Here is a 282951-nt window from a genome sequence, read left to right as displayed (position 1 = left end):
TGGCAGAAAGTAGGATTGTCATGTTTTCATGTTCCAGGAATCTGAGGTCTTATCACTGACATCACGTTTTGAATGAAGGTGCATTCACTGCCTCGCCGCAGAACATGTGTGACTCTAACATTCCTGCACCCTCATCTCTCAATCTTACTTTGGCCACACCGTCCCTGATCTCTCTCTCTTTCTCTTTCTCTCTCTCTTTCTCTCTCTCTCTCTCGCACACACCTAGACACAAAGAGCTCTAACCTCTCACGTATCTCTGCCTGACCTCCTAACCCAGCTCTTTCCTGAACGCCTCATGTTGTTCAGTTTCTCTCTTCCTCTCCACGCTCTGATGGATGTTCTCCCCTGCATGTTACAGTCCTGCAGTGTTTGTGTAAGGCACCACTCGTTCAGTGTTGTTTCAACCCTCCAGGGAAGAGGGTCGTTATGAGTCATGGGAAGGGGCAGGGCGACATTGTACTGTATAACTCATCTGATGTCACACTCCTCAGCTGCATTGTGTAATATAAAACGTGTGTGGTTATCTGCCTTTGTGTGTGTGTTCGGTGTGTGTGTGTGTGTACTGTTTGTATATTTTCCTTCTTCTTTGTGTTTCTTTCAGGGATTGCAAATGTTTTCTTACTTTCATGATGTCACTCTACCTTGATGACTTAATGAAGCCACTTTTGCAAACGCTTACTCTCTTCAGTTTTAACGCTGCTCCGCCACATGTGGGATCACTGTCGACTGGGGTATGACCCCAATCTCTTTTTCAGTGTGTTTTTCTGTTTTCTACTAAATGTATTCATCACTGTTGCATCTATGTCAGTCTCTGTCTTCACGGACTTGTGTGAAGGCTGTAACATGTCTTCCTCAAGCCTCAAACCACACCACACACTGCTCTTCGACGAGATTCTCCAGGAGACTGAGATGTATATGTTGACATCATACGATGATAAACTCACAGCTACACTTGAGGTCTTAAGCCCAAATCAGGCACTGTGCAGTTTTCCCCAAGTCATCTTTCTCTCCTTCTTTTCTGTCTGCAGTGAAGATTTTGCAAGATGCTCATACGCCCGGGCACATTACATCGTTTTAGATTCCCAGAGCACCTTGAGTTTTTGCGGGAGCACCCTGAATGCCTCAAATTTAAATAAAATGTAATGCACAAGTCCGTTAGGAAAATGACGGATGAATTATCTTTTTTGTAGTCTTCAGCAAGAGAGGAAGCCTTGGATGCTCTTCTGACAGACACTATTGACAGCTCTTGAAACACAATGTCTTTTTATTTTTTTCAAAGTTATGTTTTTAGGTGTTTCTGCATTTGTTGGATAGGAGAGCTAGAGAGGGACAGGAAATGTGGGGAGTAGAGAGCGGATGAAGACATGCAGCAGACAGTCGAGGCTGCAACGAGGGCTGCGATCCGCTGCGGTCCAGCTCCCTGGTCTCTGATCCGTCAACACCCACCGGTTGCGTTTTCAGAATGCAGCACACAGCAGGACCTCCAGACAGCTGGAGTCATGTGACCAAAGTGTCATGTATTGTCTTGTGCTGTTTGTTGTTTTGATGTTAAAAGGAGGCTGACTCACTACAAACAAAATCTACCTACGGGTACGAATAAAGTATCCTTGAACCTTAAACCTTGAAGTTTTTCCCACGGTAATCACTGCATTAATGAATATCCTCCTCCTCTCCTCCTCCATGTTGTCTTTCTGGTCCTCTGAAAACCTCTGACCTGTTGACTCCAGGCCTGGCTCCGCTCATCATGACTTTGGTTTGTTGTTGTAGTTAAGTGAAATACGATCTGGTGATAACACAGAGTGTTTTATTCTGAAAATTAACCGGATGTTTTCATTTTGTTTTGGTGAAACCTGACTTCCTCTCCCGCTCCATCTGCTCTGTTGAGTTGATACGTCATGCTCCGGAATCCGGCAAAAATAGAAGTCTTGTGTATCTGATCCAGAGGACTCCGACCTGCCGGATCAGAGACGTAGCCAGAACGGAAAGGAGAGGATCCAGTGGAAGTTAACACATTGACTAAAATAGAAACCTATCAGATCCAGTGCAGTGACGGATCAGAGACGGACCGGACACAGATCTGGTGGAATTTGGCCATTCGACCACCAGGCCAACGGCACCCTGATACCGTGCATTTATCTTAGACACCATTTGAAAAAGAACTGCTTTCTGTATTTTCAGTCTTTACTTACTACTAAAGCTTCTCTACCTCAGCCTTTGCAAAACAGATGCAAAAAAAGGAGATCTCTCTGATCTGAGGTAAAGAGTGCGGTTGTTAGTTTGACATCTTAAACTGACTTGCATGAAATCCAGCATTACACAGTCCGTCTGTTTGTTGCGACTCATAAAAACTAGCTGCTAATACCCCGGCTCAGACACCCCTTCGTGTTGCCAAGCTTTGATGAGCCATAAAATTGCAAAAAATAAAAAATAACTCAACAACTCAAGAATCTTGATTTTTAGGGCATGCTATCACGCAGACTGCAGCAAACAACAATGTGCAACAACAGTCTCATTATTAGATATGCCCATAAAGAGCACATGCTGAGTAGAAGTAACAATAGTTCCCTCAAGGACCTTTAATGCACACAACCACATCCCACTGCAGTGAAAGATGAATGACTCCCGTGGTGACTTGTTCCTCGAGAGTGTGTGCATGCTTTGAGACTTACAGATGTAATTCTTTGGCAGAGATTAGCAGTGAAAGTCGATCCTATACAGACCTTTAGACTCTGATATGAACCAGCACTCACCCGCTGTTTTATCAGGTCAACCTAATGCACGTCTGAGCGTGAACGTCTGTTATTCTGTCTGTCTCAGTCACGCCCTCTCTGCCTTTACCTCTGCTCGCTCTCCCTCCATCACCCAGAGGGGCAAATTACCAGCGCAGTGAGACGGGGTGAGCAGCCGTCCAGTACACACACGCCCATATATAGGCAGCAGACGTTAGGTAAACGCTAGGTAGACGTTAGGTAAACTCAAAACAGGCTCTACTCAGTCAGCTACTTTATTTGTAACGGCGATACGCCTCTGTGAGCTGGCAGAGAGGAAGCATGGCACTGCAGGTTGTGTGGCTGGATGTGGGGAGAGGACAGCAGGTGCATGAGAGAGTGTTTGTAATAGTGACTGTATTTACACACATTACCACAGTGATGACTATATTCATTTAGAGAAAAACACCTTCCACTGTTAGAAATGTGTTTACATCAGAATCTGAAGCTCTGTGCCCATTTTTTGTTGAGTGCTTTTTTTGTGTGTGTGGTCAACGGGCCAAATGCAGAAAGCATGATGTCATGTCTACGCTTCTCTGTTGCTGCATTACAACTGAATTTGATGAAATAATAATACGTTGAAGCATTCCCTCCAGGTTTATACCAGAGTTAAACAATGGGAGGCAGGAGTCTATCCTTTGATACACTTTCTTTGCTTCACAGACACAAACATCTTAACAAAGTCTCACTGTGGAAAACAGCATGTGGATGTTTCATGCCCAATGTTCTTTAATTTGATCTGATTTGATTAACAGCTTTTCACATTCAGAGCTCAGATTGAAGACAAAAAAGGAGTTTTTGAAAGCTGGAATATTTTAATGGTTAATCATTGTTTTTACGGAGGGTTGTCACGACACCAGAATTTTAATCTTAAATGTGACATTTGTAGAAATCAAACAATACAGATACCTGTTTTGATACCATGGCAATAAATCTTGGCTATTTTCTTACTTTATCATTACAACAGTGCTGGAATAGAAAAAGTCGGTAACACTTTACAATAAGGGTCCCTTAATTAGCGTTAGTTAATGCATTATTAAGCATTAATTAACAGTTTAATAATAGTTTAATAATCGTTATAATGTATTACCTAACATTAACTAACACAGTAGTTAGTGCATTAATAAGCAGTTAATTAATGTCCACTGCTCAGAGTTAATTAATACATTATTAAGCATTAATAAAAGTTACAAAACTTAATTAGTTAACCATTAGTGAATGCTTTCTGGACCCTTATTGTAAAGTGTAACACATGCATCACTTAAGTAACAGATTATAAATGCTAAACTGCCTCATAAGCATAAGCATAAGCGTGTGCATCACTTTTAAGTGTCCTCTGGAAACACTTCTGTTGTGTTGCTGTCTATTTGCAGAGCGTTTTTCTAATGTATTGTGTTGTGGTCTTTGCATCGCGTTTTCTAAATGCTTCGCATGTGTTGTCAAATTGATGAAGGTGTTTTCTTAATTTGCTTGTGTTTTGTCTTTTTGCATGTGTTTTCTTAAGTTGCAGTGCTGTGAGCTCTCAGGGCCACCGTACTTCTCTGTGCCAGTTGAGATGTTATCTGTGATTATCTGTTTTATTCTAAATAAAATGTGTTAAATTCTTTACATGTGTTGCTTCAACTACATTTCAACTCATTTTGCTTCAGCGTATGTGTTACCTGAGGGATACATGTGTTACACTTTACAATAAGGGTCCAAAAAGCATTCACTAATGCTTAATTATGGTTAAGTAATGCTTATGAGGCAGTTTATCATTTATAATGTGTTACTCAAGTGATGCATGTGTTACACTTTACAATAAGGGTCCAGAAAGCATTCACTAATGGTTAACTAATTAAGTTTTGTAACTTTTATTAATGCTTAATAATGTATTAATTAACTCTGAGCAGTGGACATTAATTAACTGCTTATTAATGCATTAACTAATGTGTTAGTTAATGTTAGGTAATACATTATAACGATTATTAAACTATTACTAAACTGTTAATTAATGCTTAATAATGCATTAACTAACGCTAATTAAGGAACCCTTATTGTGAAGTGTTACCAAAAAGTCTTATCACACTTAGAAACATTTGACATATTGTTGGTAGTAAAGAAAGGCATCATGAATAGGATTTCCCCCCAAAATAATAATCCCTCTGAATTATCATCAATGATTTCAAAGTATGTTGTATGTCTCCGTCTGTATTTCTTCAGTTTTCATCGTGTTGTGGTGAGATCATGACCAGGAACAGAAGTAAGCCTTTCACAAAGAAGCCAGAATTTTAAGAGCGCCCTCTGGTGGCTGCAGTACAGATCTTAAGGCCCTCCCCCTCCATTACAACAGATGGAATATAAAAATATCATAAATAGATAGAAAAATGGTCCAACAAATGATTCTCAAACATGCCTTCTGTTACTGTAGTGGTGTTTTTATTAAGCTGCTTTATTTGGAAGCATTCATTTTTTGGAGAAGATTAGTTTTAGTTAGTTTTTCATAATAAAGTATGTTTGATTGACAGCTCTGCTGACAAATGCAGGCTCCGACAGCATTCTTTACCAGATTAGTGTGTCACACTCTTCCATCATCTTCTCTGATTGAGTGGGTGAGGGAAAGCCCAACTGTATCCTCACTAAAAGCTCACATGAACAGTTTTACAGTCTCTTTTTCACCAGTTTTGTACCGCTCAAGATTTTGCAACCTGCGTTATCAAAGAAGAAAACATGCAAGAGTTTGTTAATAAGTGAATCAGTGTTTACAGGAGCAGATGTGAGTGTCGTTGTCAGATTCAACTGCTGAAAATCCCCCTGAATATGTTTTTAGAAGTCTGGTTTTCAGCGCTCAGGTTTCTCTCACTGGTCCTGCTGTTTGAGGCTCTTAAGAACATTCTGTATTCCTTTTATAAGAATAAAGTCAAGTCTCATGCTGCAGTTTGAGGGAAGGATAGATCTTTACAGCTGGAAAGAAAGCTAAAACAATCTTAAGACAAAGACAGAGGAGAGAGAGGGTCGGTCTATAACAGCTCTCCACTACAGATGCAGGGAGTTGTAGACGTTCTTTTTACAATCAGGGGAAAATAATAATAAATTTGTCTTATGCCGTCATGAAATATTGCTTACAAGTGCTGGTTATAAATGATGTCAGTCATCGTTTTTATCACAGAGAGTTACGTCTCTCGAGTGTCCGACAAATCACCTCGCTGCTTGTAAGTTTCTTACGATGTTTGTTCGAATAAGTCTTAACTTCACACCTGTGTTTGTGACCACAGGACATAAAAATGTATGCAGCTCTGAGCGTATAGCTTCATTCTTCCCTTCATTCTTCTTTCTGAGTATTATTTCACTGCATAGCTATGTAGTTCAATCAAAGCTGCACACAAACATGCCGGGTCTGAAAACAGAGCAATAAAACATTTTAAGACCTATTATGGGTGCTCAGGTAGCACGCCGTCTCTCTTTCTCTCTCTGTTACACACACAGACATTAAAATGTAAATACACAGCTGGGCATTACAGGCGCTCACTCACAGAGAAATACAAATATACAACACACTGCTTTGTAAGTGAGACGTTTTGGACTGAACTCAGAGCCAAACGTTTTCTACGTGATCACAGCTCAGAAATGTTGGTGTAACAAAGTCAAGAGTTCTGTAACTGGATGAGGCTCAAGACTAATAACTATTTTGTCTTGCAAACTCAACTCAAATTTATTTATATAGCACCTTTCATGCAAGCAAGCATGCATCCCAAAGTGCTTCACAAAAGAGCGGAGAGACAGAGAACAACAGAAATGGTTAAAATAATAAAAGACATTATCATAGAAAAATACTTCAAAATAAACCAAAAATTAATACAATGCAATTAATAAAATATGAAATGTGGAAAGCAAAATTAAAAATAATTTTAAGTTAAAAGGATCAGAAAAAATACAAGAAATAAATAGGTAATTAAATAAATATGATGAATACAGGGCTGCACGGTGGTGCGGTGGGTAGTGCTGTTGCCTCACAGCTAGAAGGTTCCTGGTTCGAATCCCCGGTCGGGCGGGTGCCTTTCTGTGTGGAGTTTGCATGTTCTCCCCGTGCATGCGTGGGTTCTCTCCGGGTACTCCGGCTTCCTCCCACAATCCTAAAACATGCTCAGGTTGATTGATGACTTTAAATTGCCCGTAGGTGTGAGTGTATGCATGAATGGTTGTCTGTCTCTCTGTGTTAGCCCTGTGATAGGTTGGCGACCTGTCCAGGGTGTACCCTGCCTTCCGCCCGAAGCCAGCTGGGATAGGCTCCAGCCCCCCGTGACCCCCAACGGGATAAGCGGTCAAGATAATGGATGGATGATGAATACATTTTGTTAAAATAATGATTATAATAATGCAACAATGCAAAGGTGGCCGTAGTGACACTCAGGTTCTTCTCCCTGAGGTCAGAAAATGACTCTCCTGTCCACTCATCAAAGCTATATTCTTCTGCTGAATGACAAGTCAAACACTCTCTGTAAGGGTTCGAGTGTTTAGCCTCCGTGTTGAGGTGCCATGAGCTCATTTACTTCATCTGTTTCCAGGCCCATTACCTCCAGACAAAGAAAATGTTTCAGAATGGTGCCAGATTCAGACATCGACCCACAAGAACTGGGACAGGACCAAGCAGCCCAAACATGGAGAAAAACCCAGTGGTACCACCGGTCGAAATGAAAACACTGATTGTTTCTTGGTGTGATGACTGGAGAGACTCAACGGCAACACAGACTTTCTAGGAAAACAAAAATTGGTGAGTGAAACAACAAAGTGATGTGATGAGATGCTGCTGCTCTATTTTTTCTTTTCTTTGTCTTGTCTTTTCTCTTTTTCAACCTCTCTTTGGACCTCAGGTTAGCTTCTCTTATTTTATTCCTGTTGACATGACGCCATCTTTATTTTGGCAGTGAGCCCTGATGTGTGGACACTTACCAAACTACCTCCACCCCCCCTTTGTGCTCACATTACGCTCATATCTACAGACACATTTCAGTCAATAAGGCAAATCTACAGTATATATGTCAGTATCAGTGTTTATGTTATTCTTATGGCATTAAAATTGTCCTTTAATTTAAAAGAAATTAATTAGATTGATGAAATTGAAATAAAAGCCTTTTTATTAGGATCAAATTTTGGTGTAGTGGTTTGCTTTCACCAGTCGAAAAGAACCAATAAGCCACTGATACCCCTTTTCGACCGAGGCAGTTTCAGGGCTGGTTTCGGAGCCGGCGCTCAATCGAGAACCAGATTTTCGTGTTTCGACTGTGTGTGAACCGGTTCCTGGCCAGGAAAACCGGTTCCAGAGCGGCTCCAACTCTTTGCTGGTCTAGAACAGCAAACCGCTTATGTCAGGGGCGAGGGGCGGGGTTGCCGTGATCAAAAAACCCAAACCAAACACGTTATCGCCATTGTCCTGCAGCTAAAAAATAAAAAAGCTAATGGATTCGCAGACAAAGCAGTGGTTGGCTGAGGAGACAAGCTGCTGTTGTCCGTCATTGTTGTTGCTGTGAGGGAAAGTTCGTGCTAGCGCTGCTGGGGAAAGCGGTCACGTAAATCTGACGTAATGATGTGCCACATCCACAAACAGGTGCCGTGTTGGTTCGCGAGTTCAACCAGCTCCGAACCAACGCGAGCACCAGCCCAGAAATACAACCCGGTTTGCGTTGGTCAAAAAGAGGTATGAGGGGCTGCTTTTCCTGGACTTAATGAGTTGATGCGTGTCCTCGTTTCGCGAATGAATCAATAAAATTCCGGTCCACACTCCATGCACTCAGATCAAACATGTTTATTTACAACGCCAGACAATAAAGCTCTGCCGATCAATCTGCACTTACATCCAATAATAACTTGCACAATAATTAACAGGCTCACAGAAATCATAAAGACGATGACGACAGTCAAAAGCTGTTTGCTTACTCCCGGTAGGCAGCTCACCTGCCACTAACTGTCTTCTTCTCTTTGTACTGTCTAACATCCTACTTGTAACACCCGCCACCTAGTGTGTAAACAAGGAAGTGCAACAAACAAAGTCAAATATGCCGCACAACACCGATACAAATATGACTCTAACAGTTGGTATATTGCTTTTCTAAGAGTTACAGGCTCTCAGACAATTACATTTTGTTTTAGCAGTTAAAATATTGGCATGACAAAAAAAAAATGACCCATGCATGTCTTTTAACAATGCATGCATCCTCCTACAGTTAGTGTCTCTGCAGCTCTCAGGCATGACACAGTTCTGAATCCATAAGGACTTTCCAGCACAGTTACGTTTTCTTACTAAGAAGCCTGGAGAGAAGGAAAAGCAGGGACCCCCAAGTTTTTACAATGCACAGACTCCCTTGTCTCTCATACATGTTCTCCCCCCCCTCTGCTTTCTCTCTCACAACTCCCACCCTCCCTTCATGCTCTTTTTGGCAGTGGGGAACCAAATAAATGCAGCTCAACAGTCATTGGGGGGTTAGAACAACCCCTTTGGTTTAATGAGGTGATCCAGAGTGTTTTCTCTCCTGCTCCCCCTCCTCGTCTATCTTTCTTCATAAGTCTCAGAGCCAATTAGAAAGTGTCCTGTCTTGCATCCTTTTTTTTTTTTCATGCTCTCACTCATTTTCCCTCCTTTTTTCTGAAGGCCTTGTTGAGACCTGATAGGCTTGCTGGGGATAAAACCTGCAGCTTGGGAGAGGAGAGGGACATTTTGGAGAGAGATGGCGAGAGGGACGGTGGTCGCTTACCTACACGGAGTCCTTCTCCTGGCTCTGTGGAAACCCTCGCTGCAAGGAGGTGGGTGTTCTTTCAGTGTATGCATGCAGAGCTCTGCAGAGGAACACCTGTGGATGAGGTGTCACATTAAATAGCAGTTTCAGCAGAGGAGTGATGCATTAGCTCAGGTCAGCTTGTCTTTAATGGTATTTTATTGCATTTGGATCAGATTTGTTCAGAGGTTTTATGAGCTGCATGAGCACCTTTGCTCAAGATGATGATAATCAAATTATGCTAATGAGGTTGTGTAATTGTACAAGATATCTGCAGCTGCAGATTCATGACCTTTTGCACAATTTTGAAAGAATGCATGCAGACGAGTGAGATTGCTTTTTGCAGAATCATGAGTGGTTATTTCTGACATCATCCCATTTGCTCTTGCAATCAGTTTTCATCTGGTCTTCAAGGCTCTGAGAAGTTATGAGGTACAGACTAAGCATGTGTGAAAGGACTAGATGTTGAAACAAGTAATAATCTGATTGAGGATAACGATGGATCGAGCTCGCTTTAGACCTTTCCTGTGTCAAGAGAAGGTTTCAAGAGAACTCCCAGGAGTGAAGTGTTTCTTTTTCTTAATAATAAACTAAATTAGTCTTTGTTGACATTTTTGCAGGATGAGTCAAACTCCTTCCTTCCTTTTTTTACACTTTGAAACAGATGTACAGAAAGCTATATAGGATTCAACTTCTTGGTGTTGCACATAGTCCTCTTCAAACACGAGGTCTCAACAACACGGGAACAATTAGATCTTTTAATGAGACGCGACACCTTGTTAAGAGCTTTAACTATAACCATGCACTCCAGACCTCATCCCTCCTCCAGATCTCTGTGTCTCATCTATTTGAGCCTTGAGTTGGCTGATTCAGGAGATTCCCCTCATCATCTTCCTCATCCTGTTAGAAGAGAGCACAGAGAGGAGGGTTAGAAGCTGTTCCAGGCTGCGGTGTAACTTGAATACACATGAGGTCAGGTTGAACCGCTGCGCTGTCAGGGCAGTTAAGAGACATCATTGTTTGTGTCGTTGCTGTTTGATTAACTTGAACTTGAGACTCAATCAGTTGAATTTTTAACCATATGTTTACAAAATAACTTCTCAACCAATAAAATCACAGTGTGAGATTAATCTAGATTGTCCTGATTAAATCTGAAAAGTTTAATCAGACTATCACATACACTTTCTCTCATCCCCTGGAAGCCATAAATGCCTGTACCATCATTTTTGCTTGCTGATGTAGAGGTGGCTTACATATTTGTCTGACCAGAAATGTGACTGCTTGTGTTGCCAAGAGAAAATCAAGGGATCCCCAAAATTATCATCATTCTCTGGGGATCAATAATGTTGCAATCATGATTTGATATTTAAGTATGAACCAAAAAAAGTGGCTTAAAGTATTTACAGTAAGATATGATGGGCGGATTTAACAAACTGAGACACACACTTATTAATTAATGATGTTAATGTTACAGAAGAGTTCTAATCTATGAAAAACCGTGAACTCTGAATAATCCCTTCATGTCTGCGTCCGGGTCTTGTCTCACCCTGTCTGGATTCTATTTCCCATAACTACCTGCTCACCATATATTATCCCTCTTTTTACCAGGCTACTAACTTAAAGGTGCAGTGTGCAGAAGTTAGCAGCATTTAGCAGAACAGATTTGATGGAAATGGGATGTAATATTTATAAGTAAGTTAAAATGTGTTCATAACAACCTGTACAAGACTATAGTTGTATGTTTTTTTAAACTTAGAATAATTATGTATGTTTACATAAGGAGGGGGTCTCCTTATGGGGGCCGCCATCATGTTCCTACAGCAGCTCAGAACAGATATTTGTTTGACATTGTATTGTTATTGGCAAGAAATGTTGTTTCAGTTTGTGCCACCTGCTCACAGAGCAAACAGTTACACTAACAGCTTATAACTTTTAATAACATCTTTTAGTCTGACGGTAACACGACACATTGTCGGATAACTAATTACCATTTTCGGTAGAGCTTCTGGCACCGTCGCTTGGGTGATGTGAAGGGTTATGGACGGAGGGGTTCATGCTAGACTCTGACCGCTAGATGTCGCTAATATTCACATTTCTACTCACTGCACCTTTAAGATTCTTAAGATCGTTATGTTGACCTGAAGTGATGTATGTATACAGTTTTAAAAAAATAGTCCCAGTGATTCCACATCAGTTACCCACACAGCAAAATTGGTCTGGCCCGGTTCTGGCCCACACTATACACTTAGACTCGGCCAACATACCACAAAGAATGACGGCCCTTAAGTGGCCCAGATATAGTGTGTGGGCATGTGTGGGCCGTCTCTGGCAAACTATATCTTGGCCACTTAAAGCTGGGGTTGGCAGTCTCGGAAAACTAGCATGAATTTGAATGTAGCATTTCCTCATGACTCCGTCTAACCTCTCCCCTCCTCCCTCAGAGCTCCTCCAAAACGACGAGAGAGACAAGAGGAGAAGTTCTTCATTCATTCAAACTTTGATTGTTGTTTTGTTGGTTGGCGTGATCACGGCCGACAGTGACCGGTTATTAAAGCTCAACAGGTTCACGAATCGGCTCGTCATCCCTACAATACATATACATTTCTGTAGGACTTACTGAATGTCATTCATTCTTCTGCTTGTCAGAGCCCTGTGGTGAGAGCTTTTTAGACTCTGATCCGGACTACAGTCCTGAGCAAAGCACTTCATCGGGTCAGAGGGGACAGGCCCAAGGTCGAGCGAGAGGGGCAGTCAGTAGAGTCAGGGGAAGCAGAGGCAGGAGACGGAGACGAGGAGTTCACGCCGGGGAAATGTACGCGCAGGAGGCGGGCAGAACAGCAGGACGGGATTTGAATGGTTTAAAATTTTGGCACCCAAACAAGGCTGATTGGTTGGTGTTTTCCCAGGTTTACTCCGGCTGTAGATAGCAGCTTTTCTTCGCTCTTTTTTAAGAACACATCATGTATTGATTGCCATCAGGACATAAAGATCATTTTAACCAGTATAAAAAAAAGTGCATCTAAATCTGATTACCAACCCCAGCTTTAAGGACCGTCATTCTTTGCGGTATGTTGGCCGAGTCTAAGTGAATTGTGTGGGCCAGAACCGGGCCAGACCAATTTTGCTATGTGGGTAGCGTTCCATGGTGATGGATCCTTATCCTTCTGTTGTGGTGGATTGAACATGAAGCTGTCCTCATTCAGCTCTCCTTCTTCTCTGAGCTCTGTGGTTCACACACCTTTAAAAAATAAACAAATATCACAACTTTGAACCCTGCTGCTATCATCACCACCGCTCAGGGTTTAAGTTTCTTTGGAGAGATCGCTAACCTAAAGTTTCTCTCACCTGCTCTGCTCCTTGATCATATTGCAGGACAGGATCCAAAACAAAAATGTTGGTCGCCTGCCGATGTAGCATGCTAATCACGGATTGATTTGACATGACGTGTGATCAGTTTGCCTCTGGCGTTGCTCATGATAGTGAAAGTTAATAACCATCATCAAGGGGGTTTGACCAATCAGAATCAAGCATCTTGTACAGTCGGATAATCAGTAAGAAAGGTAATAAAGGTATTTAATGCTCTAATTTAACGCACCTTTGAAAGATATGAGTGCATGGTTTTACCTGTCCAATAAATCTCAATTAAGATTCCTCCCAGAACAACAAACGTTTTAGGGGAGGAGGGTTCAGTCCAGCTGAATCCAGCGGGCAGACCTGAATGACTAAACAGTTCAGATATTTACAGCTTGTTGTTAATGTGCTGTACATGGCACTGCTGTGAGATCAGTTACTCACATTCTTCAGGACTCCCTACAGACCTCTTCTTTTCACATCTGGACTGTGAGATCCTTAAAAACCTTTCCTTTTATAGTTATTCGCTTTCTGTGTTTCTATTTTTGGCTATTTGTGAAACTGAATATAGGTGCAGAAAAGATGAGAGTTATTACCAGAGGAGCATGCCTTTTGAATGAAGTGTTCTGTTATCAGCTGTGGAGTAACTCGGAGTCACACAGAGCAGAGGGTTGCACACTGAAAACAAAGACACACACACACACACACACACAAGTTTTTCTCTCTGCTTGTGTGGCATCTGAGGGATTTGTAAAACATGATGCTGTTATCTTGATAATCTAAATGTGTTTAATGAAGTGCTGGCAAAGAAGAGAAAGTCATACCATAGTACTACAAATCCTGTCATTAAAACATGCTAAACTTTCTTACCCCTTGTCAGCTGTTGTCCAAACTTTGTGTCAGCTTTAGAAATGACCACTCAACATTCTGCAGACACCGTTTTGTTTTTGTAAGTTTTTTTAACTTAAAGCTCCAGTGAGGGACGTTCAATTGGTGTTGATTTTGGACAAGGTGGTATGTCTTCTTTGCTTATCTTGTAAATGTGAGTTTTCTGACACAAAGAACTTCTCCTGCTTTCTTTTCACACTCATATATGTCACTCATTGTGAATATTTGCTGTAGAAAAATGCAAAAAAGAGGCTATTTCTGGCAGCGTTTTATCTGACAGTGATCTTGTTTCAGCACTTTCAGCCATTAAAAATAACCGTAGAGGAATAATCAATCACCACTGATGTTCTGTTGTTGTTTTTTTTAGTTTATAAAGAGTCATCAATATTAATTAAGGTCATAACTAATTCAAAATGTTTCTCTAGGCTTGGAGCAGAAAAGCAGTTCCAACTTGAAACGATTTTAATATCTAATATCTGCTCCACACCAGGTATATACGTACCTGCTGGTGGAGCAGGAGCTGGTGCAGGACCTGGAACTGGATTCGGACCAGGTGGAACTGGATTTGGCCCTGGGGGAGCTGGGACTGGATTTCAGCCTGGCGCAGGAACAGGAGCAGGAGGAACAGGTGGCGGTCTAGGAGGGTTCGGACCAGGCGCTGGTGGAGGTGGATTGCATTTGTGTTTTAGGTTAAATTTAGCAACGCTCATGACTTCAGCTCGATGAAATGAATTAAGAACAGACATGTTTAGATGTGGAATCAGATTCCAGATGCAGCTATGCTCCTGGAAAATGTGGCTGAAGCATTAAGATTGTATCATCTGGTAGTGAAATGCCTTATTTGGAGCTTTAAAATCAGAAGTCTGCTGGTCTGGTCTATCAGCATCCGTCTCTGGTGTGCAAGTCTTAAATCTGTGTATGATGATGATTACTTTACTGTCTTTAGTTGAACAGTATCACAATGACTGTTTTCTTCAGGAGGCTATGGTGGGCGAGGACCTGGAGGAGTCGGACCAGGAGGAGTCGGACCTGGAGGAGTCGGCCCAGGGGGAGTGGGCCCAGGAGGAGTCGGCCCAGGTGGAGTCGGACCTGGAGGAGTCGGCCCAGGAGGAGTCGGTCCTGGAGGAGTTGGACCAGGTGGAGTTGGGCCAGGGGGAGTTGGACCTGGAGGTTACAGGCCAAACATCTTTGGCCAGGTTGGAGGTGCTGGTAAGAAATTACTGATGTGATTTGATCATGAACTTATTCAGTCAAGCCCAATTTTCTAGGATACCTATTCTGTTGTAATTGTTGTGTGCTCTCTTCTTTCAGGTGGAAAGCCTCCAAAAACAGGTACGAGTTTTCAGGCTCTGCGTTTTTAAAGAGCTCCTTTAAGTACACTAACGAGTTTCATTACTTATATCCATGGAACATGCTCTGACCATGAGTATGTGTAAGAACAAGCCACTGTTAACACTCTTAAAACAAGTTTTGTATTCACCTGTAGGAGGGGGCTATGGTGGTCGTGGTTTTGGCCCAGGTGGTGTTGGTGCTGGAGGCTATGGGACTGGGCCTGGAGGAGTTGGTCCAGGTGGTTTTGGACCAGGTGTCACGGGTACAGGAGGCCAAGGCACAGGTATGGAGTTTTTTTCTTTTGGCTACTAAATACATTTAGTAATAAATATCATCACCCGGCTTTCTTACTGATCTGACCAGAGCTCAGAGAAGAAGAAGAACTGAATGAGGACAGTTTGATGTTAAATAGACCGAAACTGTCAGATAAGAATCCATCACCATGGAATGCTAATGCTTTTTAAAAACTGTATACCTAAATCAATTATCTTTTGATTACCTTTTTTTGCCAACGTGTTTGTATTTTAAGTTCGTAGCTGGGAAATAAGTGGGATAATGTTTGGTGAGCAGAGTGTTATGGGAAATAGAATCCCGACAGGGTGAGACAAGACTTAGATTTGGCATTTCGTTGAAGGATTTAGTAATGGGGTCCTGAAATCTTGTTATAACTTATAACCAAACAGATTGCCTACTATGTTTAAGTTCTTCACAATCAGTGGAAGTTCCCTTCTTTGCGCACATACAGTAGATTGGTGCTCAGCTCTTGTACTGTAAATATTGTTCCTCTGGTTGATTCAATGAAGCAGGATACGAGTTGCATGCATGTACCATTATTTCATTTCCTCATTACCTCAAGGTTACAAGCTATTGTTGAGGGGCCACCCACCCTCATACACACACACACACTGTGCAGTGATAAAGGCTAATGCACTGAGAATGGCAGGTCCCTGATAAAGGACGGAAGTCATCACGTCAGTCAGAAAGACCGCTTTGCTTTGGAATATCAGGCCTCTCTGTTTTTCATCCCTCAATCGTCTACGTTGCTTTGCAGGATGAGGAATGTTGTTGATAACATCCAAGAGATTTCTCGACGGGGAACACCGTGGTTTTGTGGTCTCTTTTGAATCGCACCCATTATGCCGTTGGGTCGAAAGTGGGTCACTGTAAGCACAGGAAGCAGACCCATATGTCACACTTTCCAGTTTACTCAAAGTCTGGCCATCTTTGCCGGACGTGTTTTTCATCTCTGTTGCACAAAGTGTGTTTGCGTTCGCCCTGCTCCACCCTGACGAATAAGACGCAAACATCCTGGTTCACCTGAACAAGCAATGGGAGGCTTGCATCTGTAAACACTGCTGCCATTCAATTTTTTTAAAGGAAAAATCTACAAAAGCAATGAAATTTAATTGAATTGCAACACCAAAACAGTGATCCAGGGATGACATCTAAGGAAAAACAAAAGCAACTGGATTCACTCAACCACATACTCAGAATTTAGAAGACTGGACTTGTTTTAAATCTTGTATTTTTAAAAATGAGTGTCATGTGCGACACTTCTCTTTTAACAGGGATTGGTAGATCTGTTTGTGGTTTTCCTGTTCCCAGTACAGGTTTTAGTTTCATGTTCTAGTCACTGGCACATCACAGCTAAACCCCTATAGGAGATTCTTTTAGAAAGTCAGACATGTACACTTCAAACAAATGTCCAAAAGCTTTCCTGAGAACAAGCTAATCCTATAGAGGTTTTTTTCTCAGGCAGCCTTCGTACATGTATAACATTACCAAAGGGTGGAGACACATTGAATTCATTAATGTATGATGTAATGTATGATGTGATGTACTGCAGTCAATAGAGCAAGTATACTAGATAGTACTCCTTCTCTTTTATCTGATCATCAGGTCTTGGGACAGGGGGTGTGGGTGGAGGAGTGCTTGGAGCAGGAGGCCTTGGCACTGGAAGAGGTCAGGGAACTGGAGGGCTTGGAGCAGGAACAGGATATGGACCTGGAGCTGGAGGTCATTGGACTTTATTTGTCTTAATCTGTATAATTTATGAATGTATGAATCCAGTACTCCAAATGTTCTGGAGTCAGGAGAGCACATTGAGCTATATTTGAAGTGTCATAACTCTGTCCTGACCCAGGTGGATACGGAGGCGGATACGGACAAGGTGGTGCTGGTCAATATCCAGGATTTGGCGGAACTGGTCCCAAACCTCCTAAAACAGGTATTTGATGCTTATTTATAAACCTTACAAAGTAAACTTCACTGTCTTGTGACTGACTGTTTTTGTTTTTCTGTTTTTTATAACTTGCGTTGGGCTACAACATCACTTGAATGAAAAGGTTATGGGCCTGGTGGTGCTGGATTTGGACCAGGAGGTGCAGGAGTTGGACCTGGTGGAGCTGGATTTGGACCTGGTGGAGCAGGAGTAGGGCCTGGTGGTGCAGGATTTGGACCAGGAGGTGCAGGAGTTGGACCTGGTGGAGCTGGATTTGGACCTGGTGGAGCAGGAGTTGGGCCTGGTGGTGCCGGATTTGGGCCTGGAGGCGCAGGAGTAGGGCCTGGTGGAGCAGGATTTGGACCAGGAGGTGCCGGAGTTGGACCCGGTGGTGCCGGATTTGGACCTGGTGGAGCAGGAGTTGGACCTGGTGGTGCCGGATTTGGACCTGGTGGAGCAGGAGTTGGACCAGGTGGAGCCGGATTTGGGCCTGGAGGCGCAGGAGTAGGGCCTGGTGGTGCAGGATTTGGACCAGGAGGTGCCGGAGTAGGGCCTGGCGGAGCTGGATTTGGACCTGGTGGAGCAGGAGTTGGACCTGGAGGTGCCGGATTTGGCCCAGGAGGTACAGGAGTAGGGCCTGGCGGAGCTGGATTTGGACCTGGTGGAGCAGGAGTTGGACCTGGTGGCGCCGGATTTGGACCAGGGGGAGCAGGAGTTGGACCTGGTGGTGCAGGATTTGGACCAGGAGGCACAGGAGTAGGACCAGGGGGAGCAGGAGTTGGTCCTGGTGGAGCAGGAGTTGGGCCTGGAGGATCTACTTTGCCAGGTGGAGGTAGATTTCATAATTTACATAATACAAGGCTGTAATTAAAATGTGAATCTATGTGTAAAATATTTATTTACATACATTAGGGTGAGTGTCAACATTTGTTTTGACAGTGAGGAATATTGTATGACTAAATCAAATCTTTGTTTGAATGCACGTACTAAATTAAATCTCAGAGATGTTCTGTAGAGTGTTTTTTACTCTTAACAGTCCAAGTAACATAAAGTTAATAACTCTTAGATCAAATAAGTAAATAAAAATATGTTTGCTGTTTCAGTTCTGTGTAGAAGTTATATTTTGTCTTCTAAAGAGACTTCTCTTTGCATCTGTGTTGCAGCACCAGTGCTGCCACAAACTGGAACCACAGGGGGAGGACCCGGAGGAAAGAATAAAGCATCAAAACAAGTTCCAGGTAAACTTAACAAGAAGACGTCCACTTTGTAACAAATGATGTCGACTTCAGTTCTTTTTAAAACTGATGGTCAACCTGAAACAATGCATGTTATACGTTTGTATTTTGTCACTCAGGGATTGGGGTCCCTGGACTCTATCAAGGTGGATTTGTACCAGGTCAAGGTAAGCTCAGAATAAAACAAAGATTAAAGATTCATAAAATACTTCTTACATGTATTCAGTCCGATACTTTGGGTGATTTGTCTGTCTTTAAATCTACACTTGCCAGGTTTTGGAGGCCGAGGTGTTCTCCCTGGAGTGGCCACAGGATCTGGTCTTGGAACTCAAACTGGTACATTATTGCATTCTGGATGTTAATAAACATTTGAATGTTTAAAAAGTAATAACTATTGCTTTATTCCTCTCAGGGGCCGGAGTACTCGGCCAGGGGGGTCTTGGACCAGGAGGAGCAGGCGGTAAGTGTTACAAAGTCCTAAACTGATAAACTGCATCATGAGCAGATTATTTTTATATCACTTGATATTGGATATTGGAGGATGGAAGGAATATTTCCACAGGATGAGCATCTCTGTTGTGTATTTCTCATCCTAGGTGGCCGTGTACAGCAGTTGCCTGGGGTCTTTCGTGGTTACCCTCTCATAACACCAAAATCAGGTATACGTGGATTGCAATTAATCCTGCAGCTGCATGAAGGGTCTCATGACAAGGAAATACACCCAATTCACCCCATTATTTCTTCTCCTACCTGCAGGGTCGGGCAAATCAAAGAATCCAGCCAAACTTGCAGCTAAGTATGGTAAGAAGAATAAGTAAATGTTTGCAAAACAACTGGCATGAGGAACTAGTATTCTCTAAGTAATACATTTACTTTCTCATCCAGGTGGAGCTGGGGCTGGAGGAGGTGCACTCGGTCAAGCAGGCAATTTGGGCGTTGGGGCTGGAAGACTCCCTGGAGGAGGAGCTGGAGCCATACCTGGATTAGGAGGTGGAACTGGAACAGGGGTTGGACCCGGGTCAGGTAAACTGGAAGAGGTTTATGTTGTCATGTCTGTTAAGGGAGGATGTATCCATTAAAGAATCATTCATGAATTATAATTTACTTTTTATATTTGATTTAAGATGTTTTATCGATAAATCCGATTTTAAATTGAACATTTTATTACTTTTTGAGTAGTTTGTTTATTTGTATATATTTTGTGTTGTAGGTTATGGTCCTGGCTCAGCCAAAGCAAGAAAATATGGTGAGAAATATTTAGGAAGTTTACAGAAATTTAATAAATTATATAAAGTAAGTTTAAAGTAAGAAACAACTTGTATTTTATTCTGCTCTTCAAACCATCTACAAATAAATCCAGGACAACAAGGTGGTACAGGCACTGGTGTAGCTGGAGGCCTTGGAGGGGGAGGACTAGGCGGAGGTGCTGGACTTGGTCTTGGCACAGGGGTGGTGCCTGGCTCTGGGATCGGTACAGGCTATGGACCAGGTGGAGTTGGACCTGGAGGTGCTGGAACAGGCTATGGACCAGGTGGAGTCAGGCCTGGAGGCGCTGGTACAGGCTATGGACCAGGAGGAGTCGGGCCTGGAGGTGCTGGTACAGGCTATGGACCAGGTGGAGTTGGACCGGGAGGTGCTGGTACAGGCTTTGGACCAGGAGGTGCTGGTACAGGCTATGGACCAGGAGGTGCGGGTACAGGCTTTGGACCAGGAGGAGTTGGACCTGGAGGTGCTGGTACAGGCTTTGGACCAGGAGGCGCTGGTACAGGCTATGGACCAGGAGGTGCGGGTACAGGCTTTGGACCAGGAGGTGCTGGTACAGGCATTGGACCTGGAGGTGCTGGTACAGGCTATGGACCAGGTGGGGTTGGACCTGGAGGCGCTGGTACTGGCTATGGACCAGGTGGAGTTGGACCTGGAGGCGCTGGTACAGGCTATGGACCAGGAGGAGTTGGGCCTGGAGGCGCTGGTACTGGCTATGGACCTGGTGGAACTGGAACTGGAACTGGACCAGGAGGTAATCATTAAGGTTGAAAAAATGTATCTGAAAAATCTACAACATAAATAACAGAAAATAGTAAACTGTATTTTGACACATTTAAAGGGTAAGATGAAAGAACATCTAATAAACAATAATTCATAATAAATATATATTTGTATTTCAGGATATGATGCCAGTGCAAAGGCCCGTAAATATGGTAAGATTTAAAATCTTAAAGAATAGATCTGAACGGACTGTATCAATGAGATTTAATTCAAAATATAAAAACAAAACTTTGATACTGTTCCCAAAAGGTATGCTAAGTGGAGCCCTTGGAGGAGGTACTGGTGCAGGAGTTGGACCAGGTGGAGTTGGGCCTGCTGGTGCTGGTACAGGCTTTGGACCAGGTGGTGCTGGTACAGGCTTTGGACCAGGAGGTGCTGGTACAGGCTTTGGACCAGGTGGTGCTGGAACAGGCTATGGACCAGGAGGTGCTGGTACAGGCTATGGACCAGGAGGAGTTGGACCAGGTGGTGCTGGTACAGGCTATGGACCAGGAGGAGTTGGACCAGGGGGAGTTGGGCCAGGTGGTGCGGGTACAGGTTTTGGACCTGGAGGTGCTGGTACAGGCTATGGACCAGGTGGAGTTGGGCCTGGAGGCGCTGGTACTGGCTATGGACCTGGAGGAGTTGGACCTGGAGGCGCTGGTACTGGCTATGGACCAGGAGGAGTTGGACCTGGAGGTGCTGGTACAGGCTATGGACCTGGTGGAGTTGGACCTGGAGGTGCTGGTACAGGCTATGGACCTGGTGGAGTTGGACCTGGAGGAGCTGGAACAGGCTATGGACCAGGAGGAGTTGGGCCTGGAGGCGCTGGTACTGGCTATGGACCCGGTGGAGTAGGACCTGGAGGCACTGGTACAGGCTATGGACCTGGTGGAACTGGAACTGGAACTGGACCTGGAGGTAATCATTAAGGTTGAAACAATGTATCTTTTAAATGTACAAGATAAATAACAGAAAGTAGTAAACTGTATTTTGACACCTTCAAAGGTAAAGATGAAAGAACATCTAATAAACTGAGATTAATGATAAATATATTTGTATTTCAGGATATGATGCCAGTGCAAAGGCCCGTAAATATGGTAAGAGTTTAAATCTTAAAGAATGGATCTGAACGGACTGTATCAATGAGATTTAAGTCAAAATATAAAAACAAAACCTTGATACTGTTCCCAAAAGGTATGCTAAGTGGAGCCCTTGGAGGAGGTGCTGGTACAGGAATTGGACCCAGTGGAGTTGGGCCTGCTGGTGCTGGTACAGGCTATGGACCAGGAGGAGTTGGTACAGGCTTTGGACCAGGTGGTGCTGGTACAGGCTTTGGACCAGGTGGTGCTGGTACAGGCTATGGACCAGGAGGTGCTGGTACAGGCTTTGGACCAGGGGGTGCTGGGCCAGGTGGTGCTGGTACAGGCTTTGGACCAGGTGGTGCTGGTACAGGCTATGGACCAGGAGGTGCTGGTACAGGCTTTGGACCAGGGGGCGCTGGTACAGGCTATGGACCAGGTGGAGTTGGACCAGGAGGTGCTGGTACAGGCTATGGACCAGGAGGAGTCCGACCTGGTGGTGCTGGTACAGGTGTTGGACCAGGAGGTGCTGGTGCAGGCTATGGACCAGGAGGTGCTGGTACAGGCTTTGGACCAGGAGGTGCTGGTACAGGCTATGGACCAGGAGGTGTTGGGCCAGGAGGTGCTGGAACAGGCTTTGGACCAGGAGGCGTTGGACCAGGAGGTACTGGTACAGGCTTTGGACCTGGTGGAGCTGGCTTTGGACCTGGAGGTAGGTCAGACGAAAACGATGCCGTTTCTAGATTTAAATAAATCCTGATGATGATGATGATGTCATATTTTGTGGGTTTACATGTTGTAGGTTACGCCGGAGCCAAAGCCCGAAAGTACGGTAAGACAAATCCCATCTACCTCAAGTTTATTAAGAGCGATGGTTAATTATATATTAAATATAGAAGTATCTTCAGATGTGTTTATAATAGAATATTAGTCCTTAACATTTGTGCATAGACATGTTTACAGATTTATTTAATCATATTGTCATTACTTGTTTGTCTTTACGGGCCTTCAGCTTATTAAACATCTCTTTATTAAACTGCTGCTGTCTGCAGGACTACCTGGAGGTGGACTAGGTGTTGGAACAGGGGGTGGATTGGGTGAGTTTGAACAAAGAAAAGCTTGACAACAGAGAAAAGAAACCTCAGAAACTATACAACTATAAAACTTTAAACTATACACAGATACAACCGTATTTATAGTGATGAGTAAATTTAAGGACTGGAGTTTTAACACCTCTCAGTGTACAGCCTTGCCCACTTCTTAACTTTTAATACTTTCATGCAGCAAACTGTTCCTCAAAGTTGGTTTTGTTTTTTCTCCAAGGCGGCACTGGAGGAGGTGTTGGAAGAACCGGATTTGGACCTGGAGGATATGGGCCTGGAGGTGGATATGGACCTGGAGCTGGTTTTGGACCAGGTGGTGGCTATGGAACAGGACCAGGAGCTGGATTCGGAACAGTTTCAGGTGTCAATTATAAACTTTGTTTGAGATCATTTTAAACTTATAAACTGAGTCAAATCTTAACTCACAGGAATCCTTGAACTAAATGATATCTGTAATTTCAGGCTTTGGGGCTGGATCAAAAGCTGCTAAATATGGTATGAAAATTTCCCTTTTTTTGTTTTCTAAAAATGTAACAAAGAATATTTGAAAGAGAATCCAGAAAAAGCTAAAATATTGCTGTTTGATCCGGATGCAGGTCAAGGGGGCGCAGGTGCTGGTGGCGTACTTGGTGGAGGAGCGGGACGAGGTGGTGAGTTGAATATGTTGGCTTTGGTCACTGACAATGGGAGTTTAGGTTGGTTCAGTATTTGCAGAGTAACAGGTTTTAGCTCATCAAAGTTTAGCCTCATATACTGCAGTGCACCACATATTCCTTTACTGACCTCTACTGGTAGCTTGTGGGAATTACAGCAACAGGTACCTCAGACATCTGACTTGTAACTGTGACAGTAAGACTACAGATAAATAGACTAGTACACTTATGTATAAAGATATTGGAATAACTGTCTTTATTTATTTGCTGGAGACTTTTTTGGGGGTGCTTTAAATATGAGCACACATGTGAAGTACAGTGTGGTTTTAAACTGAAGTGTAATGTCCCTGAAGTATATTGCCTCATGCTGAGACACTTAAACTGTCTTATTCACTTGATTTTTAAATAAGCCATAGCACATAACACTCATGAGCTGAGTGCAAACAGCAGCAGCAACAGTTTGTTTTTATTAAAAGGTGAATTAATTCATCAACTGTCTCTGCTCCGTCTGAAATCTTAAAACTTTACCGCTCAAAACAAGCAGCTGTTTCTGTGTTTGCAAGTTAAATTACATGTAAACATAAATCTCAGTTCAGCAAAGTGATTCTGTAACATGTCTTTGACTTTATTGGCAACCTTTAATTATCTATAACACCTGTACAGTGTTTCATTGCTGTTCTTACACCACCTCTTCTTTGTCATGATCTTCAGGCTACGGCACAGCTGGGTCTAAAGCTGCTAAGTACGGTAAGGTATAGTTTGACTTTTTAAAGTAAAACATCATGTTGTTCAGTGTATCATCTAACGCTTTCAGCTTGGAAACACCAAAATGATCTCTTTCATAATCTGTAGGGCAAGTTGGTGGAGTTGTACCTGGGGCAGGAACAGGCACATCGGTGACAGGAGCAGGGACTGGCACACAAGGGACAGGAGCAGGGACTGGCACATCGGTGACAGGAGCAGGGACTGGCACACAAGGGACAGGAGCAGGAACTGGCACACAAGGGACAGGAGCAGGGACCACAGCTGGACCAGGAGTAGGGACTGGCACTGCAGGAGTAGGCACAGGTAGTTCAGTGAATGGCACCAGCACTGGAACAACAGCTGGACCAACAGGTAGGTGTCCTCTTTGAGGATTATAGATGCACATATCAGTTACAGACCATTGTTACTTTATCTACATGAGATGTTCTGTCTGCTGGTTTAGGAGGACTTGGAGTCACGGGAGGTACACAAGCTCCTCTGTCTGAAGGTACGTGTACACAACAAGCTTTCTCATATTGATTATGCTCATCATTTCAACACTTTATTAACGCTCACAATGTACGCTCTACACCTCGTTTTAATACTCTGTCCTTACTCCAGGTGACGGTGCTGCAGGCAGTGTGATAGAGGGGTCTGGGAGTTCAGCAGGAGATGGTGTGTTTATGCATTTTCTTACCTTGAAGTAGCATTCATATTTCATGCATTGAAGACAACTTTTGAAATTTAAAGACTTTATAATCCCACAGTTACAAAAAAAAGGTCTTACATTGCAAACAAGCAAAGGAAATTATGAAAAAAGACTTCAACATTTAAGTTTTATGACTCAAAAATACACAACTTATTCCTCCAAGTCCTAAACCTTCTTCCATACATCAATTGTATTTCATCCTCATTTCATTGTGTTTTAAACAGGAGGTACTGGTTTATCTGGCAGACCTACGGGTGCAGGAGGTGATGGAGATGGCCTGAGTGGAACAGGAATCCCCATCATTGGAGCAAAACCAGGTATTTAGGCATTGAAAAATAGTCCTCAGTCTCTCTCTACATTAGTGTGTTACCTCTGCAGTGTTTCCTTCCCACTTCAATTTGTTTTTTTTACATTCTCTTTAAACAGGCCTCAATGGAACGGCAGTTTCAGGTCAGTTTTTATTTCACATGTTGATCTGCTAGTGCAAACCAGGGGTTGGTTTTTTTCACTATATTTATCAGGCAGATTAAGGCCACTAAATAATTTTATCCTTCAATCCAATCTTCAATTAATCAATCAATAACAGATTTGTGTAGCTTTGTGAAACATTTGGTTCTTAATTGGTGCCACATGCCAAATTCAGACGATGAGATTCAAAATTCAGGAGTACAGGTTGATCGGGTTTTTAAATGGGCAATTAAAATGTCTCACACTTTGTGATCACATATCCTTGAATTTTCAGTTATCTTCAGCACTACTTGTGTAACTTTGAACCGGGACTATACATAAAAAACAGACAAATAGAAAATAAAGAGCATTGTATAGATGCTCTAACTCTGACGATAGTTAAAGGGATTTTAAAACAGGTTTATGACTGACCTAAGTCCTTCAGGTCCCCTTCAGAAGATGTAAACACATCCATTTTGATCTGTATTCCTAATCAACAAGACTGACAACTTTGGTCTTATATCCCCTGGGTTCATCAGGAGTTACAAGTGGTGAGCATTAGGCACACTTACTTTAGAGAAGTTGATAGAGCTCATTTTACAGTAAAGCCCTTCTGATGTTGAAATAAAACCAGAATGTGATTGCAAAACCTGAATAATATGACTCTGACATTTTAAACTTCCACAAATACTTTCACTTTGATGCAAATCCAAATATTTCTCCACTTGAATGTTTCTCACAAACTGTAACAATGAAATGTTGAATGGCAGACTACATGTACCTTAATAAACTATTAATTAAGAATGCATATTTATCAGTGTTGTTAGGTTCTGGTTTGCAGGTTGCTTACTCCTTTAAAGAATTATTAGTGATTCATTTGCTCTCTGTTGTGTTATTGAACGTACTTTGAACTGACTTGAGTTGTTTTTTCTCTTAAAATTCAGGTGGTACAGATGAAGGTGAGATTTCCAGCAAGACACAAATTGCAAGGGAACCTTTTTGTTTCTATTTACTCTCAGCAGAAGTCTTGAGGCCAAAATTGAGGACTACGTTCACCCAATTTTCATAAATTTACCTGCATATTTTTTTCTCAGGTTTAAGTGGGTCACTGCCTGGAGCCAAACCTCTAAAACCCCCAGGTAAATAAATAAGATTACTACCTAATCCATAAAAATAAACAATACAGGTGCTCAGCTATTACATCAAAAGACAACAACAACAACAACAACAACAACAGGAATGTTTAGTAGCATACTGTTGGACCTCTGATGAGTGGACGTAATAAGCAAAACAGTAACCTTTCAAAATGACCTGACTGTCCGCAGGTGTTCCCAGAGGTGACACGCCAGGTGAAGGAGAAGGAGAAGGAGGTCCTGATGGAGAAAGGACTGGTACAGGAGGGACGGGTACAGGACTGGGAGGAGTAGGAGGAAGTCCTTCCAGTACAGGAGGGGTTGGAGGAGTTTCAGGCGGTGTAACAGGCACAGGAAGAGGAGACAGTCCTGCTACTGGAACTGGGGTTGGACCAGGAGGTTCTGCCAGTGGTGTAGGGGGAACGCCAAAACCATCCGAAGGTGCCAATTTTTCTATCTTAATGAACACTCAATTAAATTTCTTCAACTATCAAACTGTAAATCTGTTTATAGTGATTTCATGGATGATCAATCAATCAATCTTTATTCATATAGCGCCAAATCACAACAAACGTTATCATCAGACTCTTTCCAAACAGAGCAGGTCTAGACCGTACTCTATGTTCTATTATTAACAAAGACCCAACATCAAGACAGGATCAGATCCAGTCCCATCTTACAAACAGGACTCAGTCTGATCTCATCTTAATCCACCATGAGCAGAGCACTTTGCAGCATTTAGCAAGTTACAGTGGCAAGGATAAACTTCCTTTAACAGGCAGAAACCTCCAGCAGGACCAGACTCATGTTAGACACACATCTGCCTACAGAATAAAAAGATCCTTTTGTTTTTGTTTATTTTTTTAATTTAGCAGGAACAGGTGGCGGACCTGGCGGAGTAGGTGGAGGGACTGGAACAACTGGAGGGGGTCCAGGGGGAGCAGGTTTGGTACCTGGCACTGGTGGAGCAGGAACAGGAATCCTGAAACCTGGCAAAAGTAAGTTACTACCATGTGTTGGCCTTTGAATGAAATCTTTCTATATTTGTTCCAGACCTGCGGGCCTCTACGTCAAAGGTTTTTTATTTCATTCATTTCAATCATTTTCCATTTTAGGCTATGGTGCAGGTGGAGTTTTACCAGGTGGAGGTATGCTTCATAATCCCATCCTTACCATTTTTATTGCAGCCAACTGTTGACTGAAATACTCATACAATTATGATTTTTTTCCCCTCCTCCTTTTAGGAATTCGTTACCCAACAGGAGCTGGAGTAGGACTGGGAACCGGGAAACAAGGCAAAGGTTCTTTAAATGTTCTATAATCTCCCTAGTTTATCAAAGATTTAATCTGCCTCACTTCATAAAAGAAGCTACTTGACACATTTTATGCTTTTTGTCTCTCTATCAGTGTATGGAGCAGGAGGACAGCTTGGGTTCAGGCCTGGTGGTTATGGAACTGGTCCTGGTGGCTATGGAACTGGTCCAGGAGGTTATGGTGTAGGCCCCGGTGGCTACGGTGTTGGGCCTGGTGGATATGGAACTGGACCTGGAGGCTATGGGAACACTGGTCGGGGTCCTGGTGGTGCTGGAACCCTTGGAGTTGGGACTGGGGGTTTAGGTGGAGGTGTAGGAACAGGACCTGGTGGAGTAGGTAAGTGAACCTCAATGGAAATAAACTCAATTTTAACATTTGAGTTTAATGTAAAGAGGAACACATCACGTTTTTACTGCATACGTATCCTCTGTAACCTAGGATCAAGATATGGCACTGGTCTAGGACTTGGTACTGGCACTGGAAAACCACCAAAAAGTATGATAAGAATTAAAAGACACAAAGAGGAAGCTTACAAATGTACGTATTTATGAAGAAATAAGACACTGAATTAATATTTGGTTTCAGGTTATGGAGGAGGAACTGGTGGAACTGGGGTTGGACTGGGTGGTGCCGGAACAAGGCCAGGAGGTTTTGGACCAGGTGGTGTTGGTACAGGGCCAGGCAGCTATGGACCAGGTGGTGCTGGAACAGGGCCAGGCAGCTATGGACCAGGTGGTGCTGGAACAGGGCCAGGAAGCTATGGACCAGGTGGTGCTGGAACAGGACCAGGCAGCTATGGACCAGGTGGTGCTGGAACAGGACCAGGCAGCTATGGGCCAGGTGGTGCTGGAACAGGGCCAGGCAGCTATGGACCAGGTGGAGCTGGTGTTTATACACCTGGAGGTCAAGGACTGGGTGCAAGAAAACCACCAAAATCAGGTACAATAGTTGCATTTTTAACACCAACAACTCCAGTTAAAGATGTACGTAATACTTTAAATTCAAGATGTTCATTCCATCTGACAGGCTACGGATCATCCTCACTGGGTGGAGCTGGTTATGGGCAAGGTAAGAATTAACTTTGTTCCAACACTTGGAAACATTAAAAATGTACAGACTGCTTAATTTTTTTAGACTTTAGACATGATGAAGGTTGTTGCCAAGTAAGCTGACTGAAGCAGCACTTTCTTTTTTTGCATTAAAGCCAAAGTTACACAGCTGTCCAGTTTTATGGAGTAAGACACAAAACTTAAAGCTGGAGATCAACAATGCCTTCTGAAGTGAAACAAGGCTGAAATTATTACTTTTGTGTCTTGTCCCTTTGAAGGTGTTGGACCTGGTGGAACAGGTACTGGACCTGGAAGATATGGACCTGGTGGTGTTGGACCTGGTGGAACTGGAGGTGGCTTTGGACCAGGTGGTGCTGGAACAGGAACTGGAGGTGGCTTTGGACCAGGTGGTGCTGGCACAGGAGGAGGCTATGGACCAGGTGGAGCTGGCACAGGAACTGGAGGTGGCTTTGGACCAGGTGGTGCTGGCACAGGAGGAGGCTTTGGACCAGGTGGAGCCGGAACAGGAACTGGAGGTGGCTTTGGACCAGGTGGTGCTGGAACAGGCACAGGAGGTGGATTTGGACCTGGTGGTGCTGGCACAGGAGGAGGCTTTGGACCAGGTGGTGCTGGCACAGGAACTGGAGGTGGCTTTGGACCAGCAGGACAAGGACTAGGAAAGAGAAAACCTTATAAATATGGTGAATAATACTAATATTAATAATTTCAAATAAATGTTGACACTGATTAGATTGATTACTCCATGTTTTATTAAGAACAGTAATGAAATACCTACGCCCTTTTCTAGGTGGGGTTGTACCTGGAGGCATAGGCACAGGAACTGGCAGATATGGGCCTGGTGGTTTTGGGACTGGGGTTGCTGGAACCGGTGCAGGAACTGGAGGTGGCTTTGGACCAGGCGGTGCTGGAACAGGAACTGGAGGTGGCTTTGGACCAGGTGGTGCAGGCACTGGAACAGGAGGTGGCTATGGACCAGGTGGTGCAGGCACAGGAACAGGAGGAGGCTTTGGACCAGGTGGTGCCGGCACTGGAACAGGAGGAGGCTTTGGACCTGGAGGTGCTGGCACGGGAACAGGAGGAGGTTTTGGACCAGGCGGTGCTGGCACAGGAACTGGAGGAGGCTTTGGACCAGGCGGTGCTGGCACAGGAACTGGAGGAGGCTTTGGACCAGGTGGTGCCGGCACGGGAACAGGAGGAGGCTTTGGACCAGGAGGTGCTGGTACAGGAACAGGAGGAGGCTTTGGACCAAGGGGCCAAGGATACGGAAAAAGGAAACCATCCAAATCTGGTACATGAGGTTTACAGAAGCTAACCAGTTTTGTACATGCTGGACAAATTTATTTCCACAACTCAGGACTTGTTTAACTGAACTTTGTATTTTCACAGCTGGAAGAAGTAATCATTATAACATTGGCTGACTGTAACCTTTCTCTTTCTTTGATTTCATTACAGGATATGGATCAGGTAAGACTTTAGACCAAGGATGGTTAATAACTTTGATACATTTATGTGGTGTATTTTATGCTTACAAATTCAAATTTGCTTCCCTCTAGGAGTATTAGGAGGAGGCACAGGAGTTGGCCCTGGTGGAGCCGGAACAGGCGGTTATGGCCCTGGAGGAGCAGGAACTGGTAGCTTTGGCCCAGGAGGTGCTGGAACTGGTAGCTTTGGCCCAGGAGGTGCTGGAACTGGTGGCTTTGGCCCTGGAGGTGCTGGAACTGGTGGCTTTGGCCCGGGAGGTGCAGGAACTGGCGGTTATGGCCCAGGAGGTGCTGGAACTGGTAGCTTTGGCCCAGGAGGTGCAGGAACTGGCGGTTATGGCCCAGGAGGTGCTGGAACTGGTAGCTTTGGCCCAGGAGGTGCTGGAACTGGTAGCTTTGGCCCAGGAGGTGGAAGAACCGGGGGCTATGGCCAAGCAGGTACTGGAATTGGACCTGGGGGCTTAGGACCTGGTGGCCAAGCACTTGGGAGCCGGAAGCCCTCCAAGTCAGGCTATGGCTCATCGTTGGGTGGAACTGGATATGGACCAGGTAAAACTCTGTTTTCCAGCAAGTGCTGCCATCATGGCTCTACTGTGTGATCAGTAGATCAATTGTAATGCAATATTTGTGAATGATATTAGGTTACAGGCTCAAAAAGACCTGATTAAACCAGTTGTCCATTAAAGTTCAGGTGCATCTCAACAAATGAGAACATGTGTTTGAATATTTAATTTGGAGTTTAAGTAGATTGCTCTTCAAACAGAATCAATACCATCTATCTCTTGGTTTCGTTCAATACACTCAACCACAATAATGAGGTAGAATGCTAATGACAGTTGTCCAGATGATGCTCATTGATACCAGAAGACCCTCATTGACACCCAAGCCACAGGAGATCATTGCTTAATCGGACGGCAGTTATCATGGTGCTGTTTCAGAGCATATTAATGGAAGAGAAATGTGTGGTAGGAAAAGATGCACAAGCAACAGGGTTACCAGCAGCTTTGAGAGGACTGTAAAGTCAGTTCAAGAAGTTTGGAGAGGTTCACAGTTAGTGGACTGTGGCTGGTGTCAGTGCATCAAGAGCCAACACGTCCAAGAGTCTGGGGGGAGAGTAGAGAGCACAGAATCCAAGGTGTTTGAAGTCCAGTGCGAAGTTTCTGAAGTCTGTGAAAATGTAATAAGCTGAAGTTATTTTTGGGATATTTTTGCATTTTATTGATAGACAGGTGAAGAGAGACAGGAAATGTGGGGAGTAGAGAGTGGGGGAAGACATGCAGCTGTAGTTTGGAGTCCAACAAGTGACCGTTGCAACGAGGACTCTGTACATGGGGCGAGTGCTTAAACCCCCTAGGACTGCGGTATATCAAATCATACCAAAGTCAACACAGCTGTCTACCAGGAGATTTAAGAGCACTTAATGATCCCATCTGCTGACAAGCTTTATGAAGATGATGATTTCCTTTTCCAGCAGGACTTAGAACCTTCCCACAGCGCCAAAACTACTACCAAATGGTTTTCTGACATATTCCTCAGAGCATTTACATGCATAGATAAGTTGAGCTACAGTTATAGCTCAATATAATTAGACAACTATCCTTGGGTCAGTATACCAGCACAGACGAGAATCCATTCATTGACTAAAGTATGTCTGCCTGCACTGAGGAAGGTGCCAGTATGCCTTCCTTCATATATACAAGAGGAAATCATTCCCCAACTGCATTATCTAGGCATGTTAGTCCGACTTTGAGAAATCTGACTTTGTGTGATTTCAGTCTTCATTTCATTGTCAATTTGAGATAAGGGGGGGAGGTTGAGAAACACCCGATCCAAAAAATAAAGATGAGCTGAAGGCTGCTGTCAAAGCAACCTGGGCGTCAGTAACACCTCTGAAGTGTAACAGGCTGATCGCATGCGACGCCCAACTGATGCGTATATAATACAAATGAACACATTTCTCAGAAGTTTGACATTTCTTTATTTTAAATGATGTTCTGATTGGTCTTAGAGAATGTCGTTATTATCTGAGGTACTGGATTTCTGGTTTTCTAAAGTGAATCATTTAAATTAAAACATAAAAAGTCTTAGAAATGTCACTATGTGTATAATGAATATTATGAAAGTTCACTTTTTGGACTTAAATTAGGAAAATAATTAACCTTTGTATTATTGTATTATTTGATGTGATTCACCTGTATATGTTAGGTCAGCTTTCTTAAAGGATATGCAATTTTAATATTCATAAGAATCAAACATTTCAGACATTCACATTTTATAGACACACTGAACTGAAACTTTGTCTCTATGATCAAATCAGTCACCATCTTTCTGTTTGTTCATTTCTTGCTTGTTTTACATTTTATTCATTGTCAGGCTAAATTCACTTTCATGCACGTGAATAACTTTAATCCCATTCATCCTGCTCATCAGGTGGTGGAGGTGGTGTGCTCCCTGGTGCAGGTGCAGGAGGTCTTGCTGGAGGGGCAGGTGAGTTATTTGTTTATAAAGACATCTAAAAGATGAGTGTGTTAAATCTGAACCAGAAAGCCCTCTTTCTGATATGAACATACGCTGTATTTGATTATCATGCTTTGCTAATTTTATATCCTTGACTGATTTATTGTTCTACATATACGCAGGAGGTTCTGCCGGAACAGGGCAGGGTGTAGGAGGAGGCGCAGGTGGCTTACCAGGTTAGTTTAAATAGAGCTTTGATACAGAAAGGAGAAAAAATGACATAAAAGTGCAGAAATTAGCATTTTGAATACAAATGACTGAAGAAAATTCAGGCCACTGCACAGTGAAAAGCTGTTTTCTGCCAGCTGGTGACATCAGTCTAACCAGGGAAGTGGAAAGTGTTAAGTGGGACAGGCTGTAATGTGTTACTTGTTCCAGCAGGGGGTGTAGTCCCTGGCTATGGTGGGGGAGCTGGAGGAATCTATCCAGGTAAACAGACTCACACACGTTATCTCTCTTTTAATTTGAAACCTGCATGTTTTTACATGTCAGGCATGTTTTCACCACTATCACTGTAGACATAACAGAGTAAATGAGACCTTTGCTTGGATTAAATTGATAGTTATGACTGTCTTTTCTATTTTTGTTCTAAAGGGTATGCAGGAGCTGGGCAAAAATGTAAGAAAACTCATTCTATACTCTTTGATAAACATGCTCCTATGATCAGCACACACATGGCACACTCTGCCACATAATAATCCATATGGAGACACATACTTTTAACTATGCTTTAAGAATATATTGTGCTCTGTGCAATGAGATTCATTCATATCTTTTATGTCTTGCAGCAAAGGCACAGAAAGCTGCCAAATATGCAGCCATGCAGGGCTTACTGGGAGCTGGAGGCTACAGAGGTAAGATCACACACGTTGATATTAAACTATCTAAACTTTGTCATTGTTCATTAAAATGAGTTGAATAAAGATCTGCTATTATTTAAACCGATGAATGGATTCCTCATGATGAGTTCTTCAAGCTCAGAATGTTTTTTCCATTTGTTTTCTGAGCATTGAATAAACAAATCATGCAAAGTTTGCAAAGATGGATAATAAGCAGATTACAATACTACAGGTTCTTCACTATTTAGTAACTATTTATGGGTTTTCCTTTTACTAACGTGTTTTTATTGACTAATGGTTGATCTTATTTACATAATTGAGGGTTACATTTTTAGCGAGCACTTTGTCACGTTATTTGTCGTGTCTTGTGGCTGTGCTGTTTGGTGGTCTTTGGTTAAAAGGAGGTTGACTCACTGCAAACAAACTCTACCTACTGCTACAAATAAAGTGACCATGAACCATTTTATGTAGAACAAAGTTACCCCTTTAAGTCCTCTTATGTAAAAATAATATAACAGATCATTTCCAGTTTTAAAAATCACTTGGAGCACACTTAAATGTGATCTAACACCTTTTCTACAGTTAAAAACCTGTTTTACCAATGCTTTCCAAAGAACTCTGCATTTTCAATACTTGCTAAACAGTCACAGCCTTAGCCACAAATACAGGAACTATGAGCCTGTTTACTAAATGTGAAACTGACAGCTCTGACCAACATCATCTCACCACAGAGCTTTTTTTAAAATATCCTGTACTGAAGGTTAACATGAAGTTTATTAGATTCTGCACTTTTGACTAAAAGTCTCATTCAATCAAATAAAACAATCATTTTCTTTCTTCTTGTGCATAGGGGCGGGCTGTCAGGGTAAATACTGTGGCCGGAGGAGGAAGTAAGAGGCCAACACACAGGAAGTGACCTCATCAAAACATTAGTGGTGCTATTGCATTTCCCCAGATTGTAAATGTTTTACCTGCAATAGAAGCTAAAGCTTCAACACATTCCAGATATTACACTTTTATTTGTTTTGTTTGATTTACAAAGGGTCTCTTTTAAAGAGAGGGGTGGTTCTCAGCCTGTTCTGGTCTTTGTGAGTCCTTCATATCAGGAGATTCCCTCTGATTCACAGTTTTCTATGAGAGCTAAGCTACAGCAGATCTGCGTGGGGATACATTTGTTTAACTCTATAAGTGGGCAGACTGAGAACCATTCAAATACTAGATTTTGTCTTACATCGTGATACAGCGCACATTTTGTTCATTCATATTTTTTTGTTTTAACATTGAAAATCATTTATGTTCCTGTGCAAGTATCACCATGACTCCTCTGGGTGAAGACTGCAGAAAAGGACACCCTCAGGGCAGCTCCTTCAGACCTGTCTGCATGCTGACACGTGTTTTAAAAGCCTCCTCGGCCTCACTTTCATCCAGTCTGACTGGATTCAAGGTCTGCATTAAGCTAGTGTAGTGTCTGTTTTTGTTAATTCACTGTGTTTTTAGCTTTTGGATTTTTGTACTAACACTTGAAGGATCGATCTGAAGAGAAACGGGCTGTTGTGTGAAATCATGAACAAAGTGATGAAATGTTATGACTGGTCGTTATCTCGACCCTGAAAAGCAGCCTGAGCTCATTTTAACTGTTTGTAGACTTCAGCAGCATCAACACATGTGTGAGCTGTGAGATTCTTCCCTCTATTCATAACACAAAGTCAGACCTAAGTTACTTTATTTGGCATTGGTGTAAAATTAGAATATTTCTCTATCATTAGGATTGTGTATTATTTGTATTACGGTGTGGTTTAAACCCGGCGTTAGCTAAACGGGGACACAACTGAACCAAATGTGAGACAATCAGAGAGCGACACCTGAAGCATTGATTACTGTGTTTTCTTTTATGATGTGCCTTTTATAACACTGTTGGTTATCTGTTCACACTTGCTAGACTTTTTAAATTATGCTGACAAAAAGCAGAACAAGCTGAATGCTTCATCTTCAGTTTTTAAATGTTAAGTGCATTAATACAGTATTAAATATGTGTGTGTGTTTTAACAGTTTTTTACACTACAACGCTAAAGATAAGTGCTTTGTTTTCATTATTCGAATGTTCGCTCATTCACGAAGAGATAACACCGGTGTCTCTATCTTTGTACCTCAATGTGTTTTTAACATCTGTGTTCTTTGAGTGGCCTATGAAGAAAACTCCATGCACTTTTTTTTTTACACTTTCAGACTTTCTGAAATAAAGAAATGACAAGTGAGAGTTGAATCAGGCTGGTGGTTACTTTCAATTAACACATGCATGAAAATCAATCAATCAAGCTGCATTTATAGAGCAGCTTTCATACAAATCAAAGGCAATTAAAAGGGCTTTACAGCAGGGCGCCATTGGCCTAGAGCAGGGGCGTCAAACTCATTTCAGTTCAGGGGCCACATACAGCCCAAGTTGATCTGAAGTGGGCCAGACCAGTAAAATCAGAACATAATAACCTAGAAATAACAACAACGCTGAAGTATTCCCTTTCGTTTTAGTGCAAAAAAGTACAAGTACATTCTGAAAATGTTCACATTTCATGAACTACCTTTCTACAAAAACAGCTGTTGTATTTTTTGCAATGATGAGTCTCACAGTGGGCCAAATATTTTACTCTTTAAGCTCTAAAACCACAGGTCACCCATTCACCTGACACAGAGTGTAATGTTTACATCAAAAGAACAGAGGTAATAATAATGAAGAAGGTAAAGTTGACTATTATGGACCCCTCAGTTCCAGTAGGAACAGTTTGCTTGTTGGCCAGTGTTGTATGCAGACTAAAAAGTCTGCATGAATCTCAACTGGATTATGCAAACAGCAAGTCATCTATTTTCTCACTTTTGAGGAAAAAGTCCTGGAAAAAAAGTGCTGTTCAGGTGTGCTCAGTCAGCACTTTGATTGTATGTGACCCTCAGAGGACAAATTTATAATAGTTGTTACTTTTATTGAAAAATTGCAGTTAATGTCTTCTCTGTAATTTTTCTCACTTTGCAAAGTCATCCCGCCGGGCCGGATTGGAACCTCTGGCAGGCCGGTTTTGGCCCGCGGGCCGCATGTTTGACACCCCTGGCCTAGAGGTTTAAGCATGCGCCAAATGTACAGAGGCCATAGTCCTCGTGGCTGTGGTTGCAGGATCGACTCCCGACCTTCACCGTTTGCCCCATGTCTTCCCCAACTCTCTACTCCCCACATTTCATCTCTCTCTCCAGCTGTCTAATGGCAAAAATGCCAAAAAACATAGCTTTAATTTTTTTTTTAAAGTGCTTGACAGCGATTGAAAACAAGAAAGAAGCAGAAATAAAATAATAGAAGAATACCACATAAAAAAAGGTATTCTATAGTAGAGACAAATGCACACCCACAACAATAAAATATGTGTAATTAAAATAAGTTAAAGCATCATATTAATATTAAAAATATAAATATTTAAAATAAATAAATAAAAAATGGTAAGGATAACAGTTGATACAATTTAGTAGATAATTAATAAAAAACAAATAGTTAAAATAAATGAAATAATAAAATTACATTAAAATCAATATAAAACATTAAATTAATATAATTATGAAACCCTACATAAAAGCCAGACTGAATAGATGTGTTTTTAATTTACGTTTAATAGTCTGCATATCTCTCTCGGCTCCTCTCAGATCCTCCGGCAGGTTGTTCTATCATCTTGGAGCGTCACCGAAAGTTTTTGTTCGGCTCTGAGGAAGAGCTAAAAGAGAAGAGCTGGAGGATCTGAGAGGCCCTCCTGGTTCATACATTAAAAGCATCTCTGAGCTGTAGTCTGGTGCAAGACTGTGCAGCGCCTTGAATAATTAAAAAGTCAATACAAAGAGAAACAGGGAGGCAATTTAAAGCTTTTTGTTAATTGCAGTTTGTTTATTATATTCTATGGAAGACCAGTAAGGAGAGTATTGCATTAGTCTAGCCTGCTGGTTTTAAAATCGTGCATTAGAAATGTGAAACAGTAAGGTGGGTGTGAGGAAGAGAAGGGGGCTGCGGGTACAGAGGCAGAGGTTAGCTGGACATGTTTACCTGTGGTTGTATTCTGATACCTTCAGGAAGGAAACAAACTGCAGCCTGGCCAAGCTAGAAGGTGGAACAAAAGTCAAGCACTGTCTTCATGGTGACTCATATACAGACTCAGCACAAATCATTCTGCTCACTAAAGTATAATGAGTATTTTGTGGGCTAACGCAGAGGTGCATGCAATTTATAATAATAATAATAATAATAATAATAATCTTTGTTTATAGAGCACTTTTCAAAATCTGCATCCCAAAGATAAAAACAGGACCCTGTGTAAGACACTTGATCAAATAAAATCAGGGGATGCTCTCTGGTAAAACAATAAACGAGAGCACAGAATCAGCCAACCTAGTTTCCTCGGGCAGATCATTCCACAGCTCTGGGGCCCGGACTGAAAACGATTTGTCCCTTCTTGTTTTCAGCTGAGATTTTGGGACAGATAGCAGAACTCTGCCTGAGGATCTCAGAGTGTACACTGGAATGTAGGATCAGGGTTCAGAGATATAACTGGAGCAGAGATCGTCGAGTGTTTTAAAAGTAATAAAATCTTAACGGAGCTAAAACAGGCGTAATATGATCAGATTTATTAACCAACACATAGTCCTTAGACGAATGAGCAGGAGCAAATATTTCAGACCCATGCATCTTGTGGTGCCAGTCTGGTGCAAGAAGTCCTCTGTCAACTCAACACACATATTTGTTTCTGCTTTTAGACTGCAGGACCTTCACCATGCAAAGACCAAATGCTTCTGCTGACAAGGGACATAGCTACTACAGATTTCAGCCTGAAGCTCTGATCTTAAAGGTACAGTGTGTAGAATTTAGCAGCATTAAGCAGAGCAGACTTAGTAGAAATTGAAGATTAAATCCATTGGTTAAATGAGTGTATAATCACCTGAATATAAAACACTTATATCTACATAGAAGCAAATCTTCTTCCATAGAGGCCGCCATCTTGCACCGCCATGTTTTTACCGTAGCACCGAATGAACCAACAAGGAAGACTCATTCATGTTTTTCTTTTTTTAGGCTGTTATTAATCATAGACTGTATAATAAATGGACGTAGTATCCGTGACGTCACCCATCTGTTTCTGATGGATGATGGTTGGCAGACGGTATATTGGAAATGATGAACTCAACCAAACCTCTGCCAAGCTAGTTTGAGGTAAAGAGGCGGGCTTTGAGCCTCCTCGCCAATAGCTACAGTGTTCCCGCCTGTCAATCAAGTCAGCTGTGCCTCTCATAATGGAAAATTTGTAATCATAATATCTTCAAAACTGCCTTAAAGCTGCTGTTGGTAGTCCTGGAATTAACATCAGTTCAGGGAAAGATTTTGAATGTCAACACTATCCCTCTACACCAGATTTCCCTCTAACTACATCCCTCTCCCTCCATCTCTGCTCATGTAAGCCCCGCCCACAAACAGATCGTAGTGTACGCTCAATCAGGACAATGTAAGAGGAGCAATCAGGAGAGTGGCTCTGATTGGTCAGAGCTGACGGGAGCAATTGGAATTTATAGATACCTGGATAAAGAGGCAGAGGAAAACACAGAGATCTCGCCCATGATCTCAAAATACCTCGTTTATTGATGGCTGTTATGCCTTTTTGCCAAACACTGCACAAAATAGGTACTGTTGTTTTACCCAAATCCTACCAATTGAAGCTTTAACTTATTTTTTGTACCAGGCTGTAAACGTGTTTATTTCTGTTGTAAAGATCGGCTATTTTTGATCGCTTGGGTGTATTTAAGGAAAAACTGTTTCAATCTTAAACCTGACTGCTAGGTGTTGCTAAGTATTCCCATTTCTACACACTGTACCTTTAAAGGTTAGAATGGGTATAAAAAGTGTGAATCAAAAACTATTGCAAACTTTCAAAGAAATCAAAGGTGCTGTCACCTCACTCTCATGACTCTGCTGTCCCTCGCTCTCTAAGCTTCTCAGATGAATGATCCGAGAACGTCTGAACTCAAACCTGGACAGTATCAATGCTTTTCGTCTGAGCTGCTCCCGATTCTTCTGCTTTAACTAAGTTCTGCCTCTTTGTTAGTTGTGTGTAATGAATGGAGTGCTTCACTGTGGGGTCAGGGGAGTGCAGTAATTGGGGCATTCATAAAGAGATTATGCCCGTGCTAATGCTCATTTCCAAACACACAGACTCTCTCAAAACACTCTTGAGGAAAACACACTTGCACTCGTGTGTCTTCATGTTTTAGTTGCAGAGGAGTGAAACTGTATCTTGCACAGTTCTACATACTGGAAGTAACAGGAGAGGGTCCGAGGAGCAGAGCTTCCATACTGGGATTGGTTTATTTCAGGGCAGCCGGTAGAGGGAGACTGGCCAGCTGGTGTCAGTGGTTCAGAGGTTTTTCACACACAGCTTCTCTGCAGCACATCAGAAAGGGAACTCATATGGACAGGAAGCCTGTGAGTGAGCGAGAGACAGAGAGAGAGAGAGGGGGTGAAAAAAGGCAACGCCTGCTTTAAGGCAAAACAGAATACATGAAGGATCCGTTTATGACACATACAGCGACCGAGCTCCTTTTTTAACTGAGTGGACTGTTCCATCTGTGAACTATCAGGGCAGAATGTCACGACGGGACCAGAGGTTTCGCAGGGGAATGAAAGGACGGTAAGAGCTGCTGTCAGAAGTTGGTGGGATGTGTTTGTGTGAGTGAGAATGACTGAAAGTGAGAGAAAGAGGATTGTTGTAAAACATAAGCTGTACTTCCTCAAACTGAGCTCTGCATGAGTCTTTCTACTTTCACATCAACTTTGAGTGTGTGTTTGTGTGTGAGTAGTTCATGAAACCAAAACAATAAGAGGCTAAATCAGCAGCTTCATTAAGCATGCTTCATTATCTCTATAACTTAGACATTTGAGTTGCTTTAATGCATGCACATGTTTTGTTTTTATCAAAAACTGCTAATTCTCTCAATACAGAAATCCTTACAAAAGCCCACAGTGTGTTCAGTCTGCATGAATTGCACAATCCCCCTGTAACAATTCACATAACACCATTAGATCAAAAGCAAATGTTTCTGTTTGGGAGCTTTTTCTTCTAAAAGGAAACCATGCAGGATGACACGGACAAAGCAGAGAGGAAACCCTGGCAGGAGGATACATCATCAGGATCTTCAAACTTGACCCTGACGTCATGTTTGTTTCACGGACAGCAGGTGTCACTTTATGGGTAAAAATAGGACTAATGATGGACATACTTTTAGGTGGAGAAGTGGAGTAATGGGAGGGAAAGAGTGGGAGGAGGAAACAGAGAACAGTTTATCTCTCTGCCAGTACTCTGGTTTTCTCATAAAACAGATGTTATGAGGGAAATGGCAGATGTGGAGCTGGAAGGTTTTCACGTCCATCGCCGCCAGCAGCACACTAACAAAGACAGGAGGTTAAAAATACACTCACCTGATGGTTTATTACTTCATTATTTCCCCAGTGAAGGATAACTAATCTGATGGATCACTACAGAACCAGACATCCTATAGACACACTACCTGCTCAGGCTAGAGATTACTGTCAGTAATATATTTGATTTACCCGTCCTCTGTGAGCTCTGGTTCATCGTCTCAGAGGACCAAACTGCAGCTCTTTACCACCTGATCCTACTCCCGCTCCATGACAGTCTGTGTGTCGTCTACCTGGACGTGCAGGATCTATTTCTTTAGAATAAAGTGGCGAAAAATCAGGGTAGAAACTTCCATCAAGTACATCACTAAACCCACCATCACCACTGATGAGAAACCTACAACTCCAGTTATTTCACCTCAGACAAACTGTGATGTCTGACACCACAGTGAAGTTTTTTCCTGCTTCATTTTCAGTCTAAAGGTGACCTTTTCATCCCCCATTGTAAGCACAGTGTTGCATTCACCGTAGAGGTCTGGAGAGAGGAAACACGGAGCTGTACTCTGTCCAGGAAGTCACCTCCCACTCTTGTGTCAGAGAGATAAGGGGGCAGCTTTTTACTGTAAACTAGTTTTATTATTATTGTGCATTTACTTCCATATTGATCCCACTGAGCATTTCTGTTTGTAGGGTTTAAAGGACTGTCTCTGAAAATTAAAACAGAAAGCTCTCTGGATGTTCTTAAAAATAAACTAAAGACTAACCTTTTAAATCTGGCTCATAACTTGGCGTAATTTCTTTATAGCCCTGAACTGCATTATTACCATTAAAGACCACTGTTTAAGAATCATTCTTATTTTCATTTTATTCTGCCTGATTTTATGTCATTTTATTTTCCTGGCATTTATCTGACTTTATTTCATTTTTATTTAATTATATCTTGTTTTATTTTATATTATTTTTTCTGGTATTTTTCTTATTATTTTTCATTTATTTTATTTTATTTCATTTTTCTGGTATTTATCTGATTTTATTGTAATGATTGTATCTTATTTTTATTTCATTAATTGTCAGGCATTAATCTGAATTTATTGTAATTATTTTATTTTAGTTTCATTCTATCTTGTTCTGTGTTATTTTTTTTTTTTTCTGTTCTATCTCATTTTTATTTTATTTATTTTTCTGGTATTTTTCTGATTTATTTCATTGATTTTATTGTAATGAATTTATTATATATTTTATATTCTACTCTATCTTATTTTATGTTGTTTTATTCTATTTTATTTTTCTGGTATTTATCTGAATTTATTTTATTTTTCTTATATTATTTTATTTTATTTTTTATTTCAAATATTTCATATTACTTTCCTTTATCTTTATCTTGTTTTAGCCGTTAAATCATTTTACCTATTCCTGTTATTTCCCGTCTCTGTTCTGTTGTGAATCACTTCTGGCTGCATGAAAGGCGCTCGTATAAAAATTAGTCAAGTTGAGAGTTGAGAAAGAACACGCACTCTCATAAGGACTGACTGGGTTTTAAGCGGTCACTGGTGTAATCTGTGGACTTTGTTTACTTCTTTTCCTGCGTTGTTCGAGCGAACTTGCCTGTGGGAAACATTTAATTGCAACATTTTTGTGAAGACATGTGACCGACCAGTGACCCTGTATAAGGATCCTTTCTGTAGGAGGCAGTTTGAAAGGCTCTCTGTCACAGTGATATCAGCAGATCAAGATCTATAATGCCTCGTTTCAACACTTTAACTGAAGAGTTCCTGCAGGGGATTAAGAAACAGCAGCAGCTTGATATGTCAGCCTTAAATTCATGTCTAATAAAAGCATCATGCTGGGTTAGCCAAGTCAAGAGAGGAAGAGAGCTGGGACCAATGGGTGCAAATTACAAGTTTCCTCAGTGTCCAAGACGAATCAGAGATCATGGAGAGTGAGAAATGATCAAAGTCTGCCACAGTAGGATTCAGATTTCTGACAATTCAGGGTCCCGAGCAGGATATCAGATAATTTATTCCTAATTAACATGCCAATTTCTTTCATATGGACTCAGAGAAAGAAAATCAAATCCAGCGTGATTTGAGAATTGGGACACGGACGATAAAAAAGTAGACCTCCCTCTCTCTCTCTCTCTCTCTCTTGAGTATCCGTGCAGCAGCCTGGCAGGGCGTTGCTCTCGGATGGAAACAGTGACACAGATGTCTCATGTGAGTTACAAAACAAAGGAGTAACTTGTAAAAACGATGACGTTGATTGACGTTCTCTTAGTGACATTGAATACATGACAATCAACTCAAAGTGAGCAAACCTGAAGACAATCATTTATGCTCCTTGTGACCTGGAGACCTGGAAGTCTTCTACCTGATCCTGTGATCCTGTGAATGATGATCCAGCAGGTCAACTCTCCTCGTTTCGTGTTCCCTCGCTGATTGGGCTCGTGTTACTTTGTTCAAACACACCTCTGAAGTGTCTATCAACTTACAACCTCTCTCTTTTCCCCTCCGACCTCTTTCCTCTAGGTGTTCTGAGTGCAGCTGTATCCTGTCCCACTGGTACTATGAAAGAGAGGGGCAGCTCTACTGTAAGAAGCACTACTGGGCCCGCTATGGAGAGCACTGCCACGGCTGCAGGGAGAGCATTACAACGGGACTGATTATGGTAAACTTGATGATTAGGGGGAAATAAGCACAAAATCTCTCCTTTAGACCCAAAAGCAGGACTGTGCATAAGAGGATAATTACATAAGTTGCTGACTGGTCTGATTTTGTGATGCTGACTAACATTTTATTATAATTGGTCACAACATCACACTCACAGGGTCTCTCCTTTGCTTTATCCTTGAGTTTGCATTCACTCACCCCAAAACATTTTAAACTCACCCTGTGACGAATCGATTGATAGTTTGTGACCAGCTGAGTTAAAAATAGCCGCTTCATTGATCGTTCAAAGTGGCCACACGGACATCCAGCATGTTACGTTACAACCAGAGAGGGAAGAATGGAAAATAATCACAGCTGAACAATAAATATACAAAATCTCAGCATGCTTCGCCATCTATTCAGACACTGAAAGCCTTCCTGTCTCTTGGTTTCCTCCCTGCATGAGAGTAAATGTCTTTCAACTCACAAATCAGAGGATATCCTCTGAAAACATCCTGATCCTTCAGGCCTCGATGCAGGAATGCACAAAGAGACGTTTTTCTAATCAAATGTTGTGAAAAACAGCATCACTCTCATTCTCCTTCATTGTGTTTGTTTTTACACCTCTGTGTCTGTGAGCAGGTTGCTGGAGAACAGAAGTACCACCCTGAATGCTTCACCTGTGTGAGCTGTGAAATCTTTATCGGCGATGGGGAAACCTACACGCTTGTTGAACGCACCAAACTCTACTGGTAAGCTCAATGATTTAAGGAACAAATGTATAGTGGTATGGAAAGTTTAATATTTGATCCAACTGGTTTCAAAGAGTGTTTTAAATGTCTCTTCATGGTTTCCCGTCATGCAGCGGCCACTGTTTCAGCCAGAGCGTGGAATCTACTACACGGTCAGCTTCTCCACTCAGCAAGAGTACCCACATGGTGGCATTGGTGTCGTTCCCTCCCCATGAAGGAGGCCGAAGAGGCCTGACTGTAGCCACTGACCTCAGCCAAGAGAAGGGCCTTCTTGTCACTGTGACAGGGTGAGTCTCTGTGTGTAAGTCCTGCATTATATTAGGTTGCCTACACCGACTGTAACGGACAAAACTGCAAGCTAGCTGGTAGTCCTGGCTGACACGTGTCCTCCTGATGAATCCCATGCAATCATCCACTCTAAAGCATTTGATATGTGTAAAGAAAACTAATAATTTTATTCCAAATGTGTCACAAACCGAATATTTGCAAGATGATGTCGGATTCCAAACTCAAATGTCAAGAGAACACAACACCATCAGGGAACCGAGTGACTCCACCTGTATGATAAATGGACGTAGTATCCGTGACGTCACCCATCTGTTTCTGAAGCGCTGTTTTGAAGCCAATCATCTGCGGGTGCCATATTGGAAATGCCGAGCTCAACCTAACTTTGTCAAGCTAGTGTGAGGTAAAGAGGCGGGCCCTAAGCTAACAGCTACAGGGTTCCCACCCGTCAATCAAGTCAGCCATGCCCTTATTTGGGCAAAGGAACCTTCGAGACAAGGGAGCTCAGGGACTCCAGAAAGGTCTATGGTTAGTAACTTTGATAGGACAAGAAGAGTTAAAGTAAGTAACAGGCAGGCAGAGAGAGGAGAGAGATAGGATCTCAGTGAGTCAGTTCCTGCTTTATCTAGATGATTGCTGACGAGTTCCAAGATTCGGAGTAAACCAGACAATTAATCAAATCATGATTCAACTGGCTACCACTGAAAACTCATTTCTGAAGCAACCTCTCAATCACAACACAAACATCAAAGTTTATCCACCCTCCTGTCCGTACATGATGACTTAGAATGGGCTTGATCAACAAGATGTAGCAACTTTGCAGACCGAAGACCTGCGGAGAGGCTAAGGTTGGGCCAAGTAGACCCTTCTGACGTGCTAAATCAAAAAATCACTGATATCCAAAAAATACGCTTAATATTTTATTAACAAAAAAGGAGGATCAACTCATGATACGAGCACTAAACTGTGATCACAGTGATCAAAGAAAGATAGTGGTCAACAAAAAATACGACGACCCAGCTCACCCTCTCTCTCCAACTCCAAACTAAAGGCAACAGGTGGCTTAAATGAAGAGAATATCTCCGCCCCTAACCCAATCAACGTGACCACACAATAAACCATATCATGAACAAACAACCAAATAACAGCACAAAACATACACACAATAATCTACCCTAAACCTTCGGTCTCAGCAGATGTGTGTCTAACATGAGTCTGGTCCTGCTGGAGGTTTCTGCCTGTTAAAGGAAGTTTGTCCTTGCCACTGTAACTTGCTAAATGCTGCAAAGTGCTCTGCTCATGGTGGATTAAGATGACATCAGACTGAGTCCTGACTGTAAGATGGGACTGGATCTGATCCTGTCTTGATGTTGGGTCTTTGTTAATAATAGAACATAGAGTACGGTCTAGACCTGCTCTGTTTGGAAAGAGTTGTGATGGATTGAAATCATTCATGGCTCATACAGAGGACATTCACTAACTGCCGTTCTTCCTTAGGTTAGACTCAGACGCCCTCAGCATTGAGATGCCGTCCTCTATACACACCGGGGACCGAGTATTAGAGGTCAATGGGATACCTGTCTGCAGCATTTCAGTAGAAGAAGTAAGCTGGAAACTTTCTTCCATGTCTTCAATAACATTCTGAAGAAGTGAGTCCATCCTTTCCCAAACAAGCATTTATTTACCCATCATCCTCTTCTCCAGATAAACTGTGTGATGCAGGACACGAGTAAACCCCTGCAGCTGACCATCGAGCACAACCCTCAGTTATCTGACAGCCTCCCTCCCTCAACCAAAGCTCCTGAAGAGGTCAGCTGTCTCGAACCCTGCGTCCACACCAAACTCAATGCAGCACACAAACTCCCAAGTCTGGAGGAAGAGCCGAGTCAAGAGGAGGAGACGGGTGAATCACACAGATTGAGCCTTTCCCCGCCTCAGCAACCAGGGACGACGGGAATACGATCCAGACACATTCAGTGAGTGCTGACTCAGAGTTCTCTTTGACTCATCCTCTGGGATTCAATCCTGAAAGTGTATGTTTTCCTACACAGGCGCAGCTGCAGTATAGATAAGTGTCCATTGTTCCCTGGAGCCCTTCCACTTTTATCTCAAAGAAGAGACATGGTTCGCTCTGAGTCCCTTCGAGTAGACCCTGGAGATCGCACCCATCGCATCTTCAGACCCTCAGACCTCATCCACGGAGAGGTGCTAGGCAAAGGCTTCTTCGGACAAGCCGTGAAGGTAAAGCGATCACAGTTTAACTTTGATGTCAGTTCTTTGCGGCGTTGACTTCTTCTAACAGCTCTGTGATTTATCTGTTGCTGTCAAGGTAACACATCAGGAGACAGGCGAGGTGATGGTGATGAAAGAGCTGATAAGGTTTGATGAAGAGACGCACAAGACTTTCCTGAAGGAGGTAAGAGCACACGATTGAAGATGTGGGAAGCAGGGATGCAATGATTAGAGATTCTGATGGTACTATTGTAGTCTGAGTACTAATCACTGTTTATCACAATCAGTGTGCATTCAGTATTTACTGTTATCTCAGCACCTTACACCAGGTAATTTAGCCTTCAATGCCTAGTGTTAACACAGTTGGGAATGTTAAAGCCCTTGGGACTATTTTCACTTCCATAGACTTCATGCTGCTGATGCATTTGTTTAATTTGCACAAAAAGCCAAACTCTTATGGAATTAGATTTGTGTCAGAATTTGAGAGAGAAGAAAATCAACCAAAGTAAAAAAAAAAGGTAATCTCAAAAGTAATTTTTTTAACTTGAAAATACATTATTCGTGTTATAATGTGAAGTATTGGTCCTGCTTTCTTTCCCCTTTCATAGTGAACAGAATTATCCTCTCGCTGCCGGCTCTCTGGTTTTGCGCTCCTCCAATTTTTGTTTGCAGTTCTGACACAAACCTCACAGGAGGGCAGGTTTTTTCAGGGGTGGATTCCCATCAGCCAAAGAGTTATTGAGTGAAAAAATAGGAGGAGCCCAAAGGAGAGAGAGTAGAGTAGCAGCAAGAGCAAAAGTCTGATCACTGGGAAAGAGGAAATGAGAGCAGGACCAATACTTCACATTCTAACATAAATAACCTGTTTTCATGTTAAAAATGTTCCTTTTGAGATTTTTTTTTTGCTTCAGTTGGTTTTATTTTCTCTCAAGTTATTATTTTTGTATGATACTGAAAAGGTTTTTCCATAAACTTTCCCCACTAGACAATTGATCGTAACTAAGTAAGGTAATATTTATGGTTAGCAGGTAGATATGAGAAATAGAATTCTGACAGGGTGAGACAAGACTGGTCCACCCCTGAAGGTGGAACAAGTATCCATGTTGTTTAGCCTGTCGAATGTCGAATTGCTCATGTTAGTGAAAGTTAATAACTTTTGTCAAGGGGTTTTGACCAATCAGAATCAAGCATCTTAAACTGCTGGATGATCAGTAAGAAAGACGGGTAATAAAATATAATAATAACCTTCATTTATATAGAACTTTTCAAAGTTACAAAGTGCTTCACAAGCAACCTGAAATACTATTTAAAGCAGACATATTATATTTAATTCCCTACCAACTCAATGTTCCTTTTAGTTAGCCATTAATGTAATATCACTCAGTTATTAAAGCATCTTACAAACTGCAATCCTCAAAAGCGCCAGAATGGAGTTCCACCATCACTACGACTTTGAACTTACACAATGTACACCCCCAAGCGTAATATTGGTGTCCCACTGTGTGATTTCATTTAACATCATATTACAGTGTTGCAGAAGCACAAAAGGCACAAGTTGCCTCCATCTTCCCCCCATTATGCCTCTGCTGCTACCTCCCAGGGAGACTCAAAGCTCAGAATACTGGACTTTTCTATGTTGCAACAATGACATGTTCTTAGATAACAGTTGCCTTCATGTGTACAGGTGAAGGTGATGCGCTGTCTGGATCATCCAAATGTCCTGAAGTTCATTGGATTGTTTTACAAAGACAAACGAATCAACTTTGTCTCTGAATACATCAAAGGAGGAACTCTCCGAGAGACCATCATTAAAATGGTGAGTTAAAATACCTGAAAATGATTCTCTCTGTCAAAGCAGCAGCAGTTTAGTCTCACTCTTGTTGTTGTAGGACAAGGAGTTCCCCTGGAGGACAAGGGTTGGTTACGCCAAAGACATAGCAGCTGGAATGGTGAGTCTATCTGGTACTGATACTTTTTCAATTGTCTGAAGTCATTTATTTGTCCATTATCAACCCTAATGTATAAAATCTCTCTTTATAAGGCTTATCTACACTCCATGAACGTGATCCATCGAGATCTAAACTCACACAACTGCCTGGTCAGAGAGGTAGAGTACTTGTCCTGTAACACACATCAGCAAATATCACATACATTTACTTTAGTCAACAATTTTCTTAATGTGTTCCTTGTTATTACTCAGCGCAATGACATCGGTCACCGAGCGCGGTCTCAGAAACTACTTATAATCCTTAACAGCCCTGAAAAAACCACAACCAAGGGACCCCTAATTTAAATGTTAACTTATTAAATCTTTGACATTTGACTGAAACATATAACTTTCAGCTTTTGTTGTTATTCTTTTTAAATGTCTATATTTATTTACACACATATATATATATATATATTTTTATTCATCATTTATTTTTTAACACAGCCCAAAATGTTGTCAAAAATCAAATCATCAAAGTGGTCAAACCATATATTTGTTACTTAATGGTAGTTTTTCCCATCGCAAACATAATTGATTTGAACGTAGCCAAACATGCCTGTGGGTTTATTGGAAACAGGACCATTAGATGTGTGACCTCTGTCTGTCTGTCTGTCTGTCTGTCTGTCTGTCTGTCTGTCTGTCTATCTGTCTGTCTGTCTGTCTGTCTGTCTGTCTGTCTGTCCTCATGTTTAGAACCAGACTGTAGTCGTAGCAGACTTTGGACTAGCCAGGCTGGTGATGGAAGAGAAGAATCAGAGCCGAGTATCCTCTCTGGAAAGGCCGGCGAAAGGGAGTCTGACAGAGCTCCGCAAGCCTGATCGGAGGAAGCGGTACACTGTGGTGGGAAACCCTTACTGGATGGCCCCTGAGATGATCCATGGTGAGAACTAATGGCATAGGCACAATGTCTCTGATCTCATTATCAAAAATAAGTATGTCATGTAGGACCTCTTAGGTAAACGCTGGTTTCATATTGGCTTTACAACAAGAAGCTGTTCTGTTCTCTATAATAAATATTTTTTCAATGAAAGTAAACTCTCTGATCCTGCTCCTCTTCAGTGGTGAACATCATTCTGCTTATGCATCGGTATAAATATATTAATTTTCAAAACAATACTGATTAGTCTCAGATTGTCTCACAATACCGTTTGTGCACTATGACAAAAAAAATTAAAAATGGCAGCATCAGAACATCTTCACAGCTCAGTTTGGACATTAAAGACTTTCATCTTATTTTCTCTTCTTTCCTCTTCACCTCTCAGGGAAAAGTTATGATGAAAGAGTGGATGTCTTCTCCTTTGGTATTATGATCTGTGAGGTAAGAACGACAGAGGAAAATACCTCAACTTGCATTAAGACTTAAAGAGATGTGGAGCTGAAACATCTAAGATGTTAAGTGCTTTGTGAATATGACAAAAGCATATCTATATTGTCTATAGATTTCATGAAATAAGAATCTTAACAATTCAAAGTTGACTTTGTTTCTCTCTCCACCCCGCTCAGGTAATAGGAAGAGTGAGTGCAGACCCGGACTTCCTTCCCCGTTCAAACGACTTTGGCCTAAATGTGGCAGGTTTCCTGCAGCAGTACCATCCTCCTCTGTGCCCGTCCGCTTTCCTGCCTTTAGCGGTCCTCTGCTGTGACATGGACGCTGATAAACGGTATGATGTTTAAATCTCCTTCTGCAGACTTAATGATTAAATGAAAGAATGAGCTGGGTGAATATTGGTTGGTTGGTTGGACTAAGACCAAGTGCTGCTAGAGTTTCTGGGCCATGTGCTGGTTTAACAAAACATCACACAAACAAGCCGAATCAATACAGTGCAGAGGAGTGTTCAGAATGAAGTCATGAAGGCAATGGACTAATGCAGTGGTTCCCAAAATGTGGGTCAGCCAAAGTGCACCAGATCCGAGTCCGGTCTGTCTCCGATCCGTCACATCACTGGATCTGATAGATTTCTATTCTAGTCAGTGTGTTAACTTCCACTGGATCCGCTCTGTTGCGTTCCAGCTGTGTCTCTGATCCGGCAGGTCGGAGCACGACGCATCAATCTCAACAGAGCAGATGGAGCAGGACAGGAAGTCAGGTTTCACCAAAACAAAATGAAAACATCCGGTTAATTTTCAGAATAAAACACTATGTGTTATCACCAGATCGTATTTCACTTAACTACAACAACAAACCGTCATGAGGAGCGGAGCCAGGCCTGGAGTCAACAGGTCAGAGGTTTTCAGAGTACCAGAAAGACAACATGGATGAGGAGAGGAGGAGGATATTCATTAATGCTGTGATTACCGTGGGAAAACCTTGGTCACATGACTCCAGCTGTCCGGCGGCCCTGCTCCGTGCTGCGTTCTGAAAACGCAACCGGTGGGTGGTGACAGATGAGAGAGCACGGAGACGGACCAGATACAGATCTGGTGGAAGTCCCGGGTTATGAGGGGTCGTGAGATGCCTTCCAGAATTTTTTTATTAAGTAATTCAAAATTGCATATTTTACCCATTATAGTAAAAATATAAACAAACATAGTCACTGAATTTGAAAAATTAGTTTTCTGCCTTTCTTTGTTGCCAGATGACTCCTGAGGTTAGGGTTAGTTTACAGTGAATTAACAAAAGCATGAGTAGCAGCAGGTTAACTCACAGCAGCACAGGAAACAAACACATGTGCATGTAGGCTCATTTTCTGCAGACCAGCTAAGTGAAGTCTGAAGCAACATTTACTGACAAGGAGGGACAGCGCGGGTCACAAGTCTTTGGCACTGAACTGCAATCAAACATATTCAACCACTCTTCATTACAGCTTTTTGTCTTTCGCTCTTTCAGTCCATCGTTTTCAAAGCTGGAGGAGTGGCTGGGAAACCTGCTCATGCACCTGGACATCGGACTGCCTCTACCCTCTGAATTTGAACAGCTTCGTAAAGCCTTCTGGAACAATCAGAACCACCAGCACCACTCTCCCAACCTGGACACCACTCCTGACTCTCATGAACGAACCCACGGGTCACCGAAACAAAGCCCTGACACTAAGTCACGTTCAGACAATACCGTGAATCACATAGAGCGGAATCATCTCACTCAGAGTGCTGATCAGGGCAGCACACCTAAGAGCCACATGGACAAAGACAGACACACACAGGACCACCACGACGTAAAGACTGAGAACAAAGAACCGTGTTCGGGGAGAAAGTGTGATGGCCAGTTGTGCAAATCTACAAGCAAAGACTCGTGTAAGAACGGATTTGAAACTAGTAAACACAGCAACCCCTCAGGACAACCAAACGCCAAGAATGAGCCCTCAAAACCGCTTCAGGTCAACAACTCACAGCTGGACCAGTCCAGCGGGTCCAGGAGGAGCTGCAGTGTTCAGTGGGACGGCACCAGAGAGGACAACTCTTTTCTCTGACTGCTGAACATTAGAGCTAAGGCTGGGTAAACCTGTGAAGGACAGTTTTGAGTGAAGACGTGTGTGCCTTTTTACTCATCAGGAAGCAACTTCAAGTAATTCAGCTGAATCTGAAGGAAAACTGCATCTTCAGTAAAAACTGAGGTGCAGAATTAAATCTGCCTTATATCAATCTGTCAAGAAGTATTTATGTGGTTTCAACCAGAGCTCAACTGATAGTGGATTTACCAAAATAACATACAAACTTCAGCATTCAATTTATGACAACAATAATAATAATACTATTAATAATAAACTGGGGGCTGCAGTGGGTAGCGCTGTGGCCTAACGGCGAGAAGGTTCCTGGTTGGAGTCCCTGGTCCGGCAGGTGCCTTTCTGTGTAGAGTTTGCATGTTCTCCTTGTGCATGCGTGGGTTCTCACCGGGTACTCCAGCTTCCTCCCACAGTCCAAAAACATGCTGACCAGGTTAATGGGTCACTCTAAATTACCCGTTTGTGTGAGTGTGTGCACGAATGGTTGTCTGTCTTTCCATGTTTGCTCTGTGATAGGTTGGCGACCTGTCCAGGGTGTACCCTGCCTTCCGCCGGAAGTCAGCTGGGATTGGCTCCAGCCAACCAGTACGGGATAAGCAGTCAAGATAATGGATAGATGGATGGATAATAAACTGTATTTATAAAGCACTTTTCTTAACAAAGTTACAGAGTGCTTCACAACAGAAAATGCAGAAATATACAAAGCAAATAAAAACAGGACAGGAAGCAGAAACAGGATGTCAGAATGCAGAAAAATAGCCATGATTTAGGGGTGGAGAAAGGCCTTCTTATATGAAAAGGTTTTGAGCGAGGGTTTAAAAGCAGCTAAGGTTCTGGACTGTCTAATTGTTAATGGCAGAGAGCTCCACAGTCTTGGAGCTCTAACTCAGAAAGCCTGGTCACCTTTAGTTATAAGGAGCTGCATCCACAGATCTGAGAGCCCACTCAGGCACATATGGGGTTAAAAGATCTCTTAAATAGTTTGGAGCCTGTTCATTTAAAGTTTTAAAAGTAATCAATAAAATCTTAAAATCAACACGAGACAAAACGGGCAACCAATGTAAGCTGGCGAGCACAGGAGACATGTATTTGGTTGTGCCTGTTAAAATCAGAGCAGCAGCATTTTGAACTAGCTGGAGTCTGTGCAGGGAGCTCTGACTGATACCTGTTAAAACTGCATTACAATAATTAAAGGGTGAATGACTTTGGACGGATCAGAGGGGGGGAGGAATGATCTTGCTTTGGAGATTTGCTTGAGATGGAAAAAAATGGAGTGTCGAGGCAGAGATCTGAGTCAAATGTCCCTCCCACTTGTGATGTTATTGTTCAGGGGACTGAGTTTGTGATGAAGGGTGAAGGAGTGAGAACGACCAAAAATATGATTTCAGATTTGTCAGTAGAAGTATAGAAGAAAGTATAGAGTTTTTGATGAGGATTCTATGATTCCTTTTGTGAAATGAGTATCTAAATGACCTCAAACTAATCCTTGTCTTGTTCTGGAGCCTTCAGACAACATGTTTGATGATTGTTATTATTGGTAAATCCACGGGTTGAGCTCTGGTGTCACCTTTGTCCAGAAGCTGTGAGACACGAGGCACTTTATACTTTAAGCTACACTGTAAGCCGGTTATTTATCGGGATGCCTTCATGTATTTTCTGTTATATTTTTTACATACAAACTGAGCTGTGAACACTTCAACATATGGCTACAACTGTAGTCAACTAACTAAATACAATGACTTTTTAAAAATGATACATATAAAGTAAAAATCTAAAATTGAGAGGATTCAATTAAAACATTACTGAGAATTAATTGACTTATTTTTCTACTCAATTTTCATCAACCTGATTTTCAAATGCAGTCCGTTACCAAGCTAGAGCACACAGTAGTGTATAACACATTGAAATGAAGAGCTGTGTGTGAAGCAGGTAAACACTCACCTGTTGAGGGTGTGTCAGGTTCCTCTGAGATGGAAACTTCTGTCTGATTGTTCTTTTTTTTCAATAAAAGTTGCTGTTATGGACTTGTTCTGGGGTTTATTTCTGTCGGAAAAGGGTGGCTTGCCCTCTCCGGCTCGGAGGAGAGTCTTTGCCCCAGGCAGAGGAGTTTAAGTATCTCGGGGTCTTGTTCACGAGTGAGGGGAAGAGGGAGCGTGAGATTGACAGACGGATCGGGGCGGCGTCTGCAGTGATGTGGGCGCTGTGCCGGTCTGTTGCGGTGAAGTGGGAGCTGAGCCAGAAGGCAAAGCTTTCAATTTACCGGTCAATATACGTTCCAACCCTCACATGTGGTCACGAGCTGTGGGTAGTGACCGAAAGAACGAGATCACGAATACAGGCGGCCGAAATGAGCTTTCTCCGCAGGGTGTCTGGGCTCAGCCTTAGAGAGAGGGTCAGGAGCTCAGACATCCAGGAGAGGCTCAAAGTAGAGACTCTGCTCCTCCGGATCGGGAGGAGCCAGATGAGGTGGTTCGGGCATCTGGTCAGGATGCCTCCCGGACATCTCCCTGGGGAGGTGTTTCGGGCATGTCCGTCTGGGAGGAGGCCATGGGGAAGACCCAGGACACGCTGGAGAGATTATATCTCTCAGCTGACCTGGGAACACCTCGGTATCCTCCCAGAAGAGCTGTTGGAAGTGGCCGGGGAGAGGAGTGTCTGGGTTTCCCTGCTGAGGCTGCTGCCCCCGCGACCCAGACCCGGATAAGTGGAAGAAGATGGATGGATGGATGGATGGATGAACCAGGCTGTAAACATGTTTATTTCTGCTGCAAATATCGTCTTTGTTGAATGGGTGTGTATGTGGTTTCTGGTGTTTCTGCAGCCAGCCTCAAGCAGACACGCGAAGAACTGCAGCTTTTAGCACTTCTGCATGGGCTTCATATTTTAAGCCACTTAATGCCACCCCTAATAAAGCTTGACCCCGGGTTTGGCCACCCCATTCACATAAGTCTGGCTCCGCCCCTGGCTGGATTAAGTTTGGTATGAGTGCAGTGTTTGCATTTTGATTAAAAACAAACGTTGTAGGTTGATTTTTTTTAAAGTGTCATTCATGTAGTAAGAGTAGAATAAGAAGGTGTTGTTCTTTCAGCACCCTGTGTTGAAGTCAGGGACTTAAAGCAGGACCTCCCTGGTCTCTCTCTCTCACGCGCTCTCTTCTTGTTGGCTGCTTAAAACCGCGTCAGAGCGCACAGCGTGAGCGGACTGTATCCGGAGCTCAAACACAACATCATATGCCTTATTACATTTCATGAGGTCTCCTACATTGTGATCTTACTCTGTAGTTGATCCAGTGTCTGAACTTTGGATCTGGGGACAGCTTGAAGAGCCGGCTGCAGCACCATGGAGCACATGTCCTCTCCGGTCAGGTACCGCAGCAGTAAGGGTAAAGGTAAAGTTTATAACACTTGACTCCTGCATGTACTCACTGATAGGTTGCATTGAAATAGTCGTCTGCTTTTTACATGAGTGTATTTAGTTGATGTTCCTGGTAGACCTCTCTTAGACCTGTCAGTACAGACATGCGCATTTATGGCACAAATGCTGCAATGAGCAGTTCACATAGCCTTCTTTTACTCCTTCAAACATACAGTGCTTTATTCTAGGCTTTATTCTAGGCTATGACAGTTTAATGTAGTTGTTCAGGAGGCTACTTTGAAGAAAAACTCATTCATTTTAAGGACTAGTACTCAATATCCTCATTATATAACCCATGCAAAAGTTGTTTCTGCATTTTATCACCCCTGTCTTATCCTCTGATTTCCCCCTTCACAGAAAAAGCTGCCTCTTTCTCAGACAAGGAGGTAAGACAAGTTAGTAGAATAGTATTTTATCAGTCTTTACCTGTGTGTATGTTTACGTGTGTGTGGGTGTGTGTTTGTTTAAGAGTTAAACCTCCAACCCCCCCAACCCTGCCAGAGCATTAGAGGCTGGGATAAGCCTGCTGCAAAGCTTTGTGGGTAATGAGAGCTGACAGGTAGAGGGATGCCAGGCGAACCCTGATCAGGCCAGCCGCACTGTAGACCTGGTGGTGGTTCTTGTTTTCTTTAGGTCAGGTCAGCAGGTTAATGTTAGACCGGTCAGCTGTGTTTCTCCTGTGGAGCAGATGTGGAGTCACGGCCTACCTGCTCATGGAAGTGAACAGAGTGAGGAAATTACCTGATGTTACTAACTATACACAAGTTCCATTCTGAGAGAAACTCCTTTTAATGATTGAACAAAAGATTATGTCTCTCGATTTAATTTAAAGAGTCTGTATTTACTCCCCCTAACTCTCAAAAGAGTGTTATTCCTCTCTGCACTCAGCCGGGACAGATGGATGAAGGCCTCTGTAAGAGTATAATGGGATCACAGCTCAGGGATAATCAGTGAAGAAAGAGTATAGTGAGTCACTACAACAGAAGACACACGCTCACCAAGTCATGGACTGAGAGAGCGTGGCCCTGTCCGAGGCCACCAGCAGACTGCTTCTCTTTACCCGTGTGGCGTTCTCATACTACCACACCAACACAATGTATCTGATCTGTAACATCAGCTCATGCCCTCAGACTGGACTGATAGATGTTAAACTGCAGCAGCATTGTTTTGTTGTGAATTCATAGTTGACTGCAGGGCTTACCCCCTCCCTTCGCCTCACTTGTGCATCACCTGATCACAACTACAGCCAATAGAATAATATAACAATAAATATTCAGTTAATGAAGCTTTTCTTAACATTTTTGTTACTACTATGAAAAATATAATACTTTTTAATGTCTCGCCCATATTTTCTTGAAGCTGTCTTGAACTTGCTCACCAGCTCTAACCTGACCCGGCCCCTTAGGTCATCAGGTGGAAGACTTTTAACCGTACCCAGAGTCAGATCAAAGTCTGGTGCAGGGGCCTTTAGTTACTGCAGTCCTTCTCTTTGGAACAAAGTGCCTGCTGACCTATTTATTATTTATTATTTAAAGGGACCATGCATATTAATCAACACTTCTGTAAATATGCCAGAATTAGCCAAAAGGTTTACATCCGTAGTCCCTTGCCAGATGTTAAAAAGGCTCCATAAAAAGATCAAGATTAAACAAATATAAAATAGAGTAAAATAAGATCAAAATAAGAAGGTAGAGGAGAAACCAAAACACAAACAAACAAACAAACAAAAAAGAGAAGAAAACAAAAGTACAAATAGCACCTGAAGGTCCATCACAACTGATTCTACTTTTAAAACTAAACTCAACACCTCTGTATTTTCTAGAGCGTCTGAATAGTTTCGCCGAGTGCGTGTAAATATGACGACTGATTTGCATGTGCAGCAACACTTGCTTTTTGTTTGGTTGATGTTTGTTGTATCTGATGTGTGTTTTTATCCTCAATGTAAATCACCTTGAGCTTACCTGTAATCAAATGTGATTTTATAAATCAAATTGCTTTTGCTATTGAAGTTTTGGCTCCCCTGAGAACAAAGACGTACCTCTTATCTCTTTTCTGATTCTGTCCAGAATACTTGAAAGTAGGGCTGTTGTTTTGTTTTTTTTAAAGCTGTGTTTTTGGGGCATTTTTGCCTTGACTGGATAGGAAAGCTGGCGAGAGACAGGAAATGTGGGGAGTAGAGAAAGGGAGAAGACATGCAGCAAATGGTTGAGGCTGCGAGTTGAACCTGCAACTGCTGAGATGAGGACTATAGCCTCTGTACATGGGGTGCACTCTTAGACCGCTAGGGGCGGCTGTTGCTCAGTGGGTAGAGTCGGTCGTCTATCAATCGGAAGGTTGGCGGTTTGATCCCAGCTCTGAAGTGTCCTTGAGCAAGACACTGAACCCAGAATTGCTCCCTCTGTTGTTCAGAGGTGTGTGAATGTGAATGAATGAGATTAGCTAACACTGATTGTCCTTTACTGTAGCAGCCTCGACCATTAGTGAGTGAGTATGAAAAGGGTATGAATGGGTGAATGTGACGAGTAGTGTGTAAAAGCGCTTTGAGTGGTCGGAAAGACTAGAAAAGCGCTACATAAGTACATGTCCATTTTACCATTTAGGTCAGTGGCGTAGTGTAGGAAAGAAGTGTTTTCTAACATTAAACCGTCACCTGGTTTATTTCAACACTCAAATGTTTCAGTCATCAGAAATCTTTGCTTTGGAAAATGTAAAAAAAAGCTGTTTCAGTTGTGTGTTGTTTGACTGACTCCTACCCCACGCTAGATGTTTTAGACATCACAAATAACAACAGCTAACATAGTCGGCCTTCATGTTGATGGTCTTGTTTGAATAATAGGAAGGTTTTGATGAACAGTTACATTTTATGACTCCTCTGTAGTCCTAACCTCAGTGTTTCCCCTCTGTCCAAGTTTTCCAGCCTCTCCATCGACGACCCGGAGGACACTCAGTTTCCTTTCGCCATGAGGGATCTGCCTCCCATCCCTCAGCCCGGTGAGCAACACCAAACACAGAGACACCCGGGACCCATCAGCTGTGAGGCCGAGGAAATCAACGGAAGGCTCCCCAGCCTGCCTGGGACTCCCTCCACACCCTGTTCCCCGCCCTGCCACTCCGCTGGCTCACCCACCATCCCTCCCAGATCAAATCGCATGGGCATGAATACAGAGTTTCATCCGCCGCCTCTGAGGAGGCAGGTGGTCACTCAGGTGTCTCTGGACTCTCCGCTCAGCCCGGCCTCACGTCCACGCAGCCCCTGGGGACGCTTTGATCCCTACGACTCTCCAGATGTGAGTCCTTTACCTCATGTCATGAGTGTTTGCATGTTGTTTACTGTAATCTGACTACAGTCCAGTCTTTTTATTATGTGGTGTGAGTCTATAGAAGTGTTTGCAGCCTTAAATGATGACAAAAAAAAGATGAATTCATAAAATAATGTTGTGCTTCTATAGTGTCTTGTACAGCATCAAAAGCATCTCGTAAATGAAAGAGAGCCTGAAGCTATGTTGTAGCGGAGCAGTAAATAATTATATCATCAGCACATCAATGGAAATTTGCATTAGGAACATTATTGACTTCCAAAGGTTTGTATTTCCTCTCTGCAGGACCAGGACAAGGAATACGTCGGCTTTGCCACATTGCCCAACCAAGTTCACAGAAAGACCGTGAAGAAAGGTTTCACATTCACGCTTATGGTGGTGGGTGAGTCCTTCAATATATCTGCTTTCTGCACAGGACACTCTAACAGGTTTGATCTGAAGACTCTTCACAAACAGAGCAGGTCTAGACCGTACTCTATGTTCTATTATTGAAATAAAATTATTGAAAGACCCAACATCAAGACTGGATAAGATCCAGTCCCATCTTACAGACAGGACTCAGTCTGATCTCTTCTTAATCCACCATGAGCAGAGCACTTTGCAGCATTTAGCAAGTTACAGTGGCAAGGACAAACTTCCTTTAACAGGCAGAAACCTCCAGCAGGACCAGACTCATGTTAGACACACATATATCGAGACAGAGTTGAGGTTGGAGAGAGGGATGGAGGAGATGAATAGAGAGAGATGATAGTGGTGAGACGGATGTTAGTAGTTGTAGAAGCTGGAGTCTGGCACGTCCACAGCAGCAGGAACCTACGAGACGAGGGAGCTCAGGGACTCCAGAAAGGTCTCTGGTTAGTAACTTTAATGGGACAGGAAGAGTAAAGTAAGTGTGAGAGGAGAGAGAGGGAAAGACATGATCCCAGTGTGTCAGTTCCCCTGGCAGTCTGAGCCTACAGCAGCATAACTTAGAGATGGTCCAAGCCTGATCCAGCTCTAACTATAAGCTTTATCAAAAAGGAAAGATTGAAGCCTACATGAATCCTTCAAAGTGGAAATCTGTTGCAGTAAACATCAGAAAGGTTTCAGCTGTGTGGAAATGAATAAACTGAAACCATGTTTGAAAACTTCTCTGACTGATAAGTCTGACTTTGGTGTTTCTCTCTGTCTGCTCAGGCGAGTCCGGCCTCGGCAAATCCACTCTTATCAACAGTTTGTTCCTCACAGACCTGAACAAAGACAGAAAGGTTCCCAACGCACAAGGTAGGTCATATTTATTGTGTCATTAATAAAATGTTGTGAAGATGCTTCTACTAATCTCCAGACTCTGATCATATTTATGCATTTGCAGAGCGGATCGACCAGACAATCGACATCGTCAAACACACTGTAAGCATCGAGGAGAAAGGAATCAAACTGAGGCTCTCCATAATAGACACGCCAGGATTCGGGGACGCCATCAACAACACAGAGAGGTGAAGTCATCAATGTGCAACCAGTTGACCTAGACCTGACTGTGGAGTTCAGACTTTACTCAAAGTTAGTGCAGAGATAGACTCCAAGGTCACTGATGGCATCTGAAGCACACTGAGCATGCTCATAAAACTGTCACTTTCCTGCCATTGTTGTTATTTCACTCACAGAGATTGTTTGTGTTTGCATCATCAGCTGGAAGTCAGTCGAGGACTACATCGACCAGCAGTTTGAGCAGTACTTCAGAGACGAGAGCGGGTTGAACCGGAGAAACATTCAGGACAACAGAGTCCACTGCTGCCTCTACTTTATCTCTCCGTTCGGCCACGGGTACGCTGACATCATCATGTTTGACAGCTCCACTCTGAAATGTGTTCGATACATATTGAGCTTATTTCTATGATGTGTTTTATTTTCCATCAAGTCTTCGACCTCTGGATGTGGAGTGTATGAAAGCTCTGCATGAAAAAGTCAACATCATTCCTATACTGTCCAAAGGTGACAGCCTGACTCTGGAGGAGGTCTTCAAACGAAAGATAAAGGTACGGCATCCAAAGTCAAATCTGTCAAGTAGTTATAGAGATACTTCACTCAAAACCACAAATGTGGACGTGTTGGTGGTACCAGAGGAGAACTTGTTGGATCAAGAAGTCTCACAGTGTGTGTTGGACACTTTGGAGCACTTAAAGAAAATATCTGTCAATCAATCAATCTTTATTTATAAAGCGCCAAATCACAACAAATGTTATCTGAAGACTCTTTCCAAACAGACCAGGTCTAGACCGTACTTACAGACAGGACTCAGTCTGATCTCATCTTAATCCACCATGAGCAGAGCACTTTGCAGCATTTAGCAAGTTACAGTGGCAAGGACAAACTTCCTTTAACAGGCAGAAACCTCCAGCAGGACCAGACTCATGTTAGACACACATCTGCTGAGACCGAGTTGGAGAGAGGGATAGAGGGAGATGAAGAGAGAGAGAGATGATAGTGATGAGATGGATAGTAGTAGTTGTAGCCGCTGGAGTCTGGCACGTCCACAGCAGCAGGGACCTACGAGACAAAGGAGCTCAGGGACTCCAGAAAGGTCTATGGTTAGTAACTTTAATGAGACAGGAAGAGTTTAAGTAAGAGACAAACTTCCTTTAACAGGCAGAAACCTCCAGCAGGACCAGACTCATGTTAGACACACATCTGCTGAGACCGTGTTGGGGTTGGAAAGAGGGATAGAGGAGATTAAGAGAGAGAGAGAGATGATAGTGATGAGATGGATAGTAGTAGCTGTAGCAGCTGGAGTCTGGCACGTCCACAGCAGCAGGTCATCTACGGCAGAGACCCAGAGGAACCTGGAACCTTGCAAGTTACAGTGGCAAGGACAAACTTCTTAAACAGGCAGAAAGCCTCGAGCAGAACCAGACTCATGTTAGACAGACATCTACCTCGACCATCAACAACAGGAGTATGAGGGTTAGATATGACAGCAGGATAGAGACAGGACATTTTGGAACCAGTGACCTCTACGGCAAGGGCTATAGCCTTTGTATATGGGGTGCACTTGGACTGTTAGGCCATCGACAACCCCGATCATGCTCTTTACTAAAAGCTTAACTCTGTAGAGATCTGCTTCATAATGTTGTCAGACACCTATAATGTTTCAATGTGTTCACTCCAGATCAGACAGGAGATCAAGCAGTTTGGCATCAACATCTACCAATTCCCTGAGTGTGATTCAGACGAGGATGAAGACTTCAAGACTCAGGACCAGATACTCAAGGTTCATCTCCTGACTTAGACATGTGTTATGTTTACATGTGTCATCCTGCTGAGACATGACTCTATTGTTTTTGCTTCTCCCTGCAGGACAGCGTCCCGTTTGCAGTGATTGGGAGCAACGTTCAGGTGGAGAGTAAAGGCCGCAGGGTCAGGGGTCGTATGTATCCCTGGGGCGCGGTCGAAGGTATGAAGCACAAAGACACACCACATATCCTACATGATGAATTTTCAGTTTGCTCTCTAAAAACGCAGACTGTTCCTTTAACACTTCGTTTCCACATGCTCAGTTGAGGACCCGGCTCACTCTGACTTCCTGATGCTGAGGAACATGTTGGTGAGGACGCACATGCAGGACCTGAAAGACGTGACCCGGGAGACACACTACGAGAACTACAGAGCGCAGTGCATCCATAGCATGACTCGCATGGTGGTGCAGGAGAGGAAACGCAGGTGGGTGGAGGCAGGATGCAGATGGTTAAATGGAGTAAGGGGGATTCATGAACTCTGATGCCTCTTCCTCCTCGTCTTTATTTTGCGGTCTAGTTTGCGTGAGAGGTTTCAAGATGCAAGTGAAGCGGATTTCCCTCTGCCGCTGGCCGTCGTTGACACCGAGAGGGAACGACTCATTTTTGAAAAAGACGAAGAGGTAAGTCTCTCTCAGCTGCCTCATTCATCCCTTCTCTTAGTCTTAGACTGATTTCTGTCTGCCTCTCTGCAGCTGAGGAGGATGCAGGAGGTGCTGCAGAGGATTCAGGAGCAGATGCAGCGCAGCCAGAGTGAGGATTGTTGATCCTCCTATGATTTCCCCTGGGGTTGGAGACAGGCAAGGATGACCCAGGAACACGGAGAAGGTTCTGTTTCATGGAGTCTGAACAACAAAAAGACGAGGGATAACAAGGAGGGGAAGCATCTTTCAGACTGTAGTGTAAAGCAAGCTGATTGGTTCATCCTGTCCTAAGCCATTTCAAACATGGGAAGAGTAAAACGCCTTGAATTTAAAATGTGAGTTTGTTCCCTAATCTCAGGGATTAATTTAGGAGGGTTGAGGAAAGCCTCTTATAGCCGAGAGGAGTTTAGATGAAGTCTGTTTTAAGAGTTTGGTTTCACTAGAGCTTTCATCTTACCATTTCACTTTGATCACCATCTTAAAGATTCTCCTTTTACATCCTCCAGAAGGTTTCCCCTCTCCTGAAAACTATGTTTAGGAATCTTGTCCTCTCTTTAAATCTCTATAAACTAAAGCACTCTTTGTTTTCATCAAATGATTTCAATCAATTAATTAATCTTTATTTATAAAGCGCCAAATCACAACAAACGTTATCTGAAGACTCTTCCCAAACAGAGCAGGTCTAGACCGTACGCTACGTTCTATTATTAACAAAGACCCAACATCAAGACCGGATAAGATCCAGTCCCATCTTACAGACAGGACTCAGTGATGAGTGATGAGACAGATGGTAGTAGTTGTAGGCAGCTAGAGTCTGGCATGTCCAGAGAAACCTACGAGACAAAGGAGCTCAGGAACTCCAGAAAGGTCTATTGTTAGGAACTTTAACGGGACAGGGAGAGTTAAAGTAAGTGATTGGCAGAGAGATGGAAGAGAGAGGATCCCAGTGTGTCAGTTCCCCCCGCAGTCTAAGCCATAGCAACATATCTAAGAGCTGGTTCAAGCCTGAGCCAGCTCTAACTATAAGCTTTATCATTAAGGAAAGTTTTAAGCACTTTGCAGCATTTAGCAAGTTACAGTGGCAAGGGCAAACTTCCTTTAACAGGCAGAAACCTCCAGCAGGACCAGACTCATGTTAGACACACATCGACCGTCAACAAACCCAGAGGACTCTAAGATTTCATTTCTTAGAGTATTGTTTGACTCTTTATAAAGTGTTCTGAATGTTGGGTATTTAAGGGCGTGCTAAGAATACCCTTAAAGAGATTTAATTTGTGTTTTTTTCATCCTATCTTAAAATTTACCACGAGCCTAACATCAGCCTGTTTAGTGCAACTGGGTACTAGACTTCAAACAAACTGTGAAGGACTGTATGCATGTAGGCAAGAGAAGCGTTAATAGCAGGACCCCTGAACTCAACGCTGAGACTGTTGCAGGCTCTGTGTTGTGTTCAGGGGCAGTACGTCACGCTGGTTCTATTCATTCAAATATTTTCTGTCTTGTCTTTCATTTTATGAATGTGTCCTGTGACTCTCTCACTGATGTAACACTGCCACCTAGGGTCCAAACAGTAACCTTCATGTTTTAAAAATGTAAACTCAGTTTTTCATGATTTTTAACTTGTGAGTCTGAGACACTTGATTGTGTTTTTTTGTATTTTTAATCCTTAATTTTGCTTTTTTCTAAAGATAATAAAGTTTAAAAAAGAACTTCCTGTCTGCTGTGTGTGATGATTCATTCAGTCATTAAACACAGGAGCACCCCCTTCCCCCCAACCCCCTCATCACTTACTTTAACTCTGCCTGTCCCATTAAAGTTACTAACCATAGACCTTTCTGGAGTCCCTGAGCTCCATTGTCTCGTAGATTCCTCTGAGCTGCCGTAGACGTCCTCCTGCTGCGGACGATCTGGACTCCAGCTGATACAGACGTGCTGGACTCCAGCGGCAACAGCTTCTACGACTCGTCTCATCACTATCACCTCTCTCTCTTACTCCCCTCTATCTGTCTTTCCAGACCCAACTCGGTCGAGGCATGATGGCTGTCTAACATGAGTCTGGTTCTGCTGGAGGTTTCTGCCTGTTAAAAGGAAGTTTTTCCTCACCACTGTAACTAGCTAAATACTGTGATGTGCAATGCTCATGATGGATTAAGGTGGGGTCAGACTGAGTCTTACCCTGTCTTGAAGTTGGGTCTCTGTTCATAATTTGACATAGAGTGGTCTAGACTTCCTATGTTTGTAAAAGCGTCTTGAGATAACGTTTGTTGTGATTTGGCGCTATACAAATAAAGATTGATTGATTGATTGATTGAACACATAGACTGTAAAAAATATGGACGTAGTATCCGTGACGTCACCCATCTGTTTCTGAAGAGCTGTTTTGAGACCAATCGGCTGCGGCAGCCATATTGCTTCTGTCGAGCCAGTGTGACGTAAAGAGGCGGCTTTGAGCCTCCTAGCCAACAGCTGCAGTGTTCCTGCAGGCAGCTGTGCCTCTCATTGGAAGACTGGTAATCTCAATATCTTCGAAATTGCCGAATTAGAAAAAAATTCACCCCCCTCACAGTGAGAGGACGTCGAGAAATTAGCTATCCAGACTACACTCATCTTTTGTACCAGGCTGTAAACATGTTTATTAATGCTGCAAAGATCGTCTTTTCCCCATTCATGTGTATGTGACTTCCGGTACTTCCGGAGCCAGCCTCTAGTGGATCCTCGATGAACTGCAGCTTTTAACACTTCCGCATTGACTCATATTTTTAGACCGGAGGTTGCCGCTTGATTGAACACAGGAGCAAGGTGTGTTGTAAAGGTAATAAGATTTATTAAGAATCTTTAATATTTCATCAGCATAATTCTTCATCATTAATATGTTTTTATCCATTATCATCATTGTTATCTTAAACAGTGGACAGTTAGATCTAAAAGGCAGCCCAAAGTGTACAGGCGATTTATAACTTAAAACTTTCTCCATAGGGAAAACATGTTTTTATATTCATATATAATATCAATGTAGCATGAGGTCCAAGATCCTGCCCACGTTATACAGTATTGTACATGGTCCCAAAAATTAAACGGAAAACAAAACATTGAACGAAAGAAACGAAAACAGCAATCTACATGCAGAACGAAACCAAAAACAAGCATTTCAAATCTGAAGATACATACACTCATATGCCAAAACGTGCATACCATCACAAATGTACAAAACCCTCATACGTACATACAAATATTACAAAAAGTCGAATCGAATATTAGACATTATTGTGTTATCAAGAAAAGAGCAACAACTTTTTTTGTTTTTTCACTTTTTCACGCCACGTCTCAGTCCTTGCTCACGAAAAGGAAAAACCTAAAACTTTAAAAAAATATAGAAACAAACAGGACAGTTCATCTTCGTCTCTCTCATTCGCTCATTGTGTCCGTGTTTCGCCAGAGTTGTCACAGTGTTCAGGAAAACTGAGTATAGGCACACACGATAGCACCCGAACAGGCTCATACCATCATTTCACCACTGTAGAAAAATAGCTTGCTCGCTACACACACTCACACACTCCATCATGCACAGGGGAGGGGGGGCAAACTGTATAACCAAAGAAACAGAGCCATGCTACAGGTACAGTAGGGTTAATTATAGTACAGAATATAAAACATATCAAACACAGTCACGAACACGGACAGAACACGCAGAGACGGAGGAGGAGGAGGAGGAGGAGGAGAGAGCAGAGCACATGGTGGGAGTTTTCTTTTGGTGTGACATGTATAGGCTGGCAGAGAGGCTACATGTAAACACACAGAAACACAAAGGAAAGTGGGTGCAGCAACATTTCATTGTGAAATTAAAATTAGATTTTTTTAACTGGAGCGAGGGATTTCTTTATAAAATTGGAATAAACTCCAACTTCCTCCAAACTTTATCATCGTACAGGACTTCAAAAGATGATTATTTGTACTGTGGCAGTCTGTTGAGGGTTTCTGTGATTTATTGATTAGATGTTTGGTCTAGAAATGAAAGAATCAATGACCTCAATCAAGCTACACAACCTAAAGTGAGTTTACCGTCATAGAGGAGCAAAGAAACAACAAAATACTTCAATTAAATTAATTAATTCTCAATATTTCATGTAATTGGTGATTCTCTCGAGCTCGTTTGGTGACCACACTTTCAAAAATGAACGTCTGACCCGTCATTCAAACACATAACTGAAGGTGGGCTTCTCATTCACACGTCATCATCCGTCACGCAGGTAAAGTTTTGTTCTGTTTTTTAAGATATTGCATTGTGAAAGGTGAGTTATGTCTGGTTGTAAGTGCGTCTCTCATCATCAACTCCAGATTGGAAAAACCTGGTCAGAGGGTTTGTAGTGAGCACAGGGAGGGGTCCGTGTGCAGCCAGCAGAGGGAGCTGTTGCTTTAAAATGAAGAGGATGGAGAGCTCTTCACTGAAGGATAATTGAGGCGGTTAGAATCAGAAATCCTGAAATGACACCCCTCCACATGTGGACGCTTGTTTAGCTTGATTGGTTGAAAACACATCGCCTCTTCCTCACAGTCGACATAGCTTCATCCGCAGTCTGATTCAACACAGTGGAATCATCCTGTTAGCTCTCTCTCAGTTGTTTTGTTCACATCTCGAAAAGAATCAAATCAGTCTGACGGTGAAAGATTACCACTTCTTCAAAAGCCCTCAGAGGAAAGCTGACATTTAATTCTGACCACGCTTTTAACCACGGGGACAGGCACTATTATGTCTGATGTAGTGTGCAGCATTTTTACATTTTACTGACTGATGGGAGAATCCTCTAAAGAGCAAGTTTTTCACCTTTGGACATGTCGCCGTACTTTTAAATATGTGGTTTGTTTCCTGCAGAGAAATCTGATCTCAAAGTCAGAGATGATGTCGGCTTTCCACAAGAAGTACCAACTCGTGTGTTAATGCATATCAGGGGAAAACCCTCATTCACTGCCTTGTTCTTTCATTTGAATGCTCCTCCTCATTTCTGGATTTGTAATTTGAGATGCTCAACCCTCATAAAAGCAGACGTTAGAGGACAGTGGAGAAGTTACTCCAGCATTGAGTTTGATTATTGTTGTATTTTCTTTCTGCAGTTTAAATTTGGATTTTTTAGTTGCCCTCTTTTTTTATTTCTTCATTATTTTGCATCATGTTAAGCCTGGTTTAAACTTCTACGTGGAATCAATGCCATAGGTCTGCGTAGCTTTAAGCAAGCCCTGTGATTGGTCCGCTGGACGGCATTGCATTAGCACTCGCCGTACATTTCATCTCCTCCGACGGCTCCTCTTTATTCTTCTCTGTAATCATGTCTGTTTGATAAACAGCAACATGTATCAGCTGTAGATTAACATAACACGCTCTGAATCTTTGTGGAAAAGTAAACAGAGAATGTCTCAGGGCTGGAAACAGGCGACCGGACGATCAGAGAGACCACACTGCCCTCTAGTGTTTCGGCGTAGTACTGCAGAGCTAGTATGTAGTGCTCACGTCCGCGTCGACCACTCCTAGGGTCGACACAGAAGTGTAAACCAGGCTTAAGTCGACACGCACCTTCATTTAAATAACGATGGAGAGGGGGGGACAGAAGTACAAACATGGGGGACGACACACGGTGTAAAAAAATAATCAGTAATGTAGTTGAAACTTTGTGTGGATACGTAAAGTGAAGGACTGTGTCAGACAGTGTTTTAGCTCTATTATCAGGCTGTGTGACGTGCTCTCTTAATTAAAGCCCTCCATGTAATTAGTGGGACCGCTAAGATCGCACACACACCCGTGACATCACACATGACATCATGGTTATATAAATAGGAGGCGGGCACATCCTGTATCACCTAACAAGAAGCGTCTCTTTCATGCATTTCCCCTCTGAGAGTAAATGAAGAGTTAAAACATCGATGCCTGAGAGTGAACTGAGCTTATTATGTTAGTGCCTCTGGTTGTTCAGTCAAGGAAAGGAAGAGAGGAAAGGAAGGAGAGGAGGAGAGAAGGAGAGGAGGAGGTTTAACAGAGTTCCTGTCTGTGCAGCGCAGACAAATGTCACAGTCTTCATTTCACGAACAAAGGCCCGACTCTGCGGTCCACAAACTAACAGAGCTGTGATCCACGTATCTCACGTGAGTCCACACGGCGTCCTGAACGCAGCGCTGCGTTTGTGTTCGTCAGAGACGGCGTGCTGCTGATTGTTGGTCGGAGTGCGAGAGCCCGTCCTCAGTTCTGAATCTTTCTCCTGATCCTCCCGTCACTTCTCTCTGTTTCGCTCTCAGGCCAGTTTGAGTGTGCTGACGGGGAAGGTGGGGACTGTAACCATGGTGACAGGGTTGAGGACGGCAGCCTGTCCGACCAGCTGGGGGTGGGGGGCCAGCACTGCTGTGGGTTTCCCTAGCGACGGGTTCCCCTGGGTCATTACAGCGGCGCTGTTCATCGAGGCGCCGCCAGCATTCACTTGGGGGTTGGTCTGAACGTGTGGGAGGGTGTGGTGCGTGAAGGTGTGGGTGATGTGGCCCACCATGGTGGGCTGGGACACGGACACGCCTTGAGGGTAGAGGGTCGGGAGGTGCGATGGAAGAGGACCCCCGAGGTGAGCCATCGGGTGAACGGTGATGTGTCCGATAGGTTGCGCTGAGATCTGCTGGTGAGTTGCCGTGGCAGCCGGGACCGCTGCGATGGACTGAGGGGTGGAGGAGATGGGGCCGGGCGACGGAGCGATGTGCGTTAGATGTTTGTGACTGGCTGGCAGGCCGTGGTTGACCGCTTGGATGACTGACGGGTGAGAGACGGCGGCGTGAGCGATGACAGTGGGTTGGACCTGCACCGCTGGAGGCTGGACTGGATGAGCGATGGGTGGAGGAGGCTGACCGGGCGCTGGAGCCGGGGCGATGGCCTGAGGAGGGGGTTGAGGGGTTGAGGGGACGGGCGCGGTCAGGACTCCAGCGAGAGGCAAAGTGGCGTGCTGGATCGAGAGGTGAGGGGCGAGAAGCTGCTGGGCTTGTAGGATGGGAGGTGTTGGTTTGGGGAGGGGAGCGGGAGTGGGGACGGCGGTCGGGACATCTTCGTCCATGTCCTGCTCAAAGTTGTCTTCTCCTTCTGCAGACCAGAGAGGAAACCATCAGTCAGGACCACATCAACAAACAAACCCTCCCCATGCTACAACACAAACTCCCTCACTGTTCAATTCAAACCCACGTCTGTGTGTACCTGAGGCGGTGGACGTGGACGCCTGGTCGTCCTCTGGCTGGATGGTCTGTCGCAGGACTCGGTCGATCTCAACGACGTCCATACACTGGCTCAGCTCATTCTTGAGCTCGGCCAGCCGCTGCTGAGTGGCGATCTTTTCTCTGGCCAGGCGCTCCATCTCGTGTTCGTACTCCTTCTCCTTACGCTTCAGAGTCTGAGAGGGGGAGACAGAGACGGAGGAGAGGATGAGGATCACTAGGACTGGCATAATGTAAAAACCCCTTCATGGAGATGTTATGAAGATGAACCACTTACAGATAAAGTGTGGAAATACTGGGAATGGTTAGATTAGATCATGTAAAATATTAAAACATAGGTCCACATTATCATCCTCATTACAACAAGTGAGACATATGACGGTGTATAAGGGCCACTATGGAAACAAAGAAAAAAGTTAAATTTTGAGAAAAAAAAGTTAAAATTTCCAGTTTATAAAGTCACAAATCTTTGAGAAATCAAACTCAAAATTTTTGAGTTTTTAAAGTTGTACATTTTTGAGAAAAAAATTAAAAATTTCAAGTCTTTAAAGATTAAATTTATAAACTCAAAATTTTAAAGTTTTTTTGTTGAAAATGTACTCTTTTTTTCCATAGTGGCCCTAATACGCCATCGTAGAGACAAAACACACACCCTGTTATCTGCCTAACAAAAAGTAGAGCTGTCACTTTCAGAATCTGATCACTCATTTTTTGTTTATCCTCTAAAGACATCAGACAACTTCACAAACTTCCCAAGTTTCCTATAAATAAGGAGGGTCCAGATCAGATACCAAGACCTGCTTTTTAAACATGTAACTCTAGACAAAGACCCTGCTCTGTGTCCTTTAAACAGAGAGCCACACAGCATGAATCTGGAAGTGGTTTTAAATGTGCACTGTGCTGTTTCATCGCGTTGGCATTTAAAGAAAAGGAATTAAGATCAACATTCTTCCTCTCTGCAGTCCTGACCACTCCCCCAAAGCTCTCCCAGGTTGCACAATCCTGAAAACACAATGTCCTACACCCTATCCGAGTTTTAAACACAAGCAGGAAGGCACGCATGCAAATTCAAGCATGTTCACAGTCCTGCTCATGCCCCGGCCCTCCACGCTCCTCCCACTTCCTGGATGTCACGCTTGTTTTTCTGAGAGGATCGGGGTCAGAGTGGGACTAAAACAAGTCCCGCCTGGATTTTATTTTAACTAATCACTCAACTTCAACCCAGAAAATTCTGATGTCACCGGATTACTACGGAGCTGAACGTAACAGCCAGAGACAGGAGTGAATCAGAGTGTTTACTCCTCTACACGGCACAGGAAGCTGCGCCCGTGTTTGAAAGTTTAAGAAGAAAAACTCAGCAGGATCCTCAAATGAGAGGAAAGATTTAGAAAGACAGAGCACGGCTTATCCGGCCACCGCACGCCGTCTCTTTGACCCAGTTTCTGTCGGTCAGCTGACCCATGAACACCAAACAGTACGACAGGCTAAGGACATTAACACAGATTACTAGTGAGGAATGACGGAGGGGAGGAGAGGGGAGGGAGGGGTGGAGGTATGGGAGGTAAACTGGAGAGGGGGAAATGAGGGCAGAGGATGGAGGGGTGAGAAAGGACAGGCTCAGGGGGTTAGGTCAGTGAAACTGCTGGTTTTGCTGGTTGAGCTCTCTGAGCTGTGCAGCTCGTAACAGCCGTGACATGACTGGAAACTAAATGTCCAGATGACTCGTTGAGCATGAGTCCTGGCAGGAAATGTAGCTTCCTGTCGTACCGCCGCAGACTGAAGCAGAAAACAGGGATGGAAACGCGAGAGAGAGGAAAGAAAATAAGCATGAGGAGGAGACACATGATCCTACTACAAGACAGTCAGAGCAGTGAGCAAAGCTTTTCACTCTGCAGGCATGTGACGGCCTCACACACACACATGCATGCACGCGCACACACACACACACACGTCCTAATTCACAAGCTTCTTTTCAAAAGCTCCAGACCTGGAGAGCTTTGCAGCCATATAACACCTTTCCTTTCAGGTGCCTCTCTGCACATATAAGCAGCATGAACTCATTCTTTGGGGGGAGTTTATAGAGGTCAACGGTTTAAGAGCAAGAAGTTTCACAATGGTCATCTCGAGATCCTGTAACTGAGCTTTGACGGCTGTTTGTCATTTCATATTTATGTTTCTGGAAAGTAATGCTATTGTTTGTCTGCTGCAAAAGCAACATTCAATTCAACAAGACTTAAAAACAAAGCCTGAAACTACAACCATACACTCACAGATATATATATATAGAGAGAGAGGGACGTCTGTCTAGTTTGTCTCTCCAGTAACTGTGTCATCATTTAAAAGGTTGTAAATGTCAGCAGTGACCGTACCACTCTGTACCTTCTAGTTTTTTATCTGATGTGAGTTTCTCTGAAGGAATATAACTCTAAACCTAAATTTACTGTTGTGGTTGTCCACATGTTTAATTTTAAAGTCAACTTCACAGAAACATCCTGAGAAAGAGGAACAGAGAGAGACACCTCAAGCCGCCGTGTGTCAGTAGAGACAGCAGTTGTGTGAGAGAGATTAGAAGAGGAGGAAGGTGAGCGAGAGTAAAGCGTTAAATGATATGAAATGTGGAATTAGAAATAACCAAATCATGATGTTTAGTTTGGTGTTGTATTGTATGACAGTTAATATCCCGTGTTGTTCTGCATGCAGCTCTTATTGAGTTCTGACTTTTATGATCTATAATTATAAAAACATTTGGGTTGTTTTTACTGTCCCTCATGGATTTGCTGTTGAGGTTGTTTTTTTTTTTAAGGTTATATTTTTGGGGCACTTTCGCCTTCATTGGACAGGACAACTGAAGAGAGAGAAGAAATGCGGGGGACAACATGCAGCAAATGGTCGTGGCTGGGACTCGAACCAGCGACCACTGCAACAAGGTACACGCAAAACCGCCAGTCCAGCGGCGCCCCTGTTGTTGAGTTCATTAAAACCCATCTCAGGGCTTGCAATTCTAATTATTATGCTATGAAAAAAGAGAGAGTCAAAGCTAGAGACTGGCTTTGACTCTTAATGAATAAACACATGTATATGTACGTGGCTTACTTCCTGATCTTCTGGCTGTGTGTGATACTTGATTCTGATTGGTCAATTCTTGATAACACGTCATGTCAAATCAATCCAAGGAAAAGAGCTCCGGCACATTTTGCTTCTGCTTGCTAACACTGTAGACTGTAAGGTGAGGTATAACCATACACTGTTTATATAATGGACATGGTCTCGCTCGGCTTGAAATGAGGCTGCCACAAAAACTGCTCCCCCTGGTGGCTGGCTGCAGTATAGGTCAAAAACTCTGTCTCCTCCATTCATTTGAATGGGACTGCAGTCAAATTTTAAAGAATAAATACACGTCGTATGAATGTTTCTCACATCTGTATGCTGTGGGGATGTGTAGTCATTGTTTGACTGTTTGACTGACCTTAGGACGGTACACTGTAGGGCGGAGCTTGTTACCGTGGAAACACACAAATTCCCTACTGCGCAGACTCTGGCTGCAGAAGATTTGCAAGATGGCAGCGTTCTGGGACGGGATATTTTGGCTTCAAAACTGTTCAAGTGATGCTGTCCATTATATATACAGTCTATGGTTGACACCTGTCTAGCAATATTATCACTGAGCGGAGCAGGTGAGAGCAACGTAAGGCTACTGATGGCAGAGCTCAGAGGAGGAGGAGAGCTGAATGAGGACAGTTTCATGTTACACCGACTTCAACAGGCAGATTAGAATCCATCCCCATTGAAAGTGGTGAACAGACGTGGAATCACTGGGACTATTTTTTAAAAACTGTACACATAAATCATTTTAAATCAATACAAAAATATCTTACATCAATGTGTTTTGCTCATGTGTTTGTATTTTAGGTTAGTACCCGGGTATTAGCAGGATAATGTGTGGTTAGCAGGTGGTTATAGGAAACACAGCATCATTCCAGACACCATTAGTCCTATAGCATGTCACAGAGGAAGCAGCTGTCACCCATAGCTGTTTCTCTGGCAACCTCATCCATAAAAAACCAACATGGCGGATTGTAATTGGGTGAGGCTCTGGGGTAATTACATTCAAGGAGTGATGCGATTGGATGGTAGCCAGTCAGGTCCTTTACTTCTCCTCCTCCTCCTCCCTCTCACCTCTATCCCTGCCCCCTCTCCTCCTCCTCCCTCCCTATCCATCACTTCAACCCCCTTCTTCTTATCCATCCTCCCCCACTTCATCTATACCTCCTTCACCCTTCCTCTTTCAACCTTTCTTCACTGTGAACCTGGAGTCAGCATCATAACCATTCACTAAAGACCGGCATCAGCAGGCTGTAATTGGTTTAGTCTTTACACACACGCATGCACATACACACACACACACACACACACACACACACACACACACACACTGTCATGCAGACATACATGGAGGAAGGGACCGACTACAGCATCCCCCGGCCACCTGCCGCCAGTTGCTATGGTTACCAAGTGTTCTAAGAGATGGCAGAAAGATGCAGAAGAAGAGAAGAATGACAGAGGGGAATCAAAGCAGCTGTTGCAGATCTGTGTCCATCTCTCTCTTTGATTATAACACCGCTGTATCACACAGTGAAAACAGCACCTAACACTGAGTCTCTCTCTCTCTCTCTCTCTCTCTCTCTCTCTCTCTCTCTCTCTCTCTCTCTCTCTCTCTCTCTCTCTCTCTCTCCCTCTCTCTCCCTCTCTCTCCCTCTCTCTCCCTCTCTCTCCCTCTCTCTCCTCTCTCTCTCTCTCTCTCCCTCTCTCCCTCTCTCTCTCCCTCTCTCTCTCTCTCTCTGTGTGTGTGAGGTGCAGAGCAGACAGGAGTGGGTGAGCTACACGCTGACGTCATGTATCGGGCTCGCGCTGGCCATGTGCTCGGATCTCACATGGCTCAGGGAGAGGGAGGGGGACTGAGGGATGCAGGTTTATGTGAGGAGAGGTATCAGAAGAGGAGGAGGAGAGCGGGCCGGTTACTCATCTTTTCAATAAATCTACAAACGAGAAGGTCACATTCACACGGCAGAGGATGGAAATCAGACTTTTATTCCTGAAGTACAGAAAGACTGCAGCCGTTTCATTAAATTAGATTATATTGATGTCAATAAATGGAGCTATCTTCTTAAAAATGTCTCTCTATGTGACAGATTCTGAGATATCTTTAAACTAATGCTTACAAGAGACGATACTGACTATTTCTACATTTACTATCAAAAAATGAGCCAATTAAAAAAAAAAAAAATACAAATTACATGTTTTTTCTGTTTTGTGTTTTTTTAAATGTGATTTTCTGTCACTTATCTCTCCCTGAAATGCTTCTGGCTCACTCTAATGTAAACATATTGTCTCCCCCAGGTTGTATTTAGTTCCAATTATCTTTAAAAACTGAGGACTGCAGAGGAAATTAACATTATTCTCTCTTTTATATGTCAATGCTCTGTATAACAAACTGCTGTCCAATAACAACAATAAAGAATTTCAAAAAATATATATATACAAAGAAATTCTCATTATAATTTCCCAAAAGTCGAAGACACTTCTTCAAATATATTTCAAATAGACTGGGAGAAAAAATACATTCACTTTAATAAAAAAGCTGTAAATTGTCACATTAAAGAAGCTGGAACCAATAAATATTTGACATTTTAATTATAATAATAATAATAATAATAATAATAACAATAATGATAATAATAATAATAATAATAATAATAATAAATATAATTATAATAATAATACATATAATAATAATAATAATAATAATAATAATAATAATAATAATAATAATAATGTATTAATAATTTCAATAATAATTATAATCATTACAATACTACTACTACTATTAACAATAATAATAATAATTGATAGGACTTATATATCGCTTTCTAGGTACTGAAAGACGCTTTACATAAAGTGCAAAAATAAAACATTATTACTTTAAAACTCTAAATGGTGATGAATGATCTTAGTGTGTAATATTTAGATGTATGTGTGTGTATGTGTATACTGTGTGGGTGTACATGTGTTTATATATGTACTTGTCCTTTATATGTAGGACTGTATGTTTTGTTATTATTATTATTTTTACATGTATATATGTTTTGTCTTTTAATTTCTGGCAATTATGTTCTGGTGCTTGTAATGAGACATGGGGGGAGGGGAGGAAAAAGACAAAGGTTTGTAAGATGAAAATGAATGTATGTTTACTTTTGCTTGTATTACGTTAATAGAAAGACCTTGATCAAGTAAAAAATTGAGATATGTTGAAGGCTTTTTTTGAACAGAAAGGAGAAAGAGAGTCAGAGTTTAGCTTAAAAAGTCTCTGAAATATTTAAGAGATCATCAACACATTTGATGGATACATTTTTTTCAATCAAATGATTCTTTCAGCTGCAGGAAGAAGTATTTTCTTGTAGCCGTGTGGCAACTGAGGCTGTAACTTATAATCATTTGTGCTTATTTTCATCGTTCTGAAGATTTTCTGGCATTTTTCAAACGTGGGGAGCAGAGAACGGGGAAGACATGCAGCAAACGGTCGAGGCTGGGAGTGGAACCCACCGCTGCTGCAATGCTGACTATAGCTTCTATACATGGGGAGCGCTCTTATCCTGCCAGACTAACAACGCCCCTTTCTGATTATATCATCAACTGAAAAAAAGACAAGTGCTCTTAATCAAACCGTCCCTCTGAGAAGAGACGTGTAGTGTCAGATAATTTAAAAACCGTGCTTTTCAATCATACCAGCAACACATGAGCAGCTGGTACTGTGAATATTTTACAGCCTCAAACCAAAGCCTTCATCATCTCCTGTCGAACACTCTAATCCCTCTCTGCTTTGCTCCTTGAAGACCGGCTCACGATCTGGTAGCGAGTCTTGTTATTAGAGAAAGTTCTTCAATCTTGTGTCCTAATTTGCCCCCTGTACACTGGAGCTCCAAACTCCACATAAAAGAACCCCCTGCATTGAGCTGCAGGCTGCTGTTTATTTCTGCCACAGTGCAGAAAAGCGTCGCTTTCATGCTTCTGTGGATGGAGGACTCACCTCTCCAGGCAATACACTCCCCCGTACAAACACACACACACACAACTTAAGCTCTCTACACAACTACAATATGCTCACAGTCAGATCTCAAATAAAAGTTGCTCCTCTATCATTCCCAGATATTCAGCTTTTAGGACACACTGTTCATTCTCTCCATCATACATCATGACTGCATGTTAAAACAGCTCTGTTAGTGGATTAGAAATGCTCAGCATGTATGCCTATAAGAAGAAGAAGAAGTCATGACATTGTATAGACTCTGGGATGTTGGATGTACTCACACATTTCTTATAGGCTGACTCACTCTAATTCACAGAATGCCATATCATAGTCACAAGAGACTCACCAACACAATGGGCTTAATGGCTAACAAAACAAGCATTGTGTTTCAACTACACTGGACCAAAGCCCGCACTGTTCCCCGAGCTGAACCAATCAGTTCAAGACCCGAGAAAGATGAAAACAATACGCTGGAGGAATAAGCAGTAAAGCAGAACAACAAGTATTCTATGGGACTGCATCAGTGAGTAAAAGGTGTACAGCGTCAGTGAGGGGGAAAAAAAGCTGAGACAATGTGTTAAAAAAATCTACCTGTATGTAACGCAAAGCACTGCGGAGGACGCTGAGGTTGGAGGTTTTCTTCTCGTCAACATTTGGGACGTTCTTCTTCAGCGTCTCAAAACACTCTTTGAGGTGCGCTCGCCTGAAGGGGCCAAGATTCAGAAATGAGAAAGAGTCACATTTCTAATATTTTGTTCATCAGCTTACATTCTTTGCGACTACTCTCTACTTATTAGTACGTTATTAGTTTCCCTTTAGGTTGTTTTTCCTGTTGAGGAAACTCGTATCTTCAATTTTGTATGCTTCAGGAGATTTAGAGGCTGAGGAAATCCCACAACCTTTGGGTTCCTTTTATGACATACTCATGAAACACAAAGCTTTCTGTAGAAGCTATGGTCAATACAGAAAACAGGGCTGTTTTCATTAACTCCATCAATCAGAAAAAGCAGATATGAAAGGTTGACATCACTGAGACTGACCTGTTCTTCTCCAGTTTGTTGTGCACCTCTCTGGTCCCCGCTCTGAAACAAACAGAACAAATGATCAAACACAAATCTGAAAAACGTCTCAGCTCTGATATGGACTTCAACACAATCACAAACTGACCCTCCAGGTCTCCTCTTCCCCTCCATCCCCTTCAGGTCCTCCATCATCACTCCGTTGGGCCGCGGCTGAGACGTGGGCAGGGCTTGCGGTGAAACCAGTGCGTGTTGAGAGCTGGGGCCGTTGGTGCTGATGGAAGTTGGGTACTGAATCTGAACCTGAGGCTGTGATTGGCTGGGCTTCGCACTCACCAGCTGCGGACTGGTCTCTAACTTCATGTTGGGACTGCACAACAGGTGAGGAGAGGTGGGCTGTTGCTGCTGCTGATGCTGCTGCTGCTGATGATGATGTGGAGGGGAGGAAGATATCTTGACCTGCGGGGAGCCGTTGAGCGGTGACGCCGCAGCGACGATGGGCGTCGCGAGCGGGAGGGCCGGGAGGGCCGGGACTGCCGGCGTGGCGGTGACGACCGGCACCATCGGGATGACGACGGTGGGGACTTGCTGAGGCGGGAGAGAGGGAGGCGGAGGGGGAGGCGGGTGATGGGGCAGTTGACAGTGAGAGCCGTCACTCCAGGTGACATGGTTGGCTCTGATTGGCTGAGACAGCGAGGTTACAATTTCCACATGCCGTGACTCCGCCTCTCTTTTGATGAGCTCCTTCTCTTTGCGCTGCTCTTCCTCTGCAGGAGGAGAAGAAGAGAAGATGGAGAAGTCAGCAACATGAAGAGGTCATGACAGAGGATACAGAGGATGTAAGATATGACCAACAGGAAGGTCATGTGACTGAACATGGGACACTCTGCACTCAGGTTACATCCTGCCTGCTTTGAATGAACCCTTCACTTTATCTCCTTTCAACAAAACTTCATCTCAAGATGGAAAATTACATTTAATGACGGCTGATATTCAACGTTACATTTTTGCCCTCCTTCAGTCGTCCTTCGAAATGAAATGATAAAACTTATAGTTAGAGCTGGCTCAGGCTTGGACCAGCGCGTAGTTAAACTGCTATAGGCTTCTCTCTACTCTCTGCCTATCACTGTAACTCTTCCTGTCCCATTAAAGTTACTAACCATAGACCTTTCAGAAAACCCTGAGCTCCCTTGTCTCGTAGGTTCCTCTGATTCATAGACTTCTACAACTACTACAATCTGCCTCACCACTATCATCTCTCTCTCTCCCTGCATCTCCCTCTATCCCTCTCTCCAACACGGTCTCAGCAGATGTGTGTCTAACATGAGTCTGGTCCTGCTGGAGGTTTCTGCCTGTTAAAGGAAGTTTGTCCTTGCCACTGTAACTTGCTAAATGCTGCAAAGTGCTCTGCTCATGGTGGATTAAGATGAGATCAGACTGAGTCCTGTCTGCAGACGGCTGTCTAACATAAGTCTGGTTCTGCTCGAGGTTTCTGCCTGTTAATGTATCGCTAATGTTGACTGAACCTTGATCCAAACCACAAACTGGAACTGAACTTGCAAAAAGAAAAAACTAGCATATGACTACCTCTACAGCAATAGCAATTTTATTTATGAAGCACATTTAATTACAAGTAAGCTCAATGTGCTTTACATGGAGAATTAAAAACATAAAAGCATTTAAAATTAAAATTAAAACGATATATACACCCAACATACATCAAACTCAGCATACAGCAAACAAACACATGCAACCAGTCACAACACTCATTAAATCATTCATACGCTTTAGAAAATAAATATGTTTTGAGTGTCTTTTTTAAAAGTGGAGACAGTAGTGATGGACCTGAGGTCAGCAGGCAGTTTGTTCCAAAGGGAAGGACCACAGTAGCTGAAGGCCCCTTCGTCTGACTTTGAGTGTACTCTGGGTACACTTATAAGTCTTCCACCTGCTGACCTAAGGATCCGGGTCGGGTTATACAGTAATGACATCTGTCTTTCATACACTAGCTACAGTATGTAACAATGTTGGAGAGGACCAATATACTATACACCCCCCTTTATATTCCCCTTCTCTTGTTGGGAGGTCATTGGTAACAGTGTTATTAAAATGATTAGTTTCAATAGTATGGAACATGTTCCTGTCAGGATACATTGAGAGTGAGGGACAGAGAGCACAGCTATGCTTCCTGTGATCTCATGGTTATTTATAAGTGTTAATTAGTGTTTATTGACCGGTAAATATATGTTTATGTCCTGATTACTCGTGCCTTTACTATGTTTTTGAATTTTAATACACCTTCTTCTGTGAAACAGATGCATTTGTTACAGTTTTTGGGTCCGGGTTATCCTCAAGGACCAAAAACTCTCCCCCTGTTTCCTTGTGGTTATATGTGACGTCCTTGTCTGGTGTGTTTGGGATGTGTTACTGACCCCCTTCGATGGATATGTGATTCTATGTATTTTAGATTTTTCACCTGAATGTTTTATCGTGTAAATGTGAGACTAACTTCCTGTATTTAAGAGGAACGTCCGTCCATTACCTGCAACACTGAGGAAGGCTTTGTGCTAAAAGGCGTCCATTGCAGTGACTGGTCTGTGCTAGTGTGCAGACTTTCTTCAGTTTAGTGTCGCTGTGAAGTCGTGCACCTTTAAAAGTGTTAAATTACAGCGAGCTCTCTTCATGCATTGTCGCAGCCTCACGTTGTTCTTTAAGTACACATCTATAGAGTACATGCACACAAACACACACAGAATGATGTCATCCAGGATTCAGGTGAAAGGGAGGGGGGGGTAACCACAGAAATTGAGCCCTGGTCTGTTCCTTGGCTGGAGAGAATCCCCCTCTGTCTGCCCTGTGATTGGACTGCTCCAGCTCAGAGCCTGCGACTACTTCTGAGCTACGTCAGCGCCGTCTGACCAACAGCAGAGGACCGCTGTCAGGGAGCGACTCCACGGGGTCAGCAGGAGCGGACAGTGTGACCTCATCTATTCATATGAACAGATCAGAGGCTGGGAACGTCCCTACGCCACACACACACACACACGCAAAGATACGAGTGAGTAGCTCTCGCACACTGAAGCAGCCGAACTCAAAGGGATGCGGAAAGCCCTCAGTAACCATGGGAACAGCAACATTAGAGACAGAACATCCCAGGGATTCCTCAAACCTGCACGACGCCAACACACGCCGCGCCGCCATCCTCAGCAGTATCAAAAAAAGAAACAGCACACACACACGCCAACACGCTCGTCTGAGTGTTAGATAACACTTACATTTCTCCTCCACCTGAACATGCAAACTTCTGATGATGCAACAGACGGCTCGCCAGGTGCATACTTTCAATATCAGACAAACCACAACACAACTACTGAATTACAATGCAATTTAAGACTCATAAACACGCTCTCAGTAGATGTGTGTCTAACATGAGTCTGGTCCTGTTGGAGGTTTCTGCCTGTTAAAGGAAGTTTGTCCTCACCGCTGTATTTTGCTAGGTTCCAGGTTCCTACAGGCTACACCACTATCATCTCTCTCTCTCTTCATCTCTCTCTATCCCTCTGTCCAACCCCAACTCAGTCTCAGCAGATGTGTGTCTAACATGAGTCTGGTCCTGCTGGAGGTTTCTGCCTGTTAAAGGAAGTTTGTCCTTGCCACTGTAACTTGCTTAATGCTGCAAAGTGCTCTGCTCATGGTGGATTAAGATGAGATCAGACTGAGTCCTGTCTGGAAGATGGGACTGGATCTTATCCTGTCTTGATGTTGGGTCTTTGTTAACAATAGAACAGAGTACGGTCTAGACCTGCTCTGTTTGGAAAGAGTCTGAGGAGAACAATTTGTTGTGATTTGGCGCTATATAAATAAAGATTGATTGATTATTAAATTAGACCAAAACCACATTAAGACACTCACAGTATTGTTTACTCAGAGTGTCATTGTCTGTGTGTTTACGTCTCTTCTGCTGCTGGGTAGTGAATGCAGACATCTGGATCCCTTTTTGGGACGATTATGATTTGTTTGGAGCAGAGATTGTGTCACTGTCGAAAATATTTGATCTGCAATCGAAGCTCTGATAAAAGACTTTTACAGATTTAATCATTTTCTGATATTTTCCAATAAAAATTAAGAAATTAATGTAAATAAAATAATAATTTAATTCATTAACAAAATATTCCTCTCCAGTATTTTCTTTATCCAGTTTTTACGATACAAACTAAAATACTTTGTGATTTTAAATAACTCAGAATTTAGTCAAAACAGGTGGACATCAGTTTGCATAATAAGAATAAACATTTATATCCTGTAACATATTCTAATTATGATTTTAAATAACATTGTTTATGTGAGGGGCGCTCAGTGTTGTCACTCTCTGAGTTTGGTGAGCTAATCATCACCCTGCAGGGTCAGGTGTGTGTGTGTGTGCCTGATTGCCCCTGATCTGGTGCAGGTGTGGGAAGCTTCTATGTACTCCTTGGCTCCAGCTCTATGTGCTGACTCATTGGCTCACCTCAGAGTCAGTGAGAGGAGCTCCTCTGTGATCTCTGTGTTGTATAGTTTGCCTCAGCACCATAAGATCTCTCTGTTTAGGCCTATAGGAGAATAGTTAGTTGAAGTTGGGTGTGTCTTTACCCCAGTCCTTTAGTTTTGTTAAAGGGTTTTCCTGGGTCTCCGTCATACCTTGGTTGCAGCGGTGGTTTAGTTTCTCTCTCATCATTGTGAAGCTTTGTTTAGGTTTTGGAGTCTCTGTTTAAGCCTTCTTTATTTCTTCTTGATTGCATAAGATTTTTGAGGTTATTCCTATTTGGGAGAACTTTAAGAAACCCTTTAGTCCCACAGCCCTTCATCCTGAAGGTTTATCCCTGCACCATGTAGCACAGGGCTTCCCAAAGTGGGGGTTGTGAGAGGTCTTCCAGACTTATTATTTTTTTTAAGTTATTAAAAACAGTATATTTGACCCATTATAGTAAAAAAATATAGACAAGAATAGTGGCTAACCTTGAAATAAAACCTTGAGTTTTCTGCCTTTCTTTTTGCCAGATGACTCTTTAAGTTTAGAGAAAGGCTGTTTTCAAAACGGCCTGCTACATACTACCTACTGCGTTTGAATTGAGTCTGTAGTATGAGTGTTCTGTTGGATCTGTGTTGCAGTACGCTGGGCCAGACGTCACTGAATTTCCGGTTTTGGAATGCTGAAGTAAACAAAGATAAGATAAGATATTACTTTATTGATCCCCCGGGGGGGAAATTCAGTTGTTACAGCAACCCAGACATAAGTACAATCAAGAAGAAACGCCCAAGCTGATAGAGAAACTGTTTGTTTAGCATCACTTATGATTTAAAAAGTTAGGAAGTGGTTTATATGGAATTTAATCATTTCACAGCACACAAGAACTGAGTTCCCCACATCCAAAAAGAAGAGAAAAGAAAAAGCGGAACAAGCTCTGTGCATTGTGGGAAACAGTACGCGAGGCAGACTGGTCCAATGCAGACTGTGACATTTTCCCAAATCAGTAGACATCCGGGGGGATTTGACATACTGCAGATTTTGCTCTTGTTCACATACTACATGCTGAATTTTGCCAAATCAGTACGTACTGCTAGTATAAGTAGGCGGTTTCAAAAACAGCCTTAGTGAACAGTTGATTATCAAAAGCATCAGTAGCAGTAGGTTAATTAATTAGTTTTTTATAGTTACTTTCTATAATATTGATTTAAATGTTGCTTTATTATTTTAGTAATTTTAACTGTTATCTTATTCTATTTTTATGTATTTATTTATTTATTGATTCATTTATTAAATTTTTATTTATCTACTCAGTTTTATTGATATTTTTAGCCTTAGTTTTATTTTTCAACTCTTATCCTTACCTTTTTAAATCTATTTATTTTAACTATTTATTCTTAATTTTGATGCTTTAACTTATTTTAATTACACATATTTTATTATTGGTGTGCATTAGTCTCTATTTTATTTTATGTTGTTCCTTTTTTTAATTTGTATTCTTATTATTTTTATTATTATTATTATTATTATTATTATTATTATTCTCATTATTATTATCTTCCCCTAATATGTCTTGCCATTGTTTCATTTCTGCTTCTTTCTTGTTTTTCAATCGCTGTAAATCACTTTGGGTTGCCTTTGATTTGTATGAAAGGTGCTCTATAAATAAAGCTTGATTGATTAATAAAGGCACATATAGGTAGGCTAATTTTCTGCAGACCAGCTAAATGAAGCCACATTAGATCCCTTTGAGGGACAGTGGGGGTCCCAAGTCTCTGGCATCTATATTTTGGGGGTTGCAGGCTAAAAAGTTTGGGAACCCCTCATGTAGCAGACTTCTCAAATGTGTGTTAGAGTTTGCAGGAATATCCCAAAATGTTTCCCTCCAGCTGCTCACACAAACACACAGTTTACAAGCACCCACAGCATGCTCCAGATTATCAAGTGCACGCAAACGTAAATTACATAACTCCTGCATTGGGAGGCTGGAGGAGCAGGGGGGGGGGGGGGGGGGGGGGGGGGGGGGGGGGGGGGGAGAGCAGGGACGCTGCCCTACTTACCCCCCTTTCTCTCCCCCTCTGACCCGCCACTGTCAGTGTAGACTGAATGAAAAGGGCGGGGACGGCGAGTGTGTGCGCGCGTAGTTGTGTGTTTGTGTGTGTATCTGAGAGAGAGAGAGAGAAAGAGGAGGGAGGAGAGGGGGGGCATGTGCACGTGGTAAGTGTGGGCGGACCCTAGCACGCGGTAGGTAGGGTAAGTATGCGGGGGGAAGGGGGCTGACTTGTGACACGTCATCAGAGGGGAGAAACAAAAACCAGCACCCCCCCCCTCCTCTCCCCCCTATCCCCCTCTTCCTCTGAGTCCTTTAACAAGCCTATATGTCATTTCTGACATGTCACAGGTTTCACTTTAACACATCGAGGAAGAGTTTGATATCCTCGCGCGCGCATACACACACACACACACACACACACGGGTTGGGTGAGTGAGTGAGTGAGCGCGTGAGGGCCCGCCCCTGTGTGTGTCATGAGATATGTGAGCATGTCAGGGTGTTATGTAAAGAGCAGCCTCTCTGCTCGCCACCGCCCTGCTGCCTGCCGGGGCTCGACGCACAGAAACTGGGACGAATCGATGCAGACGGAGGAGAGGAAGAGATGTGTAACATGCAGAACAGAACATTTTAATATGTGTGTATTCTAGTTAATGTTACAATGTTACAAAGCGACGTACATACAGCAAAGATCTAGACAAGAGGAAACAAGATCAGTAAGAGTAACAAAGTGCTTCAAGTCAATTTGGGTGCAGGTACTGCCAAGCAGTGTAAAGGCAATGCACAAAGTGAATAAGGAATTTCTTTCTTTCTTTCTTTCTGTTAAAGGCCCTGAGTTTTGAACTGGCTGAGAAACAGACTGAAAATGATACTGATGCCTCTTTATGACCTTCAATAGCAAACAAGTCCATCAGCAGCAACACTGGCACCTTCTCTGTTGTCATTTTTAATGCCTGAAACCACCCTGAGGGGGTAGGTGTCAGACCAGATGATGGACATCTCGCTTCAGAAACAGCCTTTATTTGACTGTTTTCATGGAAAATAATCACATTGCATGATGAAGTTGACTGTTGAAGACAACAGGATGAGGCTTTTGTTGAAAAACACTACTTTTGCATGTATAAGACAAGAGATAAGAGGTATCACTTTGTCCACAAGGGGCGCCAGAATCGAAACAAAACAAAAGTTCCCCACAGCAGTTTTAAATAAAATAAGGACCATCTACAATGAAGCAACCAAACCATTTAAGACCTTCCATTCTCATCATCAACAATTAACATCACCACAATAATGACCAAAGTACCAAGTGCTGGGTCACTCCAGACCTGAACACAGATTCCCAGAGTAGAGCAGGACAGTGAGAGTCAACTGTAGCTGGAAGACATGATCTGCCACTGGGGACAACAGTGGAGAACAGTCTAGCCAAGTGCATAGTGCTTCCTAAAGAGCTGGGTCTTTAGCTGTCTTTTGAAAGTAGGAGGGACTCTGCAGATCGAATGGAGTTGGACAATTCATTCCACCATTTAGGGGCAACAGAAGAGAAGAGTCCAGCTAGTGAGTTTGAGGCCTTATGTGCTGGAAGCACTAGGCGCCTTTCTAGCAGGCGAGAAGGGGTGCATTAGACCTGGATGAGGGGTTCCAGGTAAACTGGAGCGGTTTTGGTTACTGCTTTGTAAGTCATGATTAGAGTTTTGTATCTGATGCGAGCTGCAACTGGAAGCCAGTGTAGCTGCATGAGCAGGGGAGTGACATGAGCTGTCTTAGTCTGGTTGAAGACCAGACGGGCTGCTGCTGCGTTCTGGATCATTTGCAGAGGTTTGACTGTGCATGCAGGGAGGCCTGCCATGTAGAGAGGTGCAGGAGTCAATGCGTGACATTACAAGAGCCTGAACCAGTAGCTGTGTTGCGTGTTCTGTCAGGTAGGGTCTGATCCTCTTGATGTTATAGAGGGAAAAACGGCAAGACCGAGCAATCGAGGCAACATGAACCCTGAAGGTTAGCTGGTCATCGATCATGACACCCAGATTTGGGGCAGACTTAGTGGGCATGAGGTTTTAATGCTGCATTAAAGTGCAGCCTCTACACAGATCTGCTCCATGACGAGATACAACCCGTGAATGCACCACGGTAACTAACAGGAACTCCTCTGCTATGCCTCTGTCCTCTCTCTCACACACACACACACACACACACACACACACACACACACACACACACACAGGCATACACACACGTTGTCACGCGCACTGTGAGTCACTTGTGTGTTGAAACTGTCACACACACACACACCGAGAGCGCGCGCACTACTTCAGAAAACAACTTGTTTCCGCATTAAGGTGAAACAAGGTGTGCAAAGAGTGAGCGCTCGTGAGGGGTGAACACTTTGCAGGTTTTTATTTCACGTGAGAGAGAAACTTCAAACCCTTCATCAGAGGGGGGGTTGCTTCCAAAAATGCAAAGCCCAGCCGCTCATAGTAACGGGATCCAGACCATGATCCAGACCCCCAGAAAGCCAGTTCATGATGTAACACGCGCTGTTATTTGGGGTCAATGCAGCAGACCCCTCAAAAAGACTCACCACGTGCGATCTGTTGTTGCTGGGCTTGCCATTCCAGATATCTGGCCGCCTCCAGGAGTGTGTCGATGCTCATTGCGCGTAAAACCCCTCACGGCAGGGCGACCCGGTGGCCCGGGACGGAAGGAGGAGAAAGACCGAAGGGGGTCGGTTTGTGTCCCTGTAAGGAAGCGCCGCGTGCACAGCGAACACCCGCGCGCCAGATCTCCTGTCCCCCCCTGCGTGTCTCCTGGAAGCAGACAGGAAGCTTCAGTCAGAGCAGAGAGGAGATTCTCACTACGTAGAAAAAAAAGAGGATTGCAACAAGATGGCGATGCGAGCACGGGAATACACACAACAAGGCGAGTCGTGTTCTCGGTAAGACCCGCCCCTCCAGGATCCCTGCCCCGCCCTGTTACTACGGCCCCACACAAAACCTGGAGACCGGACCACTACAGGCTGAGACCTGAACCACTATAGGCTGAGACCTGAACCACTATAGGCTGAGACCTGAACCACTATAGTCTGGGGCCTGGGCCACTGTGGGCTGAGATCTGGGCCACTAGAAACTGAAATGGAATAATAATATTGAATTGGAAAAACATGATTTGAAATTGAAATAAAAGTTTTGAAACTGAAATTATTTGATTTGAAATTAATGTTTTGAAACTGAATTTATTTGATTTGAAATTGTATTTAACCTACTTGAATATTCAACTCTCTATTTTCCTTTAATTCAAAAATAAAAAAAAGTCATTCATAAAATATCTCAAAACTTTATATTTTTACAAAGCATGATGGCAGTCAAGAATACATAGGAGTACATTCTGTTACATTCTGTTTATAGAAACCATGACTTGAAATCCTTAAAACTAGACCATGGAATAAAAACAGACACTCAGTTACTCCAAGCACAGACAACTTAGTTTGAAATGTTCATCTGGAATGAAACAAACGTTACGTAGCTCAGCACGCTTTCTCAGGTTGGACTGTGAATGTTTGTATGTTTGGGCAGAGTGGGAAACAGGGAGAACATTTCAAACGATACGTATCATTCTGAACTGCCTGATCTGAGTGATGCTCTGTGTTTGCTCCACGTTCAACCGTGGAGACGCACGATATGCAGGTACGACTAAATCACTGAGACAAACAGAACTACACAAACACAGTTAAATATCTTAGGATCAGATTTCAGAAAAGAGAAGGGAATTCATGAGCTGACTTCAAAGCAAAAGTAGTGAGTAACTAGAGCACTGATAGAAATGTAGTGGGGTAAAAGTAAAATAATTGTCTGCTCTCTCTCTACATTATTTATGTGTGTATGAATGTGTACGAGTATGCATACATGTGCATGTGTGCTTGTATATATATGTATTTCTATTCATTTATTTTATTACTTCTCTTCATTTATTTTGTCATATAAAATTATTTTTCAACCAAAATTTTCTTCACGTGTTTTCTATTCATTTATTTATCTGTTTATTTTATTCATTTTACTTTTAATATTATCAATTTTATTTGATTTAATTTCACATGTCTGAGCCCCTGTTTGATTGTATTTGTTTTGTCTTGTTGCTACATTTAAAAAGTTACAAAAAAAAAAAAAAAAAAAAGTAAAATCACTGTCTTCTAAATGTAGTGGAGTAAAAGTTATAAGTATCCACAAATAATAATACTGAAGTAAAGTACAGATACTCAAAAACTGTACTCCAGTAAATGTACTGTCACTTTCCACCACTGAGTATAACTCTAAATCCTTCTTCACAGCTCTTGAGTTGGTGTTGTATTTCTCTATTTCCGCATTAACCACTAAACGAGAATCCCGTTGGTGTCGTCATCCTTCCGTGTTTTCGCTCGCGCCGCTGGCCCGCAGCGCATGAAGAACAATCAGACGCCAGGCAGCCAATCAGCGCTCAGAACAACAAGGCATGGTGCTGGTCCACATGGGCACCCGCCCGGCCCGAGCGCGGCTCATTTGCATGGCGAGAGCGTGACTGGCCACCCTGCTGTCTCCGGATCCGAGCTGTCAATCAAACAGAGAGGGGCGGGGCTTACCTGAATGAAATGCAAGGATTATTATTAAATCCTAAATTTATGTTTTTAATTATAATAAAAATACATTGAGTTGTTTTTTAAAGAGATTTTCATAATTACAACAAAATGATGTGTGGTGTAATAAAAAGAACGTTTTCTTTAGAATAAGGTAAAAAAAAAAAAAAAAGGCACTAAAAGGGTTCCATGTAATAGTATGTGTAATTTGTGTTCCTCATTTTCTGTTGTAAAGCACTTTGGATCAACTGTCTTGTGTGTAAAGTGCTATATAAATAAAGTTGATTTGATTTGATTTGAATAGTAATACCTACATTTTTACAAACCACTGTAATTCATAAAAAATAATACATTTCCCCTGATTAACATTATGGGGGGAAAAAGTTATAAAAAATGTTTCCTTGACATATTTTTTTTAAATTCACTTGTAACATTTGTATAGACCTTAAATTTGTATTCTCTTTATTTATCTATTTTTTATTTGTACTTATTTAAACATATTCTTCTTTCATTGGTCTTTGTATTGAATAACAACACTCATCACAAAACACAAAAGCACATGACAACTGACATACAGAAAAAACAGCCACAGAATATTTACAAACAATAAAATAATGAACAGTTAGTCAAATAGACAATAAAATAAAATAAAATAATAATAGTACAAAACAGGACAAAAACAAACAGTCAGTTATACAGATCAGATTTTATAAAAAAAAAATTAAATTAAATTAAACGTATTCTTGATTGTACTTCCTGTATGTCTTGGTCGCTGCAACAACCGAATTCCCCCCCGGGGATCAATAAAGTAATATCTTATCTTATCTTTTTAATCTATTTTGAATCATAAGATCTTTAAAAGCGTATCTAAATTCATTTCCAACATTTTTTTAAAATATGTTTATTTATTTCAAGTGTTTTGTATTCATAAGCTAATGATCTACGTCAACAAATATATACTGTTTTGTTTATTTTGATTTCACGTTTAAATTCAATTAATAATTATGAATCTATTAATTCAGCAGTAACATATATTTTAAATAATATAGGATAAAATTCTGCTCAAATTGTAACTTTTGATTAATATATTTTATTATACTTAAAATAACATTAAGGATCTGTTTTTAACAGAGGCTCATCACTGCAACAAAATGCTGTGTGGTGTGATGGAAAAAAAAGTAGTAGTATTAATTGATTTTGAGAAAATCCAAGATAATATAAGGCAATATAAGGATTCCATGTAATAGTAATACCCGCATTTTTTATAAACTACTGTAATTCAGAAAACATAATACATTTCCCCTGATTTAAATTATGGGGAAAAGTTATAAAAAATATGTGCTTCCTTGACATACATTTTTTATCATTTATTTTGAAACATAAGATCTTTAAAAACGTATCTAAATTCATTTTCAACATTTTTTAAAATTTGTTTGTTTATTTCAAGTGTTTTTTATTTATAAGTAAATGATCTACGTAAACAAATAAACTATATTTTTTTAAATTTTGATTTCACTTTTAAATTAAATTATATTAATAATTAGTAATTTAGCAATAATATATCTTTAATAATGATACAATTAAATTAAAAATTTTAACGTATTTTTTTCATTTCTAAATTAAAATTTCCCTTCAAATTAACTTTTTCGGCCTCACTCTGCAGGAAAAGTCTTTCAATTTGCCGCCTCAGACCATCTCTCTGTGGAACTCGTCTCCGTGTGGCGTGGATGACATGGTATGGTGAGTTTAGGAACTGCTGTTATGGTTACTGATTTTGTTATCATGGTGTGTTTGTCCACATGGTAGTGTACTCGTGTGTATATTGTGTACGTAGTGTGTATGGATGCATGGTAACAGTCTTTGATTGGACACCACTCAGTTGTATATAACCTCGACCGCATCACGGGGTCTGACTCTAGCAGCCAATCATACAGCTGCTCAGAAGTACATTACAGCTGCCTACGCCACGCCATGTGTCCTGCCTACACACACAAACCTACTAACACCATTACCACTTAAACACTCAAGATGAGGCAAATATGACTGTGTGTGAGTGTATGCGTGTGTGTGGGGGGAGTGTGTGTGTGAGGGGGGGGGATCTGCAACAGGCTTAGTCACCATGACAGTATCTATGACAGAAGATGAATTAAGCTGAGAAAAGGGGGAGGAGGGAGAAAGCAAGGAGCACATGGTTAGCACATGAGCAGCATGAAAAAAAAGGAAGGAGTACGAGGATGTATGCATATACAGAGGAAAAAAGGGGAGGCGGAGGAAGGGGGTGGCTTGGAGAAATGGGGAGGGTGGGAGGAATGTGAGGCAGGGACGGGCTGACCCAGTTAGAAGTGCTGCATCACCACTGGATCTACAGAGCAGAGACAAAGAGGGAGCAAAGCAACAGAGAGACTTTTAACAGAGAGGTGTTTTAGGGGCAAGTGAGGAACAAGCAAAGGGATTCACACGGGAGGGGGAAATACAATAAATATCATAGTTATATTAATGATTATGCCTCCCCCTTTAAAAATAACAGTGAACACATGCTGTGAGTGAGATGGTTCACACTATACAAGCCTGTGGCCTTAATTTCCTTTGTAGAAAAAATCTACAATGTAGATTTTTCTGATATTTATGAACACCCAGATGTTGGATTAATCTAGTGTGCATTTATTATTGAACCCAATGCAAGAAAAATAATACTTTTGTCCCATTCACAACTCAGAATATTATCTTACTGCTTGACTTAGAAACACAACTCCATAAACTTTTCCTGCAAGATGTTTCCTGCTCCTACAATAATCATGAAGATGTCAACACAGACCAAATACATCCTCTGTTTCCTCCTTCAACATGTTCAGATGTAACATCTTTTCCATGTCATCCTTACATGACCACTAGTTAGTTTTACACACTGGCTCTTTCCCATATAGGGACATTCAACATTTCCAAACATGTCACCACTAGAGGGCGCCACATCCTCTCATATCCTCTCTCCACTTTAAACCTCCTCATCGTCCTCCTCAGGCTTTGCATGGATTAGAACTCTGGTCACGTAAACTATAATGGGACTCATGTAAGCTATACAGGGGATGACACACAAACCTATATATTAACTCAGACCCTGCAGCTGTCTGCACTTGAGACAGTTTAAATCTGACTGCAGTGTTCAGAACATTACAGGCAGGTTGCTGTTTTTCATTTGTAGAGTGGATCGATACTGCTGCATGTGACTGAAGGAAGTGTTGTATACGCTGACCTTGAAACCCTTCAACACCTCCGTAACACGCCAGCTAATCTGAATCAATGCTGGTTTATGATCCCTGCAGCTCCTTTCACTTTCTCTCTTTGCCAACATATCTGACACTACGGTTTAGTGAGGTAGAGAGGAGAAGGGTGACCTAAAAGCAATTTAAATGAGACAGAGTTCTTCTCCTCTGTTTTGAAGTTTTTAGCTTGCATGAGGGGAAATGTGTGCACGGCATGAGAGTGGTGGCGGGCGGATGTAGGCCAATGTTTCTACTCCAGTGCCTCTGTGGAGAAACAGGAGAGTCAGAGTGAGACAGGTTTATTATCCTTTCATTACGTCCCATGTAGTCCCTTCTCTGGGCGCACGTCTTGCTCACGTCAGTCTGACTGGTTGCGTCCTTTTACTACATGAACCTTGAGCAGTAATTACTTCTCTTCTTTGGCATCTGTGTGTGTCTTCATGCTTAACCCCACCACTCCCTGTTTCTCCACCCTCACAGACGCTCAGGACGCAGCAAGGTGTGGTGCTTGCGTACTCGCCAACCAGGCAACAGTTGCCAGGATACCACAGGGCCCAGAGAAAGAGTAATTGGTGTGTGGGTGAGTGAGCAGGTGTGTGTGTGAGCACAGAAGGGCGGCTGTGGTACCGTACATAATTGATAAACTGTCCCTGCTGCCTCTTGATGTCTTTGGCTCTCCAGTCAGAGTACCTGGGCTGTGCCTGAGGAATACATGTCAGAAGTTATAACTCTGTCTTTCATTATCTCTCACTCTAAAAGACAAACACAAGATCAATAGCAATCTGTTCCTTCTCTGTCGGTGTTGTAACATCATCAGCATCTGATCCCTGGTCGGATGGATGTTTGCTAAAGATGCTACAATGCTAAGAGGCCTGTAGCAGGAGACCTACATCTGAGCAGCAGAGCCTGATAGTTATACATAAATAATATTTGCAGTCTACAGCGTGGCTTCCTCTGTTTTGTCTAGTGACCTATTTCTTTCTGAACCTTTTCCTCTGATGATTTAAAGAAATAAGACACTTTTTTTTTTAAAGAAAGTCAGCTTCTTACTTCTAAGCTACATGATGTCATAGGTCTTAATATTAAAAACACCTTCTCATTCAAGGGTTTGTATTTATTTTAATTATTGTAAACACTGTAGATTAATACTGAAGACATCCAAACTATGAAAGGACATATATGGAATTATTTAATTTACATAAAAGTGTTAAACAAAGCAGAATATGTTTTATATTTTACATTCTGTAAAGTAGCCCCCTTTTTCCTTCATGACAGCTTTGCACACTCTTGGTATTCTCTCAGTCTGCTTCATGAAGTGGTCTCCTGGAATGGTTTCTAAGGCTACGTTCACACTGCAATGCTTAATGCTCAATTCTGATTTTTTGTTTGTCTGTTCACATTACCATCTATAATGTGACCTGTATCTGATTCCAGTGTGAACTGTTTGCTGCTCCGAACTGCCCCCCGATGACATCACATGCAGCTGTTTCACAAACGTAAACATGGAGGAAGTCAGTATTTTCACCTTTGTTACAAAGTCTTCGTGCAGTGGGAGATGGAGAATGAATGACCAGGTGCGGAGGCGGTCAAGTATAAAGAAAAAGAGAGCCAAAGTGCTTGTTTCGGCTTTTTGTGGAGCTGTGGCCGCAAATACGATTGAAAGGTCTGTGTGGATGTGGACACGGAGTCAGGAGTGGTGGGTCTGAGACGCTAATAGTTTCACAGAGACAGAGTTTGTTCAAAACTTCTGGCTCAGCGGCTCTCCCCAAGACTCCTTTGTCAGGACACTCAATTGAGGTGCTCCATCTCCATCAATGGAGTGACGTGGAAGTATCAAATGCGCATCAAATCCGCCTTGGCCGTTCACACTGAGGTCGCACTGAAAACAAATCAGATCTGTATCTGATTCAGGACCACAGATTTGAGTGTTCACACTGCCTCTAAAAAAATCTGACCTGGTCACTTGACCCCCAAAGAATCAGATTTGGGACACTTTTGCCTGCAGTGTGAACGTAGCCTTAGTAACATGAGCCTTGTCAAGAGTTCATTTTTGTAGAATGACTTGCCTTCTTAATGAGACCATCAGTTGTGTTGTTCAGAGGTATTGTTAGCACACAATGGATATCCCTATTTGACTACTGTTGTAATCCAGATTATGACAAAACCAGATTATTTCATAGTTTTCATGTCTTCACTATTAATCTACAATAAATAAATAAAAACCTTTGAATGAGAAGGTGTGTCCAAACTTTTGACTGGTAGTGTATATTAAAGTCCTTACTCCATACAATCAGCAAAGACAGCACTATCAGTTGGATTCAAAGGTGGCAAATGCTGGAAGATAAAAACTGCACAGGATACAGCGCTGACTTAATTGCAGTGCCGCTGTTATCATGCATGAGGTGCAAAGGTGTTGCTGCAGTATCTGACCTCACTGTGACCCTCTGTGGTCGTCCTGTCTGACTCCCCGAGGTTCTTCTCCCTCATCTCGTCCTCAAAGAAAAACACACACGGGGTGACGTATATATTTACAGAATTTTATTTCATTATGTTGCAAACAATGACATCCAGATATATTGATACACAACTTTTACTGTGCGTGTATGTGCGTTTTTGAGTGTATGTGTGTGTAAAGAGAGCAGTGAAACCACAGAAAGCAGAATGAAAATCCCGTGTGAGGGAGCCCTCAATGGGTTAACAAGGCAGAGATAGCGAGCAAGAGGGCGGCACAGGGCGATTTTCTCTGGGCTGACATACACACACACATACAAACCTCAGAAAAGGTGAGCAGACTTTTTCCTCTGTAAAACACACACTTTTGCTATGGGGCGTGTGCCTGTGCTCCCAGCAGCTTAGGGATCATTAAGGTCCTGTGAGTGTCTACAAGAAAGCATTTTGTTAAAAGAGATGAAGTAGTATGAATGAACACAGTGGGTGAGAAGCTTTGCCTCCTCTCTCTCTCTCCTCTGACCTTCAGAGCAGAGGCGGCGGAGAGATTCTCCTGTCATAATATACAAACACACACACACACTCGCACAATGTATACACACATGTACACGCGCACTCGCCCACAGAACCTTGTGTGATTCGACTAGGGAGCTGCATCCTGGTTAGTTAGTTTCTTTAACCGGTTATTATCGTCTTCTCCTGGACAGCTTCCGCTCGTTTCTTCCATGATTTTCTTTTCCTCACACCTTTTCTTTTCACCAACCACGCAGCGACGGACCACGACGACAGAGGCATGGAGCAAAACCAAGCAGGACATAAAACTAGACCCCCTTCGACGAGGGGCGCAGTCAGTCAGCTAACCGAAATCCACCTGCGCCAGCACACAAGGATATTTACCCTTCGACCCGACAGGAAGTGATGACAATAGTACGCAAATCCGGCAAATTTTAACAGTATACAATTTTTTTGTTTGATTCACCATGCAAGGAATACTTCTTATCTTTGAGTGTGTTTATGTGTCAGAGATTGCGTGACATTTATTAAGCGAACCCTACATCCAGAATAATTTACATAAAAGGACAATAGTCATCTTAATAGGGCTGGACTGATGTAGGGGAGGAAGGAAGGAAGGAAGGAAGGAAGGAAGGAAGGAGAGGGGAGCGAGGCAAAGGGGACAGGGAGAAGGTAAAGCGCCATGGTCAGCTATGGTTTGGAGTGCGAGAGGTGAGGGGCTTGGCTGGGTGTAAAGACAGAAGGAAGAGGGCGGAGGTAAAGACAAGGGTGGGGTAAGGGAGGGGGGCTTTAGACTGTTTGGAGCTCGGGGTAAGGGCAGGAAAGGTGAGAGACAGAGGCGGTCTCAGCGGCACTCCCAGACTTTGACTGTCTGATCGACACTGCCCGTCACCACGTAGGGAGCAGTCTTGTGGAAATCTGAAAGAGATGAAACCCACATTAAAGATAAACAACAAGTCCAATACAGGTTGTGCATCTGTACAACACACAGGAGATGCATTAGACTCCCAAAAAGAACCCCATCTTACCCAGAGAGGTAACAAAGTGTTCATGGGCACACAGGGTCTTCATGCAGCGTTTGTTCTTGTAGTCCCAGATCCTAAGGGTTTTGTCATCGGCACAGCTCACTATGAATCTTCCTCCAGGGTGAAACAATATTCCACGCACCCAGTTATCGTGACCCACCTGCACAAACAAGACCGGTTATCCACCATCCCCCCTTCAAAAAAATGAGCAGCATCACTGAGACGACCGTCACTCGGATTGCTCACCAGAGTCATAAGGCAGATGCCGATGCTGACGTCCCACATCTTAATCGTTTTATCTCTGGATCCGGAGAGGAGGAAGGGGCCAGGTTTCCCACTCTTCTTGCTCTGCAGGAGAAGAAATAAAGGGGTGATGAAAGAAGGAGTGATTGGCTTCATGAAGAGCATCAAAAAATGTACCTTGAGTATGAAATGACGACTTAAAGAATGGCAGTGTCATCCCAAACTTTGTATCCAATACCAGCTTTAGGTCAAAATCAACCTTTGACAAATTCTTTCCTTTAAGGCTAAACAATTAAAATACTCACATCACTCCCCCTGGCCTCAGCTGTTAATTGTTTTAACTGCCTTTTCGCCAAAATTAGCATGCTAACACCTACATCTTGCAATCATGTAGCTCAGGGGTGTCAAACATGCGGCCCGCGGGCCAAAATCGGCCAGCCAGAGGTTCCAATCTGCCCCGCGGAACGACTTTGCAAAATGAAAAAATGACAGAGAAGACATTAACTGCAATTTTTCAATAAAAGTAACTATTTCAAATTTGTCCTCTGGGGGTCGCATAAAATCACAGCGCTTTGTTTCTGGGACTTTTTTTTCTCAAAGTGAGAAAATGGATTACTTGCTGTTTGCATAATCCAGGAGCTGCTTTTGTAGAAAGATGGCTCATTAAATTTGCACATTTTGAGAATGTACTTGTATTTTTTTGCAGTAAAACAAAGGGAAACATTTAGAGTTGTCATTATTAATAGGTTATTATGTTATAATTTTGCTGGTCCCGCCCACTTCAGATCAACTTGGGCTGTATGTGGCCCCTGAACTGAAATGAGTTTGATGCCCCTGATTTAGCTCATAGCTACTCCGTGTCCAGGTCCAGCCTTCAGCCGGATTTATACTTCTGCAACGAATCGACGGCGTAGTCTACGCCAGAAGCCTGCACAGCTCCTGTACCTACGCAGAGGCCTACGCACATAGCTGACGTACACCTCCTCCAAAATGTAACTATCCGTAGAATCAACGCGGAACGCAAGCCCTGTGATTGGTCCGCTCGGAGGCATTGTATGTGCCCCTCATCAGCCGTGTGTTTTATCTCCTCCTCTCTATTCTTCATGTAATCACGTCTTTATGATAAACAGCAACATGTATCAGCTGTAGATGAACATAACACGCTCTGAATCTCTGTGGAAAAGTAAACAGAGATCGTAGCGGGGCCGGAAGCAGGCGACCGGACTATCAGAGAGACCACACTGCCCTCAAGCGTTTCGGCGGCGAATTGCTGTGCGCCACATACACATCGACGCACAAGTAAGTAGTGCTCATGTCTGCGTCAGCCACTGCTGGGTAGGGGCGACGCAGAAGTATAAATCAGCCTTTAAAGAGCCCCAAGCACAACAGCAGCAGACTGAGCTTTAAATGTATAAATGTGAATATGTTTTTGAAGGCAAAAAGCCTGAAGCTAAATATAAGTGTCTGGGCTCTTCAGCTGTTTGTGACAGACGTATAATAAATGTGCTGTGGAAACCGGAGTGATGCGTTTAATTTATAGCGATGTGACCGTCTCCTCGGAGGCTCTCAGACCTCTCTGAAGAGTGCACTTAACAGAAGCTGCACTTTCTTTAACACCATCATTATTTTGGTGCTAAATGGTTCCATCTTTGCTGGAAACACATAACAAAAACACGCCAACAGCTACATCTGTTCGATCCTGCAGCAGCTGTTCATACCTCTGAACCTGTGGCCTCCAGGATGGTGGGGTGAGCACATTCAGGGGCCCAGGAGATGCACTCCACCACATGTTCGTGCTCCCGCAACTCGGCTTTGCACTCCTTCGAGGCGACCACCCACACGCGCACTGTTTGGTCGTTGGAGCAGCTGGCGATCAACGAGCCGTCCTGGTTGGGACGCACCATCCTCACCCACTCCCTGTGGCCTGTGAATGTCTTCACGCAGTACCTGCAGGTGGACGATATGTGGACGTACATCAGTACACATCTTTATGAGAGCTTGTTTTACAAAGAGATGCAAACGCTCCTCCTCCTCCTCCTCCTCCTCACTTACCCAGTAGCCACCTCCCACATCTTCATGGTCTTGTCTCTGGAGGCAGACACTATGTGGTCACCATTTGGCATGATGGCTACAGACGACACATTGTGATCGTGGCCTGGAGGAGACAGTCAAGAGTTCAGTTGTGTAACTGGTTTAAGGTCATCATCATACTTAAAGGAACAGTGTGTAGAAATGGGAATATTCAGCAACATCTAAAAGACATCAGATGCTAGATTTAAATGTTCCCTTGCTCATCACCCTGTCAGTGAAGTGACAGTGTCCTTCAAGGACAAGAAGCTCCTGTGATGTACAGCTTTTACTATGTACTATGTTTTACTATGTGCTCCTATGTAGATATTCTAACTTAACAAAAAAAAAAAACACTCTTTATATTTAGGTGTTTATACACTCATTTAAACAAAGTATCTCTCCCTATCTCATTAAAGTTACTAACCACAGACCTTTCGAGCTCCCTTGTCTCGTAGGTTCCTCTGAGTCACTGCCATAGATGGCCTGCTGTTGTGAACGTGCCAGACTCCAGCTGCTACAACTACTACTATCCGTCTCACCTCTATCATCTCTCTCTCTCTTCATCTCCCTCTATCCCTCTCTCCAACACGGTCTCTGTAGATGTGTGTCTAACATGAGTCTGGTCCTGCTGGAGGTTTCTGCCTGTTAAAGGAAGTTTGTCCTTGCCACTGTAATTTGCTAAATGCTGCAAAGTGCTCTACTCATGGTGGATTAAGATGAGATCAGACTGAGTCCTGTTGGCCTGCCCTTGTAATGTCTTCCTGTCCCATTAAAGTTACTAACCATAGACCTTTCTGGAGTCCTTGAGCTCCCTTGTCTCGTAGGTTCCTCTGCCTTAGAAGGCCTGCTGCTGTGGACGTGCCAGACTCTAGCTGCTACAACTACTACTCTCCATCTCACCACTATCATCTCTCTTTTTTCCATCTATCCCTCTCTCCAACATGAGTCTGGTCCTGCTGGAGGTTTCTGCCTGTTAAAGGAAGTTTGTCCTTGCCACTGTAACTTGCTAAATGCTGCAAAGTGCTCTGCTCATGGTGGATTAAGATGAGAGCAGACTGAGTCCTGTCTGTAAGATGGGACTGGATCTTATCCTGTCTTGATGTTGGGTCTTTGTTAATAATAGAACATAGAGTACGGTTGGATTTGGCGCTTCACAAATAAAGATTGATTGAAGTATTAATATTATATTCAATTTCTACAAAGTCTGTAGTGCTGAATGCTGCTCATGACTACACACTGCACCTTTAAACCAACGATAGATGTGTCCAAACATATTGAACAGTCAAATAATGAAAGTAACCTTTTATTAGACATTATTCTTAATGGGATAAATCCGAATAAATTAAAGTGAAATTGACTTTCATTCAATTAAAGTGAAGCTTAGAGTTTCCTTATTGACACACAGTCTTGAGTGATGAACACATTAAACACTTGTAAACCTAATTGTAGTAACTGCTGGATCCAATTATCCTCTTCGATTCATTTCATCCAATCAGATCTGTGATGAAGCGGCTAAGAACTTAACTTCTGTTTGAGTATTACTCTACTGTCACCACTTGTTAAGGTGTTTCTGTACTGGAACATAAGAGGAATCTCTCTTACCATGCATTGTTCGGATGCACTCAAACCCTTGGAAGTCCCAAAGTTTGATGCTCATGTCAGCTGAACATGAAGCCAGCAGCTTTCCCGTCTGGTCGAAAGAGATGTCCTGCACAGAGTCTGTGTGGCCCTTCAGGGTCCGCTCGAAGTCTCCTGCCTCATAGTCCCACACCTAGAACCACAGACAGAGTTACAGACGGTGAGACACTTCATCTTTATCTCCTCCATGTAACAGAGCTGTGACTTCATCTTAGATTCAAAGCAGAGGATGAAATCAACTGAAATGAGTTCATCTCTTTGTGTCCAAGCAGAGGATCCTTAATTTCTAACAGAGTCAGTGTTTGAGCTAAAATCAAATTACGGGAATTCAATAATTTGCTGACTCAGTCGAACACATAAAAGGCTGAAAAGGAAAAAGAAGGCGTGGGTTTAAAAAGAGACAATTTAGCATTTTTTTCGAAGGTGCTTTTCCACAGGACTGTCGGTTCAGACAACAAGAGCATCAACCCACCTCCACATAGATGAGCAGTGACAAAGCAGAAAAAGAAACTGAGTGAGAAAGGAGGGGAAGCAGGGAGGGAGAGGGGGAGGATGGAGGGTAGAGGGAGGAGGAGGAGGTGGGGGCGTGTTGAGGCAGGGAGAATAAACAGGGAGAAAGGCCTCAGATCTGCAGTACAGCTTTGATCTGAAGGGTCAGAGCTGCAGAGGCTCTGTTCTGTTGTGCTGCAATGCTCAGTGATGCCGCATGCAGACACCGCTCTGCTTTCATGTTACAGTTTAAAGACATTCATGAAGCAGATTAGTGTGAAATACTGAGAGGACAAAGAAAGGAGTCTTAAGAGATTCCAGAGATTACAAACAGGAAGTAAAACTGAAAGGTCAAACATCAGTGTGATAATGGCTTCGATTACTGTGACTGTTATAAGAGGACAAAAAAAAACAGTGGGTCAAACTGTAAATCACTTCATTTCCTACTTCCTTTATTTCTAAAAGCGTTCCCCTTCTTTCTTTCTTTCCTTCTTTCTTTCTTTCTTTCTTTCTTTCTTTCTTTCTTTCTTTCTTTCTTTCTTTCGGTGTTCTACACACATACACACCTTGATGGTTGCATCCTCTGAGGCCGTGACCATTACAGAGAAGACAGGGTGGAAAATGACCCGTGTGACTGGAGCACGGTGCCCACTCAGTGCGTATCTCTCTGGGGGACGGGGGATCCACTCCTTGGGGTCTCTCTTCTGACCCACAGGTCCTCCGTGCGTAATCTCTTCCTTCGCTTCGTTCAACTTCGACTCCAACTCCATCACCTGAGGGAAAGCAACAAAAACATACCTCAATAAAAACATGTGATTCACTAAACTGAGTGGAGCAAGTTTCATGTTTGTAAACTGACAGTTCAGATTTCTTGTTAGTGTAAGTGCAGATGTTTGTCTAGATGAGTGACGAGAGCATGACCACCAAGAATATGCTTTGTTTTATGATGCACCCATGTGATCCACCTTCTCTACCTCACATAGATTCATTAAACCTCTCGTGTAAATCAGTGAGCACACAAACACTCCTTACCTTCTTCTGTAATCTGATGACTGATGTCCATTTCTTTTCCAAAAGCCCTGCATACTTTTTATCTACCTCTTCATTCTGTAAATCAAAAAACAGACACAGATTCACATTAAGGTTAGACATTATGAGTCCACACATTTTTATCATGTCTTTTTTTCTTAAACTTCCTACTTACCATATCTAATTCTGCCTCTTTCTTGAAGGTGGAATAGGCCTCCTCGTATCCATTGGACCGGAGGTAGTCAGCTATAGCTCGGTTTCTAAGAAAAGTGGAATAAAAACGGTTTAAAGGTTTCAGGTGTTGACTTGTCATCATTTACCTTTAAGTTCCTCCTACATAATCTGACCTGATTTTAAATGTTATGTCTTTGTTTGGATGTAAACTTTGTATTTGTATTGATACAAGATGTTTCCTTGATTTTTGGAAATAGTTTTAAGTCTCCCAACTGCACATCAAATGTATCTTCTTCAGTGATAAAGAAATCTTGAACCTTGATGACCTATCAGGGCCTTGAAGGGTTGTCCTACACCTTTAACTGTGTTCTGAGGAGGGGCGATGGTGGCCTAGCGGTCTAAGCACCCCACATACAGAGGCTATAGTCCTCGTCGCAGAGGTTGCCGGCTCGACTCCCGGCCACGACCATTTCCTGCATGTCTTCCCCCCCTCTCTGCTCCCCACATTTCCTGTCTCTCTTCAGCTGTCCTATCATTAAGGCACAAAAGCCCCAAAAAAACACAACTTGTGAAAAACTGTGTTCTGAGGAGCAAAGGGGGCACACAAAAACCAGAGGTAGGAGTATAAATGAGACATGAGTTTGAGGCTACAAAAAGCTTAATCAATTACCTATCAATAAAGTCTAAATAAGTTTGTCAGTAGTTGAATATCAGCTGTGTAAATAGTGCTGTGTCCTTTAACAGAGAAGAGAACACCGTGTCAAACTGATGGGAGCGTTGGGATTCAAGTTTTACAATTACACCTCAAATTAGAGCGAGTTCTTCAAGAGAAGTCTTCAGCAAAGAAAGCACTACTGCTATGGAAACCAGGCCTTGCCGCGGAGAGAGAACAGATTACAGATGCTGCAAGGACAGGGCAACCACGAGCACAAAGAACCTAAACCACAAATAAAAACTGGCTCACAAGGACATGGACTCAGTCATGAGTGGAACAGCTTTTTTTATGAACCGGGTGGTGAATATTTCACGAGGAGCGTTGCTAAATTTAGGCTACGGCTTGAGGACTACTTTGATTGGCTAACTGTCACCCTGATAAAACTGTTTGTTATACACACCAGATACTAGACCATGACCGGGAGCAGGATGTCCACTTATTATTCATTTTAAAACTAAGACTTCTTGACTGCGAAAGTAAAGAACGATCTGTTATCAGCTGTTTGGACCGGAGTGCACGCTTTGTGATGTTTCTGCAGAGAGGCTCAACCCTAACCAGCCATCATTCTGGTCCTCCTCCCCATCCCCCCCTCTTCCTCGCTCCTGTCATGTGGGTTATGAAATATTCACTAAGTAGCTGTCAACTGAAGCACCTTGAAGATCTTTCCTTCTCACATTTCCTCAATAATTACAAAGTAGACTTGTTAAAGAATGCACTTTCTCCTAACATGTGCATTAACCTCTTCAGGATGAATGCTTCCTTTCAGGAGATGAAAAACACTGAATTTAAATCTGGTCACATTTTGAGAGTATCACCAAAAAGCTCACATATAATACGACAGTACCGCTTTGGAGCAGAATATACTTGTTTGTCTACATGTCTGCTCTTGTTTGCATGTGTAATGAGCCGGCACACCCACACATTTACATCCAGGCACTCACAGTTCATCTCTTTGTCTCTGTGACAGCACCATGCCGGCTGCTGTTCTCTCCCTCTCGGGGAGGTAAGGGTGAGGTGATGTGCTGGGGGAATCTGGCTGGGGAAGTGTGCGTCGGGGAGGCGTCTAGTCCCGCAGCGATGTCTGTCCTTCAGAGTCTCAGTGTCGGTGGAGAGTGTGCCACGCAGAGGGAGTTGAAGTGGAGATACTGCTGTCGATCAACGGTCGGTGCGAGGCTCCACGAGTATTCACTGACTCGGATCTTTCCAACTAATCAGACGTGCCCATCACCTGAGGAGAGAAGAGAGAAGAGAGAGGAGGTTAATGAAAGGATACATTTCTATTCTTCTAACGTGAACTTTTCTGATCTGCTTTTTCAAGTTAGCATGCTGAAGAGGCGATTCAAATCTGAGAGGTAAAATAAACAGCATCTTAAGAACACTTTGTCATCCTCTCCTTCATTCATAGATGCACTGATGCTTCATCTTTAAGTCCTTCATTGATCAAAGTTATGAACCTGACCGAGGTTCAGCTGCTTATCGAGCATACTGTGCTCAGCGTTCTCAATCTTCAAGAGTCTGAGTGTGACCTTTTATCTTTCATGAGACTAATGCTCGCTTAAGTGGCTTCCTAGTAAGCATCAGTTGTTTTACAAGAAGGAGAAAACAACAGTGTCTGATATCCCTGAAGCAATTCACAGTCTTCACCTGAGAAATCAAGACATGTTGACTTAATATCCAAACGTCTGATCGTCTGTACGCTTTGTAATAAAACATTTAATCACAACGGGAGAAAGACAAATCTCACCAAGTGATGAAATCACACACATAGAAACTTTAAGAGGCAAGGCAAGCTAGCTGAGGCAGACCTGAACATCTATGACTTTGTTCAGCCACAGCTCTCTGAAGTCACAGCATCAATGTCAAATGCAGAGCGAGTGTTAATAACAACCGATCCTGAGCATCATGTGAAGCTCATATGTGACAAAGAGTCATATCATCTTTATACTCATCTCCTGTCTGTGCAGACCAAGGCTGTCAATGTTCATCTACAATCCCATTCAAATCTCATTTCTAACTATTTGTAATTTGAATTATATTCCAACTATAACGCTCAAATGTAATCATTAATATGTAATAAGTGTGTAGACTACATAGCTGTGATCTCCATGGCTACACTTCTCCCACTACTGTCTGTGTTTTGGAGTAGGGATGGGACATGCTCTTCAATTGTTCGAATATTCGTTCACTTGGAAAAAAAAATGGAGTTAATGTGAATATTTTCTCATTTTAGAAGTACAACTTTTCTTTAGGTTTACCAGTGCCTGGTTGTGATATAGTATTCCAGCCAGATGGTGGCTATAGAGCGTCTAAAAGCTGTTTGCTAGCCGCATTAATTAACAGGAGAAGAAGAATGCTAACTGCATTAAATAGCAAAAGAAGAAGAAAACTAGCGACAGACAATGCAATTTGTTGCGCTTCTGAATCTCACACCACTACACATGTATTCCCAGAGACTGAGCATGGCTGTAAAATGTAAACGTCACAGAAACAGCGGTGTAAAGATCAAGACAGACCGCTATAGGGATGGGTACCGAATTCGGTACTTTTATAGGTACCGACCGAATTCCGTCGGTACTACCGAGTACCGATTCACATAAAATCAAACGGTACCATGTTTCGGTACCTGAACGAATCCCTGTTTCTGAGAGGGAGTGGAAGAGGAGGATATTTTCCATACTTTCCCCCTGTAATAAAGTCAGAGACTGACCGGGTGGACGTCTCTGCTCTCTGCATCTGTGTGGGAGCGCGCCAAACGGAGCCTGCAGCTGACGGGCGTGCGCACTCACCGCGAGGCAGAACTGCATGAGGATTAAGTTTATTTTATACAGTCTATGGTTGAGACGGACCCTCTCGCTCCGACTACCTGCCCTGTTTATAACCGTTCCTGTGTGCATGAATGCCCAACAAGTAAGTTGTGTGTCTGTTATTATGAAGAGACGGAGAACTGACTTTTCCCGTCCGTAGGCGTTCACGTGTGTTCATTGATAAACTCCCGAAAGAGCAATTAGACGCCACAAGCACGTGTCAGCTAATATATCTAATCACCTATAGAATCCTGTTCATTTCATGTTAAATTAAATAAATATGTTAAATTAAACAAATTTGAGATTTTTTATTTTTTAAATTAACATTTATTTCCACATAAACACACAAAAGTACCGAAAATTGGTACCGTTGAGTACCGGTACTGATTCCCAGGTACCGGGTATCGGTACGGTATCGGTTCAAATGTGAAAGGTACCCATCCCGAGACCGCTACTAACTGCACCTTGTCCTGCTGCTGGTTAAGGCGACTGCCACACAAACGGACCAGTATCAGGACAGGTGCGTGCGTGAGCATGGGGGGGATTATTCAGATAATCACAGAATAGATACCAATGATTATCAGATAGTATTTTGGTTTGAAATGCCCCTCCCTATTTGGAGTAAGAAAACGTTATTGTTCATCAATCACATGACAAAAACATTGTGTTTCAGGGACGTGACAGGCTGAAGGAAGAAGAGTGAGATTCAAAGTAAGTTTGATGAATGGAGAGCTTCATTCACATGCTTCCTTCAATATGTAACTGTCCAGTGTGAAAACAAGAGCAGTCACTAAACAGAAAGAAAACAGATTAGGCATTTACTCTGAAAAGCATACAGGAAGTGTCACTCTATTTATCGAGCGTGTATAATCAATATTTGTGTCTACCCCAGTATAAAACTCCCCAGTGAGAAATATAAAGCAATCTATTTCAGCTGAGAGATGTGTGCAGCTTGCAGTAAAAAAGAAAAGAAAAGCGGGCCTTCTATTCTCTAGAGTCTCACCCGGAGTCTGAAAACTCTAACTTACTAACGTTCATGCCGATAATTTAATCAGCCTTTGCTGTGTTTGTGAAGCATGAATAAGCCCCGCCCCCAGCAGGAAGACTTGAGCAGAGCAGAGACAGTGCTCGGTGTCTCTGAAATGTTCCTTTAAAATATTGTAAAACAGAAATCTGAGCAGGACTACGAACACTTTAGACAAAGATTTTTAAGTGTCTTTTAAAAGGTGACATATCATGCTTTTTTCATCAATATATATTGGTCTAAGAGGTCCCCAAAACATGTCTTTAAAGTTTATGCTCAAAAAAACACTTTGAAATCAGATTTTGGTCTGCCTGTACAACCCTCTTCTTCAGTCCTCCTCAGAACACTCTGTTTTCCCTCTGACCACGCCCCCTCAGGAAGTGGATGTGGCCTCGGCTGTCCAGCACGTTGATCTAATGTTTACATGTTGGCTCAATATATACGGCTGCTCAGAGATCACGTTACTTCAACCCTCTGAATCTGATCCAGAATCTGATCCTGACGGAGAGGCGCCTGTAGCAGGACCTTTCTGAACCATTGGTCACAGATTTAGTGTTTCTTGTTGTTTTATTTGTCAGTATGTCGACGTGTGTCTTGGTACACAGCTACAGCTACAGCTATGAACATGTAGCTATGTGGCTATGCTAATTAGCGCTAGCACTTATTCATGACAAATAAAAATCATCCACTAGATCTTCAAATCTGCAGACGTGGGGAGTAAAACCGACCTCTGCCAGAAAGGCAGCGGGACCTTTCTGAAGGATTGGTCACAGATTCTGTGTTTCTTGTTGTTTAATTTACAGTATGTTGACGTGTGTCTTGGTACACAGCTACAGCTACGACATGTAGCTATGTAGCTATGCTAATTAGCGCTAGCACTTATCCATGACTAATAAAAATCATCCACTAGATCTTCAAATCTGCAGACGTGGGGAGTAAAACCGACCTTTGTGTTTATTAAGACAGCCTACAACTAGCATGCCTCCCTCCTAAGCTCCTTGTTACCACACATTTGTGCAGGTAATGAAAAACGGAGGGGGGATTCAGTATTATTTTATACAGTCTATGGGTTGAACAAGCTCCGAGCTCTGACTCCGTGACAGACCGGATATTGTTGTTACGTAACAAAAACACTGAAGTCTGAAACGGCTCGTTTCACACACATTTACAGAAAGGTGGAGAAATCAGAACAGGGGCAGAATGGATTTTTTTCATTCTCGGGGGGTTTGTAGACAGGGACACATATTTCAGATAGAGAACCATTAAAAAGTCCATTTTGCATGATATGTCACCTTTAAAGGAAAATAAATGTATGTGTCGCTTTGTTTCTCTTACTGTACGCATCCTGACTCCAAAACTGAGAACCACAGCGAACCGAATGTTTGTGTACCTTTTAACCCAAACTCTTTTCTCTATGTACAGCTAATAAGACTCTCAAAAATACAGGTTCAGATGATCCCGCCTGCAGGACTTTACAGATTTTATTTAATCAATAATCTTTTATTTAGACTTTATCAACTGTGTCTGAGTTAAATGCTTTCCCTTTAACAGGATTTTCTTGATCATACTTTCAGTTTATGTCTAACCTTTTGAACAATGTGACACTCAGGCATGAAAGGAACACAACAACAAACAGCTGACGAATCAAAACACACCACTCAGGGATTGTGAAGCTAATAAGAGAATTCACTTCCTGAGCTTCAGCACGGCTGGCACCTGGGGCCACAATAGCACTAAGCTGCTTAGCGACTAGACCAGACAACCCAGGACCTGCGTGCGTGTGCGTGTGCGCGTGTGTGTGTGTGTGTGTGTGTGTGTTTCTTAGTGATAGAGACCACAAGTCTTTCATAAAGCTGACAGAGCAATGTAAAGAAGGGACAGGACGGCAGCTAACAGGATTAACACCAGACACAGAGAGGACCTAAACAGCAAGACATCACTGCCTGTGTTATTGTGTGCTGCATCATTTTGTCAGATTCACAGTCAGCTGTAGACACAAAAGATCCCTGAAGACAACCAAATAAATGATGGTCTTTATGTTCAGATGTTTAAGTATATATACACTTTACAGATGGATAATTGAGAGCTTCCTTTCAGTGCAAGCAGAACAAACAGTGAGCCAGTGACGTGTCTAAAGTGTCCTCAAGGATTCTGCTTTTCCTGCCTGCAGAAGTGACGCGTTCTCTGAGCTGACAGGACAGAACAAGTGATTTCAGCAGAGCAGCACTCTCAGCATGGTTCAAAAATAGCCATTTGACCAAACAGACCTACCTTTAAACTATTACATAACCAAAACATCCTCCGTCACTTCTGCACCTGCAGAAGAATACTGACAATCTCCAGAGTTTTAAATATGATTCTTTAAAAAGGACAACTTCAGCAAGGAAGTAAACAAGGACACATGTGACACTGTGAGGCCTGGTTTCAGTCTGACGGCCGAGCTCCACCAGATCTGATAGGTTTCTATTCTAGTCAATGTGTTAACTTCCACTGGATCCGCTCTGTTGCGTTCTGGCTGAGGCTCCAGATCAGAGACGCAAGACTTCTATTTTTGCCGGATGCCGGAGCACGACGCATCAATCTCAACAGAGCAGATGGAGCGGGACAGGAAGTCAGGTTTCACCAAAACAAAATGAAAACATCCGGTTAATTTTCAGAATAAAACACACTGTGTTATCACCAGATCGTATTTCACTTAACTACAACAACAAACCGTCATGATGAGCGGAGCCAGGCCTGGAGTCAACAGGTCAGAGGTTTTCAGAGGACCAGAAAGACAACATGGATGAGGAGAGGAGGAGGATATTAATTCATTCAGTAAGCGGGAAAACCGGCGGTCCTGCTCCGTGCTGCGTTCTGAAACCGCAACCAGTGATTGTTGACAGACGAGAGCACGGAGCCTTGTGATTCTTTTCAAGTGCTGAAAGAGACCTTCAGTAATCATAGTGAAAGACAAATGTTCAGCTATCTATTCTTAGTGTGAAACAATGGGGAAGCAGTCCGAGTCATAAATCGAGAAGGGTTCAAGGTCCTGCCGATACATCTGGCTTATCAAGAGGAAATATTACAGAGAGGGTTTGTTTACAGCCTCTAATCATCCAACCAGAGTCCTCTCCTCCTAAAATGTGATAACAGCTTTGAATGAATTTGCAAGGCTCTGCCAAACATCACCACTTCAGTTCAGTTATAAATGAGGCTAGACAAGCTTCATAACTACAGTGTAGAGCAGCAGGTGTTACTTCAATTCATTCATGGAGAACGTCTCAGGTCGGGTGTTTCACTTGGACTTGTTTAGATGGTGCAGTCCAACTATTTTGATGTTTTGATTTCAATAGTTACACATAGAGTTCTTCTGATACAGTACAGTCTATGCACCAATCAAATATCAATATTCATCCCCAAATATCCACTGCAGGACCACCAGACAGCTGAAGTCATGTGACCGAGGTTTTCCCAGCTGTAATTACTGAATCAAGGATTCTCCTCCTCCTCTCCTCATCCATGTTGTCTTTCTGGTCCTCTGAAAACCTCTGACCTGTTGACTCCAGGCCTGGCTCCGCTCATCATGACTTTGGTTTGTTGTTGTAGTTAAGTGAAATACGATCTGGTGATAACACAGAGTGTTTTATTCTGAAAATTAACCGGATGTTTTCATTTTGTTTTGGTGCCTGACTTCCTGTCCCGTTGAGATTGATGCTCTGTTGCAATGTATGCATTGTGACGGAGCGGATCCAGTGGAAGTTAACACATTTACTAGAATAGAAACCTATCAGATCCGGTGCTGTGACAGATCAGAGACAGAAATGTTTGAAGAAAGTTCTTCCCCTCATCACCTAGCTTAACAGAAATCTAGCCAATCACGTTTCTGTATCCTTACTGACAATCAGACGACCAGATCAACAAACAGCATAATAACACAACTTCTTTCTCAAAAGGTAATAAGTGTACTGTCCACAAGTAACATCATAACTGGTCCAATGGCCTGGATGCATGAATGACAGACTCTGGACCAGCTGATCGCACATTTCCCTGGCCCACTCAACAAAGTTCAAATACTGTCTTCAGAGATCACTTCACTGATCAGGTCTTTCTCATCGTGCTTCCTGTGTTGTCTGTGATCATTGTCATCTCGTGACTACAGCATCAACATCATAAGCGCTCGCACGTGTGTGTGTCATAGATGAAAACAACCACAGCCCACAGCTTCATTGCTGTCACTCCCACAAGTGTCCTCATTTCACTCCAGGTGTTCAGTCAGACACTGACTGGAGCACAGGTTTCATCTGACGCTGGTATGTTTTTGAAACTAACGGTCAACACATAAAGAAAAGAAAAACACAAGGAGAGTCGAGAGAGAGAGCGACAGGGAGTACGAGGAGAAGAGAGAGAAAGTTACAGCTACACCGGCAAAAATATTTGGTGTTTTTCTAAATCTGTTGGTTACTGTCGGCATATGCAGACGAGTTAGTTGAGTAAAGAAACAAGAAAGTTGTTTTTGCTCAGGTGTTGCAGAAATGACTTGTTACTCTCTTCTGATGTGTACACTAATCAGGAGATCTGAACTTCTGGACTTCAGTCTGTACTAGATAAACCACAACCTCATCCATTCTGAAGCCTGGAGTTCAGAACTTGGGCTGCCTCAAGTTGGAGTGGACAACAGGATAGCACTATGGAGGAGCTCTGGGTCACAAACATCACCGAACATCAATTTGAAAGTTACAGTCAATGCCTGCTGCTAATTGTTAAACTTGGTAATTAGTAGGGATGGGAGATCGAAAGTACTATTTTCATCCTTTTCACCGGTGCCTGGTGGTAATACGGTATTCCTGCCAGACGGTGGCTGAAGAGCATCTTAAAGCTGTTTGCTAACCGCATTAAGTAACAGCAGAAGAAGAATGCTAACTGTATTCAATAGCAAAAGAAGAAGAAAACATGAGTGACAGTCCCTGGATGAATGCAGAGACTGAGCATGTCAGTGCCCGCTACTAGCAGCACCTCGTCCTGCTGCTGGTTAACGCGACTGCCACACAAACGGGCCATTAACGGGACAGGTGTGTGTGAGGGTGTGTGTGTGTGTGTGGGGGGGGGGGGGGGGGGGGGGGGGTTATTCAAATAATTGTCAAATAAATTCCAATGATTATTGAATGGTATTTTCGCTTGAAATGCCCATCCCTACTGTTTCCTGTATGAGTTTTTTGTTGTTCTTGTTGTGTTGCTGCTATTTTTGACAAACTCTCCCTTGGATCTGAGATCTGAAAGAGACTAACCTGGTTAAATAAAGGTTAAGTAAATAAAAGGAAAAGTAGCATGAATTTGAATTTGAAAAGTAACGTTTTTTACACCATTCCTACCAACAGCAGCTTTAAGCGAACTCAGACTTGCGTTAGCCTTCAGCTACAAATTGTGTTTAGTGATGCAAATGATTGGATGAGATGATCGACTCAAATGTAGATCACTGATCAATTAAAAAACATCCAGATCGGCTCTGATCTGATAGTTGAGGTCTGGATCGAGACATCCCTTTGGTGTATAGTTTGTTCATTCTGTGCTACTGTTGAAATGTTGCAGAGCAAGATGGCGGCCTCCATGGAAGGGTTCCCTCTCCTCATGTAAATACAAAAGGCTCATTCTAAGTGTAAAACAAAATCATTGAAACATTCTTATAATTAATATTATAGTGTATTTCTGTCTGATCTGCTGACACTGCTAAATTCTACGTACTGTACCTTTAACTAGACTGTTACAAAATATAAAAACTCCTGATTTATTAAAGCTGCTGTTGGTAGTCGTGACATAAACATCAGTTCTTACAGAGATTTCGAATGTCAACACTTCCCCTCCCCTCTCTGTTGTTGTAACCTCGCCCACAAAAGATTGTTGTGCACGTTCTATGAGGAAGTAGTGGCTTCCCAGCCAATCAGGGTGACGTAGTGGGGCCGCCACTTGACCAATCAGGACAGAGGGTCGGGAGTAGCTCTGATTGGTCCGTGATAACGGGAACGAGGGGAATAATAACAGTGCTTGATACAAAGGCATTGTTTTGAGGCCAATCGTTGGCAGGAGCCGTGTTGCTGCTGTCCAGCGATTGTGACGTAAAGAGGTGGGCTTTGAGCCTCCTTGCCAACAGCTACAGTGTTCCCACCTGTCAATCAAGGCAGCTGTGCTGCTCATTGTCAGACTCATAATCTAAATATCTTTGAAAGTGCCACGTTAGGAAAAAATTCACCCCCGTACAGTGTGTGCCGATCCAGAAATGAGCTATCCAGACTACACTCGTCTTTTGTACCAGGCTGTAAACATGTTTATTTCTGCTGTAAAGATCAGCTATTTTGAATTGATGTGTATGTGGTTTCCGGTACTTCTGGAGCCACCCTTAAGCGGATCCTTGATGAACTGCAGTTTTTAGCACTTCCACATTGGACTCATATTTCTTAGACCGGAGGTTGCCGCTTTATATATAGTGTATAGTTTGTTTATGCTGCGCTGCTGTAGAAATGTTGCAGAGCAAGATGGCGGCCTCCATGGAAGGAGGTAAATACGAAAGGCTCATTCTAAGTGGACACAAACCAAATCATTGAAACATACTTATGAATATTATATTGTATTTCTGTCTGATCTGCTAAACGCTGCTAAATTATATGCACTGTACCTTTAACTAGACTATTACAAAATATTAAAACTCTTGATTTATTCATGTTCAACTTGAATTAAAGGTGATGCACCTGCATTAAATAAGTAGCTCAAATAAAAGGCTGAGGTCATTTTCCAGAACATCAGATTGAAAACATGTGACAGAAACGTGTTGACGTGTTGGGAGTATTTTGTAAAATGGGGAATAAGGAAAGCTCATAACACATTCTGCACGCGTGGGCCTCCACAGTAAATCATTTGCAACACTAGCTCCTGAAAAAAAACACACCAGGCATTAAATTAGAGGGTAAAAAACCAGCCCACGACACGTCTCTGCATCTCTGTGGAGCCTCCTTCATCATCAGTATTTCATGTTGGTACAATCTAGGTCTCCACCCTGATTGTGATTCATCAAACCTTCGCAGTAAGGTGCATCACACCAACACACATCCACCCAACACTGTGTTAAATATTCAGAAAAATGGGTTTGAGTACAAAACCTTTTAGGGTGACGTATTTCCAAACCTCAGCGGCCACAAGGGCAAAGTTGCAGCAATGGCTCAGCAACGCCCTTTCCTGCTAACGCTAGCTTAGCATGATAAAGGAGCTGTCAGACAGAGCAGACTGAATTTATACAGTCATTAAACCACAACACACACACAGAGAGAGTTTTAACTAAGTAATTAAACCCCTTAATGTGACAGATATGTGTTTAACATATACTGGAATAAGGTGTTACCTAAGTTTGAATTTAGGGCTGAAATCACACCGCACAAGACAACACTAGCTAACCTGCTTCACTTACAATAAAACACACATTACAACAAGTCTTCAAGCTGAAAGGTAGCATCTAAATCATGCATTAGTCTAATAACATCTGAATGTTTTCACCCTGCTGTGGATAACATGGCAGCAGGCTGGCAGTGCCGGAGCTAGCTTACCACGTTAGCTCATCCTCATCCATAAATAGACGCAGCTAACGTTAGCCGAATGTTGAGCTAGCTTCATAACAAGTGTCTCCAGGCGACAGAGAAACACAGAACCTGCTTCTCTGACAACAACCACATTTATCTTTGCTGTGTTATATCACCAACTGGGCTTTAGGACGCTCAGTGGCCACACAGCTCCACCTGTGAATGCCAACTTTGCCACTTAGCTTAGCTCTCGGCCTCTCCGCCATTTTGAGATCTGAACAGGAGAGAGCGCAGACACTGCAGGCGACCCGTCGTCAAAATAACAAAGTCTCTCCTCAGATCTCCTCAATAGATCCTCTCCAGAGATCTCCTCCATATATATCCTCCATATATATCCTCCATATATCTCCTCCATAGATCCAATAGATCTCCTCAAGTCCCAAAACTAAACTGTGAACGTGATAAACTGACAACTCACCGTTTGTCGAAGGGGCATCCTGGTATCCTGTGTCCTGGTTCAAGTCTGGGGTAGGAGACCTTGTTTTTTTAGGACGTGATATAATGTGACTTTTCTTCACATCACCCGGTCAGTCAGATTTGTTCCTCCTCTCTGGTATCACCGCACCGCACCGCACCGCACCGCATTCGCCCGGCCCCAGCTAACGGTCGCGACTGGGTATCGGGAGCGCGCACGTCGAGGTAAGCGGTGACGCGCAGGGAAGCTTTCACTGCTTTTTGAATTAAAGGCACTATGAGGAGTTTTTCACCAGCTGAGAAACAGACTGAAACCAACACTGATGCCTCTTTATGACATTCAAAAGCAAACAAAACCATAAACAACAACACTGATACATTCTCTGTTGTCATTTTTAATGCCTTATACCACTCAGAGGGGGTAGGTGTCAGACCACATGATTGACATTTGGCTTTAGAAACTCCCTTTTTCGGCTGTTTTTCATGGCAAATAATCACATTGAGTGATAGATCTGGCTGTTAAAAGACAACAGGGTGAGATTTTTGTTGAAAACACTACTTTTGCATGTACAGAAGAAGAGATAAGAGGTATCACTTTGTCCACAAGGGGGCGCCAAAATTTATATAAATCAAAAGTTCCTCACAGCAGCTTTAAAGGAGATAAACTTTGTTTTTTCAATGTTCAAAGGTTTTTTATTGTCAATTTTCACTGTATATATGAGACATACAGGAAAAACGAGATGCTTTTTCTCTCTTCCAGCTTTTAAATATCTAAAATTTAAATATGAAATACAATAAAATACAGTTTTATAAAAACATCCTTTTTTTAAGTATTTACTCTGCAGCTTTCATTCAGGCCCTTTATCATTTAAACATTTAGGCTGAATGTGAGCAAGTTAATGTTACCCCATTAATTACTCATCCCTCTCTTCTAACATGTGCAATATGTTTTTTCTACTCATCTTCTCAGTTCTGTTCTGTATATTGTTTTTAACCTGCTACAAGTCTGTTCACATTTTTCACTGCATCACTGGTTTTGTAAATATTTATACCTTTATTATTTAGTTGTGTATATACGTTGTAAGATATGCTTATTTTGACTTCTTTAATTTTAATTGCTAATAACTTTTTAATAATTGCTATATATGCTCTTCTTTACTTTATACTGTTTTGTCTACTTTGCTGCTGTAACACTTTAAATTTCCCCGTTGTGGGAGGAATAAAGGATTATCTTCTCTTATTAGTACCTGCTAATAAAGAGGGTTTCCACTGAACTTGTATTGATCTTATTCTAAAAATGTCAAATATTTCTCACAACAAATTTTAATTTAAAATTAAAGGCCCTGTGAGGAGTTTTGAACTGGCTGAGAAACAGACTGAAAATGATACTGATGCCTCTTTATGACCTTCAATAGCAAACAAGTCCATCAGCAGCAACACTGACACCTTCTCTGTTGTCATTTTTAATGCCTGAAACCACCCTGAGGGGGTAGGTGTCAGACCAGATGATGGACATCTCGCTTCAGAAACAGCCTTTATTTGACTGTTTTCATGGAAAATAATCACGTTGCCTGATAAAGTTAACTGTTGAAGACAACAGGATGAGGCTTTTGTTGAAAACACTACTTTTGCATGTGTAGGACAAGAGATAAGAGGTATCGCTTTGTCCACAAGGGGTGCCAGAATCAATACAAAACAAAAGTTCCTCACAGCAGCTTTAAATTAAAATCTAAATTAAATTTTAACTTTAACAAAATATTTTTAATCTTTTTTTTTTATTTTTCATAGATAGATAGATAGATAGATAGATAGATAGATAGATAGATAGATAGATAGATAGATAGATAGATAGATATACTTTATAATTTGTTTGTTCCAGCAGCTTACAACACTGGACAGGAAAATAAAACATGTGCTAACATTGTAAAAAAAAAAAAAAAAAAAAATTATAATAATAATAATAATAATAACAATAAAAAATAATAATAATAATAATAATAATAATAATAATAATAATAATAATAATAATAATAATAATGAAATAAATTTAAATAATAGTAATAATGATGAGGTGAATATAAATTGAATTAAATAAAAAAGAGGTATACACTTCTACACTTCCATCTTATGAATCGGTAGTAAGGTATCTTATTATATATATACATAATACATAATTCATAATGTATACAACAACATTAATGGAATTTAGAGTGACTGATAATACACTTCACATCAACAATCATCTTGTAGGTGAGGCTTATTATTATTATCCCCATTATGGCCATTGTTTTAGCATCATTTTTATTTATTTTATTTAATTCTGTCTTATATTATATATATTTTTCTGTTATTTATCTGATTTTATTTTATTGTAATTGTTTTATTTTATTTTTCTGATATTTATCTGATATTATTGATTTGATTTGAGCGTAATTATTTCATTTTTTGTATTTTATATCACTTTCCTTTCCACTTTAACCTATTGATGTTGTTTTCTGTCTGTTTTTTTGTGAAACACTTTGGGCTGCATGCTTGAATGTATGAAAGCTGCTGTTTAAATAAAAATGAGTTGAGAGGGAGATGAGTTGAACTTATGGCACAAGTGTGAAACCCAGTGGACGCACAAAGAACTGCAGGGCAGCGTCATGAACACTTGCACTTAAACAGGAGTTGATTTGTTTTATTAGTAGAAGTCAAAAACATAAACATATCATGCTTATCCATTTGTCTAAAAGAATATTCATTTCTACCAATCACAGTATTTATGTAAGACACTTAAACACGTTTACCATAAAAGTTACAGTCTGCAGAGTTAACTCACAGACCCCATATATTTCCTCAGGAGTTATATCATCAGTATTACATACATTTGTTGACACAGATTACAGGAGAATAAACTCTTCCTCTGAAGGAGGACATTTCACATGTCTGTTACTTTGTGTTACTTGGGTGTATTTGCCCAAAGTAGTTCTTCAAAACAGCAGCAATCTTCCCGGCTTTTGCTGCCGTTGTTGTTTATTGTTCATGGTCGTACATGGCCTTGTAGTCCACGGTTCAGTGTTGTGTCCCACAGCTCTTATATCTTTTCTTCAAGCAGCTCTCCCTCGTCCACCTTTCCTTTCAGCTCAGCCTTCAGCTCCGACATTTCTTTTTCACTAGTAATAAAAGACGTGAGAGAAATCATGATGTACATTTATTACAATAATTACAAGGTGAGATGAAAGTTAACTATTTCAGTGCTCACCTGAGGGGGATGAGTATGATCCCACACGCCAGGTTGAGCTGCAGAAGGATGGTGGAAAGGCTTGGAGTGGAGAACTGGAGGTGAGATAAAGAGGTAAAGTATCACACAACATGAAATGCTTTTTTCTGTATGCATGCTTTAAAGTCGTTTACGAACCTTTAGAGGTGGAGGACAGGCACTGAGTGTTTTACTGTAGATGCTGTTGATGGCTTTCTGAAGGATCACAGCTTGCTGAGTGAGGCTCTTCAGGTACTCTGAGCTCTCCTTGATACTTCCATGATCCTCCCCGACCTTGAGATGTGCAGCAAAGAACTCAAAGTTGAAATAATGAGCATAAAGCATTTAAGTGTCAAAAGCAAACATGGTTCTCAAGCATATCAGAGCATACCTGGCTCTTGTATATGGAATACGCCTCCTTCTCGTGCTGCAGAGCCAAACGAAACTCTCCTTTACTTTCATACAGGGTGGCGAGTAAATGATGACTGCACAGAAACAGACATGAGAAGAGCAAAATAAGAAACTTCAGTGGAATAATTATCTATGATTGTAACAAAGGGACATCAGGACAAGTCACCTTACCTCTGAGCATACTTCAGGGATGTGGCACCGTGGTATTTTGAGGTTAGAGTTAAGGCATTCTGGAGGAACTTCAGGGAGAGCTCGTACTCCATCAGCCCGTGAAGAGTGAGACCCAGCATAGTCTGTCAAACAGGGACAGAACAGAGGATTTGTAACACACAGTGGAGATGTGAGAACACCTTGATGGATAAGTGTTTCAAAATTAAAGCCAATATGTTTTTAAATAACTTTCTATTTGCATCAGAGTTGTACTTTGACGTTACAGTGGTTCAAGGTGCCGTTTCCAGGTATATCTATAAACTTTCTTTTGTTTGAAATAAAAGAAAAGTTCCTAACTTGATTAATTAAAGGATTCATTACGGTTAAGACAAGATCTGATTATTTATAATAATCCTTTCCATTAAAAACAGACCCAACTCTATTTAGTATGTATGTAAAGTTACATAAGCAGAGAGAGAGAGAGAGAGAGAGAGAGAGAGAGAGAGAGAGAGAGAGAGATAAATGATCTGTAGTCATCTGTAAAAGCTAAATGAAATTATTATTATTATTATTATTATTATTATTATTATTATTATAGTTATTATTATTGTTGTTGTTAGTATTATTGTTATTGTTATTTTCATTTTCATTATTTTCTTTCTTCTATACTATACTACTATATAAATGATCAAGCTCCACAGCTCTGTTAGTTTAACACTGATCTTTGGTATTCTGTAATTGTTTCTTTTTAAGCTTTATCAATGATTACGTATGTTTGCCATGCTAATAAAGCCCTTTGAATTGAATTGAATTGAATTGAATTGAATTGAATTGAATTGAATTGAGAGAGAGAGAGAGAGAGAGAGAGAGAGAGAGAGAGAGAGAGAGAGAGAGAGAGGATTAAATAGAATTGGCTGCACATAACGAACTGAATGTGAACATGAAATTTAGATGCTTATAAAGTGTTGATTTTGTGTTTTTGTTGATGTTACTGCTGATTTTTATAAATGTCAGATTTTTGATTTTTTCAGCTTTTATCATTTGTTATTTTTATTCTTCCAACATCATTTTATTTACCTTCCTCACATTTATCTTTTATTGTCTTATAGTTTCTTTCTTAATTTTAAAGCAATATACACAATGATCACTATTTTTTTTAAGTCTTATTATTCTTTTTATATATATTTATTTTAATTTTTCTAATTTTTGTTTATTTTTTATTATCATTATTTTTTTATTACTATATGAATGTTTAACCAACTTATGATAGAAAGCTACACTTTGCAGCTGAGGTCTCACTTACATCCAGCAGTGCAACATGTGGATGGTCTTCCCCGACTACGAGCAGGGTGAGGTACCGAGCACGATACAGCAGCTGTAGGGAGGTCTGGGGTCGGCCTCCAGCAAAGCAGTACAGGGCCAGGTGAGTCTGAATCACAGAACAGAGAGAACTCCCACAGTAAGACTTGAGAAGTATTACATCAGTAGATTTAGACAGGATATCTTAACATGCTGTAGATTACACTGTCGCTGTAGTTTGATGAACAGAGGGACTCACATAGTCTTGTACTGTCTGTGGATGGTCGATACCTTGCACTCTCTCACTGCTCATAACAGCCTTTTCCTGGTGACTGAGGGCCTGTGACAAACGAGTGATGAGTCACTTTAGGAAGGCTCAGAGATTTGCTGTATGCAGGTAAAAATCAGGATGACATCACACTGTAATCAAAATGCATATTTACATTCACATAGTCCCCAAAGATGTAGCTGATCCGTCCAAGGAGACGCAGGCACACACACACGTCCTCATGCAGGACCCCACACACGCTGCTGAACAGAGTCAGGGCCTGGTTAATGAAGTCGTAGCCTTCTTTGAGAAGCCCTGAAACACAAAACAGAACATCCAGTCTTCACAATTTAACCTATCAGCAAGTCTGAGAATTCAATGTAGCAAGACTACAATAAAAAAAGAGATGTGGCTTCGAGGACGAGTATTGATTAGGAGTTAGTGATTTAATACCTGGTGTTTGCACTGACAACATTTACAGTTTATGCAATCTTAAAATGCCTTCCAGCAGAGGTGTCCATTTGTCTGATTCATAGAAAGCAGTTCATCAAGCTGTTCTTAGTGGTTGTGTTCGTGTCTGCATCTCACCCTGCTGCACAGCCACCTGCGCGTGCTGAACAAGCCGCGTGGCATCCGTCGCAGTATGTTTGAGGTGTTTGACGACAGGAAACATGTTGACCACATCTTCCTCGCTAAACACCGGCCTGTGACGAGACTCAAACACGTACTCCCTCAGCTGCACCTGCACAGATAGGAAAGAAGGAAGAAGACGATTAAGGTTAAGGCAGCTTGTAGAGAATGCTGCAGATAATTTCACATTTAAAGGGAAAACAATATCATGAAGTAAAATGTTCAACCTCGGCTTAAACCGCCAATATTTCAGATCAAATTCTTGCCCATTGCCTCTTAAATTAAGCAATAGTATTTAATCTATAGCAGTAAATATATATTTAAAAGAATCATGGCTGAAGTCTGACCTGGGTGCCGGTCTTGATGGCGATCTCTCTCAGTAAGGAGATCCTCTGAAGGCCGTCCTTTTCTATCGCTTCATCTATACTTTCACTAAACACAGAGAAAGGATAACAGAGTAAAATCCTGCTGCTCAGATCCAACCACAGACAGGTGTACTCACTCACACACACCTTTCTATTGTGTAGTGGTAATACTCTTCAGCCTCAGCCTTGACCTTCCCCCACAGCTCACTCGGGTTCAGTCTGCTCCACACGCTGTCCGTCACTGATGCCACTCGACTCCCCTGACTCCTCCGACGTCGGCTCCTGCGACGAGAGAGGAGCTCGTCTGAGCAGGAGTCGGGCAGACAGGAGGAGGAACTGAGGAGGCAGTTCAGGAAGTGACTGACGGCTGCAGAGAAAGCTGCAGGTTCAACATCCTGAGAGGAGTGAAGATACGGGATGATCAGGAGAAGGAGCTGGATTATAAACTTCTGCATTGTTCAGATTCAGATGTGGACTTTACCTGCAGATAGGTCCTGAAGATGTGTTTGGCACTTCTGATGATGACCTCGCTGAGAGAAATTCTCTGTGAGGGAAAATGTGATCAGTGATTTGAATCCTGACACAGACATCCTCCTTATTTACCCAAGTATGAAACTTTTATAACAACAGGTTGAACCAACGGGAAAGGAAAACAATTATAGTCCTTAATTGTCACAGCTTAGGCTTTCCTGCCACTTCAGTACTGGATTATTCCTTTGCCACCAGTGACTATGACTAGTGTCAAGTTTTTTGGCTGAACATTTCCTTGTATTCTAGTATTTCCTGTGTATATATATATATATATATATATATTTATGTATTTCTTTTCTTTTCTTTTCTTTTCTTTCTTTCTTTTTGTGTCTTTCTGTGAAGCACTTTGTAACTTTATTTAGAATAGTGCTTTAGAAATAAAGATTATTATAATATTATTATTATTATTATTATATATTATGGTGAATAACAGCAGAAGAAAATACCCGTATGTGGCTGAGTCTCTCTTTCTCCTCCATCCGGTCCAGCTCCTGCAGAACGTGGCCTAGATATCGTACGTTGACGCCCCGCTGGTGTAGGGCTGAGGTCAGGGTTGCTCCATCCATCGGCACAGCTGTGTGGTCCAGACAGTCTCTCAGCTTCCACACACACATGAAAAAACACATACACACACACACGTAAGGATTAGTGGATGATTTGTAGATATCTCAAACTTTAAGAACCAGATATCCCTGATCTGAATCGTTGGTTAGAAGACTCACAACGGCGGGGATCTGATGAGTCAGCAGAAAAGCAGCCGCGTCCCACAACAACTGTCTCTGCCTCTGAACATCCTCCAGGCACTCAGAGGGGAAACAAACACCTGCAGGAAACGCACAGACTTCAATCTTGGTCTTATTTTTAAAGACTTTGTGCACATGAGGTGTTTTTATTACCTGGAGAGCAAACATCAGGATTGAAGCGGATGTCAAAGCAACCCTCACTTTCTGATCCAACAGCCCTGTTAGTGTTATGCTTGTTTCTCAGTTCATATCTGCAGCAGAAAACAAAGTGAAGAAGAGAAAAGATCCTTCATCCTGAAAGACGGTCTACATGTTTCGTCCCTCACCTGTGCTGGACGAAAGCCTCCACCAGCTCCGGTCTCAGGCTGGCCAGGCTGTGATGGTGTCGCCTTGGGTAACCGAAGCTCTGACACTCCTTCGGCACCTCGCCTCCGTCCTTCGTTTCTGTGAGCTGGAAGTTGAGGTCAGGAGGGAAGGTCCGGAGAAGGTCCAAAATATACGCTCTTCCGTCATTACCCATGATTCCTTTGGTCTCGATGCCTGAGCAGAGCTCCACGGGGCTGTTGTTGTGGTCCAGGACCTGGTGACGCTGGATTCTTAGAGGTTTACAGGTTTGGTCCAGAAGATCCAGAAACCTGGGATAATGTTGGTGAAATTAAAAGTTGTCTGAATACATTCTTCAACCTAATCAGGAAGTAAACATATAAAATAAATAACTTGAATGTTTTCCAGCCAGGAGTATCTTTTAAAAGTAAATTAAAGACCTGTCTATTTAGTCTGGCTTTTATGTAGGTATTTTTATTACTTCTTTTAATTTATCATTTTAATGTCACTTTATATTTATTTGAATAATCCATTGTTTTATTCATTTTCAACATTTTTTTTTTTTTTATTAATTAACTAACTACAAACATTTATTGCTATTTTTAATTATTTTATTTATCTTAGACTCTTATTAGAAATCAGATTGGTAACTACTTTATTCTCTTTAAATCTCTTTTAAAAACACAGTTTTAATGATGTGCTTTTACAGGAGATGTCACCTGAGCGTGTTTTAATCATGAGGTTTTATACTATCACTTTTATGGATTTTATAATTTTATCTTTTATATTTCAGATTTTTTTAATGTCTTAATTTTTTTTTTATCTTTTGTGGTTTTTATTCTTCCAACATTGTTTTATTTACTTTTATTTGTCTTCCTCAAATTTTTCTTTTGTCTTTTAGTTTATTTCTTATTGGTAGATCACTTTGCATCCCTGTTTTAAAAAGTTATATATAAAATATTATCATCATTATTATCTTTACCTTTTTCATTGTCTTAACTGTTTGTTTTATCTTTAATTTACTTATTTCTTAAATATTTCTCTTTGTTGTTTATTTGCATACATTTTATTGCAATTGGTGTAAATTAGTCTCTAATTTATTTTAGCCACTATATACATAAATATATATTTTTTCAATCCCTGGAAAGCCCTTTCAATTGCATTTGATTTGTGTGAATGGAGCTCTATAAATAAAGCTTGATTTACTGCTGTACCTGGGGTGTGTGAAAACAGTTTTTCCATAGTCATTGGAGCCATAAACGACGCTCTGCTCCTGATTTTTCTCCAGTATCCCGGGAACAATAGACTGAGCGATAACACGGATGCCACGATAATCCACCACAGCTGTGCCAAGAGTGTGAAGCCCCTCTCTGTCAACAGACGTGTATGCCTGGAGTAGAGCAACAGAATTGTTCAGGTTTGAACGGCAGGAGTATAAAAGGAATTGATCGGGTACATTTGATAAAAAAAGAAAAGAAAAAAGGAGCCAATGAGACAGCAGTATTCTTTCAGATTGACCCTTGTTGTTTTTTCCTTTAAAATCCACATTATAACAACTTCAAACAGCTTCTACAGTCCATGCAGATCAAACACAGGACTTCTTTCTGTCAGGATCTCTACCTGTGCTCCTCTCAGGTCACACACAGCAGCAGCATGAGCAGCAGTGTTGCCCCCTAGTGGACGGTAGTGGTCAGATATGTCGAACCCCAGGCTGAAGAAGAGGTTGTTCCAGATGAACATCTGCATGTGAGGCGGCTCTCCTGGGTTTAACGGCATGACGTTACCGTCTATAACAGCCATGGCTCCTTGTGTTGCAGCGGCTACAAAGTCACAGTTGATCTGCAGAGAGGGATTAAAAATGAGTTCTCGTCGTGGGTTGTAATAAAGAGCAACACAGTCTACTGCCAAAGTAGGAAGAGAGAAACAGATCAGAAGAAGTTTAAAAACAAGAGGAACATCTGTGATCTCACCTTGAACATGCACCTCTCCCTGTGCAGGCGCTCCTCCAGACTGCTCCTGCTGAGTTCTCTGCATCCCTGCAGCTCCTCGTTCCAGTCTCGACTCTACGGATAAACACACAACCATTACTGTCAGCACCTCGAACAGTTTGTGATGTCATGTTGCTTTTCTCTGCTTTTTTCCTGTTTTTACTATTTTATGTCTGCAACCTGCCCAGCTGTGTGCTCGTCCTGGCCCATGCGACTTGTGTGCGTCTCCTCCGCTCTGACACAGTCCAGGGAGTGGTCTCCATGACGGGCAATCCAGGTGAAGAGCTGGAACGGTGCTGCGATCCGCTCGTAAGGATGCTGCTGGACTCTGGTTCATACAGAGAGAGACAGAGGACATGATTCATTCAATCATGTCAGATTAGTATGTGTGTGATTGTCTTGTTCACAGTGTGCTCACCTCTTCTTCTGCAGGGTGATGAAGTTCTTTCTGAAAGCAGGGCTCACTTGATTCAGCAGCTCAACTAGCGAGTGGCAGAGCATTTTAGGGGCTGCAGGTTTGGGGTTGAAGTTGAAGGCAGTCGACCTGGAGCAGTCGGAGCACAGTGCAAGTTGAACTCAGGCAAGTTTCAAATCACTTCAGGTGCCATGTCCACTGCTAACTCAGCGCAAAAACGCCCTCAGAGTCAGATGGTTTTTCAGTGGAAAACAGTTCAACTTTTGGAACACCAAAATCAACTTTGTCAACAACAAAGGTGGTGGTCCGTACAGAGGAGAGAAGTTATAACACTCTATTTCCGAGTTTAGAGCTGCTGCTAATGCTATGACACGATTTCTATCAATAGTTTTTACAGTTTCATGATGAATGAAAGCAAGTATGAACCATACCGAGCATTTTAAAACAGCCCAGTGGTCACTTAGGGAAGCGGAAGTACTGCAGGACTACTTTCGTAACCGAGCTGATGAGAAGCTCTCTGAAATTGAGGTCGTCGGCGCTCCAATAACAAAAAACGGCGACAGGACACAGCACCTCGTAGCAGGAAATCATTGTTGGCTTGGTTCTCTCTGGCAACATGTTTCTTTGATAAAAACTAACAGTATCTATAAGAGTAATAAATAAAATGTAGAGCCAGTTGATTGTTAGAAAAATAGTAAAGGTGGGCAGTAGCTCTAGGAGACCAAATACTAACACCAGAATGCTAACATGCTCATAAGAAGCTGAGTGTGCAAATTGAAGAGCCTTTAATCATAAAGAACAGCTGAGGCTGATGGGAAGTGTAGTAGTTTTGCACTTCTGGTTATAAAGAGGGGGGGCATTTAAAAACTCAGACCTGAAAGTGTCCAAGAGAAAATTAAAGGATCCCCAAATTATAGCAGGATGGGATGGGATCATCTTCTGGGAACCATGAATGTCTGTCATCAGTTATGTGTGCCAGTTAATATTGGATATGTCTATATGTTTGACTGCTAAAGGTGCTGCTGGAAGACTCAGGACTCTCACACAAGCTTAAGGGTTCATCCTACGGGCTCAATGAATGTGTGTATCAAGTTTTATGACGGTTCTTGGGATATCTCAAACACTGTGGACTAATCTCAGCTCCTCGTTGTCGTGTTGAACACTCACTGGTTGAGGTAGAAGCCGCGTGTCGATGATGTAATATTGAGTTCTTTGTTTTCCATCGTCAAGACGTTGAGGTACATCAAGTCCCCGTGCATCTTCCTGTTCCCTGGAGGAGGGTTCCAGCTGCTCATGGTCAGGACCCGCAGACACTGAAGAGGCTGAAATGATAGTCAGACAGTTCTTGTTATTACACCAGAGTGTTTTTGTTTTTCACCACTACAAACTTCCTACAGTCTTCTTTAGAAGAGTCATGTGGTGTTGTGACGTTTTCTGTCAGCTGATTTATAGAGGTTTGGTCGTCCTACCTAAAACGGCAGGACGACCATGCCCCCTGTTGTCCAACAGTCTTAGGACAGCATCCCTGTGTTACCTCATCCCAATTTACTGTCCTCTGGTCCTGCTTCCTGATTTCTACAGCCTCCCTTATACAACGCTGGTATCTGTTGCTCTCGGAGTGTATTACTTTTGCCTTTTCCCAGTCCATGATGTGATTTCACTCATCATGGACTGGGAAAAGGCTGAGGTAATCCACTTCAAGAGCAACTGGGAAAAGGCCAAGGCAGGCCCAGAGAACAGTAAACCAGGATGAGGGGGCCTACATGCCGTCACACACCTGGGATGCTGTCCTAAGACTGTCGGACAACAGGGGATGTAATCGTCCTGTCGTTCAGGTAGGAAGACCAAACTTCTATGAATCAGCTGGCAGACAACGTAACAACTCCAAGTGACTCTTCTCAGGAAGACTGAAGGAAGTTTGTAGTCGAAACATGTCAAGGTAGAAAAGAAGAACACACACTGGTCTTGTGACAAGAACTGTCTTTCTATAATAAACGTTGTCAGACCTGATGAACCTTTCTGGACTGGCTGAAGCTGCTCATTTACCTTCCAGTCGTCTCTGAGCGGCTGCAGAGGACTCAGCAGTCGCTCCTTATATCCAGGTAGGATGTATTCAGGCGGCTTGAAGTCAACAGATTCTCTTTCTGATGATCGCCTGCTGCCGACACTGTCACTCTCTGAATAAGTAAAGATGGAGGTGAGAAGGTTGAAGAATTACAGAGTGAAACACTCAAACAAAATCAGCTGTGAGGAGGTGAGTATAAGATATGACCTCTGTCTCCTCGAGTGTAAAAAGTGAGGTAAGATAGTGAGCTGCAGTTCACGCCGTTATACGCATCTGTCGGGTCAAGGCTTCTCAGAAGATCACGGACGTGTCTGAGATGAAGACGAGCATCACGCACCGAGTAAGAATCTGCAAGACAGAAAAAAAAAGACGTTGGAGTTTCATGTTAAATCAACCGCAACAGGCAGATAAGAATCCATCGCTGTCCAGTTCACGTCAGGGTCTTGTCTCACCCTGTCAGGATTCTATTCCCCATTAACCAGATATTATCCCTTACATGACCTCTCCTCAATGACTGTCTTTATCAACCAGCCTTTGTAAGCGAATGAACAACACAGTGTTTGGAATTTTAAACGAACGCAGCTTTAAGTCTCTGAAATATTCACAGTGGAGTTTGAGGGGAGTGATGCAATGTGTTGAAATGTTTGCAAGTTTGTGGACGTGTGTGAAGAAAACTTGTGCTCAGTCTGATGATCTGAGTCAGGGCGGTTTGAAGACATAACAAGAGAACATCTGTCTGACAAGTGCAGAAGGTCATTAGAGGTAAAAGGTTAAACTTGAATGAACACAAGAGACTTCAAAGTTGCACTCTAAAGTGACTGCACATAAATCAAAAGAATAAGAAGAGGCAGTTACCCTCCACCACCTTGATGAGCGCCCCCTCCTGGATCTCCTGGATGGAGCGTAGCAGCGTGAGGCTGTCGAGCACGCTGCCTCCCTGCTGCAGGGAGAAGCATGTGCGGTGGCAGGTGGTCTCATGATCCATCAGGACTTGGTGAAGCTCTGCTACCAACATCTGACCTGACACCTGAGAGCAAGAACAGAGAGATCGGATTAAGGGATTCAGAAAGAGACAAAGATGAAGTTTCTTTTCTAAAATAAAATAATGAGGGGAAAGCAGAACCTGAAGCTCAAAACTTTCTGTTCCCGGAGGCTGGATTCTGACGGGGAAGCCTGTCTCTTGAAGATCTACAATGTCACTGAGTTGTTGTCTTTGATCAGAGGGATCGTCCTCGGGGGTTTCTCCAGTTTGATGAGAAGGAGCTTTTCACAGGGGAGACAAAAAAAGAAAATATGAAGGTATGAAGACAAATGGGCTTCATGGTATAGTGGATCTCTTTTGAGAATCCCAAAGATATTTTGGAAGATATTTCATTTTACTGTATTATAATGCAGGGTGACTGCTTAATAAACACTGAAGAGAAAAGGAAACTGGACAATTACATTTTATCAAAATGGAAAAAAATATATATTCATTTGAAATCAAAATAAACAGATTTTTTCCATTTTAAGCTGCTATAAAATATTAGTTATAACATAGAAAGGGAAATTAATATAGTATAGAAATTTACATTTTCACCCTCTATTTCTATTTTTGCTTTTTTTTTTAAAGATCTGTTTATTTGAATTTTTACACACTATAATAACAATAACAATTTTATTTGTAGAGCACTTTTCAAAAACCAAGTTACAAAGTGCTTCACATGGGAAGCAAAATAAAACAGGCAGTTCTTAAAGTCACACAAGGCAAGATGAAGAAATAAACATATTTTAAAAGACATATAATTCCCCTTAAAGAACTCCAAAGGAAAACAATTATTTTAAAACAAGATAAAAATAAAATTCAGATAAAATCAGCAATGGCACTACGATAAAATAATGTTCTGTTGTATGTTATGTACAGAGGACAAACATAATCTATTAAGGGAAGTGATGTTTTCTTTTAAAGGAAACAAAAATAAAATACAATAAATCAACATGTTATTTTTGCTCCTTCTTTGTTTGGTATAAACATTTCATTCTTTTAACTAATAATAATAATAATAATAATAATAATTTTTAAATCCCAGTCCCTCACCTCCTTTCCCTCTTTTTCGTTCTACCTTCTTATATTGTCTGATAATTCTCAATACCAAAAAATGTTCATATAAATGAGATATTTTCTCTGTATCGTTCTCTCTTTTTTAAATTCTAATGAGTAACAGGTAACATTATCCTCAGTACCTTGATGATCCGTTTATGTAAGCAACTTAGAATAGCATTCTTGATCAACTGGAACACCCTATAGAGAAATCCCAGCATGTTTAACACAACTAAATCTAAAAAGACGCACCTTTGACACACGTTGCAGCCAGAAACAGCTTGTCTACTGAAAACAGGGTCATTTGCTTCACCTCAGCCCCCTCCTGCTCCTCCTCCACCTCCTCCTCCTCCTTCTCCACCTTCAACACCGAAACCCCCTGAAGAGAAGAGTTGCTGTCCTCCTCATCCTCCTCCTTCTTCTTTGTTGGCTGCAGGTTTTCCTGGCACTGGGTATGACTTGTGTTTGAAGTGAAGTTATCTGAGTTATGACCTGCCTGGTCTTCAGACAGATTTATGTTTGGGTCTGCAGGGACGTGTTCTGTCTTTATGTTATCCTGTGTAATCGTTTGTTTCTGGGTTAAATCACAGTCATCAAAAGTCTCCAAAACGTCAGTGTCGCTGATTTCTGCTTTCTTCTGTGGGAAGGTCTCATCCATGTTGTTTATATCCTGCTCACTCTGCAGCAAAGAGTCAGGTCTTGAGTCAGGTTCCTTTTCCTGGATAGTCAAAGTTAGGTCTGTATTTTCCTTTGCAATGACATCATGTTGTTGTAAATTAAACAGACTCCCTTCATCAGTGTTTAACTCCTTCATCAGCTCTGTGTCCTCCTCTCTCTGAAGTGTTTGCTCTGTAAAAATGGTGCAAAACTCCTCCTGGATGTGACTCTCTGTCATTTCATTCTCTGTTACATCCTCCTGCTTCATTATTACACTTTCATCCCAAACATCCACAGCGTAGTCTTTCATAGTGCCAGTATAAGTTAGCGTGTTCATTTCTGTCACTAAAGTTTCATTACGGCTCACTGGTTTTTCAGTTTGTGCCTGGACCTCCTCCTGAGACTCCGTCTGAGTCTGCACCCCAGTCCCCATCTGAGTCTCTCCCTCAGTCTGAGTCTCAACCTCAGAGTAACACCTGATTCTCCAGCTGCAGCTTCTCTCTCGTCCTTCATCCACAGGCTCATCTGCTCTCACTCCCTCTTCCTCCTCGGATACCAGGAGACACACCATCGGTTCCACCAGGGTCATGTCCCCTCCCAGGTTACTGCTCAGGATGATATCCGGAAACAGGAAGTGCTCTGGTTCGAGGGCGGGGTTTGTTACTCCCGTTGAGACAGTTAAGAGATCTTCCTCCGAGTCGTCCGGCAGACTCGGCGACTCACATTCACTCTCCTCACTGGATAAGAGCGGGGACCTTTCCGCCTCTTCTTGGACAGGTGCATCCTTACACTTGAAGTAGTTTGAGAGTGTGTGACAGCACTGGACTACGTTTCCCATGATGCCTCTGTGCACAAAACAGCAGTACAACTATGCAGGTTGCCTAAAGGAGAAAGAGCACAGCGTTTTAATGTGATGATACGATATAAAGCAAAAACTAAACAACAGATATGTTTGATGTTTTCATATCACAACACAAACAAAGACAGTTTTTTGCAACCTTCAAACTGAATGTGACGAATGTGACACTTTTCAACATTACTAGAGAACTTTGGAACTTTCCGCTGCATTTTCTGATACCAGCAATTTATTGGTAAGTACATTGTTGTGAAAGCAGAAGTTGTTATTGTAAAAAAAAAGCTGTACAAAAAAAAAAAACTAAGAAGTTACCAGTGAGTAAACTACCCACTATCAACTTCTGCAAATTGGCTGCCACCATGTTGGTTTTCTCTGGAGGCAGAAGTTACAATAAACAAGAGGGCGTCACTAAAGAGGAGGGGCCGTTCAACTTCAACAGACAAACCAGAAACTGGTCTCATAGGTTCCCAAATGTTTTCCTATAATACATATGCAAATCATCAAATTCAGATTGTATCAACATTTTACACTCTCCCTTTTTTTGGGAGTTTGGGTTGTACTTTAAGCTAGGGCTGGTCGCCACGGAAAACTAGCATGAATTTGAATGTAGAATTTCCTCAGGACTCCGTCTAGTAATACAAGAATCATCATATAAGCTAACATACTGAAGTCTTGGATGGTCTGTTGGTACAGGGATTGGCATATAAATATTCCCCGACAAAATAAACTTGGCCAAGAGGTTCCTTTCAGTGACTTACTTTGACATTCATATCTGATGCAGTCGTCATTAATAGAAAGTCATCTTTCCAAGTTGTACATTTTAATATGCAGCCTAATAGAGATGGTTCTGCCTCTGGAGCCAGCCTCAAGTGGCCACTTAAAGAACTGCAGTTTTTGGCTTTAACTCATCAGCTTGATTTTCAAACTCTAGAGGTTGCCTCTTTGACTACAAACCTCTGGGTATTTTAGGATAAGGCTTTCTAACTACTTTTCCTTGTAAGATCCATCAAACACATGATTTAAAGCTCCTGTGACCAGGAGCTGTATAAACTGTATAAATAATGGACGTAGTATCTGTGACGTCACCCATCTGTTTCTCAACCTAACTTCTGTAGAGCTAGTGGGAAGTAAAGAGGCGGGCTTTGAGCCTCCTAGCCAACAGCTACAGTGTTCCCGCCTGTCAATCAAGTCAGCTGTGCCTCTCATTGGAAGACTTGTAATCTCAATATCTTCGAAATTGCTGTGTTAGAAAAAAATTCACCCCCTGTACAGTGTGTGCCGATGGAGAAACAAGCTTTCCAGACTACACTCGTCTTTTGAACCAGGCTGTAAACATGTTTATTTCTGCTGTAAAGATCGTCTTTTTTGAATGGGTGTGTATGTGGTTTCCTGTGTTTCTGCAGCCAGCCTCAAGTGGACACTCGAGAAACTGCAGTTTTTAACACTTCCGCATTGGCTTCAATTCTCGCGGCCGGAGGTTGCCGCTTGGTTGTGACATTGACTGAAATGAAAAATGACGTCTCTTCAATGCCTATAAAAGAAAACAAGACCATCAACATGCACTAAATATTTCTACACAGGTATCTTTAAGGTCTGAAACCACTGGTGGGGGGTAGGTGTCAGACCAGGTGGATAGCTGGATACCTACTTTTTTCACACTTCTCTGCAAATAATCTCAGTGACTGATGCAACTGACTTACACTATTTCCACATGTAAAGGACAAAATCAGCATGAATCATTTTGTCCAAAGGTGGCGCCAAAATCAACAAAAACTGAAAGTTCCTCACAGCAGCTTTAATTAAGGTGGTAAGTAAACTAAGAATGGCCTGGTCATTGTCAATGTGTCTGTTTTTAGGGTGTGCGTTAATGCAAGCAGCTAAGAGCCTTAGACAACAGCTGATGACAGGAAGATTATGCAGAGGTCCTTTGGTGTCACCTTACAGTGGTACAGATTGAAGCCTAAATCTCTATTGAATATTTAGGAATCCTGTAACAGAAAAAAGGACACTGAGGACAATTTTAGCATAAAGTTGTGCAGAAGAAATGCACAAATACTACAAATTATAAAGCCGTCAATAGCTGCTGATGAAAGTTTGTATTTCAGTGACACACCTTTAATAAGCCCCAAAGAACAGAAGTAAACATGTCAAACATGAAAGCATCAGTATAACAGAGTCTCTGTCACTTACATGGACATCTGGTGAATTGAAGATGCTGCCAGTCTGTGTCATCTTCTCCAGACCTCTCTGCTCCTCATCCTGCTGGATTCAGACAGCTGAGTTTCCCAGGCTCTCCTCTAGACCAGGAGGATCCCTGTCCTTGCAGAGAGAACACGTTACACAAACGTGAGTGTCGCTGCATGTGTGTGTATCTGTGTGTGAGAGTGTGAGTATATGTGTGTGTGTGTGTGTCCTTCATGGGTGGAAGAGTGCTGTGAAAGAGCCTGTAGGCCCCTCTATTCACACACATGCCCATTAACACATTTTAATACCCGTACCAGTCCAGAAGAGGGCCACCTCTCCGCTTGTCATGACGTAACTTCCGGTATCTCACCGGCCCATGCGCGCTCTGTCAACCTTGAATGTGAGCACGTGCGAAAAAGGTATAAATAGAAGCAGCGGGAGGTCTGGCTCAGATTCAATATTTTGCCCCCCCCACCCCTGAGAACCCTCCACAGACATGACACAGCACAGAGTCCTCCCCCCGGTGGAAGGTTCTGGATCCTCCCTCCCCTCCTTGGTGTGCCGCCTCTCTCTCAGACAGGCCCAGTACCCAGCTCTCTGGTTACCATGGCAGCGCTGCAGCGCGTCATTAACATTCTGAGCACGGTCTCGAGGACAACTGTGGGAACATTCTAGAACGGGACGCTGCTCCCGAGGAGACAAGTTGGAGACTGCACGTGCACTAATGAGTAGTTTTTAAGGGTTTATTAGTTTGTTTTGGTTTTAGTATTTCAGTGTTCATGGTGGTGAGAACCAGAATACATTATAATATTAAATAAAATAATAATAATAACTGTTCACTGAAACAATATTTGTAACTGTTTACTGGATACTTTAAATGTTGAGCCTTGGCCTCCACATAACTGGAAAACCAAAAAGCCAATACTAACCAAAACAAAAAATCTATAATTATTTTAATTATAATAAGGAATATCAAAATTATTATTTTCATTGTTATGTGTTTTATTAGTAGTATTAGCAGTAGTAGTTGTACTAGTAGTTGCAGTACTTATAGTAGTAACAGCAGCAGTTGTAGTATTTTAGTTGTGGCAGTGGTAGTATTTAAGTAGGTGTAGTAGTTTTAGCAGTAGTACTTTAGTAGTAGTAGTTGTAATAGTAGTATTTCAGTAGTTGTAGTAGTTTTATTTAAGTAGTAGAAGTATTAATATTTTAGTAGTAGCAGTAGTAATAGTAGTAGTAGTAGTATTTCAGTAGTTGTAGTAGTAGTATTTTAGTAGTAGAAGTATTAATATTTTAGTAGTAGCAGTAGTAATAGTAGTAGTGGTAGTAGTAGTAGTAGTATTTCAGCAGAAGTAGTAGTAGTATTTTAGTAGTAGTAGTTGTAATAGTCGTATTTCAGTAGTTGTAGTAGTAGTATTTTAGTAGAAGTATTAATATTTTAGTAGTAGCAGTAGTTATAGTAGTAGTAGTAGTATTTCAGTAGTAGTAGTACTAGTAGTAGTTACAGTATAGTAGCATTTTTTAGCAATAGTATTTTTTTTAATAGTAGCTCTATTTTTATTTGTTAATTTTTTATTGTTATAATATCATGTTTTTATTATAACTATTATTACTAGAAGTAACAGCAGTAGTAGTAGTAGTATTTGTAGTTGTAGAAGTTGTATTTTTATTTATTTATTTCATTATATCATGTTTTTATTATAAGTATTACTTGTAATAATATTACTAGAAGTAGTAGTAGTTGTAGTAGTAGTCCTAATAGCAGTAGTAGTAGAAGTTGTATTTCTATTTTTTTATTTGTAATATATTGTATTTTATCATAATTATTACTAGAAATAGTATTAGTAGTAGTTGTATTTCTATTGTTATATCATGTTTTTATTACAGTTATTATTTCTAGAAGTAGCAGCAGTAGTAGTAGTGGTATTTATAGTAGTAAAAGTAGTATAGTAGTGTATTTCTGTTTCCATTTTATTATATCATGTTTTTATTATAATTATTACCTGTATTATTACTACTAGAAGTAGTAGTAGCATTTTTTAGCAGTAGTAGTATTTTTTAGCAGTAGCAGTATTTTTTAGCAGTAGTAGTATTTTTTAGCAGTAGTAGTATTTTTTAGTAGCAGGGGTGGAAAAGAGAAATAAATAATTGTGATTCTCTTTGGCCTTAGCTTTCCATCCATCTCAAATGACTGCATTACGCAGAATGCTGCTCCAGCACTATTGACTTCCTGATCAAGGCTTAATGCTGAAAGTGTGTTTTAAAGGTCAACATGACCCTGCCATGAAAATAAAGACATTTGAACCATTCAAAAGAAAGTGCCTAGGAATGCATTCTTGGTTTCCTAAGACTGAAAGTATCCCTATCCAAAGAGAACCTCAAACTCCTTCCTCCATTTTTTTGTATTGACTGATATTACATGTAAATTTGTTTAAAATATATTTAAGTTTTGTGTCCTCCATGCATTATTTTACAGCTAACCTCAGTGAACACAGTGATATTAAAGTTTATGAGCAGCTCTCAGGGTTACTGATCCAAAAGAATACTGTGACCCATTCAGACAGGGTTTGTGACAGTGTCCCCCCAACACAATTCAAACAGAGAACAGGAGACCACAAATGCGTATCTGCCATAAATAGGCACATTGCATGAATTTAATAAAGTGCAAATGATACAAAAATCCCCTAAGCCTTTAAGAGTGACTGTCTGAACCTGGAACAGGGCTAGTGCAGTGAAAAAGCAGGCTGCCACTTTAAACAGGAGGGTGTTCGTGTTCACAGACCCAGAGGCAAGGCTACTAATTACAGGCAGAAGCCGTGATCAACAGTGTGAAACTGAAAAAGGCATCAATATGAAACAGTTCTCTTTTCATCTGGTCATTTCCTCACATCTTCAGAGTACATGTTGTACCATCCATGTGACAAATTCAGTATGTCAATGTGTATGTTTTTAATTCACATTCATGTGCAACTAACTCTAAATATCTAGCTTACTTCCTCAAATCTACAGACAATCACGAGGTTACATTTCTCCCTTCTCTTTGAATATCAGCATCACATGTTGATCGATCGTGGCCGAGTCCTGCTGGAAGACAACGTTTGTCTTTTGAACTTCATCACAGAGCAGTTTCTCCCTCTCCTGCTCCCATGTCCACCCTCCTGTGCACCCTGCTGTCCTCTATATCCTCCCACTCGTCCTCCAGTCCCTCTCCCTCCTGTGTTCTGATTGGTTGCCTCAAGCGAAGGAGGCGGTATCTAAGCGGCACCAGGAAGAGGGCGGGGTCCGGCATTGGGTGCGGCCTCTGTGGTGACGTCACTCTCTCCTGTGGGATGCAGGCTCTGACCATCTCCTCCCTCAGGGTGACACGCCTCTTGTGTCTCGCCTCTGGTTTAAGGGGAGAGGCTGGAGGGGGAGGAGACAGAAGCCAGTCTGACCCCTCCCCTGCCTCATCCTCTTCATCTTCTTCCTCTTCCTCTTCCTCTTCCCTTTCAACAGGTTTCCCTTCCGGTTCCGTCTGTCCCTCTGCACCAGGCTGGGTAGTCTGGCGTTGCTGGAATAGTTTTAAGCGTGCCGTGTGGAGCTCGTGGCAGAGACTGGTAGTGATGACGTTTTGGCGTTGCAGCTCACGACTCAGCATCGTGATCTTGTGGCTGCGGCGTTTCAGCTCCTCCAGGAAACATCGCTCCTCGTCCCTGAGACTCCTTCCGAGCGCCGATGCTCGTGCCCGGCTGGCCCGCAGCTCCCCACGCGCGGCTACCATCATGCACTGCTGGTCCTCCAGGAGACGCTCTGCAGCCTCACAGCGCGCTGCTAGCTCTGCTTCCTCCACTGAGAAACAAACACAAGCAGCATGGCCCAAAGTAAATATACACATCACACAGACACAGAAGATGATGCTGATGTTAAGGGGATGATTGTATCCATCAGGATGTCATTGGTTTCTTTAATCTAGAAATCTTTCTTATTTTATCTTCTTTAATATTTCTTCTCATGGTGCCTTTCTGGGCTCCTTCACTCACTTCATAACTTGGTGAAACATGTCTGGATCGCCAGAATAACATCTGTATCCACGTTTTTACTTTACTTAAGAACTCAATTTGCATGCTCTCTTTTCTCATTTTTAAAAACTGTCCACATCTCTGCCTTTAAATTGTTTTTTATGTTTACGATAACATTAAGGATGGAGGACACTAGACAAGTCAGTGGATAATGCAGCCCACTCCAATCGAAACAAAGCAATAAAACAGGAAATATAAATTAATGCCATTAAAGATTATGCTTATAGATAAAAAAAAGTGTATTGTTATTTGTCATTTAACACCCTTTAAGATGATATCCTTGGGAGTTCCAAGTCCTCCATTAAATGGATGTATTTATATAGCGCTCCCTCAAGTCTTCTAACCACTCAAAGTGCTACATGCAATGTAAAGCTCCCATCACTGTGTTAACTAATCCCATCCATATGCTGCCGGCACAGCCACCAAGGACACTTCAGCATGTGGACAGTGTGGTGTTTTCTTTCTCATCATTTTCTCATGTCAGCTTGGAGTTGAACCATAGACCGTATAATAAATGGACATAGCATCTGTGACATCATCTGTCTGTTTCTGAAGCCGATCATCAGCGGGTGCCATATTGGAAATGCTGAACTCAACCTAACTTTGTCCAACTAGTGTGAGGTAAAGAGGCGGGCTTCAAGCCTCCTAGCCAACAGCAACAGGGTGCCTGCCTGTCAATCAAGTCAGCCATGCCTTTATTTGGGCAAAACTTGTAATCTTAATATCTTTTTAAGTGCCGTGTTTAAAATGTGTTTTAGCCGTACAGTGTGTCCCAAGAGAGAAATGAGCTCTTCAGACCTGAACTGTTTTTTGAACCAGGCTGTAAACATGTTCATTATTGCTGCTAAAATCGTTGTTTTGGAATGGGTGTGTATCAAGCGGCAACCTCCGGTCTCAAAATATGAAGCCCATGCGGAAGGTTTATAAACTGCAATTCATCCAGAGTTCACAAGAGGCTGGCTGCAGAAACACAGGAAACCACATACACACCCATTCAAAGGAGATGATCTTTACAGCAGAAATAAACATGTTTACAGCCTGGTTCAAAAAACGGCTTCGGTCTGCATAGCTTATTTCTCTATCGGCACACACTGTACAGGAGGTGATTATTTTCCAAATAAGGACATGACTGACTTGATCGACAGGCGGGAACACAGCTGTTGGCTATAGGAGGCTCAAAGCCCGCCCCTTTATGTCACACTTTTTTGCTTGTGTTCAGCATTTCCAATATGGCTCCCGCCAACAATTGGCTTCAAAACAGCACTTAAGAACAGATGAGTGAAGTCACGGATACTACGTCCATTTATACAGTCTATGGTGTGTATGTGGTTTCAGGTGTTTCTGCGGTCAGCCTCAAGTGGACGCTCAATGAACTGCAGTTTTAAGCACTTCAACATGGGCTTCATATTTTAGAATATCTTACCTTCTGTGTTTCTGTCAGGAAACCTGGAGTCCAGCTCACAACTCAGCTCTGCAGTCAAAAAGGAGAAATACGATCACAACTCAGAAAGACAGAGAGAGATAAGACCGACTGCGCTTGGTGTTGAGATTGGAGGTGGTGAAGTGGTTAAAAGACACATGCATGAGATTGCAGAGCAGCAGGAAGAAGACTGACCATGGCACCGCCTCTTCAGGTGTGTGATTTCCAGCTGCAGGCCGGTCAGCATGACCAGGTGCTCCTGCTTTAGGAAGGCAATGCCTCTGTCCACACTGGCCACCTGCTGCTCCAGCCTCCCAGCATCCATGGCTGGACCCCCTCAGGACCTGCAAACAGATGTTGATAGCTGCATGAATTATGATAAGGGATTTCCCACAAAAAAATTAAACAGTAAGCAGTTTTTAATTTGTCTGACTTCAACTTCAACCACATACCTAATTATGTCCAAACTTGTGATGAATCAAAGTCAAATTAATCTTATTTTCTATTACACTCTTATACTTCCAGGATATATATTTATTTCCCATGCAACACTTCATCTCATCCCTTCCCCTGTGAGCTTGATTGCAGAGCCTCACAGCTCTCTCCTATTATCTCATTCTGTTTGGTTCCTCTCATGAAGCTTCCTAAATGTTGCATCTACCTGTAACTGTGCACTCCTCACACTGTGCTCGTGGCCTACCGTGATACTGAAGCGGTTCCCTGTTCAACGCGTCTCTCATGGATCCCCGTGCCGCTCTGGTATCTCGGTCCTTGCTGCAGCAGGAGAAGCAGAAAACAATAGATCTGTGTAAAACGCCCGCTGTGCACAAACAGCACCTTGCCTCGTTTCCTTCTCCGCGCTCAGGTGAGCTGTTGCAGCTGCTCGACGTTTGAATGAATCCTGCAGCAGTCAGAGGGGGAAATAACCTCCTCATAACCTTCTCTGTGCAGTACGGTGCCGATGCTTCACTCACACACACACACACACACACACAAAAATGCAGCCTATATGAGGGGTGATCAGTGCCAGGATGCAGAAAAGGGAGGAGGAGAGAAGGGGCTACGTGGAAATGTGGCAGCTACTGTAGGCAACAAGAAGGGGCGTGTAAGTCTTATTTCTTATTTCCCTAAATTGGAATTAGATGAAACCACAGGCCTGCAATGCATTTATTTATGTATTTACTTACTGTGTTACAGTACCTTACACATTAGATGGAAAGACCAGGCTAAATGTGACACTTTTTACAGATTTTTTTTTGCTCCTTATGTCATAATCTTGTATTTACAGGAAGCAGTGGTATTCTATTGAGTACACAAACCTTCTGGAGTGCTGGTTTGATTGAATAGATGTCTAAAGTTAAGACAAGTGGCTATTATCATAATTATTAAAACCATAAGTTGCGCTCAACTATCATACCGGTTGCAAACTGGATGACGAAAATCACTATAAATCATTAAACAGCTGCAAAGAAAGTGCATGTTACTGAACGCAACAAAATTAATCAGAGCTTTGTGTAATTTATAGCTCAATTTTTTTATTCAGGTATCTCAAGCTGGTGTCTTCATATGCCCTTATATCCAAATTCCACCAGATCAGTGTCCGGTCACGACACCAGATCTGATACGTTTCTATTGTAGTCAATGTGTTAACTTCCACTGGATCCCCTTTGTTGCGTTTCCAGCTGCGTCTCTGATCCGGCAGGTTGGAGCCCTCTGGATCAGATACACAAGACTTCTATTTTTGCCAGATGCCGGAGCACGACGCATCTATCTCAACAGAGCAGAAAGAGCGGGACAGGAAGTCAGGTTTCACCAAAACAAAATGAAACCATTCGGTTAATTTTCAGAATAAAACACTCTGTGTTATCACCAGATCGTATTTCACTTAACTACAACAACAAACCGTCATGATGAGCGGAGCCAGGACCTGGAGTCAACAGGTCAGAGGTTTTCAGAAGACCAGAAAGACAACATGGATGAGGAGAGGAGGAGGAGGATCCTTGATTCAGGGATTACTGCGGGAAAACCTCGGTCATATGACTCCAGAGTTCTGAAAACGCAACCGATAGGTGTTGATGGATGAGAGAGCATGGAGCTGTACCGGACACGGATCTGGTGGAAGTCCCGGGTAAGTCTCTAACACTTTATTTCAGCTACTGTCTCTTTAAGACCCCCTGCAGCATTCCAGAACCCAGCATTCTGGAAACCTCCTTCACTGTGGTCATGCAACAAAGTTTTGCTTCTCTTTTTAAAATGACAAATTTGTCCTTTTAAGGAGATTCACCAACTGATGTTACAGTTTGAGCTAACCTTGTGTTGATCTTGATGAATTGTCCAGTGACTATTTGATCAAGCTCTTCAGAGCAGCCTGCAGTCTCAACCGAGGACTACTCAGCACATTTATTTCACAATTTGAAACTGTACACACATGTAGCACTGATGTCCAACCTCATAACTTGATGTTTTAAAATATGAAGAGCATAATACTACATCTTTAAGCAGTTTATTGCTTTCAAATGTCAGAAAACATTTTATGAGCAGCCCCTGCTTTACCTAACCTTATGTGGCACTGATCACCCCCCATACAGCTGTATGAATATATAGTATGCTTCTTCAAGAGGATGAATCAAGAGAGGAGGGGATCAGCATGGCAGTTAAAATGTTTAAGAATTATTTATCATGACACAGTTTTCAAATACTGCAGTGAAGAGAGTTGAGCTGTACACATCAGCCATGAATTCTACTGAAGAACGATGATACATGAAGAAGAGGGGAAAGGCTGATTTTATTTGTTTTATTTGTTCGACATCATTCCTGTACTTTCTGTTTAATTAACACATAAGTGTTTATCTAAAATAAACACAGCACACAACATAAATAGTATTTCCTTTTTGTCATTGTTTCCAGTTACTTCCTGTGAAAAGATTGACAAGACTTATCCTCTCCTGGCTGCTCTCCTGGCTGCTCTCCTGTTTCTCACTCATGCTGGGAAGGGGAATGGGCTCAGTGCGCTGAGAAGTCTCATAATATGGACAGACTTTAAGATGAGCAGAAATTGGAGGGATATCTGCCATATGCCACGAGTCCACTGCGGAGAAAAGGTGACTGAACTCCCACACCTGGGGAGAAGAAAGGGGAATACAGAGTGAAATTTGAATAATAGAACTTTGTAATAAAACACTGAAATGCTACAATGACAGCTTGGACGGTTTGGATGATTCAGTGTGCATATCTTACAGGTTTGGCCTTCCACTTGGCTCCTCCATGTGAGTAGGTCTTCCTCTCCCAGCGGAGGGTGACCATCCCTCTCTCCTGCAGCAGAGTGGAGCACACCTGTCTCATGAGCTTTGACACCAGAGCCAGCTGAGACAGGGACAGACAGTCCAGGAAAGTGGCCATGTGGCACAGCACCTCGTAGGGGAGAAAGCTCAGGATGTCCTCTCCCCCTCCTCGTCCTCCTCCTCCTCTACCTCCTCTCTTTCTCTGAGTGGTGGAGGAGTCCTCTGAGTTCTTTGAGAGCTGGGAGTCGTCACCTGCTGAGGCTTCAAGTGTCGGTCGCAGGTTGAAAGTCTTCAGATGCTGACTGCAGGGAAGAGAAACATACTGATGAGGATTTCATCTGAAGTGGAGTTTTAATTTAGAAATTAAACTTTGTGATTTTGTTCATCAAGAATGAAACAGCTGAGCTTACTTGTAGGAGACAGTGGCTTTATGTGTGGAGGGGTGAAACCTCTTTAGATTATACGTGCACCCGAGATACGCCAGGGGGCATCTCTGCTCAAACCATCCACTCAGACCCATCTGGATGTCACAGTGGACGTTCCTGGAAAGGGGAAAAATCATATTCATATTTTCACATTTTATCTAGCAGCCTTGCAAATCTCACAAATCAGCTTTTATATTTTTTAAATACTAGTCTACTGATATAAAAGAGAAGCTGCTGAAAATGACACAGAGTCAACAAAGAACAACCACATCAGAGGTATTCAGACACCTGAAATGAGTAGCAAACTCTCTGCGGTGGAAGCTGTGACCACACGTGTAGGTGAAGACACAGTTGGCTGTGTTGTTTCTGCTGCTCAGCCTCTCTGTCTGCAGCTGAAGAAGAAGCTTCAGCGGTCTGTCCACCATCACCTCGGCCAGCGTCGTCTTTGCTTTGAAAGGAGCTGTGCGGAACGAGTGCGTCTGCGTTCCCATGTCAACATAAAGCCCATCGGCTGCTTTCCAATTGCTGATCTGTGTGGATACAAATCCATCACAGCATCAGATCATTTCTTGGAGCAATGGTTTTAACATGCTAATGGTAATCCACAGTCTGACATTGTCTAAGTGTTATACACTTGGTTCACCTTGTGACCCATGACAGACTGCTCTGCGTAGCCCAGCAGAGTCGCCGCTGCTTCATCAGTGAACCAGTCCTCCTCGTTGGTGTCGAGGTCGGACGTGTCCACACTTTTAGAATCGCTCTGAGCCCGGGCAGCTACGTCGTACAGGTGAACCCGCTGCCTGTAGTGATAGCTGTCAGGGACCTTAAAGGAAGACATTTGAGTTAACTTTTCAAATGTTTAACACTTGATAAATGTTTGTTTGGATTTCTGGTCACATGACTGAAAAATATAAATACAATCAAAAGTACAAAACAAACCAAGTATTATAATATAGCACCTGTAAGAGTATCTCAAAGGTCTTTGGGGGCTTTAATGTGCTGTGATTTTATTTGTGATATCTAGAGTACATCACAGAAGCTGAAGACTTTTTACTAACCCCTGATTTGCATTGATAAAGGTGTAGTGTAGCTTCAAATATGAACCTTGAAAGAGCGCAGGGTCTGTACTGGGATAGGCTCCAGGCTGCCGTAAACAAAATCCTTCTCCCTCGGCGTACAGGCCGGGATTTGTCCGAGGGAGACCAGCATGCGCCCATGATGCACCAAATACATGTTGTACTCCTGCGGGGTCAGCTCCTTCCCCAGACGCTCTAGCACCCCTTCCTGCCAAGGGGCGAGCCCGGTCGTGCCGGTGTCTGACGGCGGGCAGCTTTTGTCTGCAGCACCACTTCCCTCTGTACCTCTTTGGTCCTGCTGCCTCTGGGTTTTCCCCTTCTCACCATGTTTTGGGTTTTGTTTAGGATCGTCTTGTTTTGCCTGAGCAGCAGCGCAGCCGCCTCGCTCCATGCCAAACATCATCTCGGACAGGTTATATCTCTCCTTGTTGATGCCACCGGCTGGTCGCACATTGTTCTCCACGGTCTCCACATCATTCTGATAGGAGCCGTTCCCACCATCAACGGATGTGAGATGCTCTACAATAGAAATGTAAAGACAATCAATGAGGGAAGAAAATAACAGAAATGTTGTGTCTCAAAAATATAGATACAGGCTTCAAACAACGGTCATTCCAACAGGTTGTCACATACACAAAGCAATAGAGTTAAGTTTGGGGCGGCGGTAGCTCAGTCCTAGGGACTTGGCTTGGGAACTGATAGGTTGCTGGTTTAAATCCTAGTATGGACCAAGTTTGGAAATTGGGCTGGTAGCTGGAGAGGGGCTAGTTCATGTCCAGGGCTCGTATGCACGTCCAGCCATTAGCTCGCCATGTTTATTGTTGTTAATGCGTAGAAGGCATACACAACTCAAATTTGTTGGATAGGGGTTTTCCAGGAGGTTCCCTGGACATATGACATTTTGCACCAGCCTCGCTTTCATGGAGCAATTAGTTAATTGGCCAATAATTTGCAGTCGTGCATGCGGCTAAAGCTACGGCCAAATGGGCCGCTCCATAACGGTACGTTAAGACTAATGGTCCCGCTTGTGTAATGGCTGGACGTGCATATGGGCCTTGGGCATCAAACCTGCCATCTTTCCATTAGTGCATGTCCATAGGATCCTATGTCCAAAATTGGGTTCAATTTAGGACCACCAACTCCAAAGTGATTGTTTGTGCAGAGTTTCAGGTTTTCCTATTTGCCCTTAAAGTGACTCTCAACGAGGAGGCATCTTTCTGAACCATGTTGTGCAAAAGCAGCCTGATTTTACCTTCATTGGTGTCTGTGTTGGCAACACCATTGACCAACCCCTCCACTGCTTTTCCTTCTTTTACTTCCTCTTCTTCCTCCTCCATCAGCTCCGGATAGAGTGGCTTCACTTTCAGGCGGTCGTAAAGGACTGACTGATCCACCAAGGCCATAGCAAGATCCAGAGCCTCCCCATGTTGCTCTTTTTCCTTCATTGCATTTTCCTGCAGGGCGATGTTATTGTGTGGGTGAGTCTCATCAATGGGCCAGCGGAGCCACTCCATGGAGCAGCACACCACGCTGGCCGGACACACCTGGAGGTGGGCCGCCTGCGAGGACCGGGGCATGTGGAGCGGGCAGCCGTACCCAACATTCAGGCAGGGTACCCTCACGTTGGGGCAGAGCAGCATGTGGTCCTCCTCTTTGCACAGGTGGTAGAGCGCTCCACAGTGCAGGCGGCATGGGGTGATAGCACAGCAGACAGAGACCTCCACCCGGGCTCTGCAGCGCCGGCTGTAGCAGGAGTCACAGTGGACATGCTGTCGCACTCTAGAGGCCCGGGATCGACTACTCTGATTGGATGAGACAGAAACAGAAAGGAGCTCACTGGGATGATGGGGTTATTGGGGGAAAGATGACAGGTTAAATATTTTAGATTTGATCTTTAATGCTTTATATCTGCAGAGATGTCGACCCACCATATGGAACTTCACAGCGTCCTTGTAATCCTGCAAATACAGTGCAGATAATGACATACAGATGGGACAGTGATCTTGAAAACAAAGCTCTGACAAAGCTGCATCTTATTTCTTAGCCTAATACATGGTTGTCTTATGACCCCTTAGATCTACTGTATACTGTGACCCCTAAGAGTTTCAGGTTGGGACTTCTCGACACAGGCTACTGTGCAAAACCTCAGCAGAAGAAGAGTGTTGAAACATTTTATGATTGTGCAACAACTTTTGCCCTTTATCACTGAACATAATCAATGCCACTTGACTTTAATTAAAACATACTTCTTCCATGTTTGTTGAATAAACTGAGCTGACAGTGTAAGCAAAAATAAAAGTAGGGGTCTCTATTGGGATGTTCTTTAGCGTGCACAAAATCAAGGGTCAAACAACCTCTAAAGACAACTCAAGCCTCTTCAGTTTAACTTCTTGCAATTCACATGAACAACACAGACATTTAGAAACGTAAACATACTCACAAATGGATCAACCCAAGTGTATGTGAAGGTCTCGATGCACGCGTGTTGCTTCTTCTGTTAGATCTTGTAACGTTGCTTTCCGTCCTTGAGCTTGTTGCAAGTTAAAATTAGCCAAGCGCCACCGAAGAGGTTCAGCCTGAGAAATACCCCCCGCCCTCTACCCCCCCAAACCTCAGTTTCTGACTCTGCTGTTGTTATTCAAACCGCAGACCGAACTCTAGTAAATACATCTTGTCTCTCTTAGAGGATTCAAAGTGAAAAACTTCTGCACACAACAAATCATGTTTGAATATTTAAACTAAAACTGTAAGTGCTTTAACCTCCAGTAGAGGACACTGTTTTGATGCAGTACAGCTTCATATCGCTCTCTGCAGCTTGAAATCAATCCCAGGTAGAACAATAAGAAGACCCTGAAAGCAGGAGATGAGAGATTTCCTGATGTAAGCGCTAAGACCGGGGGCTTGTAATCCAAACTTTCTGACCACCTGTGTAACATGTCTCAGTCGCTGCTCGGCTCTATTTATAACACACACACACATAACACAGACACACACACACCGTCACTTTGGTCTCAAAGCTGAAGAAGGAGTACAGGGAGCGTGATGCTTTCATTTTCCGGCTCACACAGCAGTAGGATAAAGTTCACTGCTCTCATTGAATCTGACGAGGTGAAACATGCATCTTTTTAAGGCTGATTGTGCATTAGTGCTTTGATACTGACAGTTCCTCTCTGCTTGCAGGACTGACCGACAGCTTCAGATTAAGAAAACTGTTGACCTGAATCATGGTATGGTTTCATTTTACAACTTGAAGTTCAGAAGTTTTATTTTCCTCTTCAGCTGTACGAGACTCAGGCTGTTCAAATCTGCTTATTGAAAATGTAGTGTGTTGCATATTCTGCTTTAGTTGTCATGAGTTGATGTTGTTTAGTTTGGGATTTTCCTTGTGTTTCATATGTCTTTGTTTCCTGTTTGCTTAAAGCTCCTGTGAGCAGTTTTTTGCTAGTTATGAAACAGACTAAAATTGATACTGATGCTTCTTTATGACCTCCAAAAGCTACCACAGTCATCAGTGACAAGACTGACAATTCCTATATTGTGATATTTAATGCCTGAAACCGGTGTGAGGGGGTAGGTGCCAGTCGTGCAGCTGAAGAAACAACCTTATTTTACATTGGACTCATTAAATATTCACAATGAATGACACATTTGAATGTAAAATCAGCAGGATCAGACTTTTTGTCAGAGGACAGTATAAGCAAAGACTGCTTTGTCCACAAAGGGCGCCAGAAGTAACACAAACCAAAAGTTCCTCACAGGAGCTTTAAGTACATTTCCCTTGCGTTTCCTCCCTGTGTGTATTCTGTGTTAAGGCTGATTTATACTTCTGCGTCTCCCCTACGCAGCAGGGGCTGACGCGGACATGAGCCCCACATACTTGTGCGTCGATGTGTCCAATTCTCCGCCGAAACGCCTGAGGGCAGTGCGGTCTCTCTGATAGCTGGCCGCCTGCTTCCGGTCCTGCTACGATCTCTGTTTACTTTTCCACAGAGTTTCAGAGCGTGTTATGTTGATCTACAGCTGATACATGTTGCTGTTTATCATACAGACATGATTACATGAAGAATAGAGAGGAGGAGATGAAATACACGGCCGATGTCCGGGATCCCGGAAGTGTTGTAAATGCGGGAAAGACAAAGCCGTCGAGCGGACCAATCACAGAGCTTGCGGTCCGCGTCGGCTCTACGGGGAGTTACATTTTGGAGGAGGTGCACGTCAGCTACGCGCGTAGGCCACGGCATAGGTACGGTCAGCCTTTAGTTACAAGTCTTCCTTGTCTTCTCTGGGTGTTTCCAGTATTGGATTTAGTTTCTTGGATATTTGTTTAGTAAGTTTTCTTTGTACCTTTTGTTCTTTTCGTATTAAAATCATGAGTTTTCTGCACATGGGTCCTCCTCCATTTCTCCCCACTGTGACATTAGCCTCTCATCACACCTATATATCATTGTATTCAACCATAGAATGTATAATAAATGGATGTAGTATCTGCCGCTGTTTTGAAGCCAATCGTTGGCGAATGACATATTGGAAACGTAACTTCTGTCGAGCTAGTGTGAAATAAAGAGGTGAGCCTTTAGACTCTTTGCCAACAGCTACAGTGTTCCCGTCTGTCAATCAAGTCAGCTGTGCCTCTCATAATGGAAAACTGGTAATCTAAATATCTTCAAAACTGCAGAGTTATGAAAAAATTCACCGCCGTACAGTGTGTGCCGATTGAGAAATGAGCTATCCAGACTAAAATCATTTTTTGTACCAGGCTGTAAACATGTTTATTCCTGCTGTAAAGATATGCTTTGTCCAATTAGTGTGTATGTGGTTTCCGGTACTTCCGGAGCCAGCCTCTAGTGGACACTCGAGGAACTGCAGTTCTTAACACTTCTGCATTGGCTTCAATTCTAGCGGCCGGAGGTTGCTGCTTGTATTCAACCTATGACTGACACATGCAATCTCATTCATATGGAACAGTATGACTTCTGCTTCACTTTATACATGTGCACGTATTTGATATAATTACAAGCTTAGTTAGTTTAAGGTTAAAGGACCAGGCATCTGTTAAAAATGTATCTGAAATGCAAAAGAAAGCTGTACATTTTGTTGTGTTCTGCTTTCTGATTTCACTAAGCCTGCAGCTTTTCTTTTTAATGCATTAATCTGTTGCTTCATTTTCCCTTTCTCACCTCGACGAACTCATCAGAGTAGTCGATCCAGAGCCTCTAGAGTGCGACAGCATGTCCACTGTGACTCCTGCTACAGCCGGCGCTGCAGAGCCCGGGTGGAGGTCTCTGTGTGCTGTGCTTTCACCCCCTGCCGCCTGCACTGTGGAGCCCTCTTCCACCTGTGCAAGGAGGAGGATCACATGCTGCTCTGCCCCAACGTGAGAGTCCCCTGCCTGAATGTTGGGTATGGCTGCCCACTCCACATGCCCCGCTCCTCACAGGCGGCTCACCTCCTAGTCTGTCCTGCCAGCTTGGTGTGCTGCTCCATGGAGTGGAACCGTTGGCCTGCTAATGACGCCCACTCTTATCCAAACACAGAGCTGCATGAGAACCTACTCAAGGAAAAAAAGCAAGGTGACTGTCTGGACCTAGCCATGGCCTTGAAGGATCAGGACAGACTGTTTCACTCCTTAAAGATGAAGAAACTGTTCCCAGAGCTGATCCAGAGTGTGGAGGAGGAGGAGAAAGAGGAAGAGAGACGGGAAGAGAAGAGGAGGAAGGAGAAGCAAAAGAAGAAGAAAGCTGCTTTGGAGAAGGAGGCAGCAGAAAGGGCCGCCAGTGGTCTCACATGGGAGTCTTTTAACATGTTTCAATCGAATACTCCTGGTGGAAAAGATGAGGATGAGGACGAGTCATCAGAGGAGGAATATGAGCAGGAGCCAATACTAACCCAGGAGGAGAGGGAAGCTCTCGCCAGGGGGTCAGGAGTGAATGATAATCTGCTAGAAAACTACAACGCCTGGGAGCACATGTTCAGTATGGAGATGGGTAGATGCAGGGAGAGTGAAGAGGTGAGCAGAGATCAGGGCCCTGCTAAAGGAAGAGGTCTGGGCACTCTGACAGAGGAAGATACAGCAGTGGCATCAAACACCTGCAAACAAGGAAGCAGTGCATGCATCTCCTCCTCCACATCAAACTCCTCCTGTCTTACTAGGAAACTGAAGGAGGAGACATTTGTGTACGGACATGTTGACCCAATGAAGATTATCACCGTACGTACCTTCAAAATCCCGACTAGCTTCTCTGCCAAGCAGTGTCGCATCCGCAATCCTAGTTTCTACAAGAAGAAGAGTCAATCTGTGGACACCAGTGACCTGGGGGTGGGGCCGGAGGGGATGCCGGTGTGGGAGGAAGTTCAGGTGAGTTAGAGAAAATTACCTTTCTTGTGATCTTGTGAATGCATTGCCATCTGGGGTGCTTTAAATGGGAGAACAGCGAGGATGATTCTCAGGGCCAATGACTGATAAGGGACCTGGAAGACATTAAAATAGTGTTATTTTTTCTCTATTAAAATTATAACCTGAGACCATCAGAGGAAATTTTATACTTACTGTAGTAATAATAAAAATAACAGACCTATTTTCTTAATTATTTTTGGAAATAAAGTTTCTCATATCAGGAAAGCTAACCGCTAACAACCGGAAGTATAAGAAAGTACATAGGGCTACAGCTAATACCATAGACTGTAAAAAATATGGACGTAGTATCCGTGACGTCACCCATCTGTTCCTGAGAGCTGTTTTGAAGCAAATCGACGGCGGCAGCCATATTGGAAATGCGGAACTCAACTAGGCAGAGTGTGACGTAGTGTGAGTCTCTTAGCCAATGGCTGTGTGTTCCCGACCGGGAGTCACGTCAGTCATGTCCTTATTTGGGCAAAACTCATAATCTTAATATCTTCTGAACCGTCACGTTAGAAAAAAATTCACCCCCCGTACAGTGTGTGCCATTAGAGAGATTAGCGTTGTAGGGCCAAGCCGTTTTTTGAACCAGGCTGTAAACATGTTTATTGATGCTGCAAAGATCGTCTTTTTCCCATTCATATCTATGTGGTTTCCGGTGTTTCTGCAGCCAGCCTCAAGCGGATTTTCGATATATTGCAGTTTATATCACTTCCGCATTGGCTTCATCGTTTGAGACCGGAGTTTGCCGCTTGGCTAATACATAATCGTTGCTAGCTAAACTCGTCCTTAAACTCGGTCAAACTAGATACAGACATTATAAAATCACTAAGTGTTACTCTATATAAAAAATAATATACATACAAACATTTTTCTGTTATAAGCCGAAGCAAAAATATATTTTTAGATTGTTTTTCGAGGTCGTAGCTGCAGTTTACTCCAACTTTCAGAATGTTTTTTTCTCAGTTACCTAAAATAGTACATTTTACCCATTACAGTAAAAAATATCGACAAAAAATAGCAGCTAACCTTGGAATAAAACCTTGAAAATAGAACATGTAATGAGTTTTCTGCCTTTTTGTTGCCAGATGACTCCTAAGTTTAGGGTTAGTGAACAGTTAATTATCAAAAGCATCAGTAGCAGTAGGTTAATTCATAGAAACACAGGAAACACAGAGACATGCTCATATAGGTAGGATCATTGTCTGCAGACCAGCTTAATGAAGCCACATTAAAGGGACCTCTTCACTTTGAGGGACAGTGGGGGTCGCAAGTCTTGGGCACCTATATTTTTGGGGTCACAGGCTGAAAAGTTTGGGAACACCTGCTTTAAATGGCGACCTGGCGTAAATAGGTCTATTGTATTTGATGCTTCTTCACAAACACCATAGTGAAATATTTGGCTTTGAGTTGATAAATTAAGCATCATGTTCAGATGATTGTAGTTTATCTGTTGTTTGCACATAAGGTAGACTACAGTTTATCCTTTTTGGCAAGGCCTTAAGAGTTGCTGCCTGGGTCAGAGATACTTTCATTCGGTCTCAGCAGATGTGTGTCTAACAGGAGTCTGGTCCTGCTGGAGGTTTCTGCCTGTTAAAGGAAGTTTGTCCTTGCCACTGTAACTTGCTAAATGCTGCAAAGTGCTCTGCTCATGGTGGATTAAGATGAGATCAGAGTCCTGTCTGTAAGATGGGACTGGATCTTACCCTGTCTTGATGTTGGGTCTTTGTTAATAATAGAACATAGAGTACGGTCTAGACCTGCTCTGTTTGGAAAGAGTCTTCAGATAACATTTGTTGTGATTTGGTGCTTTATAAATAAAGATTGATTGATTGATTTGATACCTCCGCACACATCTAACAATAACCAATAAAAGTGATAAGAAATGAATTGATTATTTATGACACAGTTTGTCTGATTTGCTCCCCAGGCCTCTCTGCTGTGCTCTCTGGAGAAGGAGCAAAGAGGTCACATGATTGCAGAGAGCGTTTGCACAGACGGTCTGTTACAAGATGAAGGCACACAAACCTACAACTTCCTGTCTGCGCCCTTCCGGAGAAATACATCACTGGCTGACCTGACTGTTTCAAAGGAGGTGGAGCTGCACCTTCAGCTGCAGGTGGAGAGCGTCACCAGCCGACATCACAAGGCCAGCTCTGCCTTCACTTTCCTCTGTGGACACACCTTTCAGCGCAGAGAATATGGGAAACATTATAAGTGGGTTTAACTTAATCTGCTCTGGTTTAATGTTAAATGTTTGTATTGGACCAAACTACTTGTTCAGATCATTTAATCACATTTCATTCATTACTTTTAGGAACGTTCACAGTGACATCCAGATGTGTATTAATGGGTGGTTTGAGCAGAGATGCCCTCTGGCCTACCTGGGATGCACCTACAGTCAGAAGAGGCTGCAGCCCTCCAAATATGGAGCCACAGTCTCCTTCAAGTGAGATCAAACAAACAGTGCATGTTTTCTGCTGTGCAGTGCCAACACACCTTGCTTTTTATGTCTTTAGATATATCCATTCATTGTTAGTGCAACATGTTTTGGATGTAACAAATGAAAATCAGTGAGTGTAAGCAGATCCAGCTGTGAGACAAGATTTTCAGACAGTATTCAACAAGCCAAAGACATCCCTGCAGGCACATAAAAGCAACACACATCATTATAAACATAATGCACTTTTTTCTCCTCTTTACTTTCAGCGATGATCTGGGCTGTTTCGGCCTGCATCCCACCGTCCCTGCCTCTCTGGGTCAGACCTCCCAGCCATCCAGCAGCTCAGCAAATTCCTCCATCACCCAGAAGAATAGAGGAGTTGGAGGTGGAGGTGGAGGAGGCCAGGACTCTCTGAGTTCGCTGCCCTACGAGGTGCTGTGCCACATGGCCAGTTTCCTAGACAGTCTGTCCCTGTCCCAGCTGGCTCTGGTGTCCCTGCTCATGAGGCAGGTGTGCTCCTCTCTGCTGCAGGAGAGAGGGATGGTCACCCTTTGCTGGGAGAGGGAGACCAGTTCACAAAGAGGAGCCAAGTGGGTGGTGAAACAGAAGGTAAGAGGTGTCTGTCTTTATGAGGAGTTATGAGGAGTGACAGTGGTAGTTGAGCTATTTTAAATATGTAATGTACATTAGAGTTAATAATGCATGTGAGAGGGTCAAAGCTGAGGTGAGAAAACAGCTCAAGGAACGAGGCAGGAGGCAGGATCAGGTACATGAAGGGATGTTGGTTGTGAGGCTTTCCAAAAATAATGTCAAGTGTTAAAAATAAATGCAATGTTAGTTTTTTTCTTATATCAAATTTAATTTTCAACAACTGAAACTCAAACTAAAAACCAATGACATTTAGAGTGATACAAAAATATAAATCCCAACATGATTCAATACAAAAGAAAGGGATATACAATGAGATTTGATCAACGATATGATACGATACAATACGATACTATTATATATGATACAATACGATAGGATATAATACAATAGGATACAATGCTATATGATGCAATACAATTCGATGCCATACGGTAGGATACAATACGATACGATACAACACGAAACGATACGGTATACAGTGATACGATATCATACGAAAGGTACGATAAGATACAATACAATAAGATAGGAAATGATAAGACATGATTGGATACGATATAATACAATATGATGCAAAAGGATGTGATACAATATAATATACAGTCTGATGTGATGCCATACGATACAATGCCATACATTAAGATAAGGTAAGATACAAAATGATGCGATAGGATACAATACAATATGATACAATAAGATTCAATGTGCTACTATCCGAAGTGATACGATATTAATGAGCTAACTTTTTTCTTCTTACACCACTACTCTGTGGCCTTTAAATTGCCCCCTGGTGACAAATGTTGTTTTTGACTTAAATTGAATTTATTGAATTGGATATGATACGATATAAGATAAGATAGCATATACGATACAATACATTGTGAAATGATGTGATGCAATGTGACGCAATGCAATGCGTTATGATACAATACGATATGATACGATACGATACGATACGATACGATACGATGCAATACAATACAATACCATATGATACCATAGGAAACCATAAGGCAAGGCAAGGCAGCTTTATTTGTATAGCGCATTTCCTACACGAGGGCAACTCAATGTGCTTTACATTAAAACATTAAAAGCATTGGAGACATTCAGACAGGCATAAAAGAACACAATTAAAATGACAAATATGATAAAACAGAAAAGAAAAGGAAAATTAGAAATATATTAAAAATGACATTAAAATTTTAATTTAAAGTGGGTTAAAATAATCTAAGATAGGAAGGCAGTGGCAAATAAAAAAGTCTTAGTCTTTGATTTAAAAGAGGTGAGAGTTGGAGCAGACCTGCAGCTTTCAGGGAGTGTGTTCCAGATATGTGGAGCATAATGACTAAACGCTGCTTCACCATGTTTCGTTCTGACTCTAGGAACTGAAAGCAGACCAGTACCTGATGACCTCAGAGGTCGAGGTGGTTCATAAAGTAGTAGCAGATCAGCAATGTATTTTGGGCCTAAACCATTCAGTGCTTTATAAACCATCAGCAGGATTTTAAAGTCTATTCTCTGACAGACAGGAAGCCAGTGTAGAGATCTAAGAACTGGAGTGATGTGGTCTACTTTGTTGGTCCTTGTTAGGACTCGAGCAGCAGCATTCTGTATGAGCTGCAGCCGTCTGATGGACTTTTTAGGGAGTCCTGTAAGAGACAATAAGAGGATACAATTCAATACAAGGTGATAGGATGTGTTTAGTACAAAAATAAAACTGTACAATACGACAACATGGTTATGGTTTTGATCTGGTCTGGTACAGCACTAAGTGTTAGATAACGTTCGTCTGATAAAATACTTAGTGATACTATACAATAGAAGTCCGTACCAAATGATAAACCCTACTGCCCTTATGAAACCAAAGACTGTTGTTGCTTTAATTGAAATGATTAAAGCAACAACATTCAACTAAAGCATTGCAAGCTTACAGCAACATAACAAATATTGCATTTAAACATACTGCCAATCAGCAAGAAGAACACTAAAGGTATGCACAACCTCCTGCAGTGACAAGTAGCATTAGTTTTGACTTCTTGACAGGCAGGGCACTTCTTACATTGGAAAGCTGTGTCAGTAAAAAGTGAAACTATATGAAGGTTTGAAGACAGGACAACATGTTTCTCCATCCTCAGAAGAAACTACATCAAGCTCTGAAATTTAGCCCTCTACTGACTGATCTCTGTGTGACCTCAGGTGTGGCAGTTCAGCACCCTGTTCTCCCCTGTGGACACTTGGTGCTTCCGAGATGTGCCTCCCATGTCTGAGCATCTGAAGGTGTGTCCGTACTACGAGAGAGAGTCGAGGACGGAGAAGATTCACCTGCCACGCGTGAAAGAGGAAGTCCGTACCAACACGAGCTGCAAGAGCTCCACTCTGGTTAATGTGTTCCAGCAGAAGAGGATCATGATGTAGTGTAAAGCTCTGAAAACCCACTCATTAAGTCATTACATAAATAGTTTAATAATAATTTAGCTGTTGCATGTTGTCCACTCTTTGTCCTGTTATTGTTATTCCAAAATAAAGATGGAAAATTCAATTTAAAATAAGAAAACTGAGTAGATTTCTGAGATCAAAGTTGAAGTAAAGGTCTTTACTCGGTAAAGGATATCATGAGACTTCAGTGCTTCAGAATCAGCTCTCTTATATGGATATAGTTCTTCAGTTTAATACAGTTTCTAACAGAAGTCATACACAATATATATAAATTAATATCATGACATAACATATAAAATACCTGAGTGGTTAAGGGTAATACTGTCGTCTGTACATTCTTTATAATTTCAAGAGAACTATCCACATCATGATGTAGAAAACTGAACCATCTGATCAGCTCATTCCCAGAAGAGGCTCCCTCTAGTGGTTGCTGTTGGAGTTGTGAGTGTTGGTGAGGAAGTCCGCTCTGAGCAGTCTGTAAAACAGCACCACGTTCATCATGGAGATGAGACTCGTGCCTACGGTTCCCATCATCAAGACAAAGCGAGGCAAAAGATCAAAGTGGGACGCCAGCCAGCGAGTCATCCAACCCATTGTGCAGACACGAAACACCAACAACCTGCAGAGGAGACAGAAAATCAGGGATGTTATCCTCAGACTCTTTCCAAACAGATCAGGTCTAGACCGTACTCTATGTTCTATTATTCACAAAGACCCAACATCAAGACAGGATAAGATCCAGTCCCATCTTACAGACAGGACTCAGTCTGATCTCATCTTAATCCACCATGAGCAGAGCACTTTGCAGCATTTAGCAAGTTACAGTGGCAAGAACAAACTTCCTTTAACAGGCAGAAACCTCCAGCAGGACCAGACTCATGTTAGACACACATCTGCTGAGACCGTGTTGAGGTTGGAAAGAGAGACAGAGGAGATGAAGAGAGAGAGATGATAATGATGAGAGGAATAGTAGTAGTTATAGCAGCTGGAGTCTGGATCATCCACAGCAGCAGGTCTATGGCAGCGACTCAGAGAAACCTACGAGACAAGGGAGCTCAGGGACTCCAGAAAGGGCTAAGACTACCACCATGTCATCAAGAAGGCAGATAAGCTTGATCCAAAAATCTAGACCTGTTCCTTTAAAATCACAATTAAATGACATTATGAACCTCATCATCTGAAGCAGACAGAATTGCTATAACACTCACATTTCCATATAAATTAGATGAATGCATTTCATCTGATATTGTATGGCACATTAAAAAACTCAAATGTCCTTTAAAGTTTCTGTTAAGACTCCAGAGAAGAAGCTTTGAGCCGCCACCTACGTTCCCATGTTGAGCCACCTGGTCAGGTTGTAGGCCACAGAGGGGCGAGCGGCTGTAGCTTCAGTCCCCGGCCTGTTCCTCCGTCCTGACAGGAGGAGAAGCATCCTGATGTGAAGAAAAACGGAGTGGATCTCAATCAGCAAAGAGACCACAGCGAGGCTCACGTAGAGACGGGAGGTCACGGCTAAACTGAAGCAGGAGATCACCTGAGGAAACAGAGGAGGGTCAAGTAGGGTAGTTAAGTTTTCTAAAGTGAGTCTAAAAGGCTCAAAATCTTAATTTTACTCTCACTCAAACAAAATCTCAAATATCTGGTGTTACTTTTATTTATCTGAAGTTTGCATAGAAGGGTCCTGAGACCTTTCTTAAAGTTGAATTAATTTTGTTAACATAATTAATGGTTAAAATCACATTCACATTCACAATCAAATTATGGGCACAGATTTGGCCTAATCGCGGTCTGGGTCTGATTCCAGCCTGTGGCCCCCTTCCTGTGTGTCAGTCCCCCACTCCCTAAAATAAAATAAAATAAAATAAAATAAAATGAAATGAAATGAAATGAGTTCTATATATATACTCTATTTAATCTATACACTTCTCTGTTATTATATTATTAAATTAAATTAAATTTGATCTCATTTTAATTGTATTCGTATTTATATCTTATTGTATTTCTTCTTTATATCAATATTTTGTCTTTCTTACACACTGTTTATAAGAGCATACTGTAATAATTAAATTCCCTCCGCCCCCATCCCCTTCCTACACTCTCCACTGTCCTCTTCTCTATCAATAAAGTTGTAAAAGCCCCAAAATATAACTTAAAAATTAAAAAAATCACACATTAGAATTAGAATCTAATAAACAAGGTTTGAAAAGAGGCAGTTCAGTAGTTGTTTAGAGTCCTGTATCACAGCTTGGATCATATTTAGTCCCTTTGGCTTATCAGAAAGACCACTAAAGTGGAGTGCCATTGGCCTAGCGGTCTAGGAACACGCCCCATATACTGAGGCTCAGTCCTTGTTGCAGCAGTCACAGGTTTGAATCCCGGCCTTGACCATTTGCTGGATGTCTTTCCCCCACTCTCTACTCCCCACATTTCCTGTCTCTCTCCAGCTTTCTTATCAAATAAAAGCAAAAATGCCGAAAATCAGCAGATTTTAATCCAGATATTTAATCCCACTCTTCTAAAGTGTTGGTGTTCAAACTCTCCAGTTGTGGTGTCATTTAGACAGAGTAAATATCTACAGGGACATTGTTTATATCACAGGAACCACAACTGCTCTTAATATGCACACAAACATATAAAAAACTACACTATGTAACAAGCAGACTTTGAACTGTGATGAAATAGCTGCGTACAAGTAAATCCTCCTCCATGATGAATGTTTGACTACCTCTCCTGTGAAATCAGCGACTTCAAAGAGCTGCACAGCTGTAAGAAAACACACCAGCCAAAGCCGGCACTAAAACGTGTCTTATACTGAACAATGCTGCAGGACAAAAGTCACACACACACACACACACACACACACACACACACACACACCTACACACACACACACACACACACACACACACACACACACACACACACACACACACACACACACACACACACACCAGGGCGATGATTGCTGACCTGCTCTAGGTGAACGAGGTCGTAACCTCTGCTGCCTGAGATTAAAGTGTCACACAGATCAAGGCTGGGAGGACAAACAGCAGTGGAGGATGACCATGCATTTTCATTCACTGACCTCGTCATTAGTGCAGCACAGAGGTGTGAGGGGAGGGATGACTCAAGAAAAACACCTTATAATGGTACAGACTCTGCATGGATACTCTGAGTTTAAATGAGTTCATAGGAAATGCATGTCTCAGATCACATTAGTGGTAGCTGTAAATGCACACTTTGGTAGAAGTTTTAATACAGCTATTGAAAAATACTGACAATCACATGTCAGGCATAAAGGTCTCCAAACCTTGATTATATTACAGTTCATCCCAGAAGGAATGGTATCTACTTCCTGTATCACTTTTTCAATTTTTGTCCATAGACTGTATAATTAACGGTAGTATCCTTGATGTCACCCGTCTGTTCCTGAAGCACTGTTTTGAAACCAATCGTTGGCAGGTGCCATATTGGAAATTCTGAACTCAACCTGACTTCATCCAAGCTAGGTGGGCCTTTAGCCTCCTTGCTAACAGCTACAGTGTTCCCACCTGTCAATCAAGTCAGCTGTGCCTCAAATTATGCAAAACTCATAATCTTGCTGATAGAGAAATGAGCTATTCAGACTACAATTGTTATTTGTACCAGGCTGTAAACATGTTTATTTCTGCTGTAAAGATAATCTTTTTTGAATGGGTGTGTATGTGGTTTCTGGTACTTCTGGAGCCAGCCTCTAGTGGACACATGAGGAACTGCAATTTTTAGCACTTCCGCATGTGTTTCAATTCTTGCAGCAGGAGGTTGCCTCTTATTTTTGTCATGAAAACTACTTAACTGGACCTTTAACCTTAGATTTTTATTTTCTTATATGTGGCTGGGATTTTAGGCAGGATGTCAACATTCTCATGGACAACTTTAAACAACATGTGTTGTTATTTTCACTTGGTTTAAGTCTATGCACTGATGCCATAGAAGTAGATAATGCTCTTATTGATCTATGGTAGATTTTTGTTTTTACATACAGTTTAAAAATGAGGTTTATTACTGTGCCATGGTGGACGAGCAGCTCCCATGACTGTTTCAGTGGCTGGTTTAATCCCACATCTAAGAAGTCATGGATAAAATAACCTGCAAGACAAAGACAACTTAAGCTTACAGAATCAGGAATCACAAAAAAATCATACGCAAACATCCTAATGTACAAACATTTTTAAGAAGTTAGCTTGTATTTAAGAGGCCACAAGAAAGAAAATTCTCATGTTTTGCCTTGTTTGATTTAAACTTGTTCAAAATCTTTATTATAGGACACGTTATGTAACATCCACATGTAACACTGTCTCAATGTTCATACTCAGCGTTTTCAAGGATATAACACCCAGAAAAATCCACAATTTCTCTGAGATAAGAGCATTTCATTTTTACACTTTCCTCCAAAGGGATCAAAGAAAACCTCCAAGGTTGTTTTAGAGTGATGAAAGAGGCTGATCAACCATTTACATGAATAAACCTAAGCTATTTATTGGAATAAAAACACACATCATGAATAAACATGGATAATCAAATAGAAATAGGCCTTTAATTAAACTTTCAATACATCATTTTGTGTCTTCAAACTACGTATTTTATTATAACTCTGATTGAGAGACCCTCAATGGTAGAAAGTATGTGTAATGTGGTTTAACTTAGGATGGAATGAATTTAAATTTGATTTAAAGAACATTTCATTTGACTTCATTTGCATGACCTGAGAGTTGTTGTTGTGAAAGCTTCACAGAGTCAAACATTAAAGACTTTATTGAGACTGATCCTGCAGAAGACAGTTTCTATGTTTCCAGAGAAATGACCAAGAGTTAATCTAGGCTAGAGGAAGTCATATATCTGTAAATTGAACTTGTGTAAGCGTGGGGATATCACCTGTTGACACAGCTACCAGGCTGTGGGAGAGCAAGGAGTGAGAGGTGATCAGGTCCTCCAACATTTGAGGTTGACGGTGCAAACTGCATGTCCAGAAAGAAAAAACATAGATCAAGAAACCACAGAATAATAAAAAAGACTGATATGTAATTGCCACCACCAGCTTTGAGTCGTGTGTGTTTACGCACCATAAAACCGCCCACGCTCCTGTCAGCGCGCTGTGAGCCAAAGACGTCCACGTGTTCCTCCACTTCCACTGTTTCTTGCATGCCGGCTCAAGTGTTGGCAGGAATCTGACTAACGTGTTCAGCAGTTTGAAAGAACACAAAGATCCCCCAACGACTAGAACTGTCGACCTCAAATCCATCTCTACTTTACCACCAAGCCCCAGCTCACTTCTGATCCCATGTGCTCCGGCGTTTGGAGCACCCTTCAGCAGAGAAAGAGAAGAAAAGGAAACCTGTCTAACTCACTATCTCTGCCCTCTTACACACACTCCTCTCCTCACCTGGACTGATAACAGGTTAAGGGGTCATGTTGACAACTTGTCATTCTTACAACAGTTCAGTCAAAAGTCTGTTCTCTTTCTCCCACATCATTATGGTTTTAAATTGTTGCATCAAACTTTGTCTCATAAAGAGAAAATGACAATGGCAATAAGAATAGAGGTCCAGCTGTGGAGGCACAGAGCAGCTGTCATAGTTATGGGACAACAGAGTAAGACAATAGGGGCAACAAGTCGTACGTGAAGTGGGACAAAAACCTGAGATCAATGCAGAAAAGACGAAAGGATCTGCATGAATCATCGGAAACAATCGTGTTCAGCCGATGTGTGGAGCTCTAACTTCCCCTCTGGGCACTGATGGACTCTGGGGAAGAAGAAATGCTGCAAAATTGCGCTTTTAGAATTAGATGAAACATGTTTAAGTGCTCTTAACTACCTGTAAACATTTGATATTTCATTATAAGCTATCAAACAAGCAAGAAAATATTCTAAAATCTGTCTGTATTGTTTTCATAAACCATGAAATTAAATTAACCACAGCACTGCCTCAGTTTCACCAATTATTGTCCAAGCACATTTTTACTGTTTTAATAATTTACATATCAGATGCCTCCAAGAAAATACTAATAATAAATAAATAAATAAATAAATAAATAAATAAATAAATAAACTATTCTCTTGACAAGAATACCTCTACTTGAATACTTGAATACCTCTACAATTCAAAGACAAAATGATAGTTGAACTTTGCTCAAGTCTGAGAGGAGCCTGAAATATTGAGTCTTCTAAAAGAAAATTAAAAACCCATCTGTTCAGCCTGGCTTGTTAGCATTTTTACAACTTCTATTAACTAATAATTTTAATGTCATTTTATATTTATTTTAAAATTCTATTGTTACATTTTTTTTTTAACTCTTCAATTTTTATCACTGAATTACTACTTTTTTATTAAAACTCAAAATCAAATTCAAAATACTTTATTTATCCCAAGGGGGCATAAAGGGACAGAGAGCAGTGCTATAAAACTGAACAGCAGCAATATGTACAATCTCACATTCACACATACTGACATACATCCCCAAATTTAAATTCAAATTAAGATTTAAAATTAAAATAAGAAGTGAGGGGAATGTGCCATGGCTGTGGTTGGTTAGAGAATAAATGAACGAGGGCAAACATGTATATATTAACAGAGAGTATAAGTAGAGTAATACTGGGTGGTAATGGGGTCGAATGAACAGTGCATACAGAATTCAAGCACAACGGGAAAAAAAGAGTGTAAAAAGCGGGTTAAAAAACAAATACTGAATGATAAGTGGATAAAGTGGTCACAGTGAATGTAGAACAGAAATACATGGTAAATAAAAATATAACAGCTGTATGAGGTAACTTATACCTGAATGAATGAATATCTTTTTGTTATTGCTATTTTTTTGTGCTTTTATTCATCTTAGACTTTTATATTTACCTTTTTTATTGTCTTAACTATTTATGTTTTATCTTTTCTTTATTTATGTCTCTTTGTTGTTTATTCATATACATTGTATTGCAATTGGTGTGCATAAGTCTCTACCTCTACTTAGATTTATATCATTTTTTAATCACTTTGAATTTTATTTTAATTGTATGAAAGGTGCTCTTTAAAGGCCCTGTGAGGAGTTTTGAACTGGCTGAGAAACAGACTGAAAATGATACAGATGCCTCTTTATGACCTTCAATAGCAAACAAGTCCATCAGCAGCAACACTGACACCTTCTCTGTTGTCATTTTTAATGCCTGAAACCACCCTGAGGGGGTAGGTGTCAGACCAGGTGATGGACATCTCGCTTCAGAAACAGCCTTTATTTGACTGTTTTCATGGAAAATAATCACATTGCCTGATGAAGTTGACTGTTGAAGACAACAGGATGAGGCTTTTGTTGAAAACACTACTTTTGCATGTATAGGACAAGAGATAAGAGGTATCGCTTTGTCCACAAGGGGCGCCAGAATCGATTCAAAACAAAAGTTCCTCACAGCAGCTTTAAACAAAGCTTGATTGATTGAAGTGTTTATGTTTTTCTGTTACTTTACAGCCCTATACTGATTCACCACCAAATTTTAAGTGGCATCCTAATGCCAGGTTAGATTTAGTTAGTGTGTTTTTGATCACCTGCCTCACTTTGGTAAACTCAGAATCTTAGAAATAGATATAAATTAATGACAAAATATTAATAATTAAAAAAATGTGTATTTAATCCTGAGTTATAGCCTTCATGTTAATGGTGAATTATCATCATAATCATTTGTACATAGTGGTGTATTGTGAGGACTCCCTCTCAGCTGTCTGTCAGTACTGTCAGGTGTTTTGTAATTCACTCACTTCATTAAAGTGTCTGATTTTAGATCCACTTTAAATCCTTGAAACTTGAAACGGTGTGTGTGAATGAAAGTACTACCTCCGGTTTTGTAAGAGGTGCTTTTGTCACCGGTCCATTCAGGGTCGGCGGCTGCTGCCTCGTCAGCCCTTTTCCCCACACAGCCGCTGGGACACACAAAAGACCGGGGTCGCTTTTCTCTGGGACAATAACGGGCTGAACACAACCAGTGACATCACAGAGACCTCTCTCTCTTACCGGAGTCCCAGAGTCACTTTTTTGGGTTGATTTTCTCTCTTCTCATCAGCCCTCCTGAATCGTCCACTTTTCTAAGTCTGCCAGAGTCGAGGGATGAGGGATGAGGGTTGGGGATGGACAGGTTGCCTTGGGAACCAACTCTAGGCCCATCATTGAGCTGATGAGCAAAGGCAGAGGTCACGAGGAGACGTCACCCCGCAGAGCATCCGACTAACTTTTCATGTTTCTGGAGGATTTTTGTGTTTCTTTGTTTTGTTGAAACTGTATCACAGACATGTCTCGGACCACACAACGTGAGTAACCTGATGTGTTTTCTTACTTAACAGACCAGCTTGATGCTTAGAAGCAGCCAAGGCATATTTTATACATCAGTCTCTGAGTATCACAACACTTAAGCTTTAAATGATTGAAATGAAAATGTACAAAAACAAATTATAAAACAAATGTAAAGAAATGAAAAACGTGAGATTGTTTCACTCTCTTCAATTTAAATGCAATGTTTGCGCATGCTCACCTGTGCTGTGTACTCGTGCGTGTGCGTGTGCATGTGCGTCTGTACAGTGCAGGAGCTTCCGGACCCTGAACCGCAGGACTCTGAGGAGGTGACAGCAATGGTGTGTCTGGAGTCAGACCTGCAGGATGGACAGTAAGAAAGGGAACGGGAAGGGGGTATTCTTCACAACATGGCAACCAGTGTTGTCTGTTTTAATTGTATTTATAACAACCAATCAACAAGTGGCAAACATGTCACCAAGCAACTCTTTCTAATTTCTTACCCCTGATGTTTAAAGCTCATGAACTAACATAGAGGAGACTCTACAGCCCTGCTAAAGGGATCATAGTGAGAATGCTAGGATAATAATAAACTGGTGAAAGAAGTATAAAAACATATTCAAGATCCAGATCTGTTCATGTAGTTTGATTAAAGGTTAACCTGTTGGATGTGTGAACCTTATAGCAGTGAGAAACCCTCTCGACGCATGCTTAGACGTATGCTGTGTTTTGGTTTTCTTGATTTGTGGAGGCTCTGGACGAGAAGTTCCCTCAGTGAGGAACAGTGGTGGACAAAGGACACGTCTTCTTTACTGAAGTCAAAGTATAGACCCTCCTGGTCAAACATTACTCCAATACAAGTGAAAGTTGTTCAGTCAGATTATGACTTGAATTAAAGTCCTGGAGTACTTGCTTTTAAAAATACTGAAGTATTCAAAGTACTTTTTAAAATATCTCTAGACGTATTTTCACAAAGCATGAGGTCAGTCAAGAATGCATGGGTGTACATTCTGCTCCGTTCTGTAGTAACAAGTGAACACAACAAGATCTTAGATGTTTATTCTCTACTTTCAGAATAACCTAAAACATCATGCAGCACATATACAATTAAAAAGGGCGTAAAGCTTATTGCATTATCCTTGTGCATATGTGTGTGTGTGTGTGTGTGTGTGTGTGTGTGTCTTCACTTCAGGATGTTGGAGGTGGAGGTGGGACATCACAGTGTTCTGTTGACACGCAGCGAGGGCAAATACAGTGCCATTGGTAACCAGTGTACACACTATGGTGCTCCACTCAGCAAAGGTAAAGAGACGTCACAGTGTTTCTTATCCTCAGATATTCAATCATATATTCTTTAATGACATTAGCACAGATTATATTAACGTTTCTTTATATGTGTGTGTGTTTAGGGTTTATTTCAGGACACACAGTGCGCTGCCCGTGGCATGGTGCTTGTTTCAATGTCCACACAGGAGACTTGGAGGAGTTCCCTGGCATGGACTGTTTACCCTGCCACAAGGTTAAAACCCAGAACATAGACAGACAGACGGACAGATGCACTAACACTAGTTTTTTGCTTCAATTTTAATATACATATATATATTTTTTTCTCTTTTCAAGGTTGAAATTCAAAACAGCAAAGTATACGTGTCTATAAACAAGAAGGTAAGACGTTTTTTTATTTGATAAGGGTCTCCTCTTGTATAAGAATTGTTACTCTGCTCACAGTGGAGACAGAAATATTTGAATGGACTTGTTAGGGACAGTTTCCACTCTGTCTAATGCTAATATAGGTTTTTGAAGTTAGTTTTGAATGAAGAAATGTATCAAGATCATAGACTGTAAAAAATAGGGACGTAGTATCCGTGACGTCACCCATCTGTTTCTGAAGAGCTGTTTTGAGACCAATCGGCAGCAGCAGCCATATTGCTGCTGTCGAGCCAGTGTGACGTAAAGAGGCGGGCTTTGAGCCTCCTAGCCAACAGCTGCAGTGTTCCTGCAGGCAGCTGTGCCTCTCATTGGAAGACTAGTAATCTCAATATCTTCTAAATTGCCGAATTAGATAAAAATTCACGCCCCTCACAGTGAGAGGACATCGAGAAATGAGTTATTCAGACTCCACTCATCTTTTGTACCAGGCTGTAAACATGTTTATTAATGCTGCAAAGATCGTCTTTTTCCCATTCATGTGTATGTGACTTCCGGTACTTCCGGAGCCAGCCTCAAGCGGATCCTCGATGAACTGCAGCTTTTAACACTTCTGCATTGACTCATATTTTTAGACCAGAGGTTGCCGCTTGATCAAGATGCATCGACTCTTGCACAGAAAAAAAATCTGGTACAGATAAATTCCTTCAAAAACCCCTGAGAGGAACAACATCAGTGAATATTGGATGTGTCGTGTCGATGTTTGCAGTTGCTGTTTAAGATATTATGCCAATCCTCTTTGTGGATACTGGATCCATCACATTGTCCAGTGCTTATTTCATAACCTCCACAGTCAGGGTGTGTACTTCCCTCCAAAACTGTTTCAAATATCTGCATGAATAAAATATATGAATAATGGTACCTCAAAAACTGCATCCTAAAGTCATCATTGGTTTGGTGGTTTATATAGAGAGCAGCATAATGAGTTGTACTGTTACTGTAGATTTAAAAGCAACCAAGTGGTACAAACATAAACAAACAGAATTAATTAATGTCAAATAACAAAAAATAGAGCATTAAATAACTTATTTTACAATCAACCTTAAGTCAAAAGTATGCTTCGTTTAGGATATGTGCAGCTGTATCATTAAACCTCTATTACTTATACTTTTGACCATCTTCAGACGTAACAAGGGCAGATCTTCCTTTTGATTGTTCTAATGATGGTGTGTTTTATTCCTGATTCAGACACTTGGACAGGAGAAAAGAATAAAGAATATGGGAGGTGCAGTGCCAGGAGCAACTCGCACCATTCTGCTGCTTGGAGGAGGTGGGTGTGAGCCACTGCTTTGTATATGTACTGTATATACTTGTGTCTTAAAGCTGTATTGAGACAGGATCCCAGTGTGTCAGTGTATCAGTTCCCCTGGCAGTCTAAGCCTAAAGCAGCATAACTAAGACCTGGTCCAAGCCTGATCCAGCTCTAACTATAAGCTTTAGCAAAAAGGAAAGTCTGAAGCCTACTCTTAAAAGTAGAGAGGGTGTCTGCCTCCTCGACCCTGACTGGTAGATGATTCTACCTCCCATACTACTTTTAGAGACTTAGGTACGATGAGCAGGCCTGCATGTTGGGAGCATAGTGTTCTAGAGGGGTAATAGGGCACTATGAGCTCTTTAAGATATGAAGGTGTGCTCTCTTTTCCTAGTTCTGGTCAGAGACTGGGAGTGAACATTTAAAATTGATATACTGTCCTTCAGTAGTTTGTGTTTTCTTTGTGATTGTGTGTTAACTCTCTGTTCTCACAGGAGCTGCGTCACTGATCTGTGCTGAAACTTTGCGACAAGAGAAGTTTGGTGGCAGAATCATCATGGCTACCAGAGATGAACTGCTGCCCTACGACAAAACCAGACTCAGCAAGGTCATAATGATGATATGTTTTATTTATAGGTGCCTTTTAAAACACTCGAGGTCACCTTATAAAGCAGGGTTTTAAAGAAACAACATTTTAAAAGATAGACTGATAAATTGAACAGGACAAGATACAGTGATCAGTGTGAATATGCCAGTTTTAAATAAGATGTGTTTTAAGTCGGGGTTTGAAAATGGAAAGAGAGTTGATTTAGTGGATGTCTGGTGGGAGGGAGTTCCAGAGGCCGTGGGCAGACTGGCTTTAGGCTCTAGGGCGGGTGGTGTAGTGAGGTGAAAGGTCAACCAAAACTGTCTTTATAACATGAACAAACACTCAAACCCTGCATCCATCTTTCAGGTGATGAACGTGGAGAGTGACAGTATTCTCCTGAGGAGGATGGAGTTCTTCCACAAGTACGACATCGAGGTGTGGCTCAGGAAAGAAGTGAGTTATTGTCTTATCTTCAGTCTTGTATGGATAAATGTGGATTTTAAATTTGACTTTTTTATGTGTAGGGTTGACTTCATGGTGATTTATTCTGTTTGTATTTCAGGCGATGTCAGTGGACACGGAGAAGAAGATGGTCACATTTCAGGATGGTTCAGTCCAGAGCTACGACCAGCTCCTCATCTCAACAGGCTGCAGGTATTATTTTATGAATCCAGTATTTGTTTGAGGTTGTAATGTAGGAAACTGACACTCCAAAGGTGTGTGCTCTCCTAATTAGTTAAATAAGCTACCATGTGGCATCTAATTTCCCTCAACACCCAAGCATGAAAAAAGATGGACAGCAAGATCCAACACATCACTGGGGTTATCAAGTGGGCTCCTCCCTCCACCTGTGTTTTGTTAAGTTAGGCCCACAGCACCTCAGAGAGGCTCCTTGAACTACCCCTTAACCCACCTCCAACTCCATTTCCATAAAGGAGAAGAGGAGAGAAGAGGGAGAAAACAGAGAGAATAGTATGTAAAGAGATGCTAGACAGAGGACAGGAAGGCAAAGGTACCAGGCCACCCAAGGCCTAAGGTTGATGATTGATTTTGTAGTCTCGTCATCTGATCTGATGTCTTGGATGCTCGGGTGAAGAGAGGATCAGATCTGTAGACTGATCACCACCTGGTGGTGAGTCAGATCAGATGAGGGGTAAAGATGCAGGACAGACCTGGTAAACCCAAACGTGTTGTACAGGTGAACTGGTGGGGACTCCTGTCTTCAATTCCCACCTTCAGGATTTCATCCTGAGAGAGGTTGGGGACATGGAATCTGAATCCACCACGTTCAAAGTCTCTATGGTGGAAGTGGCTGTTCGAGGCTGGAGCTGAAGGCCTTTGGTGCCTGTCCTGCAATAACCATAGGACCTGCTAAACCGGGGTGTGGGATGAGTTCAGGGAGGCTGTGGAGAAGGACTTTTGGTTTGCCTCAAGGAAGTTCTGGCAAACCATCAGGTGGCTCGGAAGGGTAAAGCTGTTCTCAGCAGTGGGGGAGAACTGCTGACCCAGACTGGGGATATCATCATGTGGTGGTTGGAAGCCTCATCTGTACCCTCGGCAGAGGTCACTGAAGTCGTTAAAAAGCTCCAGGTATGAGATTCACCCTGAGAGGCTGAAAGCTCTGGATACTGTTGGGCTGTTTTGGCTGACACCTCTCTTCAGTGTCATGTGGAGGTCTGGGACGGATGCCCCCTGGAAGCCTGCCAGGTGGATGTACCATGTGCCTCCAACTGGGCAAAGGCAGGGGAAAATGAAAGGGATCAAGGTCTAGGTTGACTTGCTTAGACAACTGCCTCCACGACCCGCCTCCAGATAAGCAGATGATAACAGATGGATGGATATTTTGACTGAAGGCACAGAGACGACAGAAAGATGTGACAGCTCCAGCTTTACTTTGAATTCACTGAAGCGGTCATTGTTCTGTATTTCAGAGCTAAAGCTCTGGACCTGCCCGGGATGAAGCTTGGCAACGTCAAGATGTTGGAGACACCAGAGGATGCTCGGCAAATCCACGCAGTCTGTCTGGGCTGCAACGTTGTCCTTGTAGGAACCTCATTTGTCGGTACTGTTGATTCAAATCTGCCAGAGTATATGACATTAAATACAAACAGACTGGATTGAATAATACTTTATAACAGCATCAGACTCGCTTCACTAACATGTCTGTCTTCTCAGGGATGGAAATCGCTTCTTATTTGATAGACAAAGCCTCCAGTATCACCGTGATCGGCAGCAGTGAGATGCCGTACCAGAACACGCTGGGAAGGGAGATTGGAAAAGTCACCATGTCGGTGAGAAGGAGAGAAAAAGAGAGCTGTGTCGTGTCTTCACATTACCTTTTATTAAAGTTCAGTATCCCGTAGTTTAAATTCTGTTGGTCCTGCAGATGCTGTCGGAGAAAAGTGTGAAGTTCTACATGAACGATAACGTGACAGAGGTCAGAGGTGCTGATGGAAAGGTACGCTGGGAAATGACACATTGTGTTGTTTGATGGGTCCAAATTCAGACTGAAGGAGAGTTAGTTTCTCATGACTAAGATGTTTTTCATTAGTTCAATAAGAGGGTGACGTTATTTTATGAAGAGTTGACAAAATACTTTACATAATGCTGTTATTCCTCTGATTACTTACAATATTAATTTGTCGGCTGTGCCCAGCTAACATGTGCAGATAACATTATGACAAACCCTTTAATGTCAAATCAAGGAATATGTTAAGTTCAACCCAACCGCTGTTCATTTATAAGTCCTCCATAAAAGTCACTACTGAGAAAATACATTTTAAACTCTCTATCATGATAAAATAGAAATAAAATATAGTAATAAATCATAATAATAACATATTAATAATAATAATAATAATAATAATAATAATAATAATAATAATGATATTGATTATAATAGTAATAATTATGAGATTAATTATAACAAAAATAAAAAAATATGAATACAAATAAAATGAAAAATACTAAGATGATGATAATAATGATAATAATGATGATAATAATAAATATATATTTTATGTATATAGCACCTTTAAAAATGTTGACAAAATGCTTTGATAAACAAAGCATGGCAGAATTCAGGAGAATGACAGAAAAAATGTAATCAGACGGAGAGAAGTGTAGAAAATTCTAACAATGCAAAAAGGAGATACAATGCAAAATGTGAACAAGAATAGTGATGAAACAGTAGACCAATAAATCATAAAAAAGCATTAAAGGACAATAAAAAGGTTTTAAGAAGAAGACAACATCACATCAGAGTAAATAGAAAATGATAGATTAAGAAAATTAGTATGATAAATGAAAAAGGAAATAATAAAACAGTTAATAAGTAAATAAATACATTCTAATTATTATCTTGAATCCTGAAAAACCATTTCTTTGATATCTAACTATGAGACAGCTGACTTTTTTATTAGGTAGTTTAACCCGAGAATGTAAGAAAGCAAACTGTGCTCATTTGAGAGAAGAAGATTTACATGTGAAGGCAAGATAACTTGTAAAATAATTTCTTCCTGTTCTTTGTTGTCCGTCTTTTTCCTCTAGGTGAAGGAAGTTTTGCTAAAAAGTGGGAAAGTTATTCCAGCCGATGTTTTGATTGTTGGCATTGGTAAGTGCAATGAAGATATATTATGGGATGGCACATTTATGAAAAGCTCAGGTAAAAAAGCTTTATCAATTTCTCTCTATTCATTACTCTCAAGTGTTCATCTTATTCAATTATCAGTGAACTCCTATACACTCAGTGATATAATGACATTTGGAAAATGTTACACAGATTTGTGAGTATTTATTGGATCATCATTGGAAGTGAAGATTATAATTATTCTGTTTCATGTTCATATTTTATATCTATCCTGAGATCCACATTGTACGTCAGCTTGTTGCTTGCTGTGGCTTCAAACCACTCATCTCCTCTTCCCTCTTTTCCTCCCACCAGGAATCAAACCGAACTCAGAATTTCTGCAGGGCAGCAAAATACAGATGGACTCCAAAAACTTTGTGATAGTCGACAAGGTCAGCTCATAACCCGCCCTCAGATCTTATTCTGTGCTTTTATTCACAACACATTACATCCTCTCTTATCTTGAAGCTCTTGTTTGATGATTTTTACTTTGTCACACCAGCTTGCTGTGTGAAATTAATGATGATTTTAAAAGTTATGATTACTCAAACCATCTTTTTTCTGATTGTTCTACTAATCTTTTAATTGTCTTCTGATGAGCCCCAGAAATGTAAGAAAAAAATGCACTTGTAGCTCTACCTTTAACCTTCAACCACTGCAGCATGGTAGAATTAGGATTTTGTGCAGTTTAATAGGACAGAGGTGATTTTAATCTAAATCTTCTCCTCATGCAGTTCATGCACACCAGCGCCCCTGATGTGTACTGTGGGGGCGACCTGTCCAGCTTCCCCTTGAAGATGGCCAAAAACCGAATGATCAACATCGGACACTGGCAGATGGCACAAGCACATGGTACAATATAAATAAAGTCACTATATCTAAGGTTGATTTCACTGACTTTTAACTACTGGAGGTTTTACGACGCTTTCAATTTAACATCATGTGTTTTGTTCTCAGGGAGAATAGCAGCTCTGAACATGATGGATAAACACACTGAACTCAGATCAGTTCCTTTCTACTGGACCGTCCTACTTGGTAAAACCATCCGATATGCAGGTGGGCTCCCACACGTGCACATGAAGGATATCAGATGGAGGAATATTGTTCATATTAATGACACATGTTGTATCCTATGTGTGCAGGCTATGGGGAGGGATACACTGAGATTGTCATGAAAGGAAAGTTTGAGGACAGGAAGTTTCTGGCGCTGTACATCAAGTAAGTCCATAAAGCAGCTGCTGATTTGAAGAAGAAAAAAATGCAACGATATACCTCTTGATCCAAACATGTTTGTTTTGAACTCGTCTCTCTTTGTAGAGATGACGAGGTCGTAGCTGCAGCGAGTCTGAACTACGACCCCGCTGTGTCTGCAGTGGCTGAGAGGCTGGTGGCAGGAAAAATCATCACGAAGAGAGAGGCTGAGTATGTGAAGTCTATCTTTCATTTCACTTCTTGATTACTATCAAACAGTGACCCAGAGCAACAAGTCTGGGGTCAGACTGATCACTTACTCTTGACAGAAATAGTAATGTAACGTTTGTAAATCAAACATACACACACAGCACTTTGCCAAGTGTCAGAGATATTCTTCATAGTGTCTTTTTTAGTTGGACATAGTACATGACCTCTCTCATTCAGTGTCCATATACAGGTGGCAATGGTTCTTTCCATTTTTGGGACGTATTAAAGATAGATTCCTAAAAACTGTTCAGTTTTGGACAGGTCCCAAACATGTGTATCAGAATGGTAGGTTGTTGAAGACATCTGTCACATGTGGGATCAAGATCTGTCTTAATCTTGAGGTGCATCAAGAGCTCCGGGGTCTTTTAGCCCCGAGAACTACTTTCCCCAAGACTAAAAGGTTCCTGTGCCCCCATTGTTGTCTGCGTTTCAACCGCTGGCTGAAGTCACAGGTAGATTGTGCAAATCAGGCCAGTGACGTATGGAGGAAAAAAAATAAACTTGTATGCATTCCCAGGAACGCCTTCTGTGTTTCAACAACTCCACAAACACTGTTACGTTCAGCTGAAGGTCTCCAGTTTACAGGGTCACTTTTAAAACCGTAACACCGCAAGAGACGAATTTGCGGTGGGTTTAGAGAAGACTTCTGTTACAAGCTGCTAAATCAAGAGAATCACAGCTTCTTCTTTTGAAAAGTACACACACATACAAAAAAGATAGAACAAATAAAAACTAATGAAAGAAAGAGAAATCAAGTGAATCACAGATGTGTGTGATGTTATTGTGGACAGCGGGCGGAATAAAATCACTGCAGGTTAATCTACCAATCAGACACGTTCAGCATTGCAGGCCCCGCCCCCCGAAAGTCCCGGGACTTTAGAAAAGTACTGCTCCCCAAGCAGGGGCTTTTCAGGGGGAAGATTATCTACCCCTGAACTAAATTTAGACCCTGGTTCCTCAGGTCGAAACACACGTAGTTCAAGGATAAAGTCCCTAGTTCCAGGGCGCCAAAGTCTTGCTTAAGTCCAGTGCAGACGGTGACTAGGATTGACTTTAAGTGGAGTTTGCTAAACCTGTTTTACCAGATGATTTGTACGATGGCATTGTCAATCAGTTGAGCACTACTAATCACCAACCAGAGAAATATTCATTTTTATATCATGTAACAAACTGAAGTGCAGTGATAACATCCTTTTCCTCCTGTGACAGATCAGATGACCTGAGCTGGCTGCAGTTGTCCTGATCTAAACGTCCCTCCATTTATCCTCAACACCTCATCCGTACAATGTGGACGTGCAGTCCAAATCTGTCTCTCCAACACCGCTGCCTTCCCAGAGGACGAAGAGTCTAAAGACCTGGAATACAAGCTCTGAAAAAGAAGAAGGGATAGACTTTAGTTATGGCTCATATATGATGTTCATATCTCCAGTGTTGAACTACCCGATCTAAACTGTACGCCATGGAGTCAGTGTTCATGTGAGGGAGACTCCACCATGCAAACAACAGATACCTCAGATGGATGCAGCTTTTTGGACTTCTTTTTATATCTATTTTTTATTCTTTTACTCGATTTTATTTTATTTTTATGGCTTCATGTCTCCAGGAGTATTTCAGTAACACTCCGGAGTCATCGCACTGAAGATGCCTCGGTATGTTTTCTGCTGTTTTTGGACGAGGCTGTTGGAAAAACACAAGTGACCTCAATGCCCACCGTGGTCCTGTACGTGGTCCGGTCGGTGAGTCGGAGGGGGGATTAAGGGAACAGAGGGGGAGTGGTCCTCTCTTTGAAGCAGAGATGCTGAAATAGGCAATGATAACAAAACGCACCAATGGGGAACAATAAGCGTTCGACAAACAGCACACAAAGGCAGACAGACAAAAGAAATGCTGTGTTTTTCTCACTTCCCTCCTTTGTGTCACGGCTGGTGTACCGCTGTCTTTAGTTCAAACCTCCATTTTCATCTCCACAGTCACTCTTCGATCACCCTCAGTCTTCCTTCTCTTCCTTGTCTTGCTGTACCCAGGGTTCAACAGGTGCAGACTCTCAAGGCCAGTACCTATATCATGTTTTAGCTTTGGAGGCGTCACTGGATTATATTTTGTTCAGATGTTATATGTTAAAAAATAGAGACTTTTCTTTCTTATTTTGCAACTATCATACAATACAGTGTCTAAACTCAAATTACATCATTTTACTAAATATGATATATTTAAAATATTCTACTATGGTTTATTTGAGTATGTATCACAGAAATAACCAGATAGAGAACTCTCAATGTTTAGATTAAATGAATTATGTGTGAAATCAAGTTTCTACAGTAAAAGGTAAGAGATCAGTTAGGGCCTGTGTCCATTAACACCGATTTTTTTAACTCCCAACCTCAGTGTCACAGCCCTTCTCATTGGCACTTCCTGTTACCAGATCACCAAAGTTGTGTTCCTTTCGCAACGACTGTCACCAATTTATAGAAACCATGTGATAGCATTAGCAGCAGCTCTAGTTCTATTACCTGTTGCACCAGCTCCACAGTTAGGGTGTAAAGTCCTCACTGAACCATACATTGAAATGAGTTCGTTTGTAACTTAATAAAGTTACAATAAAGTTTAATTATATAGCACTTATCAAAACAGACGTTACAAAGTGCTTTGCATCATAAAAAACCCTTAATAATAAACACAGCATGAGGGGGAGACGTATAGAGCTAGAAGGCAATTTAAGAGGAACAGCTGAGTAAAAGAGTAAAAGAGACACTATTAAAAGCAATTAAAACAATAAAACATTTAAAGTCAGTAAACAAATAAAAACAACGAGTGAATAAAAGAAAAACATTTGACAAGATGTGTCATTGTTTGGTTTCACCACAGACATCACGTTCATCTTAACTAGCAGACGTAACGTCCAAACTCATCAAAATAATGTCTCAGATATGACGTTATCACTCAGTTTGGCCAATCAGTGAACAGCTTTTTTCTTGATGGGGTGTTTAAGTACTAATCTCCATTAACCTTCATTGCCTCTAAACAAGCTAACGGCTAATCATAACTGCCGTAACTCCCGTTAATCGACAAACAGCAACATCAAGGTAAACAAATATGACAAATCATGTTGATATGGGGATAATTAATCTATAGTGTAAAATTACAACAGTGACATCTAGTGGTGAATTTGTGAACTACAACATACGTTACTCTAATATAACGGTACGGTACTCTACTGTTGTGCAGATGTACGGTAATTATCTCTGTGCGAGTTAAGATCAGAGTAGGGATGTACATTTTAAGTATTTTCCGTGATCGATTTTTGGAAATGTTAACGATCAATTATCGATTAATTGATTAAAAAAAAACATTATTATTCTTACGTCAAAAACAATGCCAAACACGTTGTTTTCCCCCTAAATTATATTTTCTACAGCAACAAAATGCATATAACTGACGGGATTGAATACTGGCACATGTTTGACACGCAGAATATCAACGATCAGGCTCATTAAAATATTCTCTGCGGACATAATCTTATAAAGTGAAGGCTGAGACTACTAACAGAAAAGTACTTCAGACTCACAGTGTCCAGTTTTCTGTCTACTCGTTCTTATTGAGAAAAATAAACATGTGTATTCGGTCAGGTGTCAGCCGGGAGCGCAACCGGGTCATAATCAGTCCAGCGGCAGAAAAGCTCAGACGGCTCTGATGTTGCTGGTCTGCAAACATAGCGTACCTGAATTTCCCACCTGTCTGTTGCCTTCGTATCCAAAAGTTTAAATGTCCTGTTTGAAGTTGTCACTCTTCGTGTCCGTGTTGTTGTTGGCAGCAGTTTTGTATTGATCCTCTTTTAAAAAGCGCACGTGGAGACCTGACGCGCAGCCGCAGCCGCCAGCTGAGCGTCTCCGCTGTGCGCAACACCTTTAACAACTGATTCACATCGAAACATGCTTTAAACTTAAAACACCTCCCTGATAGCTGAGTGTATTATGAGACCACATGATGTTTGTTCCACGTGACGGAAAATTGATAACAAAAATGTGTGTTTCGAGTAATTTCTTAACAATCAATTAATCGATAATCGATTAATTGTGGTCATCCCTAGCTCAGAGTCATCATACTTTTATTATTCATGTAATCTAACACGGAGAGCCTGTTGTGGATACATCACAGCTGGCTTATCCTCATCCTTCAAATGATCCCACCTTACACCGACTCAGAGGTACAGTAGGTCTAAAATTTAAGACGTAACTTATGCTAACGTTGGAACCATCTCAGCTGGTGCAACACCCTAAATGTTAGCAGAGGGTAAACTCCATCCTGAATTAGAGATTCCGTTCAAGCTAGGCTACATTTGGACTTAAGCAAAGCTGATGCAACCCAGTGCTGGAAATTGTATCTCGAACAAACAGGCGTGGTTAGTACCTCCTCCAAGCCCCGCCCACTTCTTGCTTTTGATTGGTTGACGAGCTTGATGGTGTTCCAAACGCTTGTCCACCAAGAGGCTCTGACAAAGTACTGCTCACACTGATGGTGTTTATGTGATTAGGATGACCACTGCTAAACTGCATTGGTTTCATACAGACAATGGAGGTGTTAATGGACACAGGCCCTTAGGATTCACTTTATATGCATAAAACAATCTTCATCTCTCTGCTCCTCTTACTGACAGAAGACAACACTCACTGACCTGACATTCCTGCTACTCAGGCATCTTTCTCACACTCACAGTATTTTATTTGTCTTATTATTTATCACCATGAACATCGTTACATATGGAGGACACGAATGGCCATGCTTTGTCATCAGCCTGTCCGGTCGTTCCCTCTTGAAGTTGTCTTGATGACTGTAGAAAACCATCATTACTGTAAATCCGTCATGTGTATTTAATGCAGTAAATTATTTCACTATGATTAAAAAACATTATTAAAAGCACGACAATCTGCTTCCATATTTCAGTGATCCTGCTGAGATGTGTTAAGTAGTACATGGTTAACCAACAATCTCATGATGATGGTGTTTAAATAAATAACAACCAGCGCTCGTATTTAACCCTTTATGAATTCTTGAGGTAAGAAAATCATCCATTATTTTTCTGATAGTTTGAAGGGAAATATTTTCTTTGTCTCATGAAAGATTGAGATGAAAAGCTGCGATGCTCTTGTTAGTAAAAGCTTTGTTATCAACACAAAGTGAACCCTGATGATGGAGTGACGGGGATGTACTTGTCATTTAAACTTTATTGTGTTTGTTTCACTTTGTTCATGCATAAAAAAAATCTCAGGCACAACAGAACTGTTTCTCTGGAGTTCATTGAGTCGTTGATTGTGGACTTTTCTGCCATCTACTGTCTTGCAGGGGTTAGATCACTGCTCCATATGTCTTTCTCTCATGATCTTATATCAAGAACATCTTCATTTGTATGTTACACATCTCAGAAACAGCAGCTTCCCACTGAATCCACACCACCATGGAAAGAAAATGAACACCTTATAGTATTTATAACACAGTGAGTGGTTCAGACTGTATATGGTACTGCTGTTATTTATAATTATCACGTAATTTACCTTTTATATTTCAGGGTGTAGGAAGCAGGGTAAAGTTCTGGCTGGATTTAGACGTTCACACATCAGGTCAGCCAGTAATAATAATCTTTATTTATAAAGCACTTCTAAAAACAGAGTTACAAAGTGCTTTATAAATAAGAGAGAAGAGAGGCAATAAAAGAGAAATGTGAGGAAGACAGTGACTAAAAGTTTAAGAGAAAAAGGAGGTGACAGTAAAAAGAAATGACGGAAAGGAAGATAAAAAGGTTTAGACCGCAAAAAGATAAAATAAAATAATATTGGAAGATTAAAAACAACAAAAGATAAAAGAATAATAATTAAAAGATTGGAGATATAAAATATAAAATATAAAATAATAAAAAAAAGAACAAAAAGCTGCCCTTGATCCTGCCTGAAAATGAATAAAAACACATTTTATTTATTTAATTAAATTTGATTTAACAAGAAAAACCTCATGGAGATTAAAACACGCTCAGGTGATATCTCCTGTAAAATCACAGAGATAAAAATGTGTTTTTAAAAGAGATTTAAAGGAAGATAAAGCAGAAAGCTGTTGTTCCAGAGGGTCAGAGCTCTGACAGAGAAGGCCCGGTCACCTTTGGTCCTCAGCCCCGACTGTGGGACAGTGAGCAGATCCTCGGCTGAGGACCTCAGGGTACGACCGGGCACATATGAGGAGAGGGGATCAGAAATGTATTGGGGTGCAAGTCCAGAGCGTCTTTAAAGTCAACAATAAAATCTTAAATTCTAAAATGTATCGGGAGCAAATGAAGGGAAGCTGAAACAGGAGTGAGGAGTCAGGCTGCTGCATTTAAGAATATGAATAAGATGACATAGTTAGATTTCACCCTTTTGACATTAAAGCCCTGTTACTCATTGTTTTATTTTAATTAGTCACTGTTGATCCTCCCACTCGGATGGATACTCCAGAGGGTATATTTGAAAAAGAACAGGAAATAACTCGCTCATGTTTTGAAGATCTTACTTAAAAACAAACTTCATCATACGACCCTGCTTCCACCCAGCTAACAGATGTGAGTGAGGGGTTTGATTGTAGTTTCCTGATTTGGTTCTATGCCTGAGAGATCTTCTGGGTGGTTCAGGGAGTGTTACATAATTCACATAAAGATTTGACTCATCAGGTGGACTCCCTCTCCGTGTCCTGGACATGAGTCAGATGTCAATCCAGCTCTGAAGATCTTGTGAACTCATTAAACCTTTGATGGTGAACAGAACACGACTCTTTGCTTCTTTATTTCAGTCTCAAGTGGAGTAATGATGCAACCACCTGTTGTTCAGAATCACCTGAAGCCTTTTTGTCCTTCCTCTGTGTGGAGGTAACCTCGCTGTCTTGTCTGTGTGCAACGTAACGCTGCCGCCTGTTGGCTCTGTACAGCTCCAGCCTCTTCTCCTCAGCCTGAGGATCTTCCAGCGCTCCCTCCCACCTCAAGCTCTCCCGAGCCTTGGCGGCTTTAGCGGAGAGCTCTGCCTCTCCACTTAAACTGGATTTGTTTTTCAGCAGGCCGGATGAATCCTTGCGTTGTTTTTTCTTCCTCCTGCAGCCGCTGCTGCTGAGCCGTTTTCCATCCTTCTTCCTGGTGTCTCTGAGCTTTGGCAGCTGGCCTCGAGGTTGACCTGGACTCTGGGGGGGCAGCAGAGAGGCCACCATCTCAGGAGGCATGGATGCACTGGAGTTCTCTCTGCAGGGAGGCAACATAAACATGTCGGCACTGTGCATGAGTAAACAAAGCTGAGGGTTCAGATGACTAATAACTCTCTCTGGAGTGGGAGGGCTGCGTGTTGTTTAAAGTAATGAGCTTTCAGAGGCACGTGATTGGAAACGACACTGAGGGCCTGTTTTCTAATGAGCCGGTCCACCCTGCAGGGAATCCTTCACCCCATCACATGATCTCTCTCATTGTTTACATTTACAGGAACCTCGGTTTGAACTGCCGCTGAGTGAGCACATTAGGCTAACTCCAAATCGCCCCTTTCAAACTGCTGCTAATGGCAATAAGTGCAAACTGTGACAGCAAGGCTAGCTGACTTCCTGTATTTATATCCTCAGTCTGATCTCATCTTAATCCACCATGAGCAGAGCACTTTGCAGCATTTAGCAAGTTACAGTGGCAAGGACAAACTTCCTTTAACAGGCAGAAACCTCCAGCAGGACCAGACTCATGTTAGACACACATCTGCTGAGACTGTGTTCGAGAGAGGGATAGAGGGAGATGAAGAGAGAGAGAGAGATGATAGATGTTTAGACCTCGCTGTTAAATAGAAAGGATAAGGGGCGTCATTTTTAAAGTTGTACGCACTGAAAATAACATTGCTCCACAGTTAGCTCCAAAACTTCATAAAAATGCAGAGTGAATATTTCAGTCATTTTTTTATCACATTTAGAGCAAGTTTGTGATCTTCTTCACATTTAATTTTGTTATGAAAAATATATCTAAGTTATAATCACTGTTAAATCTAAATGCCAAATCTAAATGTTGATTGTTAAATCAAAATGTTCAATATGAATCAAAATGTTAAATCAAAATGTTAAATATGAATATAAATGTCAAATATAAATGTTAAATATAAATATAAATGTTAAATATAAATGTTGAATATAAATGTTAAATATAAATGTAAATGTTAAATATAAATGTTGAATATGAATACAAATGTTTAATCTAAATGTTAAATATGAACATAAATGTTAAATATAAAAATTAAATATGAATATAAATATTAAATATAAATATTAAATATAAATGTTAAATGCAAATGTTAAATATGAATCTAAATGTTAAATCTAAATGTTAAATCTAAATGTTAAATCTAAATATAAATGTTAAATGCAAATGTTAAATATGAATATAATTGTTAAATCTAAATGTTAAATATTAATATAAATGTTAAATCTTACTGTTAAATATGAATATAAATATTAAATCTAAATGTTAAATCTAAATGTTAAATCTAAATGTTAAATCTAAATGTTAAATGCTAAATCTAAATGTTAAATATATATCTAAGTGTTAAATGTTGCTCTGTGATCCTAAATATTTGGCTAATATGCAGATTCACACTGCCGCCTAGCATAAATACCAAAATATAAGCTTCATAAAGCGATACGGACTTAGCAAGAGCAACTTAGCGTGTCCGTACTATAGACTGGGTCAGCTCAGTCTCTGAACGTTGAGAAATCTCTTTGTGGCCTCCAAAACTGCCTATCCAGCATTTTAACGGCGGGCAGTCCGGCTATAACCTGTAGGAGTCAGTAATACGCAGAGCAACATTTAAGTCAGTAGTGACAGACTATGATTGGGATATTTGTATCGCTTTATGATGCTTTTATTTTGGATTTAACAGTGATTGGAACTTATATACATTTTTCACAACAAAATTAAAATCTGAAGAAGATCACAGATATTGCTCTAAATGTGACTTTTAAAAATGAACATTATGTTTTTAAAACATTTTGGAGCTAAATGTGAAGAATTGTAGATGTTTTTTTTCAGTGTGTACAACTTTACAAACGGCACCCCATAAAAGGAAACCCATTTCAAGACAAGACCTCTAGCCTATGATTCTAGGAGTGACCCCTGTGAGATGTATTGCTGTATTGAGTAAAAAAAGTGTGACACCCAACCCCGCTCTCCCCTTAATTTTGAAGATTTAACATAAACAATATATAGAATGAGGAAAAATGGAGATCAGCTTCATCAAATACAATCTTAACTGTGCACATAGGTTATATTATGGATGCCAATCATGATTTTCTACACATGATTTAAAATGTTTGAATGCATGACTTTTACTGAAGTTAATGTGACATTTTGACGCTTTAGTAGGCTTGTTACATCCACACCTATGGGATCTAAACTCTTCTTCCCATACTGTAATGTGTAGTTAGGCCTACCTGTGTTTTTAGATGGATAGTTCAAGAGGTCACGTGGTGCAGAAACACCTGCTGTCCCCCTTCAGTCCGAGACGAGATCTAAGAACACTAATGTTTTAATAATAAAACAAAAGGCGCTTTATTTCTGTCTCTGCTGTTCCTGTCAAACATTTCCGGAATCAGCGCCACGTTTCCTAGAGTTAAGTGTTTCCATAGAAACAGGACGCGCTGTTGGAGTGCTCGTACTTCCGGTCCACGTCAGAAGACTTTGTTTTGTTTTTCCTGAACGTAAACATATTAAACATATTCATCTTTATAGTTTTACAAACAAGAAACTAACGAATCCTTCAGACTAAAAGTGAAGGCAAATAAATTATAAAAATAATAATAAATAAATTAGTGACACAATCAGGCGAAATGTGTTATATTTGCAGGTAATTCAATAAAATAAATAAGAAACTTTTTAAAATCATCATACATTTTCAGAGAGCCTCAAAGTAATGTTTCGAGGAGTTCAAATCCCTTTTACTCTTCATTTACTGTCAGAAAAGTCAAAGGAAAAAAAATCATATTTAAGAATAAAGAACCAACCAATGTTTGACATTTCTGCTTGGAAAATGACTGAAATTATGATTTGGAGAAAATTGGTGATTAATTAGCCTTTGATGGGCGTTTTTTTTTTTAATTCTAGCAGTAGAATATAGTGATTGCAGTGAAATGTTTTTATGAGCTACTGCTTCCTTTTCAGTCAATACTGTATTTGTTGTGTAAACCAATTAAATTGGGCTTCAATGTTTGTTAAGAAAATAAAACCACCAGCAGCGCATGCAGAATGTTTTGGTATGATTTCAACAGATAACTTCTTTGCTGACAGGTTCAATCAGGTCTTCACAATGAGAACTCCTTCATGGTCATAAAGTTTGACCCCGACGTGATTTGAACACGCAACCTTCTGATCTGGAGTCAGACGCGCTACCGTTGCGCCACGAGGTCTTATAAAAGCTCTTTCCATGTGTATGTCTCGTATTAAATGTAAAGTAAGTTAACAAGTCTGTGGGGAGTCATTGGTTATAATAACAATAATACATTTTATTTATAAAAGCGCTTTAAAAGATTCTCCAAGAAACTTTACAAAAATAAAATTATGCAATAGAAAAGCAAAGGAAAACAGTGCAAAAAAGCAAAGAAAAGCAAGGCAGAAACTTAAACACATGGCTCTGTGGAAATCTAACACAATTACTGAGCAATGTTTAGTAGTATTCAAAGGTGTGCATTCATTTTCTGCATTCAAAAACAGATTAGTAACCTTCCCTGAAACACATGAACTCTCACTGCCTGTTTACTTATGGAGCTGAAGTTCACAAGAGAGGACATTGTTGTCATCGTTAACTGGAACTACTATTCCTTTCTCTGCTATTCTTGTCCAACCAGCTCTCTTTACCTAAATGTTTGCTGAGCCTCATGGAGGCCTAATATGCAGTAGGCTATATGCATTAGTTGCAAGAGCAGTAGTTGCAAGAGAGCACACAGGTAAGCAGGTAACAGGAGATCACAGTTTTATGTTTGCAAAAGAATGTGAAAGAAAAAGTCTACATTAACTTTAAGGACAATATCATGTCTCTTTTTCAGCCCATTTTTGGTCTCAACCAACTCCTGAGAGAGATACCTGACACAAACAACATCAAAATCAATTTGTACAGCTTCCATACTGAAAACTTCTTCCTGCTTCAATTGTTAAAATACATTGTAGGTGTGATGAGAGTGAAATGAACAAAACACTGAAGTTTGAAGACATAGGAGCAACAAAATGTAAGAATGTAGATCCAGGTGATAATTCTCTGCAACTATTTTTGCACAATAAGGTAACATGATTAATTGTTTACAGGAAAATATTGCTTATAGCAGATTTAAGGGAAACTCAAGCTGATATACTGCAACGATTTTTGTAAAAAAATAGCTTCATCTGGTACTTTTGGTGGACATTTGAGTCTCAGAAGTAACATTAGATTAGATTAGATATACTTTATTGATCCTCCATCGGGAGAAATTATTTTGTTCCAGCAGCTTACAACACAGGATAGAGGAATACAGCAAAGTACCTACACAGTTAAAACTATGATAATGATAATAAAATGATTTAAAATAAATAAATAAATAATGGTAAGATTAAAATAAAATAAAACAAATATAGCAAATATTACAAATGTATATACACTATGTACACTTCTATCTCATGAGCAGATGGTACAGTAAGTCATTGCACAGATACAATTGCACAAGGTTTTTATGAACACACACAGAGCGATTCAAAGATTGGATGTTTACAAATAGTTTGTTGGTGTGAATCATAAATAATGACCTGGGAAAACAAAGACATAGTGCAAAGTCACAAAGTAGCTTCCATATAAGGAAAAGAAAGATGATGACAGATGACTAAGGGGTGTTGTAGTGCTGGTGTGAAAGAGTCTGATTGCAGAGGGGATGAATGACCTGCGTTGTGATAAAAGCAACAACACCAAAATGAATCTCTGTTTTTTTTAAGTAAGAGTGAGGATAAAAAGCTGCATGTTAATGTGAATTCACTAATGTGTGCAGACCTGAAAACAATTCATGAAACCTTGTGCTATTTAATTCCTCCATGGGGATTTCATGTCTTGCCTATGACAACATCCACAGCACATAATGTGGTACTTCCCAGGGAGTTTCCATCCTATTCATGTTCCTCAGAATCCAGTCGTTCCTCAGAGTACAGTCCTTTGTCAAACTGTAACTTTTGTAATAATTGTGAAGTAAACTTGAGTGCTATTTTCTGTCTGCTGTTAAACCAAACACCCACCACCGGCGCTAAGAATAGGCTCGCTCTCTGACCTCAAACGAGTCTATCCTGCTTCTGCATTCCCCGCACATGTCTGAGCTCTTCCTGTAAGAGCTACAGGAAGAGAGAGAGGATAAATCATGATGCTGAGTCAGAGCAGACACGTTACATTTATTGACGTAGGAGTGACAAAGTTCAGATATGATACAGTTGTTTTAAAGGTCCTCCTCTTAAAAGTAACAGAGAGCTGCTCTCAGGATAAAAAATAATGTAATTCTTTTACATGTTTGTACAGACCATAGGCCAGTAAGTGCCAAATTTAGCCTGAAAAGCTAACCCCATTTAATTCTTCACACAACCACATCACATATTTCAGTCTTCTTCTCAGTCATGTGAATGGCTGTGGCTGTTTTTATGTGTTGTGAAACATGCCCATGCTCACATCTTGTTCTGATGAGCTTGCGAGTCACGAATAGCAGTGGAGGAAGATGTGACTTGCACGCTCTCTAGATGTGCTGCGGACATCATTATACAAACAGATAGTTGCAGTCAGTGCACTGGTGTCTTTTAAAAACAACTTGAAACAAGACAGATTGGAATTCGTCAGAGGAGATCTGTCCATATACACCTTTAAATGTTTATAAATGTATGATGAATCTTTAAAAGAAAGGGGTTAACTTCACAGATTTTGCTAACAAAGGAACTCTAGAGCAGTTTCAGTTTTTGGAGAGCGTCTTTAAGAGTGTTGAGGGTGGTTCTTTGTCACCCACGACCTAGAACATCTTGTTCATTTGGCTCAAAATAAGGAAACAAATAAACTGAAAGTGATTTCAACTCACACATTTAAACCCTTAACTCTACAAACATTAATAACTTGACACACGACCTCACAGGAAATATTTCCTGCAGCAGTTTCAAATAAAGGGCACATGTTTCATGGTGAATAACTTGGTGATATTTATATGAGTAAGGGTCTGTGTCCATTAACACCTTCTCTTTGTGCTCACAGTTGTTGTCTATTTTCCATTTAAAACCAAAGCAGTTCAGTGTGTCCCTAAGTGCAAAAATGATCTTACAGTCAGCTGAAATGTGAAAATATTTAAACTTTTGGAAAAACACCACACTCTTCAACATCACTTCTCCATCGCCGGCCAATCAAAATCAAGGATTAGGGCTTCTGATATCAACTATAGTGCAGAGCTGCGTATGGCGTAGCGCAGAGTGGCAGACTTCACTAGTTGGTAAATTAGACTTTCACCAATTCCTCTTGGCAGTACAACAAACACATCTTTCTTACCAATGAACACTGCAGAAAGTGAAGTTGTTTGGTCTTGTCTGATTGAAAATACATCGTCCAATTTGTTTAAAATGTCCACAAGAGCAGATTCCACGTTTCCCTGCAATGGAAGGGGCCATTTTGGTTGTTTATTCCTGTGTCGTCATTTTATTGAACCTGCTCCATTTCTAAAGGAAAGACTATGGCGGTTTTCGAAACGGCCGGCTACATACTACCTACGAATATACTGTGTTTGAATTCAGTCTGTAGTATGACTGTTCTGTTGGGTTTGTTCTGCAGGATGCTGGGACGTCGCTGGATTTCCAGTTTCGGAAAGCGGAAGTAAACAACGGCCAAGCTGATAGAGAAACTGCTTATCACTTATGATTTAAAAAGTTAAGAAGTGGTTTATATGTAATTTAATAATTTTCACAGCACATAAAAACTGAGTTCCCCCTGTCAAAAAAGAAGAATAAAGGAAAAGTGGAAAGAGCGCTGTGCATTATGGGAAACAGTATGTGAGGCAGACTGGTCTGATGCATACTGTGAAATGTTCCCTAATCAGTAGACATCCGGGGAGTTTTGGTTTACTGCAGATTTTGCTCTTGTTCACGTACTACATACTGAACTTTGCCAAATCAGTATGTACTGCTAGTACAAGTAGGCGGTTTTGCCTGTGATTGGTCCAGTATATCTGAGATCGGCAGGAAATGGTTCCTGCTAGCGAAAATGAATATGAGCTAGCTTGTATCCGGTGACCCCAAGCTACAAAGAGCTGTCATAATGTCGTAGTAATGTTTGATACATTAAAAAATCCTTCACATTTAACTACTTCCTGTATAACAATCAACTGACAAGATGCTTAATTATGAAGACCTGGAGGGACATCTTATTTTGGCTGAAAATGAATAAGATATTTGCTGCTTTTAATCAACCACTAACATTAGCATTTATCAAATCATTTGCTAACCTTATGTAAGCTACAGTGAATTCCTGACTAGCATTACAGTAGCTTTAAGTTCATGCCACTCCTTTTGTATCATGTGACACTACCTTCCTACTAGCTTTCAACCATGGCCTTGATGAGGCCAATAAGCCTGATTCAACAAATGTACAGTATGTCATTATTTGAGCATTTGAGCCTTCTACTTGTAGCATGGCTTTAAAGGAAAATGGCCGCCGCATGAGATACCATTTTAGTGTAACTTTGAAGCTTTACCTTTACAAAGAGAAAGCATTATGTAAGTTGGTTATCACAAAGATTTCAGGGATGTACAAAGGTTGAATTGATCCACAAAATCTCACAGGTCACACTTATCCTGCGACTGTTCATGTGTGCTGTTGGCACAAACCAGGCAGAGGAAGGAGAGGCCTAGTGAGGATTTGCTGAGTGTGCTCGCAGTGTGTCAGGTGACAGTTGAGGAAGCGGCTCCTCGAAGTGCAGCAAGCTAAAAGCTGCAGAGTGACAAGCCTGGGCACTCAGGAGAGAGAGAGAGAGCGAGACGGAGAGAGAGAGAGAGAGAGAGAGAGAGAGAGAGAGAGAGAGAGAGAGAGAGAGAGAGAGAGAGAGAGAGAGAGAGAGAGAGGACAGACTGGCCTCACAGTCCTCTCTGTGAATGTCTGCGTGCATCAGTGTTGAGGTCAGAAAAAGAAAGTCCGTCCTGATCTGCTGATATCTTTGGATTTGCAGACTCATGCTGTCTTAACACAATCAAGCCTTTTAACAGAAACCTTTCATATCTTCATCTGTTATCTTCATTCTCTCTGAGACTTTTAAAACATATATTACAAACAAACACATGAATTAATGAACATGCAGCATATGAACACAGACTATTATGATGGCTCAAAGCCAGCTTTTAACACAGAGGGCTGCAAGATAAAGAAATGACACAGCGTTACTTTGAAATGAAGCTATGCACCATTTAAAGCTCCAGTGGGGAACGTTTAGTCTGTGTTGATTTTGGCAACTTGTCTTTTTGCTGATCTTGAGATTTCCATAAGTTGTATTGTCAGATGAAATATCTCTTTTTACAATCAAATGTCTTACTAAATTTGCTTTGAGAAATGTTAAAGCAACACTCATGTGACACCTCTCCCTCGGCAGCAGTTACAGACATTAGAAATCACAATATGAAAACAGCCATCTTGTCTGTGATTGTCTTGTGTGCTTTGGTGGGTCATAAAAAGACTTCAGTACTAATTTACAATCTCATCCCTCCCACTATCTCTTACTTTAACTCTCCCTGTCCCATTAAAGTTACTAACCATAGACCTTTCTGGAGTCCCTGAGCTCCCTTGTCTCGTAGGTTCCTCTGGATCTCTGCTGCCGTAGACGTTCCAGACTCCAGCTGCTACAACTACTACTATCCGTCTCAACACTATCATCCTCCTCTCTTCATCTCCCTCTATCCCTCTCTCCAACACGGTCTCAGCAGATGTGTGTCTAACATGAGTCTGGTCCTGCTGGAGGTTTCTGCCTGTTAAAGGAAGTTTGTCCTTGCCACTGTAACTTGCTAAATGCTGCAAAGTGCTCTGCTCATGGTGGATTAAGATGAGTCCTGATCCAGTCCTGTCTGTAAGACGGGACTGGATCTGATCCTGTCTGGATGTTGGGTCTTTGTTAATAATAGAACATAGAGTACGGTCTAGACCTGCTCTGTTTGTAAGTCTTTAGGTAACATTTATTGTGATTTGGCGCTATATAAATAAAGATTACAGGGCTTTTGGACATTTTTTTCACCCAATGCAGTTTAGGAATAGATTGAATATGTTTTTTTGCCTGTTTTTTAATAAATCAATCTTCCATTACTTTCAAAAGTTAACATTTAGGTGGGAAATGAGTAAAATATGCAACTCTCAGTTATTTTGGACAAAACAAAAACACATTTTTATAAGAAATGTTACAAAAAATAAGTGAGTGTTGGATTTCTCACAGACTTGCGTGGACACGTCACATGCGTGCAGATTCTGACGTCCACTTCTCGCGGCTGCTACGTCATTACGCTGCCAGCTGATCGGAGTGGGAAGCCTTGTGTGATTTGGTGGGTCATAAAAAGACTTCAGTACTAATTTCCTATCTCACTTTTCCCCATCACTTACTCTGACTCTTCCTGTCCTGTTAAAGTTACTAACCATAGATCTTTCTGGAGTCCCTGAGCTCCCTTGTCTCGTAGGTTCCTCTGGATCTCCGCCATAGACGTTCCAGCTGCTACAACTACTACTATCTGTCTCCCCACTATCATCTCTCTCTTCATCTCCCTCTCTCCAACACGGTCTCAGCAGATGTGTGTCTAACATGAGTCTGGTCCTGCTGGAGGTTTCTGCCTGTTAAAGGAAGTTTGTCCTTGCCACTGTAACTTGCTAAATGCTGCAAAGTGCTCTGCTCATGGTGGATTAAGATGAGTCCTGATCCAGTCCTGTCTGTAAGACGGGACTGGATCTGATCCTGTCTGGATGTTGGGTCTTTGTTAATAATAGAACATAGAGTATGGTCTAGACCTGCTCTGTTTGGAAAGAGTCTGAGGATAATGTTTGTTGTGATTTGGCGCTATATAAATAAACATTATAGGGCTTTTGGACATTTTTTTCATCCAATGCAGTTTAGGAATATATTGAATATCTTTGTTTTTTTTGCAGAAATTGTCAAGAAACTAATTTACATGTTAAATAATTACAATTTACATTTCTGATGGCCTGTTTTTTAATAAATCACTTTTCAATTACTTTCAAAAATAAACATTTGGTTGGGAAATGAGTAAAATATGCAACTCTCAGTTATTTTGGACAAAACAAAAACATTTTTTACAAGAAATGTTACAAAAAATAAGAGAGTGTTGGATTTCTAACAGACTTGCGTGGACACGTCACATGCGTGCAGATTCTGACGTCCACTTCTCGTGGCTGCTACGTCATTACGCTGCCAGCTGATCGGAGTGGGAAGCCGGGTGTGTGTCTGACTTGGGTGTGTGCGTGTGTGTGTGTGTGTGTGTGTGTGTATGTGAGAAAGAGAGAGAGAGAGGGAGAGGGAGAGAGAGGGAGAGGGAGGACTGGAGCAGGAGTTGTGTAAAAGGGGCTGAAGTCCTGCGTTGCGTACTCCACCACCTCCTACACCTCCACCACGGCTGCTGCTGCTGCTGCTCTGAAAAAGTCGACTCTTCAACTGATTTAGAAAACCGATTTTCCACGGGGGGATGTGAAGCGAGCCGACTCCGACACACCCTGCTGAAGGTCCGGGACTCCACCGAGCTGTGGGCGAGGCAGCGTGAACTCCTCCGGACCGAGCAGAGGGGCTCTGTCTGTCCGCGCAGGAGCGACCCGGCCGGTGGGCAAGGTGGGGCGTGTGAGTGTCTGTGGGTCTGACTGTGTGTTTCTGCTGGTTTAATGCTGGTTCCTGTCAGCCTGATTTAGCCTGTGGCGGCTTGATGACCCACTTTGCGTTGAAACGGCAACTGGGAAACCGTCTCTAACACTTTTTGGAAGTGGAATCCTCCTCCTCCTGCAAGGTCTGATTTCCTCCTCCTGCACAATCTGTCGTCGTCAGATGGCCGAGCACATAGATTAGATCTTATAGGAGTTCTGGCTCAAGGCCTGTCTGTATGTCATTTTAGATCATATTGTACAGGCCCGCTGACACAGGGGAGCCTATATGAATCATGGGCACCCTAGACATTTCCTCACAGTCATCCAGCTTCCTGCAAACATTTGATTAACATTTAGGATATTGATACAGGGAAAGGCTTTATTAAAAGTGCTGCAAGGAGAATTGGCACATGCAGTTATTTTCCAAAGGCTGATTGCAGCTAAAGGGCTCACTGAAATGAGCTTTAAGTCACAAATATGTCCAAATGTGTACAAAGGGGAACGCATAAACCAGCAAATGCACACAGACTGCATGATTTCAGAGTGTATACATGTGCAGTTTAATTTTAGGTTGTATTTGAAACCCATTTTGAGTCTTGGCTACCACATCAGAAAATCAGGACACTGTAGAGAATTCATTCAGTCATCTAATCTGTTGAATAATAGATTTAAAGGCTGATGCAGTTGCAAATTGAGGTGTGCAATTATATAATCCAAACTCAGAAAGTGTCAGCATTCACAGGCCCCCCTTTTTTCAAAATGTGCTGAGTTCATTATAGGCCAAGGAAAAAGCCTGTGCTCAAGTAGGGGATAGGTGAAGATAACCAGGGCCTAGTCATCCCTCAGAAATGCAGTGACACCAGCAGTCATGTGATGATATCTCTTCACAAGTTAAGATGAGTTTATTAAAGAAAAAATGTTCCTGTGGAGGTTTGAGAGTACGTAACACATTCCTGAAGTAGGTGACGTAACAAAGTATTTAGGCCTCCCTGTCCAGATTTGAGCTCTCATGTATTCATCTTTCTCAGCCTTTCACACTTTAGTTTGAAACATTTAAAGAGCATTGAGCATGAGATAAATGCTTAGGGGGGAAAAAGCTTGAAGTAGTGTATGTTACATCGATGGGGCATGTCTTACATAATTGTACAGCCAGAGTTCAGTGCGCCGGTAGGAATGTGCAATAGGCTGTGTCACGAGCTGCATTTGTGCCATTGCAACTCAGAGCGTGACATAAGCCACCCTGTCAATGAGGATCACATGGCAATGACAGGGTGTCAGTTCAAAAGCAGCATGTCTGCTTGTGTTCACCCTGCATCCTGCATACACCAGAAACCTCCTCTGAGCTGCTTTAATGCATATATTTGCAGAAGTGAAGCCATCTTGCTCAACCGGGTAACACCCTTCAATCCTATTGCGTGCCTTTTTCAAAGTAAGGATGGGGCAAGACGAGATGTGTTATTGTAGGTTCATTTAGGAAGAAAAAATACCCTCTTTTTTTAATCAAAATGCCACAGACTGCCCGAGGACAGGCTTACAGGCCTCATGCAGCACATCGCCATCTCACAGGATGAATCCAGAATGGCATTCAGCGACTCCTCTTAGCAAGTAAAACAACCTACGCCCCTTCATGTGCAGTGATCTCGGGGTTAAAGTCAGATAGCCTTTAAAGATCAGCGAGCAGCCGAGCAGAAGAAGAGACTCTCTCTGCACTGTGATCAGTGTGTTACCAAAGCCACCGCCCTTTCCCTGCTTTTGTCCCTATTCCCAGTCTAAAATGATCAGTCTGTATTACAGACTACGATCCGGGCCAGTAAACTATCTCCAACTGGGCCACACCCACAGCAGAGGAATGCACCTGAATTCATATAGACTATAATGGGTTTCCACTCACAGAGCTGGAGCTGCAGCTTGGTACTCTTCAGCATTTTGTGTCCTAACTCTGCAGATATTTAACTTTCTAGTTTTACTGCTGAAGGTTAGACTGAGGTATCTTATCTCGTCACCCTGTGTGGTATTCTCACACTATCAGGGGCGGCTGTAGCTCAGTGGTAGAGTCGGTCATCTCTCAACCGGAAGGTTGGGGGTTAACTCCCAGGTCCTGCTGTCAACATGACAAAATGTCCTTGGGCAAGACCTTTAACCCAAACTGCGTAGCTAATACAGATGGACGCTTTACGCAGCAGCCTCTGCCATCAGTGCATGAATGTGGTGCAAACAGGTGAGTGGTCAGAAGACATCTAAATAAAGTCAATTTAGTATTTATTTCAGCATGACCCAAACAAGACAAGCTCAACTCCCAACTTTGGTGTGCTACCTCCAACTGGCCACCTCTCATCTAGCTAACACAAGGACTAGCTTATAGGCTAACTAACTGATGCGCTATTTATTTGTGGCGGGAGTTATTTCTCAGACTAAAGAAGCTAGTTAAGTTTTTCCAACATGGCGGACTTGCTGCTAGCTTGTGCACTTTCCTGGAGGAATAAGTAGCATAGGTGAAATACAGGAAACAGTAACTTAAAGGTACAGAGAGTATAAATGGAATATTTAGCGGTATCTAGCTATCAGGTGAAGCAACGGCAGCCATGACTTGTCCAGTTTTGACCAAGCGGCAACCTCCGGTCTAAAAATGAGTCCAATGCGGAAGTGCTAAAAACTGCAGTTCATCAAGGATCCACTTGAGGCTGGCTCCAGAAGTACCGGAAACCACATACACACCAATTCAAAGAAGACGATCTTTACAGCAGAAATAAACATGTTTACAGCCTGGTACAAAAGACGAGTGTAGTCTGGATAGCTCATTTCTCGATCGGCACACACTGTACGGGGGGGGGGAGTTTTTTTCCAATGTGTCGATTTCTAAGATATTGAGTTTACAAGTCTTCCAATAAGAGGCACAGCTGACTTGATTGACAGGCGGGAACACTGTAGCTGTTAGCTAGGAGGCGCAAAGCCCGCCTCTTTACGTCACAATCGCTCGACAGCAGCAATATGGCTGCCGCCGCCGATTGGCCTCAAAACAGCGCTTCAGAAACAGATGGGTGATGTCACGGTTACTACATCCATAATGTATACAGTCTGTGGTTTTGACCTTCAAAATCCTCTAAACTCAAAATGATTTAATGCAAACAACCTCTCTCGTTTCTTTGTCTTCCGACCAGCGCATTTTACGCGGCCTCTCACTAAATACAAAAAATGCGTGTTGCTATTTTGTCCTGTCTGTGCTATGGTGAATTCAAGATGGCCACCTCCATGAAAGGGGACCATAGACTGTATGAAATATGGACACAGTATCCATGACGTCACCCATCTGTTTTTAGCACTTCCGCATTGGACTCATATTTTTAGACCGAAGGTTGCCACTTGAAGGGGACCCGCTCCTTATGTACATGCAATATACTCATTCCAAGTTTACAAAAAAAATGTGCGATTTTTATTTACTCGGTTTACTTGGCGGCAGAGATGTCAAGTTTCATGACTCTATTAGCTAACGTAACACTTACAAAACAGCTAGCAGCTTCCACCTTTTAAACAGAGCAGCCACACCCTTAAAGCTGCTGTTGGTAGTTGTGATATAAACATCAGTTCTTACAGAGATTTTGAATGTCAGCACTACCCTTCCCCTCTCTGCAGTCGTAACCCCGCCCACAAAATATCTTTGTGCGCGCTCTATGAGGAAGTAGTGGCTTCCCAGCCAATCAGGGCGACGTAGTGGGGGCCGCCACTCGACCAATCAGGACAGAGGGTTGGGGAGTTGCTCTGATTGGTCCGTGATAACGGAAACGAGGGGAATAATAACATTGCTTGATACAAAGGCATTGGAAAACACAGAGATATCACCATAATCTCAAATTACTTCACTCACAGATGAGTACCGATGGGTATTATGACCTTTTCTCCAAACCCAGCAGAAAACAAGTACAGTTTTTTACACCATTCCTACCAACAGCAGCTTTAAGTATGCATAACCCCTAACCTTAATGTAGTTGTAATGAAACAGAATGTTGAATAAATAAATATTCCCTCCCTGCACATTGAGGGTAAAGAACGTAGCTTAAAGGACCAGAACTGTTGTGCAGTTTAGCATTTTGTTATGGGGGCTACTGAGGATTGACCTGCTTTGGAGCCAACATCAAGTGGCCTTCAGCTCTCTTAAAAACCTCATGATTGATAAACGCTGGTGAAAGACTAACCTGAAGAACCTACCATCTCAAAAGAAGCTAAGCTAAAGTTAGCAGCAGCTCAGTCCCCCTCCCCCGTGCATGTGTGAAACACAATGTAATACTTAAAATACTTGACTGGTTCTGACTTTACTCCTAGCTGCAGTGTTAGCTAGCTCAGTGATACATTTGGCACCAGACTGGTGTACTTTCAAATACCTGATCCAGCAATTTGAAACTCTTGCACTGAAGGCTCAATGAGACAAACTTCAAAAGAGCACAAAAATGTCACTAACTCCTCTTTGCATTGTGTGCTGAATTCACACCCTCCTGTTGACACACCAACGTTCCTATTTCTCTCTGACACGCACATCCTGCTGGTTGGACTCCAGTGTGTCTTTCCTCTTTTTATCCTCCCTACTGTGGCAGAGAATGCACGTCCACAGCCACAGATAAGCTCAGTCTTTTGTGTGTTAGACTGTGTGTGTTATCTCTCCTTACACTGTTGGATAAAAGCCTGTCTCAAGGCCTCCACACTGGCTGTCATGTGGCTCTGTCTCGGATAAGACCTTGACGGACAGAAAAGGAAAGAAGGAGAGGTATGAGGTGCAGTAAAAGGGAAAAAAGGTTGAGGGTGAACCCGACGGCGAAGCCACGTCCGTCTCGACCAGATGTTGAGAGAAGAGAGGTGAAGGATAGAGAGATGGTAAAAGAGAAGAGAGACTTTGCGAGCCCGCAGCAGCTGGATGGAATTTCTAACATACGCAGCTGGAATGTCAGGAATGCAGGACAGTCTGATCTGACCGAGGAAGAGGGTGGAGAGGACAGACGAGTCAGAGAGGACTCCTCCAAAAAGAGGAAGAAGAAGAAGAAGAGATATGAAAAAGGGTGGCACAACCAACTAAAGTCAGGGAGCTCAACACTACTCGTCATTGTGAGCAGAAAGATACAGAGACACTGTTTGTGGGGGGACTGTCACGCTATGGAACAAATAAGTGATTCAGTTTCAGTTTGAGGTTGCAACAGTCGTAGTTAACAGTTATGACTGTCAGCGGTCCTGAGTGTGGCTGGAGGACTTGTACTGTATGTCCTCCTGCCTGGATTCATTCAGGCTAACGCTGGTAGCAGAGGGTGTGCTGGCCTGTGTGGGGGAGGAGGCGGTGGTTCAGTTTATCACTCTGGTTTGACAAACGGGGACTTCCTTTAGTCAAAGGTTAGCACTTTTCATGGAGCGACTTATTCTAACACTCACAGCTAAAATAGTTGAATCTGTCAATTTAATGGTTGGTCACTCAGAAACTTAGGTCCAATGTGTAAGATCTGAAGTCTGATTTTGGTGCAATTTATTTCATAAAACGTCTACGTGTCTTCAAAACAGACATTTCCAGAAGCCTCAGCAGTGAACGTTAGCATGCTAACACACACAATAATTGCCCCACGATCTGTGCAAACCAAGCGGCAACCTCCGGTCTTAAAATATGAACCCCATGCGCAAGAGCTAAAAACTGCAGTTCCTTGAGGGTCCACTTGAGGCTGGCTGCAGGAACACTGGAAACCACATACACATCCATTCAAAAAAGACGATCTTTACAGCAGAAATAAACATGTTTTGAACAGCCTGGTTCAAAAAATGGTTTATGTCTGAAGAGCTAATTTCTTAAACGGCACACACTGTACAGGGGTGAATATTTGTATAACTCTGTATTTTCAAATATATTAAACTTACGAGTTTTGCCCATATAAGGGCATGGCTGACTTGATTGACAGGCGGGAACACTGTAGCTGTTAGCAAAAAGGCTAAAGGCCCGCCTTTTTCTTTTTACCTCACACTAGCTCGGACGAAGTTTGGTTGTTGCAAACATGTTCTCTTTAATTGTTGCTGGGAACAAAGTTATAAGCTAAGATAGCATAAAAAGCGTAAGTATGGATCCGATGAATGCAAACTTACCAATCTACGTCATAGACTGTCTGAAACAAGGGTGTAGTCTCAGTGACGACACCTATTTGTTTCTGAAGATGCGTTTTGAAGCCGAACACTGTGGCTCGCCATATCGGAAATGCTGACTTAGCCTAGCTTTCCTAAGCATCCTGGGAAAAAAACTAAGAAAACCATTCTTTCTGTCACCTCAGCCCGGTAGTTTAAAAAAAGCAGGCCCACCTCCATTTAAAAAAAAAAAAAGTTTTTTTAAACCAGGATGTACATATATTCATTTTAACATCTGACACTTTTGGAGGCAGCCTCAAGTGGACACTTGAAGAACTGCAGTTTTTTGCACATCTGCATTAGCTTTAATTTTTAATACCAGTGTTTTGCAGTTTGTTCTTTACCAGTATGTTAGCATACCGACATTAGCATTAAGGTCACTGCGTTCATAATGGGGCCTGAGTTGCTGTAAACCCTGGTGTCCTGGTGGCCAAATGCAGTACTGCTGCTACGATCAGAAGTCTAGATAGATAGATAGACGGCCACTCAGACATGGCAGAGCAAAACACAGTGAGAAAAAGAGTGACTGTGCTGTAAGCAGAAAAATGCCTGCAGAAGTTCGGACCCCGAGTTAAACATGAACAGTTGATTCATGAATTAACGTGTCGTCCAGCCGATGACACTTCTCCTGTAGTGGTTTAAAAAAGACATGAGCCGTAGCTTCGACAGTGGATATTTTTTTCAGTGTACGCCCGTCACAAGTCAGAACAGGCAGCCTGCATGCTGACTCATCCACTCCTCAAAGAGTCAGACATCTGTGATGTAGATAACTCTGTTAGGGAAGGGAATCTTGTTGGTATTTTTCCGTGTACGAACAACATATTTTTGACTTCCGTCCCTTTAAGGACTCTGCTGACGTAAATCAAGGCTAAACGTTACACAAAATGACTTCCTCCTCTCTCTCTCTCTCTCTCTCTCTCTCTCTCTCTCTCTCTCTCTCTCTCTCTCTCTCTCTCTCTCTCTCTCTCTCTCTCATGTAGCATCTGTCAAATTGTAAGTCTCCTTGATTATGACCCCCTGACCTACCTGAGATCAGTCTGGTTCTCCTTACTGCAGTAGTGTCCGGCATGTGTTCCTCATCGTCAACCAGAGACGTGGAGCTTTAATGTTTGAACATCACAAGGTTACATTTTTTGGAGACGAGACAAAGCCGACGTCTTCATCAAAGGATATCCATATCTCACATCTGTGTTGTGCGAAATGAGTGGATCATCACTGGACAATGTATGTGAGGAAGTTCAGCTATAGGTAGTGCTAACGTGGTTCATCGGTACAACTGATAACTGTGAAACAAACATTCAATCTCCTTCTTTATCTGAGATGTCGAGTCACTCATAACCAGGAAGTGCTCCTCATGGTGGTGTTAAAGTAAGAGTGTGGCTATCAGCGATGTCATTAGGATTTTACAACATTTAAAGAACAACATATGTGTGCTCAATGTCAGGGTATTAAATCTAGATATGTTTATGTGCACCAACGTTTATGGACGCAAAGTGGTTCAAACTGATCGGGGTTGATTTTCATTAAACCCGTCTTGTTTGTGGAAACACGTCAGCTTTAATATCATCATGATCCAGATTGACAGAACGAAGAACACACCCCAGACTCCAGGCTAAACGTTTGTTTTTATTAAGTAGGCCAAGCTAGCTACAGCACACTCTTTAATGCACTTGCACCAGGTAGCTACAGGGTTTGTCCGTTTCTGGGGGACACCTGATTATTCATTTTATTAACCTAGACTTCAAATATCAATAATTTTTTGGACTTCTAAAAGGATCCGGAGATATTTGCTTTCATGCAGAAGCTGTCTCCTCCTCTCCATCACTTTGTAACCACAGTAACTGACAAATAAAAAGAGAAGAAGTGTAGTTCTCCAGAGGCTGCTGTGTGATTTTTCTGCATCATAACTGAGAGAATATCTAAGAATGGTTGTTGGCACTGTGTAACGTGCAGAGGCCGAAGCCTGAGTCCCTCCTGGTAATGTGACGCATGGTCCTGTGTGCATCTCCACAGTCATTCTTACATATCAGCTCATTTCACCCACTTACTCACAGCTGATCGCACACACACACAGGCTCGACTGCACCCACTTACTGTACGTGTGTGACTGGCTGCGAGCCAGCTCATACCCACGCTACTGGAGCGGGGAGTTTAGAGGGGAAGTTAAACCATCTCTTCTTCTTTTTCTGCAGGAATAAGACAACCTGAAGAGGATGAAAGAAAGGAGGAGGACTGGTTGTTTGTCACTCTTGGACTGCCCGGGTTCAGACTCTCACGCTCTCTGGCGGACTCCCCAGCACTCCCTCGCCCTCCATGGTTCCCTAATGGCTGACACACAGCAGTTCTTCACTGGCAAGCTTTATGTTCCTGTACACATGCTAAAGCTGCCAGCTGAAGAACTGCTCTGGTCTGCCCTGCCCCGGATGACTCAAGAAGAGGAAGTGGATCGGGGGGGCCTGTGGGAAGAGGACTGAGGAAGAAGTTTTCCACACGCTCAAACTTTAGTGACTCGAGACACCGTTGTTTTTAAATAAAATAAAATGTGAGGTATATTTTACTTCCAGTTTGTGGTCGCACATCTTGTTCTTCAAAAACCTGCTGAGTGTTGTTTTTCTTCTCTTAATGCAGAACTATTATCAGATGTTGTGGTTTATTGTTGTTGATCCTGTGGAAAATAAAAGACATTAATACCAACGTCTCTTTTATTTAATATAGAACACACACAATATGTAAAGTCATGTCACAGACCCTCCTCCTCTTCAAACTCTGAAGTCTCTGGTGATCCCATTAAAGAAGAAGAGGAAAGATCAGAGTAAAGTAAGACGCTCTTTTGAAGTCCGATACTCTCAGATATGCAAAAACTTAACCCTCTTTGTTCTCTGGGAGGCTAATAACCACATTAACAAGTCCACCAGCTGACATTTAGTCAGGACTGTACCATTCCAGTCAAATTGTTGTTACATAAATGACCAAACCAGAGGGAGGAGGAAAACCTCACAAACTCCACGTCTGTTCTTCTGAGCCGGAAAGCATCAAGGGCGTCTTTCACAAAGTGCTCACTTATCACTTTAATCCATAAAACTTTAAATTCTAAGACATCCTGACATGAACTGGATTGGCATTCAGATTGTTTCCTGTCTTTAGAATATCAGAAATCTAAATACATCATTGTATGTTTTATTTTAACATTAATTAGTTCAAATTAAAAGTAGATACCTGTAAGTTTGGACTGTTGCAGCACAAGTAGGCCTCACACTTCAGGGTCTTTGTGCAGATTCTCCTTTATCACCACTAGATGGCGTGATCATCTCTTTTAAAAACAAAGGTGTAAACATGGCAGAGCCTTGAGAGGAAACTGAAGTCACTGGATCAACCTTTTTAATATTTTCCAAGTTTAAAAGAAAACATGTGATTCTGTTATTAACATGTACGATAAGGGGAAACCTTTATAAGGATCTGCTTTTCGATTTGTGTCCCGGACAAAGTTCGTATTTGGATGTGTGCTAACCATTTTCAATTAGCTGATCTTTAGAATACAACAACTTATATCAGACAGCGCTGGAAAAAGAGGCTAACATTGTGATATCTGAAGTAATTTGGCTTCAAATTTGGCAAACTCCACATCAGAAATCCAAATCAAGCAGATCACAATATTCCTGCTGAAGTGAATGTGGAGTTTCTGCTGACTTTGTTCATGTATTTTAGTCTCGTCCATTTCTTCAGCCTTTCTGGAGAGGTGTGGAACACTTCATCTCAGAGACTTTAGAAGTGACATATAAATCTTCTTGCATCTCTTTGTACCTTTGGAAATTCCTGAAGGCCTCAGAAAGAGGGACACATGTCTTCTGAAGATTTTCATGGCTGCAAGTAAGAAAGCAGTAACACAAGGCTGGCTTCAGAAGAACCCTCCCACCATTAAACTACTTAAGAACATTATTAAGAAGACATGACTTCTGCTCTTCGAAGCTGAAGGAGGGTAAACTCTGGGGAAAATGGAACTGCTATGCACAAAGACTCTTCACTTTGTTTTTAGTGATTACAATGTAAAGTCCTAGTCCTTGTTCAATGTTATATGTCCATATAAAACACAATAAAAAGGACAGTTTCAAAATGAAAAGCTGATCTCTGAATAAAGACAGAACACGTTATTCATTTCCATTATGTAAATCTTTTACAATTTCAAGATAACAATTTTATGCTTTTTTTTTTACCTCTTGTTTTTGAATGTTTTTGTATTATCCTTAGTCTAAAGACATATTTCATTTGTTTTTTAAATATATTAAATGACCCTCCCACCTCTCCTTTCCTTGGCCTATGTACACATCTTCCCAGTGGCGTATTCAGGCTGTTTCAGGGGCAGGGGCGAAAACGAAAAAAAAGCTCCTCCTTTCAAACCCCTGGTAAGGCAAGGCAAGGCAAGGCAGCTTTATTTGTATAGTGCATTTCATACAGGAGGGCAACTTAATGTGCTTTACATTAAAACATTAAAAGCATTGGAAACATTCAGACAAGCATAAAAGAACACAATTAAAATGACAAATGTGATAAAACAGAAAAGAAAAGGAAAATTAGAAATATATTAAAAATAAAATTAAGATTTTAATTTAAAGTGAGTTAAAATAATCTAAGATAGGAAGGCAGAGGCAAATAAAAAAGTCTTAGTCTTTGATTTAAAAGAGGTGAGAGTTGGAGCAGACCTACAGCTTTCAGGGAGTGTGTTCCAGATATGTGGTGCATAATGACTAAACGCTGCTTCACCATGTTTCCTTCTGACTCTTGGGACTGAAAGCAGACCAGTACCTGATGACCTCAGAGATCGAGGTGGTTCATAAAGTAGTAGCAGATCAGCCTAAACCATTCAGTGCTTTATAAACCATCAGCAGGATTTTAAAGTCTATTCTCTGACCGACAGGAAGCCAGTGTAGAGATCTGAGAACTGGAGTGATGTCACAGTTTAGGGTTCATTCAAATGTATTGAGGAAGCATTAACAAGAGGAGGTTCTGTGGGTCCTCCCCCACAAAATTTTGGGCAGCTTACACTTCATTTCCTGCATTCTGGTGAATATTTATGTGACCATTCGTGCTGGAAATTGAATTATGAAAAAGGAAAACACAAACCTATTTATTTATGTCTATACTACTGATTATAGTAGCTGCATATTTAAGATGACACAACATAATTTACTCGTGGGTATCCAGGGGGCACTTTTTTTCTATGTTTTATACATTTAAGTGGCATCCAGAGGGCACGTTTATGTGTTTTACATTTTAGAAGGCATTGAGAGGGCATTTGTTCTATGGTTGTTACATAGGTGGGGCATCCACAGGGCCCTTTTTCATGCATTTTCCTCTGAAAGGGCACCAGAAAAAGCTATTTTTAATGTTTTATCTGCTACAATGCAGAATTCAAACTGTTAAAATGTCTTTGCTGGCGTTGGCAGCATAATCTGTTTTTATTTTACTCCTGAGAAAAAGGGGATCTGCTATATTGAGCATCGAATCCTTAATAATGTTTAATTTTATTATTGGATTAAACTGATTCAAGCGTCTGCTGCTCCAGACTTTACTGTATCTGGTTAATGTAAAACTCATTGAAACTAATTCTCAGTCCCATTTATTGAATATTATAAGATGTAAGGGAAGGTTAATGGGGAGGAAGGTGAGGATGGAGAGTTTCCTGTCATCCTTGCAGAATATGACTTTACAGCAGAACGTGAGTCAGCAGGGCGTCGTGTATCTGTTGAAAAGCTGATGCTCGAGTCCACCTTACCCCCCTTTCACTCAGACACCCCGTGTGGCGTCCTGCATGCTGATCCAGCTGTTCCCCCAACGCGTAAATGGAAAGCTTTTACGCACCGAGCGTGTTCACTAGTTTAATAGTTGTTGTTTTTTTTTTGCATTGTCACAGCCTCGCCTACTGCATAAGTATAGGCCTAAGACACTGGGGTTGAGCTGTGGAGATGTAAGGGATGCGGTAATACCTCACTCCATAATAGAGGGTGTGTGGGGGGGTGGGGGGTAAAAGGCTAGGCGTGCGTCCGGACGCTCAACGCCAACTAAACGCAAGAGGGACTCAGACATCAATAACATCTCTCTCATCAATAAGACATTTTGATGGAGTTAGACTGCTTAATTAAAAAGGTTGCCTTGAAGGAATTAGTCTCTCTGAATTTATAATATTTAATCTAATGACCCCCCATGGAGCACATCTGAAGAGGATTCTTCAGCATCCCCATCCACAGGAAAGCGGCTCGCGCGGACACACCAGACTTTGAGATTTCTTATCTTCCAGCCATGGCTATCAACAATGATCCTACGTTTGGGAAAAGCGCCCTGGGGGAGAGAGAAGTTTCAAACCCCACCGAGTTCCAGGACACGGAGAAGCTGCTGAGCACCACGACCACTGAGCCCACCGGGCAGACCAACATCAAGCCGTCCGACTCCTTCTCCCTCACCATCAGAGGCAGCATCCGCTCCCTGGACGCGGACCAGAATGGACACAGATCACCACTTAAGTCGGGCTCCATCGGGCAGCTGGCCCCCCCACCCAGGTCCTTGTCCCGGCTCAGCTTGGGTCCTCTGCCCTCCCCGTTGCCACCCGGGTCCGCACCCCGGAGTTACCTCTGGCTCGCTGTGCTGTCCTGCTTCTGCCCAGCTGTGCCGCTCAACATCTGTGCCTTGTGGTATGCACATGTGGTGAGTGTTTGACTTCCATGTGTTGTTTTCTGTGATTGTGGATATTTGAAGTATACAGTTGTTGCACTTTTCAAACACTACACCCATGGCCGTGGGAAGTAGGGGTGCTGAGGGTGCTGCAGCACCCACTGTTGGAAAAGGCATCACACATGTTTTTCTGGATGCATAAATAAGTTGAAACAAATACATTAATTAACACAATAAATCAGGTTTTTTTTCCTTGTATTATTTTCTGAAAATGTAATGCCTGAGGAAGATTTGAGAAATAATTATAGCAATTTGAAATAACTATTCATTTTAAAATAACCTGATGCATGGGCCCTGTGTGTGTGTGTGTGTGTGTGTGTGTGTGTGTGTGTGTGTGTGCCTGCTTAAAAACTAAAAGTTCTGTTCAATGTGCTTTACTGCCTTGTGGGCCTGTTTTACCAGGTTTGTCTTGTATGCTCTTTGCTGTACACCGGGGTATGGAAGTTGCAATTTGTGAATTTATAATGAAGAGTTCTCTTGAAAGCTTGTATTCAAACCAGATAAATAAAAATAAAATGTATGTGTAACCTAAATGCAAAAAGAAAAAAAAATTGCACCTCTTACTACAGCACCCCCAACTTAAAGCCACTTCCCACGGCTCTGACTACAGATGTTTTTTTTACCCTTAAAAGCTGCTTTTCAATCATCTCCCCTTGATCACCTCCTTCTCCCTCATTAGTCGAGGACAGTTCTCCATTCAGGAGACATAGCAGGAGCAAGGAAGTATGGGCGTCTGTCTATGCTCCTCAGCTGTCTAGCAATACTGCTGGGTGTGGCTGTCATCATCTTCACAGTGTTAACAATAGGTATGAAGAGACACATCCAACACATCCCTGCTCAAAGTGTGCGACTGTGTATCTTAACCTCTCTCTCTCTCCCTCCTCCCTCAGAGACCCAGCAGTGAGCTGAGCGATAGAAGGAGTCACACCACTCCTGGCTCCTTAAACTTCAACCCTGATCTCAAATTTGCACAGAAGAGAGGAAGAGCAAAGTGTCGTTTATTTTGAGATGACAAAGCACAAAAATCTGAGTTGAACAACAAGCTGAAGAGACTCTGTTGATGCTTTTTTCTGCTAAGGACCAAAGAAAGAAAAAAAGGAAAGAAGTCGCAGGCTGTTTCTCTTTTTCTGGACAACACTCACCCCCACAAACTCAGGAACAACGATGGGAAACAAACGCTACACACAGCTGTGGAGTCGGATCATCAGACGACACAGTTTGAAGTACTCATAGTTTAAACTAGCGGTGCACTGATGTACACACTTTGTTGTCTCAGAGATTTGGATGGCACTACCTTCTGCCTCTTCAAAACAAAAATACATAATTCGGTCAATCATGATTATTAAAACACAAAATGCATCAGTGCACCTCTACTCTGCCACTGCCTGCCCTGTTTCTCTTTACTTCTGCAGCACAGTCCAGACTGACTCTGCATCAAGTGATTTCTTACACTGTTTACACCAAGTTTAAAACTCATGTACATTTATCATAGCGTGATATCTTGCTTTGCGTGCTTATTATGATAAAAGTGAACCAACTGAACTGCCTGGATCTACTCACCTCGTTACAATATACTGCAAGATTTGATTGGGACCGTCCCCCCCCCCCCCTGTATGCACTGTTCTGGCATTCTGAAGTTGATGTTTCTATATTTATACTGTATGACTGGTTTACTGTGCCATAGTTCTGCATGTCTGAAATAAACTTGAATGAGCATGACCGACTTCAAAGTGAGTGCGCGCCTTTATTTCATCATATGAAGAGCATTAACAGGAAACAATCCCAGTACAGTACATTTATAAAGAGTCATAATGAAGACAGGATAGAAGCAGATCATAAATAAACTCAATCTGAGAGAGGGAACCCTTACACTTCAATTTAAGACTTCAAAAAAGATATTTATTTGACTTTTTTTTTATGAAAATAAGAGAGGGAAGCTTTGGAAAACGTTAAAAAAGTGCTGCAACCCTTGTTTCGTGTTTCACTTGGAGGTGTCTTGTCCGGTCCGGTCAGTGGAAAGTGTAGAGCAGCAGCAGGATGGTGCAGACGCCGATCACCCCGCCTAGAATTAAAGAGTCCCGCCTCTTGCGCAAATTGATTTTCTGGATGAGGCTGTTGATGGTGGGGAAACGATCTGAGGGGCAGGAGGGTGTGGTGAAGGAAAATAATTAAGATCCGAGGAGGGTTTCCCTTCCCTTACAGAGAGGAGAGAGACAGAAAGCAGCAGGGAGGAAAAGACGACATGCAGCCTGATGGTTTAGTCTGCCGTCTGTGACACCGGCGCTCACCGTGAGGGAGTCTGCCGGTGTGTTATTCCTGATCTGTGCTGACATTTACAGAAAAAAAACAGAGCAAAAGTTGAGCGAATAATCTGCATCAGCTGAGCGTTAATCCTAATCTGAACACAGGGAAGTTAAAATGGGGAGGATGATTTAAATGATGAAAGGATACTGGCCAGAGTTGTGACCCTGGTTTGAATAGACTTCAGCATCCCACGCTGAAAAGTGATGTTCTCTTTGGTAGCCATGGCAATACTGGAGGAAGAGAAACCAAGGGGGGATTAGTGGCATGAAGAGATGCATAGAGCTGGCTACATTCTGCTTATGATGTGTGTGTGTGTGTGTGTGTGTGTGTGTGTGTGTGTGAGAGAGAGAGAGCTTACCTTATTGCACTGTCGAGCAGACTATCTGAGCTGTGAGGAAAAAGAGAAGAGAGGAAATCATCTCTTTTATAAAGTTCTCTTAACAAAGATTAAATTCCTTTAAGGAGTTTTACAAAGATTCATTTCACTGCTCATAAATCAGCGTTCATCACTCCCAACTCCTGATTTGATTTCAAGCCCACTGCGTCTGAATCTTCTGGTAAAAGAGCAGTGGCATCATAGCACAGGAGAAAAAGGAAACCACACGGCTCTCTGGGTCTATTATCATAAAAGGAGCACTTCCTGTGAGGAGAAGTGCTGCTTAATGGGGGGATTATTTGGATCTGATTGGTCAAATCTATAGAAGCTCCTAAAAACCCATCAACATAACTGCAGCCCGGTCTCTGTGTTAATTGCTTTAGTTGGGTATAATCAAAAGAGACGCACAGATGGAGGACACACAGAGGCTGAGCGAGGTTTACATCATCTGCTGAGATAAGTGACGCACAGAGAGCTGAAGCGTTCAGTCCGGAGCCGAGCTGCAGAGCATAAAAGGGCAGCAGCGAGCATCCTGGCCGACTCCACTGGAGACCAAAAATCAATACTGAGCTTTATACTTCCTCCATCTATTCGTCAACCTCTCCGACCGTCTATCTGCTGCTGTCCTCTGCTTTTCCCTCTTTTCTTTATTAGCCTGCAGAGTCCACAGACGACGCAGCTTCACCCTTTCATGTTTTTCTCTCTTCACTCGGTTATTTTTATTCTCAAGTTAACCAAGTTATTGAAACAGTTCAACTTCAACTTGAATATGCTTCATGTTTCCTGATGTCTACTGGTCTGAGGATGAGTTTAGAGCTTAACCCTTAACCCTCCTGTTATGTTGCGGGTCAAACTGACCCTTTTTAAAGTGTATTTTAGGCAATATATGCCTTCTGAACCAGCTAAATGCAGCATACAAATCTGGGCAGCTTGTGACAGAAGAGGTTTCTTTATCTACATCACTTCATAAAAATCAAAAAAATCTAAATGTAAATGTCAGGCCCTCCAGCTCTGCTTAGTGGCAGTCTCTCCCTTTCCCTCTTTTTTCCTTTTTTCCCCAGGTGAGCTTGAGTGAGGTGTGTGTATGCAGACAGGTGCAGGCGATTTGTAATCACCAGAGTGGTCTACCAGAAACTCATCTCCTCTGCCATAAAAGCCTGATTTCAGCCACAACTTGGAGCCGGACCGTTGTATAACACAGTCAGTCGAACTAGCTTATGCTCTACCGTGTCTTTGTTACCACTCTGTATATTAATCTCTTGTTTCCTGTGCTGCAGATCTCGGACCAACTCTGCCTGCTCTGTTTGAAGCTTCACCTGATCCTGCATATACTCTGGAATTCCTTCAGCCACGCTGCACACCTCCTCAGCCTACCTTCCCTCAAGACTTCCCTTTTTCGGACTGTCGGTTCTCTATTCTCTCTCTGGGTCAGCCTTGTTGCGTAGAGTTTTTAGTTGTTGTTCCCCGCCTCTTTTTTTTCCATTTTTTTGTCAGTACTTACTGTGATCCTTTTTTTTTTTTGTAGAATCAAATCCTTAGAGAGTTTGTTGTTTTTGCCCCGCCTCATAGATACCATTTTTCTGCCAGTGCTTCACTGTGATCTTTTGTTATTAAATCTTTTTCGTATATCTGCTGGTCTACTGTGTCACTGTTGTTCCACACCTGAGTCTCTGACCCGCTCCATGACCGTAAAATAAAATAAACAAAAATTATTGTCATGTAAAACTATTGTATTTATATTTAGGGCTTTCCAATGTACATTAAAACATTTTTAACATTAATTTAAATGAAAAACGAGTGAGTTATCCTCATTGAACCATGATCTGGGAATTAAAGAACACCAATGAACTAAATCTTGATTTAAATGGTTAGTAATGGAATTAAAAATTAGATGTGTATTGGGATTTTTTGGGGTTCTGACGCTTTTGGATAACTGAATATGCCCCGGGTCAGATTGACCCGGGAAAATGATTGCTGTCCCAGAGAAACGAACATAACAGGAGGGTTAAAGGCGAGGCCTCTCTTTTGCTTTCCTGATTGGTAAAAGGTCTCTAAATCAGCAGGACGATAAAAAGAAACAAAGATTGAAGTATGCAAAAGACAGATTTCTGAAAACTTCAAATAACACACTTTAAAAATATCGTCACTGACACAGCAGCGTTCAAACAATTGTGCTGTAGGCTGGAGCTGCAGGGATGAGCATGGTCGCTTGCGTCTCCTCTCGGTTATCTACCACATTCTCCTTGTCTAAGCCTGTTTCGGCGGCAGCGTTACTGTTGAATGATCTGTTGTTGTCACTGCTGATCTGCTGCTGCTGCTGCATGAACCATCTCAATCTCTGAGGTCATCAGGTACTGGTCTGCTTTCAGTCCCATAGAGTCAGAAGGAAACATGGTGAAGCAGCGTTCAGTCATTATGCTCCACATATCTGGAACACACTCCCTGAAAGCTGTAGGTCTGCTCCAACTCTCACCTCTTTTAAATCAAAGACTAAGACTTTTTTATTTGCCACTGCTTCCTATCTTATCTTCTAATTATCCTTTTCTATTTTATTAGATTTGTAATTTTAATTATGTTCTTTTATGCTTGTCTGAATGTTTCCAATGCTTTTAATCTTTTAATGTAAAGAACATTGAGTTGCCCTCGTGTATGAAATGTGCTATACAAATAAAGCTGCCTTGCCTTGCCTTTCGCCGGCCTCACTGCTGCAAAAAAGTTGGTTGGGTTGTGGTGGAGGGGAGGGGGGGGTTAACACTTAACTTAACACAGTATTTTCCCTGGAGGTATAATGTTACATTTTTGTTAGAGAACATCTGAAACTGAAATTACAAATTGTTTTCATGTCACTCTGAAGTTATTACGGGCACGGTTTAAAGTCATTCCTTACTAGAAAACAATATGAGGTCTTAAAACCCCCCAAAACTACAGGGCATCATATCATTAAAATAAAACAGATGATCACATTTCAACCTCAATAACAGAGTATCTATCACAGTCACTTCCTGTAGACTGAACAGTTCATTCCACTTATCGCTCTAAGCTCCACATGTGTTAGTGGGGAGTTGATGATGTTTGTATCTGTGATCATTTCCTTATCAGCAGCTCTCAGTTCTGACATAGTTACACAAAGACTTTTCATTTACAGTAGCTCACAAAAGTGAGTACACCCCTCACATTTCTTCTAAAGATGATGCACAAGAAAGTCTGCAAACAATTTGCTAAAGACAAGCAGACTAAGGACATGGATTACTGGAACCATGTCTAGTGGTCTGATGAGACCAAGGTAAACTTATTTGGTTCAGATGGTGTCAAGTGTGGGTGGCGGTGCTCAGGTGAGGAGTACAAAGACAAGTGTGTCTTGGTCTGGGGTTGCATGAGTGCTGCCGGCACTGGGGAGCTACAGTTCATTAAGGGAACCGTGAATGCCAACATGTACTGTGACATACTGAAGCAGAGCATGATCCCCTCCCTTCAGAAACTGGGCCGCAGGGCAGTATTCCAACATGATAACGACCCCAAACACACCTCCAAGACGGCCACTGCTTGCTAAAGAAGCTGAGGGTGAAGGTGATGGAGTGGTCAAGCATGTCTCCAGACCTAAACCCTATTGAGCATCTGTGGGGCATCCTCAAACGGAAGGTGGAGGAGGGCAAGGTCTCTAACATCCACCAGCTCTGTGATGTCGTCATGGAGGAGTGGAAGAGGACTCCAGTGAGAACCTGTGAAGCTCTGGTGAACTCCATGCCCAAGAGGGTTCAGGCAGTGCTGGAAAATAATAATAATAATAATAATGGTGGCCACACAAAATATTGACACTTTGGGCCCAATTTGGACATTTTCACTTAGGGGTGTACTCACTTTTGTTGCCGGTGGTTTAGACATTAATGGCTGTGTGTTGAGTGATTTTGAGGGGACAGTAAATTTACACTGTTAAACAAGCTGTACACTGACTACTTAACATTATATCAAAGAGTCATTTCTTCAGTGTTGTCTCATGAAAAGATATAATTAAATATTTGGAGATTTGCGAGGGGTGTACTCACTTTTGTGAGATACTGTAGATCCTAGAAAATGAGATGAATCAATAAAGAACAGGTTGTTCTCCTCATCACACACAGACGTGATCACACCTGTGTTTGATACCTGCCGAAGCACGGTGCTGTTTCTCCAGAGAAACTTCAGCGCAGGTTTCAAACTCTGCCAACGTCTGGCTCAGACCCTCTGCCCTCATGTGCTCCTGTTTTGTTTACACTAACATGTTAAACATTAAGCTCAGGCTGCCGAGCCCTGCTCATGATGATGCACAAAAGTCAAACAACAAAACACAGCCAGACAGAAATAGTGAGTGTGTCAACATGGGACTTCACAGCAGCACAGGGTTTCTTTTAATGTATTTCTTCCTTTTCTTTTGCTCATCAGTCGACATTTCAGCGAGACCGACTTCTCTTGACACCGGCAGCAACAGAAACTTGTCTGTCGGCTGCGGTGAGGAGTCTGAGTATAACATTAAAGGTTAGTTCATCTCAGTGTTGAAGCTCACAGATGTTCTGATCTGTAGAGTTTTGGGACGTTGTCCTCTGACGTCTGATCTTCTACAGGAGACATTGGAGAAAACGTCTCTGTTGGTAACATCGAAGATATTCATGTTCAGGGGACAAACTACGGATGCATCGGAGGAAAGAACAACTACACAGTGACGGGTCAGCTCTCTCTCTCTCTCTCTCTCTCTCTCTCGCTCTCTCTCTCTCTCGCTCTCGCTCTCTCTATCTTGGTCATTTATTTCTGATTCATTCACTACATATGTAAAGTTTTGACCAACATGATTCACTGCTGTCTATCCCTCACATTCCTGGAACAGGACCGATCCCAGCCAATTCCAACATTGGCAACGTCCGTAATGTAACTGTTGGAAACAACTCAGGGTCCATTGGTTCAGGGAACCGCATCAACATCAGCTGAGGTGAGAAGAGGAGAAGAGATTTACAGGTAACAGGGGAGTGGGTTCTAAATGAGTGATTGTGCGTCATCATCAGTTTTGATGTCTTTTATTTGATCGTACTCTCCTTCTTTTGTCGGCCTGTTCTTCAGATCCACAGATGGAAATGTTACAAACATGCTATGATGGAAGCACAGATCAAGGAGATACAAATAAAGTGAACACACCACATGAATCTTTTGAGTCTTTGATTTTTTTTTTGTTTAAAGGATTTCAAGATGCATCCATTTTCTCTTTATTTGAAGTTATATTTTTGGGGCTTTGACACCTTTACTCAGAGAGGAGAGGACGGTGGATAGAGCAGGAAACTGGGTGAGAGAGTGGGGGAACGACATGCAGGAAAGAGGTCACAGGCTGGAATCGAGTACGGACCAACCACTATATGGGCGCGCAACTTAAAGCTAGGGTTGGTAGTCTCGGAAAACCAGCATGAATTTGAATGTAGCTTTTCCTCATGACTCCGTCTAACCCCTCCCCTCCTCCCTCGGAGCTCCTCCAAAACGACGCAGGAGGAGGGCAGAACGGCTGGACGGGATTTGATTGGTTTAAAATTTGGGGAGCCAAAAAACGGTGATTGGTTGGTGTTTTCCCAGGTTTACTCCGGCTGTAGAGAGCAGCTTTTTTTCACTCTTTTTTAGGAACACATCATGTAATGATTGCCATCAGGACATAAAGATCATTTTAACCAGTATGACAAAAAGTGTATCTAAATCTGATTACCAACCCCTGTTATGTTCCGGGTCAGATTGACCCATTTCAAAATTTAAAAAAAAATTTAAAATGTTAGTATTTTTCAGTATGAAACGTCTTCAGCTTGGCTTAATTTGTGTAATCAACATAAAAAATAAAAATGCTTCATTTCACATATTTCACCCCCCCTTGCATGATTATATTTCACAGATACTGTTTGTGGGTCAATCTGACCCGGCAGTCAAAGTGGAGGCTTAAAGGGGTCAGAAGTGTCCAATACTAATTGTTTCTTTGCAACTGTGTGACACATTTCACTCCAGCCTCTGTTCCCGTGGGCAAACTCCATCCACATTGAGGGGACACTCAGCAGCAGGGGAGGGGCAAAACATATCAAGATTCTCTGCAAGAGAGTTTTAAAATGAATATTTATGAAAAAGGAGTGAGTTATCCTCATTGAACCATGATCTGTGATCATTAAAGATCACCATTACACTAAATATTGATTTAAATGGTTAGTAATAGAGTTAATAATGAGATAAAAAAAAATGTTTATTGGGATTTTTTGGGGTTTTGGCACTTTTGGATAATTGAATATGCCCCGGGTCAAATTGACCCAGGAACATTGTTGCTGTTCTTGAGAAACAAACATATGAAGAGGGTTAACCATGAGGCTGATCCCGCGCCCTTCTCTTCATTTGAAATCGCACACTGGGAGCAATAGATCAAGACAGTCAGAGGACCGGTTTATCGAGGGCTGAAATATAACACAACAAAAACAAGAAATAGATTTCAAGTGATAGTTCAAACAGGGGGGTGTTTCCAGCTGATATCTGTGAGAACAGCCAAACTAAAAAGCCTCAAAACACAGCTGAAGTTTAATATTTCTAACTGCTAGCTGAAACACTATTGAGGGAATTCCCATTAAAATGTTAAACAGACAATCCTGGTTCAAGAGGATGAAGTCAACGTCCTCCCTGATTTCTGTTCAATCAATCTTTATTTACAAAGTGCCAAATCCCAACAAATGCTGTCCTCAGACTCTTTCCAAACAGAGCAGGTCTAGACCGTACTCTATGTTCTATTATTAACAAAGACCCAACATCAAGACCGGATAAGATCCAGTCCCATCTTACAGACAGGACTCAGTCTGACCTCATCTTAATCTCTCTTCAGCTGTCCTATCTATTAAAGGCGAAAAAGCCTAACTTTTACTCAGACTGCCTTGATCTATTGCTCCCAGTGTCTATTTCAAATGAAGAGAGCAGCTGAGTGTTGGGTCTTTGTTAATGATAGAACACAGAGTACGGTTTAGACCTGCTCTGTTTGTAAAAGTGTCTTGAGATAACATTTGTTGTGATCAATTGCACTTGAAACAGATGGAAAACTGGGAAATGTCTTCATTCAGGTCTTTTTCATTGTGGGATCAAATTGGTAGATTAGTTGTAGGCTTCTGATGAGGCGCTGTCATCTTCTAGTGCTACAGAGATTAAAACAGAATATCAGAAACTGAAGAGAGATGGTGATTCGTGATAATCCGGCTGGGGAGATGATGCATTGTGACAGAGTGACAGCAAGGTGGGGCTGCTAACAAACCTCTGGACTGATCTGTGATTAATGCTCTGACAGCAGTGACAGAGTGAACTCTTTCAACAGTTACTACATAATCTTGAAATGTGGATTATTGAAAGAAGGAAATAAAATCTGATCATGGCTTCAAGAAGAGCGTAAAATAAGCTGCTCTTAAAGTTGGTGCATGGTGGTAAAAATCTTTAATATCTTGAGGTAGCTAACTTAAAGATCTCAATCTTGTCTTCATGTGCACACAGACATCATGAATTATTGTCACATAAGTTTTGACAATGGCAATATAAAGGTAACAAGACACTGCAGAGACTACTAAGAGTTGGGAACACTGGTGTTTACGGCATCAGCATATTTGAATTGATCCCAAATCAACCAGCTGTTCATGTAAGCTGTTTTTTTTTAAGTTCCACCACAGGATAAGAATTTGTTAAAAAGAGTTGTAACTTTCTGATTTCCCTGATTTATAGGAGTTATGATTTGATGTTCCCACACACAACTTTGCTGATTCATACGTTTGTAATACTGAAAGTGAAGCTTTAGTTCAAACTGAAGTCCAGCTTCATGTGGACTGGACTGAAAGTTAAAGTTTGTGAGAACCACGTTACTTTTGAATCTCAGATGCAAGATAAACCTCAGAATCTGTTTCCATGCACCAGATGATGAAATCACAGACAGAAAAATAATACTTAAGAGCCACAGATAGAATATATAAAGAGAGACGTCCAGGGATCAAAAATATGAGATGCTTGTTTTAGGATAAAAGCTACAGAGGACTCCAGCAGTGCAAAACAAGATGCCAAACTTCTGCATCTACACTGCTGGAAACTCACAACATGTAAGATAAACACATAATTTATACTAAATCAAAGTTCATATTTAAAAGTTAAATTTGACTTGGATTCAAAGGTACCAAGCATTGATGCTCACTCTTTGATAGAAAGACTGGCTCTTCAGGAAGTCACCATGTCTACAACGTGCAGTTTCTGTGCAGCTGTGTCGCTCTTTTTGTTTTCACTATCAGGAGTTTTCACTCCTACTAGCTACAGCACGGTATGAGCTCTAAGCCTGCAGGGAAAGTTGTGAGGCACAGACCCCCAAGCTCTCTGCCTGACTCCGCTCCTCACTCTTTAACTTAAATGTAAGACTATTTGAAAAGTCAGAATCATGAATATATTAACATACGTTATATAATGTTTAGGTCACGCTACACTTGCACACTTTGCTTTGAGTTTTGGTTTAAGGGAACAAAGTTACAGAGATATCTTGTTATATACACTTGAGGTCAAAATTATTAGCCCCCCTTGTGAAATCAGATAAAACCCTTGATTTCTCCATGAAAATGACCATTAAAAACAAGTGTGTATAGTTTATGTGTTTCCAAAATAACAAAGACAAATGTTCACTATGTTTGACTTGGATATTTTATTGATGCAATGAATTAAAACAAGAAAAGGTAAAAATGGCACGTCCAAAATTATTAGCCCCCTGGCCCTAAGTAGTCAATAGTGTGCCCGTTCTGAGCCATACCTGACAACAACCTCTTCAAATAGTTCTTTACAAGGTTGGCACATGTCTCTGGAGGGATTTTGGCCCATTTTTCCAATGCAACATGTTCCAGCTGGTCCAAAATACATGGTTTCTGAGCATGGACATTCACTTTGAGCATCCACCACAGATTCTTCACAGGATTTAGATCTGGGCTCTGTACGGGCCACTCCAGGACCTTGGTTTTGGTGTCCTTTAAGATCTGTTTGACCAATTTTGCCGTAAGCTTTGGATTGTTGTCTTGCTTGAAGATCCAGCGCCGACCAAAGCCTAGACTAGGAGCAGAGTTCTTCACATTATCCCTCAGAATGTCAACATAACTTTCTTTTTTCATGATGCCATGCACCAGTACAAGATTTCCGGTGCCTGAGGCTGCAAAACAGCCCCACAGTAAGACACTCCCCCCACCATGTTTAATTCTGAGGCCCATGTTTTAAGGGTTGAAGGACTCTCCCTTTCTTGGCCAAACATGAACAACATCCATGTGCCCAAAAAGTTCCATCAGACCAAAAGATGGACTTCCAAACTCATTTTTACCTTTCAAATGTTCTCGGGCAAACCTCAGTCTCACTCTGATGTGCCACTCTTTGAGTAAAGGGGTTCTTCTGGGACGATGGTCCTGAAGCCCACTACGATGAAGATGCCTCACAACTGTGCTCCTTCAAACATCAACTCCAATTGAGGTCAGGTCAGCAACAATCATCTTTGCAGATGTCCGGGGCTTCTTGTTGACATCTTCGACTACTTTCCTCCCCAAAGTTCTTTAAATCTTGCGTTTTCTACCACGCCCAGGTTTGTTTCCAACAGAGTTTGTCTCCTTGTACTTTGCAATGATGCAACATACAGCTATTCTAGACACTGTAAAACGCCTGGAAATGACAGTATAGCCTTCCCCCTTATCATGAGCCTCAAATATCTTCTTTCTGAGCTCAAGACTGATTTCCATTGTCTTTGGCATGGTTAGTAAGAGTAGTCTCTCACAATAACGTGTTCAAGTGCCGTGTTTGGAGTCCCTTAAGGAAATCTCAATGCTGTTTGAATGCTCAGGTGTTGTTAGGAAGCCAACAGACCTACAGGTGTTGTTAGGAAACAAACTGACTGCTCAGGTGTGTTTTAAAAGTAAAAATTCACATGGGGGCTAATCATTTTGACCACCCCATTTTTCACCATATTTGATATAAAGTTATTCTAAAAATGTATTTTACATTCCAAAATGTACCAAAGCTACTAAAGAACACTGGTGAATGTTTGCTTATATCAAGTTTTATCAATGATTCAAACATTGGGCAGAATTTAGGGAAAATGTTCCAGAATTCCTGGGGGGCTAATAATTTTGACCTCAAGTGTACAGTGGGGCAAAAAAGAATTTAGTCAGCCACTGATTTTGCAAGTTCTCCCACTTAGAAAGATGAGAGAGGTCTGTAGTTTTCATCAGAGGTACATTTCAACTGAGAGACAAAATGAGAAAAAAAAATCCAGGAAATCACATTGTAGGATTTTTAAATAATTTATTTGTAAATGATGGTGGAAAACAAGTATTTGGTCACCCACAAACAAGCAAGATTTCTGACTCTCACAGACCTGTAACTTCTTCTTTAAGAAGCTCTTCTGTCCTCCACTCGTTACCTGTATTGATGGCCCCTGTTTGAACTGGTTATCTGTATAAAAGACACCTGTCCACAGCCTCAAACACTCAGACTCCAAACTCAACCATGGCCAAGACCAAAGAGCTGTCCAAGGACACCAGGAAGAAAATTGTGAACCTGCACCAGGCTGGGAAGAGTGAATCTACAATAGGCAAGCAGGTTGGTGTGAATAAATCAACTGTGGGAGCGATTGTAATAAAATGGAAGACATACAAGACCATTGATAATCTCCCTCAATCTGGGGCCCCACGCAAGATCTCAATCCCGTGGGGTCAAAATGATCATGAGAACGGAAAGCAAAAATCCCAGAACTACAAGGAGGGACCTGATGAATGACCTGCAGAGAGCTGGGACCAAAGTAACAAAGGCTACTATCAGTAACACACTACGCCCAGAGGGACTCAAATCCTGCAGTGCCAGGCGTGTCCCCCTGCTTAAGCCAGTACATGTCCAGGCCCGTCTGAAGTTTGCCAGATATGGATGAACCAGAAGAGGATTGGGAGAATATCATGTGGTCAGATGAAACCAAAATGGAACTTTTTGGTAAAAACTCAACTCGTCGTGTTTGGAGGAAGAAGAATGCTGAGTTGCATCGCAAGAACACCATACCTACTGTGAAGCATGGGGGTGGAAACCTCATGCTTTGGGTTTTTTTTTCTGCAAAGGGGACAGGACGACTGATCCGTGTTAAGGGAAGAATGAACGGGGCCATGTATCGTGAGATTTTAAGCCAAAACCTCCTTCCATCAGTGAGAGCATTGAAGGTGGAACGTGACTGGGTCTTCCAGCATGACAATGATCCCAAACACACCGCTCGGGCAACGAAGGAGTGGCTCCGTAAAAAGCATTTCAAGGTCCTGGAGTGGCCTAGCCAGTCTCCAGACCTCAACCCCATAGAAAATATGTGGAGGGAGTTGAAAGTCTGTGTTGCCCAGCGACAGCCCCAAAACATCACTGCTCTAGAGGAAATCTGCATGGAGGGATGGGCCAGAATACCAGCTACAGTGTGTGCAAACCTGGTGAAGACTTACAGGAAACGTTTGACCTCTGTCATTGCCAACAAAGGTTATGTTACAAAGTACTGAGCTGAACTTTTGTTATTGACCAAATACTTATTTTCCACCATCATTTACAAATAAACTCTTTAAAAATACTACAATGTGATTTCCTGGATTTTTTTTTCTCATTTTGTCTCTCATACTTGAAGTGCACCTTTGATGAAAATTACAGACCTCTCTCATCTTTCTAAGTGGGAGAACTTGCAAAATCAGTGGCTGACTAAATACTTTTTTGCCCCACTGTATGTGGTTAGGATTTTATTAAATGCACATAAGCTTGAAGCTTAAATAAACAATACAAAGCATATCAGCACTTTGAACGGTCTGGCTAAAACTACGGAGAGAATTGAAGAGAGGGAGACTACTGAAGTCAACTTATTGTTTGTAATGGATCTAATTATGATATTAGTAACTGCAATAGATGTACCCTTTGAATGATAGAATGAAAGAGTTTCTCAGTACAGTTAAGATACATCTGACAGTAATTATAGGCATATAATGCAGCTGTCAGTTTCAACAAAGCCATACAAACACTCGTCACTTAGTTCCTAGGAACGATATGCATCAATGAAGAACAGGTCATTCTCTTCATTAGACACAGACGTGATCACACCTGTGTCTGATGCCTGCCAAAGCATGGTGCTGTTTCTATAGAGAAAAAATTCCGTGCAGGTGACATACTCTGCCAACGCCTGTCTCAAACCCTCTGCCCTCATGTGCTTCTGTTAAATTTAAGCTCAGGCTGCTGAGCCTGGCACGTGATAATTAACAAAAGTCCAAAATAACAAAATACAGCCAGACAGAAAAAGTGAGTTTCAACATGGGACTTCACAGCAGCACAGGGTTTCTTTTAACGTATTTCTTCCTCTCCTTTTGCTCATCAGTCGACATTTCAGCGAGACCAACTTCTCTTGACACAGCAACAGAAACTCATCCATCGGCTGTGGTGAGGAGTCTGAGTACAACATTAAAGGTTAGTTCATCTGAGTGTGGAAGCTCACTGATATACCGTACGTTGAATTCATCCTCTTGAACCACAAGTGTCTGTATAACATTTTATGAGAATTCTCTAAATAGTCTTTGTTACATTTATGTTCCCCAGGTGTGCTCTCTGATAACTTAAAAAAGATAACTTATGGGGAGGAGACTGCCTATATTTATTGCTCCCAGTTTGCGATTTCAAATGAAGAGAACGTCGCAGGCTTAGACTAAAGGCTGATTTATACTTCTGCGTCGCCCCTACGCAGCAGGGGCTGACGCGGACATGAGCCCCACATACTTGTGCGTCGATGTGTCCGTGTTGCGCAGCAATTCTCCTCCGAAACGCTTGAGGGCAGTGTGGTCTCTCTGATAGCCGGTCGCCTGCTTCCGGTCCTGCTACGATCTCTGTTTACTTTTCCACATCGATTCAGAGCGTGTTATGTTAATCTACAGCTGATACATGTTGCTGTTTATCATACAGACATGATTACATGAAGAATAGAGAGGAGGAGATGAAATACACGGCCGATGTGTGGCCGATGTCTGGGATCCCGGAAGTGCTGTGAATGCGGGAAAGACAAAGCCGTCGAGCGGACCAATCACAGAGCTTGCGGTCCGCGTCGGCTCTACGCGTAGTTACATTTTGGAGGAGGTGCACGTCTACTACGTGCGTAGGCCTCTGCGTAGGTACGGGAGCTATGCGAACCCCCGGCGTAGGGTACGCCGTTGATTCAACGCAGAAGTATAAATCAGCCTTAATGGTTAAGTTGCGCGCCCATTTAGCAGTTGGTCCGTACTCGATTCCAGCCTGTGACCTCTTTCCTGCATGTCGTTCCCCCACTCTCTCACCCAATTTCCTGCTCTATCCACCGTCCTCTCCTCCCTGAGTAAAGGTGTCAAAGCCCAAAAAATATAACTTCAAATAAAGAGAAAATGGATGCATCTTGAAATCTTTTAAAAGAAAAAAATCAAAGACTCAAAAGATTCATGTGGTGTGTTCACTTTATTTGTATCTCCTTGATCTGTGCTTCCATCATAGCATGTTTGTAACGTTTCCATCTGTGGATCTGAAGAACAGGCCGACAAAAGAAGGAGAGTACGATCAAATAAAAGACATCAAAACTGATGATGACGCACATTCACTCATTTAGCACGCAGTCCCCTGTTACCTGTAAATCGCTAATCTTCTTCTCACCAAAACTTCCAATAAACGCTTTAAAGATATCATCACTGGCACAGTCTTCAAATTCTGGGCAGCTGCATTAAACAGTTGTGCTGTAGGCTGGAGCTGCAGGAATGAGCACGGTCTTGATGAGTTACCTGTGATCATTTCCTTATCAGCAGCTCTCAGTTTCGACATAGTCACACAAACACTGCTCGTTTAGTTCCTAGGAACAATATGCATCAATAAAGAACAGGTAATTATTTTCAACAGACACAGACATGATCACACCTGTGTGTGACACCTGCTGAAGCATGGTGCTGTTTCAATAGAGAAAAAATTCCGTGCAGGTTTTAAACTCTGCCAACGTCTGTCTCAAACCCTCTGCCCTCATGTGCTTCTGTTCTGTTTACATCAACATGTTAAATTTAAGCTCAGGCTGCCGAGCCTGGCACGTGATAATTCACTAAAGTCCAAAATAACAAAATACAGCCAGACAGAAATAGTGAGTTTCAACATGGGACTTCACAGCAGCACAGGGTTTCTTTTAACGTATTTCTTCCTCTCCTTTTGCTCATCAGTCGACATTTCAGCAAGACCAACTTCTCTTGACACAGCAACAGAAACTCATCCATCGGCTGCGGTGAGGATTCTGAGTACAACATTAAAGGTTAGTTCATCTGAGTGTGGAAGCTCACTGATGTTCTGATCTGTAGTTTATGTCATTTTCCTCTGACGTCTGATCTTCTACAGGAGACATTGGAGAAAACGTCTCTGTTGGTAACATCGAAGATATTCATGTTCAGGGGACAAACCACGGATGCATCGGAGGAAAGAACAACTACACAGTGACGGGTCAGCTCTCTCTCTCTCTCTCTCTCTCTCTCTCTCTCTCTCTCTCTCTCTCTCGCTCTCTCTCGCTCTCTCTCTCTCGCTCTCTCTCTCTCTCTCTATCTCTCTATCTTGGTCGTTTATTTCTGATTCATTCACTACATATGTAAAGATTTGACGAGTATGATTCACTGCTGTCTATCCCTCACATTCCTGGAACAGGACCGATCCCAGCCAATTCCAACATTGGCAACGCCCGTAATGTAACTGTTGGAAACAACTCAGGGTCCATTGGTTCAGGGAACCGCATCAACATCAACTGAGGTGAGAAGAAGATTAGCGATTTACAGGTAACAGGGGAGTGGGTGCTAAATGAGTGATTGTGCGTCATCATCAGTTTTGATGTCTTTTATTTGATCGTACTCTCCTTCTTTTGTCGGCCCGTTCTTCAGATCCACAGATGGAAATGTTACAAACATGCTATGATGGAAGCACAGATCAAGGAGATACAAATAAAGTGAACACACCACATGAATCTTTTGAGTCTTTGATTTTTTTCTTTTAAAAGATATCAAGATACATCCATTTTCTCTTCATTTGAAGTTATATTTTTGGGGCTTTGACACCTTTAGTCAGAGAGGAGAGGACGGTGGATAGAGCTGGAAACTGGGTGAGAGAGTGGGGGAACGACATGCAGGAAAGAGGTCACAGGCTGGAATCGAGTACGGGCCAACCACTATATGGGCGCGCAACTTAACCATTAGTCTAAGCCTGCGACGTTCTCTTCATTTGAAATAGACACCGGGAGCAATAAATCAAGGCAGTCTGAGTAAAAGTTAGGCTTTTTCGCCTTTAATACATAGGACAGCTGAAGAGAGACAGGAAATGTGGGGAGCAGAGAGCAGGGAAAGACATGCAGCAAATGGTCGACCGGCCAGGAGTTGAACCGGCGACCTCTGCTAGGAGGACTGCAGTCTCTATACGTGGGGCGCTTAGACCACTAGGTCACCACCACCCCATAAGTTATCTTTTTTAAGTTATCAGAGAGCACACCTGGGGAACATAAATGTAACAAAGACTATTTAGAGAATTCTCATAAAATGTTATACAGACACTCCTGGTTCAAGAGGATGAATTCAACGTACAGAACATCAGTGAGCTTCCACACATGAGGGCAGAGGGTTTGAGCCAGACGTTGGCAGAGTTTGTCACCTGCACGGAATTTTTTCTCTATAGAAACAGCACCATGCTTCAGCAGATGTCACACACAGGTCTGATCACGTCTGTGTGTGATGAAGAAAATGACCTGTTCTTCATTGATGCATATCGTTCCTAGGAACTAAACCTGCTCTGTCTGGAGAGAGAGATCAGATGACATTTGTTGTGATTTGGTGCCACATAAAAAAAGTTGTTTTTATAAGCTGTTGTTTCTAGATATGAAGTCCAGTCTAACCACTAGTAAATAAAATATAGGTTCAGTTATAAATAAGGCCCTTTAAATCAAACTTGGGCCGATGACGCAACGTGCGACGAAATCTCTGAAAAGAAAAGGTTCTGTCTCCTAAACCACAAAGTCTTAACGCCCACGCACAAGTCAACAATAAAAGCAGCGTCTTCTCTCATCAACTCACAAACCTCACCACACAGACCAGGACACACAACTGAAACCAGTGGTGAGATAAAGACTGCATGCTCTTCTGTTGGTCACTTTTAATATCTGATTTCTCTTCCAGCTCTTATTAGTGTTATTTTTAATATTTTAAGCTGTGTGAAATCATTTTTATGGATCTGTTTTTATGCAGATTGTTGGTTTACTCTCCTCTCTGTCTTTCTCCAGAATTCAGCAGCAACAATGTCGAAGGTTGGAAACGTAGAGGGTGTTAACATTGGATACAACTGTGGGAATGTCGGTGCTCACAATGCAGTTGATGTTCAAGGTAAATACATGCGTGAATTTACTTTTCGTGTCACCTCGACAGCTTTAAAAACCATCTTTCTCTCTCATAGGAGGTCTAGGAAAAGACTCCTCTCTTGGAAATGTGTCCGACGTCAAGGTGTGTGGAACAAATGCTGGGAATATTGGAGCACACAACGAGCTTGACGTAAAAGGTGAGTTATTCTTCACGTTGTTGGGGTATTATTTGGTGTTTTGATTACTCATGCTCATGTATTTATATATTTAAGACAAAAATACAAGTTTCAAGGTTTACTTTTCATTCCTTCCCTTGATCCGTTTTTTAATAACCAGGGGGACTTCCAGATAACGCAAGTGTTGGAAACACTTCTAATGTGAATGTTGGTCAAAACACCGGGAACATCGGTTCTGGAAACAAGATTAACATCAGCTGAGGTATGGGATCGTCACAGATTAACATGTGGTATATGTATTTAATTCAAGGTGTTGAAACTACATTATCAGATTTAACTCGTCTTATCTTGTTTTCTCTCTTTGTCTTTTCTTTCAGGAAATGATCCTCTGATGATCAGCTCTTCCTAAAATGATGAAACATTTGCTTTGCTGTCAGTACATTGAAGGTTTTCCACCTCTGTGTTCAGATATCAATCATTCCAAATCTGTAAACGTAAATGTCACTCATCAGATGTATGCAAAAGAAGAGTTGAAATAAAGTCTATCTACTGAACAATATCATGTCTGACAGATTACTGACCGACCTTCAAGTACTCTTGGGGATATTTGTTGCTTTTCATTCTATTCTTCCTCATCAAAAAAAAAATCATACATTTATTTAGTGTTGGTTTGTCTCTAAGCTTTAGTTTACGGCTGTTGAGTTTGAAATATCAGTATACAGAAGATAAACATATTTTTATTTTAAATCAATAAGACTTACACTACCAGTCAAAAGTTTGGAAACACCTTCTCATTCAAGGGTTTGTATTTATTTTGATTATTGTAAACACTGTAGATTAATACTGAAGACATCAAAACTATGAAAGAACATATATGAAATTATTTAATTATCAAAAAAGTGTTAAACAAAGCAGAATATGTTTTATATTTTAGATTCTGTAAAGTAGCCCCCTTTTTCCTTCATGACAGCTTTGCACACTCTTGGTATTCTCTCAGTCCGCTTCATGAAGTGGTCTCCTGGAATGGTTTCTAATGAACATGAGCCTTGTCAAGAGTTCATTTGTAGAATGACTTGCCTTCTTAATGTGTTTGAGACCATCAGTTGTGTTGTTCAGAGGTAGGATTAGCACACAATGGATAGCCCTATTTGGCTACTGTTGTAATCCAGATTATGGCAAAACCAGATTATTTCATAGATGTCTTCATTTATTTATTTAAAAAATAATAATTATTGTGCAAGAAATGTGCTTTACAAGAAGGGGTGACCAAGTGATAGTAGATAGAGTAATATGGACAACATTTAAAAAACAATCAAAGAAGTGAGAAAATCAATTGATGTTTATAAAAAATTTAATAAAAAAAACAGAAATAACTTATAAAAAGTAAGCAATGAAAGAGGGAGAAGACCAAAATAATAATAATAATAATAATAATAATAATAATAGGAATGTAAATAAATATATTATATCAATAATGAAAATGAAAAAGATAAGGCTGGCTAACAAATTCCTCATTATTAATTTCAAGGAGTTAATACATTAGATAAATAAAAAGATTATATATATATATATATATATAAAGATAATATATATATATATATATATATATATATATATATATATATAAACATGTGCTTAAATGAATAAATAAACAAGTGTGTCTTGTGAGGGTTAATGTTTGTGTGGGAAGATTGAAGGTACGATGGTTCGTGAATATCTAAGCTGAGAGTGGAAAGATTAATAAGATTATAAGAAGTAAATGTTGTTCTTGTTATTTTTTTTTTTTTCTCGCCTATTTCTTAGTGCTAAACATTAATCTCTTGACTGAGTTTTGATGTCTTCAGTATTAATCTACAATGTTGAAAATAATTAAAATAAATAAATCCATTGATTGAGAAGGTGTGTCCAAACTTTTGACTGGTAGTGTATATATACTCAAAAAAAAAAAATTAGAATCCAAAAAGAGAAGTATGAATCATGATAATATTAACATACATTATATAATGTTTAGGTCACGCTAAACTTGCACACTTTCCTTTGACTTGTAGTTTAAGGGAACATGAGCTTAATGTTTAAAACTCGGTCTCAGCAGATGTGTGTCTAACATGAGTCTGGTCCTGCTGGAGGTTTCTGCCTGTTAAAGGAAGTTTGTCCTTGCCCCTGTAACTTGCTAAATGCTGCAAAGTGCTCTGCTCATGGTGGATTAAGATGAGATCAGACTGAGTCCTGTCTGTAAGATGGGACTGGATCTTATCCTGTCTTGATGTTGGGTCTTTGTTAATGATAGAACACAGAGTACGGTCTAGACCTGCTCTGTTTGTAAAAGTGTCTTGAGATAACATTTGTTGTGATCAATTGCACTTGAAACAGATGGAAAACTGGGGAAATGTCTTCATTCAGGTCTTTTTCATTGTGGGATCAAATTGGTAGATTAGTTGTAGGCTTCTGATGAGGCGCTGTCATCTTCTAGTGCTACAGAGATTAAAACAGAATATCAGAAACTGAAGAGAGATGGTGATTTGTGATAATCCGGCTGGGGAGATGATGCATTTTGACAGAGTGACAACAAGGTGGGGCTGCTAACAAACCTCTGGACTGATCTGTGATTAATGCTCTGACAGCAGTGACAGAGTGAACTCTTTCAACAGTTACTAAATAATCTTGAAATGTGGATTATTGAAAGAAGGAAATAAAATTTGATCATGGCTTCAAGAAGAGTGTAAAATAAGCTGCTCTTAAAGTTGGTGCATGGTGGTAAAAATCTTTAATATCTTGAGGTAGCTGACTTAAAGATCTCAATCTTGTCTTCATGTGCACATAGACATCATGAATTATTGTCACATAAGTTTTGACAATGGCAATATAAAGGTAACAAGACACTGCAGAGACTATTTAGAGTTGGGAACACTGGTGTTTACGGCATCAGCATATTTGAATTAATCCCAAATCAACCAGCTGTTCATGCAAGCTGTTTTTTTTTTAAAGTTCCACCACAGGATAAGAATTTGTTAGAAAGAGTTGTAACTTTCTGATTTCCCTGATTTATAGGAGATATGAGTTGATGTTCCCACACACAACTTTGCTGATTCATACATTTGTAATACTGAAAGTGAAGCTTTAGTTCAAACTGAAGTCCAGCTTCATGTGAGGACTAGAGTCTTGAGTTTTGTGGTTTCAGTGTGAAGCATCAAAAAGACGTTTCATTTTTGGAAAGTGAAAGTTAAGTTTTGTGAGAACCATGCAACCTTTGAATCTCAGATGCAGAATAAACATCAGAATCTGTTTCCATGCACCAGATGATGAAATCACAGACAGAAAAATAATACTTAAATAAGAGCCACAGATAGAATATATAAAGAGAGACGTCCAGGAATCAAAAATATGAGATGCTTGTTTTAGGGCTCCAGCAGTGCAAAACAAGATGCCAAACTTCTGCATCTACACTGCTGGAAACTCACAACATGTAAGATAAACACATAATTTATACTAACTCAAAGTTCATATTTAAAGGTTAAATTTGACTTGGATTCAAAGGTACCAAGCATTGATGCTCACTCTTTGATAGAAAGACTGGCTCTTCAGGAAGTCACCATGTCTACAACGTGCAGTTTCTGAGCAGCTGTGTCGCTCTTTTTGTTTTCACTATCAGGAGTTTTCACTCCTACCAGCCACAGCACGGTAATTGAGCTCTCAGCCTGCAGGGAAAGTTGTGAGGCACAGACCCCCAAGCTCTCTGCCTGACTCCGCTCCTCACTCTTTAACTTAAATATAAGACTATTTGAATGAAAAGAGCACTCTACAAGGTTCATTTACCATATAATATAAACAATATACCCCCGTTTTCTGTGAATGCATGATTATGACCAAGTGAGGGAGAAAAGATATGAAAAATGCTGCAAAGTGCTTAAAACGTTCCTTTATGATAAAGCTCTTAGTTAGAGCTGGCTCAGGCTCGGACCAGCTCTTAGTTAGGCTGCTATAGGCCTAGACCACCGGGGGAACTGACACACAGACTCAGTTGGAACGTACCCCCCCCCCCTCACTTACTTTAACTCTCCCTGCCCCATTAAAGTTACTAACCATAGACCTCTCTGGAGTCCCTGAGCTCCCTTGTCTCGTAGGTTCCTCTGGATCTCTGCTGTAGACCTTCCAGACTCCAGCTGCTACAACTATCAGTCTCATCACCATCTCTCTCTCTCTTTCTCTCTTCATCTCTCTCTATCCCTCTCTCCAACACGGTAGGTCTCAGCAGATGTGTGTCTAACATGAGTCTGGTCCTGCTGGAGGTTTCTGCCTGTTAAAGGAAGTTTGTCCTTGCCACTGTGACTTGCTAAATGCTGCAAAGTGCTCTGCTCATGGTGGATTAAGAGTCCTGTCTGTAAGATGGGACTGGATCTTATCCGGTCTTGATGTTGGGTCTTTGTTTATAATAGAACATACAGTACGGTCTAGACCTGCTCTGTTTGGAAAGAGTCTTCAGATAACGTTTGTTGTGATTCGGTGTTACATGAATAAAGTTGTTTTTATGAACTGTTGTTTCTAAATATGAGGTCCAGCCTGCAGCCACAGCTAACCAGTAGTAAAAAAATATATGGGTGCAATTAAGAATAAGGCTCTTTAAATCAAACTTGAGCTGATGCAGCAACGTGTGACAAAATCTCACAGAGGCCCGTTAGACTCTAAGAAGCAAAGGTTCCTCTTCCTAAACCACAAAGTCTTGAGCGCCCACGTACAAGTCAACAATAAAAGCAGCGTCTTCTCTCATCAACTCACAAACCTCACCACACAGACCAGGACACACAACTGAAACCAGTGGTGAGATAAAGACTGCATGCTCTTCTGTTGGTCACTTTTAATATCTGATTTCTCTTCCAGCTCTTATTAGTGTTATTTTTAATATTTTAAGCTGTGTGAAATCATTTTTATGGATCTATTTTGATGCTGATTGTTGGTTTACTCTCCTCTCTGTCTTTCTCCACCTGTCTAGAATTCAGCAGGAACAATGTCGAAGGTTGGAAACGTAGAGGGTGTTGGCATCGGAAACAACGTTGGGGACGTCGGTGCTCACAATGAAGTCAAAGTTCAAGGTAAATACATGCGTGATTTTACTTTTCTTGTCGCCTCAACAGCTTTAAAGACCATCTTTCTCTCTCATAGGAGGTCTAGGAAAAGACGCTTCTCTTGGAAATGTGTCCGACGTCAAGGTGTGTGGAACAAATGCTGGGAAAATTGGAGCACACAACAAGCTTGACGTAAAAGGTGAGTTATTCTTCACGTTGTTGGGGTATTATTTGGTGTTTTGATTACTCATGCTCATGTATTTATATATTTAAGACAAAAATACAAGTTTCAAGGTTTACTTTTTATTCCTTCCCTTAATCAATTTTTTTTTAAAGGAGGACTTCCAGATAACGCAAGTGTTGGAAACACTTCTAAAGTGGTTGTTGGTCAAAACACCGGGAACATCGGTGCTGGAAACAAGATTAACATCAGCTGAGGTATGGGATCATCACAGATTAACATGTGGTATATGTATTTACTTCCAGGTGTTGAAACTACATTATCAGATTTAACTCATCTGATCTTGTTTTCTCTCTTTGTCTTTTCTTTCAGGAAATGATCCTCCGATGATCAGCTCTTCCTAAAATGATGAAACATTTGCTTTGCTGTCAGTACATTGAAGGTTTTCCACCTCTGTGTTCAGACATCAATCATTCCAAATCTGTAAACGTAAATGTCACTCATCAGATGTATTCAAAAGAAGAGTTGAAATAAAGTCTATCTACTGAACAATATCATGTCTGACAGATTATTATTGACCTTCCCGAACTCTTGGGGATATTCATTGCTGAGTATTGGTTTGTCTATTTTAAATAAATTAAGACTTATGTATGTTAAAAAAATAAAGCACAAAAAAAACTATAATTCTTGGATCTATAAATGTACGCTAGGTCACTCTAAACTTGCACACTTTACATTGAGTTGTAGTCTAAGGGAACATGAGCTTAATGTTAAAAGTTAGAACTTGGATTGATGACATTAAAACTTTTACAAAGAAAATACAAAGTTGCAGAAATATCTTGCTATATTGGTGGCTGACAGGAGAATTATGGTCAAGCTGTCGTCTCTGATGGACATTTTTCTTTATATATATATTCTTGTTAAATTCTTGTACTGTACACCTTCGTGTTTGCTGCTGTAACTCCATGAATTTCCCCGTTGTGGGACGAATAAAGGAGTATCTTATCTTATTTGTGTTTAGGATTTTATTAAATTAATAAATGCACATAAGCTTGGAGTTTTAATATAAAAGTATTCATCAAAAAAATTAAGTAAATCAAATCTCTGAACAGTGCAGGCAAAACTACGGAGATAATTGAAGAGAGGGAGAATACTGGAGTCAAAGTATTGTTTGTAATGGATCTACATATGATATCAGTAACTGCAATATATTTACTCTTTGACTGATAGAATGAAAGAGTTTGTCTCAGTACAGTGAAGATACATCTGACCATGATTATGGGAATATAGTGCAGAAATTAATAATAACAACAATAATAATAATAATAATAAAATAAAATGTAAAATAAATAAATAAAAAGTAAACTAAAATAATCATAATAATACATTTAATAAACAATAATGGTAATAATTAGAATTATAGCATAATAATGATTACAATTACAATAATGATAATTCTTAAAATAATAATGACACTCACAATAAAAAAAAATATTATACTAATAATCAATTATTTTAAATTCTGTTAACTCTTTGCTCAGATTTATCCTTCCATATATTCCAAAAAATAACCTCCAATACGTGAGTTGTTTAGTTTTAATATTGGCTGATTCAAGGTCCAACAGAAACATGACAGATTCTCTAAAACAGCCTCCTTCACATTTCTTTTTTTTTTTGTGTTCATTGAATCACTTTTAGTTTTTTTGGGTTGCAAATATAAGATTCTGTATCTTAGTCCCTACAAACTAAATCTGAGTTATATTTGTGCATATTTTGTTATAATTATTCAGTCTAATTTCAAGGAGCCATGAGTTAAAGCTTTAACAGTGTGTTGTTACAGTGACACTTTAAACTGCAGATATCAATGCAAAACTGAAAATGTCTTTATTACAGCCGATAAACATTTCAGTATGAGATTTAAAAAAACATTCAGGGTTCCCGGTAGTTAACCTCAGCTGATGCAGAGGTGCGAAACATCCCTCCCCCAAACAAGAACATACACATCCTACAATGAGGAAGTTTCTAACTCACCAAAGACATCAGAACAGAGAGCACTTCTATTCTTTTATCAGCAAGGACAGGACAAACCTCTGAGCTGTAGGTGAGTTAAACACAGCATGTGTGTCTGATTTAATGTCAACAAATATTACAAATACATTCTTTTATCTTGTTTTTCTTTTTGACTCAGTTTTTTTTGTCCTGTGTTGATTTCAGACGGAGCAATGGCACACAGGATCGGTAACACCGAGGGGATTGTTGCTGGCACTAACACAGGGAACATTGGTTCTAATAATCTGATCAATATTAGTGGTAAGTTCAAAATCCCTTAAAGTGGATGGTGGAGTCAGAGATGCAAAGAGTAGACGTGTTGGTTAGCAGAGATAAGTTATGAAACTATTCTTCAAAGGGTCAAAACCAGTAAAAGCACCAACAGTGACACAGATATCGGAGTGTGTTATTCTGGTTGCAGTTAGAGGCTAATGTAGCTTGAGCTGTTAACATCAATAAAAGATCTGATTTCTATTTGGCTCCACCGCTCCAGAACTTACCTTCAGACTCAAAAAACACCACTTAAAGCAACACGTGATTTAACACAGCTCCCTTTAGATCCACAATACAGTATCTCTCATATACAGCTATATCTCTGAGACCTCTGCACACATGTTGATAGAAAGTCAAGAAGTTCTCTCATGTCTGATTCATTTGTTATCTTTGACATTTAAAAAAGGAGGAACAGCAGCCCAGACAACAGCTGATGTTTCAAGTAAAGGAAAAGGAGGTGAAGTCAAACCTGCACCCACTCCTTCAGGGACCGGCAGCAAAGCGAGCGGTGAGTTTCTAGAAAGTTAAGCGTGGGCGGTTAGAAATCTGTGCACTACAAACAATCACAAGTGACTTCATCAGATTATCATTCTTGTGTTAAACAGGAGGAAAAGGGGTCCATATTGGAAATGTTACTAACATGACAGCCGGGGGCAACGCAGGGAACGTCGGCTCAAAGAACACCAGCAATGTTAGTGGTGAGGACTGAGTCTCTGTCTTTCTGTTTCTGTATCTCATGTGATAAAATCAGATTATCAGTTCATGTGGTTTTGTTGGATTCATCTTTCATTAACAGGAGGAGGAGAAGGAGTTCAAATCAGTGTTGGTAATGTGAGTAACACGGCGGTTAGGGGGAATGCTGGAGACATCAGCTCCGGTAACAGCTGCAATGTGAACGGTGAGTCCGGGGTCCTGCATCGCTGTGCTTCAAACTTTAATGACTTCTGTTTGTTTTTTTAACCCTTTTGTTCCCAAACTGTCTCCGCCGACAGGATTTGACATGCGTACTTCTCAAAACCGTAACCCCTGAACCGTTTAAGATATCTAGAAAATTCAAAAAGCACCAGAAAGCGGGGAAATAGACCTTTGTGCCCATATAGTCATTGTCATTATGGCAACCCCTGGGGCTTCCGCAGTACGACCGTTATTAACTGGTATTATTCAAAGTCAAAGTTCAAAGTCTTCTTTATTGTTAAATAAACTGCAGAATGCACCTGACATACTGAGGATTTCTTATTGCGTTTCTCTCTCAGACCCTAGCAACGACAACAACAGATAAACACAGGAAAGCTAGAAAAAGATAAGAAGTAAGCTAATATAAATAATCAAATACAGTTTAAAACAGTGCAAAAACTTTGATATAGTGCAATTTAAAATCAAAGTGAGTGTGTGCATTTCAGTCCTGAGGATGACAGACCTCAGCGTTGATTTTTGTGTGTGTGTGTGGGGGGGGGGGGGGGTCAGTGACCAGGTTAAGTCTGTAAAGGGGGCACTATGGGAAGAGGGGGCCATACAGGGAGAGAGTTCAGCATCCTGACTGCCTGGTGGATAAAACTACCCCTCGGTCTGCTGGTTCTGGCCCGGAGACTGCGTAGTCTCCTTCCTGATGGCAACAGGCTGAAGAGGCTGTGAGACGGGTGGGAGGGGTCACCTGCTATGCGCAGGGCTTTTCGGGTGAGGCGGGTAGAGTAAATGTCAGGGAGGGAGGGGAGAGATAGTGTCATAAACACACACTAATGTTGAATAACTGCCAGATACTGAAAGTTGTGATTATCTTGGAAAAAGGAGCAGAAGCACTCACTCATTGCACATTTTTTGACAATTCAACAGCCATGAAATCAAAATAAATCCAGGCGGCCTTTATATAATTATGGTCTTCAGAGGGTTAAGGATCTGTGTTATTCACTGTCAATTAACAGGAGGAGGAGAAGGAGTTAAAATCGGTGTTGGCAATGTGAGTAACACGGCGGTCGGGGTGAATGCTGGAGACATCAGCTCCGGTAACAACTGCAATGTGAACGGTGAGTCTGGGGTCCTCCATGACTGTTTAAAACTTTAATGACTTCTGTTTATTTCTAAGTATCTGTGTTATTCTTCATCAATCATCAGGAGGAAAAGGAGTTGAAATAATGATCGGCAATACAGCAAACGCCGGGATCTGGTCCAACAGCGAAGGCATGGCTTCAGGGAACAACGTGAACTTCAACTCATGTAAGGCTGAGTGTTAGTGCGCAGAGTGTGAGCGTGTGTAAACTGATGATTTGAGTTTGTAGGTGTGATGTGTTACTGTGTGTGTTCTGTCCCTTTTCTCAGGAAGTTCTGCTGCAAAACATCATGATCAGCACAAATCTGTGCTTGTGACATCTAATCACCGAAACAACAAAATACCAAATGTAATTAACGACATGAAATAATAAAAATAATCAAGAGATTGAAGATTTGTTTTTGCAGAATTGTTTGTTTGTGTCACAATAAATTTTGAAGAGCATTTCTCTCTTACTGTCTTTATTGAATTAGTGTGGAAGCTTGGTGTGTAATCATTAGAAGGGTGCAGTGTGTTGAAATGATCAGGAATTACATTTATTTATTTAACTTTGTTTTTTAAGGTAACATTTTTGCTAATAATACCTTAAAACAGAGAATATGACAGAGGATAGAGGAGGGAACAGAGAGCCGAGGGCTGTTTTTTAAAGGTTTGTATATACATATTAGTTTGGCTGATAATCATCATGTAAGTCAGTGGTGTCCAAACTTTTTTCAAAGAGGGACACATTTGATGTTGTCAGAATACCTCAGGGCCATTGGCTCCTACTGAGACTTAGGAATCATAAAAGTTCTATATGAAATCTCTATTTAATAATAATTATTTACATTTTTTTCTCAATAAATCAGCAACTAGGTAGTCCTCAGTTCTCCACAAGGCACGTAAACATTAGCAAATCTTCTTCTGGAGGAAAATGTTTTTCATCAGGGTCGGGCAATGTGGGAAAAATATTGTATCATTTTTTTTCTATGGCAGGATCATGATCTGGATTTCATCACTCTTCTTTTCATGTTGTTTTTAAGACTTTTCAGACCAGCAGACAACAATTTAAGAGCTAAATAATTATGCCTGTTCTGCACAATTTCATAATTTTGATCTTGTCTTGTGTCCTCTTTTGTGTCTTCTGAACTTTTAGTGTTTATCAAGGACATTTTAACATCATGATAAAAACATTAATTTGAAAACCTGTCAGTTTAAGAGTTGTGTTTCTTCTTTATTGCTGTCTTGCAGAATTCTCAGAGCTTTGCCTTTATACAGGTAGTCCATATGAACCTTTTTGAGATGTTTCTGGATTGACTTTAATTTTGTTTCTGTGCTTGAAAGAAACTGCAAATGGACAGAGGATTCAGAATATGATTTATTTCTGTGCTATAAATAAGAAATTTTAAGATGGAAGCGTGGGGGCCATAAATAAATGGACCTTGGGCCGCGATTGGCCCCCGGGCCGTACTTTGGACACCCCTGATGTAAGGGATAATGTACGGGTAGCAGGTATTTATGGGAAATGAGGGGTGAGACAAGACCCAGATGCCATTATTATCTAACATGATTTATGTTTACTGTTTTAAAAAAATAGTCCCAGAGATTCCACGTCATTTATCGTTCCATGGCGATGGATTCTTCTCTGCCTGTTTCGGTGTATTGAACATGAAACTGTCCTCATTCAGCTCTCCTTCTTCTCTGAGCTCTGCGGTTCACACACCTTTAAAAAGAAACAAATGTCTCAACTTTGAACCCTGCTGCTATCATCACCACCGCTCATGGTTTAAGTTTCTTTGTAGAGATCACTAACCTAAAGTTTCTCTCACTTGCTCCGCTCGTTGATCATATTTCTGGACAGGATCCAATATGAAAATGTCTGCAGCCTGCTGATTTAGCATGCTAAGGAGGGTGCTAAGGGTTTTACCTCACCTAACGGTCTATGGTGTCAACAAGCAGAAGCTGAAGTGTCTGAACTCTTCACCACAGCTTGATTTGACATGACGTGTGATCAGTTTGCCTCGGGCTTTGCTCATGTTAGTGAAAGTTAATAACCATTGTCAAGGAGTTTTGACCAATCAGAATCAAGCATTTCATAAAGCTGGAAGATCAGTAAGAGAGGCGGGTAATAAATCATGTTAATAACCTGGCCCAGGTCAAGTTAGCTTTGCAAAATAAGCTAGCATGGTGATCTAGTCAGGCTAAATGAGAGCTTCCTGTCTTTATGTAGATGGTGCTGCTACTACGTGCTCTCAGTGCTACATGCTTGTCAAGTACATTGAATATTCTAACTTATATAGGTGCCAATTTTTGACACAGTAAATTCAATTCCTATTTTAGGGTCTTTTTATGGCTTGATTGAGGGAAAGGGAAGAGAGAGAGGAGAATGACATGCAGCAAAGAGCCGAGATTGTGAATCAAACCAAGGGCTGCCACTTTGGATGGACTACAGCTTCTGTACACCGGGCGTGTGATTTAGTCTCTGAGCTAAACTGGCAACCCGAATAAAGTTTATGTGAATCTTAATCTTGAGTTATGATCACAGATAATAAAGAAGGAAGAACTGTGATTTTTGACATTGTATCTATCAGATGTAAACCATAGACTGTTTCATAAATGGACGTAGTATCCGTGACATCACCCATCTGTTTCTGAGGCGCTGTTTTGAGGCCAATCGTCAACGGGAGCCATATTGGAAATGCTGAAGTCAACATAACTTCTGTAGAGCTAGTGTACGGTAAAGAGGCGGCTTTGAGCCTTCTCGCCAACAGCTACAGTGTTCCTGCCTGTGAGTCAAGTCAGCCATGCCCTTATATAGACTAAACTCATAATCTTAATATCTTCAAAAATACACAGTCATAAAATAATTCACCCCGTACAGTGTGTGCCCATAGAGAAATGATCTATTCAGACTAAACTAATTTTTTGAACCAGGCTGTAAACATGTTTATTTCTGCTGTAAAGATCGTCTTCTTTGAATGGGTGTGTATGTGGTTTCCGGTACTTCTCATCCAACTTCACTGGCTCCCTGTCCCATACCGCATCCATTACAAAAACCTTCTCCTCACCTACAAAGCTCTTCATAACCTGGCCCCCACTTACCTCCGCGACCTCCTTCATGAATACACTCCCTCCCGCTCCCTCCGCTCAACCTCTGCTGGACTATTAACAATTCCACCGTCACGTCTCATTACTATGGGTGCCCGAGCCTTCAGCTGCTCAGCACCCAGACTCTGGAACTCCCTCCCCCCACACATAAGACAGTCGGACTCCATAACATCATTCAAATCCCAACTCAAAACTCACCTGTTCAAACTGGCATATTCACTCTAAACTGGACTCTCTGCACCTCACTAGTTTTTAGTTTTTATTTATTACTTTTTGTTTGTTTGTTTGTTTTTATGATGTTTTAATGATGTATGCTTTTATGATCTGTAAGGTGACCTTGGGTGATCTGAAAGGCGCCCAAAATAAAATGTATTATTATTATTATTTCTTCAATTCACGTGGCTGGAGGTATACACCTAAAAAAGCATGACATAAAAAGCAACACAAGACAGCTACTTTGATGCAATCAATTTTTACTGTCTGTGCATGAGCTGGCATTTAAAGTGACCATTAATTAACATGAAACAGAAACAGCCACCAAATCCTCTGAAATGTTGTCCTTCACTCACTCAGTGTTAGATGTTTGGATTTGACTCTTGTCATCACGGAAGGTTTTATTCTTGTGGGTGTTTTTAGACTCTAGCTCTTTAGAATGAAACACAATGTCTGACTCCAGCTGAGCAGGATGTTATTATCATCTCATCAGAGTCAGTATTGGCAGATATAAAACTTTGAATGACTGTTTTTGGGATCAAGGCTAAAAAAAAAAGGACTTCCCTACAGAAACATTTTGTTCTCTTCTTTGACCTCTTTAACATTTTGATGCTCAGAGTGTGATACTGTTGCATCACACACGTGCTGCTACAAGAGGCAAACCTCAAAACATATCCATTTTTAGTTCTACTGTTTCATTTCTCTCTTAACCTTCCCCCTTTCAGTGTTCTTCATGAGAAAGTGCCTGAGACACACGCAGAGCCCCCCCATCAACCACAGGGAAATGTGACTAATGACATGTCTTGTTGACCGCTGACATGTCTGTCTGCATGTACACACAACCACACAAACATAAGCATGAAGACCAGCTGTCATGTTTAACACTATCACCTCTCAGTGTAGCCTGGGAACCAGACAAATCTGTGAGATGTGAGAGACATATCAAATATCTCTGTGTTTCGCTGACCTAGAAGCTTTTACACTCGATTTTAGAATTAGCTTCTTACGCTAGAAGCTAATGTGTGAAGTGAAATGAAGCTGATTATATAATCTCACCAGTCCACTGTGAGGACTTCCCAGGCTCTACGTTAGGAAGCATATCTTCACACTGAGAATGTCAGTGTTTATCTTAAATAAAGGGCAGCACAGTGGGTGCTCTATGTAAGAAGTAGGGAGAGGTTTCAAACAAAAAACACTTTTTCTTCCAGTGTTTCAAAGAGATAAGTTGTTCTCTTACTTCCTGAGATGTTCATGCTCCTTCAGGTAGAGTTCAGTCCGTCTGTTATTCACTCCTGAGCTGCTCTTGAAAGACCTGAGGAAGACGACAGGAGAGAAAAGATGTTAAATGATGGGGAATTTAAGGTAACAGATGCTTGGATGGCTGATCATTTTCTCCAGTCTAACACTGACAAAACCGAGGTTCTTGTCTCTGCTCCTGAGCATGTCTCGCCATATGTGGTAAAACATATCTTCTGCTGTAAAGCCTGCCCTGCGAAATCTTGGGGTCCAAATGGGCCAGGCTTTGAGTTTGGACCAGCTTGTAAATGGTCTGGTCCGCTCTTCATTTCACTATTTAAGAAATGTTGCAAAACTAAAGCCCACTGTGTCCAAAGTTGATCTTGAGATGATTGTTCCTGCTTTTGTTTCATCTCGTTTAAACTGCTGTAATTATTTGTTCAATTAATTGATAGTCGATTAATTGTTGACATCCTTAGTCTGATCCCTCATTCATCACCTAGTCTAAATAGAGTATGAGTGTTAGCATACCTTCCCTTCAAAGTCATAAAGACATCATTCATTCTAGACTTGTTTTGTCTGACCTGACAATAATCTATCACTGAGGTCTGTAAATCAAAAATGCTCACTTCAACACTGTGAAGTCTGCAGGTCTTGTAGTTTGACTTCAGTTGAATTTTTGTGGCTAACGTTACTTTCTTTGTGTTTTGAAAAGGTTATGATTCAATTTAGAAGCAACCATGTTCATGTCCACGAAGCTTTGGACGCAGCCTTTAGCTTCACAGAGGGATCTCCCTCCTCATTATTAACGATGTGTAGATGCTGATTATGTACTTCCTGTGTTATGCCTTTCAAAGTGATTAGCTCCGCTTAACCCACAACTCTGTCCTCCATCTCTTATTTACACCCCCCCCCCCCCCCCCCCCCCCCCCTTCCTACTTGGACTAATCATCAATTCATCATCTATCCTCCCTTCTATTGCTCGTCTGCTCCTCCACACGCCTCGTCTCTACAGAAGACAATTAGAGCTCACTCTCCTTATTTTCACGAGTACAAAAAGATCGGTATAATGTCTCTTCCTCTCTCTAACTCCCTCTGTCTAACCGTCCTGCTCTCCATTTTCTCCCCTGATAAAGTAATTCTGTGCATCAGGCCGCCCAGATGTAACCACCCTCACTCAGCTTTGGCTGAAAGAAAGCCTTGTGGTTTGATTTACTGTAGAAGGCACTTAGGAAAAATATCCCCAGAGAAAGACAGACATGAGGAAGGAGAGAGAGAGATACTGACAGACAGGGAGAAGGAGATTAGCTGATAAGAGGAGGTGCCTCTTATTAGTGGATGAAACATGATAGAGGGAATGGAGACCATTAAAAGGTGAGTGGGGATAGCATCAAACTGGACTTGTCTGCCTCCTCCTGGTTAAGGATAACATAGCAGAGGTCTAATGAGAGCTGGAGCTGTAGACATATCTGTCCTCATTGAAAGGACATTTAGGCTTTTTAAACATTTGTTCTCTATGTTATGTCATTTTAAGGTCTAATCTGTAAAATTAGAAAATATTTAGCTCTACTGCTGAAAACAAACATTCGCTGCAGGGTCACTATCGATGCATTAACCTCAGAATCATTTTGATTTAATTCAAAGCAGAAATGATCAGTTCATTGTTTTTTTTCTACTTAAAGAAGATGTGTGCTGGCTTTCTTGGTCTTCTAACTTCATAATCAAAATCTCCAGCTCCAGACCTGTTCATAAAAACCGTATCACTCATTTAAAAAGTGTGAACCCTTTGTGGTGTTCTCAATTCAACTTCAGATCCTTGTGGTGTTGTATTTCAACACTTCCTCCCTGACTAGGGATCTGGTAATTTGTTTGCCTGCTGCTTTTCAGTAGCCGTTTCTCAGGCTGTCTCTCCAAATTCAAATCTTGATTTCCTCTGGTCACCACGGAAGGTATAAAAAAGTAACATTAAATGTTAATATGGCAGAATAGGTTGCTGCTTGAAAGGCAATCCAGCATATATTTCAGAAGTCGTTTGTGAAGAATAACAGTTTCAGTAGAGGTGTGAAAAAATAGCGATATAGCAATATATCGTGATACTTTGACCTCCAATATAATATTGATATTTCAATTCTTAGTATTGTTTTTTTTGCAAAAATAAAAATTCATATTTTAGCAAAGTTGGAACTAAAATACGACTTCAGTATTCCAAAACAATAAAGTTTTGACTTAATTTGTCCTTTCAATTTTGAGTAGGGGAGAACAGGGTTGGTTGTCACACGGGTTGGTTGGCACACTTGTTATATCTCGCCACCAGAGGGTGCTGTCTCTCAAATTGGGGTATGGACATTTCCAGAATTAGGATCAGAGCTCACCTACATAGTCTTCTCTGGAGTAAGACAGCTGAACTTGAGGTGAGAGGACTTTTGTGTTTTTCATGTCAAATTGTAAATATTCAGCTCCTCAGTATTTTTCTTCTAGGCTTTTAAACGATGGGTTTATAACAAAACAAGTGTTACCCTTACAAAGTGTGAGGGGAAAGCTATAGTTTAGATTTTTATTAGCTAGCTAAGTAGTTGTTAGATGGTTGTTAGCCTTGATGCTAGCAAAAAATTCCAGTTGGGGTTGGTCGTCACATTCTCTTTGGGGTTGGTTGTCACATGTAACAACCAACCCCTATGTTGGCAAAATCATGCATGGTGAAATGAGTTGGAGTGTGCAGACCCTACATTTGCCATCACTGTAACTCAGACAGTGACTGCATGTAGCCTAGTTGAGTCGGCCATTATTGTTCGGCCTATTTGTTTTGTTCTTTATGTTGTTATATAGGCCGGCCTAAAGATGTGTTTCCTGTTCATGTTCCTTGCTCATTTTATGTTAAAATGCATTAAGTTATATCGGCCTATCACTTGTCAGTGCAATTAAACTTTCAAATTTAGTTCTGCCTTCTTGCCTTTTTAAAAATAATTTTCCCATTAAAATACCATTGTGACAACCAACCCTGTGATGGGGTTGGTTGTCACAATGTGTCAGAGTGTGTTTGCTAATTAATTGCCTCTTTGTTAAAATGAGTTGGAAAATGAGAGGGATACACATTTCAAGCCAACACCTTAAGCTTCAATTTAATGTAGGAATAACTATTGAAAGATGTTTTGATGATGAGCAATCATCAAAACAGTGAAAAGTGTTGACAACCAACCCCGTTCTCCCCTAATATTGTGTGATTTACATATATACCATCTCTATTTTTTTCTTAGTTAACTGTGTAGAATATCGCAATACATCCCAATATTGTGATATCATGATACTATCGTATCGTGACCCAAGTATTGTGATGCGTATAGTATGAGGTTCTTGCCAATACTCACCCCTAGGTATCAGTGGACTTTTTTGCTAAACATTGCGGCGGCTTTTGTCCAAAATATGCAGCGACAAGGGAAACTGGATTGGGAAAAACTTTACCCCTGGAATATTTGTTCTAATTGGAAAACACAAGCATCAAGAGACTGTTGGACAAAATAGATGACTTTAAAACCCGCCCATGTGAAAAAGAGGTTCTCATGTTAGGATGTTGAAGATGCATTTGTCGCACAGTTCTTGTTTTGTACATGTATCTAACGAATGTTCTGCACAAGACAAACATGAAAGATGATTATGTAGAATCTGCTAACACTCTGTAAGATGTGCGAAGGTGCTTACTCGATGTCTCTGTGAACAGAACCCAGCAGGTCCTCTCGCTCTTTCAGGCTGAAGAAGTTGGTTTTGGTTTTGTGGAACTCATTAGTGTAGTCCTACAGGGGGAACATTATGAAATAAAGGTCAGCAAGACGAGACTGAAAAGACCAAAACAGGAAAAGTGAATTTAAAAAGCCAGAGATTCAAAGTTAGGAAAATGTTGAAAATAAAGAAAGTTCAAACGAACCTGTAAAATATCTCTGTGTCTCTGTAAGGTGTGCATCAACGCTGCGTTGTGTGATGAACGTCCAGGAGTGTTTGTGTATTCTGCCATTTTGTCATTGACTGCTGAAAGCTGCAAAGAAACATTATAATGACAACTCAACTTCATACCTTAAATTAATAGGATATTCATTGCCCATCTTTATTAGAGGAGATTGATTTTAAAACTAAACAGAGCTCAAACAATCCTTCCATCTCTGCTGTAAGAAACCATGGAGGTGTGAGTTAGCTGACTTACTTTTGACAAAAGCTGCTCGAGCTCCGTAGTCATGGCCACGAGCATGTTGTCTTGAGAAGAGCCGAGAGAATCAGACCTGAAATATAAAAGAGTGATGCATCAACACCAAACAGAAAGAACTGAAGTTACAAAACTGATTCCTTTAAATCAACCCAGTTACTCAGAGTTGAAGACATCAAATTAAGCTCACTAATTTTGTCTCAAAAGCCTAAAAAGAATACAACATAGTCTCTTTAAGTAGTTTGCATCTCTATTTTTATTTTGTTACATTTTCTTCCTCTGTTTCTTTTTTATTTAAGTTATATTTTTGGGGCTTTTTCGCCTTCATTTAATAGGACAGCTGAAGAGAGACAGGGAATGTGGGGAGCAGAGAGAGAGGGGAAAGACATGCAACAAATGGTCACGGCGGAAGTCGAACCGGTGACCTCTGTGATGAGGACTGTAGCCTCTGTATGTGGGGCTCTTAGACCGCTCTTCCTCTATTTCTTGACAATGAATGATCGTGCTGTGCGCTCTGACTCTTCACTGCATGACTTCATGGTGTCTTATAAACCCATGTAGGCTGGGTATATGATTCTATGTATGACACAATGATAAAATAAAAACTTCAAACTTTCATATCAACTTCAGAGAAAGTCAGAATCTGACCTGTTGTCTCTTGTCCGCTGGTCCCTGCTGCTGTAGCTGGTGCACAGCTTACTGAAGGAGACCAGCTTGAGATCCAGCTCATTCTCCAGCTGTCGGGCCTGTTTACGCAAATCTGAGGGAGAGAAGAATGAAACTCTTAGGACACTTGATTAAAGATTACAATAGATATTACATAGAGTCTCTGACCAGAAGATATCATAGAAAGCTAGAAAATCTACATCATATTAAACAGCCACATGAGCAGACAGGAGAATGCATCATATCCTGAGACAAGTAAGAGTTGATTAATCTGGCCCCAGCCTCCAGTTTGCTGCTTTAACTGTGTTAGATATGTCTGGAAAGTGTTGATGTTATTACGTAGCTGTGGATTAATACGAGCGTGTGAGTTCTTATGTCAATCGATCAGTCAGACTTTATTTGTAAAGCGCTTCTCATGCAATGATATTGTAACACAAAGTGCTGTTCATACAAAAATGATAGAAAAAAAAATAATAATACAAAAAAAAATAATAAGACGACCCCCCCAATTACCCAATCCCAAAAATTAAGAAATTAAAAAATACATTTTATTTCTAAAGCGCTTTTCATACAATGATATTGTAACACAAAGTGCTGTACATACAAAAATGATAAATTAAAAATACTAAAAAATAAGACAACCCCCCCATTCCCAAATCCCAATCCCAAAATAAATAAATTGATTAAAATTGTTTTAATTAATGAATACAAATACAAATAAATTAAAAATAAATTAAAAAGAAGACTACGAACAAACTGATGAAACGCTGGAGGTAAAATAAGATGTTAGAACTCACCAAAATAAAATAAATTACTAAGATAAGGAAACACTAAAAGATTAAACCAGTAAAATAAAGTAAAAGTAAAAATACAGCAAAGTAAAACAGAATAAAATATCAAAATTCTGAGAGGTAATCTGTAAAAAGCATGAAAGTATCAGATATAATTAATAACTAAATAAAAACTGAATTAATCCACCATAAATTAAATAAATTAAATAAAAATTAACTGAATAAATATTAACTTAAAATATGTCAGTATATACTTTAAAAAGTGACTAAAATTTGAACAAAATAATAAATGAATTATGTGTGGATGTTTAAGTGATTTTATGGTCAGAAATAAAAGACCAGGATTGCAAACATCGCGGTTTGTTTCTGGTTAAGGATTTGGCTAACATCACTGTGTCTTGTATGAGAAGGTAGGCTTGTCTTCCTTACACAACAGAAGGGTGGAGCATTGGTATGTCTTTCTTTATAAGGCCGTACTCCATGAGCTGCCGTCTTATTTATACTCCTTATTGACTCCTAAAGTTGTCAGTGGCTGTAATCTTCTGTCCCATGGATACATTATTTTTGTCATTCCTCTGACTCGCTCTGTGCTTTTAATGTCTGGCTCCATCATCCTGGTCTGAGCTTCAAGGTCAACTGAAACTGGATTCTTTAATTTGATTGGAGGATTTTAAAATCTAGGATATGGATCATCTGATCCACTTGTGCCCATGTTATAAAGCTTAACACTGCTAGCTTATAAATTGATGTATTATTTACTTGTTAGTTGTTACTATATGTGTTGTCTTGTTCTCCTTGTGAAACTTGTTATGCTGCTGTCTTGGCCAGGACTCCCTTGTAAAAAAAACTTTGCATCTCAATTGGACTATTGCTGGTAAAATAAAGGTAAAATAAAATTAAAATTAAAAACATTTAGATAACATGAGTAAGACCTATAATAAAAAATGACCAGGAATGAAAACGTTAACTTTATATTAGTTTTATGAAGTGTGAGACAGTGATTTATGTAAAACTTTGAACACAGTTTCTTTGTTTACTTCCTTCAGAGAGTAAAATAGTACTTTAAATCACTTCCGGTTGATTTGATGAGAGCACGAGATGAATCAGTCCAACCGTTAATAACTGCTAACGGCTGGATAACTTTTTAAAGTTCCACGTTAACAAACAGAGCTAACAGGTTAGCTTAAAAGAGCTTAAATGTGCCTCACTGCCTCAGAAATACAATCTATCTTCGACAGGTATCACTGAGAATGTTAAATATGTCTAACCTGAGTCACTGAGGAACATTAAACAGAGTACATGTTGTTAACTGTGTTAAAAATCATCCTGAAAGGGATTTACCTTCCCAGTAGTCGCTGCTGGTTGCCATGTTTGTTATTGACATGTCATCACGAGCCGTCAAGAAGAAGTACCTGTCGTAATCTCCTGTTGAGTCACAGCGACCTCTAGTGGTTTCCGGCTGTTCTATTAGAAACACTCAGAGAGGAAACTCACTGATTATTCTGAGGTTTATAAGTGACACACAGGAAGGAAGTCCAAAAGCTCATTGATTTATTATGTAAATAGACTCAATGAGAACAAATGGTTGTAAATTGTAGCCCTACATCATGATAATATACCAAAACAAGACACCAAATTACAAGTTATATATTTAAATTGCATAGAGAAAGAGATATATAGAGGTTTTCTTGGTAAAATAAACTTAAAGTATAAAATCAGACTTACTATTTCCAAAATATATAACACAATCAGCTTTACATAGGTTCTTATAATTATAAATGTGTAAGTTTGAAGTTATTTTTGTTTCTTTATATATTTCTGGTAGACCTATGTGGGTGTTGTTATTCTTGTAATCATAATTTTTAACCTGAATTTAAAACTATTAGTTTTTTATTCCAGCTTAAAATGAAACATACAACTTTCAACATGTGTGCAGGTAGAGAAAAGGGATATAATATGTAATGAATATATATATGTAATGTAAGTGTATAAATCTTATGTGCTTTGGCAACAACATGTCTTTGTTCATGCCAATAAAGCAAATTGAATTGGATTCTTGAGTATATTTAAATATATGTCAGCCTCATGTACAGCCTGAGCAATCCTACTGATCTTAATTTAAAGCTGCTGAACATTCAGTGTGTGTTGAATTTGGTACCCTAATTTCAGATTTTACTTTTTCATCTTAGTACTCATCACAAATGCATTTTTTTTTCTGTATTAAAATACATGATTAGCTTTTCCATTAAAGGAAATTCATGTTCATACTAATTCATGTTTCTTTGTTTTAAATATCTATGCTTTTTGGTATCGGTTGCTCTCTGCTCTCTGATGCAGCATTTTGAGCTTAGCTGATGTTTGATCCAACATTGCCAGGCTGCAACATTCAATCAATCAGATATACCGACGTACTTATGTGCACTATTTTTTCCCTATATTTCAAATTGCATACACTTGTTCATTTCAGAAGCTTCAGAAGGCTTTCAAGATGTTGGCTCACAGTTGTACTTTGGCTTGCTGCCTGTTGATTTTACATAACTTCAATAAGTGAATGTTTCATGGTCAGGTTTCTGAAATGTGAGCTGCTCTCTGTGGTGTTGAAGCATCAGTGGAGGAAGACAAATAAGCATGTAACTGAAGCACACACCACTCACTTTGTGAATCTCTCTGTTTTTTGCTCATTCTCTTTATTCATCGTCTTGAACATAGGCAGTCATGGATATCACAGTAACAGCAAGACTGGTGATGGTGTTGATGTTGCAGACAATGACGATGATGATGAGGATGATGATGCCACCAAAGGTGGAGATGAATGAGAGCAAAATGTTGGAGGTGTTTTCATCGCTCTGTAGCCAACCTGAGCAGAACAGGCCTCTCTTTCACACTGATTCAGCTTTTTCTCATTCCTGTTTTCTGTCTTTCTCACATCTTTCCTTTTCTTTTGTGATGATTCTTTAAAAAAAAGTGCTGTGAACAACTGACACCAGAAAGCACCCGAAGTCTGGCCCAGGATCCTGCTAAGACTAGCAGGACCGGTGGAGCCGTGAGATGGAGGTTTGAGGAGAGGAGGAGGAGGAAGGAGAGGAGGAGGTGGAGGAGGAAGAAGAGATGAGGAAATGTGAATGAAGTGCTCCCCTCTTAGTGCTGGATCCTCCTGATGGACTGAATCTGGGGAGTCTGGGACTGGGATCCAAACTCACGGTAACACTTGTACTCTCCTCCGCGGCAGTCGCTCTCCAGGATGTACTGCTGGCCACGATAACCAGGGAACTGGTAGCACACAAAGCTGCAGAGACAAACAAGAAGACCCTTACTACCCACACCAAGTCAACATGGCTTACAGTCTCTGAAGGAACCCAAAGAAGATCTCTGTGCTGTTTCTCCTTCTCTCAAACATCATCATGATGGACTTACGCTCCAGTCTGAACGTGCATGGATCCAACCTCCTTGTTAATCCAGCCCATAGCCTGCAGAGAGGGGTAGTCGTCGCTCAGCTCGAACTGACGACCCAGCATGTTCTCTGACTCGAAGATGGTCATGCGGGACTCCTTGTGGTTCTGTGCAAAGAAGGAGAGATGAGGTTTAGGATGAAGCTCAGCCCTGAAGTGAAGTCGGAGGTGTTTGTGTCGTGTGTTGAACTCACAGCACAGCAGATGGGCCTGAAGGAGATCATCCTCTCAATGCGGTAAGAGTTGCTGCCACTGTAGGCCTCGAAGCAAGGGTAGTCTCCCTTCTCCAGGATGAACTGCTGGCCGCAGAAGCTGGAGTGCTCGTAGCCGACCCAGCTGCACGAATAAGGGGAATACAAGAGTCAGAAACCAAGGACGGAGGGAAACTGAAGGGGATTAAATCTGAAATCTCCTGGACAGTTCGAGCTTGTTATCATTTATTAATAAACAAAAGCTGTAGAATGATCAGACATTTGTTGGATGAACAAATACCAAACTAGCAATTGGATGCACCGGATCAGGTTTAGGACACAATATTTTCCTTGATCTTCAGAGTCACTGACTATTTTCCTCTTTCCCTTAAAATCCAAAAATCAAAAGCGATGATCGGTGGATACGTACGCGCCACACTCGACCTTCAGGGAGCGGATGTTCTCCACACCACACTCCATGATGTTCTGGCAACAGGCGGTGAACTCCATACGCCTGCCCTGGAAGAACTCCTGATCGTACACGGTGATCTGCAAAAAAAAACAAGCGCAAGAATGAAGATGAAGACAACTCAAAGAGATGCAACTAAAACTGTAACACCAGTGTGCAGCTTCATGCGCTTATGGATGCTGCAGCTGGATGCTTACCTTCCAAGGGCCCATGGGCATGGTGTTTATTTGAGCCATTCTGTCCTCTTTTTCAGTTATATCTGTGGGGGGAAAAACACACACAATAAGAGTAAGGATGGATGCATTGTAGCTCCTCTGTGTGCTTTTTGCTACATCTTAGCTTTCCCACATCTCTGACATCAGCTTAGAGGATAAACTCCAGTTTTAAAACAACCTCTTAATTTGTTGTAAAGGTTTTTAGTAAGCACACAAATCAAGCCTTCCTCATGTTTCTTGATAAACTACATCAGAAACCCTCATTACATCATCAATACAGCTTGGGAGACTTTGATGTACTTGTGACCAGTTTAACCTACCCTAACTGGTGAGCGGTGTGTCGGAGTGTTCCACTGAACGGTCTGCAGGGTCGGTGTGTGTGGGGGTATATATATACACCCATGGGTGTCTGAGGCCGGGGGGCAGGACCGCCTGGACTCATGTCAGCAGTTTGCTTTGGTCTCCTTTGTTTTGTTGTGTGAGCCACAGAGGGGTTAACACACACAGACACTCAGGGATTCATGCTAACACAAAGAGGGCACGCTGCGTTACATACCTCCCTGAGCTAAATCTATATGTTAGGAAAAAAACCTTCAGTCCGGTGTATAGATCTATTATGAAACAAACATACAGGGTGTGAAACTCAGAGTCAGTTATACACAAAGAACTGGTTTCAATATTCGGTCTCATCATGGATTAGAAGCTGTTTTTAGTGGCCACCTATATCGTGTTTTCAAATGTAAAAGGACACTTTTGATAATCATGTCATCCTTGATATGTTCCTCTCTATTCCACAGTTTATACATTTCTGGAAAGATTTGCATGACAAATCTCTAAATATAGAAACACTATGAGGGAGAGGAAAAAAAGTAATGCCAAAGTAATTCCAATTCATGATGTTGTCCCCTCAAATCAAAACCTATGAAGCTCTAGGAATGTCCATAAAGCTCACTGAAATCCCCTCATGAAGAAACAAATGCATATTTAATTTAACTTCTCATCAATAGATGAAAGATTCTGTATAATATGTTTTTGTGTCAGATGTCAGAAAGGCTGGTTTATATGTCTGCATCGACCCTACGCAGCAGTGGTCGACGCGGACGTGAGCACTAGTTAATTGTGCGTCGATGTGTCCGTGTCGCGCAGCAATACTCCCCCTAAACACTAGAGGGCAGTGTGGTCTCTCTGGCCTGTTTCCGGCCCTGCTATGTTTTCTGTTTACTTTTTCACAGTGATTCAGAATGTGTGTAAATAATGTTCATTTACAGCTGATACATGTTGCTATTTATCATACAGACATGATTACAGGGAAGACATCGGAGGACGGACGATCCCAAAGGTGCTGTAAATGCAGGAAATGCAATGCTGCCAAGCTGACCAATCCCAGGGCTTGTGGTCCACGTCAATTCGATGTGCAGTTACATTATGGAGGAAGTGCGCTTCAGCTACGTACGTAGGTATGGGAGCTAAGCGAACCTACGCCCGTAGGCTTTGTCTTCGATTTGATGCAGAGATATCAATTAGGCTTTAAAGCTCCTGTGTGGAACTTTCTGTCTGTGTAGGTTTTGGCGCCCCCTTTGGACAAAGTGGCACCTCCTACAGGTTTGCTGATTTTGTCCTATAGAAGAGTAAAACAAAAATCTATCCCTGCTTTCTTTTCACCACCTACTTCCTCAAAGCAGTTACAGGTATTTAAAATGACAATAACTCTTTTGTTTATGGTCTCTTGCAGGACCTTTAAAAGACAAACAAAAAAACATTATGAATGAATTATGAATGTAAGGATGCATGTTAGCAAGCTATGAACGGTGTTTTCATGAGAACAAATTAAAAGTTATTCCAATCAGGGACATATTTAGCGTCTCATTCAGCAGATCAGATACGTTCATTTACCTTTAAGTTACAGATTTTGTGTTGTACAGTGTCACTGTATGCACTGAGTTTCTCTGCTGATACATGTACAGCCTGTTCATCAGACATCACCATCCTGTTTGCCAAGACTCAGGTCAATAAAGTTGGTCTCCACCCTCTGTTCACTCTTTCAAAAAGACATTTCAAAGCTCACATCATTTCCTGAAACTTGAAGAACAAGTTTCATGACAGCTGAACAAACTGAATCCTTGACATTTACTGTGGGTGTTTATCAATCAATGAAAAATGTTGGACTCCATGTTTGATGAAGAGGAAGAAGTTTGTTGGCTACAGAAGGAACGCTGAGTCGTGGAAGCACACCAGGTGGGTGTTCAGAGATGAAGCCAGATTCAACACCAGCAGAGGATTTGGTGCAGTGTTTGTCTGTGGTTTTAAATTGTGAATGAACGTACCTGCTGCTATTTTAGGAAAACCTTTACAAGTGAGTAAATCAACAATGAAGGTTAGCAGGGGCGATGGCAGCGACTGACGGGCTTGTTGGCAGGAGTGATGGTGATTTGGCATCAAGCGATGAGCTGCAGTCGGAGGCTTCGCTTTCAGGTAACTGTGAAAGGTTATTATTACACAGAGGACATATTGTAGTCGTTGTGTGACAAACTAAGGAGCTAAAGTCAAGTTTCATCACTTTTTGTAACTCTGATTGATCTGAAACATGCCATCTCAAAGAAAAGAGGCTTTCATACACTCTGAAACTGGTGTTGAGTGAAATCAGAGAGGTAAGTTTCTCTCTCGTCTAGCTGCACCGAACAATAAACATTTAGGAATGGCTTACTGAGGTCAGCACTCTGCCCAGACTCTCTGTCTGTCAGTGTGTGTGTGCGTGTATGTGGGTTAATGTTTGTGTGTGTGCATGTAGTCCGCTGATTGTGACACAGAAGAGGGACACACATGGGGACATTTTTTCTTATAACGTCACAATAAAACTTTTCTGTGAGCACATTCCTGATCAAAGTGGATTTGTTCAGCTCAGAGTGTGAGGACACGACATGCATACGTGTGTGTGTGTGTGTGTGTGTGTGTGTGTGTGTGTGTGTGTGTGTGTGTGTGTGTGTGTGTGTGTTTCTGCTGATGATAGCAGCAGCAGCAGCTCAGACGTGACAAAAGGCGTGCAAACTCAGCAGGCCGATGTGAAGAGCCCACAGGGAGCATATAGCCGACTCGCACTCGTCCACATATCAACACTTCTATACGTGGTGTGGCGTGAGAATCACACACACACACACACACACACACACACACAGAGGACACATTTTCACACTGATTACAAATAAATAAGCTCCAACTAACACATCCATCCTGAAGGAATATCTCTGAATGTGTCTTTTTTTCTTTGAGGACTTTTGAGAACTTCAATTTTAAATATTGTTTTGTGATTTTACTGATTTCTTTGAAACTTGAAAACATCTTCCACATCAGAGAAACGTCTGACTGTAGATTTATTCGGTGAGTAGCTTTAACTACCACAACTCTTCTCCACCTTAAAGGGTCTTCCATCAAAATATTGTAAACCTGATCATTAAAGATGCTTCTATGTCTTTCTTAAGCTTTCATCAAACCCAAAATAAAACAAAGTCAATATCACAAACTGGTGTTGCATTACATGCCAACGGCCTCTAGGGTGCATCATTTCCACATTAACTCTGAGTTTGCAGCTCCATATGATGAGTGAGGAAGATGATAGCTGCACTCTGATGATGCCTGCAGCTCAATAGGGTCAGTAACTGCAAATGAATGTATAGACAGGATAACTTCGACCTCTCAGCTGGGTTCCCCGTCTCTGCACGTGGACCTGAAGTCTCTGAATATATCATTTAGACCAGCCTTTGTCTGAGACTGTGATTTTGTGTTGTGGTGTCTGCTGTTATCTGCAGTTGCAGCTGTTACGCTGGAGCTTTCATGGCACACAGAACTGCTGCAGGTGTGTGAGTGAGACCTCCAGGGAGTCATGTATCAAGAGGGAGAGAGAGAGAAAGAGAGAGAGAGAGAGAGAGAGAGAGAGAGAGAGAGAGAGAGAGGAATCCAACCTGCCATTTTTTAATGACACATTATAATGAAATATTCTTGGGTTAGACTACTTCCTGCATGAGACTACTGCCGTGAATATAAAGACTGCAAAAAGCAGCCAATGAGAGCTGAACTCATTTCAGGTCACATAGATTTGGTGTTTGAGGATGCAGCTTAAGCTTAGACTCTAAACCCTCAACACAGTTTTGGCTGAATTGTCGGAGGCTTAGGGCACAAGCATTCAGATCATAAACTGAATCAAATGCAGCAACAACAGTACAGTGCTTGATTTTAAAATGAAGAATGGCTCTTTGTACTGGTTCTTATATAATGCTGCTTCAGATGTAAGCTGGTGCTTTAATGTCTTCAGGAATGTGCTCAGGTTTAAGTAAAAATAGTAACACCTTAGTGTAAAAATGCTGAGTCATGTACATTAAGTCTAATGCTAAAGCAATATCAGAAAAAAATGAATTGTTTCCTCTCCTGGTTTAAGAACACGTGTAGAGGTTTTTATAATAATAATAATAATAATAATAATAATAATAATAATAATAATAATAATAGTAAAAGAAAATAAAAGAGAAATTTGAGGAAGACAAATAAAAGGGAATAAAATTTTCGAAGAATAAAAACAACATAGGATAAAAGATTAATACTAAAAAAAATAAAAATTAAAAATTAAAAAATATATAAATATAAGTAAGTAAATTAACTAATTAATAAAATCCTGCCAGTGATACTGCAGGAATTACTTTTTTCTTATCTGTGAAAACTGTCAAAACATAGAAAACATGAACATGAATAGCATAACAGCTCCCTCAAAATGAAGCCAAACATTTGGAGCTCCCTCTACTGACCAGCTTTAGTATAGGTCATAAAGCTTGCCTCCTCCGTGTTGACAGATGGGACATGGGTCAAACATTAAAATCAAAATACGTCACAAACGGGGCGCTGGTGGACTAGCAGTCTAAGCGCCCCACATATAGAGGCTACAGTCCTCGTTGCAGGGGTCGCCGGTTCGATTCCCGGCCGGTCGACCATTTCCTGCATGTCTTCCCCCACTCTCTACTCCCCACATTTCCTGTCTCTCTCCACCTGTCCTATAAAAAAAGGCCAAAAATAGAAATTAAAAAAAATAAAAATACATCACAAACATTTTTGTAAACATGGTCTCTTTCAAATTGTGGGTAACACACTTTGATGTGCTTCTAATATACAGCCTGGGTATGAATATTTCAGTCTTTAGCTGCTAAATTAAGATTTCAATAACAAACACATCTCTTCTCTAGTATTAAAAACATTTACAAAAGACACTTTTTCCTGTCTGCAAAGTTCTGATTGCTTAACATTTGTTTTTGAGGTACAGTGTGTAGAAATGGGAATATTTAGTGATATCCAGCAGTCAGATTTTAGATTGCAAAGCTCTCTTGCTCAGTCCTCTAGTCGGCCAAGCGACAGTGTCCTTCTCGTTCAAGAAACTCCTGTGACTCATCATGAGTATGATCCTTCATTTGTACAGTTAATACCATCAGAAATGTTTTGCAAACAAGCACCACTCTCCTCTTCTTTGTTTTATGACTGCTGCATTTCAGGTGCATTTAACACCCTAAATACAAAACCTGTATGTTACTTATTTGTCCGTTCTGTGCTATCAACATGGTGATGCAGGATTGCGGCCTCTGTGGAAGAAGACCCGCTCCTTATGAAGATATAAAAGGCTCACAATAAGTTAAAAACACAAAACAATCTTTCTATTCAGGTGATTAAACACTAATTTAAACAAACGTATTATTAATATGTTCCATTACTGTTCAGCTCAATGCTGCTAAATACTGCACACTGCACCTTTAAGATAAGAGATAAGATGAGATATTACTTTATTGATCCCCCGGGGGGGGAAATTCAGTTGTTACAGCAACCCAGACATAAGTACAATCAAGAAGAAGTTTCAATAAGTAAAATAAAATAAAATAAGATAAGTAAAAATTTAAAACATAGATAAATAAAGCTACAATACAATTTAGATATATACAATGTTACAATGGATTTTAAATATAAGTCATTACAGGCAGTATTAAAAATGTTTCAGTAGTGACAGGTTGACATGGTGTGATTATGGTTGGTAATGACAAATTAAGCAATAAGTAAAAATAAATATGGGTATGTAATATGATCATGAGTTGTAGTTACAATAATAATGTAATATAACATAAAATAATAAGTTATAAACACAGGTGAGAAACCATTTTATTCATCTTTAGAAAAGAGACCATCATCATTGTTGTTTTATTTCCTGTCTCTCTTCTTCAGTCAAGAGAAGATGGGGCGTGGTATCCGACGTCTGGATACATCATCCAATAGATTTAAACTTCTGTTCAATCAATTATCCAATCAGGATTAAGCCTCATCTTCAGTTGACTATATAATTGTCTGCTAAATGTTTCTCTGTATAGAGTGTGAGGAGGACAGTAATATGAAATGTGGGGAGTTTTTATTTTTATTATTTGTTCTTATTTCAGTAAAATCCAAGGGAAGCTTTCACACCACTGAGATATAGTAATGTTTGATTGTTGCGCGCCATGGTCGGTTACTGATTGTGCGCTCGGGGACCAGACGCGCTCAGGACGCTGTTTGGGGGGCGTCTGCTTGCCGTTGAGACACACCCCCCTCCCAGACAGCCACAGCCATCTGCCTCCTCTTGTCCAATTTCAAACCCAGCGCATTATTTGCTGCAGCCTACAGACTGACACAACCGCATCTACGTCTGTGCGAGCTGCTGCGCACAGAGAGATCCAAAACCAGCCCCCTCTGCGCATCTCTCATCCATCCAACGGTAACCCGGACTGTTTGCATGCAACCTCGAGACAGACTGCCGCGGATTGGATTTAAGCACGGGATAACAGACACCAACTGTGCATCCTTTCGGCGAGGAAGGAAGGGAGGGAGGGAGGGTGGAGAGGGAGGCAACTCTTTAGTATCTTAGTGCCCTGGGTTAGGAGAGGGGGGAGGAGGAGGAGCGGAGAATGAGCTATTCTTGTACCAGTAGAGGCAGCAGCCAGGACCCAAAGAGTGCTAAGAAGCCTGCCGGTACTAATCCGGCCAGAGACACCGGAGGCGCAGACAGCACCAGCAACGGCAGTCCGACGCACACGGCGGCGATGAAGGTGAAGAAGGGCTGCAACTCGGCAGACGTGGGAGTCCCGGTGACCACGGAGGAGGACCTGCTCGCCAGCGCGGTGATCACTCCTGAGGATGTGCTGGGCTTGCAGAAGATCACAGAGAGTAAGTTCAGCTGAAGGCAGGCTGAGATCTCAGCTGCTGGATGAGTCATGGTTCACGTCATTACAGAGTCCCCCTTGTTTATGTAATGTATACAGGCCCCATCCTATAACACATGGTGAGGTATCACAGAGCCCCCTCTTTTGGGAAGGGTCGCCCACCTTGTCTGGCTGCACGTGCGTTTTGAAGCTGCTTTATTGACATCTTGGCAGCCCTGGATAACCTGAGAGGCAGAGTTATGAGGAGGTTCAGTCCAGCAGAGAACAATGGAGTGGCTTCTTACATTTGAGAGAGTATTGAGGAGCAGTTCTTCACCTTTGGATGGTTTTAGGAGGAGGATTAGGAGCTGCAGTTGTGTTGGTTGTCCAAAAACTTACCCAGGTGTCTTTAGTGTTTAACTAAAAATGCTGAAACTGAAGTCTGCAGGTCAGTTCTGCAGTCTGGTAGCTTTACATTCAAATGAACTCTTACAGGACATAACAGGAGAGTAAAGCTATAACTTTTAATGCAATAACTTTCATTACTTACAGTCAAGAAGCAATATTAAAACTAAAGAAATAATGATCAATCTCTGTCAAAATCCAAGTAAAGGTGCAAACAATATAAATCCTCGCAAGAGCATATTTGGACATTATTTAGAGATATTTAATCAGTAAAAGTGTCATATTAAAGTATCAGTCATGCATTTTGTGGAAGTAACTTAAGCTTAAATGTGAAGTGTCCAGGTGGCAAATAATTTGGCATCCAATTTTCTAAATTGTGGCCCTTTTTGACATTTCAGAATATTTTAAATGCACCTGAATGCATCATTTACTGTCTCATAAAGCATGTACAGCCGAGGTGTAGACACACTTTAAACTCAGTTGTAAACAAACAATTAATGTTTGCATCACTAAGAGCCTTTACAGCCACATTTTAACCACCATACCTGCACCTGAAGGACACTCTGATCTCCTCACTCTGCTTCTTTATTATGTGACACTAAAAAAAGCTGCTGATCACATTACATTATTACTCAATGACATCACTTTTGTAATATGTTGCATGTCCAAACATGTCTAAATCAAGCCTCTTATAGAGAAAAACAGGGCTGGCAGTAAGCTCTTGTGTGCACAGGAACACCTACTCCCATCTCCACCTCAGCTCTTAGAGCAGCAGTTAGCTAACAGGTGGCCAGCAGGGCATTGGACTATTTAAAGGCCGGCGTAATACCTCACTTACACAACACGGTTACATTGGGCGTTACAGAGAGTGGTTACATGCAAACACTGCGCTGGATGTACTCCAAGCTATTTTAGAAAGTGATTGGTCACCGTAACTCACGTAGTGCTTCTTTTGACGGTTATGTACCGGTTTAGCTAACACGTGTGACCGTCCCGTTCTTACGTCAAAGACACCTTCACTCAAATCCTGCTTCTTAAATCTCCTACTTTTCCGTTGCTTCCTTATTGTTTTCATTCAGCTCTTAAATACTGAAAGTTTGAGTCACAATGAGGAATGAGATCTTGTTTGCTCGATGTAGTCTGAACACAACGTTCTGAGACGGCGAGGAGAACATCCTCTGCTGGCTCTCACTGTCGAGCCTGCTGCTTTCCTCTAATGGCCTTAAACTGGTCTTTTGTGAGGAATGGGAGATTAACGGGGTTGTTTGGATTTTTTTAAGTGGGTTAGTATTTGTACTTAGGAGTAAGAGCTGGGTGATTTATCAAGTTTTTTTCAACAAGATATTTCATGCTGCAAGGAAATAACATCATGCTTCTTCTGTAGAGCCACCAGTTTGCCTCGCCTCTCTCCATCTGATCAAAATTAAAACTCAAAAACCTGCCTCTCCCCTGCACACTCACATCAACAAGTCCTGTATGCAGTGACAACATGAAGACAGACTGTAGCAACACTGCCAAAGAGGAGGTGGTTGGTGAAAAAGCAAAATATTGGCCCGCTTATTTGGAGATGGTATGGGTTGAAAATTTCACTCTCTTCCTCTACATCTATCCATCTCTCCAACTCCAACTCGGTCTCAGCAGATGTGTGTCTAACATGAGTCTGGTCCTGCTGGAGGTTTCTGCCTGTTAAAGGAAGTTTGTCCTTGCCACTGTAACTTGCTAAATGCTGCAAAGTGCTCTGCTCATGGTGGATTAGGATGAGATCAGACTGAGTCCTGTCTGTAAGATGGGACTGGATCTTATCCAGTCTTGATGTTGGGTCTTTGTTAATGATATAACAGAGTAGGTCTAGACCTGCTCTGTTTGTAAAGAGTATTCAGGTAACATTTGTTGTGATTTGGAACAACTCTCTTAATGCATTTACGACAGCACTATAGTGCAAAAGCAGGTGTGTTAAATGTCCCTCTGCAACCCAGAAAGTGAAGCCTTTGCAGCCGTCTGTACCAAAACAATCCACGCTTAAAGCTTCATTTACCCGTGTAGTGCCTTATGTAAAAAAGAAAAGGTGGTGATATTACCGAAGTAGTGGCTTATCATGTTGCCAAAGTCATGGTTTTGTTGCAACTTTGGGACAGGGTGGCTTTAAACAAATGCAAAAAACTGACCCAAGGTACCAGCTGCTTAGTCACCATTACTTGTAAGAGAAGAGTCTCGCTGCATGCTCGCAACAGTAATACAGTCCCTGTGAGGAGATGCTGGCTGGAGTTCCAACAAAGAAGCCAAGCCTTGTGGGGGCTGAGGAAAAAAAACATACTTTAATAACTTTAAAAAAGCTCAAAGACTCACTCAGTCATGGCTTTAACAACTGCAGACTTTTAGAGATAAAATAGAACAGCATTTAGCAAGTTACAGTGGCAAGGACAAACTTCCTTTAACAGGCAGAAACCTCCAGCAGGACCAGACTCATGTTAGACACACATCTGCTGAGACTGAGTTGGAGAGAGGGATAGAGGGAGATGAAGAGAGAGATATTTTAAACCCACACCATCTCCAATTAACAGGCCAATATTTTGCTTCTTCACCAACCACCTCCTCCTTGGCAGCGCTGCTTGCCATCGCTGTTTCCAGGACTTGTTGATGCGAGTGTGCAGGGGAGACAGGTTCTGAGTTTTAATTTTGCTTGGAGGGAGAGAGGCGAAGCAAAGTGAAGAGGAACTGACTTTGATAAGAGAAGTAGGCAAACTGGCAATGAGCAGAACACTTTGCAGCATTTAGCAAGTTACAGTGGCAAGGACAAACTTCCTTTTAACAGGAGGAAACCTCCAGCAGGACCAGACTCATGTTAGACACACATCTACTGAGACCGAGTTGGAGAGAGGGATAGAGGAGGTAAAGAGGGGACATTAACATGATAGAAGTGGGCACGTGTTTGGTTTGATCTGCAAAAGGCTGCAGTTGTTGAAGCCATGACTGAGTGAGTCTTTGTGAGGATCTGTGTCCAGCTGAACAGGAACATTGTAAGAACTCTGTCTCCCACGCTGGTCCTTATTATGGTCGAGGAAACTCTCATTTTCCTACCTCGCAGCGTCATCGCAGGAGGCAAGAGGAGGAGGAGGCACGTGTGAATCACCACAGTAACGTAGATGCATGATGGAATCACTAAGGCAACGTGAAGCATCTCCCTGTGGTTACAGGCAGCAGGGCCTGCATGTCTCTCCTCCCACACACTTCCTTCTCTGCTTTCCTTGTTTCCCCTCTGTGTTGAACAGGACAGTTTGTAGTTCTATGCAGGGAAATGGACATATGAGCTCTCAAACTGGGGGGGTCAAACAAAGCAGGAAACAACCAGAGCCCTCTCTTGAGAACCTGAAGCCCTGCTGTCCGTGACTGCTGTCTCTCTCCGCTGCACATTCTCAAGTGGCTGAAATTGATTCCCTTTCTAAGTGGCATGATGCATAGCCAACAGTTCTTAACACATCTCTGACAACACTCCTGAGTCGAACACTTGTCCCTCAGTGTTGGTTTGTTTGCAGCTCAGATTTCTGACAGCACAGAAAACTTTCTGAGAAAAGTGACTTTAAAGTTGCCGGGAATCCTTTAGTGCTCCATCTGTTAATCAAAGCAAGCTGCAGAGCCTGATGAAGATTTGCAGAAACAGAGCCAGCCTTCTGTTAAATTGACTGATCTGATCCAAACTTATGCTCTTAGCTGAGTCTTAATCTGTCGAGTCGGAGTGGGACTCATCACAGCCCTTGATGCCGACTGACAGGCTTCCCTGCAGAATCTCATTTCTCTGCAACTGGCAGATTGTTTCAGCATTATATTTCTGTTCCATTTAGAGGTGCATTGATTGATTGATTGATTAATAAGTCAGCTGAGAGAAAGAAGACGGTCTTGACAGCCATAAACATGAAGCATTGAGTGTTCGCTTGAGTTTTTTATTCCAATGCAAGAAAAACAGGTGAAAATGTCAGTTTTTAAAAATCAATTTCAGCTTCTCAAAAAAGAGGATTTCTCCCTTTCCTTGTAAAATAATTGTTAGTTTAAAAGCTTTAAAAGACAAATGTTTTTTGGAAGATATCTTGTAGATTCACCTGATTAATACAGTTTTTTCCTGCTTAAGTTTGTTTATAAAAGTCTGAAAGTGTGAAAAAATAGCTCTTTAAGCTTTATAGTATATTTCATGTATGACATAAAATTGGGACATATCATTAAAGTGGCAATCTGTAGATGATATGTGCAGTATTTAGCATTTGGTACATTATAGGGATGTCTTGATCATTTATCTGATATGAGACCTTAATCATCAAGTAATCATCAACTTGTTAGATTCCTTGATAACACAGTTACAGAGTGTTTGAATTAAGAGTTACTATGCTACTCAAATCGGTCCACAATGCATGCTTGATGAATGCAGCCCAAAACAAGTTTTTTTTTATTGTGTGGTACATTTATTGTGTGTAGAGTCCAGTTCAAAATTCAATTTGCCGGGTGCCATATTGGAAATGCTGAACTCAGCCTAACTTCTGTCGAGCTAGTGTGAGGTAAAGATGCGGGCCTTTAGCCTTTTCGCTAACAGCTACAGTGTGCCCGCCTGTCAATCAAGTCAGCCATGCCCTTATTTGGGCAAGACTTGTAAGTTTAATATCTTCAAAAATAACAAGTTATAATAAATTCACTCCTGTGCAGTGTGTGCAGAGAGAGAAATGAGCTATTCAGACCTAAACTGTTTTTTGTACCAGACTGTAAACATGTTTATTTCTGCTGTAAAGATCGTCTCTTTGAATTTGTGTGTATGTGGTTTCTGGTGTTTCTGCAGCCAGCTTCGAGTGGACACTCGAGGAACTGCAGTTTTTAGCACTTCAGCATTGGCTTCATATTTTAAGACCGGTTTAAACAGGTCTTATCCCTCTACTTCTATCGTTACTAACCTAACTTCAACATTCACACTCCAAACAACCTTGAATTGACCCTGATATCACAGCTTCTGCTGAACTGCCATGTTTCAGTTTGTTAAGGTTAACTGAAACCAGAGACCGTCACATTTCTTGTTTGTGTTCGCACGCTTGGTCAGAAAAAGCTGAGTCTAACATCATCTAGAAGTAAAAATGATACATATGTATGTTTCAGCTAGAAAGAAACAAATTGTAAAAAAGAAGAGTAGATGCATCTGAACAACTAGCAGAGTTTTAAAGTGAGCATCAAAAATGAGTGTCACCAATTACAGGATGTATAATGGGTTTACTATCTCACCTTCTACTCCTGAGTTTGTTCAGGACACAATGACATCAGACTGAAGATGACCTTTGACCTTTTGAATATATGGGCTGTCATTACTTTGTCTTTTTTCTCCTTTTAGATAAATTTACAGTCTGAATTATTGAGATACAGAAAAAGAACATCTGATTGGTTCATTCCTGGGTTCAAGGTGAGGTTTGTGGAACCCAGAGAAGCTCCTGGACGTCTGGACAGTTGGGAGGACAACTGTTCTCTCAGAAGCACATAAAAAATCTTAAAACAGTATATAGTATATTTGTGAAGTGCTGTTGTGGCATCATATTTCCTGCGTTGCGTTTTAAAAGATGAACCGAAAACCCTGTTCAGTCTTTGGCTAAATTCCATCCATCTGAGAGAAACAACATGCGTTTAAAAACCCTGTCAGTAACACCCACTGAGGCAGTTTCACAGCTTTGAATAACATTTCCTGAGTTTCTTTAAAAAGACCACAGCTGTGTTTGTGTGACAGACAGAGTACAAACCAGACTGTGTGAAAATGGTCTCTGTTGTGAAAGCAGAAGAACCGCTTGATGATCTGTGAGAATGAACTGTTTGACAGCCCACAAGGTCTTTAAAAGCCTCCAGAGCTCAAATAACCCACTCAGCCCCACAGTGTGTTTTTAAAGCAGCGTGCTGGTGAAGATGAGACGTAGATAAATGCTCTGAGCTGTGAAGTTAAAAAGAGAAGTAGGTGATAGACCAAGCTAACTATATTTGCTCATCGGGGTCATTTTAAGATGATAGTGGGTCGTATAATTTGAGAAAGAACAAACAAAACCTCAGACTGCTTTTTGACCTTACATGTCTGCCATCTAGATAAGCTTGGTGTCTAATATCTGGTACTTATTTTACTTCTTCTGATTCTGAAACTCTCCCCGTTATTATTTGATCACAGCACTGTTGCCATGATGCAGTGTTCATCAGCAGGCGAATTCAGGTCTGTAAGGCAGTGAAGGATGCGTCATCCTCTCTGCATGCTTTTAAAATGAATCACAGAGAGCTCAGGGGAGGAAACTGTTACATATCAAGTTTGCTTTTTAGTAATATGGTAGCTCCAAGGGACAATATATCATGCAATCTGATCAAAGTGTAGTTTAGAGATGTGTTTTATTTTTCATTCTTCATTATTTAATTCTTTCAAGTCAACATTTTGTGAAAAAAGTCAGAAAACTTTGCAGGATTGTTGAGTTAATTCTTTTTTAACCAATAAATGTAACATTTTTGTAGATGTTAATTATAATACAACTTCTGCCTCTACCATATACTTTTAGAAAGCAAAGTGTGTTTACTTTATACTCAATATATAAGCACAAACATGCTGAAACATGCAACTGAAAAAGGAGACTAAAATCCATGCCAGCAGCTCTGTGAGGATGCTCTGAGCTACATTCTAAAATCAGGAAGTTAACCCGCTAAAATCACAATGCTAACACGCATTGCGTTGGAACAGCATGCTAACATTCCATTGTGGAATACTTAAAGCTTATCAAATTTGATACTGAACTAAATTTGACCTGCCAATAGCTCCTCTTTAGGAAACTATTTTGCCACATTTTGTGTGTATGTCCTCCAGTTTTAATTGTAAGTGTATTAAATTGAATATTCATTTCCTCAATGCATGATACATTAACCCATAGACTGTATAATAAAAGGACGTAGTATCTACGATGTCACTCATCTGTTTCTGAAGCCCTGTTTTGAAGCCGATCATCAGTGGGTGCCATATTGTAAATGCTGAACTCAACCTTACTTCTGTCGAGCTAGTGTGAGGTAAAGAAGCGGGCCTTGAGCCTCCTTGCTAACAGCTACAGTGTTCCCGCCAAGTCAGCCATGACCTTATTTGGGCAAAACTTCTAAGTTTAATATCTTCTAGACTGCTGAGTAATAAGTGTGTGCCTGAAACCGTTTATTGTATCAGGCTGTAAACATGTTTATTTCTACTGTAAAGATCGTCTTCTTTGAATGGGTGTGTATGTGGTTTGTGGTACTTTTGGAGCCAGCCTCAAGTGGACACTCGAGGAACTGCAGTTTTCCAGCACTTCAGCATTGGCTTAATGCTCGCGGCCTGAAGTTGCTGCTTTCATTAACCAAAAACAAAATAGTATTCCTTGTTAGTGGAGTGGATTGGACTGTGTCTAAATATACCAGGTTGCAATGCATGCAAGTAGCAACCATCTCATATACTTGCCACAAATAAATACATCTGAATCCATCTAGCCAGCCAAATACAAGTGTCAAATTGAGAAATCAAGCCAATGCAGAAGTGCTAAGAGAAGTTCCTCAAAGTCCCACTTTAGGCTTGAAATTAACTAAAAAGATCTTTAACATTTGAAGAATTTCACAGGGGATCCATTTACCAGAAGTCGTCGACTATAACAAATTAATTCACATCACTAGTGACATCAGGGGAGCCAAAGTAATGAGATGTTACTTTTATTATCAGCGCTGTGCCACTGCAAAACAGAAAAATCAGAGGAAGGTTTAAGATGGGATTAGCTGCTGAAGATCTTCTCTCTCAAATGAAGCAGTCCGTGATTCAACTGAGACCTTCAAGGAGACATCCCCTCTACAAGTGCAGTTTATAAGGTTAATAGGATTGGTATGAGAAATGTTGTAAAGTGGAGGACACAGCGTTTAAGAGGAGCTCAATGAGTCCTATGATTTATGATTTGGTTCTTATCGTCTCAACAGTTGGGAGTCAGGTGGTCACGACTCTTTTAAGAATTGTTGTATTTACGCCATCCCCCTCTCCTTGCTTCTTTAAACCCTCCCCCCCTCCCTCCACTGATTAGTTGGATTTGCCTTCATATATTGAACTAAACCGGATTAGTCCATCTGAGCTGTGTTGGCCTAAGTGCCTTCATCTGTCTACCAATATATGCTAGAATGGAGTTTTTAAAACAGAAATAAAATCAGATACAGGAAAATATATTCGCCATGGACTGAAAAAAATGGATTGGTCCATGTTGGAATGAAATACAGGACAGCTCATAATGTCAGTGTGTGACACCGACATATATCAGACCCTTGATTGTCTGTAATGAGACAATCTTATCTGTATGTTGATTCCATGTTCACCTCACTCTGACCTGCCACTCCAGTCCCTAACCACAGCTGTGAGGTGAGCACGAGGGCCGGGGACGAAGTGTGTAGTTTCCAGGGTTGGATGCCAGAGACAAGGCAGAGGTCAAGCGGTACAGGAGCTACAGTAGAGATGCACTCCCTGACCTGAAGGGAAGCTTATGACTCGTGGAGGATAAATTGAGTTGTTCATGTCATGCCAGGTTAGCAGAAATAACCTGCAGCTGAATCACACCTGACAGAGGTGTGTGTTAATCACTGCACTGAAACACACATAAACAACTGGCTTTATGCACTAACTTTTTTATGCTGTAATCTAAAATTGATTCTCAACAAACTCTTTAAATTTCCTACTTGTGAAGTGCTTGTTTTAAAAAAGACAAATGATGCGACTTTAAAATGCTCTTCGTGTCTCTACATGTGTTAGCAAGTTTTGTTCTTGACAAGACCTCTAAGGTTATCATCCTTGTTCTGGTGTTTCATGCAAGAGGCTATGTAAAGCTGTACTTTGTCATCATAGCTTAAAGCGGTCAGCATGCTAACTAACATGGTTTACATGCTTATTTCTAGCAGGTGTAATTCTCACTACTTTAATTCTAGGTGTTAAATTTCATTTTCATTTGTGGCCAGCATCAATACACCGGAGATAAAGGAACGACGAAGGGAGCTTGTTGATTTTAATTTAGTGTCAGCAAGTGAATCCTGTCGCACGACAGAAGTGCATTAAGACATCCCACCCAAAGTGAGCTCTTACACTGGTAGCAAATACATGCATGCTCTGCCCCTCGTCATGTCTGGACTTGTCTTGTTTGCAGGCGACTTTATCGTCCTCTGCCAAAGTGAAATACAGAATGACTCTACAGTATGTGACATGTCTTAATGTCACATAATGTCTGGATATAATTCCATAATTATTTTAAGATAGTTTATATTGTTGCTTGTTTGTTAGTGATCTAGTTTTTCTAGATTTAAATGGCTTCTTTCTTGCTTAATACCCAAGCGGCAAACTCCGGTCTCAAACGATGAAGCCAATGCGGAAGTGCTATAAACTGCAATACATCGAGAATCCTCTTGAGGCTGGCTGCAGAAACACCGGAAACCACATAGATATGAATGGGAAAAAGACGATCTTTGCCGCATTAATAAACATGTTTACAGCCTGGTTCAAAAAACGGCTTGGCCCTACAACGCTAATCTCTCTAATGGCACACACTGTACGGGGGGTGAATTTTTTTCTAACGTGACGGTTAAGAAGATATTAAGATTACGAGTTTTGCCCAAATAAGGACATGACTGACGTGACTCCCGGTCGGGAACACACAGGCATTGGCTAAGAGACTCACACTACGTCACACTCTGCCTAGTTGAGTTCCGCATTACCAATATGGCTGCTGCCGTCGATTCGCTTCAAAACAGCTCTCAGGAACAGATGGGTGACGTCACGGATACTACGTCCATATTTTATACAGTCTATGTTAATACCACATACTGCCGCACTAACCATAACTTTTTGAATTTTTCAATACAGATTAAAATGTACTTTTTATTTTACTAATTTAGTTGTGTATATAATTTCTTAAGATATGCTTATTTTACTTTCTTTAGTTTTAATTGCTAATAACTTTTTAACCCCCCTGTTATGTTGCGGGTCGAATTGACCCTTTTTAAGGTCTATTTAGGCAAAATATGCCTTCCAAACCAGCTAAATGCAGCATAAAAAATCTGGGCAGCATGTGACAGTGTTAATTTAACAACATAATTTCATAAAAAAAAATAATAATTCAAAATGTAAAATAAAATGTCTTGTAAAACTATTGTATTTATATTTAAAGCTGCTGTGAGGAACTTTTGTTTTGTATCGATTCTGGCGCCCCCCTTGTCGACAAATGGATATCCTCTTAGTAGTAAAGCGATACCTCTTATCTCTTGTCCTACACATGCAAAAGTAGTGTTTTCAACAAAAGCCTCATCCTGTTGTCTTCAACAGTCAACTTTATCAGGGAATGTGATTATTTTCCATGAAAACAGTCAAATAAAGGCTGTTTCTGAAGCGAGATGTCCATCATCTGGTCTGGCACCTACCCTCCCAGGGCGGTTTCAGGCATTTAAAATTACAACAGAGAAGGTGCCAGTGTTGCTGCTGATGGACTTGTTTGCTATTGAAGGTCATAAAGAGGCATCAGTATCATTTTCAGTCTGTTTCTCAGCCAGTTCAAAACTCCTCATAGTGCCTTTAAGGCTTTCCAATGTATATTGAAAAAGTATTAAAAAAAGTTTTAGAATTCATTTTAATGTAAAACGAGTGAGTTATCCTCATTGAACCATGATCTGTGAGAATTAAAGAACACCAATAGACTAAATCTTGATTTAAATGCTTAGTAATGGAGTTAAAAATTAGATTTAAAAAACAATGTGTATTGGGATTTTTGGGGGTTTTGATACTTTTGAATGGTTGAATATGCTCCGGGTCAAAATGACCTAGGAACATTATTGTTGTTTCAGAGAAACGAACATAACAGTAGGGTTAATAATAGCTATTTTATATGCTCTTGTTTACTTTATACTGTTTTGCATTATCTACTTTGCTGCTGTGACACTTTAAATCTCCCAGTTGTGGGACGAATAAAGGAATATCTTATCTTGTCTTATTTTAAAGCTCCTGTGAGGATTTTTTAGCTGGTTGTGAAACTGACTGAAATGAATAATGATGGCTCTTTATTGCCTATAAAAGCAAATAAGACCATCAATGAGAACTAAATATTTCTACACAGGTATCTTTAAGGTCTTGAACCACCGTCGGGGGGGGTAGGTGTCAGACCAGGTGGATAACTGGATAACACTGATAACGTCTTTTTTCACGTTCCTCTGCAAAGAGTCTGGTGACTGATACAACTGACTATTAAAAGAGAGCAGGTTGAGAATCTTTATCGAGAAACACTAATGGCACATGTAAAGAACAAACTCAGCATGAATAATTTTGTCCACAGGGGGCGCCAAAATCAACAAATACAGCTTTAAACAGACTGGTATGTTAAATCTAATGTAAGTGCCCTCGACTGAGGCCCCTGCAGACTTGAAGGGTGCAACCCATATACTCTTAACAGTCTATATCTTGTTCTGTGGTAGGTTGCTTTTAAATGCACCCATAACACACTTGTGATAGACTAATGTTAGCATACCATCTTATGCGTTGCTAGCTTGGTATTAGCTTTACAGTTGATCTCTGTGGCGTAGGTTTTTCACCAGCAGTTAGATGAATAATTTATTTTTGTATATGAGCAACTCAACAACAAACATTCGAAACTTCAGGAAAAGACAAACCCACGAATGAGTGAGACCTATTTATAATGCTCTGATGTTGTTTTTACCAGCATGAATCTTGTGTTCAGAATCCTTTTGATGTAGTTTTTATTTGCTGGTTGTGATGTGAAACTGCCCACCACAAGGTCTCTCAGATCTGTCCCGCCAGCCGTTATCTGGGTGAACTGCTAAAACAAGCCCAGAGCTGTTTATTTTGGATGAATCTAGGTCGTATGGTTCTGTATGTGCTGCCCTGTGGACTGTGGAGTCTGGTTTTGTGCTGGTGATTTCTACAGCAGGAGGACAGGATGCAGTAAAGGAAGGATGTCAGCTAAAGTAGTCAAACAACACACTGCACTTTCTGATGATAAATAGTGAAATGCATCACTTTCCCTTTCTGCCATTGCTTGATTTGGCATTCAGATTATTAACGATTTCCATTTGCAAAAACACAGATCAATCCCTGTGAAACCACAGTGTGATTTCATGCTGCACAAGCTGCAACTAGTTTTGCTGAAGCCCTGAGCCCCTTTCACACATTCACCACACTGTTAAAGATGTCGAGTGATTGCCTGGATGAACTCCTGAATGCACAAATCTGTTAATCTGAACTGTGTATGCACTTTCACCACCAGCCCTCCAACATGAGTCTGTTTAATGTCTGAGTGAGCCGAAGTTTGATGCTATGCTGCAGGTATAGCAACAATTGCCTGTATGTCATTTCCACTCTTGCGTCTGCATTGAAGATGAGTTTTTTAAATGGGTTGTAGTGATGTCAGGGCTCCTCTGTACTAGGGATGGGCATTTCAAGCCAAAATACTATTCCATAGTAGCGGTAGTAGCGGGCACTGACAGCGTCTGTCCGGATCTTTAGGTCAGTGTTTCTGTGACGCAGCGTGGCGTGTGTGTTTACATTTTAAAGCCATGCTCAGTCTCTGGAAATACGTGTGTAGTGGTGTGAGATTCAGAAACAGAGAAAATCTCTGCAACTGTCGTGAATGTTTTCTTCTTCTTTTGCTATTTAATGCGGTTAGCCTTCTTCTTCTTCTGTTTGGTAATGCGGTTAGCAAACCGCTTTAAAGCTGGGGTTGGCAGTCTCGGAAAACTAGCATGAATTTGAATGTAGCAGTTCCTCATGACTCCGTCTAACCCCTCCCCTCCTCCCTCAGAGCTCCTCCAAAACCACGCCCCCCCCCCCCCCCCCCCCGCTCACATGCACGAGCGCCGCTGACTTGCGACCATATGATGGTGACTGATTCAAAACCGGTCTTCACCAAAACATTATCATAGTGAAATTTAAAAACACAAACAAACATGGCTGCTGTTAGTACTCACAACTGTCATGCTAGCATTATCCAGTTGTACCGGTGACACGATATCAGGAGAAAAGTTATAACACATATATAATACTGTAACAACTCTACTGTTTGTTAAACCTGTTCAGTGTAGATGTTCTTAATTCCTACAGTGTTGATGGTCAGTGAAGGCATCAGGAGAGGTGTAGACTGTGTGAGCTGGAGAGAGGAGAGACAAGAGGAGAAGTTCTTCATTCATTCAAACATTGATTGTTGCTTTGTTGGTTGTCGTGGTAACGTCCGACAGTGACCGGTTATTAAAGCTGAACGTGTTCACGAATCGGCTCGTCATCACTACAGTGTCCGGACGGACGGATGCTACAGTACATCTATATTTTCTGTAGGACTTACTGAATGTCATTAATTCTTCTGCTTGTCAGAGCCCCCGTGGTGAGAGCTTTTTAGACTCTGATCCGGACTACAGTCCTGAGCAAAGCACCTCATCGGGTCAGAGGGGACAGGCCCGAGGTCGAGCGAGAGGGGCAGTCAGTAGAGTCAGGGGAAGCAGAGGCAGGGGACGGGAACTCGGAGTTCACGCCGGGGAAATGTACGCGCAGGAGGCGGGCAGAACGGCTGGACGGGATTTGAATGGTTTAAAATTTTGGGACCCAAAAAACAGTGATTGGTTGGTGTTTTCCCAGGTTTACTCTGGCTGTAGATAGCAGCTTTTCTTCACTCTTTTTTAAGAACACATTATGTATTGATCGCCATCAGGACATAAAGATCATTTTAACCAGTATAACAAAAAGTGGATCTAAATCTGATTACCAACCCCAGCTTTACGGCCAAATTCCACCACATCCATGTCCAGTCCGTCCCTGATCTGTCACGGCGCCGGATCTGATGGGTTCTCTATTTTAGTCAGTGTGTTAACTTCCACTGGATCCGCTCCGTTGCATTCCAGCTGGGTCTCTGATCCAGAGAACGGTGCATCAATCTCAACAGAATGAATACAGGCTGGGAGTCGAACCTACGACCTCTGCGATGAGTATATGGGGTGCACGCACGCTTAGACCACTAGGCTAAAGGTGCCTCATTATAAGTGTTTGATGCTGTGCAGGGTTATCTGTTTATTTATTTTTTTTAACCATCTATGATACCCAGACTTACTGATACACTTTTCATAGCTCTGCTTTAATGTTGTTTATCACCACATGATGGTTCACCTTAGAAATGCACTCTTGTTGTCGCCTGATACCATATTTAAGCTGGATTGAAGGTTGATACCGATACCAGTTAGACACAATTCTACTCATAGGTGCAGGGAGATGTTTGATTTGTTTGTGAACACACAGTTATTCATCCAGTGATCACAGGAAGTCTGAGACTCACAGAATGTCTCGAAATCTGATTACCTGTGGGTTCGAAGAAGTAATGTTCACGAGTTTCCTGTTTTCAGCGAGATCACTTCACACTCTTAAATGTTATATCAGCGTGTTGCATAATTCAGCTTCACCTGAGGTGACCAGAAAACTGTCTACACACTTTCATCACACGCACACGCACACACACACACACACACACACACACACACACACACACACACACACACACACACACACAGAGGAAGTTCGTTCCTTCTGTGGAGGTGTTTACAATCACAGAGGAGATCTGACAAGTGATAAACGGGAGTCTATGGCTTCAGTGGCATCTAGCAGCAAGTTCACCTCGTATATATGTGTGTGTGTGTGTGTGTGTGTGTGTGTGTGTGTGTGTGTGTGTGTGTGTGTGTGTGTGTGTGTGTGTGTGTGTGTGTGTGTGTGTGTGTGTGTGTGTGTGTGTGTGTGTGAGTGTGTGAGTGTGTGAGTGTGTGAGTGTGTGTTAACCCCGGGGTTACAGAGTGAAATTTACTACAAACACCTCATGATTTGTGAGGCAATGTGAGGCAAAGTGAGAGCATGCACACACACGCACACACACGCGCACGCACACACACGCACGCACACACACGCACACACACACACACACACACACACACACACACACACACACACACACACACTCATTCACACTCATTGTCTTGGCAGGACTTGATTAACATCTGAGGTTACTGTTAGCACAAGGTTGGCAAAATGACACGGACGACACCAGCTGTGGTCCAGTCTATCACACACACGCAGGCGTACCCTAATCACACACAGAGAAAACACACACACACACACACACACACACACACACACCAGTACTTGTGTAGCATTGTAATTTATCTCCATTCATCGCAGGCAGTGATGTGTCCTTTTTTTAAACAATGTGGCTGCGGAGCGTGTTTGTGTTTTTCATTATTTGCCTCCTGCCTGTGAGTGTGTGTGTTTGAGTGTGTGAGTGTGAGTGTGAGTGTGTGTGTGAGTGTGTGTGTGTGTGTGTGTGTGTGTGTGTGTGAGTGAGAGTGTGTGTGAGTGTGTGTGTGTGAGTGTTGTAAAGGCAGTAAATGGAGCGCGATATGCAGAGCTGATGTGTTTCGAAGACACAACCTCAGCATCCAGACTGACGGAGGAGCAAAGGCATCACGGTGTCACAGTGAATCAGATTGTCTGTGTCAGGCACACACCTCGTACAGTAAACAGAGCTGACAACATGCTGTGACTTCGGGGTACGGTTCTAATTCTGGGGATGTTCTATGAATACATTAAATGAAAAATAACACGCAGAGAGGAGTGTAAATAATCCTCCAGGGAGGGGATTCAAGTGGAAATAAACACCATTCAGGAGGCTGCAGGAAAAGACTCCACAAAATGCTCCTGACCTATATTTCATTTATGTTTCGCATCTTTTAACATAGATCACTAAATAATAAATCACCATAACATTAGCATAAGTGATTTATTCTAGAAAACAAGGTTGTAATATCATAAAACAAGTGCTAATCTTTGACAAAGCTCTTCAGGTTTCTGTGGGTCTGCATTCACATGGAATGAGCTCACTGTCATTTAAAGCTCCTGTGAGGAACTTTCTGTTTGTGTTGATTTTAGCGCCCCCTGTGGACAAAGTAATACATCTTATACTAGTGCTGTTTTTTTCCTGTAAATGCACAATAGTATTTTCTTTTTTGGGGGGGGGTGGGGTTACATTTTATAAAACAGAATTACATTAGCAAAACACTTTTACCAAGTCCAAAACAAATTTACATTTCAGAAAACAGCTGATTCTACTGGAAAAGGAATGTAACAAATACAGGAAGTGATCGAGTCAGCAGTTTGTTTTGGCGGAGAGAAAGGGGCTGTTTTCAAAATCGCCTACAACACAAGCAGTAGGTACTGATGTGGCCAAAATTCAGTATGTAGTATGTGAACAAGAGCAAAATCAGCAGTATGCCAAAACTACCCAGAAGTCGTACTGATTCAGGAACATGTCTCAATATGCAGCAGACCAGTCTCCCTCACGTACTGTTTCCCACAATTCACAGCGCTAACGTTACACTTCTTCTTTTTTCCCATATATGACGACGGGCACTCAGTTTTTAGGTTCTGTTAAAATTATTAAATTCCATATAAACCACTTCTTCACTTTTTAAATCATAAGTGATGCTAAAGAAGCAGTTTCTCTATCAGCTAGGTCGTTGTTTACTTCTACTTTCCAAAACCAGAAATCAAGGAACGCCTGACCCAGCATCCTGCAGACCAGATCCAACAGAACAGTCATACTACATACTACCTTCAAATGCAGTATGCAGTACGTACATTTGAAGGTGGTATGTAGCAGGCGATTTCCAAAACAGCCATGAACTGTCCTGCCAATCACAGGTCATTCTGATGTGTCCTTTCAAAATAAAAGCAAAACGAAATTTGAAAATAATAGAGGTAGTTCTGGATTTTTTCAATCAGAAATGATGAGCAAATCTTGGTTTCCACCAAGCGTGACGGATACGGCCCTGGTGATGAGGCTTTCAGCAGTGTGACTGCCCCCTGGTGGCTGGCTGCAGTATAGGTAAAAAAATTCATTTGAATGGGGGAGCAGTCAAACTTTAAAAAATAAATACACGTCGTACGAATGTTTCTCACATCCGTATGCTGTGGTGATATGTAGTTAGTATTTGACTGTTTGTGTCCAAGGCCTCTTTTTTCCTGAAAAGTTTCTTTTTCGTTAGTTATTAGAGTTTAAAAAACGGGTTATACTTCCTGTTTCCTTTGATTCACAGCTGCCGTAGAGGGAAACTTCAAATGACACACAGCGTCTTGTGACGTTACGCTGTAGGGCGGAGCTTATTACAGTGGCTTCACAGGCTCTGGCTGCACAATGGCTGCGCCCAGGAGAGGGATTTTTTGGCTTCAGAACTGTACAATGGGAAGAGGCGGAGCAACACTGTCCATTTTTATTTACAGTCTATGGTTTCCACTGACTCATTATAGTTCAGGCTAATAGTGGACAACCTCACAATGTAATCCAGCCAATCACAGCTTTATCTGATGTGTAATTTTTAAAATATCAGCCATTTGAAAATTGAAAAAATAGCGATTATTCTGGATGTTTTCAATCAGACTTTGAACAAAAGTATTTTCTGATAAAACAGTCACTGATTATTTGTTATGCAATTTAAAAAAAAAAGCTGTTTCTCCAGCTAGCTGTCAATCATCTGTTGTGACACCTACCCCCTCGCAGGAGTATTAAAAGCTCAGGGTATTAAAAACTACTGTGGAGAAATAAGCACTCATGTTACTGATAGTCTTCTTTTATTGCTTTTATGTCATAAGAAGACATCACTGTTAATTTCAGTCTGTTTCATGACCTGCTAAAAACTTCTGACAGGAGCTTTAACGTACCTTTTGTCATTAATTAAACTATTTGTATTCGTATTGGAAGCATCAAAGTCAAAGATCTCTTTAGTAAACATTCATTCTGTTTACTCTGCTGGTCTGGTGCTGGAGCTGCATTAACAGACAGTACTCCAACTTTTTTCCCGTCACTTTTGTGAAGCCGCCATGTCATCCATCTTTTAATACAGTCTATGAGTCATTAGCGATTAAATCATCCGGCTCTGTAAAGTCAAACGTCCCTGTCTGGTTGTCTCTGAGCTGACGGATGTGGTTGGCATCCTGTCAGCAGACACAGCAGACACGCTGGCTGTGAAAAGAACGTTAGAAAACAGCAGCACATGTCAACACAACATGAGATTCATGAGCATCAAATGAGCTGGAAAACCTCTGAGCTAATGAGTGAACACGATACTGAATCACACACATTTCCTGGCTCTGCTCAGACCGGCTGTAATCCACAGTTAAATCCTTGAAACATGTTACCCAGAATGATTTCTGACTTTCTTTTTCATCCTGAGAGATTTGACATGACAAAAGAGGGATGTTGCAGTTACACCTGCTGGCTATTGGTATCATCAGATCAGTCAGGAAGCAGGAAGTGTCTGCTGTGCTGGAGAACACTAATAAGCAGTGACACCGCCTGAGAGAGCAGGAAGGATTAGAGGAATAAAAATAACTCTTCTCTGACTGTGTGTGTGAGCATGTGTGTGTGTGTGTGTGAGTGTGTGTGTGCCCTTCTGATGTGATCCCATCCTTGAACATGTTTTTTCACTAACATTGAGGTCAAATATTTACTTGGAACAGTTAAAAGGAGCTCTACAGAGAGCTCCTGAAATCATGCATGACTTGATCTGTTTTTTCTCAGTAAACTGAAATTAAATTGTATCATCTGAATGTTTTTTATTGCTTTGGAAATGTAACTTTAGATGCATATATTTGCTTTAGATGATCTTTTGATTTCTTACATTTCTACTATGAGCTGTAGCACAGTAACCTGCCACTAGAGGGGGCTGTAGCTCCGGTTATTGACTGCTACCATATTGCTGTAGCGCTCAACTACCTGGATGTAAACAAGCTCAGATGAAATCTCACAGTGTGGCATGGTTTTGCTGTATTTTGATCCTTAAAATGGAGGTAAATTAGGCTGAGTCTGGTTAAACTGGTACATAACCACTCGACTGGTTGCAGCATGAAGAGCACGGACATGTGGGCATTAACCTGCAAAGTGGACTGAAGACTGGTAGTGCTAGCTCTGCTAACTTTAGCCACACTCTGCCAACCAATTTAACTTGGTTCATGGCTGTTTAGGATAAATTGTGCTGACATTTGACTGTTTTTTTCTTACCTTTGGATCAGTCACTTTAGTAAGAGATGACATTTCCATTTAAACCTCTTGCTTCAGAACATCCCTCTTAAATGAGTTTACAGCTTCCTGATTGAAGTGCAACTGATGGCTGATAAGATAGTTAATTCTTTGTGCTATTATTCCCCCTCCATGTTTAACCAACTTTGATACAATATAAGCCACGTGGTTGTGTGAGGAGGAATTAATCGGCCCAACAACTTTTGAGTTTTACTCATAACCTTTAGTAAGTCTCAACACAGCTCCGCCTTTATTTGATAGGACAGCTGAAGAGAGACAGGAAACTTGGGGAGTAGAGAGTGAGGGAAGACATGCAGCAAATGGTAGAGGCCGGCAGTCGAACCTTTGCCTGCTGCGATGAGGACTACAGCCTCTGTACATGGGGCCCTCCAAATTCACCGACCACACCGACATCCCAACTGGTGCTATCCACTCACTTCCCCTGTCTCTTGCTCCCTTTTCCACCCAGTTCCTCAGCCCCTTTGTCCTTTCACTTGCTCCTTCAATGATTGGAGATGGGAGCAAATTACCTGTCTTCCCTAACCCCCCTACTATCACACGCTTCTTCAGTTCTTCAGTCTCTCTCCTCCAACAACCAGACCTCTCACTTCCTGTCTACTGGTGGTGATTGTGAGTCTGCTCTGGATCTCTGCATAGGGAAAAACAACTCAAAATATGCTTCTTCCTCTACATCTCTGGCTGATAAAATTGCAACACAGAAGGGACTGTTACTTGATGGGCTTGGCCTGAGGCCTACATCTGAAGGTCTGGTAGTTGTCCAGGTAAAGCCTGAATCTGCTAATCCCATGCCCTCATATAACAGCATGACAAAGTCTAGTATTTAAATATTGAGGTCGCTCCTTTCACCTGACGTTGTACTCATCAGGTCATGAATGTATTTGATCAATCAATCATTACTCTGTTCATCTTCTTAGTATCTAATCTGTGACTCTCTCTCTCTCTCTCTCTCTCTCTCTCTCTCTCTCTCTCTCTCTCTCTCTCTCTCTCTCTCTCTCTCTCTCTCTCTCTCTCTCTCTCTTTCTCTCTCCTCTCTCTCAGATTATCTGTGCAGCCCAGACGAGAACATTTTCAACATCGACTTCACCAGGTTCAAGATCCGCGACATGGAGACGGCCACGGTGCTGTTTGAAATCACCAAACCTCCATCCACAGGCGAGTCACCACACTGCTCCACAGATGTGATTCAGTTCACCTTTACAGACGTAGAAAGACCACATAAAGTGAACCAGACGTAAGGAGGCGTCTTACACTTTGACTGCACAATCACAAAGTCATTTAACATTAAATACATGCTCATTCTTCTGTTAGGAATGGGGTTGAAGTTGCCTGCTTTTATAGAAACTAAAGAAAGCTGACAGGGAGAATCTTACAGCTAACACTTACCTAAAGGGGAGCATATCTCTGTCAGAGATGGTCATAAGCTTGAAATGATGATTTTATGATTTAGGTGGTTACAGTACACACAAATTAGAAAACACAAGAAGTCCCTTCTTCTTCTCAAGTTGTTTCTGTGATGGATTATATCCATGTTTTCTTGTTTTGAATTTGTTGAAACATGTTTGTTTTCAGTCTACCACACAGAAGCAAAGGGAACATTTCTGTGTCTAAAAAAATATTTAATGTACTCTATTTCTTTTTTCATATACAAACTGATGCCTGCGTTAGACAAAGCAGGTGAGAGAAGAGACATCGATCCAAACGCCGGCAGATTTGTCCGTTACCAGTTCACCCCTGCTTTTCTCCGACTGCGGCAAGTTGGAGCTACGTAAGTGAATTCTTATTAACCAGCTGCAGTTTCACAGATTTGCTCTGTCTCCGTGTCACCATTCGTTTCTTCTAATGTCCGTCCGCTCCGTCCCTGCAGGGTGGAGTTCACAGTCGGAGAAATGCCGATAGACAACTTCAGGATGATTGAGAGACATTACTTCAGGGAGAAGTTGCTCAAGAGTTTTGACTTTGAGTTTGGCTTCTGCATGCCGAGCAGCAAGAACACCTGTGAACACATCTATGAGTTCCCACCTCTGTCAGAGGACAGCGGTAAGTCCAAACCCGAACACGCTGTAGAAAATAATGAGGATGGAAGTTCTTGGTTGCGTTTGGAATTTATACATTTATAAGAATGATATCTGTTCAAAAATAATGCTTAGGATTTTCATTTAAATCTGTTGATCTTGATTTAAAGAATCTTCATAACAGTAACAAGCAGGGGCCTGGATTTTAGTATCAGGAGTTTCTGAGATTCTGGTTTCTGTTTGTGGCACTTTTGTAGTACTGACCCATCACATATATGCAGGCTCTGATGCATGCAGGGGAAAGCCAGTGGAGTGCATTCAGCCATTATAACATTCTGACTCCTATCTGTGGTTATCTGACAACAATTTATTCATCTCTATGAACAGATATCAACATGACATGCAACAAACACTCTGTAGTGGCCATTTGTCATAAAAAACTCAAAGAATAATTAAAGTATCAAACTCAAACTTTAACTAAACTTAATCAAAGGGTCACTGATGCACCGTGGGGATGTGATGTACGCAGGCAAAAGAAGTCTAATGTCCATGCAAAAGTTCAGCGGTTTTCAATGGTTTATTTTGATGGAAGCAAGCAAGCAAACAAAAGAAACAAAGAAAATCACAGCTCCTGCTGCCTCTCTTGCGCTGGTAAAAAACCATAGGCCCACCCTGGTGCATGCCGGCCTTCTGCCACCTACCTACCTACCTAAATAACCTCCGGTGCCCACAGTTCGTGACTACCAAACAAACAAAAACAAACAAAAGAAATATACAAAATATACAAAAATCTAAATATACTAAACAAATGACTAGCAAAAAATATAACCCCAAAAATCTAACTTTATTGAGTTATAAAAAGCAAGTTCAGATAAATCTAACAACTAATACTACTTATTAATTCCAAACTAAATAAACAACTAAATACAAAAAATAAACAAATAGCTCCAACACACTCCATTATGTAAATAAATCTCTAACCTGGGCTTTACATTTGTTTGGCTGCTTTGTTAATTGCTAGTAAGTTGCAAGAAAATTGGTTTATTTTATTGCTGCTGACGTGAGCCAGACTGAAGCCTTATCTGACTATTTACAGTGAAGCTGAGACTCACCTGAAACAGATGATAGAGCGCTACCCGGGGGTGATGTAATGAACCAAAATATCATAGCGTTTATTTGCCGACATATCTAGAGGGATGAAGTTTACCCCGCTTTTGATCTGAGCACATGATAGCTTCTCAAGTTTCTTTCCTTTCTTTTTTTTTTTAAGTTATATTTATGGGGCATTTTCACCTTTATTGATAGGACAGCTGAAGAGGGATGGGAAAGGGAGAGCATGGGAAGACATGCAGCAAATAGTAGAGGCAAGGAGCCGAACCAGCGACCGCTGCAACGAGGCCTCTGTATATGGGGCGCGCTTAGACCACTTGGCTACTAGAGCCCCTGATTCTCAAGTTTCTAACGGGTCTGCAATCGATACGGGGCACAGAAAGGAAGTTTGTGTTGGAAGTCACTTATCCCCACCATGGGCCTACACTGGAAAAGTTGTCATATATTAGCGTTGCAATCAGATTCAAATAACCTGTTATCTGAATTTTTAAGTCCTTTGGTTTTCGTTGTTGTCGAGCTGGTGATGATATGATACTAGTGTTATTACGTTGACATGGCAGGGATTGTTCTCTCTTGCTTATCCTAACTTAAATAATTCAATAATAATAATTCAGATAATTTATATAGCGCTTTTCTTAGTACTCAAAGACGCTTTACATAAGATGAAAAATAAAAAATAAAACGTATAAATAAAACAAAACAGGGACAGAGGTGGGGCGGGGGGAGAGGTCATGTGTGGTATGCTTTTTGGAACAGGTAGGTCTTGAGGTGGTTTTTGAAAGAGAGGAGAGAGTCGGAGTTGCGGATGTGTGGAGGGAGAGAGTTCCAGAGAGTGGGGGCAGCGATGGCAAAGGCTCTGTCCTTAAAGCACTTTAACAAGCTTATTTGCACTATTTTGTACATCTGATGCTCTTGTGATGTATTGTGTTTTCATTGTCATGCTGTCAATCTGTTATCTTTATCTTTGGCTATGAACTCTGTTTTGACCTGTTGGGGACTACAGATGAAAATTAGCCTTATAGCTAACTCTGGCATATTTACATTGATGCAATGTTGAAATGTTCATTTATATGCACTGTCCCTTTAAATGAATAAAACTCTTCTATCTTTATCTACTTTGATCCTTACAGTTCACATCACTCCACATGTTTTTAACCCTTCATATGAAGACTTTTAAAATACCCAGATTGTGTTATAGGGTGCAGAATTGATCAGGTTGTGCTTTGACTTCAGTGATGTTTTGTTTCTTCTCACAGTAAGAGAGATGATCCTGCACCCGTACGAGACGCAGTCAGACAGCTTCTACTTTGTGGACAATAAGCTGGTGATGCACAACAAGGCAGACTACTCATACAACGGCGGGACGTAGAGACGACGTGCTGGACTGAAGGATAGGTGGATAGGACGGATCAGAAGGACAATTAGAGGACACTGCTGGGGTTAACTTCCTGTCAATCCAGTGGTCTTTCCCTCTCTCTCTCTCTCTCTCTCTCTCTCTCTCTCTCTCTCTCTCTTCTTTCTCTCTATCTCTCTCTCTCTCTCTTTTCTCCTGCTGAGAGGATGCCGACCAGGGAAGGCCCACACAGTTGCGATCTGTGTGTGTCTGCGTGTGTCAGCATGTACAGCTTAATAATGCTACACACAAACACACACACACAGATGAGCTCACAGCTCCATGTGTTTCTGCAACATGACAAACCAGCAAGTGAACAACTTCTTAGGAACTACACGATGGTTTTTGCTCTCTAGCCACGTCTCGTAGTGAAAAAAAAGAACAAAGCTCTGTATCTCCAAATATATAGATAGAAGTTATTTTCTCATTCATGTTCTTGTTAAGATTTAGAGACAAATCTTGCATCTGAAAACTTGTGTTTTTAGGTCTTAAGTGACAGTTTGATGATGTTATTTTTCAGATTCAGTGAGCATGTGTGTGTGTTTGCGTACTTTGAATGACTGTATCCGAGTGTGTGTCAGTATGTTAGAAGCATGACTACTGGTCTGGTACAGATATATTAATTTAAGAGTCGATAATGTCGTCATCTGGTCGAATAGATTTAGACCTGTTAGTGAATTCTTTACATGTAGGGAAGTGTATTTGAATTAATCAGAGCTATTTCCTGCTTCCCTATCCTTGTGTTCCTTATCCTGTCTGCAGTCATGTGATCCGTACTAACTGTAGGGTGTGTGTGATTGTTAAACATGTCGTCATGGTGGCCATTTTACTCTGTAGTCACACAAATGTTGATTTTATGTCAGACTCTGTTTTTCAAGTTTGCAGATAAAAATGTCAGAAATCAAACAAAAACGTATTATTACACCTGAACTGAAAATGAAGGCAAATGGTAAAAATAATGAGAGATATTAACTCAAAGCTAGCATGCAGCCTAGAGTTTCCACCCGTCCCGTTTTTTCCCAGAATTGTTCTCTTTTTTTCCCAGCTGTCCCGGGGAAATAAAAATCTCTCCCGGGACCCAATTTGTCCCGTTTTTTGGGGGAAAATCCAAAAACCTCTTTTGATTTCCTTTGTTCTGTAGTCTAGAAAGGTCCCCTGTGCTTCTGTGGCTATTTAAAATCGTCTCTGTTTTCTTCCCATCTATGCGTATGTCACATGTGCGCCTTAGTGCTCAAAGTGACTCAAGCAGGGAGGGAAACTTGACCGAAGAGAGACTGGCTGTTTCCGAAACCGCCTACTATACTAGCAGTACGTACTGATCTGGCCAAAATTCAGTATGTAGTATGCAGTATGTGAACAAGAGCAAAATCTGCAGTTACCAAAACTCACTGGGTTCATACTGATTCGAGAAAATTTCTCAGTCTGCATCGGACCAGTCTGCCTCACGTACTGTTTCCCATAATGCACAGCGCTCGTTCCTCCTTTTTCTTTTTCCTTCTTTCTTGACCGGAGGAAATCCGTTTTTGGGTGCTGTGAAAGTTATTGAATTACATATAAACCACTTCCTAACTTTTTAAATCATAAGTGATGCTAAAGATGCAGTTTCTCTATCGGCTTGGTCGTTGTTTACTTCTGCTTTCTGAAACCAGAAATCCAGCGACGTCTGGCTCAGCATACTGCAACACAGATCGAACAGAACAGTCATACTACATACTAAATTCAAACACAGTATGTAGTAGGCAATACCTACTGCCTACTACATTAGTAAGTAGTATGTAGCAGGCCGTTATGGAAACAGCCACAGAAAGCTGAATTGACCGACGTACTCCGCACTGAGGTCGTCTTTTCACCAACTTTTGGCGTCTCCATTAGAAATGAGAGGAGACGACCGACGAGGAAAGAGATGGAGCAAATACATGCAAGCCACCACCATGAAAAAAAACATATATTAAATACAACCCTGACTGTGCGACACTGTCAGAGTTTGAGTAGGGTACGGCCGACCCAGAGAGACAATTTTTCCGCCACATGCGTTTTGTGTCCGGCGAAAATCTCCATAAAATATGAAGGGCTTTGGAAATCCACGCAAAAACATTAAAGTATCAAGCTGTGGAATCAAACAAACCAAAACAGGCAGTATTGCAACTTTTCTGACCAAAAAAGGTTCACCGGAAGAAGACAAGGTTGCAGCGGCAGAGCTTACCAGTGTCCTGTGTCTGAATCTTATGTTCATCTGGTCAGTCTGAACTGGTATTAATGGCCGAGCCCCCCACCCCAAACCATTGGTAGTGTCCCTTTTTTTCACAAATCCAAAGTGGTAACTCTAGTTGTGGCTAACGCGACAGAACAACAAAATACATTTATGCAATATTCCAACAATAAATGTTTGGAATAGGACATGTTGATATTCGATCGCTGTTTCTTGATTGATTAGCAAGTTACCTGCCCCATAAGCTACCGAACCGTAGCTAACATTAGCATTTCACCACAGCTTTGTTATCATTATCTTAAGCTATAGAAGCCTTTCGCTGTCCCGTGGATCGAGTAACACTTAAAAAGTAAGGCCATCATTTAGCCACTTCCTAGCTAACAGATACATCAGCAAGCTAGAAGGTGGCTAATTCATTCTTTTACCTGAAATACCGCCAAACGTCCCTCTTGGATTGTACTGTTTAATATGCTTGTAGCTGCTGATCAATCAGGAGGCCCTGTCATTCTAAATTATTGTCTGATTCCTGACATTTCTTCATTTGAGCATTGTGATGGAGAAACATGACCACCATGTGAATGTTGAATTAAAATTGAAAGCACAAAAAAAAAAAACTAAAGGAAGCTTTAAAAGGAGATCTGATATGACCGAGAGTGTACTTAGTCATCTGTGAACTCACCCAGCCTCATGTGGCTTCTTTAAGCGGTGCAGAAGTTGTTGAAAAGTTGTGCTTTGTGTGTCCAGGTTTAAGCTTTTCTGTTTGGGAACTCTTCAGAAGAGAAGAAAGGGGGATCTGGATTTGTAGATGTTGATATATTTCCAGTCAGAGCTGTGTTGTTACAAAAAAAAAAAAGAAAGTCTGGAGAATGTAGCAGAAGAACAAATCTCCCTGAATCTCTCTCTTTTGTTCGTGTGTTTTGTTTCTGTGGCAGTCCTTATCGTGTCTCTTGTGTTTTCCCATTCTTTGTGACGTCTCTCTGTTGCCGGTTTTCTGCCTCTCGTACACTTTTATGTTTTCACTCAGACACATTCCAGTGAATTGGGACCTGAGTGTGTTGACCTCTTGTTATTCGAGGGCATTAATGACTCAAATCACTCAGAGATAAGTAATTGAACTGATTTCAGCTGCCTATAAACCGTCATATGCACACTTAGCTTTCCTCTATCTGTGCTGAAACAGCTTGCATAAACTTCATGATTTTATCTGACCTGCAGTAAACTTCACCTGTCTGTTTCAGAGGGTGTGTTCAAAGGCCGACATTATTTGCCCAAACTAATTGAGCCAGGTTTGTGAATAAGTATAGCCAGAGATAAAACATCACTTGAATGCACCTGTTGTGAGTTTGCATCAGCTAAACAAAGAAAAAGGTGGTAATTAGATTTGGATAACTCACAGTTGTAACATGGCCAGGAGGGGACTTAGACTGACTTGAATGTTACGTCAAATTGTAGGACATATTTATTTAATATGATTGTGTTACATGTACAAATGTTTTGAACTGATGTGAAGTTTTTAAATGTTGGTGTGACTGAAAGTAAAATAAATAAAAGATTTATGGGACTTTTTGAAATATAGAACCGGCCTTCAGCGTCTTTATTGTGCAGGGAATAAAAAAAAACACTCAGCAGGAACTTTACGCCTTTCACTTTTCCACTTTATTACATTTACCTGTGCAAAGCACAACATACACCAACCTCGTCTGTGATAGCATAGTGTTGGCACTCTCTTATCTCAAAGTTATCGTTCAACCAACCTTTTTATCTGTTCTCACAGAACAAAAATGAGCGACACTTCCCCGCTATCGACCTATGCGCTTTCAGTGTTTTCATTTCCTCATTGATAAAAACCATTTTGCTGTGTCACCTTTACTTGCTCCTCTGTCTTTGACGTTTTGCAAAAACAAAAGCTTTTTGGCTGAGAGCTGAAGAAGAAATATACAGTACCACTTTCATGTCTGTTTTGTTTTAAGCTGGCACTAGTTGATGATTAGCTTGCTCAGCCTAAAGATAAAAGCAGGATTAAAGCTGGCGCTGCTCAGTCTGAAGGACGATATGCCGACAAGCGCTTCTGCTGCTCACTGTTTTATAAGTTTGATGAATGTAGACAGAGACCAGAGTGCTAAAGTAAAGTCTGTGTTGTTGTGTTCTGGTCCAGGAAGTCACTGCACCTCGCCAAGATGTAATCAATCATTCGTTTTAATATCAGTTTTTGTGAGGATTAAAAAACAAGACCCTGATTCTTAATTTGACATTTACAGGTGCTGTTTCCTCTGACGTTTTTTAGCCAGCAGATTGAATTTGATATTGTTGTCTCTTTATGACCAACCAAAGCAAGCAAGCATAAGCATAGCTACAGCGACAGCTCGATTTGGCAATTTATTTGGACGACTGGCGATATGCCCGTTTCAGCTAGTAACTATCGGACCTTCACCTGGTTGAGCCATTACGTGGCAAGAGGAAATTGACCCCCAACCCTGTTATCAAGTAGGGATGGGCCATGATTTTTGTTTGAATATTCATTCACTCAGTAGAAATTGAAGAGTTAATGCAAATATTTTCTCATTTTAAATGTACTAATTCCATCGTATTCCCCGGTGCCTGGTTGTAATACTGTATTCCTGCAAAACGGTGGCTATAGAGCGTCTTAAAGCTGTTTGCTAACCACATTAAGTAACAGGAGAAGAAGAATGCTAACAGCATTAACTAGCAAAAGAAGAAGAAAACATTTGTGACAGTCGCTGCAATTTGCTCCATTTCTGAATCTCACACCACCACACATGTATTTCCAGAGACTGAGCATGGCTGTTAAATGTAAACACACACGCCACACTGCGTCACAGAAACACCGGCGTAAAGATCGAGACGGACACTGTCACTGTCAGTGTCCGCTGCTAGCATCCCCTCATCCCGCTTCTGGTTAATGTGCCACACAACAACAAAAAACGTTAAAGGCACTATGAGGAGTTTTTAACTCGCTGAAAAACAGACTGAAA

General features: G+C 41.5%; 17 protein-coding genes, 5 long non-coding RNA genes and 1 other non-coding gene across 40 annotated transcripts; 12 read left to right on the top strand and 11 right to left on the bottom strand.

Annotated features, from left to right (window-relative positions):
* Positions 1–24612: 24612 nt before the first annotated feature.
* LOC117812376 lies at positions 24613–25165 on the top strand. The gene is made up of 3 exons (XR_004631201.1): positions 24613–24659; positions 24773–24826; positions 25085–25165. It is a non-coding gene; the product is annotated as an uncharacterized LOC117812376 (long non-coding RNA).
* Positions 25166–25292: 127 nt separating this feature from the next.
* LOC117812670 (fibroin heavy chain-like) lies at positions 25293–35924 on the top strand. The gene is made up of 22 exons (XM_034683577.1): positions 25293–25310; positions 25613–25622; positions 26252–26266; positions 26402–26446; positions 26633–26881; positions 27313–27438; positions 27556–27588; positions 27685–27741; positions 27848–28090; positions 28193–28249; positions 28340–28693; positions 28781–28822; positions 29082–29504; positions 29612–30112; positions 30277–30288; positions 30378–30854; positions 32736–32792; positions 32945–32998; positions 33204–33251; positions 33417–33440; positions 33611–33676; positions 34512–35924. The coding sequence occupies exons 1-22, from the start codon at positions 25293–25295 to the stop codon at positions 34553–34555; spliced, it is 2955 nt and encodes a 984-aa protein (XP_034539468.1). The 3' UTR covers positions 34556–35924.
* Positions 35925–40103: 4179 nt separating this feature from the next.
* LOC117813407 (LIM domain kinase 1-like) lies at positions 40104–54455 on the top strand. Its single transcript, XM_034684595.1, has 15 exons — positions 40104–40359; positions 43613–43751; positions 44375–44484; positions 44598–44771; positions 46267–46372; positions 46474–46745; positions 46821–47010; positions 47099–47185; positions 48686–48817; positions 48891–48950; positions 49043–49108; positions 49685–49871; positions 50254–50309; positions 50495–50652; positions 51819–54455. The coding sequence occupies exons 1-15, from the start codon at positions 40316–40318 to the stop codon at positions 52396–52398; spliced, it is 2361 nt and encodes a 786-aa protein (XP_034540486.1). The 5' UTR covers positions 40104–40315; the 3' UTR covers positions 52399–54455.
* Positions 54456–55664: 1209 nt separating this feature from the next.
* Positions 55665–63709, top strand: LOC117813408 (septin-5-like). Its single transcript, XM_034684596.1, has 13 exons — positions 55665–55819; positions 56203–56231; positions 58755–59132; positions 59448–59544; positions 60339–60425; positions 60514–60637; positions 60831–60965; positions 61060–61177; positions 62308–62409; positions 62496–62592; positions 62696–62858; positions 62952–63054; positions 63127–63709. Exons 1-13 carry the CDS (start codon positions 55771–55773, stop codon positions 63196–63198), a joined length of 1554 nt encoding a protein of 517 aa, XP_034540487.1. The 5' UTR covers positions 55665–55770; the 3' UTR covers positions 63199–63709.
* Positions 63710–65875: 2166 nt separating this feature from the next.
* mntb (MAX network transcriptional repressor b) lies at positions 65876–87923 on the bottom strand. Its single transcript, XM_034684037.1, has 6 exons — positions 87541–87923; positions 78557–79175; positions 78430–78471; positions 77981–78092; positions 70289–70481; positions 65876–70177 (listed from the first exon to the last, which is right to left on the bottom strand). Exons 1-6 carry the CDS (start codon positions 87611–87613, stop codon positions 69354–69356), a joined length of 1863 nt encoding a protein of 620 aa, XP_034539928.1. The 5' UTR covers positions 87614–87923; the 3' UTR covers positions 65876–69353.
* Positions 87924–95348: 7425 nt separating this feature from the next.
* Positions 95349–115243, bottom strand: LOC117812525 (lissencephaly-1 homolog A-like). 2 transcript variants are annotated; one of them, XM_034683349.1, is made up of 11 exons: positions 115020–115243; positions 104111–104397; positions 102456–102540; positions 102284–102358; positions 101818–102024; positions 100727–100895; positions 99107–99209; positions 98773–99001; positions 97058–97159; positions 96815–96971; positions 95349–96704 (listed from the first exon to the last, which is right to left on the bottom strand). In XM_034683349.1, exons 2-11 carry the CDS (start codon positions 104140–104142, stop codon positions 96631–96633), a joined length of 1233 nt encoding a protein of 410 aa, XP_034539240.1. In that variant the 5' UTR covers positions 104143–104397; positions 115020–115243; the 3' UTR covers positions 95349–96630. The 2 variants fall into 2 exon arrangements, with proteins under 2 accessions (XP_034539240.1, XP_034539241.1); XM_034683350.1 differs by lacking the exon at positions 115020–115243 and adding an exon at positions 114569–114588.
* Positions 115244–117674: 2431 nt separating this feature from the next.
* On the bottom strand, positions 117675–149922 carry LOC117812369 (clustered mitochondria protein homolog). Of its 4 annotated transcripts, none has more exons than XM_034683070.1 (30): positions 148929–149922; positions 148660–148817; positions 133229–133357; positions 129778–131063; positions 128569–128708; positions 128301–128472; positions 127653–127793; positions 127427–127557; positions 126548–126702; positions 125384–125509; positions 125146–125293; positions 124948–125040; positions 124598–124816; positions 124192–124367; positions 122980–123288; positions 122807–122904; positions 122633–122733; positions 122357–122509; positions 121861–121923; positions 121527–121774; positions 121362–121446; positions 120973–121126; positions 120560–120699; positions 120376–120456; positions 120121–120246; positions 118839–118960; positions 118648–118741; positions 118416–118550; positions 118260–118333; positions 117675–118170 (listed from the first exon to the last, which is right to left on the bottom strand). In XM_034683070.1, exons 4-30 carry the CDS (start codon positions 131018–131020, stop codon positions 118092–118094), a joined length of 4806 nt encoding a protein of 1601 aa, XP_034538961.1. In that variant the 5' UTR covers positions 131021–131063; positions 133229–133357; positions 148660–148817; positions 148929–149922; the 3' UTR covers positions 117675–118091. The 4 variants fall into 4 exon arrangements, with proteins under 4 accessions (XP_034538961.1, XP_034538964.1, XP_034538963.1 ...); XM_034683073.1 differs by lacking the exons at positions 148660–148817; positions 148929–149922 and adding exons at positions 133537–133615; positions 133719–133835 and having other exon boundaries at positions 133229–133352; XM_034683072.1 differs by lacking the exons at positions 148660–148817; positions 148929–149922 and adding an exon at positions 133537–133814 and having other exon boundaries at positions 133229–133352.
* Positions 135842–149928, bottom strand: si:ch211-274p24.4 (coiled-coil domain-containing protein 92). Of its 2 annotated transcripts, XM_034683077.1 has the most exons (5): positions 149857–149928; positions 139401–139474; positions 138896–139044; positions 138704–138751; positions 135842–137050 (listed from the first exon to the last, which is right to left on the bottom strand). In XM_034683077.1, exons 3-5 carry the CDS (start codon positions 139023–139025, stop codon positions 136338–136340), a joined length of 891 nt encoding a protein of 296 aa, XP_034538968.1. In that variant the 5' UTR covers positions 139026–139044; positions 139401–139474; positions 149857–149928; the 3' UTR covers positions 135842–136337. The 2 variants fall into 2 exon arrangements, with proteins under 2 accessions (XP_034538968.1, XP_034538967.1); XM_034683076.1 differs by lacking the exon at positions 149857–149928 and having other exon boundaries at positions 139401–139872.
* LOC117812370 (F-box only protein 40-like) lies at positions 141461–146873 on the bottom strand. 2 transcript variants are annotated; one of them, XM_034683075.1, is made up of 9 exons: positions 145923–146873; positions 145411–145440; positions 144735–145284; positions 143511–144001; positions 143050–143229; positions 142695–142936; positions 142392–142523; positions 141938–142283; positions 141461–141819 (listed from the first exon to the last, which is right to left on the bottom strand). In XM_034683075.1, the coding sequence occupies exons 2-9, from the start codon at positions 145411–145413 to the stop codon at positions 141595–141597; spliced, it is 2169 nt and encodes a 722-aa protein (XP_034538966.1). In that variant the 5' UTR covers positions 145414–145440; positions 145923–146873; the 3' UTR covers positions 141461–141594. The 2 variants fall into 2 exon arrangements, with proteins under 2 accessions (XP_034538966.1, XP_034538965.1); XM_034683074.1 differs by having other exon boundaries at positions 145411–146053.
* On the top strand, positions 148248–155688 carry LOC117812669 (F-box only protein 40-like). Its single transcript, XM_034683575.1, has 6 exons — positions 148248–148262; positions 148605–149837; positions 151810–152096; positions 152197–152328; positions 152589–152931; positions 155170–155688. Exons 1-6 carry the CDS (start codon positions 148248–148250, stop codon positions 155386–155388), a joined length of 2229 nt encoding a protein of 742 aa, XP_034539466.1. The 3' UTR covers positions 155389–155688.
* On the bottom strand, positions 155546–164040 carry LOC117812373 (TLC domain-containing protein 2-like). 5 transcript variants are annotated; one of them, XM_034683082.1, is made up of 8 exons: positions 163444–163581; positions 163267–163352; positions 161087–161209; positions 160512–160753; positions 160324–160406; positions 159455–159537; positions 156738–156943; positions 155546–156028 (listed from the first exon to the last, which is right to left on the bottom strand). In XM_034683082.1, the coding sequence occupies exons 4-8, from the start codon at positions 160688–160690 to the stop codon at positions 155830–155832; spliced, it is 750 nt and encodes a 249-aa protein (XP_034538973.1). In that variant the 5' UTR covers positions 160691–160753; positions 161087–161209; positions 163267–163352; positions 163444–163581; the 3' UTR covers positions 155546–155829. The 5 variants fall into 5 exon arrangements, with proteins under 5 accessions (XP_034538973.1, XP_034538971.1, XP_034538969.1 ...); XM_034683080.1 differs by lacking the exon at positions 161087–161209; XM_034683078.1 differs by lacking the exons at positions 161087–161209; positions 163267–163352; positions 163444–163581 and adding an exon at positions 163958–164040.
* Positions 163626–174221, top strand: LOC117812375 (apoptosis-inducing factor 3). Its single transcript, XM_034683085.1, has 19 exons — positions 163626–163736; positions 164005–164089; positions 164909–165018; positions 165126–165235; positions 165337–165381; positions 166612–166693; positions 167170–167282; positions 167631–167717; positions 167827–167918; positions 169196–169326; positions 169440–169555; positions 169651–169722; positions 170814–170877; positions 171208–171284; positions 171627–171744; positions 171850–171948; positions 172035–172110; positions 172210–172314; positions 173563–174221. The coding sequence occupies exons 1-19, from the start codon at positions 163718–163720 to the stop codon at positions 173594–173596; spliced, it is 1635 nt and encodes a 544-aa protein (XP_034538976.1). The 5' UTR covers positions 163626–163717; the 3' UTR covers positions 173597–174221.
* A 4907-nt stretch (positions 174222–179128) lies between these two features.
* Positions 179129–182022, bottom strand: c5h17orf97 (chromosome 5 C17orf97 homolog). The gene is made up of 2 exons (XM_034683084.1): positions 181816–182022; positions 179129–179602 (listed from the first exon to the last, which is right to left on the bottom strand). The coding sequence occupies exon 2, from the start codon at positions 179581–179583 to the stop codon at positions 179155–179157; it is 429 nt and encodes a 142-aa protein (XP_034538975.1). The 5' UTR covers positions 179584–179602; positions 181816–182022; the 3' UTR covers positions 179129–179154.
* Positions 182023–182715: 693 nt separating this feature from the next.
* Positions 182716–182787, bottom strand: trnaw-cca. The gene has a single exon. It is a non-coding gene; the product is annotated as a tRNA-Trp (tRNA).
* A 7086-nt stretch (positions 182788–189873) lies between these two features.
* On the top strand, positions 189874–199082 carry LOC117812853. Its single transcript, XR_004631279.1, has 2 exons — positions 189874–190218; positions 198581–199082. It is a non-coding gene; the product is annotated as an uncharacterized LOC117812853 (long non-coding RNA).
* Positions 199083–202418: 3336 nt separating this feature from the next.
* LOC117813165 (trafficking regulator of GLUT4 1-like) lies at positions 202419–204810 on the top strand. The gene is made up of 3 exons (XM_034684286.1): positions 202419–203084; positions 203791–203917; positions 204002–204810. Exons 1-3 carry the CDS (start codon positions 202683–202685, stop codon positions 204013–204015), a joined length of 543 nt encoding a protein of 180 aa, XP_034540177.1. The 5' UTR covers positions 202419–202682; the 3' UTR covers positions 204016–204810.
* Positions 204811–204835: 25 nt separating this feature from the next.
* On the bottom strand, positions 204836–243632 carry LOC117813163 (Golgi SNAP receptor complex member 1-like). The gene is made up of 9 exons (XM_034684282.1): positions 243506–243632; positions 241356–241467; positions 240708–240783; positions 240435–240542; positions 240212–240303; positions 236517–236591; positions 205774–205803; positions 205563–205645; positions 204836–205245 (listed from the first exon to the last, which is right to left on the bottom strand). The coding sequence occupies exons 1-9, from the start codon at positions 243546–243548 to the stop codon at positions 205121–205123; spliced, it is 744 nt and encodes a 247-aa protein (XP_034540173.1). The 5' UTR covers positions 243549–243632; the 3' UTR covers positions 204836–205120.
* On the top strand, positions 215350–222931 carry LOC117813166. 6 transcript variants are annotated; one of them, XR_004631334.1, is made up of 9 exons: positions 215350–215398; positions 218195–218283; positions 220035–220123; positions 220207–220308; positions 220507–220608; positions 222122–222221; positions 222292–222393; positions 222533–222634; positions 222750–222931. It is a non-coding gene; the product is annotated as an uncharacterized LOC117813166 (long non-coding RNA). The 6 variants fall into 6 exon arrangements; XR_004631336.1 differs by lacking the exon at positions 215350–215398 and adding an exon at positions 217870–217982 and having other exon boundaries at positions 220035–220096; XR_004631333.1 differs by lacking the exon at positions 215350–215398 and adding an exon at positions 217870–217982.
* On the bottom strand, positions 219276–220319 carry LOC117813168. The gene is made up of 2 exons (XR_004631340.1): positions 219461–220319; positions 219276–219358 (listed from the first exon to the last, which is right to left on the bottom strand). It is a non-coding gene; the product is annotated as an uncharacterized LOC117813168 (long non-coding RNA).
* LOC117813167 lies at positions 226965–228167 on the top strand. The gene is made up of 5 exons (XR_004631339.1): positions 226965–227187; positions 227360–227459; positions 227530–227631; positions 227769–227870; positions 227986–228167. It is a non-coding gene; the product is annotated as an uncharacterized LOC117813167 (long non-coding RNA).
* Positions 229635–232397, top strand: LOC117813164 (uncharacterized transmembrane protein DDB_G0289901-like). 2 transcript variants are annotated; one of them, XM_034684283.1, is made up of 8 exons: positions 229635–229714; positions 229828–229923; positions 230342–230443; positions 230541–230633; positions 230732–230833; positions 231855–231956; positions 232045–232146; positions 232249–232397. In XM_034684283.1, coding segments are annotated over exons 2-8 (591 nt in total). In that variant the 5' UTR covers positions 229635–229714; positions 229828–229835; the 3' UTR covers positions 232251–232397. The 2 variants fall into 2 exon arrangements, with proteins under 2 accessions (XP_034540174.1, XP_034540175.1); XM_034684284.1 differs by lacking the exon at positions 231855–231956.
* Positions 243633–244868: 1236 nt separating the features above from the next.
* On the bottom strand, positions 244869–246877 carry LOC117813068 (beta-crystallin A1-like). The gene is made up of 6 exons (XM_034684136.1): positions 246809–246877; positions 246471–246532; positions 246235–246353; positions 245808–245949; positions 245579–245721; positions 244869–245450 (listed from the first exon to the last, which is right to left on the bottom strand). Exons 2-6 carry the CDS (start codon positions 246507–246509, stop codon positions 245303–245305), a joined length of 591 nt encoding a protein of 196 aa, XP_034540027.1. The 5' UTR covers positions 246510–246532; positions 246809–246877; the 3' UTR covers positions 244869–245302.
* A 6013-nt stretch (positions 246878–252890) lies between these two features.
* unc119b (unc-119 homolog b (C. elegans)) lies at positions 252891–281533 on the top strand. Of its 2 annotated transcripts, none has more exons than XM_034682821.1 (5): positions 252891–253706; positions 274273–274386; positions 274909–274999; positions 275099–275271; positions 277613–281533. In XM_034682821.1, the coding sequence occupies exons 1-5, from the start codon at positions 253448–253450 to the stop codon at positions 277723–277725; spliced, it is 750 nt and encodes a 249-aa protein (XP_034538712.1). In that variant the 5' UTR covers positions 252891–253447; the 3' UTR covers positions 277726–281533. The 2 variants fall into 2 exon arrangements, with proteins under 2 accessions (XP_034538712.1, XP_034538711.1); XM_034682820.1 differs by having other exon boundaries at positions 274900–274999.
* The last annotated feature ends 1418 nt before the right edge of the window (positions 281534–282951 follow it).

Source organism: Notolabrus celidotus, chromosome 5 (genome assembly GCF_009762535.1).
Source record: "Notolabrus celidotus isolate fNotCel1 chromosome 5, fNotCel1.pri, whole genome shotgun sequence".
NCBI classification, from domain to species: domain Eukaryota; kingdom Metazoa; phylum Chordata; class Actinopteri; order Labriformes; family Labridae; genus Notolabrus; species Notolabrus celidotus.
Note: the sequence above shows the minus strand (reverse complement) of the source record. Positions and strands in the feature narration are given on the sequence as shown.

Excerpts from the sequence above, each read along its gene's own strand:
- LOC117812670 (XM_034683577.1), top strand. Across the intron at positions 28,250-28,339 it reads CACTGGAAAACCACCAAAAA|GTTATGGAGGAGGAACTGGT; the intron begins GTATGATAAGAA and ends ATTTGGTTTCAG. Across the intron at positions 32,793-32,944 it reads AGGTCTTGCTGGAGGGGCAG|GAGGTTCTGCCGGAACAGGG; the intron begins GTGAGTTATTTG and ends ACATATACGCAG.
- LOC117813407 (XM_034684595.1), top strand. The coding sequence starts at position 40,316 with ATGTCACGACGGGACCAGAGGTTTCGCAGGGGAATGAAAGGACG. Across the intron at positions 44,772-46,266 it reads CTTCTTGTCACTGTGACAGG|GTTAGACTCAGACGCCCTCA; the intron begins GTGAGTCTCTGT and ends GTTCTTCCTTAG. Across the intron at positions 49,109-49,684 it reads ACAACTGCCTGGTCAGAGAG|AACCAGACTGTAGTCGTAGC; the intron begins GTAGAGTACTTG and ends CCTCATGTTTAG.
- LOC117813408 (XM_034684596.1), top strand. The coding sequence starts at position 55,771 with ATGGAGCACATGTCCTCTCCGGTCAGGTACCGCAGCAGTAAGGGTAAA. Across the intron at positions 56,232-58,754 it reads CCTCTTTCTCAGACAAGGAG|TTTTCCAGCCTCTCCATCGA; the intron begins GTAAGACAAGTT and ends CCTCTGTCCAAG. Across the intron at positions 62,593-62,695 it reads TCCCTGGGGCGCGGTCGAAG|TTGAGGACCCGGCTCACTCT; the intron begins GTATGAAGCACA and ends CCACATGCTCAG.
- mntb (XM_034684037.1), bottom strand. The coding sequence starts at position 87,613 with ATGAGCATCGACACACTCCTGGAGGCGGCCAGATATCTGGAATGGCAA. Across the intron at positions 79,176-87,540 it reads GCAACAACAGATCGCACGTG|AGGAAGAGCAGCGCAAAGAG; the intron begins GTGAGTCTTTTT and ends CTCCTCCTGCAG. Across the intron at positions 70,178-70,288 it reads GTCCACGTCCACCGCCTCAG|AAGGAGAAGACAACTTTGAG; the intron begins GTACACACAGAC and ends TCTGGTCTGCAG.
- LOC117812525 (XM_034683349.1), bottom strand. The coding sequence starts at position 104,142 with ATGGTGCTGTCACAGAGACAAAGAGATGAACT. Across the intron at positions 99,002-99,106 it reads ATGTGGGAGGTGGCTACTGG|GTACTGCGTGAAGACATTCA; the intron begins GTAAGTGAGGAG and ends GTCCACCTGCAG. Across the intron at positions 97,160-98,772 it reads TGGAGGCCACAGGTTCAGAG|AGCAAGAAGAGTGGGAAACC; the intron begins GTATGAACAGCT and ends CTTCTCCTGCAG.
- LOC117812369 (XM_034683070.1), bottom strand. The coding sequence starts at position 131,020 with ATGGGAAACGTAGTCCAGTGCTGTCACACACTCTCAAACTACTTCAAG. Across the intron at positions 127,558-127,652 it reads TTACACTCGAGGAGACAGAG|AGAGTGACAGTGTCGGCAGC; the intron begins GTCATATCTTAT and ends TTACTTATTCAG. Across the intron at positions 121,127-121,361 it reads CCATCAAGACCGGCACCCAG|GTGCAGCTGAGGGAGTACGT; the intron begins GTCAGACTTCAG and ends CTATCTGTGCAG.
- si:ch211-274p24.4 (XM_034683077.1), bottom strand. The coding sequence starts at position 139,025 with ATGGATGCTGGGAGGCTGGAGCAGCAGGTGGCCAGTGTGGACAGAGGC. Across the intron at positions 138,752-138,895 it reads CCTGAAGAGGCGGTGCCATG|AGCTGAGTTGTGAGCTGGAC; the intron begins GTCAGTCTTCTT and ends TTTTGACTGCAG. Across the intron at positions 137,051-138,703 it reads TCCTGACAGAAACACAGAAG|TGGAGGAAGCAGAGCTAGCA; the intron begins GTAAGATATTCT and ends TTTGTTTCTCAG.
- LOC117812370 (XM_034683074.1), bottom strand. The coding sequence starts at position 145,467 with ATGTCATTATCTGCACTGTATTTGCAGGATTACAAGGACGCTGTGAAG. Across the intron at positions 143,230-143,510 it reads AGACCCTGCGCTCTTTCAAG|GTCCCTGACAGCTATCACTA; the intron begins GTTCATATTTGA and ends TCTTCCTTTAAG. Across the intron at positions 142,937-143,049 it reads AGTCTGTCATGGGTCACAAG|ATCAGCAATTGGAAAGCAGC; the intron begins GTGAACCAAGTG and ends GTATCCACACAG.
- LOC117812669 (XM_034683575.1), top strand. Across the intron at positions 149,838-151,809 it reads CGGTGTGGGAGGAAGTTCAG|GCCTCTCTGCTGTGCTCTCT; the intron begins GTGAGTTAGAGA and ends TTTGCTCCCCAG. Across the intron at positions 152,932-155,169 it reads AGTGGGTGGTGAAACAGAAG|GTGTGGCAGTTCAGCACCCT; the intron begins GTAAGAGGTGTC and ends GTGTGACCTCAG.
- LOC117812375 (XM_034683085.1), top strand. Across the intron at positions 165,019-165,125 it reads TGGTGCTCCACTCAGCAAAG|GGTTTATTTCAGGACACACA; the intron begins GTAAAGAGACGT and ends GTGTGTGTTTAG. Across the intron at positions 171,285-171,626 it reads ACTTTGTGATAGTCGACAAG|TTCATGCACACCAGCGCCCC; the intron begins GTCAGCTCATAA and ends CTCCTCATGCAG.
- LOC117812373 (XM_034683078.1), bottom strand. The coding sequence starts at position 163,990 with ATGCACACGCACACGCACGAGTACACAGCACAG. Across the intron at positions 160,754-163,957 it reads CGCACGAGTACACAGCACAG|GGTGCTCCAAACGCCGGAGC; the intron begins GTGAGCATGCGC and ends TCTCTGCTGAAG. Across the intron at positions 159,538-160,323 it reads CCTGGTAGCTGTGTCAACAG|GTTATTTTATCCATGACTTC; the intron begins GTGATATCCCCA and ends TTTGTCTTGCAG.
- c5h17orf97 (XM_034683084.1), bottom strand. The coding sequence starts at position 179,583 with ATGCCTCCTGAGATGGTGGCCTCTCTGCTGCCCCCCCAGAGTCCAGGT.
- LOC117813165 (XM_034684286.1), top strand. The coding sequence starts at position 202,683 with ATGGCTATCAACAATGATCCTACGTTTGGGAAAAGCGCCCTGGGGGAG. Across the intron at positions 203,085-203,790 it reads CCTTGTGGTATGCACATGTG|TCGAGGACAGTTCTCCATTC; the intron begins GTGAGTGTTTGA and ends CTCCCTCATTAG.
- LOC117813164 (XM_034684283.1), top strand. The coding sequence starts at position 229,836 with ATGGCACACAGGATCGGTAACACCGAGGGGATTGTTGCTGGCACTAAC. Across the intron at positions 230,634-230,731 it reads GAACACCAGCAATGTTAGTG|GAGGAGGAGAAGGAGTTCAA; the intron begins GTGAGGACTGAG and ends TTTCATTAACAG. Across the intron at positions 231,957-232,044 it reads TAACAACTGCAATGTGAACG|GAGGAAAAGGAGTTGAAATA; the intron begins GTGAGTCTGGGG and ends ATCAATCATCAG.
- LOC117813163 (XM_034684282.1), bottom strand. The coding sequence starts at position 243,548 with ATGTCAATAACAAACATGGCAACCAGCAGCGACTACTGGGAAG. Across the intron at positions 241,468-243,505 it reads CAGCAGCGACTACTGGGAAG|ATTTGCGTAAACAGGCCCGA; the intron begins GTAAATCCCTTT and ends TCTCTCCCTCAG. Across the intron at positions 236,592-240,211 it reads TCTGTTCACAGAGACATCGA|GTCTTTCAAGAGCAGCTCAG; the intron begins GTAAGCACCTTC and ends CGTCTTCCTCAG.
- LOC117813068 (XM_034684136.1), bottom strand. The coding sequence starts at position 246,509 with ATGGCTCAAATAAACACCATGCCCATGGGCCCTTGGAAG. Across the intron at positions 245,950-246,234 it reads CTGAAGGTCGAGTGTGGCGC|CTGGGTCGGCTACGAGCACT; the intron begins GTACGTATCCAC and ends TTATTCGTGCAG. Across the intron at positions 245,722-245,807 it reads TCAGGCCCATCTGCTGTGCT|AACCACAAGGAGTCCCGCAT; the intron begins GTGAGTTCAACA and ends TTCTTTGCACAG.
- unc119b (XM_034682820.1), top strand. The coding sequence starts at position 253,448 with ATGAGCTATTCTTGTACCAGTAGAGGCAGCAGCCAGGACCCAAAGAGT. Across the intron at positions 274,387-274,899 it reads CACCAAACCTCCATCCACAG|ACAAAGCAGGTGAGAGAAGA; the intron begins GCGAGTCACCAC and ends TGCCTGCGTTAG. Across the intron at positions 275,000-275,098 it reads CTGCGGCAAGTTGGAGCTAC|GGTGGAGTTCACAGTCGGAG; the intron begins GTAAGTGAATTC and ends CCGTCCCTGCAG.